We start from the raw sequence: 233,064 nt of genomic DNA, 5'->3' as shown, positions 1-233,064 counted from the left end.
GCAGGAAGCTTGCTTCTCCCTTTCCCAATCCCTCTGCTTGTGTTCCCTCTCTCGCTGTGTCTATTTCTATCAAATAAATAAATAAAATCTTTTAAAAAAAATAAATAAATGAACAGATGAATGGATAAAGAAGATGTGATACACACACACACACACACACACACACACACACACTGGAATACTATGCAGCCATCAGAAAAACCAAACTTGCCATTTGCAATGATGTGGATGGAACTGGAGGGTATTATGCTAAGTGAAATAAGTCAATCAGAAAAAGACAATTATCATATGATCTCACTGATATGAGGAATTTGAGAAACAAGAAGACAGTGTCATAGGGGAAGAGAGGGAAAAATGAAACAAGATGAAACCAGAGAGAGAGAGACAAACCATAAGAGACTTTTAATCTCAGGAACAAACTGAGGGTTGCTGGAGGGGAGGGGGGTGGGAGGGATGGGGTAGCTGGTGATGGACATTGGGGAGGGTATGTGCTATGGTGAGTGCTGTGAATTGTGTAAGACACAATTGTGAATCACAGACCTGCACCCCTGAAACAAATAATACATTGGATGTTAATTTTTTTTAAAGTTCTCTTTGTTCCCAGAATTAGTTTGGGCACTATGGAATCTCCATAATGCTCACATTGTCAAAATTGGGAATCCATTGAGGTTGTGAATTTATCTGCAGCCGTAATTCTGCTGTCTGCAAAATTAAATTTTGAGATTAATTTTAGGGTTATTTCAAACTTGAGGCTATAAGAAATAAGATAATATTTTAGTAAAGTAATACAAAGGCCCTGACTCCCCTTGACAGTGACTTGAGCAAATATTTTAGGACTTTGAGTTTGCCATGTTTTTAAGGTCCGTGTTACATACGGAAGGAACAAACTGACCCGGTAGTCCTCAAACTCATCACATTCTTCTTGCTCTTCAACGTCCATGGCCACTTCCCCACACTTTCAGTGGCAGCTCCTTCCAGCTGACCAGAGATCATTATTTAATTGTTTCACAGCGACCAACACCCCACCCCTTAACACTATTTGGATTTTCACTGCCTTTAGAGCCCTCAGCAGACCACGCTGACTAATCCCTGATTACCATTTCATTGAAGATCTGTGGTCTGCAACCACTCCTGGTAATACTTTCTATTTCAGTGAGGGTTCTTAGTTTCAAAAAAAAAAAAAAAATAGAAATGCACTCCAAATACTTCATGCTAACCATGAATTTATTAATGGATATGAATAGCTCAGAGACTCTAGGAGTTCACGTAAACAGGATTAGAGCCCAAAATGAAACTTCAGACATAATGTAGAGAAAACCTTGTCAGCGCTCCTGGGCACCGCGATACCCATTTGTACTGTTTGAGACTCTACCTGCTGTAGAAATCAAGAATACAGATGGGACACATGAAACTCATCAGAGGTGTTAAGCATAGATAGGTTACTAGCGACCAAGTAGCCTATAGGACACAGGTAAAATTCATAAGCTATGTTAAATTAAAGTGAGTAAGCAGATCGTGTGTGTGTTCAACATAGGATGGAAAGGTTGAGAGGTACGTGATAATCAGATTCACTGCGTATATACAAAGCATACAAAGCCTTCATTGTCCATGCGGTCTTCATTCAGCCACCCATCAGGAACACCAATTTGGACCCACATGTCTTGTGCCCAAAAAACACCATGGCCACTCAGCAGGCTACTTGGCAAGCTACGATTATGGGGAAGGGTACTGTCCCCTGCATCTCTCCAATAGAGTAAGTATATGTCATCCGTCCTCCTGTGTGGGGACCGCTGGCTCAAACCTCAGCTCTGTCCTCAAAATCACACTGGCAGCAGGGAAACCTGACATGGAGAGAAAGAGACACGACCTATGAACATTCTGTACCCTAAGATTCAGCATGATCTCTCTGCTGGCACCCTAAATGTGCTAACTTCATCTCTCCTCTTGCTTCTCACTGTGTGTTTTTGTTTATGTTTTGAGAGAGAGAGAGAGAGAGTGTGTGTGTGTGTGTGTGTGTGCACAAGAGCAAGCAGGGTGGGGGCAGAAGGAGAGAGAATCTTAAGCAGGCTCCATGCTGGTCATGATTCAGGGCTCTGGCTCACGATCCTGAGATCATGACCTGAGCTGAAATCAAGATTCAGACGCTAACCAAATGAGCCACCCAGGCCCACCTCACACCTTGTTTTAAATTATTTGGTAAACCATGTGATTTAAGCATTTCAGTTTGGTCCTTGAGCCTTTGTAGTCTGTGACCTCCAGTATAGCTTGATGCCGCTGGAGGCTGTCATGGCATTAAGGCAATTTCCCACAGACACAGACACCACAGCCCGTAAACTGATGTGGCCGACCCTGGGTGCCAGATGCTAACTCTTGATTGTCTGGCAATAGTGTCCCTGGAAATCCTTGTGTGGCTGCTGCTACCCTCGTTGGAATTCCTGCTCTAGGCACTGCTGGATTGGGATCCAGGTGGGGTTGCATCTGTTTGGTGGAGCCTAGACCTTTGCTACAAGAGCAGAAGGAAAGGTAAGATCTGACTTCTAGAGTAAGAAGCACAGACAGTGATAAGAGGAGCTAGGGTCTCAAAGAGAGACAAATATTCTCTACAGCTGATCTGGTCTGCCATCCTTCTCTCTACATATATGCAGACAGGGAGAAATTATGGGAATCTTCCCACCAGTATTAAACCTAGTTGTTTCTGGAAGGTGAGCTTTTCTTATTTATTTATTTATTTTTGTCTTATTTAGACTTGACTATATTACAGTGGTCATCTCTCATCTGCAGAGGATAGATCCCAAACCCCCAATGGAAGTCTGAACCCACAGACAGTACTGAACCCTATATATACTATGTTTTTTCCTATACATACATACCTGTGATAAAGTTTTGTTTGTAAATCAGGCACAGTAAGAGGTGAACAACAACAACTAATAATAAAATAATACAATTATAACAGTATACCGTAATGAAAGTTGGGTGAATGTGGTCTCGCTCTCAAAATATCTTGTGGTACTGTACTCACCCTTCTTCTGATGATGATGATGTGAGATGACAAAATGCAATGCAGCGAGATGAAGTGAGGCAAATGACATAGGCACTGAGATTTAGCATGAGGCTGCTATTGATCTCGTCCAGACCTTGGGCAATGAAACCATGGAAAGGGAAACCACAGACAAGAGTAGACTACTGTACTAGGGAGGTTTGGTATAAGACCTAAAATTAAGGTCCAGTATTATGTGCTGCCTTGATATCTGGGGGAAACTGCGATGGCCTTGAATGACCTAACCATGGGTTTGCCTCCCCACTCTAAAAGACCTGCTATGCAAAGAACCCTCCTTATCATGGGGAACAGATGCAATCCCTGTTCATTCTTGAGTATCAGGCTTTGGTGCTCTGCCAGCCTGCAGAATGGTGCAAACCAACCAACCACATCTTCCTGTTGAGGGGGTGGGGGACCAGGAGGCATCGCTCTCTCTTGTTACTACAAAGCCTGCCTTCCACAGCTCCTGGCTATTCACTCTGTTCCCAAGGGCAACCCTATGGGGTCCCATGTGGCATGTGGCATCCTTCTCCCCTGAACTATGAATATATGTGGTGAATATATCTGTGGATCTCATCTAGTCTCATCAGTCTGGTGTCTGATGTCATGTGTTCGACTGTTCCCACAACTGTTGGGCAGGAATCTCTCCCTCAGCAGAGAGGTGAAGAAGAGGCCATCAAAGCAGGGGAGAATATAAATCATAAATCTTCTTAAAGCACCATTGGGACAGACTAATTAGCATTTCAAATGTGCTTACCCTTTGACCCAGTTCCAGTGAATTATCCATAGAAATATTTACACATGAACATAAGGGGTGCATTGCAACATGTTTTGTTATAAAGTAACAAGCAGTCTACATGTGCATCAGTAAGGGCTAAAAAAGTAATTCCATATAGTGTAATATGGGGAAGTCATTAAAGTTGAAGTGGTAAAACAATACTGAATGATGCAGAAATAATTTCACCATATATTGTACAGCAGCTACTCAGTGTTATGAATCAATAATGCAGCAACATCCTTATTTTTCTCCCATGGCATTTATCTATTCACAAACTTGTCTTGCACCAACTCTCTGATTATATTCCCTTGAACTATTTCCATAAAAATGTATTTCTTAAGAAATAAAGGGAAGAAAATCAAATTTTGTTAATGCCATGGATGTATTTTTTTCCTTGAAGAGTAGATGGGTTGGCAGGATTTTAAATGTGACAAAATTAAGATTGAGTAAAATTAATCAATCTGACATGAAATCACCAAACACAGAGAAGGTATATCTCAAATATTTGTTGGATGGATGGATGGACAGATGGATGGATGGACAGATGGATGGATGGATAGATGAATGGATGGATGGATGGATGGATGGATGAATAAATGTGAAGACCAAGTTCCTAACCCCCATTTCCATGTGCCTATTACTAAATTTAGCTTATTAATTCAATAAGTATCTTTGGGCCTGAATTCCCAAATGCAATAAGACTATAAAAGTGTATTTCTGAAACTAATTTTAAAAAATAATATGATAGTATATGTAAGGTAACATAAAAGGGCCTGGTTAATAAATATCACTGTAGGAGGGGAGGGAGGTTGGGTGAGACAGGTGGTGGGTATTGCACGTATCGCATGGAGCACTGGATGTGGTGTGTAAACAATGAATTTTGGAACACTGAAAAGTTTTTAATTTAACTTAATTTTAAAAATAAAAATATCACTCTAGTATTTGCCTCAGCTCCATATACCCTAAATGTTTAAATCTTCGTTTTCAATCATGTTTTATAAACCAAGAATTTGCAGTTACTTTGAATTTCTTTTTCCTTAGTTCTCCCAGAAGGTGGCAGTATGGTGTAAAGACTAAGTTCCGCATCTGGGTCCAGATGGGATTTAACCATCATCATCGTCCTTGTTGATAAACTTATATTGCTAAGGGATCTTGTTTGTGCTTTGGCATAATATTATTTTTATATCTTGTTTCAGAACAAAATCAGAAAGAGTTAGGAGGCTTGAATTATTTTTTCTGACTTTATGTTGGTGACAAAACCAAATAAGGGAGTTAGGTCAGGCCCCCTAGGCTTATCACTTACTGGGGACCGCTCTCAGGAGACAAAGAATAAGGAGAGCAAGATAAGGCAGATGAAGGGGTTGAACAAAGATAAGGGTTGCGCTGCAGTCAAATATGAACCTGACCCCACGGAGAGCCCTACAGCAGGAGTGACACCCCACAGATGCTCCTACTTAAAGACAACCCGAGGGATGAGGGTTATAACTTCAGTTAAGCAGCTTCAGTTCAATTAAAGGCAATTTTCTGGAGGAAGGAGCAGATATGAGTGATCACAGCCAACTCAAAAAAGCTAGGGTCTGGGGACATAAAGAAAAATCCATTTGTTCTTTAGAGGAAATAAATACATTCACAGAATTAATAATATTTGTTTAAAAACACACACACACACACACACTTAATGGGTGCCTGGGTGGCTCAGCCTAATGAGTGGCCACCTCTTGCCTTTGGCTCAGATCATGATCTAGGGGTCCTGGGATGGAGCCCCATGTCAGCCTCGAGTCTGCTTATCTCCCTTTCCCTCCCCCACACACACTCACTCGCCCTCTCTCGCTCAAATAAATAAATAAAACTTTTCAATCAATCAATCAATAGCACTTTCATGGAAATGATTTTATGGAAGAGGCCAGGAAACAAGATCTGGGTGAGGCACAAATGGCATCCTCCATAGGGATCTACACCAATGTTTGCATGAATTAAGCCCGATTAACTGTTTGCCATCCTAATCTTTGAGACTTCAGAGAATTAAGAATCAGAAAATTAAGGATAATGTATACACTTGTTCAATCCCTATGTTGTACAGCCCTGAAACTAATGTAACACTGAGTGTGAACTACACTCAAAAGAAAAAAAAACTTTTTAAAGAATAATGTGGAAGCTGCTCACTCCCAGGTTTATCATGCAATGATGCAGTGTGGCGTATGGGAACTCACTGTAATTTTGAGCTCTTTAAAATAAAGAGAAAGTCACATTCATAGTGATGTTTTAGGCAGTAGGTATACATAACCCTGAGAAAGGTAGTAGTGGGCACAGCTGGTGTGGTGCTCTGCCCGGTTCCCATCCATCACACTGCCTGTCAGGCTCTGTCCCCACCCCACCCCAAGGGGCAGCCCACAGCCAGTGATTGACTCGGAGGATTAAAAAGCCTTCTCTGCAGAAAATTGGACAGTTATATGTAGAAGAATGAAACTCAACCATTCTCTTACACCGTACACGAAGATAAACTCAAAATGGATAAAAGACCTCGACATAAGACAGGAATCCATCAGAATCATAGAGGAGAACATAGGCAGTAACAGCCTATGTGGCTATATCAGCCACCGCAACTTCTTTCAAGATGTGTCTCCAAAGGCAAAGGAAGCAAAAGTGAAAATGAATTTTTGGGACTTCATCGAGATCAAAAGCTTCTGCACAGCAAAAGAAACAGTCAACAAAACAAAGACGCAAGCCATGGAATGGGAGAAGATATTTGCAAATGACAGTATAGACAAAAGGCATATCCAGGATCTATAAAGAACTCAAACTCAACACACAAAAAACAGATAATCATGTCAAAAAAATGGGAAGAAGACATGAACAGACACTTCTCCAATGAAGACATACAAATGGCTATCAGACACATGAAAAAATGTTCATCATCACTAGCCATCAGGGACATTCAAATTAAAACCACATCTTACACCAGTTAGAATGGCCAAAATGAACAAGACAGGAAACAACATGTGTTGGAGAGGATGTGGAAAAAGGGGAATCCTCTTACACTGTTGGTGGGAATGCAAGTTGGTGCAATCATTTTGGAGAGCAGTGTGAAGATTCCTTAAGAAATTAAAAATAGAGCTTCCCTATGACCCTGCAATTTCACTACTGGGTATTTACCCCAAAGATACAGATGGAGTGAAAAGAAGGGCCACCTGTAACCCACTGTTCATAGCAGCAATGGCCACGGTCACCAAACTGTGGAAAAAAACAAGATGCCCTTCAATGGACAAATGGATAAGGAAGATGTGGTCAATATACACTATGGAGTATTATGCCTCCATCAGAAAGGATGAATACCCAACTTCTGTATCAACATGGACAGAACTGGAAGAGATTATGCTGAGTGAAATAAGTCAAGCAGAGAGAGCCAATTATCACATGGTTTCACTTATTTGTGGAGCATAAGAAATAACATGGAGGAGATGGGGAGATGGAGAGGAGAAGGGAGTTGGGGAAAATTGGAAGGGGAGATGAACCATGAGAGACTATGGACTCTGAAAAACAATCTGAGCATTTTGAAGGGGCAGGGGGTGGAAAGTTGGGCCAGCCTGGTGGTGGGTATTATGGAGGTCATGTATTGCATGGAGCATTGGGTGTGGTGCATAAACAATGAATTCTAGGACACTTAAAAGTAATTTAAAAAATCAAAAATTTAAAGAAAAAAAATCCTTCCCTGCAGATGGACCAACTCCACGATGCACAGTCCAGAGCTTTCCTAAGGAATTAAGCTGAGATTATACTCTTGCTGAGACCGCCTCTTTATCTAGCTCCTTCCCCTGCCTATCCTGTTTCCTTAGTACCCTTCTTCTGAGAGCATACTCCTCCAAAATCCCATGTGCATCCCAGCCTCTACTTTCCCCCCAACAAATTATGTGCATCCCAGTTCCTACCTCAGGATCTCCTTAAAGGCACCTGGCCTAAGACAGTCACAGTATGAAGAATTTTCTATCAATTAGTATAAGCTAACTTTAGCACGATTGTGAAGGTTTTCTGGGAGGAAATGCTTCTGGGTCTTGAGTAACAGGGAGGGGGACTTGCATTAGAGAAAGAAAGGGAACTCCAGGTAGAGGGAACATTGTGTGCAAAAAAAAAGACTTATGAGAATGGGGATTTTTGTCTGTTTTGCCCCCTGTTTTATCCCTTGTGCCCGGAATAGATCAGTGCTCTCTGGGGTTAGGGTGAAGAGTTACCTTGAGCCTGGATTCTGAGGTATGTAGATGCCTGGAGATTCCCACTGTTGAGAGTCAAGTTGCTGGCCTGCCACCCCCTCTAAAGTGCTAGTTCAGGAGAGTCAGGAACTTGAAGTCACTGAGGGCAGCCAGTCCTGAGAGTGGCTGATAACTCCCCTCCAGCCAGGTCTTTATGTCCACCCATTCATTAAATCAGTATTTATTGAGCATGTACTATGTGCCAGATGCTGTATGAGACACAGGGACTACCACAATGAATAAACCATGCAAAATTCCTTACCCTGTGGAGCAGCCATTCCACCAGGGCAGAGAAACAGCAAACAAAATAAATGAAATAAATAAGCAAATTGTTTTGTATATTAGAAGGTGGTGGGTACAATGAACATAAATAACTAAGCAAAGTGAATGGAAGGTATGAGAGAGAGAGAGAGAGAGATTGAAGGAGGCAGAGAGGACGAGGGAGAGGGAGAGAGGGAAATTTTGGACAGGGAGGTCAGAGGAGACCTCAGCAACAAGGGGACACTTAAGCAATGACTTGGAGTCAGCCAGGGAGCCATGTGGTTACATGCGGGAATCGGGAGGAAAGCATTTAGGGCACAACAAGTACAAAAGCCGAGGCAGGAGTATGTCTGGCTTGCTCGAGGAAAGGCAAAGGATGGGTGTGGCTAAATCAGAGAAAGCAGAGGGCAGGGATGGGGAGACTGGGAGGAGATGAGGGCAAAGAGGTGACCCGGGCAGATCACATAGAGACTTATGGGCTATGGTGAGAACTTTGGCTTTTATTTTAAGTGAAATGGGAGTCAGGATAAATAAATAAATAAATAACAAATGACATGGGAGTTATGAAGGCTTTCAGCAGAGGAGGAACAATCTGACTTCGATTTAACAGGATCACATTTGCGTTGACCTCAGTAAAGCTTTATTAAACCTCACAGCCTGGCTGAGATGTGCCTGGAAGAAGCAGAGAGAGCTACTAAGCACATTTAGCCTGCAAACTATCCATGGGGCTGTGAGGCAAAGATGTGATGGCTTGGATTCACATTTCAGAACGCTCTCCCAGCTTCAGGGTGAAGAATGGGGTAGAAGGACAACCAGTTAGGGGGCTATCAAAGTTATCCCAGATCAGAGATGCCTGAGGGACAGAGAAGTTGAGTGACCTTCCCAAAGTCACACAGTAGTAAGTGGCAGAGCTACATTTGAACCCTGGTGGTCTGGCTCTAGAATCAACACTCTGTAATAGCATAGGTCTGGCCATTAGGTGGCACCACTTGTCTTTCTTGATCAACTCTCACCTCCAACTATCATCACAATCCCAGAGGACCGCTAAGGGGAAAGAACAGGAAGCCCCACCACACAGCTGCTTGGCCATGGGGGACGGTGAGATGTTGAGAGCACAACAAACTTATTAAGCAGGACTTGTGGGCTTTACAACCCCAAAAGCCGGCAAATTCCTCCAAAAGCCCCAACCACCTGGGGAAATCTGGGTGTTTTTTTTTTTTCCTTGCTCATACACTTGCCTCCAAGTGTCTCTGGAGTTGACTCTACTTGCTATCTCCCCTTCTTCACCCCCCGTTCTCCCTCAGTCACCTTCATTCTGAACTGCTTTCATCATCATCTTCTCTACCACCTTGACCACTATTGTCACGGTCATCATCACCTCTACCACCTCATCACTGCCATCACCTCCACCATTTTTACTACCATCATTGCCACCACTACCATCGCCGCCTTCATCATCACCACCAGAGCCACCAGCACAACTATCCCCACCACCACCACCACCATCGCCTGCACCATCACCTCTACCAGCTTCACCGCCAACATCATCACCACCACCACCATCACCATCACCATCTCCACCACTTCCATCATTGTTATCTTTATCATCATCATCACCACCACCATCCAAACCACTGGAACTTCTCTTGATAAGAAGACAACCTCCCTACTACTCTGTCCGATCAATATTTTTCTGTCTTAATTCAGTCTGGTCTCTTTCCTTTCCCTCCATGACACCAGAGTCTGCTCATTTTCCCCCATCTCTCTAGCCACTCTTGGCCTGTTCCCTCTACTTTCTGCTCCTCCATGCCCTGGTTTCTAAATTACTTACCTAGGGCTCTCTTCTCACTCTACAATCTCTCCCTACATGATATCATCTAGTACTATAGCTACAATTACCAACTAGTGACCAGGAGGAAAGCCCTCTCTTTTGTGAACTAGACATATATGTAATGAATGTTGAAATCACAGTACCTCAAAATCAACTTACCCAAAACTTAATGCCATCTCTCCCCCCAAAAACCTGCATTTCCACCAAGTTCCCTTTCTCTGTAGTTCTAGATAGAAAACAGATCCTGTCAATAATATTTGCCTTAATAAATATTTGTTGAAAGAGGGAAGGATTTAGATTTTTCTCCCAAATCCTGCAATTGGTTTGGACTGACCCAAATAACCAAATAATTCATTACCCTCTACTGGGTCTACTTTGAGACTCTAGCCAGATCTGTTGAGGGTCATCTGCTAATGGGGTAAAAATATCAACATTTGTGAAAAATGACTCCTCAGTATCTTTAGATACCAACAGAGATACCCTAAATTTTGACTTACCCAGCTCAAAACCACAGGGTTATTTAAGCTTTATTTTGACCCCAAAGTCATAACCACTCTGCAGACAATGCTCTGTAACTAAAAGGCCTTCCTTTTAGGACTGATTCTGTCACCCCAAAGGCAATCAACAGCAGCCATGAAAACCTACCATCAAGAAAGCATATGAAAACAAGTGCAGAAAGCAGAAAATAAATAAAAAAACAAAAAAGCAGAACCATCAGTCTGATGGTGAAAGACAAGAACAAGTTCCCTTTTCTGATAGAAATGTCCTTAGTCAGCTAACCTATGTGCATCCATTCTCATAAGATTTCCTTGAGATGGAAAAGTGGTGAGTGTAAAGCAGTAAGGAACTTCAAGAGCTGGCCGGCAAGGTTTACCTGTGTGCAAGAATGCGAGGGCCATCACTCCTTCCAGGTATGTGTAACCTTGGGAATGACTGTACCCTAACCTACCTCCTATCAGTAGCTGTTAGTTCAACGATTAGCTGTCTTTTCCTTCTCTTTCTCCTGCCCAGCTTTAAACATTCTCTCTTTCCCCTGGGGCTGAGGTTTCCTTCCTCACCACGCTGTTCAAACGGTGCTGTCAAATATGCCTAAAATTTTCCTGATGGTCCAATCCAAGGAGTTGATCATCTTCATCTTCACAGGTTTTGTTTTCTAAGTAACATCCTTTTCTCCTTGATAATTCTGTGACCTAGCACTAGAACTGCACTTCTTCTCTGCCTCTCTTGCCATTTCTTTTTTCCTCTGTCCTGTACCAAGAATATTAATATCATCCCCATCTTAGGGATGAGAAAACTGGGGCACAGAGAGATTGTAGTGCCTGCTCAAGGGCACACAGCTTGTAAATGGCAGAGTCAGGATACAAACCCAAACCGCCTGGCTCCAGATCTTTGCCATTATGCTCCTCCCACAGGATTCTGCTTAGGTCTCTTTTTCTGCTCCCTCTCCTAGAGAAAACTCTTGATCCTGTGGCTTTAATCACCACCTCTGTGCAGGTGGTTCTCCAACTCTGAAGTCCCGTCCATCCTTCTGGCTCCAGATCAAATAACAATATCAATAACCACAATATCAGCCTTACGTTTATTGAGGACATACTTCAGCCTAAAGTTGTTTTACCTTCATTATTGCACAACAGCTTCACATGAAAGATGCAAAATAGCATCACAGAGAGGTTGTAGGACTTGTTTAAAGTCTCACAGCTGTTAAGTTGCAGAGGCAGGTGATAGATCATAAAATCTATCAATATAATATAAGCTTATTAAAGGCAAATGCCTTGTGCTCTCATCTTTGCAGGCCCTTCCATATCTTATATGTAAGTCTGATATATATATATCTATGGAATCAAATTGAAGTGAGAGAGTGTACAATTTTTTTATATATATCTCAATATACATATCTCAATAAAGCTTAAACAAAAGATTAAAAAAAGAGACACTCAAGCAAGATATCTCCTGCTTTTTTGGCAACTGGAGGTAGAGTCCAGGACACTTCTGGGCTCAATTATTTGTGAATTCAGTTACCTGTGAACTCTCTGCCCACATCACTGGATGCAACAGACAGTGTAACAGAATGAGCATCTGGTCGAGCGTAAGAATAGGATTCTAGTGCAAATAAGATGGTAATGGAGACAGCTAGCATTTATGAATTGATTTCTGCCAGACATTGTGCTTCACGCATGCCCTTGTTTATGTCATCACACCCAACCCCAGGTGGTAGACAATGCTGTCACTATGTTTCATATAAGGAAACAATTTAAACCTTTTGCAAAAATAGCATCCAAGCCACTTGACCTCTACACACCTGTTACCTCATGAACAAAAAGAGTCAGTGTGATTTCTAAAGTTTCTTAGCAGTGTGGGATTCAGGCATGCTCATGACTCTGGGAAAACCCTAATTTAAGATGCATGCACATATTACTGAGCACAGGGTTGCTGGCTAGACTGAAAAGAGACTCTGAAGACTAGCCTTGAGGAAACCTGGTGGTGCCTAGACTACCTGAGCTTTAGGAACTAGGAAACGCTTTTCAACCTATATGTGTTACTAACTGGCTTTGTGAGCTATAGTCATCACTTGGGCAGATGTAGTGTTAGTGCAGCTTCTACAAATTATTTTATTTATTTTATTTTATTTTATTTTATTTTATCTTATCTTATCTTATTTTATTTTCTCAATGTTCCAGGAGTTTTTGTTTATGCACCACACCCACTGCTCCATGCAATACGTGCCTTCCTTAATACCCACCACCAGGCTCACCCAACTCCCCACCTTCCTACCCTCCAAAACCCTCAGTTTGTTTCTCAGTGCCCACAGTCTCTCATGGTTTATCTCCCCCTCAGATTTCCCCCAATTCACTTTTCCTTTCTTTCTCCTAATGTCCTCCGTGTTATTCCTTATGCTCCACAAGTAAGTGAAACCATATGATAATTGACTCTCTCTGCTTGACTTATTTCACTCAGCATAGTCTCCTCCAGTCCCATCCATGTTGATACAAAAGTTGGATATTCATCCTTTCTGATGAGGCATAATATTCCATTGTATATATGGACCATATCTTCTTTATCCATTCAAATTAATAATTATACAAAAGTAGGGAGTAGGGAAATTTAAAATTTATTTATTTATTTATTTATTTATTTATTTGACAGAGAGAGGGATCACAAGTAGGCAGAAGAGCAGGGAGAGAGAGAGAGGGAAGCAGGCTCTCCACTGAGCAGAGAGCCCGATGCGGGACTCAATCCCAGGACCCTAGGATCATGACCTGAGCTGAAGGCAGAGGTTTAACCCATGGAGCCACCGAGGTGCCCCTGGAGTAGGGAAATTTAAATTCATTCGAAAATATGCCAGAGCCCTGCCACTAAGCAGTTCACAGCTCAGCTGAAAATATACTCATTGGGCAAAAAAAATATTCAAAATGCTTCATGAACACCATTACATAAGTAACTGATCAGAACTGGCACCTTCTTTGATGAAGGACGGAAGCACGGAAGGATGAGTAACAGCCGCCCAGACACGTCAACATCTTCATCCCCTGGAACCCGGGAATGTGTTGCCATAAATGCACAGGGGAGGGCGAATTTCCCCACTGCCCTCTTGGGGTCTCTGGCTGAAAGTCAGAATTAAGCTGACATAAGACAAATTATACGAGCTTTACTGAATTGAAACATGTACACGAAAGCCTTCCCAAGAGAATGAAGACCCAGGGAAATGACCAGAGCACAGAGTTTCTGTGCCTTTTTGACCAAGATATGAATTTGTGAAACGACAAGACAAAGGGGTCAGGCATAGTGAATTGTGAGAAAGTGACTAGGAGTTCTGTCAGAGGGAAAACTGGAGGAAGACAAGGGCTGTTTCTTTTTTTTTTTAAATTATTATTATTTTTTTATTTGACAGACGGAGATCACAAGCAGACAGAGAGGCAGGCAGAGAGAGAGGGAAGCAGGCTCCCGGCTGAGCAGAGAGCCTGATGTGGGGCTCGATCCCAGGATCCTGGGATCATGACCTGAGCCGGAGGCAGAGGCTTTAATGCACTGAGCCACCCAGGTGCCCCGACAAGGGCTGTTTCAATGAGTGTGTTTGTACACATCCATTTCTGTGTTCATTCCCGGTCTCTGGTGATAAGGACATTCTTTTCTTCCAGGCACAGGGAGGGCAGCCTTGTCAGGGGAGATTTTATGGCCTGATTTCAAGTAGGAAAAATGAGGTCAGAAAGCCCTTCCTCCATGTGCTGTTTCTCAGGTGGCTTCCACTCCAAATAACCAAGATGCCAAAGCGGCATATTTGGGGGTGGCATGTCCTGAGAACTTCACATGGTCAAAGGGACTTTAGAGATATGGATTAAGCTAATAATCTTGAGCTGGGGAGATTATCCTGGATTATACAGGCAGGCCCATTATAATCATGAGGGTCCTGATAAGAGGGAAGCGGGACTCGAGAAAGGAAGGTGCTGTGCTGCTGGCTCTGAGGATGGGAGAGGAAACCGTGAGCACGGAATGTGGGTCACCTCTGACAGCTGGCCGTGGAAGGAAATGGATTCTCCCCTAGAGCTTCCAAAAGGAGGCAATCCAGCTGACAGCTTAATGTCAGCCCAGTGAGACTAACTTGGGATGTCTGGCTTACAGAACTACATGGAAATACATTTCTGTTGTTTTTAAGCCACAAAATTCGGGGTGATTTGTCAGCAATCAGAAACTCTTACAGGGAACCAAAAAAAAGTTAGTACTTCCCTCCCTCCCACACTTAAGGGTCACTGCTAAGCCCATAGGGCTTTGTCTTCCAAATCTGGCCATTGGTCTGGATGGCCCCCAAATAACCAAGTAACCTATCACACCTCCTACTGGGCTATAACATCTAGGGAACTACATATACTGGAAGAAAAGGCACCCTTGCCCTAAATCACTGCCCTGGAAACATGCCAATCTCAACACCAGCCCTTGGGCATGCAGCTTGTACGGAATTTCTACAAGAGAGGTCGTGGGGTGTGGTAGGTTATCAGTAGGGATCCACACCTGAGTTTAATCTCAGCTCTGCCACTAACTAGCTCTGGGAAATGGAACAAACACCTTAGCCCTTCTGTGCCTCTGTTTCCTAATGTTCACAACCAGGATCATGCTAATAGCACTCACCTCCTAAAGTCGTTGCAAAGCTGAATTAAATTCTTGTGCCTGGTGCTTAGAATAATGCCTGGCATGTAGTAAGGGTTCTTTTCCCTTTAGATGTTGTTGAGGCTGGCCTTCGTATTTTGCTCAACCCCCCACCAAGGAAATCCTCTCTCCAAGACATAGAATCTCTCTCCAAGGAAGGTTTCATTGGTGTGTTTGTAGGCAGGGTGGAGGGGTGGTTGCATCGTAGGGCATGCTGCATTTTACTCCAAAAATTCCCATCTCCTCCAAGTCTTGCTTCAGAGACACCAGCTGCCACATCTCCTGAGCTTCCCCAGGGAAGACACACATGCCCCATCTTTTCCAGACTCTCAGCCTCCAGACTGTTCTCAATCACCTGATTCCAATCCTTCATGCACAGGAATTGAAATGACCCCAGTCCCACCTACCTAGTCCACCCTGACCTACACCTATCACCCCACTTGATAAACAGAGACCCTTCTATTACCAGGAAACACTTTTCTTTTTTTTAATTTTAGCCTTATTGAGGTATAATCAAGACATTTAAAAATTGCACATATTTAATGTATACATCTTATGAGTTTATATGTATGCATACACCATACACCCATAATACCATCATCACCACAATGAAGTCATCAAACATATCCATCACCTCCAAAAATTTCCCTCTGTGTGTGTGTGTTTAGTGAGAACACATAACATGAGATCTATTCTTTTAACATATCTTGAAGTGCACAACACAGCATTGTTACTAACTATAGGTACTACGTTTTATGGCAGAATTCTAGAACTTATTCACCTTATGCAACAAAACGTTATACCCTAGCCCCTGTCAACCATCAATCTATTCTCTGCTTCCGTGAGTTTGACTACTTTAGATATTTCATGTAAGTGGAATTGTGCAGTATCTGTCCTTCTGTGTTCGACTTATCTCACTCAGAGTAATGTCTTCTAGTTTCATAGATATTGCCACAAATGACAGGAAATTTCCTTCTCTTTTAAGGCCTGATAATATTCCATCGTGTATATATACACCACATTTTATCCATTTATCTGCACAATCCACTTTCTCAAGGGGTAACCAAAGTTGCAAATAAGGTGACTGATCACCAGAGTAAATGTCAACCAGTATAAACCACTAATTGAGAAGAGCCACTAATTGGTTGTTCATACTGAAATATTCCCACACCATTTGTAAATAATCATTGCCCAGAACTAGCTCCCACCACACTCCTGCCAGCCCAGACCCTGCCCTGAGATTCCACCCACCTCCCCACAATTCAGCAGCTAAAATAATATCTGCTGCAACAGAGAACCATCTCCAGTGTCCTCTGATTGGCCAATTCCTGCACCATACCAGCTGTTAATATTGTCCTTAAAAATGGCAAATAATTCTAGACATTAGTATGTAATAAGGAAATGAAAAGAAGGTGAGGAAAGAACTAGCAATCAGAGTGTTATCGGATTTCTCAGGAAAGGGGAAGAGAAGTTACCCATCCATCCAGTAGCTTCAGGTCTTTGCAGAAACAAGAACATGGCTGCTGACCCCACCAGCAGGTAGGAAGGTTTGGGGAAGAGAAAAGAACACATTATCAACCACGGTAAAGGCAGTCTGAATTTCCCAAGAAGACAAAAAAAAAAAAAAAAAAAAATACTCCCCTTCCAAGAAATGTTTCTAGAATCTCACCAGTCCTCCCTCTAGAAGAGGACCAATCCCCCTCCATTTGAATCTTATAACCAAGAAAATGTGGTGGAAATAGAGTTGCATGACTTCCAGGGCTGGATCTTTTTTTTTTTTTTAAGATTTTATTTATTTATTTGACAGAGAGAGATCACAAGTAGGCAGAGAGGCAGGCAGAGAGAGAAAGGAGGAGGAAGCAGGCTCCCTGCCAAGCAGAGAGCCAGATGCGGGACTCGATCCCAGGACACTGAGATCATGGCCTGAGCTGAAGGCAGAGGCTTAACTCACTGAGCCACCCAGGTGCCCCAGGGCTGGATCTTAATGGGAGATGTAGTCTTGTTGCCTGGGGCACCCCTACTTAGAGCTCTGAATTACCATGGGGTCTGCATGCCTGAGGTCATCATGTTGGGAGGAAAGCCAAAATTCCCCAAGTCTGAGGCTACGTGAAGGGATGGCAGCTCCCATCCAGTTCCCAGCTGCTCCAGCCCCAGACACAGCCCGACTGCGACTGTATAAGAAACCCCTACCAGAATCACCCACCTGAGCTTTTCCCAGATTCCCAAAACACAGAAACCATGAGAGGTAAGAAAATGGTCATCGCTGGCTTTTTTTTTTTTTAAGATTTTATTTATTTATTTGACAGACAGAGATCACAAGCAGACAGAGAGGCAGGCAGAGAGGAGGAAGCAGACTCCCCACTGAACAGACAGCCCGATGTGGGGCTCAATCCCAGGACCCTGGGATCATGACCCCAGCCGAAGGCAGAGGCTTTAACCCACTGAGCCACCCAAGTGCCCCGGTCATTGCTGTTTTAAGCCATTACATTTTGTAAGCCGTTACATTTCAGGTGGGACTAGGGTAAATTCAATTCCTGTGCATGAAGGACTGGGATCAACAGCCATGGATAACTGACACACAGCCCTTGAAGAATGTCCTGGAATCTTTCCTCATTCAGTTCATGTGTCTCCCTTCTGCTTCCCTGTTCCAGGACTCTGTTTTCTGCTGAGTTTATCAGAAGCTATGGCTCAAAAGTCCATAGGTAAGTGCTCAATGCCTGACTTCTCCACAGCCAGAGACCAAGAAATGTGTAGACCAAGGGCACACCTCTAACCACTCATATCCTGCACGGAGCTAGAGCAAAGGGTCTTGTTCTGGCAGTAGAACTCAGGGATGTTTGCTCCTGTCATTCTTTTTAATTCATCATTACATCAAATTTTAATATGTCTTTTTTTTAAGTTTCATTTATTTATCTCTACATCCAACGTGGGGCTCAAACTCACGACCCCAAGATTAAGAATCACATACTCTTCCCACTGTGCCAGCCAGGCGCCCCTTAATATATCTTTTTATTTTACAGTCCTTTGTCTATTCATTTGCTTTCAGTAACCACCATGTGCCCAATGTAGGAATAAAACAGCAGCTGAAACGCACAAAGTCTCACGAAGTGAGCATTCCATTGGCGAGACACACAGCATGATGGTAACCATTCCATTCTGATCATAAGCAAGCCCCCTCTCAAAAAAGATGAACAAGATGACATCAGGCTAACTTTAAACCCTTGGAGATCTCACTAGATTCTAATTCAGCAGGTCTAGCATGGGGCCTGAGATTCTGCCTTTCTAGCCAACCTCCGGGGGATGCCTTCTGAGTAGCCAGACCGTCTGCTGTGGCCCCCATCACGTTCCCTCTCCCCATGAACACTGCACAGTTCTCAGATTTCTCCACTGGACCCAAAGTTCTAGATACTTCCTCAGCTCAGTTCATTCCCAAGAGGTCTCAAATTGAGATCTTTCCTGTCTCCCTGTCCAAATGAAGTTATACATAGGGTTACAAAGATCATGTGTACCCATATCAGGATATACCTCCTGTGGACCCCTACAAATTTAAATCTTTATAATCCTAGCTGATACTTTCTATGTGCCAGGCACTGCCCAACACACTTCATATGTATTAATTCAGTTACTCTTCACAATAACCCAGTTTACAGATGAGGGTATTGAGGCACAGAGGGGTTAAGACATTTGTGCAAAGACACACAGCTGGTAAGTGGCAGAGTCAGAATCGAACCCAGGGCCTTAACCAATTCATTCCCCCTTTTATAAATTCTGCAGTGATCCTGAGAATAGCACAATTTCATCACCTTGAAATTTTTGTGTTAAAATTAATTTAACACCAACCTCTGTCCTTTATCATGCAAAAGAATCTCACTTTTTTCTGTAACTTGGGTTTGGTGTCTCTCATTTTTTAATGTACTGAGATTTCAAGAGAGACAAAGGGTGTAGGCTTCCTTATCCTCATGAGATCCTGGCTGGAGGCCAAGTCAAATGATAACAGGACATCTCTTAACCCCAGCAGATGTTTGACCTGCCCCTCTTTCTCCCTGCAGCTTCTTGTAACTGCCCCCAGCATGCTGACTGTGTCAACAGCACTCATTGTACTTGCAAACATGGATACACCTCTATGCACGGGGAGGAATTCTTCACATTTCCCTTGGCTACATGCAAAGGTAAGGGACAGTTTTCAAACCATCCAGAGGCAGGAGTAGAAGGAAGACAGCATAAGGACCATGGGGAGGCAAATACCAATAATGTGCACTGCTAAAAAAAAACAAAAACTTAACAACTCCACCCTCATCAAGAAAGAAATGTTTTCATGAAATCAGTATTTCTTCTTTATTTTTTTTTTAAGAGAAAGAGCCCAAGTGGGGGGGGGGCAGAGGGATAGGGATAGAGAGAGAATCCCAAGCAGGCTCCATGCCCAGCAGAGCTCAACATGGGGCTCAATCTCATGACCATGAGATCATGACCTGAGCTGAAACCAAGAGTTAGATGCTTAACTAACTGAGCCACCCAAGCACACCATCATTTCCCTTTATTTACTTGGAAGTCCTAATACACTATTCCACCCCATTTATGACTACCGAGTTCTCTTAACTTCATATTCAAACATGTGTTTCTCTACTATTTTTTTTAACTCATCAATTATTTCCCCTTTCAAGGTGCATTGTTTGCCCCATCATTTCAGGAGAAGGGAGTGAGAGTACCCTCCCCATGATGAGTACTGAGTGACATACAGAATTGTTTATCACCATATTGCCCACCTAGAACTAAAATAACACTGTATTTTAATTATACTGGCACTTTTTTAAAAAGATCCTTCATTTCACCCTCACTTCCGCTCCCCCAGTGAAGAGATAAGATCTTTAAAATACCGTAATTTCAACCCCTCCCTATCTCCCCTGCCACACTCCCCCCACCCCCACTCCTTAACTTTATCTCCAGGTTCACTGCTCACCCCTGCTTCCTCTTCCCTTCATTTCCCCCTACATTGAGGTTTCTGTACTTCCTTGTTTCACACTTGTTAATCTGTTGGTTTTTTTGGAGAACTTTCTCATGTGCTTTCTTCAAACTGGCCCACATAGCTAATGTCTCTCTCCACGAATGCACCATCTTGTATTTCTTTGGCTCTAACAAGTAGGTTCTATCCTGCCTCGGAGGGAGCTTTTTCATTCCATCCTCTTAACCAAGTGATTCACCAGTGAATACCCCAGTGATCACAGAAGTAACTGTCTTCAAGCATACAGGGCCGTAAACAAAAATCCCAAAGCCAATCAGTCTCATCCCTTTGCAGTGACTTCTGTCTCAGACTTAGGTTTCTTGCAGATGCCCCAGAAAGAACATCCCTACTCTTCATTGGCTGGGGGTGAGACATGAAAGCTGGAAGGGAGGCTGGAGAGAGAGTGCCTGGGTGATGGGAACAAGACAGCCTGAAAATTCCCAGCTCCATGTTTGCCATACCAGTTTGGGAAATCACACATCTTTGCTACCCACCTGACATTTACAAAGGGGCTACTCTGACCCTTAGGACTGGGGACACATTGACTTAATCAAGACATTCTAACTCAATTAGTTAATCTAGCAAATGTATTACTCTTGGGCTGCTATGACAAAACACAGACCGGGTGGCTTAAACAACAGGAATTTATTTTCTCACAGTTCTGGATGCTGGGAAGCCCATGATCAAGGTTCTGGCAGTTCCACTTTCTCAGGAGGCCTCTCTTCCTGGCTTGAAGATGCCTGTCTTCTTACTCCATCTTTACATGGTCTTTCCTCACTCTGTGCACATAGTGGTCAGGCAGATGGAAAAGTTCTCTTGTCTCTTCTTCTACAGACATTAATCCTAACAGATCAAGACCCCATTCTTACAACCTCATTTAACCTCAGTTACATCCTTAGAGGCCCCATTTCCAAATACAGCCACACGAGAAGTTAGGGTTTCAACATGTTGAAATGAAGAGATATACATATGGTTCATAACAACAGACATAGTCAATTTCCCACTTATTTGTTGTCAGCACTTGCCATTCCTTTGCACACCAAATCTAAGGCTCTCTCTGTCTACTGGAGACTACTCAGCTCATGCTCAAAACAGTTGGAAGTACCGGAGAGTTAATTATCCCTGCAAGCACTTCTCTGTCAATAAATAAGATTTGGCAGATAAAAACATTGCTAACAAAAGCCAAATTATGGAAAGACCCCAATGTCCATCAACCGTGAATGGATAAAGAAGAAGATGTGGTGTGTGGGTGTGTAGGTGTGTATGCATGCGATGGAATATTACTCAACCATGAAAAAGAATGAAATCTTGCCATTTGCAATGACATGGATGGAGCTAAAGTGTATTATGCTAAGCAAAATAAGCCAGTCAGGAAAAGACAAATACCATATGATTTCACTCATCTGTGGAATTTAAGAAACAAAACAGAGGAGCGCAGAGGAAACTGGGAAAACAGAAAGAGGGAACCATAAGAGACTCTTAACTACAGAGAACAAGCTGAAGGTTGCTGGAGGGGAGGTGGGTGGGGGATGGGCTAGATGGGTGATGGGGATTAAGGAGGACATTTCTTGTAATGAGCCCTGGGTGTGTAACTGGTGAATCACTAACTACTACTCCCAAAACCAATATTACACTATGTGTTAACCAATTATGACTTAAATAAGAACTTAAGAGAAAAAAAAAAAGATTTGGCAGATAAATACCCCAGCCCCCTCACTCCTTGGGAAGTCACTCTGCAGCGTGTGCTCTACACTGCCTCCCAGAGGGTCCCAGGGATATCGAGTCCCAGTTGTCCACAGCAGAAACTTCCCTGTTTACTTTCTGCCTGGCTTTCCCTGTCTTATTTCACCACTTCCCTTCCAGGGTTTTCTGGGATCACCTCCCACATAAAGTACTTGAACATGAATTCTTGTCTCAGTGTCTACTTCTCAGAGAATCCAACCGAAGTCAAAGAGGAAAGGGAAGAACAAAGACAACCCACTAACTTAAATGAGTTGTCCTGGAAAACCAGGACAGATTGGATGGAAAGGGTATGGCCTCTGGCACATATTAGATGTTCTATAAATCTTTGTCAAATTAATGGCCAAATTCCTCTTTTGTGTTCCAGATACTGATGAATGTAAACCACCCATCAGTATATATTGTGGAGAAAATGCTGCATGTCAGAATACTGATGGAGGTTTCTACTGTCACTGTAATCCTGGATACAAACTTCTCTCTGGGGCTCCACAATTCCAGAATCCCAATGAAAACACTTGTCAAAGTAAGGAAATTCTTGTCTTCTTGTCTATATATTTTTCATTGAGTCTAATGCCAGATAAGTGTCTGTGTGTGTGTTTGTGTATGTGTGTGGGTGTGTTGTGTATAGAGAGGTTAGTACATGTTTCCATTTTCTGGATGATGGAAAGAGGATACAAAAAGAAAGAAGGAAATTTAGAGAAATAATGGGGGCTAATAAGACAAGTGGACTTTGGAAATAGAGGTAACAAGGTGCTAACTGAGACAGGATTCTTTGAGTTGCAAAAAAGAGCTCACTCAAGCTAACTTAAACAGAAAAGGTGAGTTTATGATAAGGATGCATGGGTGTGTCTTGCAACTCAAGAACAAGAACAAAGCAGGGCTTCTAGAATAAACTGAAATAGAGACTCTTATCAAGACACTTCAGGCTCTGACATTCTTTGGGTCTGCTCCTTTCTTCTTGTTCATTGAAAACTGGGATTTTCTGCCTTTTTAGTCCACAGAACAGGAAATACACCCACTGAGAAGTCCAAATTTTACATTGTTAATGATCAAACCACCCAAAGAGAGATCAACGGACTCTCTTTTGGACTTAATTGTAAGTTCTTTGGAAATGTACCAATTAGTTCAGTTTGAGTTATATGCCCACCCTTAGATCTGTGTTGAGGGGGAAGCACCATATTGTATAAGCATGAGCACTCTCATGGAAACCACATAGACAGGGAAATCTATGCACAAGAAATGTGGGAGATGTAACTGGGAAACACAAGGGAAAGATGGTGGGGTAGGAACATCCTGAGCTCACCTCTTTCCATGAACACACCAAGGATACAACTACATAGAGAGCAGCTCGCTCTCTCTCTCTCTTTCTCTCTCTTTCTCTCTCTCTCTCTCTTTCCAAGAGTGACATGAAGACTAGCAGAGCAGCTCTCCCACAGCTAAAGAAAGAGATAAAGCCATATCAAGAAAGGTAGGAGGAGCAAAGACATGGTCAGGTCAGGAACCAAAACCCCCAGTGGGACAACCACAAGCTGGAGGAATGTTACAAGTGCAAAAGTTCTCCCTGAGCCACAAAGAGTTCAAGCTCACACCCTGGGGACCTGCACCAGAAAGGCAAGCTCCCATAATGTCTGGTTTTGAAAATCAATAGGGCATATTGATCAATAATTACTTTAAATGTAAATGCTCTAATCAAAAGACTTAAGGTGGCTAAATTTATTTTTAAAAATCCATCTATATGCTGCCTGCAAGAGACTCACTTCAAACCTGAAGACATATATAGATCAAAAGTGAAGGGATGGACAAAGGTATTCAACCAAATGTAAACAAGCAAACAACAAAAAGCTGGGGTAGTGATACTTACAAAGATTGTCCTTACGTAATGATAAAGGAATCACTCGAACAAGAGGATACAACAATTGCAAATATCTATGCACCCACCATTGGCACATCTAAATATATAAAGCAAATATTAACAGACATAAGGGATTGCTTCTACTTCCTTGGTGTTCATTGTGATCTCTCCCTTTTCATTCATAATTTTATGTATTTGAGCTTTCTCTCTTTTCTTTTGGATTAGTGTCACCAATGGTTTATCAATCTTATTGATTCTTTCAAAAAACCAGCTTCTAGTTTCATTGATATGTTCTACTGTATCTCTGGTTTCTACCTCATTGATCTCAGCTCTAATCTTGATTATTTCCCTTCTTATGTGTGGAGTTGGTTTAATTTGTTGTTGATTCTCCAGTTCTTTAAGGTGTAGAGGAAGCTGCTGTGTTCTGGATTTTTCAATTTTTTTGAGGGAGACTTGGATGGCTATGTATTTCCCCCTTAGGACCGCCTTTGCTGTATCCCATAGGTTTTGGATGGAAGTGTCTTCATTGTCATTGGTTTCCATGAATTGTTTCAGTTCTTCCTTGATCTCCTGGTTGATCCAAGCATTCTTAAGCAAGGTGGTCTTTAGCTTCCAGATGTTTGATTTCCTTCGGAACTTTTCCTTGTGATTGAGCTCCAGTTTCAAAGCATTGTGATCTGAGAATGTGCAGTGAATAATCTCAGTCTTTTGGTATCAGTTGAGTCCTGATTTCTGACCCAGTATGTGGTCTATTCTGGAGAAGGTTCCATGTGCACTGGAGAAGAATGAGTATTCTGTTGTTTTAGGGTGGAATGTTCTGTATATATCTATGAGGTCCATCTGGTCCAATGTGTCATTCATGCTCTTGTCTCTTTATTGGTTTTCTGCTTCGATGATCTATTTCTGAGAGAGGCGTGTTAAGATCTCCAATGATTAGTGTATTCATATCAATATGACTCTTTATCTTGATTAACAGTTTTCTTATGTAATTGGCTGCTCCCATATTGGGGGCATAGATATTTACAATTGTTAGATCATCTTGGTGGATAGTCCCTTTAAGAATGATGTAGAGTCCTTCTGTATCCTTGACTACAGTCTTTAGTTTAAAATCTAATTTGTCTGATATGAGAATTGCTACGCCAGCCTTTTTTTGAGGCCCATTGGCATGAAAGATGCTTCTCCATCCCTTCACTTTCAGTCTGGGTGTATCTTTAGGTTCAAAATGGGTCTCTTGTAGACAACATATGGATGGGTCATCCGAAGTTATTATCAACAGTTATATGCCAATAAGCTAAGCAACCTAGATGAAATGGATGCATTCCTGGAAAACTATAAACTCCCAAAATTGAATCAGGAAGAAATTGACAACCTGAATAGACCAATATCTAGTAACAAGATTGAAGCAGTGATCAAAAACCTCCCAAAAAACAAGAGCCCAGGACCTGATGGATTCCCTGGGGAATTCTACCAAACTTTCAAAGAAGAAATAACACCTATTCTCCTGAAGCTTTTTCAAAAAATTGAAGCAGAAGGAAAACTTCCAGACTCTTTCTATGAAGCCAGCATTACCCTGATCCCCAAACCAGGCAAAGACCCTACGAAAAAGGAGAATTTCAGACCAATATCACTGATGAATATGGATGCTAAGATTCTCAACAAGATCCTAGCAAACAGGATCCAACAGCACATTAAAAAGATAATCACCCATGACCAGGAGGGATTCATCCTTGGGCTACAAGGATGGTTCAACATTTGCAAATCAATCAATGTGATAGAACAAATTAATAAGAGAAGAGAGAAGAACCACATGGTCCTCTCAATTGATGCAGAAAAAGCATTTGACAAAATCCAGCATCCGTTCCTGATTAAAACGCTTCAAAGTATAGGGATAGAGGGAACATTCCTGAACTTCATCAAATCTATCTATGAAAGACCCACAGCAAATATCATCCTCAATGGGAAAAAGTTTGCATCCTTCCCGTTGAGATCAGGAACACGACAAGGATGCTCACTCTCACCACTCTTGTTCAACATAGTATTAGAAGTCCTAGCAACAGCAATCAGACAACAAAGAGAAATAAAAGGTATTCAAATTGGCAATGAAGAAGTCAAACTCTCTCTCTTCACAGATGACATGATTCTTTATATGGAAAACCCAAAAGACTCCACCCTCAAACTACTAGAACTCATACAACAATTCAGCAACATGGCAGGATACAAATTCAATATACAGAAATCAGTGGCTTTCTTATACACTAATAATGAAAATACAGAAAGGGAAATTAGAGAATCAATTCCATTTACTATTGCACCAAGAAACATAAGATACCTGGGAATAAACCTAACCAAAGAGGTAAAGGATCTGTATTCGAGGAACTACAGAACACTCATGAAAGAAATTGAAGACACAAATAGATGGAAGACCATTCCATGCTCTTGGATTGGAAGAATAAACATTGTTAAAATGTCTATACTGCCTAGAGCAATCTATTCTTTTAATGCTATTCCGATCAAAATTCCACCGGTATTCTTCAAAGAGCTGGAGCAAATGATCCTAAAATTTGTATGGAATCAGAAGAGACCCCAAATCGCTAAGGAAATGTTGAAAAACAAAAACAAAACTGGGGGCATCACGTTACCTGATTTCAAGCTTTACTACAAAGCTGTAATCACCAAGACAGCATGGTACTGACATAAAAACAGACACATGGACCAGTGGAACAGAGTAGAGAGCCCAGATATGGACCCTCAACTCTATGGTCAATTAATCTTCGACAAAACAGGAAAAAATATACAGTGGAAAAAAAACAGTCTCTTCAATAAACGGTGCTGGGAAAACTGGACAGCTATATGTAGAAGAATGAAACTCGACCATTCTCTTACACTGTACACAAAGATAAACTCAAAATGGATAAAAGACCTCAATGTGAGACAGGAATCCATCAGAATCCTAGAGGAGAACATAGGCAGTAATCTCTTTGATATCAGCCACAGCAACTTCTTTCAAGATATGTCTCCAAAGGCAAAGGAAGCAAAAGCGAAGATGAACTTTTGGGACTTCATCAAAATCAAAAGCTTCTGCACAGCAAAGGAAACAGTCAAAAAAAAAAAAAAAAAAGAGGCAACCCACGGAATGGGAGAAGATATTTGCAAATGACAGTACAGACAAAAGGCTGATATCCAGGATCTATAATGAACTCCTCAAACTCAACACACACAAAACAGACAATCATATCCAAAAATGGGCAGAAGATATGGACAGACACTTCTCCAATAAAGACATACAAATGGCTATCAGACACATGAAAAAATGTTCATCACTAGCTGTCAGATTCAAATTAAAACGACCTTGAGATATCACCTTACACCAGTTAGAATGGCCAAAATTAGCAAGACAGGAAACAACATGTGTTGGAGAAAATGTGGAGAAAGGGGAACCCTCATACACTGTTGGTGGGAATGCAAGTTGGTGCAGCCTCTTTGGAGAACAGTGTGGAGATTCCTCAAGAAATTAAAAATAGAACTTCCCTATGACCCTGCCATTGCACTCCTGGGTATTCACCCCAAAGATACAGATGGAGTGAAAAGAAGGGCCATCTGTACCCCAATGTTTATAGCAGCAATGGCCACGGTCGCCAAACTGTGCAAAGAACCAAGATGCCCTTCAACGGACGAATGGATAAGGAAGATGTGGTCCATATGCACTATGGAGTATTATGCCTCCATCAGAAAGGATGAATACCCAACTTTTGTAGCAACATGATCTTATGCTGAGTGAGATAAATCAAGCAGAGAGAGTCAATTATCATATGGTTTTACTTATTTGTGGAGCATAACAAATAGCATGGAGGACATGGGGAGTTAGAGAGGAGAAGGGAGTTGGGGGAAATTGGAAGGGGAGGTGAACCATGAGAGACTATGGACTCTGAAAAACAATCTGAGGGTTTTAAAGGGGCAGGGGGTGAGAGGTCGGGGTACCAGGTGGTGGGTATTATAGAGGGCACGGATTGCATGGAGCACTGGGTGTGGTGCAAAAATAATGAATACTGTTATGCTGAAAATAAAAAATAAATTTAAAAAAACAGACATAAAGGGAGAAATTGACAGTAATTCAATAATAGTTGGGTACTTTAACACTCCACTTACATAAATGGAAAGATCAGACCGAAAATCAGTAAGGAAATAGTGGCTTTAAGTAATCTCTGCACCCAGCATGGGGCTTGAACCCATTACCCCAAGATCAAGACTAAGGCTCCAGCCAGGAGCCTCAGACCTAAAATCTTCAGAAACAGTAAAAGCAGTTCTAAGAAGGAAGTTTATAATAATACAGGCCTACTTCAAGAGACAAGAAAAATCTCAAACAATAAAACCTTAGACCTAAAGGAATAGGAAAAAAAAAAAAAAGAACAAAGCCCAAAGCTAGTAGAAGGAAGGAAATAATAAAGATCAGAAGAGAAATAAACTAAACAGAGACCAAAAAAAGCAATAGAAAAAAGTCAATGAAACTAAGAGTGGGTTCTTTGAAAAAATAAACAAGAAATAAACCCATAGTCAGGCTCATCAAGAAAAAAAGAAATTAATTCATTAAATGAGCATATAGACCAGGTTATATACCTCACAGAGCTGTTGCAAAGATAATTGAGGCTTAAATGAAACACTACAAACAGGGCACTTAAGACAGTGCCCACAAATGTTTGCTAATATAGTTCGTATTTCATCTGATTCTTCAAAGTGTGTAAGTAAGTGTGTGTGTATATATATATATATATATATATATATATATATCCTTGCTCCTTGGTCAGAAGACAAGAAATTAAAAATAGTCTTCTTCTCCAAAGAAGACTTACAATGGTCAACAGACACATGAAAAAATGCTCAACATCATTCAACATCAGGGACGTACAAATCAAAACCACAATGAGGGACCCCTGGGTGGCTCAGTCAGTTAGTTGAGCGTCTGCCTTTGGCTCAGGTCATGATCCCAGGGTCTTGGGATCAAGTCCCACATCGGGCTCCTTGCTCAGCAGGGAGCCTGCTTCTGCCTTTGCCTGCTGTTCTCCTGCTTGTGCTCCCTCTCTTGTTCTCTCTCTCTCTGAAAAATAAATAAATAAAATCTTTAAAAAAAAGAATAAAAAGAAAAAAAATCCATAATGAGATACCACCGCACACTAGTCAGAATGACCAGAATGACTACAATGAACAAGTTAGGAAACAATAGACGTTGGCAAGGATACAGAGAAAGGGCCACCCACTCACACTGTTGGTGGGAACGCAAAATGGCACAGCCACTCTGGAAAACAGTATGGTGGTTCCTCAGAAAGTTGAAAATAGAGCTACCCTACAACCCAGCAATTGTACTACTAGGTATCTACCCTGAAGATACCAATGTAGTGATCTGAAAGGGCACATGCACCCCAACATTTATAGCAGAAATGTCTCCCATAGCCAAGATAAGGAAAGAGCCCAGGTGTCCACTGATAGATGAATGGATAAAGAAGATGTGGTATGTACGTGTGTGTGTATATATATGTGTGTGTGTGTGTGTGTGTGTGTGTATAAAATGGAATATCAGCCATCAGAAAAATGAAATATTACCATTTGCAATGACATGGATGGAGCTAGATGGCATTATGCTAAGCAAAATAAGTCAATAAGAGAAAGACAATTATGTGATTTCACCCACATGTGAAATTTAAGAAACAAAACAGAGGAGCATAGACAAAGGGAGGGAAAAATAAAACAAGATGGAATCAGAGAGGGAGACAAACCAGAAGAGACTATAGGAAACAAACTGAGGGTTGCTGGAAGGGAGTGGGGTGAGGGGATAGGGTAACTGGATGATAGGTATTAAGAAAGGCACAGGAAGTAATAAGCATTGGATGTTATATAAGACTGATGAATCACTGAACTCTACCTCTGAAATTAATAATACACTATATATTAATTAACTGAATTTTTAAATAAAATAAAACCTCCCTGCTCCTACTAAAAAGGCCATAGGGAAGTTCAGGCAACTGTTTAGTATCAAGATTATAATTCCCACCAATAGGTAGTGCTCCTGCAAGATTTAAGCCCAGGTTCCCATATTTCCCCAAGTCCAAGCTGGAGCCCATAGCAGGGTCCTGGAGGTGCATAAGCTCCAAAAGTGAGCTGGAGTCAATATGGGGAAGGTGAGAGACAAGAGCACAAGCTGGTGGGTAGGGATTGCTGGGCCATAAGCCCACCACTAACCCAATCAATAAATAGTTGAGCATAACAAATAGCATGGAGGACATGGGGAGATAGAGAGGAGAAGGGGGTTGGGCGAAATTGGAAGGGGAGGTGAACCATGAGAGACTATGGACTCTGAAAAACAATCTGAGGGTTTTGAAGAGGTAGGGAGTGGGAGGTTGGGATACCAGGTGGTGGGTATTATAGAGGGCACAGATTGCATGGAGCACTGGGTGTGGTGCAAAAATAATGAATACTGTTATGCTGAAAATAAATTTTAAAAAATAGGCAAAAAAAAAATAGTTGTTGAGTGAATTAACATGATTGAACCCAAAGTGAATGAGCCTTTTACTTGGCAACAGGCACCTCTACTGACAATGTACAAATTGGAATTCTTCCTGGGTCCTGGTGTTGATCTGTTAAATGCACTCTCTTGTACAAGGAAAAGAAATGCTCTTGGTTATTTTCCCGATTTTAAGGGACAGTCCTTTTCCTCCAGACTATCACTTGGCAGTGCCATCTTCACCCTAATTACTCCTTTTAAAATCGAACATGTTTTCCTCTATTCACTAGGTGTTATTTCAAGAGATATGGCAAAATAAGAGAGTTAAAGTAGGAAAATGAAAAGTGCATTTCATGGATCTTTAACAATCAAACAATCAGCATGGCAATATACACATCAGATCACATAGGCCTTGATTTGATCATTATTATAACTGGTACTATTGAAAATTATCCCTAAAGGACAAAGCTCCAATATATTGACTGCAGGATAACAAACATGATTAACACTACGTCTATATTGTATATTGGCACAGAGATCATACACAATAAATCTCTACTGCACAACCATAGGTATGAGTGTGTCAATATCTATTTTTTTTTCATCTTGTGTTGTGCTCTACTTTGAAGAAAATATTTAAGTGTTTCATGTGAACTACAAATACTCTCACATAGATTGAGTCCATCTGGAGTTAGTTGTCACCAGGGTTGGAGGTCCAAGAAAGCCCCCATAAAAAAGTATGCAGCTTTCAACCAAAAGTACTGTTTTTGACAACAAATGTGGTTTGTAATAACAAATGTATTCTAGACTCAGAGTTGTAAGTCAAAATTCCTGAACTCAAGACAAAACTTTTGCTATTACAAGAAAGCTCTTCATCCTTGTCTAGCCAATATACAAGGCTGAAAACCAGGATATAGAAGAAATATAGACATAACCTCAGACTGATGGTAACTGGATGTCAGTGTTGACTGGCTTTTCCTCATCTTTCTAAAACAGAGATGGTGGTCCTCACAAAGCGCAAGAAACACACAAAGGTCTCACTAAGGGCTGATGACCAAAAACTGACACTCTTATTTCAACTGTAATTCCCTGCCAGGCTGAATTTTAAAATCTGAAGTATCTAGTTTTCTGATCCATCAGCCATCTCAGTTGTAATGTCCAGCCAAGACCAAATTAAAGAATTCGAAGTTTACACTTTCCCGCGTCCTCTATGCCAGGATATCTCTATCACAACAATATTGATATTTGGGGTCTAATAATTCCTTGTGGTCAGGAACCATCCTGTGCATTGCAAGATATTAAGCAGCACCCCAAGCCCAAACCTCCATCCACTAGATGCCAGTAACATTCCCCACCCCAGGTTGTGACCACCAAAAATGTCTCCAGCCATTGCCAATGTCCCCTGCAGGCAAAATGACGTCCTGTCGAAAAACACTGCTGTACACCATGCTAAGGAAGTCTACTCTGATCCCTCAAAGAGCACTACCTTGCCAGTGAATAAAAGTATGAGTTCACTTTATCACGTGATACCTCTTTAAAAATGAATAATGGTTTTTAATCCTCAAAAAAAAAAAAAGTATGAGTTCAAAAGAAAAAAAGGAACAAAAACCAGACTCTTAGCTACAGAGAACAAACCAATGGTTGCCCGAGGGGAGGCGGGTGGAGAGATGGGTGGGACAGGTGATGTTGATGAACACCGAGGAATGTACAGAACTGTTGCATCACTATACTGGATACCTAAAACTAATATAATGCTGTGTGTTAATGATTCTGGAATTTTTTAAATTAATAAATTAAAATTTTGTTAATTAAAAAATGGTTTCACTTACTTGTGGAACATAAGAAATAACACAGAGGACATTAGGAGAAGGAAAGGAAAAGTAAATTAGGGGAAACCAGAGGGGGAGATGAAGCATGAGAGACTGTGGACTCTGAGAAACAACCCTCTGAGGGTTTTGGAGGGCTGGGGGGTGAGGGGATGGGTGAGCCTGGTGGTGGGTATTAAGGAGGGCATGTATTGCATGGAGCCCTGGGTGTGGTGCATAAACAATGAAACTTGGAACACTGAAAAATTAAAATTAAATTAGAAAAAATAAAATAGAGTATGAGATCAGCCCTTCTATTAAGCTTTCTGTCCACCTCTCCACCCTTTTACTCTCGGTTCCAACAGTAACTTCCCTTGATGTTTTTTTTTTACAGAAGCCATTTCCTCAGCGACAACCAAAGCCATGGATGTGAGCACAAGCCCAGCCCTTGAGCCCAACCAGGTAACAATGTTTACAAAGCCCAAAATTAGCAAGTGGATGTGGATACTATATATTATATGTCTACTATATATTGTATATCATCTGTGTACCATAAGTCTGTGATATGTCATATATATTATGCATTCTATGTTATGGTATGTAACATAGTCTAATATAATAGTTTTTAATTATAATATAATAGAAATTAATTATAACACAATAATACTCTGCAACATATAATTTATATTATGTATAACTGTGAAATATACAAATGTATCTCACCTTATTTATCACTATATGTATATTGCTATATATCTCATAGTAGCGATAGAGTGTGTATGTACATACAAATGTGTGTGTGTGCACATGTACACACATGTGTGTATACTGCCCCCTAAAGATAGGACTGATCCCAGATCAAGAAAGACAGTCTAAGTGAAATTATATTAGGGTATGCTGATCTACAGCAAAGAGACCCAAATATCCAATAACTTTAAAAAGATGGATCTTTATTACTTTCTGAGTTAACAGTCCATGCTGGTGAAAGGACTCTGCTCCATGAGGCCATTAAGAGTACCCACATTCTTTGCAAACTTCTGCTCCACCATCTCCTGGCATCTTGTCCTCAATGACATGACCAAAACTGGGCTGCTGCAATGTGGCATTTGTACCAGTGGGTAGAGGAGAGATGAGTCCAGGGCAATCTGTCTACAGCACAAAGTGAAGAGGGGGAGTGGAGAAAAAGGGATACATCTACTCACTCGATTACATGCTAATGAAGTTGTAATAATTTCCTTGGAGATATGTCTTAAAGCAACAACCCAGAAGTTGCAGGTATCACAGCCAAAACTGAATGCAAGGGAAGATGGGACAGTGTGGTCTGTATGTGGGGAACGTGGTCCGGATAAAATCTAAGGAATTCATTCAATTAGTAAAAGGAGGGGGAAGGGGAATGGATATGACAGGCAGTTTAAAAAGACAGACCAAGAAAGTTCCTTTTAGGGGCGCCTGGGTAGCTCAGTGGGTTAAAGCCTCTGCCTTCGGCTCAGGTCATGATCCCAGTGTCCTGGCATCAAGCCCCGCATCAAGCTTTCTGCTCAGTGGGGAGCCTGCTTCCTCCTCTCTCTCTGCCTGCTTCTCTGCCTACTTGTGATCTTTGTCTGTCAAATAAATAAATAAAATCTTTTAAAAAAGAAAGTGCCTTTTTAAAACAGAGGAGCGTAGAAGAAGGGAGGGGAGAAAGAGGACAAAATCAGAAAGGAAGGCAAACCATAAGAGACTCTTAGCCACAGGAAACAAACCAACGTTTGCTGGACAGGAGGGGAATGAGGGATGGGGTAACTGGGTGATAGGCATTAAGGACAGCACATGATGTAATGAGCACTGGGTGTTGTATGCAACTGATGAATCACTAAATTCCACCTCTGAAACTAATAATACACTATATGCTAATTAATTGAATTTAAACAAAATTGAATTAAATGAAAAAAGAAGTGCCTGTTAGGTAGTAATCACTTAGTGTCTGTAAACTGACTCTGAATGTTAACAGAGAGAATGACCAGTGTCTCTGAGAACCTAGAGTCTAGCAGAATGGGCTCATCCTTTCCTCTCCCTATTCCCCACCCCACCCTGCTCTACTCCAGAGGGACCATTCATATCTTGCCCTCCAAGCTCCAGGCCTCCAAGTACATACTGTTCTCTCTGCCTGCAACTCTGTTCCCAGTTCCTCAGCTGGCTGGCTTTCTTCTACCTTTCTCTGCTCAAGACTCAATCCAGGTTTCACATCCCACCGGACGGTCTCCCTAAACCCTTCCATATGAGTTTATATCCATTTCCCCATGTTCTTCTGTGGAGGTCAGAAGAGGTTCAAATCACAGCATCACAGTGACAAGTAACATGGGCAAAATGGCACAACCCTCTGTATTAGGGTTCTCCAGAGAAAGAACCAACAAGAGACATAGATAAAAGAGATTTGTTATAAGGAATTCACTTATGCAGTCATGGAGGCTGACATGTCCCAAGATCTGCAGTGAACAAGCTAGAGATCGAGGAGAACCAATAGGGTCATTCCAAGTTCAAACTCAGAGATCTGAGACCACGGAGAGCGGATGTTTCAGGCAAGCCTGAACAACACCACCAAAACAAACAAACAAACAAAAAAACATGAAACAGTGTCTTAGCTCAAAGCAATCAACCAGTCAGGCACTCAGGAGGGAGATAATTCCCTCTTACTCAGACATCGTGTTTTGTTCAGTCCTTGGACCGACTGGATAAGGCCCACTCAAATTGGAAAGGCCAATCTGGTTTACTCCATCTACCCATTCAAATGTTCATTTCATCCTGAAACACTCTCATAGACACACCCAGAATCATGTTTGACCAAATATATCTGGGTACCCTCTGGCCCACCCAAGTCGACACAAAATTCACCATCACACTCTGCAAGATTAATTTACTCATCTGTAAGGTGGGGGGTCTTCATGGCACCTTCCTCCTTGGAAGGAAGGTTAGATGAAATACTATACGTAGAGTACTTAACACAGTGGCCTGGCCCAGGGTACACCCTCCATCCAGGTTATTCATTGTTACCTCTGGCAGACTCACAACATTTCCATGACGTGTTGTCGCCACTTAGACAGTGAACTTCCTGAGGGCAGGAATCAGCCCAAGCCCACAAAGGGAGTTCAACAAGTGTTCATGGAAGTAGTGAACAATCATGTAATTAACAGGAACATTTCATTATGAAGTTTCATTGCCCATTTCCTCCAAAAGTTAAACATATGCTGGGTCCCGTATGACACAGCAATTCCACTCCCAGGAATACACCCTAGAGAAGTGAAAGCAGAGACTCAAAACATATCATTGCAAGCCTGTGTTCATAGCGGCATTATTCATGGTATCCAAAAGAAAGAAACAGCCCAAATGTCCATCAGTAAATGAATGGATTTTTTTTAAGTGGTATATCCACACGGTGGAATATTATTCAGTCATAAAAAGGAATAAAGTTCTAATTCATGTTACTACATAGATAAACCTTGAAGCCATCATGTTGGGTGCCAAAAGCCAGACATAAAGGTCATACAATATAGGATTCCATTTCTATGTGACCTGTCCGGAACAGGCAAATCCATAGACACAGAAAGCAGATTAGTGGTTTCCAGAACCCAGGGGAAGGAAAAATGGGAAGTGATTGCTTAATGGGTTTTATCTCAGGATGATGGAAATGTTCTAGAACTACATGGAGGTTGTGGCTGCACAACACTGTGCATATACTAAACGGTCATTGCATTGTATACTTTAAAGGGGGGCATTTCATGTTGTGTGACATTCACCTCAATTAACAAATGCATTACCAGGAAAAGGTACAAAGCCTTCATGCTGGATCAGACACTTCAATAGCAATTCTGAAGTGTAAATACTTTGGTGCCTACTATGTACGAATCAATTTAAATCAAGATGATTTCTGCTGTCATATTGGGCAGGAATGGAGGTTGCTTGTAAACTAGCAAACTCAGCTCAGAATTTTCATAAAGACTCAGAGCCAAAGAGCAAAACCTTGAAAAGATTTATTTGAACCCTGGTTCTGAATGTTCCCCCATCCCTTTTGATAGATCGCTCTGCTTATAACGCTTTTATGTGATAGCCTTTTTTTTTTCCCAAGAGCATTCATGCAACCTATGAACTCTTACTGAGCACCTACATTTACCAACGACTGTTCTAGGTGCCATTTTGTGAGTGAGACAAAGTCCCCATCCTGTCTAGTACTTTAACATACAGGCATACCTCACATCATTGTGGTTCATTTTCTTGTACTTGCATTGCGATTTTTACAAATTGAAGGTTTGGGGAACCCCGTATGGAATAACTCTATTGGTGCCACTTTTCCAACAGTGTTGACTCGCTTCATGTCATGTCTCTGTGGCACATTGTCATAATCCTCACAGTATTTCAAGCTTTTTCATTATTATCAAATTGGTTGTGGTGATCTGTGATCAGTGATTATGACTCGCTGAAAGCTCAGGTGATGATTAGCATTTTTTAGTAATAAGGTATTTTTGAAGTTAAGGTTTGCACATTATTTAATTTGATCGGCTTTTTTTTAAGTTTTTATTTTAACTCCAGTTAGTTAACATACGGTGTTATATGAGTTTAAGGTGTCCAATATAGTGACTCAACACTCCCACACATCACCCAGGGCTCATGGGTGAAATAGGTGATGGGGATTAAGGAGTGCACTTGCTGTGATGAGCGCCGGGTGATGTGAGGTTTGCACGTTTTTTGGACAAAATGCTGTTACACACTTACTTTTATATGTCCTGGGAAACCAAAAACTTTATTTGAGTAATTTTACCGCAATACTCACCTTATTGTCAGAGTCTGGAACCAAACTTGCAATATCTCCGGGGTGTGTCTGTGCAACAAATCCCCTGGGGAGCTTGTTGAAGTACAGATTTGGACACAGGACCCCAAGAGACTGCATTCCAAACGGACTGCCAGGTGATGCTGATGCTGCCAGTCCAAGGACCACACTTTAAGTACAAGGATGTGGGGATTTGCATAAAAATCATCTTTCAAGTCACCTATATTACAATTATATTACACAGATGTTTATAAAACTTCACCTTGGCTCTTCATTTTTCTCCCCTCTGGCTTGTCTCTTTGTTTTACTTCATAGATAAATTTTTTGACTTAAAAAGGCCAGTTAGAATGTCTTTTGAGCTATAACTCTACTTCACATTTTCTCAGCTTTGGCACCATTGACACCTGAGTTTGGGGCACTTTCCAGAGGGGGCGGGGAAGTGCTGTCCTGTGTGTTACAGGGCATTGAGCGGCATCCCTGGCCCCCACCCATGAGATATCAGTAGCATCCCTCAGTGATGACAATCCAAATGTCTCCAGACATTACCAAATGTCCCTGTGGGGTCAAAATCACCCTAAAGGAGAACCACTGGTCTATTTCTGGCAACCTTACCACTTCCCCTGTCAGTAAAAGATGTTCATAATAATGAACCTTCATCTGGTGTGTAGCAGCCAAAGAGACTGTTCAAAAAAGGTAACATCTCTTAATTCATTTAATATTCCCCAAAATTCTATGGGGTCCTTTTACTGTGCCCATCCTAATTTGGGTAAACTGAGGCACAGAGCAATTGGGTGATTTTTCCAAGTTCGCACAGCTGGTCAATGGTGAATTGAAACCAGGTCCTCTGGCTCCAGAAGCTGCCTTCTCATGCTTTCTACATTCCCTCCGGGTGTGAGATCTATCAGATTGGATTTGTTTTCTTATTTTTTGTATCTTCAAAGCTGCAACGTGTTGTTGAGACATTTGAGTCACTTCTTGCTAATAAAACTCTGCTGGGAACAGGAGAGAAGGAAAAAGTCGCATCTTGGGCCACAGGTGTTCTCCAGACTTTGGAAACAGATGCTCTAGACACTGCCTTGAAATCCCCAGAGCAAAAAATCCAGAAAATCCACAACAGTACTGTGGGTAAGAAGAGGATGTGGCCTGATACACACAGGGGCTAATTATAAGCTGGAGTCTGAGTTACACAATTAGAAAAATAAATAAATACCCTGCTTGAGTACATTTGTATAGACTTCTAGAAAATGCAAGCTAATCTATAGTGATGGGGGGAGGAAGGGGAAAATTTGAGGAGACTGTTGGGGATGAGAGACATGTTCAGTATCTTGATTATGGCATTGGTTTCATAGGAATATAGTATATTCACAGGTATATATACTCAATAAAACTCATCAAATTGTATACTGTATTATGTACAATTTCTTTCACATTAATCAGCTCCATAGACCTGTTTAAAAAAAAAAAAAAGAAGGAAGGAAAGGTGGTGCCTGGGTGGCTTGGTTGGTTAAGCTGCTGCCTTCTGCTCAGGTCATGATCTTGGGGTCCTGGGATCAAATCTTGTGTCAGGCTCCCACTTAGTGGGGAGTCTGCTTTCCCTTCTGTGCGTCCCCTGCTCGTTCTCTCTCTGCTCTCTCACTTGCTCTCTCTCAAATAAATAAATAAACAAAATCTTTAAAAACAAAAAGAAAGAAAGAAAAGACTGCTGTTTCCAATCCTGAATCTGGGATTTGGGCTTAAAAGTAATTTTTTTGGTTTGTTTTTTTTTTTTTTAATCCAACGCCTAATACCTACTGGCCCATATCATAGTTCCATCCCAGAAGGAACATCTTACTGCATATTTTTGAAATAAAAATACTTTTATCATACTTGTCATACATATTCATACATATTCATAATGTAACCACGTGACAGGACATGTTAAACAGCTTGATCTTAGTAATCATTTCACTCTTTTAAAAAATAAAAATAGGGGCGCCTGGGTGGCTCAGTGGGTTAAAGCCTCTGTCTTGAGATCAGGTCATGATCCCAGGGTCCTGGGATGGAGCTCTGCATCAGGCTCTCTGCTCAGCGGGGAGCCTGCTTCCCCACCCCGCTGCCTGCCTCTCTACCTACCTGTGATCTCTGTCAAATAAATAAATAAAATATTTTTAAAAAATAAAAAATAAAAACAAATAAAATATCATAGCAAAGCCAAGTGTTAAATTTTAAAAAATAGGAAAAAAACACATAAACAAAACTAAATTTAGACCAGCCAAATCTGCCCACAGCCCAGTCTTCCTATCCTGTAACCACACAGATGTATGTCTGATACAGATGCATATTTGCTGTGTTTGTGACATTGGACATACAGTTTTTACTTATTACATCACCAACATCTCTCTGTGTAAATTATATACATCATCATTCCTTACGTTATTGTTTTCAATGGTTTATCAAATTGCATTGTATATAATTTACTTATATTGTGTGTTTATTTATACTGTAGTTCCCTATTTGGGGGAATGTGGGTGGTTGCCAAGTAACCCTATGAAAAATACCATTGAAAATTTAACTGTGTTCTTTTTTTTGTATTTTCTTAGAATAGATTCATAGAGGAAGAATCATTAGATCAAGGAGAAAAGAAACGTTTTATAGACTTTGATACATCTCACCAAATTGGTCTCCAGAAACACTGCTGTGTTTCTATTCAACCCAAGGATATCTAAGGATCAATGTATGCCTATCTAATCATTTTGCTTTACCAATTTGTATGCTAAGATAGTTTATGCTCTATAAAAATAATAAATTTTTTAAAGATTTTATTTATTTGACAGAGAGAGAGAGATCACAAGTAGGCAGAGAGGCAGGCAGAGAGAGAGGGTGAAGCAGGCTCCCCACTGAGCAGAGAGCTCAATGCGGGACTCAATCCCAGGACCTGAGATCATAACCTGAGCCGAAGGTAGAAGCTTAACCCACTGAGTCACCAAGGTGCCCCTATAAATTTTTAAATATAAAATAAAATCCCATGCCTAACCTTTTTGGAAAACTAGAGTCAGGACACATTCATTAACTAGAATCAGGACTCATTCATTCATTTTACTCAAAATTAAACCATTTTCCATATTACAATAAGCTCTCATCTTTCCTGACCTGGCCAGGCCCTAACTGATGGGACAGACCACTGCCCTCACCTCACTGGGTTTCATTCCCCTCATCAGGGAATAGACAGACACAGGAGGAATGTACCCATCACCCAGTTTCAACAATTTCAAACCCACAGCCAGCCTCCAGCCATCTGCTAATATTTAAGTTAAATATTTTCATGATCTTATTTCTTGATGGCAATTCTCCTGTGACTTTATTTTCATCGGAAGCATGGTTCCCTGTTATAGAGATAAGCCATCAATTACTAAATCAATCTTCCTTGTTGAACATTTAGATCATTTCCTATTTTTCACACTATCATCTCAGCTGCTGTGAACTTTCTTGTAGCTAAATCTACCCTCCCATTTATTCTGAGAATAAATTCCTAGAAACAGAACTGTTGTTTCAAAGATGATTGTTAGAGGGGGCCCCTTGATGGCTCAGTCAGTTGAGCCTACCACGCTTGATTTCAGCTCAAGTGATGCTCTCACATTAGTGAGATCGAGCCCCACAGCAGGGTTCATGCCTAGGACAGGGCCTGCTCAAGATTCTCTCCCCACTGCCCCTCCCCCTGCTCATTCTCTCTCTCTCTCTCTCTCTCTCTCTCTCTCAATAGGTAAATAAATTTAAAATTTTTTAAGAAGATGATTGCTAGAGAATGGTAGTTGAGAACTTGTATTTCAAGAGTTACAGTCTTACTTAACTTTTGAACTTCAGTTTCCTCATTAGAATAAGGGTCCCTCACAGGTTATTTGACAAGTACAGTGCCTGGCATGTCCTAGACATTCAGTAATTGTCACCTGTCCATATTGCTTTGCATGTTTAAAGCCTATAATAATGGCAAGCTTGCATATTGCTTTTCTCACCAGCTATTGAAACTCGAGTTGTTACAGACAATTGCTCTGAAGAAGAACAGATCTTCAGCTTAAACACCCACATGAACTCAGTGGACATCCATTGCAATGACGTCGTGCAGGGAAACATACAAGGTACGCTTGGTTGCTGTATTCAGAACGTCTGAGACACACAGATCACTATCGCTGTATGAGTAATGAGGAGAGGCACCAAAAGGCTCCTTCCAAATGGGTTTGTTACCCTAAGACTGTGTCATTTGAGTCTTTTCCTTAAAAAAAAAAAAATCTTCCCAAAGTGGAGGCTTTCTATTCTCCAGCATGGAAGACCCTTCTTTGCAATTTGAGGGCTGCTCTGTCCTGGTCTCAGTGGGGTTCACCCAAATGCAGTCCCTGAGAGAATTGTAAGGAGTTTATTTGGGGGTTATTCCAGAAAGCATCAGTAGGTGTATTAGTCAGGGTTCTCCAGACAAACAGAATCAATATGGGGGTGGGGGGCAGGGGAATGGAGAGAGAAACAGGGACAGAGATTTTAAGAAATTAGCTCCTGTGATTGTGGAAGGTAACAAGTCTAAAATCTAGCCAGCAAGCTGGAGACCCAGGCAAGAGTTGATGTTGTAGCTGCAGACAAAGACAGGCTACAGGCAGAATTCCTTCTTATTTGGGAGAAGGCGGTCTTTTTCTTAAGGCCTTCAACTGATTGGAGGAGACCCACCCACATGGTGGACGGTACTCTGCTTTACTCAAAGTCTATTGATTTAAATGTTACTCTCGTCTTGAAAAATACCTTTACAGTAACACCTAGACTTACGTTTGACCCAATATCTGGGTAGCATGACCTAGCCACATTGACACATAAAATTAACCATCCCAGTAGGGGAGAAAAGAAATGAGACAAGGAAGAGGAGACAGCCAATACAGGCATTAATTATTATGGTAGTGAGTAAGTCACTGCTGGTGGTAACCATGACTCATCTCATTGAGCTCTCCCATCCAAGGAGAGGGCACCGCTCTGACCCATCAGTGGTTGAGAGCCCTGCCATTCTGCCCAGTGTACCAATCCAACACATTCACTGCAGGCAGTTCTCCTAGGCAGAGAGTTGCCATTTCTTGCAGGAGAATCCATCAACATATAAGGAACCCCAGAGTGCCAAGCGAATAAAGTTAGGATGTCTATAGCATCTGCTACAGCTTGTGTATGACAGAATGGATTGTTACCATTAAATGTCCCAGTGCTGCCAGACTTTCTATTTTTTTCAAAAGAAGCCAAATATTGGGTGGGTTGCATGAATACCTTCAATTTTTAAATTTGGTCTTACAATAGCTGCCCTATCGTTATCACTGCTATAGCATGACAATTGGGGTCTTAAAATCCAATCCTGTAAACGTGGGGTACAGCTGGTCTGTACTAACAGAGAAAGGCCCCAAGTAAAAGCATCAAAATGTGGAAAACCAATCACATGCTGAACAGAGAAAGTGTCATGAGACAATCAGTTCCTATCACTTCCTCTCCTCCCCCAAAGAAGATAAGAACTCAAATCCCCCATGTTTGAGAATGGGTCAGGCAGAGGATGGAAGCCGACCTCCAACCACACAAGTTCACGCTTGCCTTGTCACCAGGAGTTTCTTCTGAATTTCGCAATTTGTAGAAAGTGTGCAAAACTCCACAGTGCAAGCCATACAAAGCACACCTACAGCTCCACATGCTCTCTGATCACTTTCTGAGGTACTGGATTAGGATTTCATGTGAATTCAGTGACAGCACAGCTCAGCCCACGAGAACAGCCTACACTGAATTGTTTAAGGGAGTTACAGATCTCATAATGTGATTTCATGTGCCCAAAGGGGCACCTGGCATAGAAGTACCCCGTGGAGGACTATTTACCCTCCCTCAATGGGCCCTATAGTCTCACCTCCGAGCATTTGCATTGGCTGTTCCTCTGCCAGGAATGCCACCCCCAGGCCACTGTTTCGCTTCAACATGGTTCAAATTTCACCTCCTCTGTGAAGCCTCCCAAGACTGCCCACTTCCACCACAGCACCAAAGTCAAACCCTCCCTCCTCTGCACTACCCCCGTCTCTTGAACCTGCCTTATCCTGGTATCTAACATGTTGTGTTGTGTCTTGACGGTCATGTCCTTGTCTCCCCCACCAGGCTGGATCCCCATACAGATGGCAATCATGAATTATTTTTCTCTAGAGTCACCAGTATGGGCTTGTTATGTAGAGAGCAGTGATGAATGTTCGCTGAATTAAATCCATGTTTAGGTGAAGGGCTCAATGTTCCTAATGAGAGAAAACAACCCATTGAACGATATGTGACAAGCTCCCAGAGGGTCATTTCTCTGTCCATGTCCTGTCTAGTACAGGATCCTTCTTTGTCATGGGGGCCACCCTGTGCCCCATAGGCTTTTTAGCAGCACCCCAGACTTTATTCAGTAGACACCAGAAGCAAACACCCAGTGTGGCAACCAAAAATGCATCTAGACATTGCCCAATGTTCCCAACGGGGGCAGAATCGCCCCCCAACCCCATGAGAACTGCTTGTGGAGAGTTACCTTATAACTGACCTTCAAACAGTACAACGTTAAGACTGAAAGGAGGTGCTATCGAACTACACCAGACACCCCCCAGAGGTGGATCCGGACAGTCCTTGGTAACCCGAAACATACAATCCCATGACATCCTCTCCCTGTAAAACATCCCAGAGCACAAAACCCAGGCCCCTGGAAGCGGACTGTGGACATCTACAGCTACCCTCCTCTTTTCTGCTTGTAATTTTGCTCTTAACCAGAATCCTTCAGCCCAAAAATAAGTTATTTCTATGCACGAGAACAGGTGGACATATCACCTGCCCGTCTTTTCCAACCACCCACCACTGTTTCATTCTGACAAATGGAAACTGTCATTAACTCGGAGAAACAGAAATGAATTGCTTCTGACTCCTCAGGCAGGACCAGAGAAACCTGACTAGAGAAACCTACCAAGGAATTTATTCCGATAGGATGAGCTGCGTAGGTAATAAGGGGCAAGGCTCGGATATTAATCCAGAAACCAATTAACCTATTTCCTGTCCCTATAATCCTAACTGCAGTGTGGGCTTCTTGGGAGCTACAAAGAATAAAGAAAATTTAGTCATAACATTTTATAATCCCATAATCCATACTGTAGCCCGATAACCCACTATATTCAAACTAACTACAAATATAAATATGTTAATTTATATGTTTATATATATGTAGTTATTAACTTATTATTACATATAAACAAGGGAAATCTATTTTCTTTTTTTTAAGATTTTTTATTTACCTTTTAGACAGAGAGAGACACAGCGAGAAAGGGAACACAAGCAGCGGGAGTAGGAGAGGGAGAACCAGGCTTCCTGCCGAGCAGGTGTCCCGATGCAGGGCTCGATCCCAGGACCCTAGGATCATTACCTGAACCAAAGGCAGACACTTAATGACTGAGCCACCAGGCACCCCAAGAAACTTATTTTCTTACAGTTCTGGAAGCTAGAAATCTGAGATCAAGACATTGTCAGGGTTGGTTTCTTCCGAGGCCTCTCTCCCCGGCAGAGAGCCAACTTTTCCGTGTCTTCACATGGTCTTCTTTCTGAGTGCATATCCCTGGTATCTCTTTGTGTGTCCATATCTCTTCTTCTTTACTCATAGATGCAGGTTAGCTTTCATCTCCTCCACGAGGCTTCCCAGGATTGCCCGTTTCATCGCAGAACCCAAATCAGGCCCTCTCTCCTCTAGCCCTATCTTTATAAAGGCCCTGTCTTCAAACACAGTCACATTCTCAAGTACTGTGGGTTTGGATTTCAACTTGATTTTGGCGGGGGGGGACACAATTTAGCCCATAACACTATCCTATTGATATATGTCATGTGCATGTCCTTCTAATATATAATAAAATTATAAATATGTGATATAAATATAGTCTGGACACATCTGTATTTTAAGTTTATTAAAGTATGTTAAATTTGGGTTCCTGGGGGGTTCAGCCAGTTGAGCCTCACCCTTGATTCCAGCTCAGGTCAGGATCTCAGGGTTGTGAAGTAGAGACCAGTGTCTGGCTCTGAGCTGGTCATGGACCTGCTCAAGATTCTCTCACTCCCTTCCCTCTTCCCAAACCCCCAAAACAGGGGGGAAAAAAGTAAAAATTTAAAAATTAAATATGTTAAATTATGGCACTCCTTTGCTTAACATCCTTCAGTGGCTTTCCTCTGGTTTAAAATAAAAGCAAAAGTCCTCCTCAAGGCCCATAAGCCCCGCGCGATCTGCCCCCATCACTTCCCTGCCTTCACTCCCTCCCACTCGCACACACACCCCCCCTCTTCAACCACACTGACCTCCTCCCCTTCCCTCCTCCCTGAACCATCTGGGCACATTCAAGTCTCTGGGACTTTGTCCCTGTTCTTTCAGACCTACCTAGAGCGCGCTTCTGTAGGATACCCACTGGCCCGCCCTCCCTTCACTCTGCTGTCTGAAATCTGTCTTAAGTAACCTCCCCTTACCTCACTTAATCTTATCCCTAAGACTGATCGTTCTCTGACATATACTTTTACTGATTTGTTTATATTTGTTTGTCTCTCTCCTGCACCAGAAAGTAAGCTCTGTAAGAGCAGAAATGGTTCCTTTTCCCCCCACTGTGTCCCCAAAATAGTGTCTGGACCTGAGTAGGTATTCCACCTGGGTGGCTCAGTGGGTTAAAGACTATGCCTTTGGCTCAGTTCATGATCCCAGGGTCCTGGGATCAAGCCCCGCATTGGGCTCTCTGCTCAGTGGGGAGCCTGTTTCCCTTCCTCTCTCTCTGCCTGCCTCTCTGCCAACTTGTGATCTCTGTCTGTCAAATAAATAAATAAAATCTTAATAAAAAAAGTTGATGGAAAGATATGTAGATAGATAGATAGATGACAGATAGAGGTAGTGGCATAGATTTCTATATACATTATTTCCAGATCTGGTTTACATATATAATATATAGGAGGGGCTGATTCCATTCATACATGCATATGAATAGATAGACATCCATGTAACCCAACCGTCTAGTCTCAACATTATGCTCCATCCAAAAGGAATGCAAAAACAATTCAAAAACAATGCAAAAACAAAGTCTTGAAAAAATATATCAGCCTTCCTGGAAGTCTCTTCAGGAGGCAGCGGAGGAATGGAATGACATCACAGAAGACTTACCTAACCCCCTAATCTTCCTCTTCACGATTGACCCACCTGGGGTGCCCCTCCTCCTCCCTCAAAATTCCATCTGCCTCTTATTTGCCCTCCTCCCATCTTATTTTCTCCTAAAGCTATAGCCACGTCGGTTCTGACGCAAATCAGCTTAACCTCTCCTGGTTTGTCCAATTCTTCTCTTCCCCCAAGTTTTACCCCATTCAATACAAAAAAGGATTCAAGGCCATAAGCACAGTATCTGTCTCTGAGGTGAGAAAGGGAGAAACAGTGAGAATTTCTATTTCATTTGACCTTCATGTAGGTGACTACACGTGCATATGTATACCTGTGTGTATATCATGTGTGCGAGCATGGAGGGTGTGGGCAGGAATGGTGGCCCTTTTGAAGACCCCCATTTTTCTGTTTTCTCAGGTCCCACGGCAATTGCCCTTATTTCCTATTCTTCCCTTGGAAGCATCATAAACGCAACATTTTTTGAAGAGTCAAATGAGAAAGACCGAGTTTACCTGAACTCTGAGGTAGTGAGTGCCGCTATTGGACCCCAAAGGAACAAATCTCTCTCCAAGTCTGTGATTTTGAGTTTTCAGCACGTGAAGGTGAGTCAGAGCTGCAATTTGAACTTGCTTAGGTGTCTTGGAGGTAGAGCAAACAATGTGCATACCCTCCCCAGCCAGTGTCTCTGGGCTGTCCTGTCCAATACATTGGCTAGGAGCCTCACGTAACAATCAAACATTTGAAACATGCATCTGGATTGAGATTTTGAAGACTTAGTATTTCCGGATTTAGACTTGGTAGTTCCAGATTTTGAGGACTTCATAAGAAAAAAAGCATGCAAAATATCTGTATCTCATTAATAATTTTTTAACATCTTAATTTTTTTTTCAGTGTTCCAAGATTCATTGTTTATGCACCACACCCAGTGCTCCATGCAATACATGCCCCCCTTTATACCCATCACCTGGTTCACCCATCCCCCACCTCCCTCCCCTCCAAAACCCTCAGTTTGTTTCTCAGAGTCCACAGTCTCTCACGCATTAATAACTTTCAAGGGGTGCCTCACTGGCTCAATCAGGCGAGTATGTGTCTTTTGATCTCATGGTCATGGGTTCGAGCCCCATATTGGGTGTAGAGGTTACTTAAATAAAATAAAATCTTTTGGGGCACCTGGGTGGCTCAGTTAGTTAAGTGCCTGCTTTCAGCTCAGGTCATGATCTCAGGATACTGGGATCAAGCCCCATATCAGATTCCCTGCCCAGCAGGGAGTCAGTCTGCTTTTCCCTCAGCCTCTGTCCCCTCCCCCCTGCTCACTAATGCGCTCGCTCTCTCTCTCTCTCTCTCTCTCATTGTCTCTCAATTAAATAAATAAAATCTTTGAAAAAATAAAATCTTTTTTAAAAAATAATTTTATAATGATTGCTTATATTGATTTATATTGACAAACTAAAAGATAGCGTGTTTTCCTTAAAGATTTTTATTTTTTTTTATTTGAGAGACAGATCAAAGTAGGCAGAAAGGCAAGCAGAGAGAGAGGAAGGGAATCGGGCTCTCTGCCAAGCAGAGAGCTTGACGCAGGGCTTGATCCCAGGACCCTGGGATCATGAACTGAGCCGAAAGCATAGGATTTAACCCACTGAGCCACCCAGGCACCCCAAAGATAGTGTGTTGAATATAGTGGGTTAAGTAAAATATATTGTTAAAATTAATTTGAAATGTTTCTTTAGTTTTTTTCTTAATGTGGCTAGCAGAAAACTTCAGATTACACAAGTAGCTCACATGGAATTTCTCCTGAGCAGCATAATTCTAGTGCATGCGATTATTTTAGTTGGAGGTACTTCCAATTTTATGTCCATGAAATTTGAACTGAGACATGGTGTTCATTCCCACACAAAGGCCTGGCATTAATTATTAAGACTACATAACTTGATCAGAAAAAAAATTTTATTGAATTCCTTCCTTTTCCCCTTCTCGGCCCAAACTCTTCAAGGCAGGAAGGTGTAGCCAGACCCAGATGTAATAAAATTCATCTGTTCCCTTGCCTTTCGGCTTTGTTGTAAAAGTAAGAGTTGGAAGCAATCCTGCCATTTGCAATATAACATGGACGAATCTTGAGGGTATTATGCTAAGTGAAATAAATCAGGCAGAGAATGGCAGCTACTATATATGCTTATTTATGTGTAGAATTTCAAAAGGCCAAACTCACAGACAGAACATATTTTTGGTTCCCAGGGGTGGGGGACGGGAGGAAGAAAGTACAGAAAGTCAAAGGTTTCTGCACAGTCAAAACTTCCAGTTACAAGTAGAATAAGTTCTGGGTATGTAACGCACAGCATGATGGTTCCAGTTAACAATACTATATTGCATACTTGAAAGTTGCTAAGAGAGTAGATTTTTAAGTTCTCGCCACAAAATAAAAATTGTAACTACATAAGGTGATGGACATTAACTAACTTCATGTTGCAATATACGCATATAACAAAAACTCAGGTTATATACCTTAGACTTACATAATTTATGTCAGTTATATCTGGAAAAAATAAAATTACTTCTTAATTTTAAAAAAATATAAGAATGAGGGAGTGGGAAAGGTAGGTTTTTCTCTTTCATATGCAACCTAAGTATGGAATTTTTCATATATGGCACGGGGCAGTGGGAGTGGAGCAAGAAATCTGGAGGTGGTCTAGTGGATTATCAAAGGAGATACGGCCCCCCCCAACAGGAGAGTGTTTGACTCATCTCGTTGGCCCCATGAAGTGAAGCTCTGGAAACCCTTGGGACAAAAAGAACAGGTTAAAGGCTAATTCTATTCTCTCTCTTCTTTTCTTTCCTAAACTTCCCCTCTCGTTGCGTGAGCAATCTTTGTGTTGTAAGGGATCAGGGACAGAACTGGTGGAGGGAAATCTGTCCTAGAGAATGTTTAGGAGAAAACTCTGTATGAGGCACAGACTTTTTTATTTATTTACTTTGTTGTTTATATCTGACTTCCATGGTAGGGGGTAAAGTCCTGAAACCAATGACATCCTGTAAAATTCTGGCTCCCAGAGAGACTTGATCTTGTTTTATGGTATGTGGAACCCCAAGAGAGCTGGGACTATGGGGAGCAGGTGTTCTGGCAGCCATCTTCTTCACTCAAAATAGAAATCACCTGAGTCACTTCTAAGCCATGTATCTCCTCGCTTACCCCCCGCCCCATGTAGATCCACATTCTTGAGGGTTGTCCCTCCCAAGGAAGAACATGATGGGCCTCTTTTACTTTCAGATGAAGCCCAATAAAGGAAAGGTCTTCTGCGTGTACTGGAAAAGCACAGGGGACCACGGCCAGTGGTCCAGGGACGGCTGTTTCCTGATACAAGAGAACGAAACTCACACCGTATGCAACTCCACCCACTTGTCCAGTTTCGCTGTCCTCATGGCCTTAACCAGCCAGGTACAATGTATACATTTAATTGTTCCAGCTAATCCTATGTGAGCTCCTACTGGATAAGTACTCTTTTAAAAGAAAAAGGGGAAAAAACACCAGGGACTTGAGTGAATGATTGAAGAATGCATGCTGGTTTACATAGAAAGGTCAGGGTGACATCTATAAGAATTAAACATTTGAGCTGCAGTCTGAATATTGAGTCAGGAGGGTTATAACACAGGTGAGCCTCGAAAACATCGTACCCAATGAAAGAAGTCAGACACAAAGGGCTACCTATTATTCCACTTATATGAAATATCCAGAACAAGCAAACCTAGAGAGTCAGAAATTTACTTACTGGTTGCCAGGGGCTGGGGAGAGAGAGAAATGGGGGCAAGTGCTTAATGCGCATGGGATTGTATTTTGGGGTGATGAAGATATTTTGGTACTAGACATTGGTGGTGGTTGTACAGCATTGTGAATGTATCAAATGCCACTGAATTGCATACTTTAAAATGGTTAATTTCATATTGTTTGGATTTTACCTCAATGGGAAAGAAAAAAAAAAAAAACAGCCAGGAGAAGTCCTTAGAGAAAAGCATCCCAAGAAGAGCTGTGTAGGTAGATAAAGGTCCTGAAACAAACTTAGCGTGTTCCAGAAAAAAGTGTGGCGGGAGCAAAGTGAATGATGGGCAAGTGGAAGGAGACGCAGTTAAAGCGACGGGAGCAAGAATGTGTCAGACCCCCAGCGCTATTGTTGGGAATGTAGGTTTCATTCGAATGCAGTGGGATGGCAATGGAGGGTCTGCATCCCAGATGCTGCATATTTTTGTCACTAGAACATTCCTCTGGAACATTCCTCGGGCTCCCAGATTGACCGTATATCGTGACACAGCAGGAGCGGACTCGTAGAAAGATGATGGCGACCAGTATTTGGGTGGCAGGAGTAGAGGTGGTGGAAGACTGGACACATATCCTCAAGGCGGGGTCAGAGGAGTCACTAATAACATAGGCTGAGTGACAGGACACAGGAAGTCCTGAATCCCAACCCTCTTCACAGAGATGGAGGTAGTACCCCCAGAATGACATCTGGGGGAAATCTCTGACCTCTCATATCACAGAGGGCAGCAGGCAAGCTAAAACGGGTTTGAAAACATAAACATACCTTTCCTTCATCATTACATCTGTGAGCTGTGTATGGCTTTGGTTCATTTCTTTTCATTGCCATATGATATTCCTTTGCATGGATATGCTACAACTTATTTATCCATTCTACAGTTAACGTGCATCTAGGTTGTTTCCCATTGAGGGCTATTAGAAACAATGCTACATTTCGGTGGGGATGAGCTAGATGGGTGATGGGTATTAAGGAGGACACTTGCTATAATGAGCACAAAGTGTTGTATGTAAGTGATGAATCACTGAATTCTACTTCTAAAGCCAAGATTGCACTGTATATCAACTAGCTAGAATTTAAGTAAAAATCTGAAAAGGAAAAGCAATGTTACTTTTCTGGGATGAGACATAGAAAATCCCTTGTGGGATCCCCCAGGGTAACAAGGAAGCAACATTCTCCAGATGGTGAAGCCTCTGCTATCGTGGGTTTCTTAGTGACTGTGTGGAGTAGAGTGTATGTCCATCTGTACAAAGTTTAAAAACAGACAAGACTAAGCCATATTCCCAGGGGGTGCATATTTTGGTAGTAAGACTATAGACATAGACAGGAACTGCTTATCATAAAAGGATCATGGTTACCTCTGGGGGAGAAGGTGATTTGCAATTGGAAAGAGCTTCTGGGATAATGTCTATGGACTAATGATCTTACCAATCATTTAATAACTTTCAATCATGTGATACACTTATGTGTACTTATGCTCTTTTCTGTATGTGTATTATATTTCACAATTTTTTAAGGTTCAAAAAGCAAAGGATTAAAAAGTTCTATAAAGTGACATTGAAACAACTGAAAATCCCTTTATCATTATAAGGGATGGCAACTATCATGTCCTACCTGTAAGTCTTAACTAAGTTTGCGTGGCTTGGCAGATTCCTGGCTCCTGTCCTTAAGGAAATGAGTCACCAAGAGCTGAATTATATAGATGTCTTGGTTTGGGATCTCCTAAAGGCAGATCCTGAGACAAAAATTTGAGGGCAAGTAGTTTCTTTGGGAGGTGACCCTAAGTCACATCAGTAGGACAATAGAGAAGTAAGACAGAGAAGAGAAGGCAGCCAATAAAGGATGTCTTAAAGAGAAAGTTACTCCCTCAGACACTGGGACTCAATCCTTGTGGCTACTTCTGGGAGATATCACAGAACATGCATCTCAGAGTCTTCCCACATAAAGGTGAGGGAGCTGGGGTGTTTATCCGCCAATGCCATAATTGTTATTGCTTGAGGGAAGCTTTCAAGGGGCATTCACATCATGGTACTTGTGACTCCTTCTGGCATGTCCAAGCATGTTCATATGGCAAGAGAAATATTCTCAGTCAGGGTCACTGGATTTCACAGAAAGCAGCTAAAGGGCAGGTACCACTGGGTGTGAAGAAGCTAACAGCCTCTGCTACACAGGGTTTCCTACATCTCTTGGGTGCAAGACTTAGCCTAGCATATTCATTCATTTCAATGTGAGTCTGCTGTTCAGTGCAGAGCTTCTAGTAAATACAGAGTTGTGCACCTAAAAACTTATTAAGAGAATAGATCTTACGTTGTTTCTTATCACAGAAAGAAAAAAAATCAAAGCAACACAGATCTTGGAAGTGATGGATATGTTTATTACCTTGATTCTGGTGATGGCATCATAGACATGTGCCTATGTCCAAATTCATCAAAATGTGTGCATTCAATAAGTGTAGTATTTTCTATATTAGGTATCCCTCAATAAAGCTGGGGGGGGGGGACTTAATCTGAAAGACACGTCTTACACTCTATCATCGTGAATCATGCCTATGCTTGGGATGCCCCTTTCCATGAGGGAGGGGGATTAATCCTGGAGACTGACTATGATGTCCTCTTTGCTGGGTTCCAGGAGAAGGATCCCGGGCTGACGGTGATCACCTATGTGGGGCTGGGTATTTCTCTGCTGTGCCTCCTCCTGGCAGCCCTCACCTTCCTGCTGTGCAAAACCATCCAGAACACCAGCACCTCCATCCACCTGCAGCTCTCAATCTGCCTCTTCCTGGCCCACCTGCTCTTCCTCACGGCCATCGACCAGACTGAGATCAAGGTAATGACACTGTCACAGAGGAGCCCCTACTCTGCCCCAGGAGTGCTCAGTTCATAGAGCCATGCTGCAATGATACCTTAGTAAAATGGTCTTGGTTCCCAGGAAGGTTAGAGGCGTAAGGAGCCTATTTCACATTGACTAAAGAGCTAAAGGACAAACCCTCTCCTGACAACTCGACCATATCCTGAGAGTTTTTCCAATGGCAAGGTATGGGACAGGTCTTAGGGCCACTCTCCTCCCTGACAATCCTTCCTGGTGACACCATTCTCCTCCCCAGGTGTTGTGCGCCATCATCGCGGGTGCCCTACACTATCTCTACCTGGCCTCCTTCACCTGGATGCTGCTGGAGGGTCTGAATCTCTTCCTCACTGCTCGCAACCTGACGGTGGTCAACTACTCCAGCGTGAGCAAGATCATGAAGAAGCTCATGTTCCCCGTGGGCTATGGAGTCCCGGCTGTAATTGTGGCCATTTCTGCTGTAATCAAGTCTGACCTTTATGGAACACCTGATCGGTGAGCTCAACTCTCACCCTGTGCTGTGGACGGTTTTAAGGGCAGTGTTAACAATGATTGGGATATCCACGTTGAACCCATTCGCCTTTCCTCTCAGCTGTAATAGCTCTAACTTCTTTCCCGGAGAGGCAGAGAAAGATGGCAGTAAGGGTGTGGAAGGTTTAGGGTGCCTGGGTGGCTCAGACTGTTAAGTGACTGCCTTCAGCTCAGGTCATGACCTCAGCGTCCTGGGATCAAGTCCTGTGTCCCGCTGCCTGCTCAGTGGGGAACCTGCTTCTCTCTCTCCCTCTGCCCCTACCCCTGCTCATGTTCTGTCTCTCGCTCTCAAATAAATAAATACAATCTTTAGAAAAAAAAAGAGTGTGGAAGGTTCTGGAAAGAAGACATTTTGTGGTTAACCCCGAGCTCCATCCTTCCCATAACTTGGGACCTTGAGTCCTCAAATCTCAGTGTCCCTGTTAGCAAAATGGGGGTAACAGTTGTCCCCACGGTCCCACGCTCACAATGCTGGTCTAAAAACCTCAGCAGGACTATGCTCGTAAAATGTTTAGTGTAGCTTTAACACATGGTAATGAACAAGCAAAACCTTCATTGTAATCCACGGACATTATCAGGAGATGCTGGATAAGCATTAGGAAAAGGTGTTCATTTCATGCACTTTCTCTGATCTTTCTTTGTGCCCCTTTTCCCATTGTTCCCAGCTGCTGGCTCAATCTGGACCAGGGATTCATCTGGAGTTTCCTTGGCCCTGTCTGCGCCATTATCTGTGTGAGTGAGTGTGTTGTTCCCAACTGAAGAAGAAACACCAGGCATGCTGGGTGCCCCTTATTCTTAAGGGGCATGCATTTTCTCAGTTGTATGAGTTGATTTTCCACCTGCTACAAATTCAATCCCCCATGCAGGGAGGTGGGAATTGTGTGCAGTTTACAGCAGACATGGTGCATTATTTTAACTTGTGTTCTGCATGAGCTGTGTTATTCCTGCAGGTGAATTTAGTTATTTTTCTCCTGATCCTTTGGATTTTAAAAAGGAAACTTTCCTCACTCAACAATGAAGTGTCAACCATCCAGAATATAAGGTAAGGTGGGGTAAATGGTATTTTCTGATCCCCTCTTTTCTCTACTTACACCCCACTGGTCCTTTCTACATATCCACACACACACACCCACAACTAAATTTCAGGAACTAGCAAAGCCACTACCATCTCCCAGGGTCATGGTTAATGAGAAGCTGTATTAGCTGTAGTACAGGCTAAGCTTTGGTGACAAAAAAGACCCTTAAAAAAGAGTGAAATAGAAGTTTATTTCATTTGCATGTCACAGTTCGGACTTGAGCAGTCCAGGGCTAGCGGGGAAGCTTGACTCCACAAAGTAATCCAGAGACCTGAGTCCTTTCCGTTTTGTTGCTCCACATTCCCCAGGAGGTTTCTTGCCAGTATCCCATCCATGGAAAGAAGGGGCATGTTCCACATCTGCCCGTATCTCAAGGGCCAGACCTGGACCACACAGTGACACCTACCTTCAAGGCAGGCCAGAAAATGTAGTCTCTAACCAGGTAGCCATGTGTCCTCGGTACAACTCAAAAAAAGGAAGCATCCAGCTCTAAAACAAAGAAGAGGAGAACGGGGGAAAAACAGCAATTTCTGTCAAATAACACAAGATGCAATAGGTTTGGGAAGGATTTTGATTAAAATATATTTTGTATAACTAGCATGGAGGACAAGGGGAGATGGAGAGGACAAGGGAGTTGAGGGAAATTGGAAGGGGAGGTGAACCATGAGAGACTATGGACTCTGAAAAACAATCTGAGGGTTTTGAAGGGGCGGGGGGTGGGAGGTTGGGGGAACCAGGTGGTGGGTATTAGAGAGGGCACGGATTGCATGGAGCACTGGGTGTGGTGCAAAAACAATGAATACTGTTATGCTGAAAAGAAATAAAAAATTTTTAAAAAGAAATAAAAATTTTAAAAATAAATAAATTATATATATATATATATTGCATGATATTATTTCACGATATTTTGAATGATGAGGACTTTTCATTTTGCAGCATTCATTTTATGTGAACATGTAATTTGTTGTTGATTTCATCGTAATCACAAAAATAGTGCATTTGTTAAACCTTTTTTAAAGGTTTTTAAAATGTATTAAGTAAAATCTGAAAGTGGTTAACTCCCTCTTTTCTTTGCTACTTCCACTTCTCAGGGAAGCCAGAGGTAACAAACTGTATGATATGTATAATATTTTCCCCAGACCTTATTCTGGGCTATGAATTTTCGGTAGAACAGACGGGCATGCACCCAATAGCGTCACACTATGCGAATTGCTCTCCAACTAGCTTTTCTCACTTATGTATTACTATATATTCTAATTAGGGATATATAGAGACATAAGTAAGATGACCTTATATCTGAGTCTGCCTGGGACAGTCGGGCCTGTTGACCCATTGTAATTGTTAATTAGCACCACCTCTGCCTCAAAAGCCTCCCTGTCTATTCACCTATAAATGATATGACGAGAGGGATGACGAGCATCCAGTTTTAGAATGCTTTATATATGTACTAATTTTGTTCTGCATACTTTCCTAAATGCTTTTCATATGTCAAAATCCCACTTAATCTTGGCAGCAACCCTGTGAAATAAGGTTATAAAGATGTTATAAAGATGAGGGAACTGAGTTACAGAAAGCTCAACTAACTTGCCCAAGTTCACAAGCCTGTTAGTTCTGCCTTGGATTTAAACCCAGCCAGTCCTGCTCCAGAATCCTCACCATTGGCGACTACATGATAGGGTATCCGTGGCCATTATTAGCTTTTTCACATCGTTGTGTATGACTCTGCTCAGGATGCTGACGCTGAAAGCGACAGCTCAGCTCTTCATCCTGGGCTGCACCTGGTTCCTGGGCATCCTGCAGGTGGGTCCAGCTGCCCACGTCATGGCTTACCTCTTCACCATCATCAACAGCCTGCAGGGTGTCTTCATCTTCCTGGTCTACTGCCTCCTCAGCCAGCAGGTAAACAATGACCCCTTTTGTTATTGTCATAAAGTTAAGAACTATTTGGAGGTATGTGCTTTAAGGAACATTTAAATCTATGTTCTCTAAATTTTCATAGGAGCTCTGAGCCATGTGTAAACACTCTCCAATCTTCTCTACTCTAAGCTGTTCTTGATTGTAAGATACATCAATTGACTGACCAGTTTTCAGAAAGTAAATAATTGCTACATCAAGGAAATATGTCTTTCTTCAGCTTTCCCACTTGTAATAGTCACCTATTGCTGGGTAACAAACGACCTCAAAAAATCTCCGGAGCCAAAACACAGATATTTACTTTTCTCATACTCAAGTCTGAAGGTTGATTGAGGTTCAGCTGATCTTGTCTGGGTTCAGCTTGGCTTGGCCCTAGAACACAGATCATGTTCAGATCTGCTCCTTGTGACTCATCCTGAGGCTTGGCAGAAAGGGAGCAGCAACCTAGGAAATGTTCTTCTCATGACAATAGCTGAATCACAAGAAAACAAGCCCTACAAGGCAAGGCCATTTCAAGCCTTGTGGTCCTTCTTGCATCACTTCCTGATACTCATCAGGAAAGTCATATGTTTAAACCCAAAGTCAAGGGCAAAGAAACTTCCACCCACCCTGAGGGTGTAATACTATGACAGAGGAGTGAGTAATTGAGATCCATAATGAAATGAAATCCATAATCTGCCACACCACTTAAATACATGAATTTAAACACATTTCCATGTGACAGTTTTTTCTCCATACTAATATGTTTTAATAGCTCTATGATGGCATTACATAATAAGTTAACTTTTCCAACATGTTATTATGCACATTTTTAAGCACCCAAAAAGTTAAAAGAATTATGCAGTGAACACATATATCCCAATCACTTTGATTACCTTTGTGCTATATTTGTTATCGCATTGTCCATCCATATATCCATTCTTCTATCCACTCTCCACTGCTAAGTCCCTGATAAACACTATTCTATTTTCTGACTCAACTAATTTAACTATTATAGGATCTCGTATATGTAGAATCAGACAGGGTTTGTCCTTTTGTGCCTGGCTTCTTTCACTCAGCATCATGTCTTCAAGGTTCATCTATGTTGTAGACCGTGTCAGAATTTCCTTCCTTTCTAAGGCTCCATAAATAATATTCCTTTTTACATATATACCCCATGTTGTAGGGAAAGGTTTTTTTTAATAATGTCTTTATTCTCTTCCTGATTCACTGGTTTTTCTCTTCACTGATGTTAACAAAAATGATTCCAGTATTTTCTTTGATGTTCCAGGTCCGAAAGTGGTTTGGAGAGATCACGAAATCTAAATCTGAGTCTGAGGCTTATACACTTTCCACCAAGTTTGGCGCTGACTCAAAACCCATTGAAGTAAGAGGGCTTGTGACTTACTCTAATGCTTCTCCCCCCAACACCCCAAATCCCCTCTCCCTGTCTTAGTATGAGCTCCCTTACCTAGAGGGAATGGAAAAGAGCTCTTCCTGATTATCTGACTTGCATTCCCCATTCTCACTGTATAGTTCCTCAGTGACTCTTCCCTGATCACTGATAGTGTTTAAGCTAGCTTATGTATATATTTTTGTCATACAAAGGAACAGGGGAAGACCTATCACCAGCCACTACCATCTAAAGTAGAATCTTCTGTGGGGGAGACGTACAATCTCTGACATAGCACAGGGGACATCATCCTCTGAAATCCTGCTATCCCGTAGAGAGGTGAATATAAGCCCAGTGGGATTGGTAGGTACCATAGAAAAGAGAGGGACCCCACCCCAGCTGTTTACATAATTATAAGGAATAATGGAATCACCTTCCTGGGAAAGGATATGGTCCTGTTAGAAAGAAGACCTCTGTGGAACTCAATGGCTGGTATCCATCCATTCTTCCATTGATATAACTTGAGCTCAATGCACTACCTTGTACCTCTCTACAGTGGTCCTTTATTTATCTTTTTGAAAAAATGAGAAAATATCCTTCTTTAAGAAGGCATGCCCCTAGATGAGTAAGTTGGGATCCAAAACTCATAATCCATAAAAATTTTCCCAGTCTCATTTGTATACTCCCATGTGTACACCCACTACATCTGCAAGCCAAGGAGTTTTAGAATGTGTTGTTTTTAAAATGAACAAAATTGAGAAATTTCCAAAATATTGTCTTCTACTTTCCTTGAGCTAGTGTGTGATATTCTCAGCATTGGAAATACTGAGTCACTAAAAACTTATCTATCACTATTTGGAGGACAGAAAGGAAAATTCATTCTAAATCTTTGAAAAAGGACCAAAAGGAAAACATGACCAGGAAAAAAAGACTTAGGGCATGTCAAGCAATCAGAAAAAAATTTTATAAATATAAAGTTTAATCATTCCCAATAAGAGTAAAATTGTAAAAGGTGCTGGCTGTTGACTGTGACCTTTGAAAGACATCTCAGATAATCCAAAATAATTCCCAAAGCTTCCAGCACTCCAGTAACTGGAGATTTTTTATTATCATTACTTAACATTGTGGAAGTTGAATAAGATGCTTGTATCTTTGAAAGGGGAATATATATTAATTAACTGTAAGAAATACATTCACTTTAATTTTTTATATTTGTATCTGAATTTTTTATTATGTTCAGTTAGCCACTGTGTAGTACATCATTAGTTTTTGATGCAGTTCAATGATTGATTAGTTTGATATAACACTCACTTTAATTAAAAGAACTTCTTAAGCTTTTATTTTTCTAGGCACAGGATATGATTAAAAAGCTTAAAAAAAAAAATCCTTTCACTCTCTATGGACAAATTTGCCCTTGGTATAAATTTCGAGCTCTGTTCCCTAGAAACTTACTAACCTTGAAAGGCCAGTTGTGTAACCAGGCAATATTGTTTGTGGACAAGGTCATGTTTGACTGGGCAGGGAGTTCTGTGAATGAACCATAAATAGTAGGAGGGGAATGATAGCTTTGGACTGTCCGCATACAATGACTCATTCCTCAACCAGGCCAAGAACCTCTATCTTCATGAGTTGCTGTAGGAGGTACTGATTTTCTTGTGGGACTTGGGGATTTTAAACCAAGCTGTAACATGTGGGTGGTTAAAAACTATATTTGTTGAGTTCTACAATGCATCAAGACACTGTAGTAGGCAACGGACCTACAAAAGGAACAAGACCAACACAGTCTCTGCCTTCATGGGACTTTCTTCATAGACAAAAACCAACTTAAATTCTGGAGCAGGATACGGTGCCTGAAATTTTATAAAAAGAATTCTTCATCTGGGATTTTTGAGAAGTCCTCCCATATAAGCTGCAAAAGTCCACACCTGACCTAGGATTCCAAAATGCTAGATCGTGTCATCCTTGAATGCTGGATGGAGCTCTTGTCACTAGGGACTTACAAACTCTGAACAAGCCATAATAACCCAGTTTTTGATCAGTCTGATCCAGTTCAGATGCCATGTTAACCCTCCAAATGACCCCAAGATCATTACCATCTAATTGTAAAAACAAAAAACACACCCACCAGCAACAGGACAGACCCCACTGTGCTCATTTAAGAAAACAGAGGTGGCACTCTGATTCCTAGAAACCTCTTCCCCCTCCCTTAAAGCTCCCCACCCCAAATCAGCTTGCTTACCAGTCCCTTAATTACCCAAACCCTATAAAACCCTAACAATGACCTAATTGGGGAAAAGGTGCCTTCAGAACATAAGCTCTCCCCCTGCTGCTCTCTGGCCATTGAATATATCACCTGCGTGCCATCAAATACTGTTTTTGTTGTTTGTCTATTTGGTGAATGGTATTGAGTCAGCAAAGAACCTACCCCTTCGGTAACATTCTTCCAGTTCTGCTCTTTCTCTCTCTTTTGTTGGTGGTGGTGGTTTGTTTTGTTTCATCCTTACATCTACGTTTAATCTAAACACCTTCTGTGGGCGGATGTTTTTCCAGAGCAAGTGAAGAGAAAATATTCAGACTAGAACATTCAACTCCACGTGGAAAGTCACACCCCAGGATCTGATTGGCATGGTGAGGAATAAAGCTGAAGAAGACAAGGGAAATTATTATGGAAGTCATCCTTGGAAGGGAAAGATTTAGCCTTTACTTCCTGAAATGTTGTGCTCTCAATAAATGTGTATTTCATTGGATTTCTCTTCACTGTCATGTGTTCAGCCAGTTCTTGTCCCTGGATGCCCAAATAATGGGCAAATACTCCCTTGATGTTTTGTACACAAGGAGGCCCCTTCCAAAGCCTTTCCTCACATTCTTACACTCACTCATCCTGACCTTGCTCTTTAAACTCATCCAATCCTTCAGACCATCAGTTTCACCCAAACCATCAGATTTATCTCCTTTCTTATACAGGCTAAATCTCATGATCAACCATGTCAAATGATTTTCTTCCATACTTTCAACACCTTGATCCCTCATTCTGATTCCATAACTACCTGGAAACACCTCAATCCAGAAACAATCCAACAATGGCAGGACTGCAGATTATCTGCCCAGCGGTCTCCACCAAACATATGCTCCTTATTAACAGAACCATCGTTGTTTGCAGACTTGGGACAGCAATATGCTTGGACACGGGGACCAGATGAGATTGGTTTAAGCCCAATTAGTCTCAGCTAGAAGTGATCCCCCCAGTAGGGACATCTGACAATGTCTGGAGACATTTTTTGTTGACATGACTAAATAAAGGTGGGGAAGACTACTGGCATCTAAAGGCCAGGGATGATGCTAAACCTCCTACAAGGCACAAGACAGCCCCTACATACACACAACAAAGGATTATCAATCCCTAAACATCAGTAGTGCTGAGGCCAAGAAACCCTAGCCCAAACTAACCACAGAGACTATATTCCTATTTCCTAGAAATTGTTGTAGGATGGGTGCATTTGGACCAATTCTAGATAATGAGATATAAGAAATACCTACTGGAAAATACTTTTTCTCCTTGATAAAAACAAAGACAAATCAAGAAAAGCCTGCTCATGTCTTCCTGTTTGGGGCTGTTACACAATAATATGCTTGGAGAGAAGGTACCATGTAAATACTGAGGATGGAAGAGTGAAAAGATGAAAATAATCTGGGCTTTCATGACATTGTTGAGCAGCTCAATCAAACCTTGGACTTCCTCCTCCTATCTCTCCTATCAAGCCCTTATTTTTAAGCCACTTTGGGTCAGGTAATGGCACTTGCAGTCCAAAGCATCCTTCTTTATGAACAAACCACATCTCTTAAGCACTTCTCCATCAGGGCAGTGAGATCCCAGACTCACTCATCTTGGAGTTATTATAAATATGTGCTTTCTGATCTAAACAAGACTTTCCGTGCTACCTGGAACTTGCTCTTCTTATCCTTAGTCAACTTCCCCTCATGGAAGGTTACAGTTTTTCACTTCCTCCCTCAATCCTCATCACCTTTCTCTTTATGTGAGGCAGAAGACCTTGTCTCCTACTTCACAGAGATAATAAACACCAGCTGATGGACACTACCTCAGCTTCCTAATATTCTTTACAAATATCCACATCCATACCCACCCTTGCTTCCTTTCCTCAAGTCAATGCCCATAGTCCTCTCTTCCATTCTTCTACAACAGCAAAGGACTCTCTCCTCTTGTTTAAGGTTAATCCTTCCATCTATACTTTGCTCATCCCCTCCTGCCTGTTTGGGGACCTTTCTCCACTGGTACCTCCTCGCTCTGTCTTGAGTCTTTCCCTTCTCTGACGTCCTCTCTCCTGGTTCTCCCAGTGGTATTTAAATATGCTAAAAAGAGGTCAGGGAACTTTTTCTGCAAAAGGCCAAATAACAGATATCTTTGACTTTTCAAGGTATATATGTGTGTGAGTTCCCCTTAAAAATGTAACAACCATTTCTAGCTCACTGGCCATACAAAAACAGGCTGCACTCAGGATTTGACGCACCCCCCCCCACAACCAAGCTATAGTTTGTTGGCTCCTGTGCTAAAGAAAGAGAAACAATAGATGTTTCTCAAATGGCCACTTGTACATTTCTCAATTCCTCTCTATACCCTACACTAACATATCTTTGAAGCAGAAGTCTTCTGGGACCAATGACAGCTGGGTAAGAATGAGGGTCATATCTCTGGGGGATCCCCAAAGGAAAATCTGGGGTTGAAATGTCTCCACTGTGCACCAGGTGGAGAGTCCCAAGATAAGCTGAAGAGTTCTCTAGACTGAAGACTAGACACCAATCATTCCAGGAAGAGTCTGGCACACAGGGGTCCATGGACCTCCTGGGATAGGCCAGCAGCAATCCCGTGTGTGTGTGTGTGTGTGTGTGTGTCTCCCCATGTGTGTGTGTGATCCCTCTTGTCTCCAAGAGAAGCTTGAGAAGCTGCCCCTGCTTAAGAGTTCTCAACCCCCAGGTTTGAGCCCCAAAAAGAAATGACAACATTGAGGGGTCTTAGCAAGTGGAAAAAGGATGGACCAGTATAACTGACACCTATCAAACAGAGCTGCGGGAGTAGGTAGACAACTTAAAACAAGGTAATTCCAATAAGAATTGAACTCATTAAGATAAGAACATAAGGAGATTTGAGTACAGCACCAAAACGCTTTATGGAACTAAACAAAAATGGAATAATTAAAAAGGGAAATTTTTCTGGTTGAATTAAAGAAGAGTGTGGTCACTGTCAGGAGCCTCATTAGAAGACGACCACGTGGAAGAAATCTCTCGAAGCAAATAGCAAAATGCCAAAAGACGAAAATTAGGAAGGAAAAAAAACTTCGTCTGAGAGTCCCAGGAGATCTGACATGAGAATAATACGGGGTTGGGAGGAGTAGGAGGCAGGCATTCTAGTTCCTTCTACCCAAAAAATCCTCCCTGCTGCAATTACCTCTCTTTCTCCCTTTCTCTCTCTCTCCCCCTCTGCCTCTCTCTTCACAGTCAAAATTCTAGAAAAGTTGTTTATGCTCTGCTGTCCCCACTTCCTCCCACCCCCTCACTGCTCAGCTACTATGGTCTCATTTCTGCCTCCAACACACCCAGGAATGGCTCACCTTCCCAAATGCGTCCTCAGTGTTAAGGGTGGAGGTTTCTCATTCTCTTCTAACTTGACATTTGGGTCACAGTTGACTCCACTTGTCCTCTTTATTTTATAATCAAGAATTTTTTCCAGGTTTTCCAGATTTATTTTTATTTTTTCCAGGGTTTTTTTTTTTCCAGATTCATTGGCACCTCCTTGCTTCCCAATCTCCTCACTCCCCATTTTAATTAACAGATAAAAGTTGTACAATATTATGATTTGATCTGCATATGCATGATCCCCTTTTCTTCTGGAAGCTTTCTCTTCTCTTGGTTTTCCTGGGATTGCGTTATCCTGTAAGGGCGGTCAACTCATCCCAGTCTGCCCAGCACTTGCCATCTTTAACAATGAGAGTCCCATGTCCCAGGAACCCCTCCATCCCAGGCAAACCAAAACCACAACACAAGCCCGTCTTCTCCTGTTCCAGAGTGTCTCAATTTGGGTTCCCCCAAAAGCAAACACTGAGACAAGGATTCAAGTGTAAGTAGTTTATTTTGGAGATAACCCCAGGAAACACCAGCAGGAGGGTGAAGAAGTGAGTCAGGGAAAGAAAGGCAGCCAGTACAAGATGTGTTCAAAGATTTGTTATTGAGCAGGCTACCACAGTAGGCAATGAAAGTTCAATCCCGGGGTTGGGGTGGGGGAGGCTCTGGGTAAGCACAGGGGATACACCTCAAACTCATCTCACCTCAGGGGTGAGGGAGCTGGGGGATGTGTACACAGAGTCCAGGCTGTGGTTGAGAGCTCTTCCAGAAAGCATTTCTCTGCTGGCACTTCTCACTTGCCATGTGCCAGAACAGGAGGACTCTGGTGGCAAATGCTGGCCATTAGAAGGAGCTGAAAATGTGAGGATCAAGGACCTAAGTATGCCATGACCACCACATCTGCTGTACACAAGATTCCATTCTTGAACTTCAGCAAGAGTTCATGAACCACCTAAATCTAAATGCCTTCAGGGGCACCCAGCTGGCTTAGTTGGCAGAGCATGTGACTCTTGATCCCAGAGCTGTGGCTTCGAGCCCCACACTGGGTGTAGAGATTACTTAAAAATAAAAAAAATTGGGGCAACTGGGTAGCTCAGTGGGTTAAAGCCTCTGCCTTCGGCTCAGGTCATGATCCTGGGATCAAGCCCCCGCATCAGGCTCTCTGCTCAGCGGGGAGCTTGCTTCTCCCTCTCTCTCTCTGCCTGCCCCTCTGTCTACTTGTGATCTCTCTCTCTCTGTCAAATAAATAAAAATAAAATCTTTTAAAAAATTAAAAATTTAAAAACTTTATAAATAAATGTATGGGGGCACCTGGATGACTCAGTAGGTTAAGTATCTGAACCTTCATTTCAGCTCAGGTCAGGAACCCAAGGTCCTGGGATTGAGCCCTGTGTTGGGCTCCAAGTTCAACAGGGAGTCAGCTTGAGGTCTCTCTCTCTCCCTCCGCCCCTCCCCCCTGCTTGCTTGTATACTTTCTGTCTCTCTAAATAAATAAATCCCTTTTTTAAAAAATTTAAATAAGCGGGGACGCCTGAGTGGTTCAGTCGTTAAGCATCTGCCTTTGGCTCAGATCATGATCGCAGGGTTCTGGGATTGAGTCCGGAAGCAGGCTCCTTGCTCAGAGGGAAGCCTGCTTCTGTCTCTGCCTGCTCTTCTCCCTGCTTGTGTTCACTCTCTTGTTCTCTCTCTCTTTGACATATAAATAAATAAATACTTTTTTAAATTACTAAATAAATATATGTGTTCATAAGCATTTTTTTCTTCTTCAGTTCCAGATAATAATAACTCCATCTTTCCTGTTGATTAAGTTGAAAACTTTGGGGTAATTCTCGTTTTTTTTTTTAAGATTTTTATTTATTTATTTGACAGACAGAGATCACAGGTAGGCAGAGAGAGAGGAAGGGAAGCAGACTCCCTGCTGAGCAGAGAGCCTGATGCAGGGCTCCATCCCAGGACCCTGGGATCATGACCTGAGCTGAAAGGCAGAGGCTTTAACCCACTGAGCCACCCAGGTGCCCCTGGGGTAATTCTTTACTCCTCTCTTTCACACCCCATTATCTGATCCATCCACAAACCCCATTAGCTTTATCTTCAAATGGATTAAATTTCTTCCTAGCTGGTCCCTTTCCTCTCTCACCCGCATTATCATAATAGTCCCAGGAGAGCCACACAGATTATTATCAGTAGACCCAGAACTCCATTCCTAGTCTCCTACCTCAGCCCAGGATGTCTGTTCCACCACACCACCACACTTGTCCCTTCCCATAAGTGCCAGCCAAGATAGGCGCCTGGGTGGCTCAGTGGATTAAGCCGCTGCCTTCGGCTCAGGTCATGATCTCAGGGTCCTGGGATCGAGTCCCGCATCGGGCTCTCTACTCAGCGGGGAGCCTGCTTCCTTCTCTCTCTCTCTGCCTGCCTCTCAGTGTACTTGTGATTTCTCTCTGTCAAATAAATAAATAAAATCTTTAAAAAAAAAAAAAAGTGCCAGCCAAGATAAGAGCGACAAGACTGGAGTCTCAGGAATAATTCAGGTTTACAGACAGTCCCTTGAAAGGCGGCATATGGTGCAGAAAGATATCAAGTACTGTAGGCACAGACTGAGTCCATATAACAGCTCTGCAACATATTCACTAAATGGTGTGGTGAAAAAATAATGAATACTGTTTTTCTGAAAATAAATAAATTGAAAAAATTAAAAAAATATATTCATGGGTTGTTTTAGCCCAGGTAAAACCCACAAAAAAAAAAAATGACAATGGGCAAGCCTCAGTTTCCCCAGCTATAAAATGGGGTTGGTAATTGTTCCAACCTCACAGAGTCATTGTGAAGATTCAGTGGGAGCTGTTGTGTCTATCTAGCACACCATACATGCTTGATAAACTGTGGTTTTTGTTATTTTTATCTACCAAGAATGCCCAACCTTTGCTCTCCTGGACCCAAAGTGGTAAAGGAACCTCCTTCACATGTATCTCTCTACCCAAAATTAGACAATCATGAGAGATGTGGAAGGGAGATAGGTTTGAACCAGCTCCACTGTGGAACGCCCACAGCATGACTCAAAGATGTGACCACAACCCCATTTCCCCATTTCTCAACACACTGGGGGAAGATGAAGTTTCCTCTTCTGAGACATAGAAACTTCCCCTGACCCAGATAAACAGTCACTTGGACCAATGGCCCCCTTGGGTAGACGGTTTAGAACAGGATGCCCACCCACTCTGCAGTCTGTAGTCTACTTGGGGGGCTAGTTTCAGTACTGGTGAGTTGGGGCATTGGAGGTGGGAGGAGACAAGGAAATGAGGTGAATGCTAACCTCCCCCCACCACCCCTCTGCTCAGAACCTCCTTGCCATGATCCCCGGCTCTCAGTCAATGCAAGAATTCTTCTAGTCATCAAGGATAGTTGTTGATCAATAAATTGATCAGTTTGGAGAATGTCAATCTACCTTTGGATACAATTCTGGGATTGTCCAAAGGGGATTTCCATGTCGACTTCTGTTCAGCGGCAGGATAGTACCAGCCCCCTAGGGGGTGCTTCTCATTATCATAATCGCTGGAGGAGCACCAGTCAACTAGTGGGTATTAGAGGCTGAACTGCATCTCCCCCAAAATTCATGTGTTGAAGTCCTAACCCCAGTATGTCAAGAATATGACTGTATTTTGAGGTAGGGTCTTTGAAGAGGTAATTAATGAAAATGAAGTCATTACAATGGGCCCTAATCTGATATGACCTTCCATAAAAGGAAGACATTAGGACACAGATAGAGACAAGGGGAAGTCCGTGTGAAGACATGGGAGAGGAGGGTCATGTAGAAGTCAAGGAGAGACGCCTCACCAGAAACCAAGCTCTTCAACACCTTGATCTCAGACATCAGCCTCCAGAACAGTGAGACAATAAATTCCTCTCATTTAAGCCAGTCTGTGGTGCTTTATTATGAAAGTCCCAGAAAACCAACACAGTGGCCAAGGACCACACTGTGAGCTGACATTTTGAGTTCTAACATTGCAAGAGCTGATAGCCCAGCAAGGTCTGCTCAGAAGCCAAGTGAATTACTTCCTCAAAGATCTTTACAAATGACAAACAGTCTAAAGGTACAGGCGGGTAGATAGCTCTGCTCAGTCCTGGGAATCTGACCACACACTGGGCGCAGTCCTGCCTTTCAGCTGGTCTGCCTTTCTAGAAGTTTCATAGGACACATCTTGGCAGAGGCCTGATTCTGCCACATAGGTTGGGCAAACCGCACCTGAGACCTTGAGAAAGTTGCCTGTCAAGAATAATTTTTCCCCATCTGCTTCCCAGAAGCTGCTCCACATCAGACAGGCTCTCCTACTGGGAGCCCTGTCCAGGCACACCACGGTCCAGAGGAGTCAGGGAGTTTTCAGCTCCAACTCAGTCATTGTCAGACCCAGAGCCCCCAGGCCAGCACTGCTTCCTAAGAGCCATGATCAGGGACTTGGTGAGTTTCCTCAGGCCCCAGAACTTGGGAGACAATTTCTAAGACCTCGTCCCTCTCCAGTAAAGTACCTGCTACAGACTGCATTATGGGTCCTCACCCAATTCATTTGTCAAATCTGAACCCACAGTGTGATGGGCCTTTGGGAGGTGATTAGGGCATGGGGGTAGAATTCTTGTGCCCTTATAACAGGGACCCTAGAGAGCTCTCACCTCTTCCAGCATGAGAGAACATGGCAAGAGGGTGGCCATCTATGAGTCAGAAAATGGACCCTCGTTACACACTATACCTTGATCTTGGACGTCCCAGCTTCCAGAATTTCAATAAATAAATCTCTGTTGTTTATAAGCCACCCAGTTTAGTTTTTTGGTGCAGCAATCTGACAAACTAAGACACCATCCTATTGAAGAAGCCCATGGGCATCAGGGTGGTTCAGTCAAGTGTCTGCCTTCAGTTCAAGTCATGATCCCAGGGTCCTAGGATCAAGCCCAGTGTGGGGCTCCCTGCTCAGCAGGGGAGTCTATTTCTCCCTCTGCCTCTGCTGCTGCTTGTGTGCACTCTCTCTTGCTCACTGCCTCTCCCAAATAAATAAATAAAATATTAGAAACAAAAAATAACAAGCCCTCAAATCCTCACCATAGAAATGCTCTCACTTGCACCCAAGGGGCCTTGCAATATCCAAGCTCCTGGTTCCATCTTAGCTATATCCATGTCGGCTCATGGAAAGGTGGTCCTCCGTGGAAGGGCAGAAGGTTCTCACCCCTAAGAGCCAAGGAGCACTGGATAAAGAGTCACACCCACCCTCAGCGGTGAGGTTCAACAGGAACATTTCCGCTCACAGATCCAGTATGTAGTCTTGTCACAAGAGAGGTCATTCCAGGTGCCACCTTTGTTCATGCTGGCACAGTCCTCATCAAAGAGGTTGTTGGGTTCCTCTGGGTCCCAAAAGCTGGAGGAAGGAAAAGTGGGCATGGGGAGGGATGAATAGGTGGAGCTCAGGGGGGTTTTCAGAGCATGATATGTGATACTGTGACAGTGGATACATGATGTCACACATTTGTCAAAACCAGTAGAATGAAGGGAAAAAAAAAAAAAAACAGTAAAATGCACTGCACTTAGAGTAAACCCTAATGTAAACGATGGATTTTAGTTCATAATAATGTATCCATATTGGTTCATCACTTGTAACAAATGTGCCACACAAAATGCAAGGGGTTAATAATAGAGGAGACTGTGTGCAGGAGAGAAGGAACATAGGAAACATTTCTCTGTACCTTCTGCTCAAATCTTCTGTAAAAAACAAAGTCTATTAATAAAAGAAAGAATATGGTGGGGGCGGGGGAGAGGAGGAAAGGCCTTCACGGTTCACGTCTCTTCCATCCTAATAATCTCTTCAGCTTTTCAGAATTACCTGAAGCTACCACATGATCCCCTTCACCCCAGCTTGTCCGCCTTAACCCAGCCCCACCTCCCGCGCTCGCAGGGGTTAATCTCCTGCTCCTGAATCCCTTTCCCACATCTGGTCAGTTTCTGCCTCTTACAAAGAATCCTTCCTTCGCCCCTGCAATCCTCCCAACCTTCCAGGTATTGTAGTGTCTTAGATCACATTCCCTTAAAGCAGAGCCTGATTTGGTGATTTAGGTGCATGGGATTTATTAAGGGATGTTCTCAGGAGAGGACTGGGAGAAGCAGGATGAGGCAGGAGGGGGCGTGGAGCTGGGATGTGGGTTCAGTCTGATCTAGCCCCAGCCTGATTCAACAGAGAGCTCGGGAATAGGAATAGCACCACGAGTTATCTCAGTGTGTGACAAGGGATCCAGGCTTCTCTCATTGGCTATGGGCTGACCCCACTGGGAGTGGAGTGACCTTCTAGCTAAGCAGGCCCCCCATTCCCTTTGGACAACTCTCTAGAGAGCATAACCCTGAGCCTTTAGCAGTCAGTGCCCCCTGCTGGGGGAGGGCTGCACCAGCCCATACGAGTCGTCTGAGCTGAGCACCCACAGCATCACACTTTGCCTTCTCTATTCACAGAGCGGTGCCTTACTCCAGGAAGTTTGTTTGTTTGTTTGTTTGTTTGTTTGTTTGAAGATTTATTTATTTATTTCAGAAGGAGACAGAGAGAGCATGAGCAGGAGAGGCAGAGGAAGAGGGAGAGACAATCTCAAGCAGATTTCAAACTGAGTGTAGAATCAAACAGGGTGTTTAGTCTCACAACCCTGAGATCATGACCTGAGCTGAAACCAAGAGTCACATGTTTAACCAATTGTGCCACCTAGGTGCCCCATTCTTCCAGGAATCTTTAATAAAAAATGAGATCCCCATCAGGACACTAATATCTCTAATATATAAAGAGTCCTTAGAAATCAATAAGGAAAAAAATCCCAGTATAGGGAAGCCTGGGTGACTCAGTCAGTTAAACGTCTGCCTTTGGCTCCAGTCATGATCCCCGAGTCCTGGGACTGAGTCCTGTGTCGGGCTCCCTGCTCAGTGGGGAGCCCACTTCTCCCTCTGCCTGCCGCTCCCCTTGCTTGTGTGCAGTCTCTCTCTCTCTCTGACAAATAAATAAAATCTTTTTTTAATTCCCAATATAAAAATATGCCAATGATATGAATAAACATGTCACAGAAAAGTTAATACCTGTGGCTATTAAACATATGAGAAGATACCCCCTCTCAGGCATTATAAGAGAAATGCAAATTAATACTATATTGTGATTCCATTTTCACCTATAATTAAGCTATCAAAAATTACAAAAGCTTGATGAGCTCTTGGAGAAGAAAAGCGTAGTGAAGCCAGTGAAAGAATAAATTTGTATAACCACTATGAGGGGCAGCTTGTTAACATTTACTTAAAATACAAATACATACACTCCTTGAAAAAGTAAAGTATAATGGCTAAGAGTATAGACTTTAAAGATACGTTGGTTGGCAGTGCCACCTGCTAGCTCTCTGACCCGAGGTAGGTTGGTTAACCTCTCTGTGCCTCAGTCTCCTCATCCTGAAAATAGATAATGATAAGAAAATGGAAAATGACAAGAAATAAGATAAAAATAAAATGGAGTTGATAACAGTACTTTCCTTACAGGATTATTAAAAAGATTAAACAAATGGGTTAATGTATGTAAAGTCCAGAGAGTCAGAGACAGACACAGAAATCCTGTTCATCCTCTTGGCATATCAAAAACTTCCTCTTCCTCCTGCCCTGTCACCACCCTTCCTTTGTTTTTTTCCCCCTTACCCGCTGGCCTGGGGACCTGATGTATGTGAGCAGTTGTGCCAAAAGGAGATGTTGCAATGGAGGAAAATTTAAAAGGTACCGGGACCAGAAGCCCTATCCGCAAAAAAGCACCCTTAGGCTTCCTCTATCCGCCCTCGCCTAGGATTCTAGAGAATCTTCTGGCTCTAACTGCACAAAGACCTACAGGGAGCAGAGACCCCAAGAGCCCTCAATACTTGCCTCAGAGTGACAGGTGACCCATCCAGCCATTTCCAGTCCCCTTCACGGTCCCTGTCATTCAGCCCCAGCCAGTATACCCGTGGAGAGCCATGAGCCTTAGCCACAAAGTTCTGCAAGTACAAACTCCATTCAGCCATCAGTTTAATGACATCAAATATAAGTAGTCTAAAAACACCAACGAAGAGCTAGAAATTGTCAGATTGAATTTAAAAAACAAGATCCAACTATATTCTGTCTACAAGAAATCCACTTGAAAATGATGACACACATAAAATAAAATGATGGGGAAAGATAAACCATGCAAACATCTGGGCTCTGATGCAATCCCAGCTCTGACACTCACTAGTTGTAAATGACCACAGGCAAGTTTCTTAAATGTACTGTGCCTCAGTTGCCTCATCTGTAAAGTACAAATAATATGTACTATGTACAAAGCATTTTGCTATCTAACCATGGTAGCCTCAAATCATTGCAACTGCTTACAAAATGCCAATTCTCCTCCACGGGTGGAACTATTTTCCTACCACCTAAAAGCATAGGAGGACCCATGTGACTTGCTTTCTGAGTACAAGTAAGTGGAAGCGTTCAGAGTTGCCTCTTCCATTTTCATCATTGAGCTACGGGGACTGTGTTACTTTAGCACAACATAACCTCTCCTGACTCACACCCTAACCTACAGGGTTGTAGCTATGTTAATGTAAGATGTAAGATGTTTGGAATAGAGCATGGAGAATAGAAAGTGCTAAGAGATAGCCATTATTTTATCTCCAGGTTAGAGGAAAAAACTGAGACTTAGCATAAGAAACACAAACAGGATTTAAACTCAAGTAGGGCGTGTCCTCACAACCTTGTTATTAAAAAAAGTCTCAGTGGCTCAAAAGCAATTCCAATTTCTCTCCATCCAGACCAGGGAAGGATATGTGAATCCCAATGATTCTCAAGGGCTTGGAATGGATAGATCACCTGTTCAGCAAAGCTACTGATGATGACCAAGTGAGAATAATTCTCCTGGCAGAACTTCCGGGCTTCATCCCATGACTTGGTGGTTGGGGAGAAGTAGTAACACTTTCCCTCAAAAGGGACCCAACCCTCCGGGCAGGTGACCCTGGTACAATCTGGAGACAGAACAGAATGCTGTCAGAATGGCCCCAGAGCCAGGGTCATGTACATGGTGTGCCATATAAAGTTGTGCAGGCTGTGTACTGCTCAACTCCAGGTAGCACCATTCAGATAGACGGCAGTGTGAGTCACCCCATGGATTTGTGCAATGTGCCAGCTCTGTCATGCCCCCCATCTCAGGGCAGTTCCCCAAGTCCCACTCACCTAATAACCCCCGTAGTTCTCGGAGGGACTGGTTGGTGTTAGTTCTTATGTGGTCAATGTCTTTCTTCAGGCCAGCTATCCCTGCCATGCCAGTCACTGTTAGCAGAGATAGGCTGGAAGGTTAGAAACCCAAATCCCCATCTACCCACCCACCCACCAATGACTGCAAACACACAAGACACAAGCAAGATCAGTGCTCCCCACTGCACCCTCTTTCTAGTAAGTGGTGCTAGAACTCAAAATGACATGTGCAGTGCCTAGAGAGGGTCCTAGAGTGGTCCTCGATCAATGCCTAGGAGGCATTGATCTCTGGGAGTTGGGGAAGAGTGGAGATGGTGGACTTCCTGGAGGAGTTGGGTTTTGGAGGGAGATGGTGACTCAGTATCTGTGAACAGAAGAGGGAGGCTCCACAGGCAGGCACCACCTTGGAAGCCAAGGTACAGAGGCAAGTGTTTTGGGGAAGGCTGCTGTGGTAGACATCAAGGTGAACCTCATGGAGCTAAAGCTTAAAATAGGGTGAGGTCCGATATCCAGGTCCTTGAATGCTAAGCCAAGAGTTTCGTGTTGGACTCTGGGCAGTGAGAAGCCATCACTAGGTTTTGAGCAAACAGTGGCTTGATCTGAGATGTTCAGAGAAGGCATGCACATAGAATGGAACAATTTTCAGACTTCAACAAACATGGTGAAGGCCATGTCAACCCAGAAGACTTTGCTACAACTAATGTGTGTATTCTCCCCACTCCCACACAAACATGCCCTCTTCCAGCTTGACACCCTTCCCTCTTACTCACTGCCATTCCTGTCCATCTCCAGGTCTAGTCACTTTTACCTCCTAAAAACTTCCTGCTCCACCCACTTCTCTTCATCCTCATAGCCACAACTCTCATTCAAGCCACCATCCTCCTCCCTTGTACTTATGATGTTGCCTCCTACCACTGGGCCTTTGCATATACCTGAAGCCCTCAACATCTCACTTGATCAATTTTTTCTCTTCTCTCACTCAACTATAGCACTCTTTCCCTAGGGAAGCCCTTATTGAACCTGCCAAAGATAATGTCAAGATCCCTAATTAGACTTTTTTTAATAGAATGATTTTCCTTTGGCCAATTCATTGAGATTTGAAATTTTATACTCATTTTTTTAAAGATTTTATTTATTAATCTGACAGAGAGAAATCACAAGTAGACGTAGAGGCAGCCAGAGAGAGAGAGAGATAGGGAAGCAGGCTCCCTGCTGAGCAGAGAGCCTGATGTGGGACTCGATCCCAGGACCCTGAGATCATGACCTGAGCCAAAGGCAGCGGCTTAACCCACTGAGCCACCTAGGCACCTTTTTTTTTTAAAAAGATTGAAATTTTATACTCATTTGAGTGATAATTTGGTAAATGGTTTTCAATACCTGACTGTGCTGTCCAACAGAAATAAAATATAAACCACATACATAACTTTAAATGTTCTAATGGCCATGTTTTTAAAGAGTCAAAAGAATCAGGCAAAATTAATTTCAATGTTATTTCTTTACTTATCCCAATATATCCAAAGTATAATTTCAATGAGTTATCAATATTAAAGATTCTTGTTATTAATATTGTTAAGATATCTTACATTCTTTTTTGTAGCAAGTCTTTGACATTGGTGTGTATTTCACAATTACAGCACATCTCAGTTCAGAATGACTGCACTGCAAGAGCTCAATAGCCAGTGACTCAAGACTAATGGCCACCATATTGGATGGTAGAGGTCCAGACTCACATGCACAAACACACACCACACACTCCACAAGAACAGGATCTGGGCCTGAGGTGCTCACTACCCTACCTATGCCCCAAAACCTAACACATGCCTTGGCAAAGATGGGACTGGAAGTGGTCTTGGAGTTGGGTTTGAGGACTCACATTGAGTGTTCAATATGCGTGGGATGAAGGGACAATTGGAACCACTTACCATTTGCTTGCCATGTCATCTGCTGAAAGGTTAATATCTTCAGCTCTTCTACCATCTCCTGGTCTACGAGGAAGAATCCATCTTGGGCTTAAGTCCTCCCATGATCAATGCTCAGTTTCTCCCCATGCCCCATCCTCTTCCTACTCACACTTAATCAGGGTCACAGCCAGACCAGTGCAGCCCAGGACCAGGGACACCACCACCAGCAGGCACAGGTACACCACCAGTCTCTCCTCCTGACAGCATCCAGAACACCTGGACTTCTGACTGAGCTGGGACACTGGAGTTACTGGGGGATGAGGATGGAGACAGAGACCAGTATTAGTGCTTCAGAGAGTGAGGAAGAGACACTTGATCCTCTCTCCAAAAGCAGACAGACAGAGATCCATGGTCATGACTGTATCATCAGATGCGGTCAGCAAGAGAGGATCAGGGGAAAAGAACTGTGAAGAAGCCCAGAAGAGCACTTACTGTGCTCTGGGGCCACCCCTTCTCCAAATTATAGCCCCTCTCCATCTCCAAATGAAGCCACATCTCCATTCCTATCTCCATTTCCAAATCCAGCACCATCACCATAACCTAACACAACTACAACCTAACCTAGAACACTCAAGAGAACTTACTGTATGCCAAGAAACCTGTCACATCCTTGTTATCTTATTGGATCCTTATGACACAGATGTAATTATTATTCCCAGTTTGCAAATAAGTAACCTGAGGGCTTGGAGAGGTCATGTATTACTTGGACCCACTGCTTCAAACATTTATGATGCTTTTCTTATACTCTTCAGCAGCCCCTGTCCAAGCTGCTCCCCATTCTAGGACCTTTGCTTCAGAGGCAGAGACTGTTTCCCATACCTTATGCAAGTAGGAGGTGGAACCTAAAAATTATCAGTCAGGCACCCTGCATCCCTCGGGGTCTGGTCTAGACTCAGAGGGGAGGAGCTTCTGAAAGGACACATTTCTCTGCCCCCAGGGTCTCCCTCTGTGGCTAGAGGTCTGACTCAAGCATACATGCGACCATGAGAGGGAAGATAGGGATCCACAGGGAGGACATGAGGACTTACTAGCTAGGGATGGCTGGAACGGAGGATGCTCCAGACTGACACCTGGGAGAAAGGGGGGAAAAGGTTGATTCAAAGTTGCTGGGGAAAAAAGCTGTTGAAAGACTCTGTCTTCCAAGATCAACACCTCCCTCATCCCATCTGATTTGTTCTCTAATCAGAATTGGAGAACTGAAGGGAAGACTTCCAGGTGTCTCCTCTCAGGCTTCTTAAAAGGTCTTCCCACTGCTCACCCAGTTGAGGAGATGTTCGGGGGACAGGGGTGAGGTCCAGGCCTAGAAGAGGTCAGAAAGACAATGGTTATGCAGACCAGGGCTTCATCCAGGTAAGCCAAAAGACCCCAGCCCTAGATTCTCACCTTTGATCTTTGGGGACTTGCAGGGAGGTGGGGGGTTCTCCGTTTTATTTCCTGGGGGGGAGGGGGAAGAATGGTTGCTCAGGCCCAGAGCAGGACAAAGCCAGCACTGGTCTCCTGTACCCCCAGCCCCAGCTCACCTGCCCTCGGAGGCCTGGGTGGAGCCATTGAATCTGCAGAAGAGAAGTTCAGGATTAGAGCTGGCATGAGGGTCGGAAACGTATCAGAGGCAGGGATGGAACCAGGACTGGGATGAAATGGAAAGCTAGGGATAGGGTTGAGCATAAGAATGGAATTGAGGGTAGGGATGGGGACAGGATTAAGACAGAGTGACCAACCATCCTGGATCATCCAGGACTTGCCCAGTTTTAAAACTGAAGTCCCACATCCCAGGAAATCACTCATTCCTGGGCAAACTGGGACAACTGTTTACCTTAAGTTAAAGACAGGTGAGTTTGGGCTAGTGTTGGAGTCAAGGCTATGGTTGGGATAAGAATGGGGTTGAAGATGGGCTGGGGACAGTGATGGACATGGCAGTAGGGTTGTGAGTCAGGATGTGATGGAAATAAAGATTGGGACTGGAGTTGCACTGAGTTAGGGGGAAGAAGTTACAGTTAGGTTTTAGTTCTGCTGGAGTAGGGTGATGACTTTGGATTTGGAAATAAAGATGGGGTAGAGATAGGGCTGCAATTAGAGATGGGGAGGAGGCTAACTTTGGGGAAGGAGTACTACTGACGGTCAGATGGTGAAGTCATCTTGGTGGTGGGTTTGAGAACTGTATTGGTACCAAGTGGGACCCGGGAGACAGATAAACAGCCAGGCGAGTTCACCTCCTCCCTCTGTCTGAGCCCCATGGTGCCTAGGGACCTCCCAGGTTGGTCTGATTCTGGATTAAGAAGTGGAGGATGCAGCACCCCACCCCACATAGAATGGCCCCTCTTCAAGGACACCAGCACAGCACAGTCAACCCTCAGAGGCCCTAGTGGGATTTGGCTCGAGGAAACCACAAAGCCTTCACTTTTATACCCACTTAATCAGATTCTTGTTGAGTCCCGGTCCAGGCACGAAGCACCCAAGTCTAAGATCTAGGTCAATCTGGGCCCAGAATGTGAATGCAAGGATGCTGGGGAGCCACTGGCCCACTCACAGTTTTATGAAACACTAGGTTTCATGTCTCAGGACCTTTACAACCCACCAGCTCTCTACTGGACATCTCTTCCTAACAAACTCCAACTCATACCTCAAGTCCCACTCTAATAGCCCCTCCTCTGTGGCCAATCCTCCCAACACTCAATTCCCCCTGGAGATTTCCCCATTCTCTTTGTCCCTCCCTTCTCAGACCTGCTCCCCTGAGGCTGTGCCCAGAACTGTCTCTCCCCTCAAACAGAGAGATCCTCAAGGGCAGCCAGAGACACAGATACTCCCACCAACATAGTGCCTGGCATGAGCTGCGTACACAGGAGGCTCACTGTGTGTCCATAATGTCCAGCTAACATCCTCTGGGGACCCTGATTTCCCCAGGCTATGAAACACACATTCCTTCACCCTGGCCTCAGAGAAGTCATCTTACCTGGCTTGGGAGGAAGGTCTTTGTAGGGTGGCGCCATATTCTCATAGTCATCACCGTCATCCTCCTCCTCCTCTCTGGTCCCTTCCAGAGGAAAAGCAGGTGAGAGTCCAGCCCATTCCCTCTTCTGCCCCTCAGGCCCCCATTTCCAGCCACAGGGTGGGGAATACTATAATCTGGGTCCCAACCATCCCTGACCCCCAGGTCAAACCTGGCCAGGGCCATACCTGGCAGGTACTGGCCCCCAGAGTTGGTATACATGTACATGGCTGCAGCTAACACAGGATCCTAAGAGGCAGAGCCAGGGATGGACAGCTTCTGCCTCCTATGCCTCCTGCTCAGGTGCCTGTGGCTTCTCTCAGTTCCCTTTTTCATCAAAAGTCAAGTACATGCAAATCCACCTTAAGGGGAACCACCCAAACCACACACACACACACACACACACACACACACACACACACACACATTCATACACCTTTTTCCCAGTTTGGATTCATGCACAAATGTGACAATGACAGCAACCCCTGCATTCAAGCACCAGGCCCTGGGTGGAAAAGATGGATAAGCTCCTTCCTTCATAGAACTTTCCATCAAGACAAGACAGACAGACACTGAACTAGCCTAAACATAGAAATAAACAAATACGGTTTGGTTTTTTATTTTATTTCCAGCAGTCACTTAAGCACTGTTTAAAAATAAAATGGAGTAATGCGATAAGATAGGGGCCAATGTAGAGATATCAAGAAGATACAGAGAGGTCTCCTGGAAGTGACATTTGCAACAAAATGTGGACGTGATAGGTGCTAAGTACTCCCGCATTCCACAGTGAGCTCAAAGGACACTGGCTCGTTTCTCTCTGACTGCGTAAGGACAGCAAGCACGTATTATTTCACCGTAAGGACAGCAAGCACGTATTATTTCACAGTTTCTGTGGCTTGGAGTTCAAGAGTAGCTTGTCTGCGTGGTTCTGCCTCGGGACCTCTCATATGCAGTCAAGAGGCTCCCTGGGGCTGGGTCTCTGACGGCTGGGCTCCGGCTGAAGGATCTGCTTCCAAGATGAAGTGCTCTCCAGAGGGCTGGTTGAGCATCCCCCACAGTGTGGCAGAGGCCAAGATGGACGCCATTGAGCCCTTTCATGATTTAGCCACCCAAGTCACAAACTATATCCTCTACTATTCTTTTCACACGGACCAGCTCAGAGTCATGGCGGGAGACAGCACGAGGGTGTTCACAACAGGATGTAAGGATCAGTGGGGGCCAGTCACCACTGTCATATACACAGAACTTGCAAAAGCAAGTTTTTCACCCTGAGCTTGACATTGACTGGAAGTTATTTAAAAAGTGAAAATTAAAGACAAAAGTCTGTTCACCCCATGGGTAATGCAAGGGATGAGGTTTTGATTCATATCTAAAACAGCAAGAAGCAAAAGCATGGACTTGGGGGGAAGGTCTACAAGAAGAGTGGCTGCTTCTTTGGGTTCAGCACGGATGTGGGAGTTTCCTGTGAGCCAAGTGAAGGCGGTAGAATAACCAGGCTGGAGCCATTTGGAGAACTATTCCCAAGAGGGTAGCCTGCCTGTGCTTCTCCAGAGGACCGCCATCAGCCTTTGGGGCCAGCGGCCTCAGGCTCATGCATCAGTCCTCTCTTCTCTCATTCCATGACTCTGGCAAATTGAATTTTTAGAAGATGGCAGCAGAGGCACCTGGATGGCCCTGTCATTAAGCGTCTGCCTTTGGCTCAGGTCATGATCTCAGGGTCCTGAGATCAAGCCCTGCATCAGGCTCCTTGCTCAGGGGGATGCCTGCTTCTCCCTCTCCTACTCCACCTGCTTGTGTTCCCTCTCTCGCTGTGTCCTCTCTCAAATAAAACAATAAAATCTTTTTAAAAGAAAGAAGAAGAAGGCTACAACAGTATCTCTTTGTGTTACATGTTGTTATGCAAAGTGGCCTTGCCACTCCGTCAAGAGGTAGAGTCCAGGGACTACTGTCACTTGGGCACCCAACTCTTGATCTCAGCTCAGGTCTATGATCTCACAGTTATGAGTTCAGGTCCCACATTGGGCTCCATGTTGGGTGTACAACCTACTTTTTTAAAAAATGTTTTTAATTAAAAGAAGTAAAGTCCTGTTCTCCCCACCCCCACCCCTTGAATCTGGGATGATGTTAGTGATTCTCTTATAACCGACAGAATGTAGTGGAAGTGATAGCTGGTATGCAGCCTCCACCTAGCTGTCAGAACGCACACTCCTTGCCACCATGTTGTGAGGAAGCCCAAGCCACATCAAGGCAACCCACTCAATAGTCCAAGCTGAGGCCAGACTTCAAGTCATCCCAGCCTAGGTGTCAGGCATATAGTGAAGGCACCTCCTGATGTTTTAGACTTCAGGACAGTAGAGTCACCCCCAGCCCACTGATTCTTCCCATCTGAGGACCCAGGACATTGTGGAGCAGAAACCAGCTCTCCTACAGAAACTGTGAGCATACTGAATGTAAGGACCTAGTTAGCCAGAGTGACTCCATCTTGGTTAAAAGCCATTTTGTTGTTTGTGCAGTAAAACTTAAACTGACCCTGCCCCCCTTCCCCCAGAGAAACTTACGTTCCCCCCAGGGAAACCAGTAAAATATGGTCAACTAGTTGCTAATAACAGAGCCCAGAATACAAGGCCAGATCGGCCAGTTCTTGATAACAGAGCCCAGAATACAAGGACGAGTCAGGCCAGGTGGAGACATCCAATCAGTAAGAAACACACATACTTTTTCCCTAACCACCAAAGAATGTAAACCCCGCCATTTGGGCGCCAATCTTGAGCACCAATTCTGACCAGAGTAATAGGTTAGGTCGAACAGCTACTATAGGGTAAATTGTAATTCAATTGGCCACCTGTGTGTGACCTAACGTAACTACAATCTCATTGGCCACCTATCTGTGGCCAGACTTTTGCTCTATAAAAGATAGTCTGTAAGATGGGGAGGGGTCGCCCTCTTCAGAGGTGGCCCTGACCGGTCAGTCAGTCAATTCTTGAGTCTGTAAGCTGGGGGTGATCGCTCTCTTCAGAGATGGCCCTGACCGGTCAGTCTGACTTCTAATGCTTAGCATAAAATAGAGCTTTGCATAACTTTCACCTTATTTCAGTCTTGTTCCCCTGATCAATCAGTCTGACTTCTAATACTTATCATAAAATAAAGCTTTAAATAACTTTCACTTTGTCTCAGTCTCGTTTCGTTTAATAACAGACCTAACACTGAAGTGATTTTTTTTTTTTGCCACTAAGTTTGGGGAGATTTGTTTGATAGCCTAGATATTGGAAATCTGGCAAATCTGTTAGAAATTCTGGTTAGCTCTATCTTCATGATATACCCAACATCTGAGCCAGGCTCACCTCCCAGTCTGACCTTCAGCAGCTTTCACTGGGATTACAATAATAGCCTCCACCTGGTCTGCCTGCTTCTGCCTTCTTCCACATAGCAGGACCCATAGAAGCAGACAGGTGGTCTCCAGAAGCTGAGGAAGAGAAAATTGGGTCGATGTTGGTTAAGGGGCATAAAGTTTCAGTTCTGTAAGATGAATAAATTCTGGAGGATTGGTGTACAAGAATGTGTACTGTGTACTCGAAATTCACTGTAAGGGTAGATCTTGAATCTTCTATGAAAGAAAGAAAAAAAGAAAGAAAGAAGAAAGAAGGAAAGAAAAAAAGGAAGGAAATAGAAAGAACGAATGAACTATCAGGCAGTGGGTATGTTGATAGCCCCATTGTGGGGAATATTTCACAATATACATGTATATCAGATCATCAGTTTGTACATTGTGAAATATTCCCCACACAAATTTCCTGGCCCCCAGCCAGAAAACACCAGAAGCCCTGGAAGCAGCCATGTCCTTTCAGTGTCTGCCTCTGTGGTCACCCTGCTTCTCCCTGTGTGTGCCTGTGTCTCAAGCCTCTCTCTCCTTTCTCTGAAGTTTTATACCACCTGGTGGCTTTGGAGATGGAGGAAGGGGCCACAAGCCAAGGGATGCATCTCTAGAAGCTTGAAAAGGCAAGAAAACGGGTTCTCCCACTAGATCCTCTGAGGGAATTGTGGCCTTTCTGATGCCTGGTTTCAGCCCCATCAAACAATTTGAACTTCTGACCTCAAGAACTATCAAAGAGTCCATTACTGTTGTATAGCCACTAAATTTATGGCGATTTGTGATGGTAACCACAGGAAACTATTCCATACTGCAAGGGGCAAGACCCCAATTCCCCCTCCGAGGGGCTTTCCACTAAAAGTAAATCATAATCACAATTCATAATGGGCTGAGCAACATGGAAATACCATCAAGACCGTATACACATTAGAATATTAGGCTGAGCTAATATTCTGTTCTGTTGTTCTGTTGTTCAGAACAAGAGCAACTTAAAATAGAATTTCTTGCCTCACAGATCAATATAAGCAACCCACAGTCTCCACAAGCAGAAAGTCTTCACCAGCACATGAGGAAGGAAAGTGACATAGCCCTTGTTGAGGTTGGTGGGTGGTGGGTGGCGGGTGGCAACAGACCAGCCTCCCTCTGCAGAGAAAGCTCACCCCAGGGGCTGGGCTTTCCCCTGTTAACCCTGCATGATGTCACGTGCAGATCCTCCCCAGCCTGCCTGAGGCGTAGATGCAGCCGTTCCCATTCTACAGACGGGGAAATGAAGACATCTGAGAAAGAAGGAGCCTGTCTGCTGAACACACATAGGACCATCAGGCTCCAGATGAATGGGGGGGGGGGGTGTCAGAGTGGAGGGAGCGGAGGAGGTGGGGTTATACCAGCCAAGTAGACTAATAGCATCTCTGTCCATCAAGGGCGCCCCTTGAGGTGAGTGGGCCCAGGGCAAGGAAGTGCAGTGATGGCTGGATGGTCTCATTGTGAAGGGGTAATGACCACAGCCAAGGCCATCCTTCAGGACCTGCCACACAGTAGGTACTCCGGAACTAGCAGAGCAATCCAGTCCCATCAACTAGATATAACATAAGGCTGACCCCAGCTCTGCCCCATTCTTGCTGTGTGACCTCAGGGGAGTAGAACAACATCTCTGAGCAAAGGTTGTCTGATATGTCCATGGGGAGTGTCGCGGGCAGCGCGACAAATCGACCAGGAATGTGAGGGTAAGAGGATGGTTAAGAGACAAAGAGATGGGGGCAGGAGGAGCACTGAGGATGATGTCCAGGAGTACTGATTTTATTCCACATCTTATAATCATTTATAAGGCAGACCACAATAGGAAGAGTAATACATCAGTATCTAGTCAGATGACCGCAGGTTTCTATAACAAGTTTACATTAACTATAAGCAAACCTTGTGATGTCAGGTAGTCTCGCCTAATGCCATTAGCAAGACAATCAACCAGGGAGTGGGTTATGGGAGGTACAGGAACAACAAGGACCAACTAAGAATTCGTGACCCTGACCACATTGTTCCCTTCTGTAGGGAGAGAGTGTGGGAAGTCACGTAGGTGAGCCCACGACACGTAGCACAGACCCTTCCTCGGTGTTACTCAACTTTCCTGTCCTTAACCCCTTAGGGACTTTAAAGGAGACACACGTGAGGTCCTGGTTTGATCCACTACTCCAACCATGCCATAGCCTCCAACAGGGGAGTGGGGATTCAGTTGTGCATTCATCCATTCTACAGATTGTATTGACAACCTACTATGTGTTAGGCTCTGTTCTAGGTAGCAGGGATACAGTGCTTAACAAAAAAAAAAAGGAAAAAAAATCCCTTGCAATAAAAAGGAAAATCGCAGAATGGAAATCTTACTAGGCATGTTCTCAGACTAGAACCAAATTAAATTAGAAATCACAGAATGACATCTGGAAAATCCACAGGTATTTGGAAATTAAATAACACCCACAGATCAAAGAGGAAGTCAAAAATTAATTGGGGGCTCCTGGCTGGCTCAATCAGTCAAGCCTCTGACTCTTGATTTCAGTAAGGTCATGATCTCAAGGTCGTGAGATACAGCCTCGTGTCAGGTTTCGTAGTGGGCAATGGAGCCTGCTTAAGATTGTCTCTCTCCTTCACCCTCTGCCTCTTCCCTCCACTCATGTGCTCAATCTCTCTCCCTCTTTCTCTCTTTCTCTAAAACACATATGTTTTTAATTGAATGAAAGTGAAGGTGTACCATATCAAAATATGTGGGTGCAGCAAAAGTCATGTTAATGAGGAAATATAGGACACTAAGTCCTTATGTTTAAGCAGGTGATCGAGTATATTTGAAAACTGCTAAGAGTTCTTTTGTTGTTGTTTTCAGGTAACACTCTTAGAAACATCTGTTTTCACATGTGTCTTTAGACAGTTCTCTACATTCATTACAGAATTGCCTATACAGCCATTCACTAACACAGTTCACAACTGACCAAATAGGGAACACTCATAAAAACACATCTTTTCCAAAAACAAACAAACAAACAAAAAACCAACACAAAAAAAATGAATTAAATGGCCCAGTGGATACTGTGGTGAAAACACACACACACACACACACACAAAACATATCTTTTCCCATGTGTCCTTAAATACATCTCTCCATGAATTACAAAATGGTCAGTACATGCATTGGCCGATGTGATGCTCCTTCTGTTCTCCCTGAACCGTTAACACTTCCAGAACCATCTTTTTCGCATGTGTCTATAAACATTTCCTGACATGCATTACAGGATGTATGCCCAACTCATGCTCTGAAATAAGTCTGTGTTCAGAGAGTAGATCTTAAAAATTCTCATCCCAAGGGGAAAAAAAAAAAAAACATTGTAACTCTGTGTGGATGTTAACAACACTTACTGTTAATTGCATATTTGCAATATAGACATGTGTGGAATCATTACATTGTGCACCTGAAACTAATATAATGTCATATGTCATTTACAACTCAGTTTTTTAAAAAAGAAGGAAAAGGTGATCTAGAGAAGCCTGACAATTGAAATAGACAGGGGGTTCCTGGGTGGCTCAGTTGGTCAAGCATCTGTCTTCCGCTCAGGTAATGATCCCAGGGTCCTGGGATTGAGCTGTGTGTCTGGCTCATAGTGGGGAGCCTGCTTCTCTTTCTGCCCCTCCCCCTGCTCATGAACTCACTCTCTCTCTCTCTTTCATGCTCTCTTTCTCTCTCAAATAAATAAATAAAATCTAAAAAATAAATAAAGGAAAGAAGGAAGGAAGGAAAGAAATAGACTGAAGAGGTTGAGGAAGGCCATGGATAATATGTGGATATCTGGAGGAAGGGCATTCCAGGCTGTGCAAAGGCCCTGAGGACAGCAAATTCCTGGTGTGAAAAACGGGAAATGTCTCCTTCTCCATGAGACTTTCTAAAACAACCAGCCCATAAACTCCATTCATTATAATTCTCCTTAATAGTTATTACCATCTGCCATTGCATATATCTCATTTCTTTATCTTGTCTATTGCCTGTCTTCCCCCCCATTAGCAGCTCAGCTCCACTCCCTGGCACACAGTAGGTGTCAAATGGGTGTTTGTGGAATGAATGAGTAACTGTCCAGCCTGCCAAGCTCTAACTAAGGCCACCCACAAGGCGAAGCCCCGCAGGCTCCCTCATCCCTCCAACACCAACCAGCCAACCTCAATACAGGCAGCTGCCATCCCAAGACAGTGCCCAGGCTAGATTAGATGCACTGTCCTGTCTGCCCTATAGGCAGATTAAGGCCTTCCCCAGGGGCTTTCTAGGTCTTCCTGATCTTGTTTTTTTCCTCCTCCCCCCTGAACTGAATTACCCAGAGCTTCCGATCTCCCATCCAGCAGACCGTGGTAAAGCGCAGATGCCACTCAGAATTTCCTTCTCCGCCCCCGGTCCCACTTGGGCCGAGGGTGTTCTGCTCACAAAATGTTAACACGGCACCTGCCTGGGGGCAGGCCAGATGGGGCCAGAGCGGAGGGCGAGGGAAGGAGGAAGGACAGGTGGGGAAGTTGTGAGCAGCGAAGCAGGGTACGCAGGGGGTGTGGGCAGGGGACACCGGAAAGTCTCCTTGTCAAATGATTGGTAGAGGAAAAAAAAGGAAGGGTGAGTGGCACAGGTGACCAAGGCCCAGCCCCTTCCTCCACCCGGGCACAAACTGCCTGAAACCACCCTCACCCTCTTAGTTAGAGCTTGGCAGGCTGGACAGTTACTCATTCATTCCACAATGTCATCTCCTCCAGGTCCCAACTCTGAGTATGGACAGGACAGACTGAGGCAATGGAAGGAGTCCAGGGACCTCAGGACAAAATGGGCCACATCCTGCCACCCACCCAGAATCATCTGTGGCTTGGACCCCTTCAGCTTCTACCAAAATGACTGGTCCCAGGAGTATCTTGCTGTCTTGGTTGCCTTCAGGTTAACCTGAAAAAAAAAAAAAAAAAAAAAAACAGCCCATTATTTCGCAAGCAACGTGAGTGTGTTTGGGAATAGCAGAGAATTGCAACCTAAGATGAGCAAGCTGCGGTCAAACCATAGGCAAGTCCAGAGAACCAAGTTGAAAACCACCCCTTTATAAAGGAAAGAGGGAGTTGGGAGGGGCTGTTATGAACAAAACTCCACTGGAGGGGCACGTGCACCCCAGTGTTTATAGCAGCAATGTCCACAATAGCCAAGCTATGGAAAGAGCCCAGATGTCCATTGTCAGACAAATGGATAAAGATGTGTTATAGCTATACAATGAAATATTATGTAGCCATCGAAAAATTGAAATCTTGTCATTTGCAACGACGTGGATAGAACTAGAGGGTATTATAAGTCAATCGGAGAAAGACAATTATCATACGATCTCACTGATATGCAGAATTTAAGAAACAAAACAGAAGATCATAGGGGAAGGGAGGGAAAAATGAAACAAGACAAAGCCAGAGAGGGAGACAAACCATAAGAGACTCTTAATCTCATGAAACAAACTATAGGTTGCTAGAGGGGAGGGGAGGGGGGATGGAGTAGCTGGGTGATGGACACTGGGGAGGGTAGGTGTTGTGGTGAGTGCTGTGTGTTGTGTAAGACTGATGAATCACAGACCTGTACCCCTGAAACAAATAATACATTATATGTCAATTTTTTTTAAAGTCCACTGGAATGAAATGGGAGTTCCAAGTAGTAGTGGCTTCTGAGGGGCTGCGTTGTGACTGTGCTTCACTGTCTGGGCTGTGGCCTCCACCCAGATGGGGTGGTAAATGCAAGATACCTCTTTTCCAGTATGGTCTGCAATTGACCAAGGATGGTAGGACATGAGAGCTCCCCCTGCTGGCCTCACCACTTCATTTTATTCAGCCTCATACCTTTTAGTTAGAATGCAACCTGGACAAGAGAAAGAACAGCAAGCATGTGTTGGGCGCCTACTATATGCCAGGCAATGAGCGCTTTTCATACAACCACCTAACTGACTCCCCCAAACCACTTCATTTATTCTTTTGTTGACTTGATAAGTGCTTACAGAGCACTCACTTCGAGCCAGCTCCCTTCTAGGTGCAGGAATACGACACTGAAGAAGACAAAATTCCCTGCTCCATGGAGTTGACATTCAAGAGGAGAGACCGACAGTAAACAATATAATTCAAAGGGATCTCAGGTTAGGTGGGGCTAGTATTATTGATCCCATTTTACAGATGAGTAAACTGAGTTTCCCAAGGTCATGCAAAGAAAGCAAACTGGGATCATAATTTGCCCTCCTGGATCTCCTCCCAGCTCTGACCTCTGGGTAAGGAGCTGAAGCACAGAGAAAGGCGTGGGGTGGGGGGGGGGGGAGGAGAGACATCCAGAACAAGGCAGGGCTGCCTGGTACAGCTGTGCAGATTGTGCACTGCACAATTCCAGGAGTGTCATTCAGAAAGACTACAATGTGAATGCTGCCCCCTGGAGTCAGAAAGAGCACAAGAATCACAAATCTATGTCATGGTCTGGGGTCAGGTTCCAAGTAAAACCTGGAAAGAAAGTTTCATTCACCATTGGTCCATTCTCCATAGGACGTTTTTTCCACTTAATATTTTGTGGCCACTTCTCCGTGTCAGCACATGAAAATCTAACTCAGCAATTCTCCGAAGGGTGAACCCCAGATCAGCAACATGACCACAACCTGGAACTTGTTAGAAATGCAGATTCTGGGGCACCTGGGTGGCTCAGTCTGTTGAGCATCTGCCTTCAGTGGAGGTCATGATCGCAGAGTCCTGGGATTGAGCCCCACTTCGGGCTTCCTGCTTAGCAGGGCTTCTGCTTCTCCCTCTCCCTCTGCCTATTGCTCCCCCTACCTCTGCTCTCTCGCTCTCTCTCTCTCCCTCTGTCAAATTAATAAATAAATAAAATCTTTTTTAAAAAAAGAAATGCAGGGGCGCCTGGGTGGCTCAGTGGGTTAAAGCCTCTGCCTTCAGCTCAGGTCAGGGTCCCGGGGTCCTGGGATCAAGCCCCACATCAGGCTGTCTGCTCCGCAGGGAGCCTGCTTCCTCTTCTCTCTCTCTCTCTCTCTCTCTCTCTCTCTCTCTCTTTGCCTGCTTCTCTGCCTACTTGGGATCTCTGTCTGTCAAATAAATAAATAAAATCTTTAAAAAAAAAAAGAAATGCAGATTCTGGGGCCCTACCCCATACCTCCTGAGTCAGACACTTTCAGGCTGGGTCCAGTTTTTATTCCATATGAAATGGGGACCCAAGGGAGGGTTTTAGCCAAGGAATGACATGATCTAATTTCCTTTCTGAAAGGTGCACCCAGCCCCGCCAAGCACCCATTGAATGGTTTCTCTTTGTGTCCCCAGGCAGGTTTCCGAAGAGTAATAAATTAACACACCATTTGTTACAGTTGAATACGGAGGCTAAGTCCTATCTGGTAGTACTAAACAACGTGCTATACTCTAAAATTTGCATATATGTAAGTCCTAATGTAACAAGTGTGAAATGTAATACCAATTCTTTACAGTGGCAATTAGAGGGATAGTAGAATTGAGTCTTATTTTTACAAAAGTACCCAAAAGGACTTAAAATTTCAGCTTGTTAGAAGTCTACCTTTCAGCTTTAGGGGCCCAGGGGGAGGGGCCTCGGTCATCTGAGCGTCTGACTCCGGCTCAGGTCTTGATCCAGCGCTCCTAGGATCAAACCCCACATAGGAGAAGTCGGCTTCTCCCTCTCTCTTTGCCCCTCCCCATGCTTGTGCTCTCTTTTTCTCTCTCTCAGAGATAAATAAATAATAATAAATAATAAATAATTATTATATAATATTATATATACATTATATATAATATATAATATAATAATATTATTATATATTAATATATTATTGTATATTATATAATAAGTATTATAATTATATTATTATATTATAATAATTATAATATATTATAAGTATTGTTGTATATTAATTAATTATTAATTATGATCATTATCATAATTATATTATTATAATGATCGTTATTATAATATATAATAATATATTAATATATAATATTATTATATTATATATAATATAATAATATATAAAATTATATAATTATTATATAATAATATTAATAATAAATAATATTATATAATATATAATAATAAATAATTATAAGTAAATAATAATAATAATAAAATCTTTAAAAATAAAATAAGGGACAGCTGGGTAGCTCAGTCAGTTAAGCGTCTGCCTTCAGCTCAGGTCATGATCCCAGGGTTTGGGATGGAGACTGAATCAGGCTCCTTGCTCAGTGGGGAGGCTGCTTTTCCCTCTGCCTGTTGCTCCCCCTGCTTGTGCTCTCTTTCCCTAACAAATAAATAAGTAAAATTGTTTAAAAGTAAATAAATAATAAAAATAAAATTAAAATTCAGCTTTAAATAGTTTTATTTATAACTTTGAGTATTTAATCAATTAAAACATTTATTTTGAATAATTGCATTTAAACTTTTGATGTTTGCTAATTATATCATCAGTACTGCGCAGGAGTTTTTTTTAAGACAAATTCGAGGGGCGCCTGGGTGGCTCAGTGGGTTAAGCCGCTGCCTTCGGCTCGGGTCATGATCACAGGGTCCTGGGATCGAGCCCTGCGTCGGGCTCTCTGCTCAGCAGGAAGCCTGCTTCCTTCTCTCTCTCTCTGCCTGTCTCTCTGCCTGCTTGTGATCTCTCTCTGTCAAATAAATAAATAAACATCTTTAAAAAAAAAAAAAAAACGACAAATTCGAATGGGTTTTTTTTTTGGTTATTATGTTAAGTTAGCCAACATATAGTACATCATTAATTTTTTTTTAAAGATTTTATTTATTTATTTGACAGAGAGAGAGATCATAAGTAGGCAGTAGGCAGAGAGGCAGGCAGAGAGAGAGAGGAGGAAGCAGGCTTCCCGCTGAGCGGAGAGCCCGATGTGGGGCTCGATCCCAGGACCCCGGGATCATGACCTGAGCCGAAGGCAGAGGCTTAACCCACTGAGCCACCCAGGCGCCCCTACATCATTAATTTTTGATGTAGTGTTCAAATCTGCTTCTCCCTCTCCCACTCCCCAGGCTTGTGTTTTCTCTCGCTGTCTCTCAGTCAAATAAATAAATAAAATCTTTCAAATAATAATAATAAAATAATAATTATTATTATTATTATTATTATTTTCGTTTGTGCCTAGGGAGGGTGGGAAAACGCCCCTGGTCGACCCCTTCCTCATCGCCCGCCCAGATTGTCTCCAGAAGCCGGAAGACCCTTTCTGGAGTCCACCTGATCTCTCGAGGGCACTGCTGCGCCTGTGCGGTCTCCGCCTGACCGCCAGGTGGCGCTCGAGAGAACGGAAGTCCTCCTGAGCCGTTCGTCTCCCTGATCCCGGCAGCAGCCTGTGCGACCCGGAAGCTGTGGCTTGCAAGGAGTAGTGCTTCCGGGTAGGAGCGAGGTGACCCCCGGTTGCTGCGGGAATCTGCGGCGACTGCAGCCATGGGGGCGCATCTGGTCCGGCGTTATGTGGCCGATCCATCGGGGGAGCCCGACCCCCAACGGATGCCCACCTTCCCCCCCGACTACGGCTTCCCGGGGCGCAAGGAGCGCGGTGAGGCCCAGTGCGCAGGCGCGGCCCGCGGGAGTGGGACGCGGACGCCCCGAACTCCGGAATCGCGGGGTACCCAGGGTTGGGCTCGGGTTCCCGGCCCTGTGTCTGGGCTCAGCCCCGGCAGCGTGGCCCGGAACAGTGTAGAGGACTCCCGTGAGCCTGGCTGAGTATGGAGGCATCCCAAACAGAAGTCACAGTTGAAGCAAAAACCCCGGGGGCGAGAGTGGCAGTCTGGGGCCGAGAGGCGGTCGGAGCCGGGCTTGGTCCTGGAGGCAGTGGGGAGGCAGGGCAGGGTGTATCACGGAAGGGACGTGTCCGCTGTATCTCTGTCCGGATGGTACTCTTGTTCGGGTCATACACAAAACACAGGAGGGGCCCCCTCACGCCGCACATGTCCTGCTCGTTGCTCTTTTTATGTAGCATTTTCACAAGCACATCGAGAGCCAGCCTGGCCAAGTCTCAAGTTGGGCGCCGTCCATACAGCAGACACTGACTAGAGGGAACTCCAGCCCTGTGGGAAAGATAGCGGAACTGGGCATATCTCGAGGGGGCGGCACCTGGGGTATCAAGGCAGGCTTCCAGGAGGCGGTGGCTGGAAGCGACATCTGAGAGGGATACGTAGGAGTTGGCCAGATAAAATACAAGGAGAGGGGAGAGTCCGTGCTTCTAAGCAGAGGGACATGACCAGACTTGCTTAGTCAAAAGATGCTGGCTGCTGCGTGGGGAGCGACAGGGAGACCTCTAAGCCAGTGGTGTGCAGAGAGAACGTTAGGAGGTGGTGGACTCCTCCAGTGTCCCAAATCCTAATGGTCCGTCAGTCCCACGTGAACCTGCATCCGGTGAGCCCCCCACCTCCTTATCATGTGAATCCTTTGCCCATAATGGCACAGGCCCCTGCTCCTCTTTCTTGCTTGGCTAAACCAAAACTGGGGTCAGACTGGGCTTTCCTTGGCATCTATCCCTGTGCAGCCGAACATTACAGGAGAAAAACACGCAACCTGGCTGACTGCTGTCCACATGCCTCCCCTTGCTGACCCTCACGCTACTGTTTTTCCTGCTACCTTCTGTGGCACTTGGCTTGTTCTCGTGCCTTTCTAAACCCCATACCTTCTCTCTCAGAATTCAAGTACCTCCCTCCAGCTAGTCACTTATATCTCTTATTAAGAAAATACAAGCAACCAAAAGAGCTCAGCTTCCCTGCATCTCTGTGATGGCCTTCTCTCTTGTTCCACCAGATGATCTGCTCATGCACTAGCCAGGCGTGCGCCCCCGCACTCCAGACGGACCCTTTGTGCCACCTGTCACATCCCCTTGCCTGTTGTCTGACCCAACCCTTCTCCTTGGGTAACACTGGTTTTCTCATCATCATGCAAACACACTTATTTCCACCGTTTCAAAATCCCTCCAGCTGAATCCCCACCACTTCACAGAAGGGGCTCCTGTCCAGCTTCCCACCCAGCCCCCACTCTGTCTGTATCCCTGAACCGGTTGTCAGTTCTCTGTTCTAACCCACTGCAACTGGCATCGAAGTTGATCGCTACCACTTCCTGGAAACCCCTCTTCACCTGGTGCCCAGGCGCCCGCATGCCCACACACCTCACTGATGGGCCCTCAGGATTCCTCCCCATGTCCCTGCCTTATAAATGGTGAGGTACCTTGCTGCTTTGGCCTTCCATCTCCACCCACTCCCACCCAGCCCTGGGGGTCTCTGCCAGTCCCCTGGTTTTGGGTGCCTTGTGATGCTCCCAGTTTTTTTATCTCCAGCTGGGCCTAGACCCTTAACTCCAGATTCGTGGGCATCTCCCACTCAGCAGGTCCAGAACAGAATTCCTGACTTCCCCACCAAGCTTGCCCCTGGCTCTAGCTCCAGCCACATGCTTGTGTGGGGGGCCTAGATCCCTGGTGCATCCTGAACCTTTTCTCACCTCAGGGCCTTTCAACCTGCTGTCCCACCACTGGGAATGCTCTTCCCCCAGGTATGACTCACTTCCTCACCTTCAGATGCCTTTCTAAGGGACGCCTGCATCTAAGGGGTACCCCAACACTGCCCCCTCTCTCCCTTGCTTTACTTTTCTAATACTGAGCATTGCCAGACATTCTGTGATAAGCTGGTTCCACCTGATTGTTGTGTCTGCCTCCGAGGGCAGGCACCCTTGTCTAGCATGTTCCCTGCTGTATCTCCAACACCTAGCACACAGTAGGTGCTGTGTGACTCCTGCCTGACACCAGAGACCCCACTGCTGCTGGTGCCACACTGCTGTGCAAGCCAGCAGGGGGCTGCAGGTGGATACCCAGGCCTGGGGCTCAGATGAGGTTGGCGGGACCAAGTTGGGGCCCATCCACCTGTGAAGTGGGATCGAGCCACGGATGAGAATGAGCAGAGAGCTCCTAGCAAGAACCACTGGAAGCCACCATTTAATGTTTGGGCAGCCAGAGAGTGGTCCCAGGGAGCAGTGGGGAAAAGAGCATTCGAGAAAGAAGCAGGCAGGAAGTTGAGGAAGCATGGAGTCCTGGCATCTCTGGAGGCCCTGGTGAAACCATGTGTGGGCAGCGTGAGGGCTGGAAGAGCATGGGTGCAGGGGCAGGAGATGAGGTCCGGCTGGGAGACAGAAAAATGGGACTGGAAAGCAGAGGGGAAGGAAGCCCGCCAGGGGAAGGTGCAAGATCGCCGTGGACACCTTTTGGGGCTGATGGGGAGGCCCCTGGACCAAGAAGATGTTGAGGGGAGTGGGGCTGGTCCTGAGGATGCAGGACGCCTGGGTCCAGGGCCTATGTTGGGCTGAGGAGAGTGGCTGGTCATAGGCTGGGGTAGGTGTCCAGTCCTACCAGCCCCAGTCAGCCTCGTAAGGGTGATTTCACCCCATCGGATGTGCCCAGTGGCCACGACACCAGGACCAGGAGCCAGTTCAGTTCCTCTGAGGCATGGGCCCAAGTGCTTCACATGTATTCGCACACTGTTGACTCTGGAGCTGGGAACATGACTCCACTTCTTAGCAGAGGAGGTGGAGGCTGCCGGCAGGGCGGGGCCAGGATGCAGGTGCCCCAGCAGCGCTGGGGAGTGGCCCTCCGCGGGACTACACAGTGAGAGAAGGTAGAAGGTAGTTTCCGAGCATGGGCTCTGCAGGGTGGAGCTGTCTGGAGAGTGAGCCTGGGGGAGGGAGCCCCAGGGAAGGGGACGCAAGGATCCAGTACAGATGCGGAGGCATCCTGGGGTGATGGGGAGAGGGACCCTTTCCGTGTCTGGGCCTCAGCGTCCTTGTGGTCTTTGCGCATATTAGAAAGGACACTGACGGAGGGTGGCCGTACTGCAGGTGCCACATGCCAGTGGGGGCTCCCGGGAGTCTGGTGTGAGGGTGGGGGACGGGTCTCGGGCAGTTCGAGCCCAGCAAGCCTGCCCTCCTTGCAGAGATGGTGGCCACCCAGCAGCAGATGAACGACGCACAGCTGGTGCTGCAGCAGCGGGACTACTGCGCCCACTACCTCATCCGGCTGCTCAAGTGCAAGCGCGACAGCTTCCCCAACTTCCTGGCCTGCAAGCACGAGCAGCACGACTGGGAATACTGCGAGCACCTCGAGTGAGCCCCAGACCCGCCCCCAGCAGGACACTGCCCCACAGACGAGACAGCCAGCCAGCTCTGAGGTTCTGGCCAGGCCCCAACTTGGTTCGGAGGAATCCCAAGGGGCCTGCAGGAGGGCTGGATGGCTCTGAGGCCCCTGGAGGAATGGCCAGGCCGGGTTCCAGGTTGGAGGCCCAGCTTCAGCCCTGGGCTCACTGGTGTCAGCCAGGCAGCTCTGGCCCAGGCACACCCCACGCTTAAGCCAGGCACACAGGTCTTTCCCACTCAGAGGCTTCCCAGAAAGCTGTGGGGCACCTACTCCTGTCCCTTCGGCCCGGGGCGTGGGAGGGCCTGGCTGGGGAGCCTGACCGCTGTTCACGTGCTCTGTTTGCAGCTACGTGATGCGCATGAAGGAGTATGAGCGGGAACGTAGGCTGCTCCAGCGGAAGAAGCGGCGAGAGCAGAGGGAGGCAGATGTGGCCCGAGGCCAGGGGTCCGGTGAGGTGGCCCCTGAGGTCGCCCTGTAGTGGGTCCGCCCCCACCCTGTGGACAAGTTGATAAATAAAAGCCTCCAGGCCCCTCAGCTGGATCCGGGCCTCTTTCTGTGGTGTGGTCCCAAAACCACCACCACCCCACCCCACCCGACCGCCACCGCCGCCCCAAAGAAAGCCTGAGTCCAAGTTTGTCAGGGAGAGGCAGGTTTTATTCCAAGTGCTGGAGAGCAGAGTCCCCCACTCCTCCCCCAGAATGACCTCAGAGCAGGAAGGGGATGATGGGCATGCGCAGGGGCGGGTAGTCTCGGAACTCCTTCAGGTAGCTGCGGTGCTTGCCCTTGGCCCAGATGGTCATCTGAGTGAAGCCCACCAGGGAGAAGAGCGCCACTGTGGGGCAGAGCAGGGGCATCAGGGAGGGGCTGCACAGCCCTAGTGGGCTGGGCCCCAAGGAGCAAGGGACAGTGGGCTCACCTGGGAGACACTGTGTCATGATGGCAAAGCCAATCCAGGACCCCACCTGTGGGGAGAGCGGTCAGGGGTGAGGGTGGTTAATGCCTGCTGTTCTGCAGACGCCTCGCCACCCCCCGGGGCCAACTCTTTCCCCCCAACCCTTTCAGAGTGAGGAGGTGGAGACCAAACTCCAGTGCCAGAGAGGCCTTGAGTAAACAGGAACCTTATGAAGCCGGCCCCAGCCCCCTAGAGCTGCCTTAACCACGCCCCAACACCCAGAAAGGCCAGCTTTTCCATCTCCATATGCTCCAAATGGCTAAAGCAGTTACGGAGCCAGGCACCTCTATTAGGGGCTGGCCCCTCCATGTGGGTGGGACCCCAGCCCCTGGAGGGAGAGGAGAGGAGAGCAGGGCAGACCCTCACCTCGTAGGTATAGTTGGGACAGGACACCAGCAGGAAGAGCCAGGTGAAGGGGTTCTTGGTAGGGTAAGGGATCTTCCTGGTTTTGGACCCTGGCAGGCAGGACAGGAGGGGCAAGTGAGACCCTCTGGAGCAGCCCGCTCACCACCACCCTTTGTCTGGGACAGGCCACTCACCAGCCGGCCGCAGGTCCCGCAGAGCCATGTGGATGGAGAAGTTGCCAAGCTGGCAGATCTGTTGGAGCGGCAGGGTCAGCCCAGAGCCCCCCAGACTCCCCGCCCCATTCCCCTCCTCTGGGCCTGCTTACCACGAAGATGGCGAGCGCCAGTTTCACCTGCTGAGCTCCGTAGGCTGAAGGGGAAGCAGAGAAGGGAGGCCTATGAGGGGAGAGCCCGGTGGGGTGGGAGGCTCCAGGGTGGGGCAGGGCAGCTCCAAGGCCACTTACTGGGGGGTGTGTAGAGAGGGTGGTTGATGTAATAGGCCATCCAGGCAGCGAAGCCCCAGTAGTAGGTGCAGTTCTGAAAGCAAGCAGGGCTGGGATGAGGCCTGGCCCAGCAGAGGGAAGGACGGGACATGTCCCACAGCAGGGAGCGGGGGTGGGGGGTACCCCAGGGCGCTCACCTTGAAGATGTTGCGCAAGGGCATGGTGCCGTGGGAGAAGCGGTGCACAAAGAGCGTCTCCAGCAGACGCTTGACGTAGTGGAATGAGTGGCAGATGCAGGCGAGGCTAGGGTGGCGGGGGAGCTGGCTCAGCTGGGCAGGTCCAGCAGGCCTCTCCCCCCTCCCCCACTGCCCCCTTCCACCTGGCCCCACTCACTGCACCACTGTGTGCCGGCTGGACGTGAAGTCGTATTTGTGGCCATAGATGAAGGGCACCCGGAAGTAGAAGAGCAGGTAGATGAAGAGGGGCCCTGCGTACTCGGTCAGGAAGACCTGAGGGTATGGGGAGCAGGTGAGTCACCCCAACGTGGCTGACGGGAGAGGAGGCCACAAATAGGTCTGAGACTCACCGTCACCCAGCTGATCTGGGCCCCTAGGTCCCGGAAGTAGAGTGTGGCCGTGGTGCCCACGGGCAGCTTTTGTAGAACATCCTCATCCTTCAGGGACTTGCCCTCTGCAGAGACAGGCCAGGGCTCAGGGCTGCCCAGACCTTTGCCCACCGCCACCCGGGAGCCTAGGGGCAGCCGAGCAGACAGCTGTACTCACTGGGGTCCAAGCGGAGGGACTGTCGGGCAGGGTACCACTGTGGATCTGTGGGGAGAGCAGGGAATCACAGCACACAGCATAGCAGAGCCCAGGGACCCCATGTCTCCAGTCCTGGGACAAGGGCTCTGAGGCCTGTGCCTCCGGGACACAGCTGGAAACAGCCCAGGCAGAGGCAGGATGTTGTCCTTCCGAAAGCCAGCAAGGGCGTTCCTGCCAATGGCCACGCAGGGACACCTGCCCAGGCAAGCCAAGGAAACCTGGGCCACACTGGGGGCATCTCTGCAGAACCCTGGGGGAGAGGAGTGCAGAATCGGGTCCCACCAAGAGGCGCCTGCCCAGAGGGGTCATGGAGGGCAGCGCAAATGGGCCCTGGACTTACGGGTCTTGGTGAAAAGGTTCTTGATCTCAGCAATGGTGGCATGGGGTTCCACCTGGGGGAAGCACAGGCCGCAAAGAAGATGGGGCAGGGTGGGGTATGATCAAGGACCCTTCCTGATAAGGGGGTTGGACCGGGGGCCTAGGAAGCTGCTATGGGAGGGGGACGGGTGGAGTCCAAGCCCCCCACCCCCACCCCATGGCCGAAAGGAGCAGCAAGGGCCCTACCAGAGCGGGGTAGCTGTAGGCCTGAGGCTTGGTTTTACCAAAGGCGGCCAGGATACCCCTGCTTCACCGGGCCTGCTTCTCTGCCTCTCCTCCTCACCCCACCCACGGCTCCCCTCAGAAAGAAGGCCTCTAAGGACCAGAACTCCCTGCAGCAGGTCCCAGAACGCCCACCTTCTTCCCAGGCCCCAAAGCCCTACAGGGTCCACCAAGGCTGCTTCATCTCCTCCCACCAGGAGCCAGCTCCTGGCCACACCCAAGGGCTATCGCTGCCCACTCCACCCCAAGCTGGCAGCGACAGGCCTGGGGACAGTGTCCCTTGTATGCCTGAGGAGCAGGTAGGGAGTCAAAACACACATTGGAGGGGCACAAAGGGTCCAGCTGGACAGCTCCCATCTCCTCAGAACCAGAAGCCCCAGGAAGGAATAGGGACCCGGGCCCAGTGCCCTTGGCCCAGTACAGCTGGCACCAGGGTCCTACCTTGTCCAGGAAGCAAAGCTTCTCCCGCGTCTTTGCGTCCAAAATCTCCACCTCGAAGAAGAGAACGGCCTTTTTAGGTTTTTTGGTCACTTTGGTGGGTGTGATCCGGGGGAGGCCGTTGAGGCCGAGGCTGGGGCCCGGGCTGAGGCCCTGGCTGGCCTCCCGGGCCACCATGCTCATGTTCAGGTCCATGCTGCCCTGTTCTGCCCACCGCAGCCAGCGGCCCCAGCTGCCGGTCGTCAGCCCCCACCGCGGACCTCCCCACGCCAAGCGCTCTGGGCCGGGCCGGCGTGATCAAATTCTGCCGCGGTGCTGGAAGGGAGCCCGCGCCTGCCCTGGCACCGCTGCCTTCTGTGCCGCTGTAACCCGAGTGCCCCGCAGCCATGGCCCAGCTAAATATAAAACTGCCCCAGACTCAGCCCCCCAGGAGCCGGGCCACATACCTCCTGGGGGCAACCCCCGGGGGCTGGGACCCCTGAAAGTGAGGCTCTCCAGTGGACACAGCCCCCAGGGGGCAGGGAGACCCCGAGGCAGGCACAGAGGCGCCTCCCGCCTGGGCCCAATACAGGGTGGATTCAGGTATGGGAGGAGGGTGAACGGCCCGCAGGCAGCCCGAGCCCCGGCGCCCAGCTCCGGCCCACAGACTTCACTTGGCTTGGAGAAATCCCAGCTATTTTGAGAATCCGAGAGATAGATCATCCATTTCCCCTTCTGAGCTGTAAGAGACGCTGCGGATTATTTTCCTTGTGCATTTATGTTCCCAGGGAGGTGACAGATTCCGGAATTATTGGTGCAGAGAGCCTCTCCCTAAGTATGGAAAGGGTCAGGAAACCAGGAAGTTTCCAGCTAGCATCCCGAGCCTGGACTGATGAGCCCTCGGCCCCTGCCTCCCTGACCTCCCTCCTCTCCACTCATTTCTCACTAGGTTCACCCAGGCCTTGTTCAAGGCCACCTTTGGGGCAGTCTTCCCACTGCATCAACCCAACACAGCACCCCTACCTAGGCCCCAAACCCCACAAAGCCCAGAGCACAGAGCCTGGCCACCCCACCCCACACCCCCCACTGCTCTGCTCTGAGCCTCCAGAGAGTGACTAGTCTATAGCAGAGCAATGGAGCAGAGCTGGCAGGGAGAGAGCCCTCAGGGGAATCTGACCACCCGTCCCTAGCAGGTCAGAGAAGGCACCAGAAGGACCAAGACGAGCAGTGAACACATGAACTGCTGGAGCTGGGGGGAGGCCCAGCAATGGCCAGCTGATCCCAAAAGGCCCAAGTGCTCCCGTGGAGGGCTTGGCACAGATGCTATTAGACATGGGGCCATGGCTGACAGGGCTGGGTCTGACCTCAAGTCAGCCACTGGCCAGCAGGTGCTGGTAGAGCCCCTGTAGCCTCACCCCTGGTAGAGCCTCAGTCAAAGGCAGCATGGGAAAAGGAGCAGGACCAGAAACCCGGGGCAGGGCCCCAGCCAGGGCTCTCTGAGGGCACAGCCCCCATCCACAGCCCAGGGAGAGGGGCCCACCGCAGCCAGCACCCCCAGAAGGAAAGGGCTCCCCTTATCCATCCCCCAATGACAGGAGGTGTGGTGGGCAGCAGACAGGACTGAGTCTGGCCCTGCTGTGCAGTCCCTGGGTGACTAGACCCTCCCTTCTCGCTGAGCCTCAGCAGGGGGCAGGTAGGAAGGCATGTACCTCCAGGAGCTGTAAGTCTCATGAGACAATTCGAGTGAAGCACCAGCATGGTGCCTTAACAGGGCCCCAAAACGTGGGGCCATAAGACTGGGCATGAGGAGACCCGGTAGGAAGGGCACAGGCCTGGGTGCAGATCCCAGCCCCCCCAGTGGCTGGCAGCGTGTGGGCCAATAGGCCCACATACACTATGCCTGCCCCACACCATGGACAGGAGAGGGCCCAACACCCATTCCTGGCCTATGCCGCCTACTGATGCTGCACCAGATGGAGGGTGCCTGCTGCCAACTGCAGGCTCGGCCCGGCTGTGTGGACTTGGGGGGCATGTTACTGAGCCCCTCTGAGCCACACAGATAAGAAAACCAAACAGAAGGGCCAGAAAAAGAAAATCGGTCCTACCGCCCAGAGTGCCAGGCCCCACCGAGGGGACTTATGGGAAAGGGAAGGGGCACATGCAGAATGTGCCAGAAAGGGCTAGAATAGCAGGGCCTTGGGCAGGCATAGGGCCTGCCCCGTGGCTGCAAGTATATTAATAGTTCCTGGGTCCCAGGGGGGCAGTGCCCACATGCCTTTGGAGCCCGTGTGGGGCGGGAAGGCAGCACTGCGCCTCCTGGGAGAGGAGGCCTCCGAGTTCCTGCTGAACCACTCAATAGCTTAAAATACAACCAGCCCCTCTCCCTGCTGGCCAGCTGCTGGGGGAGGGCTGAAATCCTACTCTCTCCCCCAACCTGGGCACCAGACCAGGGTCCCAGGGAGAGTCGGGGGCCCCCGACTGGCTGCCGGGAGAGGAAGCTGGGTGGCGGGAGGGGTGGCCGGGAAAGGGGCACACGCCCAGCCGCCACAGCCACAGACGCGCCCAGGCCAGTCCCAGGCTGGAGGAGAGGAGACTGCGCCCTCCCAGAGGTAAGTCTGGCCCCTGGGGCGGCACCCAGGGGCCCAACCCACCAGGGTGAGGGCTGCCTCTGCTCAGGGCCACTTTCTTGCCCCCAAATCCCAGGATCCAGCAGCCTTCACCCTGGAGGAGGTCTGAAAGGCCCTGAGGGGTGAGGGGAAGTGCGACACAGGACCTCGTTGTACAATTTCTGCAATTCCCCATATGTCTATAATTATTCCAAAATAAAAAGTGAAATTTAAGTTATGCTAGATGGCAAAAAAAAGAAAAGAAAGAAAGTTATGCTAAGTAAAAGAAGGCAGACACAGAGTCACATATTTATGTCAAGTGTCCAGAATCGGCAGACACAAGGAGACAGAAAGACTGCATTGCCAGGGGCTAGGAAGAGGGCAGTGAGGAATATTGCCTAATGAGAACCTGGTATCTTTTAGGGATGACAGAAATATTCTGCAACTAAATCGAGATGGTGGCTGCAGCGGGGCAACCGACAGTGTGAATATACTCGATGCTGCTGAACTATTTTCACTTTTAAATGGTTAATTTTATGTGAATTTCACCTCAATCATTTTTAAGAGGAGGGCTAACAAACAGGCCCCAATTACCCATCTAAAAACAGGTCCCAGGGCAGGGAGCAGCAAGGGTTCCTCACCCACATCCACCCACCCCTACACCAAGGGCCGAAACATAGAGGACCTGGTCCTGTGCTTCCCAGGCTCTGGTCCCAGAGCTTACCCGCGCACTGCACCCCTCTCCACCCCACTGCGAACCCACCCCCTGCCCCGTGCTGAGCATGCCTCCCATGTCCTATGCTTCTCTCTCCCTCCCCCGGCTCCCTCACTCTCTCTCACACACACACACACTCGCCTGCCAGGCCTGACGCCAGCCCGGGATGGGAACCCAGGGTAGGCCTAGCCCAGGTCAGAGTGTACAGGCAGCTGCCGAGCACAGCCGCTAGGCAGAGTTCCTGAGCAGAAAAGGGAAGGTAGCAGGCCCAGACCTCATCCCTGGGGAGAAGATAGGCCAGGGGAAAGGAGAAGGAGAGATCTGCCCTCCTAAGAGAGCTAGAGGCAGGGTAAGGGCTAGGTAGAAGGGGTGTTACATTGGATAGATGGGTGAGGAGGGTCACTGGCCCAAGGTCCCAGCACTGACCACAAGCAAGGGGTGTGGCACCAAAGCCTCAGGCACAATGGACACAGAGGACAAGGATAGGGCAAACGTGCTGGCCTGAGACACGGGAGCGTGGCTCTGCGATGACAGTTCCACTAGCCTGGGAGGAATTCTCACCCAGGCGCCTGAGATTCCAGGGTCCAGCCAAGAGCAACTCGTGGCATGCCATAAGGTCAGGGCATAGGGGGTGGGGAGAAGGAGCAGGGCAAAGGGTGGGGACACAGCCCACCCTGAAAGAGCCGTGGGGACCAGGCTGCAACGTTCCCCAGCCTGGAGAGGAGCACTCAGAGCCACTGCTGAGCAGCAGGGCCCATGGCCTTCACTGTCTTCATGGAAATAAAAGATGTTGCAGATCAGCACAGCACTAGCAGAAATGAGGGTGACATTTTCTGAGCCCTGTTCTGAGCCAGTACTGATGCCCACGGCAAGACTCAGGGATGAACCCCATCTAACAGATGAGAAACCCAGAGCAGTGGGAAAGCAGAGCAGTTATGCAACTACAGGAGAGGCTCAGGGCCTTTGCACATGCCGTTCCCACTACCTGGACTCCTTGCCCCCCAGACCCTACAGGCCTTCTTCCTTTACATCCTCGGGCCTTCAGACAAATTCCCAAGTGAGGTCCTTCCTCAGAATAGCAACTCCCACATACCAGCTCCCGAGAGCAAGGACTCTTCTCCATCATTTCCCAGCAACCAGAACAGCCCAGCAAGGAGCTAGGCTCAGTAAACAGCTGCATGAGGCAACTGGGCTTGCCCAAGGTCACACACACCAGGACCTAAAGCTCCCTCCCCACTACCCTCTGAGCCAAGGCCCTTCCCTGCTCTGCCTTTACCACAAGCCAAGGAGCCACGCCCACCTTGCCAAACCCCAGAGCGGAAGGGTAGAAGCTACTGCCTGGAGCTCTCCCTATCCTAGGACAGGACCTAGCTCCAGAGAAGCCTCTGTGAGGCCCACAGACATGCCCCTCCAACTCCAGTGACCCTGGGGAGCCCCACATTCTGACAGCTGGACCACCCCCCCTCCAGGCTCTGGGGCACTGCTCACCAAGGGAAAAGGTCAGTGACCAAGCCAGCTCCAGCTCCTGGGGAACCCTGCTGTCTTTCTTCACCAGCAACCCCAACACAGAAGGGGATCCATGCTGACAGGCTCTACATGGCCTAGGCCCTTAGAGGCACTACCACAGGCCCAATGGCCCCCTCACAAGGAAGGCTCAAGGGCCTTCTTGGCCATTAGCACATTCCCCAGGATCTGAGGTCCAAAAGACACACCTATTTCCTGGCTGTGTGGCCTTGGACAAGTTATTCAACCTCTCTGAGCCTCCATTTTCTCATGTATAAAGTGGGCTGCCCTCACCTGCCATCTCACAGGATTACTATAAGATTTACAAAGCTAATAACCACAAAAAGTACATAAACTTGCCCAGCCTGAAAGTCATCCTGTGAAGAATAAATACTACTAGACCAATACTGGCAAACAGTACAGGCAAATAATCCTGACCAGGCCATGAAGGGGCCCAACCACAGGACTCCAAGGTCAGAGAGGTGGTGTGATAACGCTCCACCCAGCTGGTGACAGTATCTAACAACAGCAAGACCCTAACAACAGCAAGAACCCTAACAAGAGCAAGACCCCAGGGCGGGAGAGGGGCTGCAGTGCTGTCCCTACAGTGGTTCCCAAACTGCGCTGTGGAGGCGGCCCTGCTCTCCACTGCCCCCTTGTGGCCGTAGACTCCACTCCCACCTGCTGGAAGACAGCCCCGCCAAGCAGGCAACTCCAGGGCAGGATGGGGGCAGGATGGGACCAGGACGGGACCAAGAGAGGGAGCACTTGTTAGGGCTCTGCTACCTACTAGCTAAGAGGGTCTTGGCAGCCACTGTCCCACATCCATTCATTCCTTCCTTCATCCATTCCTGCCTCCCTTCCTCCCGCATCTCAGGCACTGCAGTGAACAAAACCAAGCCCATGCCTTCACAGGACGGCCCCCCAGACTGTGCATGCTGTGAGGGAGGGGGGACAGACAACAGTGACATGTTCTGTCACCAACAGTTGTGGAGAAAAGCAGAATGGAGCAGGGGATCCAGGGTGGGGGGAGGAAGACCATTTTCCACAGTGGGCAGGGAAAGCTTCCCTGAGGAAAGGGCATCTGAGCAAAGGCCAGTGGATGTGAGAGAAGAAACTGTGCACACGAGGCAGAGGGAACACCAAGTACAAAGGCCCTGTGGCTGGGCCGGGCTTAGCACGTCTAGGAGCAGGAAGGCCCAGGTGGCCAGAACTGAGTGAGCAAGCAAGAGTAGAATATGAAGCCACAGAAGGGATGGGGCAGGTCACAAAGGGCCTTGTGGGCCACAGGGAGGGCTCTGGCTTTTACCCAGAGTGAGGTGGGTACCAGGGAGGGTTTGTGAAGAGAGGGAGGTGGGGATCGGGTGCTCGCACGCATCCCTGGGAACTGGCAATAATGTGGACGGGAGCAGGGAAGTGGCCATGGAGGAGTGAAAAGTGCTGGAGTCTGGACAGACTGTAAAGGCAGAAGCACAGGGTCTGCTGATGATCTGAAGGGGGACGGCGTGGGGGGAGGCTGAAGTTTCTGTCCTGAGCCCCAGAAGGAGGGGCGGCAGGAGGAGTAGGCACCACCCCAGCCCAAGTGTGAAGAGCCAAGTTTTGCAAATCCTGCTCCTGCAGGAGCTGGGGAGCCCAGGCACCACTGTCCACAGGGCCTGCAGCCCAGGAGGAGATCAGTGTCCCTCAGTCAAGCCTCAGTGTCCCCGTCCCTACCAACACAGCCAGGCCCACTGCTCCCCAGTCCTCTCCCATCTGCGAACAGGACTCAGCAGCCTCAGGGCAGAGTCCACATCCCAGAACCCCTTGGAACAAGGGGCAGGCACAGGCCTGAGGGTCGCCTTGGCTTCCAGATCGCCCTCATCCACTCCCACTTACACACCTGGAGCTTCTGTGCCTCCTAAGATGGGACTTGCCCGACAGGTCTGTGTCAAGAACAGCAGGTCTGGAGCTGCAGCAGCATCGCAGGCCCCTCCCCTCATCCTCCCCTCATCCTCCCCTTCCAACCGCCCAGCAGCCGAGGGAGCAGGGGCTGTGAGCTCCACTTCTTAGATGAGGAAGCTGAGTTCCAAAGGGTGAGGGGCACACCCACCTCAGCCCAGATGCACACTCCTGTGTATTCAAGGATGGCCAGCGCCTGCCACAAACAGGCCTCTGGGGCCACACCCCCACCCAGCACACACTCTGCAGGGGCCCCGCGGAGAGATGGCACGAGACAGCACACCCTGCCTCCAGCAGGCTCTCTGGGACCCCACAGGGGTCTGCCTGCCAGGAAGGGGCCATGCATCTTGGCCATCTTGTGCGGGGCAGCCAGGGCTGTGAGGGAGTGTGTGCCCTGGTGGATGACATCTCCTGGGCCCAGGGCACAAGAGGGCTGCTGTGGGTGCAGGCCCTGCTCAGTACAACTTAGGACTCCGGGCAAAGATGCAAAGGTCCTGACAGGTCCTTCAGCTGACTGGCCCAGGCACTGGTGGCCCCCACAGACCCCCAGTCAGGGTCCAAGGGGTGCTGCACCCAGAGGACGGAGGTCTGGCCTCAAGCGGCAGGGCACCCAGCCCGCCCACCCATTTCACAGATGCAGAGGCTTGGACACATTTGCCTGGACTCAGTGACTCGAGACTTGCAGCTCATTTTCCCTTCCACTTTCCAGAAATATCGAAGTCACACTGCTCATGCCAGGGTAGCTGAGAAGACCCTGGGCTCAGCTGCCAAGAAGCCAGCACAGGCCGCACCTGCTCCGCCAGAAATACCTCCTTCCCCAGTGGCCTCAGCTCATGACCCCATTTCTGAGGTGCACAGGGCAGCTGCACCAGCCTCCCCAATGTGCCCCAGTAGGAACAGAGCATCACCAAGGCTGGGAAAGGCTGGGAGACCCTGACCCACTCCCAGGCCCTCAACCAGCCAGTTTCCATCTCCCACCCTCACTGGCCAGACAAGAGGAGTCAGTGTGTGACTGCCAACATCCCTAGGTTCTGGGATGGGGGCCAAGAGACGCTGGCAGAGCCCCATGCAGCCCAGCAGCATCCTGGAGAGCATTCTCTGGGTGCTCGTGTGACCCCAGGTTGGTCGCTGCAACCACACAAAGCCCCACCTGAAGGGGACACTGAACCAACATGGCAGGGACTCGATCTCAGGCCTGTTGACCAGATGCTCACTGGCACCCACAGCACACGCAGCTCCCTGAGCCGGCACAGGCCGCATCTCTCCAGCCTCCAGGGAGTGCTGGCCCACCCAGAGCAGAGCTGCTAGGGCCTGTGCCATCTGGAAGTGCCTCTGGAGTAATGTCTATCAGATGCCTACTTGTGCCAAGGACTACGCAAAGACCTTCCCGTGCATAGCACACCCAGCCTCACACGGTCTGAAAGCTAAGGACTGTGACCCCCGTTAGGCAGCTCAGAAACAAGTGGGCCCTCCCCCAAGGCACACAGCCAGGAAGTGCCAGAGCCAGTGCCAAACCGCCGGCTTGGGCCCAGAGCCCCCACTCACCACCACGATGTAATACCACGGCCACGCTGAAGAGCAGGGTTAACTGCTAACAGGGGAAAGGGATAGAGGGGCCCCTGGATCCAATGATCTGAAAGGCACCTCCCTCCCTGCTGATGCTCTAACGCCAGCACACTAGTCTTGGAAGGTCCAGACCCTACAGAACGTGCCACCTCCACCAGGAGTGTCCCCCCAGGGATCCCAAGGGCTGAGACTGCTCCTCCCCAGGCCTCAGCCTCCCGTGGCCCCAGCACACTCAGGGTGCCAAGGCAAAAGGCCTGTCGCCTTCTGACATCACAGGGAAGGGCTCAGGCAGGCTCGGCAGCTGTCTTAATGCTTCCCGCACCGTTTCCTGAAGTGGGCAGAGGCCGTCAGGGGTGGAAAAGCAGGGCCTAGGAGGGAGCAGTTCCCAACACTGAGCAAGACAGTTCTGCAGAGGCCTGGGGCAGCCCAGTCTTCCCTGCCTGAGCCTTGGCTTCTCCATCTGGTCAATGGGAATGTGAGAAAGAGGACCTCACACAGATGAGTCTCATGGCACATGTGGCAGAAGTTCTGCTCCGTGGTCCAGAACCCTGCCCGCGCATGTGACTCGGCTGAGAAGCCCTGGCCGGGGCAACCTAGGCGCAGCACAGGGTCTCCGACAGGGGAGCCGGCACCCAGAGCTTCAAAAGCTCCCAGGTGACTGATGGGAACAGCCACCTCAAGCAGGCCTGCCTTCCTCAAATACGCCCTGCCCCCTGGAAGAAGCCCAACATCAATCCCTTGAGGGACTCAGCAGGCCCAGCCCCTCCCAGTAGGGCCCCAGCCTTTTCCCATAGTGGCTCCCCAACCCCTCCTTGCCCTGCCCCCTGGGGCTGTTAACACCAAGCCCCCAGCCATCACCAGCTCACACTGACTCTGTCAGACTGCCATTGTTACTCCATTTCATACACAGGGAGGATGAGGCTCAGCAGCACAAGTCCAGCCCAGTGAGCCCTGGCTACAAGCTCCAGCGGCAGGACCCCATCTTTTTGCGCCCTACAACTGAACATTCTTCCTCCAGGGCTGTCCCTGGCCCCAGACCCTCGGGGAATGGCCCAGGTCTGCACCCCTGCACCACCTGGCCAGTTGAGGTTGGTGACCATGTCTGGTCTCTGCATCTCTTGAGCAAGAAGGTGCCATCAGGCCAAGAGGCCGGACGTGGCAGGAGACACAGCCCTGCAGACACAAGCCGATGGGAGCAGCAGGAGGAGTTCATCCAGGCCGACCCCCGACCTGCGTCCAGCACTTCTGGCCCAGTGGGGCAGGCAGGTTAGTCCACCCCGGAAGCTCTTCTGGAAGAGCCCACTCTAGGATCCCCAGGGCCAGCCTTACAAACACAGCCAACAGCTAATGCCTCCTGCGGGGAGGAGACATATTCTCAACACAAATTATCTCTTTTACTACTAATCTTTTGGGGAAACTGAGCCTCATTCATTCAGTGCATAAATATTGGCTGAACAGTGGCTACATGTCAGGCACTGTTAAAGGTTCTGGGGATTCAGCTATGGAAAGAGATCTAAATCCTTGCCCATGTGCAAAGGACATTTTTTGGGGGGGACAAAGATAAATAAAGTTACACGTAATATTAGAAGATGCCCTTGCCCCAGGGAAAGCAGCACAGGAAAAGGGGACAGGCAGTGAGAGGGGAAGGGGGAGTGTGCAGTTTTATATCAAGTGATCATGAAAGGCCTACAGAGGAGACGTTGAGACAATTCCTGAACGCACTGGGGAAAGAGCTCCTGAGAAATCTGAGGACAGCATCAGGCAGAGAAAGCACCTGTGCCAAGGCCCTGAGGTACAGCATTCTTGGTGTGTTCAAGCAACAGTGCAGAGGCCTGTGTGGCTGGAGGGAGTGAGCAAGAAGGGGAATGGGGCAAGGTGACAGGTTGTGCAGGGCCTCAGAGGCCACATTAAGACTTTGGCTTCTATTTCAAGTGAGATGGGAACCCTGGAGGGCTCTGGGCAGAGCAGGGATATGACCTGACTTAAAGAATCCTTCTGGACTATAGGGGAATAGGGTGGAAGCAGGGAGCCCAATAATATCAAATTAAAATAAAAGATGGCTTATACCAAGGGGTCGGCAAACTATGGCCCACTGGCCAATTCTGGCCCACCGCCTGTTTTTGTACAAGCTAAGGGATCTTGACATGTGGAAATTACATGAAATTCAAACTCCAGTATCCACAAAGTTGTATCAAACACGGCCACATTCATTGTTTAATGTATCATCTAGAGCTGCTTTTCTCAAAATGATTGAGTTGAGAAGATGTCACAGGAGTTGAATGGCCCACAAAGGCCAAAAAAAAAAAATTTACCATCTGGCCCTTCATGGATAACGTTTGCCGACTCCAGACGTGGGGCGGGGGGGGGGGGGGGGGGGGGCTGCATTCCAGAAGTACTCTGAAGGCTGAGCTACAGATTTGCTGACTTCAGGACGCCAGGCATGAGAGAACAAGCAGAGTCAAACAGCCTAGGAGTAGGGTGATTAGAAGGCTGGAAGTGCCATTAACAGGAATGGGGAAAAGCAGGTTTGAGGGGGAATCTGGAGCTCAGGTTTGGATATTTAGTCTGAAACACCCATTAACAACCCCCACCGAGCACTCCAGCTCACTGAGAAAGCACATAAGGCAGAGGTTGGGGGTCCTCTGGAATTTCTACAAGGCTTTTCTGTTGACTGAGAAGTTCCCATTCACGCTCTCAGGAAATGCTTACTGAGCCCCTCAATGTGCTGGACCGGTGCTAGGTGCTGAGCTTGATGAATGGGAAGACCTATGTGTGATTCCAGGGTGCTGGGATAGAATGGTGGGCACAGCTAAATGGCCATGCTCCCCACCAGACCTGCTCATGCTCAGGGGAACAGGGACAAATCATCTATCACCTAACTCAAGGTCAGCATACACCAGGTGCTGTGAAGAAAAGTAAGCAGGGCAGTGGGCCCAGAGCACCGCAGGAGGTGGTCACGGAAAGCCTCTCTAAGGAAGTGGTATTTGAGCCACACCTAGAATGAAGCCAAAGGAAGGACCAACAAGAGGCTCCCTGTGGGAAGAGCAAAGGCCCTGAGGCAGCACAGTTTGGGAGGACTGTGGACCATGAAAGGGCTGCTGCAGAATGGACTTGGGGGTGAGCAACTGAGGAGAAGGCTGGAGTGAGGGAGGCCCAGACAAGCACTCGGGGAAGTTGCTGGAGTGCCACAACCTGCTTTGGTTTTGAGAAAGATCCCTCTTGCTGCCAGGGGCAAGTGTGGAAGCAGACACAGCTGTGAGTCTCAGAAACAACCCAGACCAGAGACCTCAGTGGAGCCTGGACTAGGGCACAGAAACACCAAGTGGGGAAAAAGACACTCTGATTCCTGGATCCTGAGACACCACTGACTCAAACCAAGTCACCAGTTGGGGGTGGGGGCGCGAGGGAGGACTACACAGGTAAATACGAGATGTATACATACACCTCAATCACAAGATGCAGCCCAACTTAAGGAACAGGAGAACACCAGGAGGGGAAGTGTGCACATGGGATGCATGGTGGAGGGAGGAGCGCAGTGACAAGAGGGTGTCAGCAGAGAAGTACAGGGTTTCTGGAATGTTTAACAGGCCTCCCTGCATCTTTAAAGGGAATGGTGAATTAAGAGGAAAAGCTTGGCTCTGGCAGTTGACAGAGGGGTGTGGGACGATCCCCCGGCTGTCTTCCCACCTGCAGCATTACCTGTGAGCACCACCTTGAGCCCTACAGGCCTCTGCTGGCTCCACTCACCCCTCGGGCCAGCAGTAAAATGAAGCAAAGGACAACGAACCCAGGAGTTCTGTATGCACGTCCTTCCGGGCGCCTTCTCTCTCCAGGGTGCATGTTCCCAGGCCGAGTCAGGGAGACTGGCAATGACTGCACTCCTGTGTGCCATCCACAGACACCCCAGGTGAGCCAGAATGTGGCACACAGTACGGTCCCTACGCCCACTCCTCAGACTGTGCCCGGGTCTGTTGGTCTGTGGCTTAGCACTATCCATGGGATCCCCACCTTATCCTTACATGAAAACTCAGAATTCAGGTAACTCTGGGCCAAAAGGGGATGGGGGGGGGGAAGGGTCAAACTCCAGAGCGCCAAAAGATAAGCAATGACCAGCTTCATGACCCCAGGCCAGGAGCCCACTGGAACTGCCAGCCCCGAGGAGCAGCCGCACACCCGAGCGTGCAAGGGTGTTTGCTCATCATCGGACTGCGGTGCTGGGGGGGGTGGGGGGGGGTGCGGTGCATCGGGGATGTGGCAAACTGCTTGAGCCTGCCCTGTGCCTTGCTCTGTAGGCCAGGGTCTCTAACAGACATGCACATCATCACTCGTTCCAAGGTATGTGCTGAAGTCCCCACCAGGGGCCCAGGCTTACAGAGATCGAGGGGCTCCCACACACAAACCCTCAGTAGGTGTTAAGTTTTACGTGCAGAGAACTGAAACAGGAGAGGCCCCAGGGTGGTGAGCGTGGCCTGGGTGGGTCAAGGGGAACCTCTTAGAGGTGACATTCAAGCTCAGCCCTGAATGACGGGATTCCCAGATGGGAAGGGCAAAGCCACCTCTCCTGAAACACTGATATTCAGGACAGGGGTTGCACAGCTCAACCCAGCCCTGCCCTGCGGTAGATGGAGGGCGGATCCCCATCCCCAGCCAGGAGATTAGTTAGACTTCAGTCTCTGCAGTAAACAGTATTCAATAACATACTGTTTCAGATGATACGCCCCCACTCCCCACCAAGAGATATGTTTCCCCAATCCCACCTTCCCCCAACGGGGAGTCAGACTCCTGAGGGGTCCTGGGAAACAACTGCTCCCCACAAGAAGAGTGGAGGCTCCAGCTCTGTGAGTCCCTCAAGCTCCGACCTGCTTCCTGATGCTGACACTCCGGTGCCAGTGCTCAACCGCCCTCCCCCAAACTCGGCCGACCCGCCCCCACCCCGAGGAAAGGCACCATTCCCATGGGCCCCGTCACAAACTGGCATGGCCCCAGCCAGTTTTCCCTGGTCCCTTTAAGAAGGAAAAACAGAGTTCAGAAGGACCCAGACAATGACACAAGCCCTGTAGTCTACAGGGCCCACTGAATGGCCTAGGGACACTGCTTACATAAGAGCCTGGTTCGAGCAGGGACAGGGACAGGGCTGTGCCAGCATGCCAGTCACTGTGACCTACTGAGAGGCCCTTTATCCCTCAGAGGGCTGGGAAAGGCTCGTGGCCCATCTCTAACGAACCACGGGACTAGAGGAGGCGGGGTGGGGGAGCCTCAAACACCATCCACCACCCTTTAGTCAGTAATAAGGAAAAACTACTCTGTGCATTTATGTAACAAAAACCTAACACAAGGGCCCCTCAATGACTTAAAAATAAACCACCCTCTGAAAATTTTAAATCTTAGGCAAAATCAACAGAAAAGGGACTTCATCACTCTCAGGATAAAGTCCACAGGTCTCTGCCCTGTTGACCTCACCTCTTAACATGGGACACCCACAAAGTCTGGCCTCCAGGCCTCGGCACCTGCTGCCCCTCATCCCTTCCCTAAAAACCTTCTCCTTCGGGCCTCAGCTTAGATGGAAAGACCTTGAGGGCAGAGGCTGTGGCTACTTCAGCCCAGTATTCCTGGTACAGTAAAGGTAGAGAGAAATACCCCGGAACAAATGAATGAGTAAATGACAGATGGAAGCAGACAAGTGGAACCCCTCAACACGAGAACGCTCGGACCAGGACAACCCACCAGCACCCTGTGCGGCCAGGGGCAGGCCGCCGGCAGATGCAGTGCCAGCAGCTCACGGGGAGAGCGAGTGCGAGGAGGAGCAGGATGACGTGGCTGGGCTGGACCTGTGGCTCGAGGCCAACGGGCCATAAGAAGCCAGCTTCCCCCGATCAGGACCACCAAGGACTGGCTCAGCCCAACCCATGAGACAGAGTCCTCAGCCAGGTCCCAGCAGCAGCCCCACACTCACCCTCTGGCCCTCCAGGATCCTGACCACAAGGAGAAGATGCGTTCATTCATCCAATCATTCATTCAACAACGACGCACTGGCCAGATGCTGGGGAAGCTGCAGGAATGAGACACAAGGAGTCCCTGCCCTCACGGAGCTCACAGTCTGACCGTGAAGTACCCAGATGAAAATGCAACCACGGCCAGAAGGAGAGTAACGGGGTGCTAGGGGAGGGGGCGGAGGTCATACCCCAGGGAGGATGGTCCAGGAAGGCTCTCTGCATGACTCTGAAGTTGAGCTCTCAACAGTAAAGAGTGACCAGGGAAAAACAGAGGAAGAGCATTTCTGGCTGAGGAACAGGCATGTGCTCAGGGCAGGAATGTGGCTGCGGGTGTTTGAGGAGATGAAAAACAGAGGTGTAGTGATGAATGAGGACAGCAGGGGACAGAAGACGCCAAGAAGTCTCTGAGGGATGTTTTTGAGCCACAAGTGCTAAGATCCTCCTACTTACATGAGGGAAGCCCCTGCGGCTCTGCAGTGGGGGGGGGAGGGGGGGGCCATGGCCAGGCAGGGCCAGAACAAAAGCTGCCTGCTTCTGAGTGAGGAGGCTATGACTGACATCAGACGACCAGGCCCACCTGAAACACCCACTTCTTGGGATGGTTCTTGGTCACAGTAAGGCAAAAAGTGGGTTCTGACTGTGATTCCATTCAGCCAGGGATCTTCCCATAGAGAAAGAATAGATCGTCCCAAAATGGGACTTCCAGCGTGTGTGACAGCGTATCAAGACTGATCACTGATCACGGGCTTCTTCCTCCACCTTCTAGGCGTATTATTTAGCATGAACCCATCTCCAGCAGCACGTTCAATGAACCAAGCCTCATGGCCTGTTCACAGGCAAGTTTGAAGTCATTCAAAAGAGGTCACATGCAGAAAGCATTTCAGATAATTTGACTGACCATCTGTCCGATGATTTGTCCTTAACCACCTAATGCTCTGTATCTTGACTGCGGGCCACAAAGTGTGCTGGGCACTTTACACCCCTCAGGTAGCCCTCCGAGATAGGGGTCTTTATTCTGCCTTTTCGGGTGAGAACACTGAAGCTCAAGGAGGTAAAGTGTCTGTCCCAAGGGCAGACGTGGTGGCCACCGAAGACCACCATGTCCTTCCCAACCACATACTTCATTCTTCCTCAGTGCACAGGCACCGGGGCCCACCCACAGAGAAGCCCACTTTGGACCAACAGAACCCTGGCTCTGCCACTCACTGCGGGACCAAGGGCGCTTCGCTTCACTTTTTTTTTTTTTTTAAAGATTTTATTTATTTATTTGACAGAGAGAGATCACAAGTAGACAGAGAGGCAGGAAGAGAGAGAGAGAGGGAAGCAGGCTGCCTGCCGAGCAGAGAGCCTGATGCGGGACTCGATCCCAGGACCCTGAGATTATGACCTGAGCCGAAGGCAGCGGCTTAACCCACTGAGCCACCCAGGCGCCCTTCGCTTCACTTTTTTGTCATAGTTTCCCCATCTGTCAAACAAGTTGAGTCCCTATCTCATAGATTCACTATGAGGATTAAGTGAGTTAACAAAGAAAAAGCACTAAGAGTATTACATTAGTAGTGGCTTGACAACAATGATGATGCTCTGGCTGTCCCTGGGTATTAAAACCTCCTCAGCTGTCACTGGCAACATCAGCTAGAAGGTGTTAAGACAGAGGCTGAACTCAACCAACCAGCCCCAGGTCTCTGGCCAAACCTGTCAGTGAAAGCACAGGGATTCCCAACCAAACTCAACCGTGCTATTGAGTCACCTTCTAGCATAGTCCCCACTCAGGGCTGTCAACTCTCCACTTAAACTCTCCTCAGGAACCTGCTATTCAAGGGGTTCAAGGGAGTCCCACCACCGGCTCACACCCACACCCACACCCACCACTCCCACCACTCAGATCTTCCCACTCACCTCCCCACGTCAGCCCCGCCTCCACCCCACCTCCTCTGCCTAGGCTCCGCCCCACCCCCCACCCCCGCTGCCCCCACACCCCCTCACACCCCCCTCTCCCCACCCCTCCCAGCCCCAGGCTCTTGGCCTGAAGCACACCGACACAAGGAAAGTCTTTAAACTTCTCCGTGGTTTTCAGGGCTTGACAGTACCGATGGAACCCTCACCTCTAGAATTCCGAGGGTCAAGTCCATCCAATTTTAAGGCCGAGGCAGACCCGCTGTCAGCAGCCCACTGTGTCCCCTCCCATTCTCCCTCCAGGGATGTTCTGTTCTTAGAACAATGGAAGAGCCCAGCCCCACCCTGCCACCAGCAGCCTCTGGAAGCATCAGCAGGGCCAGAAACAAAACAGCCAAACTCAGGGCTAAAGCCCAGCTACACTGCAACTTAATTTGTTTCTCTTATGTGTAAAGTAGAAGTAATACTCGTGCCCACCTGATTCCTCTTCTGTGGATGAGGACTCAGACAGACTTGGGTCCGGATCCCGTCTCTACCACAACAAGATCTTGGGGCAAGTTCCCTCACCCTTCTGGGCCTCAGGTCCTTTATCCACAAATGAGGGGACAAAGAGGACCCAACCTCTTAGGTTTCTGGATGGGACACAATAAATGTGACCTGTCCCTGCTATTAATCCAGCAGGATTATCCAGCCCAAGAAGAGGGGATCACAACCAGCATCCCAGCCTATCTGCAAATGCAAAATCAATCCAAAGGCATTTTTGGAAGGCCTGTTCTTTCTCTGCAGCAGGCAGAAAGGTGTTGAGAGTGAAGTGGCCAAACAGTTCCTGTGTCAGAATACAACACCTTTCTGCAGACAGGCACCAAATTGAAAGTACAAAAGTCAAAGAGACACACACATTAAATTGGGTTCAATAGCCAGAAAAACCCTAATTACCCCTCACCTATTCCAAAAGTACACAAGAATTCACAAGAAAAAAAGTACAGAAAATAGCAGACACCCAAGATCCCATCTCCCAGATTTAACAGATATTTACATTAGCTTCCTTTTTTTTCCCCAATAAAACAGACATAGCTGAAGCCTTCCCCAACCTCTCTCTCCCCAATCCCTCCTTCCCCAAGCAATGGTTCCTCTGTGTAATTCCCACATATTTCTGACCTCTAACTGCAATTTATCCTTTTATTATGTACATATTCATGAACATTACATATAAAGCTCATATGGTACTTTTTTAAACGTATAGAATCTTTTGCAACTTGCTTTTTTCCACTCAACAGGATGTCTGGAGATCTATTAAAGGACTGGGTAATCAAACAAGATTTTCTTTCATATAATGGAATTGTGCATTTTACGCATACCCTTTCATGATAGATTCCCTGCAATTTCGTAATGTTCTTTAATACTGGACTTTGCTTTCCCAAATACGTAGGTTTCACTTGCCCTCAAGGAACAGTCACAGAGAGGCTCAAAGAGGATAATCAAGCTGTCCTGGTCACATAATCATTTGCTAAGTGGCAGAGCCAGGATTCCACCCCAGGCCTGTCCAGAGGCCACACACCTATGACATGAAAGGCCACACACCTATGACCTATGACATAATGACAGGTCAGTCTACTTTCTCCTTAATTTTTCCTTTCCTGCCCAGTTTTCTGACTCTAAATAGAGTTCGGGACCAGAACTCTACCTTCAGAACTTTCACATACTTATTCCTGCAGAGAAAGCTGAAACAAAACTTGCCTCAGGCAGGGTACCATGTTGGTGTGGAATTATTTGCAAAATAAGCACCAACAGGAGTACCCTTTTTGTGGGGTGGAAGATCCTAAATGGGGGCAGTAGGGACCCCAAGGGGATGAGGCTTCATCTCCATGTACCCAGCTAAAGGGAATGGGCAGTGATCTAGGCTCAAGGAGACTGTGAGGCACTGATCCTCCCAGGAATTTACAAGATGCAGCAGCTGTTTCTCCAGTTACTACTGGGATCATTACTTTGACCTCCCATCTGCAATGACAAAAACAGCAATAAAAAAAATATATCCTGTAGCCTGGGATAAGCGGGATAAGCAGTTCTCCTATCAACCCTGCTCTGAACCCAAGACAATCCCAAGGCCTGCTCTGGCCTTCCAAGGAAACAACTTCAGCCAGGTCCCAAGGGTGACCTGTTCTATCTGCTTCATCTCAGTTAGGCTGAAGGGATACTTTTTCCTCCCGGATCACAGAGGGGAGACTGGCAATGATGCTAAACTGTAAATGAAACAGCAACAAATCTGCCCTCCAGCTGGAACCCTACCTGCCATAACATCAGACACGAGCCCTCGTGAATTCACTGTGTGACACGTGTCACACCTCATACGGTTCAAGCATCACTTCTATCCTTTGTAAACTGCGCTTCATAATCTCGAGGTCTCTCTCAGAGCCACAAAGGTCTTTTGAGGGAGGCTATGCCCTCAGTAGACAGGGGGGTCACTTGGGGTGGATGGGGTGGAAGGATGCATAAGATCCAGAACAGAAATATACTCTTTGATGTAGATCACTGAAACTTTTACTCAAACTGTTAAATGTTAGTGAAAGCACCCCTGCTATTTTTATTGATCTGCAACAAACACCTGGAGTAACACTAATCTGCTTGCTGTGAAACTGGGCCAGGACACAAGGGCTCCTCCCACACAGAAACTGTAGCTATCACCTCAGACACTACTTGGCAAATGTTAGCAAAGAATAATTGAGAACACAGCTAAATACCTAACTTTTTTTTTTCCTCCAAGGTCACTTTGGGGATTTTGTTTGTCTGCTTGTTTAATGTTGTTTTTAAATATTTTATTTATTTATTTGACAGACAGAGATCACTAGTAGGCAGAGAGGCAGGCAGAGAGAAAGGGGGGAAGCAGGCTCCCCGCTGAGCAGAGAGCCTGATGGGGGACTCGATCCCAGGACCCCGAGATCACGACCCGAGCAGAAGGAAGAGGCTTAACTCACTGAGCTACCCAGGTGCCCTGTTTAATATTTTTTTTTAAGATTTTATCCATTTGTGGGGCGCCTGGGTGGCTCAGTGGGTTAAAGCCTCTGCCTTCGGCTCGGGTCATGATCCCAGGGTCCTGGGATCGAGCCCTGCATCGGGCTCTCTGCTCAGCGGGGAGCCTGCTTCCTCCTCTCTGTCTACTTGTGATCTCTGTCTGTCAAATAAATAAATAAAATATTAAAAAAAAAAATTAAAAAAAAAAAAAAAAGATTTTATCCATTTGTTTATTTATGAGAGAGAGAGTGAGCACATGCAGGAAGGGGGTGCAGAGCAGAGGGAGAAGGACAAGCAGACTCTAGGCTGCGCATGAATCCAGATGCAGGCAGCCTATCCCACAACCCCGAGATCATAATCTGAGCCAAAACTAAGAATCAGACACCCAGTCGAATGAATCACCCAGGTACCCCTCCAAGGTCACTCTGAACAGTGGGTTTGAAGCTCCACCTTCCTTCTGGGAGGGAAAAGATTTCAGTAAAGTAAAACATGTTCTCCAGTCCAAACCATGGGCCCTCAAGCTGTTCTCAGCTTCTAGAACAAAAGTGATGATGTCAAGGGTCCTCAGAGGCTTAGTTTATCTGAGGCTTACTTGATCTGACTGCAAAGTAAGAAAGCTAAAACTACATTTTGCAAACTGTCACATGGATGTTCCATCCTGCATCTTTTGAACTGTGGCTTTTTCTCTAGGATTATAAGAGGGTTTGAGAGCAAAAACTAGATTACAACTTTATTCTATAATCAGAGTTGAATGGGGTATCAGAGACTATTGAATTCTACCTCCTCATTCTTGGTATTATGTCAAAAATGAGTGAGAACTTCTGGGATAAATGTTTCAAAGATTCTGGGTAAATTACCAAAAATAATAATTATAAAAGGGACAAACGAGGTAGTGGTATTCAACTTGTAAATAAAAACAGGGAATCTCTTTCACTTATATGTGAGACTATTAATGTGGTCAACTTCACAGAGACAGAAAGCAATATGGTGTGGGTGCCTGAATGGCTCAGTCGGTTAAGTGTCCAACTCCTGATCTCAGCTCGGGTATTGATCTCAGGGTCACGAGTTCAAGCCCAGTACTGGGCTCCATGCTGGGTGTGGAACCTACCAAAAAAAAAAAAGGAGGGAAGGGAAAAAAAAGAGAAAAAGAAAGCAGTATGGTGGTCGCAGAGGTTGTGCAGAATGGGGAATAAGGAATTACTGTGTAAACGGGACAAAGTTTCAGTTTTGCAAAATCAAAAGGAAAGAATTCTGGAACTGTATAGTGGTGAGGGTTGCACAACAATGTGAAGGTACTTAATGCCACTGAACAGGACACTTACAATGAATGATTAGATGGTAAATTTGATATTATGTGTATTTTGCCACAGTTTTTTAAATTGAGGAGAGGAAAAAGTTATCTCTACCTGCTAACTTTCATTTGAGAACCAGCATGGCCTAGGAGCTGGCAACTAAGACTCTGGAGTCCTGAATTCATCTCTCTGTTCTGCATTTACCATCTGGGAGACTTTGGGCAAGTCGTTCGACATCTCTGAGACTATTTCTTCACCTATACAAATGGGAATAGTAACAGCCTCCAATTTCAGAGGCCTATGAGAATAACAAAATCAAGTAACAGAATCTCGTAGCACAAGAATAATCCCAAACTGAATTATTATTATGCGTATAAATAACAGTTTATTACTTAATGTTACTTAAAAGTCAGTAATGATCAAATAATTAAGTTATTAATATTATATTATCAGCTAGGTCGCTAGGCGCATTACAAGACTTCGTTTTAAGGGGAAAAGAAGCCCAAGTTAGGAGTCAGAAGACCTGGGCTTCCAGGATGGCTGTGGCCGTGAGATTTCTCCCGGGTGCAGGGGTTGACTAAGATGATCTCTTAGATTACCAAAGAGCAAGATCAGCTTTGCTGCTCGGCGGGGGCCAGCCCTGGAACTGCACCTCCCTCACCGCCTAAGCTTCTCGGGGACGTCCAGGTCGAGGGAAGGGGTCCAAAGTTCGTGCGGGAGAAGGCTGACTGCAAAGCCCCTTCCTAACTAAACCTGAGGAGGTGGCATGGTACAAGCTTGTACAACACACCCACGAATCGGGAGCAAGCGTCCCGTACTTTGTTCCTCCCCTGCCAAGTCTGTCCCACCCCGCTGGGGGAGCTACAAGGAAGCTGCCAGCCTCCCGGATCCTGCAGAGACCCCAAGAAAAAGAAACCCTAAAAGAGCCTGGGTTGCAGAATTATAAATACCCTTTTGCACATGCGCACTGCAATTTACGAGTGGCCCGGGGCACAACGCGCGCCCATTGCGCCTGCGCCGTCCCGGTCGCCCTTAGGGGCACAGGAGCAGAAAAGGGGTCCCGTGGTCCCGCGAAGAAGAAAAATGAATTAATCTGCGGCGGCCGCTCAGTGCGGGTTTCCTCGTTCCTTACCTCATAGTGCTTCATGGTTCCCTCACACGGCCCCTACTGCGCCTGCAGCCGCTGCTGACTACCTGCGCGCAACAAGGAACAGACTCCCTCACGCGCTCGCGACAGCCGCGCGACACTAACCTCGGTTCTGCGTCGGCCCCGCCCCTCCCTGCCGCGCGCGCCCCTACAGCCAATCAGCGCGCGGGGAGCTCACCTTCGACCCCGCCCCGTGAGGCTGGTCTTGAGCAAGACCTAGCCGCTCTCGCCATAAGGCTGGCCAATCAGCTTGCGGGACACACCGAGGGGGAGGAGCGCAGGCCCGACAGGGACGAGCAGAAAGGTGCTTGGCCACCCACCAATCAAAGTGGGACCCCGGAGCCGCGCGCCCCTTCCCCGCCCCTTGGTGGCGTCGCTGTGGAAACCAAGGGAAGCGACGGTTACCTTACAGCTGGGGGCGGGAGCAAAAAGTTGAGTGACAGGGAAGACAGCATCCGCATGGCGGGGGGCGCGACTGTGTGAATTCCCAGGTGGGCAGCCCCCTAGGTTATGGGGAGCAACCTGAAAGGGCTAGGTGCTGGGGGCGTGTGCTGGGGCGCCTGGACGGAGAGTCCTCTCCGGCGAGGGGACCCCCATCTGTCATGAATGGAAGGGAAAGAAAGGGGACATGTATGACGAAAAGCCCCCGGGGATCCCCCAACTTACAAACTGAGTCCTCGCCCCATTCTGGGGGGTGCAAGCCCAGCCCCGTAGGCCAGGGGCCCACACCTGTCTATCTGTGCTATCCAGTATGGTCACCACTGGCCATGGGTCTAGTGAGCCCTAGAAACGTGGCTGGTACAAATCAAGATGTGCTGTAAAGGTAAAACACGCACCGATTTCAAAGACTTAGTATAAAAAGGAGAATGTAAAAAAAAAAAAAACCCTCATTAATAACCTTTTATGTTAATTAAAAGTTGAAATGATATTTTAGATATATTGGATTAACGTAGATTATTACAATTAAGTTCCTTTTTTAAAATGCCTATTAGAACATTTAAAATCAGGATGTCTGGGTGGCTCAGTCAGTTAAACATCTTCCTTAGACTCATGTCACAATCTCAGGGTCCTAGGATTGAGCCCCATCCATTTCTTCCTCTCCCTCTGTGCTCTCTCCCTCTGTCTCTCAAATGAATAAATAAAATCTGAAATTAATTAATTAATTAATTTAAAATCGCAGACCTGGTTTGCATTTGTGGTTGTCTGTATTGCGTCGCACTGGCTCTACTGGGCAGTGCTGGTCTGGGGTCATGCCATGCTTTTGCTCCTTTGATTATTTGTCGTGAGCAGGCTGGAGAAGTTGGATGCCACCACACACACACACACACACACACACACAGCCTCCTGCACACACTCAAGATTTCAGGACAGAGTTAGGAGCACCTGGCACACTCCCTCACCTTCTCTACTTTCTCCTCATTACAGACCCCGCCCCTGAGCCTTCATCAACTGTGGAACCCTCTGGAGCTTAGAGGCCTGACATCAGAAATGTGGTGAGAAGTCATCAAAGGTAAATCACTGATTCACAGGGGAGCAGGGTGGGGCAAGGTGAGTCAATGCTTAACACTTAGTCATCCAGGTTCAGTTCTGGAAACTTCTAAAGCTACAGCTTTGGGGGACCTGTGACTTCCAGTAAAGGAATCCAAGGCTGTGGTCTTGAGAAACTCACTGTCTTTTGCCAGGCCTATCTGGGCAAAAGAGATGAAACCATAAAAGCTTTTTTTTTTTTTTTTTTAAGATTTTTATTTATTTATTTGACAGAGAGAGATCACAAGTAGGCAGAGAGAGAGGAAGGGAAGCAGGCTCCCTGCTGAGCAGAGAGCCTGATGTGGAACTTGATCCCAGGACCCTGAGATCATGACCTGAGCCAAAGGCAGCGGCTTAACCCACTGAGCCACCCAGGCGCCCCATAAAAGTGTTTTATAATTGTGCTTTCAAAAACACAGATCTTTTCTCTGTTGGCAGTTAGTGTTCACAGTATCTTGAGATCCTTTGTGTCCTGACAGGCTTCACTCTCCCTGCCTTCATTGAGGGGGACAGGAGGAACAATCACTTAGAAACAAAAAGTTAAAATCTTACCAAGTTGACTTACTTGAGACATCTAATTGTGAAGTACTGAGAGGCACAGTGGAACCCCTAAAATCCACCCAAGTTTTGCTACTTTGCCCTGTCAATTTCCAGCTTCTGTAATGTGGGCTGGGTCGGTCAGTGTGTCTTCTCTGTTGCTGTATTCCAGCTAGTTCAGGTGTGGGATCCAAACTGATGTCATTCTAGACAGAGGCCATGTACATCCCTACAGACTCAGAACATTCTGGAATTTACCCTTCAATACTGTTTTCCTGAGCCCCACACTCACTCAATAGGCACAAAATCATTCTGTGAACCTACTCTGCTGTGTGCCAACAAGGGCATACCAATAATTTCCACCCTCTCCTCACCCACAGGAAGCTCATAGAAGGGCAGGACGGAGCTCAGAAAGGACAATACCCCCTTGTTTTAGATGGATATTGCAGGTGCAAGCACTCCTTGTTGGTCTCATCTGGCTTCCAGTAACCAGGTTGTCAGCAGAAATAATATCCACCTTCAGAATGAAGACTGGCCACTTTGTTCAAACCATTCATGAGTCTGGCTTCTTTCACTAACAGAACCCACTATGCCTGTCCGTTAGGGACAGCTAGACCCTGCTGCTGTCCTCATCACCCCCAATACAGTGGCTAATTCATAACAGTCACAGCTAGTTTGCTGAGCCAACTGCCAAAAGCCCTTTATGGCAATTTCCAAGGGGGAAATTCCAGAAAGGTCTGGTGCTATGGCAGTACTGAAGGATGAGTGGGGGGGCTCCTTTTATCTCAGATTTGGGGGAACACATGATCATTTGAATGTTGAAGTTCTGGTGTGTCTATCTGTCTCACAAGCTCCTTTTGTAGTTCCCATGTGCAGGTAAGGTAGGATCTTGATTTCTCTGGGAACCTGGCTTGGCTTGTTTTGGGGTATGTGATGGAGCTGGTTCGAGCTGTGTGAGAGAAGGTAAAGCCTAGACCAGACAAGCCAGGGCTGATTAGCAACTTTCCACTGTGTCAGGAACCCCAGAGAGAGGCTTCCCAAGTTTTACCCAGTCTTGCCTTTTTTTGTTTTTAGGTCCATAGAATTTTTTTTTATTGAGCTGTAATTTACATACAGTGAAATTTACCTTTTTTAGTGTACAGCTCTGAATATATACAGTTGTGTAACTAACATAACAGTCCAGATACAGAACATTTCCATCATCACCCCCCAAATTCCCCTGTCTCCCTTTGTAGCACATCCCAGCCCCCTACAACCAGTGATCTGCTTTCTGCCCTAACACTTTTACCTTTTCCAAAATGCCTTATAAAATGGAATCACGGGCGCCTGGGTGGCTCAGTGGGTTAAGCCGCTGCCTTCGGCTCAGGTCATGATCTCAGGGTCCTGGGATCGAGTCCCGCATCGGGCTCTCTGCTCAGCAGGGAGCCTGCTTCCTCCTCTCTCTCTCTCTGCCTGCCTCTCTGCCTACTTGTGATCTCTCTCTGTCAAATAAATAAATAAATAATCTTTAAAAAAAAAAAATAGAATCACAACAGTACAACTCAGACAGCCTTTTGAGTCTGGCTCCTTTCACTAACATAATGCATTTGAGGTTCGTCTGCATTGTTTTCTGTACCAGTAACTCAGTCCTTTCTTATGGCTGAATACTATTCCATCATGTGGCTAGGTCACAGTTTGATTATCCCCCACTGAAGCACATTTAGGTTTTAATGGCTGTTGATAATTACAAATCAAGCTTTGATAAACATCTGCTCATGGGCTTTTATGTAAACACAGGTTTTTATTTCACGTGGGTATTCCAGCCAGGGGAGGAATTGTTGGTTTATATGGTTGTAGTGCTTTTGAAGGTCTTTTTGATGAAAAGAAGCAGAGTTGAAAACAGTAGTGATCATTTATTTAAAATGAAGGCTTTATCATCATCTGAATCACATTGTACACAAGCTGAGTGCTTACCATAAATACTGAGTGTGCTAAACACTTTACATTTCAGCATTTTGCTCACTGGGTGACCTCATGCAGCAAGTCACATGACCTCTCAGAGCCTCAGTTTTCCCACCTGCAAAATGCAAGTAACATTAGGCCAACCCCACAGGATTATTGCAAGGAGTGAATGAATTAATACATATGGAACACTTAGAGTCAGACTGGCACATAGTGGGGTCGTGTCAGTGTCAGCTGTCATTATAATGTTCATTTCCTGGCCCCTCTTAATTTCATCCTCATAGCAACCCTGGGAGTTAAGATCTATTCTTATCTCCATTTTATAGAGGACACACCTAATGTTCCAAGAGATCAAGCACATTACACAAGATCACACAGGCTGTAAATAAGTAAATAGTGGGTCCCAGATTTCAGCTGAGGCTGACTGACTCCAGACTCAGTTGTTTTGTTCCTACATCAGTCAGGGTTCTCCCAAAGAAACAGAACCAGGATATACGTGTTTGTGAGTATGTGTGTGTGTGTGTGAATAAAAGGTGTATTTCAAGGCATTGGCTTACATGATTAGGGGTGCTAGCTAGGCAAGTCTGAAATCTGTAGGGCAAAACAGCAGGCTAGAAACTCCTGGCCAGGAACTGACACTTCTTCCTCAGAGAAATCTCGGTATTATTTGCTTTTAAAACATTTCCACTGATTGGACAAGACCCATCCCCATTATCCAAGATCATCTACTGTACTTAAGTCAACTGATTATAGACATTAACTTAACCACATCTACAAAATACTTTCACAACAACACTTAGATTTGTGTTTACTTGAACATCTGGGTACCAAAGCCCAGCCAAACCGATACATAAAATTAAACCATCCCATCTTCTCTGAGTTGAGAGCTCAGGATCTGCTGAGGTTTCTGTGGAGGCCACTTTTCCAGTAATGTTTTGAAGTGTCCAGTGAATGTCCAAGACAAAAAAATCCTAAGGAGAGGTCTTGGGGTTATACTGTGTAGTTTGGGTGGGCAGACAAAAATTCTCAAACATGACCCTGGCTTACCTAGGAAGGGGGAGTTCCCAACCCTAAGTTTGCCTCCAAATACAAAGATGCCCAACACCTTTGGAGGTCTTCACATCTGTAACTCTAGATTAAATTTATACCATAAAATACTAGCATGTAACCATGAGGAAGTTCACAAGTGCTGGGTTTTCCTTCGTAATAAGAACTCTTCTGCTATTTATTTATGTAACTTATTTTTTATTTATGAAACTTTTTAAAAATTGAATTATTTTCCCTTTCTGATGGTTCAGGGCCCCTGCTGTACTATAGTTATGGATGCCCAGGCCAGACCCATCATCCTCCCAGGTTGGCCAGTGTGTGTACTAACCCAGTCCTTACTGACATGGTTACCGTTGGTGAGGTCAGTGAGTGGCCAAGGATCGCCAGCACCCCCCAACTGGAAAGCGGGGGGAAATCCATGGTCTTGTTTCTCAGAAGTCTCAGCTTACACCAAGGCAGCAGTCACCAGAAGCATTTTGCTGTGGTGCTGCCAGGAAGGGGGTGGCTCAGTAGCCCATCATTCACCGAGATGGTTAGTCACCCCTTCGATAATACTTCCTCTGTGCCAGGTCTGTCTTGCACACTTTACAAATGTCGACTTCATGAGGCAAGTACAACTGCTATCCTTATTGTACAGATGAGGGAACTGAGGCCCCAGATGGTTCAGTAACCAGCCCAAGGTCATGCAGCCAGAAGTGCTGAAACTGGGAATGAAATCTACTGTCTGGCTCCAGAGCCAGCATCACACCACCCTCACCTCCCAGGCAGCTCTTCCAGGAACCTCCCACCCCAACCACCACCACTGCCTACCCCTTCTTCCCTATGGCTTCCTCAGTTGGTACCCCTTTCTGAGCCTCTTGTCCCCATCAGTCCTGCCTTTGACCACAGGCACCCGAGACTCTCAGAGCCAAAGGGGAATCATAGACCCTGAGAGGTGTATGACACAGCCATGCCGGCCCCCAAATCATAAATGTAGTGGGGAGAAAAATGAAGCAGGTGCATTAAAAACAGGCAGGAATATTTATGAAGTGTCCACTGCGACTGGATGCCAGATACTGTTCCAGTATCTGGGTTCTGGCAACTGCAGGCTGGGAGGGAGATGGATTTAGCATGAAAACCAAAGAACAGGATAATTTCAGATTTCACTGACAGGTGTTCTTGAGAAAAAGGTAAAGTGAAAGGCATAAGGAGCCTTTTCCCCGGAGAGAAGATCACTCCGGGGAGGTGAACTTTTGTCCCGGGGCCTCACCTTGCGTTATAGGAACCTGTATGGTGAGGACAGGGACGGTTCTGGGATCCATTGCATTCTCCCCACAGCCAAGAGAAGAGGGCGGGCGGGTATTTTTCTTCCCTTGTTAAAGAAGTCGGGGTAGAGGGGAACCTAGGGCAAGGCAAGGTTAGCCAGCTTTCTCAGAATCACCCGGAGAGAGAACCCCCATTCTCAGAGCCCGATGAGAAGCCGGAGAGCAGTTCTACTGTCACCGGGGGAAGAGCGGGGCAGCCCTAAGGGGAGGGGCCACATCCGGCCCGCCCCTTCCCGAGAGATGTGCCGTAACCTATTGACCCAGGCTGGGTACAACACACGCGGCCGACCGGGGTCCGCGAAGGCAGTGAAAAAAGGTCGCGATTGGCTCCCCGTCAAGTGGGCGGGGCCCTCGTCGCTCGGTGCGCGCGCCGCGGGGAGGCGTTGCCGGGGGCGGAGAGGAAAGGGGCGTGGCCGCGCGCGGGCAGCCGTTGGCGGCTAAGCCCCGCCCCGGACGTCGCGCGTCGCCGACCGGGAGGCGGCGATTGGTCGGAGCGGTGCGGGGGGCGGGGCAGAAGGTTCTGGAGGGGGCTGGCGGGCTCTGGAAGCTTCCGCCGGACGGGTATATAGAGTCCGGGACGGGGCGGCGGCGAAGCGGGGGTACGGCGACAGCTGGGCGGCGGGCCGCAGGCGGGGACTATGGGCAAGGACTATTACCAGACGCTGGGCCTGGCCCGTGGCGCGTCGGACGAGGAAATCAAGCGGGCTTACCGCCGCCAGGCGCTACGCTACCACCCGGACAAAAACAAGGAGCCCGGCGCCGAGGAGAAGTTCAAGGAGATCGCCGAGGCCTACGACGTGCTCAGCGACCCGCGCAAGCGTGAGATCTTTGACCGCTACGGGGAAGAAGGTGCGTGCGCGCGCGGCTAGGGGCGCGCCCCCGCCGTTTGACAGGAGGGAGAACCGAGGCCCGGCGGCCGGGCTGTAGCGTCCCCAGGGGACGCCCCGGGCCCGGTGGGCGAGAGGCCCCCGCCCTCCGGCCACGCGGGCCTCCGCCCTCGGATTGGCGGCCGCCGGATGGGAGGAGGAGTCCTGGCAGCGCAGCTCGCCCAGAAGCTTCTAGCATGTCTGCGGTTGCCCCTCCCTAGGCGCCTCCACCCACGTCCCCAAGCGGTCCCGGGGTGCGGATGCGACGCAGTGGGGACCGAGGCCGAGCCGGGCCGGTGTCATCGCGGCCCCGGCAGTCTGGAGCTCACCTGGGCCGAGGTGGCAGGCCTAGCGACCAGGGTCGCAGGGTGGGGCTTGTGGCTGCGCGTAGGGCTTGACCTGCGATCGGCGAGCCTGCGGATGAGCGCACCGATTAGCGCCGACCTCACTCCGGGGCCCCTGTGAGGGCGGAGTGAGATAATTCCTGTAAAGTGCTTATCTAACCTGGTGCCAGGCACGTAGATGGCAGCCAGCGCCCGAACGCAGTCCAGGTGTAGAGGAACCCGCCTCGGCCCGGCCGCAGCGGCGCAGGCCTCTGAGGCCCAGAGAAGGAAGCTGTCTTGTTGTCCAGTTGCCCGTGGATGACTCAGACTGGTTTCTGGGCTGAGTCTTAAGAAATGAAGTGGGTTTTTACGTAAGGATGGTGGCAATTATTGCCAGGGTGTGAGAATTTGAAAAGCTGCGTCTATGGTTTTGCTTTCATTTCTGCTCCTCACACATTCCTAGCTCTTGAGTATTTCTGAGAGTAAACACTTACCGAGCACTGATCGTGGAGCGTGCCTTTTTCAGCTGATCTCTTAATGAATTTTTTGTAAATCTTAATGTATTTGTAGGGAGAATAGGTTAGTCAAGAAGTGCTGGGAATTCCGTGTCCTCTAGAGAGGGCGCTTGAGTCCTTTACCCCTGTTCTGGCACGCTGAAGCACCTGGAGGGGGGAGTCTAACTCTGACTTAGGGTTCTTTACTCTTCCTGACAGGCTAAAAAAAAAAAAAAATTCCTCCCACCCCCCCCCCACCCTTAATGGTTCTCAAGTTTTTTCCTTAGTGAAAGCACCTAGAGAGAAAGGGTGGGGGAGGCAGGGGGAGAGAAGCTCACCACCATCTCATTTCTTCTGATTTTGCCTTTCAGGTCTAAAGGGTGGTGGCCCCAGTGTTGGGAGCAGTGGTGGTGCTAATGGTACCTCTTTCAGCTACACATTCCATGGAGATCCTCATGCCATGTTTGCGGAGTTCTTCGGTGGCCGAAATCCCTTTGACACCTTTTTTGGGCAGCGGAACGGGGAGGAAGGCATGGACATTGATGACCCGTTCTCTGGCTTCCCCATGGGCATGGGTGGTTTCACCAACATGAACTTTGGCCGTTCCCGTCCTGCCCAAGAGCCCACCCGAAAGAAGCAAGATCCCCCCGTCACCCACGACCTTAGGGTCTCGCTTGAAGAGATCTATAGCGGCTGTACCAAGAAGATGAAAATCTCCCATAAGCGGCTGAACCCCGATGGAAAGAGCATTCGCAACGAAGACAAGATCTTGACCATTGAAGTGAAGCGGGGGTGGAAAGAAGGGACCAAAATCACCTTCCCCAAGGAAGGCGACCAGACCTCCAACAACATTCCAGCTGACATTGTCTTTGTTTTAAAGGACAAGCCACACAATATCTTTAAGAGAGATGGCTCTGATGTCATTTACCCAGCCAAGATCAGCCTTCGGGAGGTAGGATACTAATAAGTATGGTAGTATGTATGGAGGGAGATTGTTGGATTTTGAAGTCGTTGGATGTTTGCTTGACAGATATGTCTAAGCACTTTGGAGCCAGGCTTGGGGGTTACAGCAAAAATGAGACTGACCAGGGCTCTGTTTTTCCAGAGTTTTCCATATCTGGGGGCAAGGTCTTAGCTACAGGGGCCTGGTGGTGCTTCCCCCTACATTAAACAGCTTCTGGACGGGAGTTGAGCATCCTAAATACCTTCCATCTAACGTTCTGTCTTTGCTCTCTAAGGCTCTGTGTGGCTGCACAGTGAACGTACCCACTCTGGACGGCAGGACCATACCCGTTGTGTTCAAAGATGTCATCAGGCCTGGCATGCGGCGAAAAGTTCCTGGAGAAGGCCTACCCCTCCCCAAAACGCCCGAGAAACGCGGGGACCTCATTATTGAGTTTGAAGTAATCTTCCCTGAAAGGATTCCCCAGACGTCAAGAACCGTACTTGAGCAGATTCTTCCAATATAGTCTCCTGTGTTTCCCAAGGACTGACCAGGGACCTTTCCAGAGCTCAAGGATTTCCGGACCGTTCCACCAGTTGTGGACCCGTGAGAGGGCGGGAGGGCCCAGGGAGGGCTTTCGTACTGCTGAATGTTTTCCAGAGAATATATTACAATCTTTCAAAGTCGTGCACTAGACTTAAGTGGTTTTTCGAGCGATAGGGCAGCTGGTGGTGGGGACAGCAGGAAAAGGCATTCCAGTCTGTCCCACTGGTTCCGGCAGCCCTCCCGGGATGGGCCCGTACCCTCCTCCAGGCCCCGCCCACGGTCAAGAGGCAGACCCACAGCTGGACTTGATGTGTCTGTAGTCCCTTGACTTGTGGCCATTAGGTGGTGCCAACCTGCCATCTTGGTTACCAGACCCTGTACACTCCTCAGTTTCTGTTGTGTGATCAGTTAGTGTTTTATTCTGTATTTGTCTCCCCTGTCTTGCTCTTCCCCTGAAGAATCCTGTTTTCTCTTTTGTCATCTCAAATTGAGAACCAACTTCGATTATTTTTGCAAAACTGCCTGGCTGGCACCCACAAGCAATACCTCTTGTTCCAGCAGGACCAAGGGAGCCAGCCTCATGTGAATGAGTTGCACAGATGCATCTGCCTAGAGGGTCAGGGACCCTGGACAGAGTAGGGGACCTTCTCGACCCCTGACTCTGAAGCCACGTGCACTCACTTATGGGTCACACTCTTTTTTTTTTTTTTTTTCTTTTATCTATAAGGCAATCTTTTGGCACACCTGGGGTTTACAAGTGCCCAGGTAGTTTTTCATTTAATGGACTCTGGACTCTTTCAAAAGGATCTGATCCTTTTGAATTTTGCACAGCTCTAGATATAATCCCTTTTGATAAAAGGGTCTTTGCTTCTGATTACAGGAGCACTGTGGAACGTCTGTAAATATGTTTTTATAATTCTGTGTAATGTTGGTGGGCCCTCAAAGGAAACCAGTCCACGGCAGCTGCTGCTCTCTGTACAGGGCCACGATGGAATTCAAAAGGAACCTTGGGAGTTGGGGAGGGGGGCCGGGTTGGAACAAGTGTCTGTTCCTTGCAGGCCAGTCTGGTGCTCAGACCTTTAGACTCATTGTAAGTTGACACTGCCAACATGAGACCAAAGCGTGTGACTTGTCAATGTGCAGCACGACAGCATTAAAGACTGATGCTAAACCTCAGGGGAGCAGTCCTGCGACTCTGTTTGAGGGTTTTGCTGATGGGTTGGGGCGGCGGCTGGGTGTCCCTCCAGATGCAGTCAGGGTGGAAGGGAAGGGCCAGGGAAGGCTGGGGGTGGGCACAGGCAAGAGAACTCTGCAAGGGAGAGATAAGTCTCCCTTTCTGGGCTGCATTGCAGAGCAGAGAACGTCAGCCCACCTGGACCTGACCCAGGCACCCCAAGAGCCCTGTGGATTTCAGAGCTGGTTTTAGGAAGGGTGGGCTCGAGTTAAGGAATTCCCTTTCCCGTCCTGCAGGGCCCAGTTTCTGGAGCCCAAGGGAGGTGCATGGTCTGCCCTTATGATCCCCCCTCTACTCCTTTCTTGCTAGAACAGGCTGGGTGTCAGGCAGGCTCTGGCCAAACCAGACTGGAATTCCAGCCCAGGGCTGACCCCACCCTGGAGAAGACCCATTTCCTGCCCTGGCTCCACGGGCAGGCCACTGAGGCTGCCTTTCCTTTGTTACTGTTTTTAAGGAACTGGTTTTATTACAAGGTAAGTAATTACATAGGCTTAAAACAACGTATTGCTACTTTGCTACAAAATGTCTTGAAGTAAAAACTTAAATGCCAGTGTGTTTAAAATCAACCTAGGGGTGGCTTTCCCTTCCCACTGAAACAGTTTAGCCACTGAAAATGGTGTAGGAGCTGTGTTGTCAAAGAGAAGTTTCTGTAAGTGATTAGAATGTTTTCTGTCATCTTTAAATGGAAGTGCTTTAAGATTCAGTAAATTAAATTCAGTTTCTCAGTTGTTCAGTCACATTCCAAGTGCTCAACAGCAGTCACACACAGCTAGTAGCAGCTGTTGGATAGCACAAATCCAGAGGGCTTTTCCCCAGATGTAGGATGTAGGTTTCTCCCTAGACAAGCATATGCAGTGAGCCCAGAGGATGCCATCCTAGTTGGGAGGTGACCCCACATATCAGAGCCAAAAGAGGTATGCTGACCTGCACCAAGATGACATTTACTACAGAACTGGCCCTGGGCTCCATTGGGGTCAATTGGTCAGTGCCACCCCTGTGCCCCAGTCTTATGTAGCAGGTCCCTGTGACCTTCGTATCAAAGTCACCAACTCAGAAGTGGACAAAGTCTGTAAGCACACAGTTCTGGGAACTAGAAATTACCTACCTAGAGGTGTGTATAGGGCAGTGGGTTTCTTTAGGCAAATGTTCATAGTGGAAAGGACAAAGAGGACTTGGGTGGGCAGAAAGCCAGCCCCTCAGACACGTGTTTGCCATACTGAACCGAGTGTGTGTCCAGTGGTGTTTGGGGTACGTGCTGGCAGACTGCTTTGCGTCCTTGGCTTCAATTTAATGGATTTGCTTTACCTTACCGTGTGGACTCTCAGCACATTTCAGAGCCCCTCCTGTGTTGGTAAGTATGGAGCTGCCTCTCTAACCCACCTCACCTGAATCCACCACACGAGCAGGAGACACATTGTAACATGATTTAAACAGTACAAAACTCAAAATATACATTTAGCCTGTGAAAAGCAGTTGAGTCCCCTCCCTCCTCTGGGCCTGCAGTTCCCTTGTCTGCCATAGCACTATGGAAAAGGCATGGCATCAGATTTTTTTCCTTTAGAAAAAGAAGAAAACAGACTTTGGTGCAGGAGTCTGTATATATATACGTATAAGCATAATTTCTAAATTTCTAGGGTTTAGGGCTGTGTAATCACAGTACTAAACTCTGGAGGGGACAGAATGAAAATCCTCTCCCCCACCCTGCAATTCAAGTCTGCCCCCAACAAATGTCCCATCTCTCAGGTACCTTTCCTGAGATGCACATATTAGCTTTTCTATTTTTACACAAATGGGATGAACTGTACGCTGCAATTTCCCCCCTCACATACAGGGGAAATAAAGAGCTTCCTCATTCCTGTTATTGTTCATCTTATTCTGCCAGGACTACTTACCTGGGAGTGAAGATCCAGATCAGTGTTTGGTGGCCCCTACCCCTCCCTTAGTCATTGTTCTTGCTTCCAGATTTGAATCCCACGGCAATCGCTTTCTAGCTGTGTGACCTTGGGCAAGTGACTTAGCCTCTCTGTGCCTCAGACTCTTTGGCTATAAAACAGGTATAATAACAGAACCTCTTCTAGAGTTGTAAGGTTTCCAGAGATGGAAATACACAAACACACACCAGGGCCCAGCACAGAATAAGCGCTGTGTGCCAGTCACCGTATGAAGACTTCTTTGTCCATAGCTGGCAGCCCTAAAGGCTGAGGCGAGTCCAAGGCCTTTGGGGGTGCTCTCAGCTGAGCTCCAGGAACCCAACTGCCAGATGATCTCCTGAGACACTCCAATCCTGGCCCCGACCCAGCCTGAGGAAGCTTTACCTGAAGCGGGCTCACTTCCATGCTGCTGTGACCACCAGCTGACTGGAAAGACAAAGCAGAGCACCGGGCTCCAGACCTGCAGCTCCCAGTTTGAATCCCGACTCTGTCACGTTGCTGACATGTGTCCTTGGGCGGGTGACTTCACCACTCTGGGTCTCAGTAGCATCCTTTAAAAAAACGAGACAAATGAGGTGCAGATTTCACGGTGGTCTAAGTGAAGAGTGGGCAAGGTAACACATCCAGGAAGCAAGGAACAAGACGTCATGATCTTGGCTTCTGTGCACCCTCAGGGGGTGCTGAGTTCAAATTCGCTCACTGCATTCCCCCAAGCAAATGACAAAACATCTCAGGGCCTCAGGTCCCTCCCGTGTAAGACAGGACAATCACCACAATTTAGCCTTCTCACTGCCCCCAAGTTAGAGCTAACCCCTGAGAAGGCCTCTGTGCTACAGGCCTGACCCAGAACAAGTGTACAATCAACATGAGCAAATATTCCTATTTCTAAAGCACTTAGCAGAAATCCTGTCTCAAGTCATCTTTTAAATTTTTTTTAAAAGATTTTATTTACTTGGGGCACCTGGAGTGGCTCAGGATATGATCCCAGGGTCCTAGAGTTGAGCCTCCCATCAGGCTTCCTGCTAAGTGGGAAGCCTGCTTCTCCCTCTCCCACTACCCCTGCTTGTGTTCCCTCTCTCGCTGTCTCTCTCTTTCAAATAAATAAAAATCTTTTTATTTTATTTTATTTATTTGAGAGAGAGAGAGCATAAGCAGGGGTTAGTGGCAGGCAGAGGGACAGGGAGAAGCAGACTCTGCGCTGAGCAGGGAACCCAATATGGGGCTCAATCCCAAGACCCAGGATCATGACCTGAGCGGAAGGCAGACACTTAACCAACTGAGCCACCCAGGCACCCTCAATTTTTTTTTAACTAAGCTCTATGCCCAACATGGGGCTTGAACTCCCAATCCAGACATCGAGGGTCACACTGACTAAACCAGTCAGGCACCCCATGTCCCAGGTCTTCTTTAATATTATTCTTAGTAATTAATTATTGAAGTACACAACATAGCACCTGACACATAGTAAGTATTTTTCCACTGAGTCAACATTGATTAACTCCCTACTATGCGCCCTGCCCTGTGCTTGATCCTGGGGACACAGTGAACAAAAGTGGCAAAAATTCTGCTCTTCTAGAGCTAAGGATTGACTCGGGGGAGAAAGAAAATAAAGATAAATAAATAAAGCATCTAATGTACTAGAGAGTGGAGAGAGTGATGCAGAAATATAAAAAATTGGGGGGTAGAGAGTTTGGGGTACTTTTTAAATAGCATGGTCGGGTAAAGCCTCCCCAAGAAGATGACATATGAGTGAAGATTTGAAAGAGGTAACTTCTTCAGGTGGATACTGAGGGAAGGGAGTTCCAGGCAGAGGGAGCAGCCTGTGCAAAGGCCCTGAGGTAAGAGTGTGCCTGAGTTGTTTGAGGACCAGCCAGCAGCCAGGGAGGCTGGAGCAGAGTGAGCAAGGTGTGAGTGGGAGGAAGTGAGGGCAGCGGGAAACAAAGCAGACGGTGCAGGATTTAGTGGACCCCTGGGAGAACTTCAGGTTTTCCTCGGAGTGAGGCAGGAGCTTGCAAGCACTCGGGGGTTGGTTTTTTCTTCATTTTCCTTTGCTGGGATGGGAGGTGAGGAGCGTCATTTGATTGTATAACTTGAAGTCCCTGATATATGTTATCAGTCTCTTGAAATTTCAATGCACCAAACTTTCATATGAAAACAGCACAACACACACAAGTGTCTATATTTTCTATTAAAATCTAGTCCCTGGGACGCCTGGGTGGCTCAGTTGGTTAAGCAGCTGCCTTCGGCTCGGGTCGTGATCCCAGCGTCCTGGGATCGAGTCCCACATCGGGCTCCTTGCTCTGCAGGGAGCCTGCTTCTCACTCTGACTCTGCCTGCCTCTCTCTGTCTGCTTGTGCTCGCGCTCGCTCTACCTCTCTCTCTGACAAATAAATAAATAAAAATAAAATCTTTAAAAAAAATAATAAAAATAAATAAAATAAAATCTAGTCCCTAGGGTTGCCTGAGTGTCTCAGTTGATTGGGCATCTGCCTTCGGCTCAGGTCATAATCCCAGGCCGCTGGGATCAAGCCCCACATCAGGCTCCGTTCAGCAGGGAGACTGCTTCTCCCTCTGCTGCTGCTCCTGCTTGTGCTCTCGCTCTGTGTGTCAAATAAATAAATAAAATCTTTAAAAATAAATAAATAAATAAAATCTAGTCCTTAAAGTACATGTATTCATGTTCCCTCCCACACACCTGAGAATGCTTTCCTGGTCTGCTGATTCCAGGGGTATCTGAATTCTGAGTTCTCAAAATGTGATGATTCAGCCAGACATCTCCCCTCTTCGTCACGAAGGGAGGAGACAAACCTCGGGAATGATCCACAAGGTCTCCCTCCAGAACAACCCTAGCTTCCTCAAGGTCACCAACCATGCCCTAATAATCTTTCATCACCAGCGCTGAGAGCAGTGCTTGGTCCAGCACTGCGCTCTGAGTGTTTGGTGAATAAGTAATCGAGTAACCAACTGATTAGGACAAGAGGACCTGCAACATCTATCCTATGACCACTCATGTTAGAGCATGTGCAGAGGAAGGACAACCCAGCCCCAGGGGGCTGCTGGTGGATTCCCCTGGGAAGGATCCCCTGTGGCCCACTTCTTCCAGTTCCCACCTGGTAGAAGTGGAAGTTCTCTGGCTCCAAGAAGCCCCTCTTTTCTGGGGACCTGTCCTACTTCATGATTAATGGGTTAGTCATTTAGCACAGTTCCTGAGTGTCAGGTCAATGCTAGGTCCTGGGAGAACCTGGGACAAGGCGATGTGGGCAATCCTCCAGAAGCTCATCGTCTTCTCCGAAACACAGATCTAACTAAAACAGAGATTTTAGGTTCTCGTGGCTTCCATAACAGGGTGCCACAAACAATGTGGCTTGGAGCAACAGGAAGTCACCCTTTCACACGTCGAAAGGCCAAGAGTCTGGAACCAAAGTGTGAGCAGGGTTGGTTCCATCTGGAGGCTCCGAGAAAGGATCTGTCCCATGCATCTCTGCTGGATCCTGGGTGTTCCATGCTCCCCACCCACCCCCCCAACCTCACACGGCCCTCCCCCTGCACCCCTCTGTGTCTTCTCTTCTGTCTCTTCTAAGGACACTTGTTGGATTCAGGGCCCACCCTGATCCAGGCTGATCTCAAAATCCTTAACTTAATGACCTCTGCAAAGACCCTTACTCCAAATTAGGTCAAATTGACAGCATCAGGGACACAGACATATCTTTGTTGGGGGGGCCACCATTCAGCCCATTACACTGGGCAAGGCACTTCCCATGACCAGAGGGCTTGGAAGGAAGAGGTCTGGCGCGCCCTGAGGAAACAGGCCAGGGGACCGGCATATGTTAGGATGGGCCATGGGAGCCGAAGCCCCACGGATGAGGCTGTTAGGCACCTGATGGGTGCAGACTGACAAAGGCTGGGCTGAGGGGCCTGAGACCCTGTAGCCTGGGGTGGCTGGAACAGATAGTAGGAGAAAGTTAGGTGGGGCCTGGCTGGGGTGAGGCAGGCCAGCTGCCAGGGCCTTGCGGAGGCAGGCCTACATGCCTGAGGCAGAAGGAAAGCCTGTTGGAAGAGTTTGAGTCAGGAAAGACATGGCCTGATTTGCCTTTTCGGGAAGTTGGAGCTGAGGCCTGGGTGGTTTGTCTCAGTGGGGGGGGCACCTTTCTTTGGAAGGTATTGGTGGACAGCAACATAGCTTAAGCCCATCTCCAGATGGAATACTACAGCAAAGGGTGTTTTGAGGGCAGATGGCCTCCTGTCCGGGAGAGGCAGGCCTACGGGGTCTTCAGCAACGGAGGGACAGGACCTGACTCGGCTGCTCAGAGGCGCCCTCTGGCCGCTGTTAGGGTTGCAGACCTGGGAGTGGAAAGCAGACAGAGCTAGGAGCTGTGCTGGAAGTCAACTGCTGGGGATGATGGGGCTGGACCCGAGTGGGGGCCAAGGCGGTGGTGGGAAATTACCAGTGGTGCATTTTAAAAAGAGGTCTTCCCATCGGCCCTCCAGAAGACAGCACTGCTTCTGGGTTCTTATCATGACTTTCTGAAATCCAGCAGCAAAAGGCAGGTGCCTGTCCTGGGTCTGAGGGACCTGGGGTCAAAGGACCCAGCCCGGTAAGGGCCACCTCCTTTGCTTCCCCTCCAGGTCTGTCCCACTAAGATCACTCCTACCAGGCTGACAGGGCAAGCCCAAACACAGGCCACAAACTCCGAGATCACTCTGCCAGGGTATTGTCCCTCTGCAATCTTCCTCCTTGGTCCTCTCTGTCCCCCAAGTCTCATCATCAGGCCCCACACTGAGGCAAGTTTGACCCACCCACCCAGAGGGATGTCATGTGTCTTGGGGTTGAAGCTAAAGCACCATACCGATGAGTCACTGTTCAACTTTGAGTCAGTAGTTCCCCCACTCTGAGTCTCAGTCTCCCCCTTTATAGAATGGGGGTGATATCCAGTGTGATTATTCACAAAAAGCAGGCAGCACAGGCCATGGCACAATAGTAAAAGCTTAATAAAGGCGTCTGTTTCCAGGGGCACGTGGGTGGCTCAGTCGTTAAGCGTCTGCCTTTGGATCAGGTCATGATCCCAGCAGGATCCTGGGATTGAGCCCTGCATTGGGCTTTCCTGTTCTGCGGGAAGCCTGTTTCTCCCTCTCCCACTCCCCCTGCTTGTGTTCCCTCTCTCGCAAATAAATAAATAAAATCTTTTTTTTTAAAAAGGCGTCTGTTTCTGTCCATTTCTATTATGATATAGTGTGTTTATTCATCTGTCTGACCTCAACACTGTTCATTAACAACAGCTGGTGTTCCCTGAGCATTTACAATCTATCCAGCACCACTGCAGGCATCTGACACAGAATAGCTCATTTCATTCTGCATAATCATAATAACTTTAGGAGGTGTGTTCTATTATTATTCCCATTTCACAGAGGAGGAGACTAAGGCACACAGGGCAAAGCCCAGGGTCACGCAGAGCTGCACAGATGATGGAGAAAAAGCAGACTGTATCCTATCCCAGAACCTGAGGTGGCCTAGAGATGGAATAAGAGACCCAGGGAAACTAAAACTGTAGAACAAATAGAAGAAAATATAGAAGAATAACTTTGTGTTTTAAGGGAAGAACCTCTTTAATGAAATTTCATGGGTGTGAACCACAAGCAGATAAGTCCTGTTATACCAACCACAGTTAGGAATTTTCACCCAACGAAGGATATAATGGATGAAGCAAATCATCACGTGTGAATATGTTTGTGATGCCTAATACTTTGCCTTACCTCCCAGGGTCGCTAGGAGAGTTAAATGGCTTAATAAGTGTAAAGTTCTTAGAACAGTGTCTGGATGTGGGAATCTCTGTCTAAACAGTATTTACCATTACTGAAGCTGCCAAGTGCTCAATATCACTGCACTACCTAGTAGAACTATGCAAACGCACGTGTAATTTTAAATCGTCTAGCAGCCACATTAAAATAATAAAAGAAATAAGTGAAAGGAATTTGAGTAACACATTTTATGTAGCTCAATATATCCACATTATTATTATTATAACATGTTATCAGCATAAAAATGAATTAATGAGATATGATATTTTACAACTGCTCTTCTTTGTACTGTGTCTTAGAAACCTGGTGTGTATTTTCCACTGCCAGCATATCTCAATTTGTTGAGTTTTTTTTCCTTAAGGTTTTATTTATTTATTAGCTAGAAAGAGAGAGAGAGCACAAGCAGGGAGGATGGCAGGCAGAGGGAGAAGTAGGCTCCCCACTGAGCAAGTAGCCCCATGTGGGACTTGACCCCAGGACCCTGGTATCATGACCTGAGCTGAAGGCAAATACTTAACCCACTGAACCACCTAGGCGTCCCTGGCACATCTCAGTCTGTATTAGACATATTTCAAATGCTCATAACCACATGTGGAGATTTCACAGAGACGGAACAGACTGGACAGTGCAGATCTTGCCTCCATGAGGAGCACATGCAAATCAACAAGTAAAAGATAGCAAGCCAAGTGGAAATAGGGCCAAGAGTATGAACAGGCAATTTACAAAAGAGGACAAACTGAAGGCCACTGAGTGAATAAGGAGAGGCTCAAAGTGACCAGAAATCAGAAAAATGGGAAAGATAGCAATGCTGTTGGCACTTGACAGTGAGTCCAAGTGGCAAAAATTAGAAGATGGAAAAAGCTAGGCCCTTCTGCACTGACAGAAGATGTGACTGGGGACAGCAAGTCCAAGAGGCCACATAGCAATTGATGTGCCCTGTAACCCAGCACCTCTGCATCCAGGTCTCTCTCCTAGGGGGATTCCCACCAGGTCAGTAAGGGGACATGTCCAAGGCAGCAGTGTGGGGAGCTGGAGGCTGTCTGGTGTCCATCCCCAGGGGACACAGTAGTGAGATGTGAGGGATATATCCATGGAGGACCAAGTAGAAATTAGAAGAAAACAGATTTAAGAGATTGGCAACATGGATGGATCTTTAAGGCCTACAGCAAAACAGGCAAACAAGCAAGCAAGCGATACAGTGCTAACTGGAAAACAAAAGTAGAAAACACCCACATCAAACAATGCACATTTTCAGGGGCACCTGGGTGGCTCAGTCAGTTAAGCATCTGCCTTCAGCTAGTGTCATGATCCCAGGGTTCTGGGATGGAGCTCCCTGTTGTCAGGTTTCTTGCTCAGCAGGGAGCCTGCTTCTCCCTCTCCCTCTGACTGCTGCTCTCTCTGCTTGTCTGTGCGTGCTCGCTCTCTCTCTCTCTGTCAAATAAATACATAAAATCTTTGAAAAATTGAATATTTTTAAGAAAATACTCAAAAAGGGGCATGTTGGGGCACCTGGGTGTCTCAGTGGGTTAAGCCTCTGCCTTCGGCTCAGGTCATGATCCCAGGGTCCTGGGATCGAGCCCCACATCGGGCTCTCTGCTCAGCAGAGAGCCTGCTTTCCCCTCCCACTCTGCCTGCTTCTCTGCCTACTTGTGATCTCTCTCTGTCAAATAAATAAATAAAATCTTAAAAAAAGGGGGGGCATGTTGAGCCTCCTGCCGTGCTGTACTAGAGATGGGAGGAAATTGGGGGTATTTTCCCCTAATGTTTATTTTGAAATTTTCAAAGATATAGAAAATGCACAAAAATGGTAAAATGAAAACCCATATGCTACTCTCCTGGATTCGGTGGTAATTGTTATTACCTTGCCACAATTGTGCTCACCTGTATGCACTCTCTCTCCCCACTCCCTCCTCTATATTAATATTAATGTATACCATATTATGATATTGTATATAGAATATATACATATATATTTTTGTAAGCCATTTGGCAGTTGCCGTTATCACAAATTTACCACTAAATAATTCAGTGTGTTTCTCCCCAAAATAAGAACATTCTCTTATCTAACCATAGAGCAATGCTTACATTCAGGAAATTTAATATGGTTGTATTATCTAATATCCACTCCACATTCAAATATCCTCGAGTAGCCCAAGAATATCTTTCATAGCTGTTTTATTTTATTTTTTTTATCAAGGATCCAATCAAGGATCATACACTGATTTTGGTTGTCACCTCTATCTCCTTCAAACTGTTCCCCAGCGTTCCATTCATTCATTCAATTAATGGATTGATTTTTCCTTTCCTGATATACATCTGTTTGAACACTCCAGGCGTTTTTGGGTTTTGTTTTTTGGTTTGGGGTTATTTGTTTATTTGTTGGCAGAAACTCCCTTAATCGGGAAGTATGTGGTTGTGTCCTCATGAGTAGATCCGGGTTAAACACTTTGAGCAGGACCAGGTACTTTGTAGGTGATGTCACAGAAAGGGGCATGTGAGGTTGGCCTGTCCCATCACTGGAGATAATAATTTTGATCACTTGGTGAAAGTGGTGAATGCCAGGTTTCTCCCTGGTGCTTTTTCCAAAGTATCCTTCCCCCACTGTAATTAATGAGCAATTTGGAGCCTGGTCCTTTGAGACTGTGTGAATATCTACTTCCTCCGCTGAGGAGCCTCGCCTGAATTAATTATTTCTCTCCTGACTGCAAAATGGGGATTTTCTAACTCAATCTTTCCTTCTGTATGTATTTCTTTAAAAAAAGATTTTATTTATTTACTTGACAGATCACAAGCAGGCAGAGAGGGGGGTGGGAAGCAGGCTTCCCGCTTAGTGGAGAGTCCGATGTGGGACTTGATCCCAGGACCCTGAGATCATGACCTGAGCCGAAGGCAGAGGCTTAACCCACTGAGCCACCCAGGCACCCCTCCTTCTGTGTGTATTAGCTGGCATTCCAGATTATTTTTTCCAAAGGGAGCAGAGACAGCCCTGGAGTCTGAACTCCTCAGCAGCTGGGCCTCCCAGCCTCTTGAGCTACAAAACTGGATAAAGAGGTGGCCTGCTCTGTGCCCTTGGACAATCCCCTCACCCCTCCCTGGGGGACCTTCTCATCAGCCAAAAGGGGGGTTCAAGTGAACTCTGCTCAGGACTCTACTGTCCCCATGGCCCCAAATACTATCCTCTTCAGATGTACAGAGGGCAGCTCAGATGCCAGGCGCAAACAGGGCAGTGGGTACAGTCCCACAGAGGGCACTGGCCCGGCCATAGCAACTGATCACCCAGTGGGGATGGCAGAGGTCAGCAGAACAGGAAGAGAAGGACAATAGCTGTGGCTGTTGCCACGGCAGTGGCAGTGTTTGCCAGCTGGGTGGGGCCAGATTCGCAGCCCTCAGTGGCTAAGCCCAGGCCTCATGCTCCTCTTTCACTCCGCCAGTCTGTAGGACTTGAGGGGCTGGGATACACAACAGCTCACCCTGGGGACTTCAGAGACCCAGTCATTCAATGAACATTGAGCAGAGTCTCAGCCATTAGAGGACTCCAAGTACTAAAATTCCCAGAACAAGCTCCTGGTCCAATGCCAACTGCGCCAGAGGTCGGTTTGGAGGTAGAACAAGGAAATCTCACCTGTCCTGGGAACTGAGTCCTGGTCTGTATGAGGTGCGTTTGTGCCTTTGTTTCTTGGATCTACTCCTGCCTGAGAAATCCCAGTTAGGAGGCAGACCTGATGATGGTGAGATCACCTGTCCTCTCATTCACACATGTGCTGAGATGCTCCTCTCCTCGCTGTCTGTCTCCGGACCCAGGCAGGGTGAGGGGGGCCCGGAGGCAGTTAGATGGAGGGGACAGCCTCATGAGAGGGCAGAGGCTTGGATTGGCTGGATACCCTTTGAAACCTAGACATATTATGTGCTCAGTAAATATTCGCTGGTCTAACCAACAGCCAAGCATTCCATCTCGCCTTTGTCTTCCCTACCATGCACCGTTTCATACAGTTTTGCTAGCTCCTAGGATATTGCACTCTCCCAAAATGTGCAGTATCTCGCTGTTCAGCCTCCGGACCTTTTGCACGCGCTGTTACCTCTACCAGAAGCACATTCAGTTTACTCGTTGAAATATCTGCAGAGATAGGACAGAGCCTGGCACGGAGCAGGGGCACATGAAATATTTGACAAGTGAATGAATGAATGAATGAATGTCCTTGTCCATTGTACACCCCAGGAAGCAGGGACACTCGGGACCCTCCCTATTCATCTCGATCCTCCGCCCGCTCGCCCGCCTGCCTAGAATGAATGCATCCTTTTTATCCGCTCCGAGGATGGCCGGGCTGGGGCAGGGGCAGACCGGGAGGAGCACTGGATTGGGGGCTGCCCTCGGCCCCCTCCCAGGTCTTCTAAAGGGTCAGCTTTTCCGGACGTGGGGAGTTTCCTTCTGCCCGAAACTTAGCCCCGGTCACCTGACTCCCACAACCAGCCCTCCCGCCCCTTACCACCCCGGACACCCTAGACCGACACTCAGCCAACAGCACGTGGTCCAGGGGGCCCAGCTTCCCATTGGTTGCCGGTCTTCCTTCCTCGCGATTGGCAGGGGCCCAGCCCCAGGTCCCCCCTCCGCGCCCTGTGGTGGTACAGCCTGTCGCGGCTTTAGGCGGGGTGGGAAGGTCCACTGCGCCGCGGCGCCGGGGGGGGCGGGAAGAGCCGGGCGAGGCGGAGGGATCCCTCTGGAATGTTTCCGTCGGGCCCACCCGGGGCAGGGCGGCGCGGCGAGGATTGGCCACGAGCGTCGGACGGCGGCTCCTGATTGGCTGGGCTCGGGCGCGGACCCCGCCCCCCTGGCCGCGGCTGAGGGAGAGGCCCGGGCCGGAGTTTGCGGAGGGCCGAGCCGGGCGCGCGCAGGGTGGCGGTGGCGGCGCAGGTGAGTGCCCCCGCGGGCGGGGCGCGGCACAGCGGCTCCGGGGACCCCAGCGCGGACCTGCGGGGTAGCAGACCCGCGGGGATTCGGCGGATCGAGCGGGGTGGGGTCAGCCCCATGGACAGGGCTGGAGGTCTAGGTTGGGCTCCAGGATGCTCGAGGCCCCTTCCCAGAGGGACGCCTGTCTCCCCGACGGGTTAGGGTCAAACGCCTGCCGCCACTGGGTTGGAGTCGACAGCCCACCCTGCTCCCTGCGGTCCTCTGGACAGTCCCGGTCCCCAAGGGGACGGGCGCGGGGTCGGTATTTCGTGAGCCCTGCCTGGGCACCTCCCTGGAGGTGCCTCGTCCCAATCCTCCAGGGGCCTAGTGGGACCTGGAGAGGACCGAGGTCCCGATAATAATAATGAAAACATCACCCTGGCTAGCATTTACTGAACGCTTCCGTATCAGGTATTTACCATGCATATCATTGAGTCTAAACACCTTATGGAAGGTGCTGTTACTTCTTTTAGAGGTGAAGCAACGAACCCAGAGAGGTGGAGTGACTTGCCCAAGGTGGCACAGCTAGTGAGTGACAGATCTGGAACTCAGACCTGTGCTTCAGAGTCCAGAACTGCAGTCTCAACCCCTAGACTAGATGACTTGGTGGCCCAGTGGCTCCATGGTTCAGGTGTTCCTGACCAGCTCCTTTGCCAGCTGCTGTTCCCACCCCGCACCCATGCACACATCTGAGCCACACCTCCTGGTCTTTGCTTTCCCCCTTAAGAGGTCACCAGACACCAGTCCTACCTTGTCTCCCCTGTGCTAGAAAGACAAGACATGAACACTTAGGTCCTCAGAAGAGAGTGACACCTGCAGGGGAGACAGGGGGCCTGGGGTTGCTTTGCACGCTGGGCCCCTCTGGGAAGCTTGGGCTGAGGCCTGGGCAGTAGGCGTTCTCCCCGGAAACGAAACGCCCAGGAGCCGGTTTTTCAAGACTGAATCAGAGGCCTCCCGCCCTCCTCTCCAAAGCAATATCCTATTAGAAAGGGGAGGCTAGGTGTTGGTGGCCCCCTGCCCCCAGCTTATGTCAGCTCCCAGGAACCCCCTTCCCCACTTCCTGCTGCCTCCACCATGATTCTCCATGGTTGTGGAGTTGCTAAGTTTCAGGCCCTTCCCAGGGAAGAGACAGTGGGATGCTGGGATTCAAGCCAATGTGCTTGGTGCTCAGGCTGGCACTCTTTTTCTCTATCCCTATGTTCAGGTTTGAGGGGACACTGGGAACGTGGGGAGGGGGTGGCAGTTAGCAACTCCATGGCATGTTCTGAGGATAGGAGGGCTCAGAGAGTAGTCAGAATGAGGACATCAGGTACATCCGTCCATTCTACAAACATTTATTGAGCACCTGCTATGTGCCAGGCATGGTTCTTGGCACAGAGGATGCAATAGCGAACAAGACAAAAATCCCTCCTCTGTAGGAGCTGCCATTCTAGTTGTGGGGGGAGAGGGACAGGCAACAAGCAAGTTAACAAGTAAATAAAGAAGGTACCTGCAGATGGTAGAAGTGCTAGGTGCTATGAATAAAATATGAGGGGGTGGCATGGTAGAATCTGGAGGGGGAGCTCTTGGAGGAGGTGACTTTGGAGACAGGATCTAAGGACAAAAAGAAGGTAGCCTCGTGAAGATCAGGCAAGGGGCTCAGCCCCATTAAGGACTCTGACACTAGATGGAGCTTGGAATAGTGTGGCTGGGCCACCAGCTGCAGCTAAAGTGTCGATTCTGCAGGGGTCTGTGGCTCATATTAAGGAGTTTGGAGCTTTTCCTCTGTAAGGTGGGAAACTGTTGTAAGTTTTGAAGCTGGGGAGTGACACGATCTGGTTTACGTTTTAAAATAGAGACACGAAGTGAAATAGCAGCCTAAGACTGAAAGACAAGAGTTCTGCCAGGGCAACATGTAATTAAGTGCATGGGCCTGAGCCGTCTGGACCACAGGGGCGGTTCCAGCAGGCTGAGGCAAGCCAGGGAGGCTGCCTGGAGGAGGTGGCCTAGCCTAGACCTCCGCAGGCCGACTGGAGTGGACTGGGAGGTTTCTGGGCCGGGCCAGGCAGGGGAGGAGGCCATAATAATAATGACAATAATAGTAACAGTTTCCTTAAATCAAATGTCAGGTAAAATGCTAATCAGGTTGTTTGCATAATCTCTTTGGATTCCTGTACAGGAATTCTGCTGTTTTTTGTTGTTTTTTTTTTTGAATGAGAAAACTGAGGCCCCATCACATGAAGTGACTTGCCCACGGCTACACAGCTGGTAAGTGGCGAGGGTGGGATTTGAACCCAGGCTGCCCTGCCTCTTCTAGCCTGGAAGGGAAATTCATTAATCACTTACTTTCCTCACTGCCATTATTCCCTCCTCGCAGGTGAGGATATGGAACCTCACCTGAACCAGGGCAGCAAGCCTAGGCAGAGTAATGAGATTGGGAATTGGTGATCAGGATGCGGGGGCCCTGGGTCAAGGAGGAAGTTTGAATCTTGTCAACTGACTGAAAGGTGGTACAGATGGAAATAGTAGTTAAAAAAAAGATCACCATTTATGGAACCCTTCTCATGTGCCAGGAACATGTTCCAGGCACATGTATGATTTCCCTGGAGCTCAGAGAAGATAAGACACTTGCCCAAGGTCACACCGCTAGTAAGTGGAGAGGTCGGGTTCCAGACTCATGTTCACAGCATCCTGCTGAGATGTGTGAGGGGCAGCAGGAAGAGAACCAGAGGAGGTGATGATAAGGGGTTTGGGATCTTTTTGTTTTAATCTTTTTTTTTTAAGATTTTATTTATTTGATAGAAGATACAGCGAGAGAGGGAACACAAGCAAGGGGAGTGGGAAAGGGAGAAGCAGGCTTCCCGCTGAGCAGGGAGCCAGATGTGGGGCTCAGTCCCAGGACCCTGAGATCATGATCTGAGCTGAATGAAGGAAGATGCTTAACAACTGAGCCACCCAGACACCCTTCATTTTAATCTTTTTAAGCATCACTGAGTGCGATGAAATAATCTGAGGGGACAGCATTGGGTTTATTCATTCAGAATTTGCTTTTTGTCAAATATTCAGCAAATTCCTACTGTTATGGGTGCTGTGGATAGACAGATGAAGTAACCAATAAAATACTAGTATCCCAAATATATAAAGAATCTCCACAAATCAATAAGAAAGACAGGCATTACAATAAAAAACAAACAAACTGCAATTTTTAAAAATGGGCAAAGACTTAAATAGGCAGTTCATAAAAGGACACATCCAAGTAGTTAATAAATGTCTTAAAAGTTGTTAAATGTGGGGACGCCTGGGTGGCTCAGTTGGTTAAGCAGCTGCCTTCGGCTCAGGTCATGATCCCAGCATCCTGGGATCGAGTCCCACATCGGGCTCCTTGCTCCGCAGGGAGCCTGCTTCTCCCTCTGACTCTGCCTTCCACTCTGTCTGCTTGTGCTCCCTCTCACTCTCTCTTTGACAAATAAATAAATAAAATCTTTAAAAAAAAAAAAAGTTGTTAAATGTGGAGCCTGGGTAGCTCAGTCGGTTAAGCATCCAACTCTTGATGTTGGCTCAGGTCATGATCTCTGTTGCGAGATCAAGCCCCTCAGTGGGCTCTGTAGTGGTGCCACAGAGAGCCTCAGTGGGCTCTCTGCTATGCATCCTTGATTATGAAGGGAGTGAAAACAAAACCACAGTGAAAAGTGAGGGAGATAGTCTGTGTCTGTGTGGCTGGATGGAGCACCTGCCCTGTCCCTAGCACTGTGCTGGGAGGCAAAGAATGAGAACCACAGAGGTGGGGCTTGCGCTTTTGCGGGCAAGACAAGACTCCTTCGGGGCAGGGCCTCCAGCCTGTGCTCCTCTGCCTCCCCAGAGCCAGGCACAGGGACTGGTGGGCTAAGGAATATGAGGATCACTCATCCATCCATTCATTCAGCAAATATTTATTTAGCACCTGCTACATACCGGGCACTGTTCTCTGCACTAAGAGTATAGGAATGAAAAAGGCAGACAAAATTCCTTGCCCTTTGAGAAAACAGTGAACAAGAACAGTGGATGAAATGAGTTGTGGGAGAAGCAGAGGGCAGAGTCAGGTGCAGAAGCCCTGAGTCTGGGCTGCACCACGGATGCCCAAGGAACAGGGGAAAGGCCTGTGTGCCTGGGAGGAGAGGAGGGGAGGGCAGTGATGGAGGGAAGATTTGGGGAGGTCTGTGGGTCAAGGGAAGGATGTTGGCTTTTACTTTGAAGGAAGTGGGAGCCCTGGGTTGGGGGTGTTGGTCAGAGCAGAGGACAGGTGTGATGTGACATGTGTTTTACAGGATCATTCTGGCTGCTGTGTTGACACAGACCGTGGAGAGTGAGGGCAGAAGCCGGCAGACTTGGAGGAGGCGACTGCACTAGTGTAGGTGAGAGATGCTGGGGCTGGAGCAGGGGTGACTGGAGGAGGTGTTGGAGAACAGATGAACGAATGCAGGTGCAAACAAATAGAGGCATGAGAGTGGGTGCAGCCAACTGGGCTTGGCTGAATCCAGGATGGCCCCCTGGAGGAAGAAGTTTTAAGGGAGGGAGCCAGAAGTCCTCTTTACACAGAAGAATGTGGCATAAGGAGATCCTTACCACAGCCTGGCCAGGTGGGTGGAAGTCCCCCCTTGCAGAGCAGACATCCCAAGTCCAGGGTAGATGGAGTTGCTTAGGGAGCCATGCTGTGTGGGCGTCAGACAGACCAGAGAGTGCAGCCGGCTTCCGTGACTTTGGACGTGTGACTCAAAAATGAAATCTGAGCTCTTTCCCAGTCTAGAAGGCCTGCAGAGTCTACCCCTCCCACCCCCTGTTGCCTCCTGTAGAACCCCTCTTCTGTCTCCCATTGCTTGCTGCACTCTGGTTACACTGGGCTCCTGCTGTTCTGTGAGCCTGAGAGTCTGCTCAGAACCCTCCCGTGGCCACCACCTCACTCAGAGCAAAGGCCTAAGTCCTCCCTGGGCGCAGGAGGCCCTGCTAGCACTCTGTTCCAGCCACATAGGCCTCCTAGCTGTTCTTCAAACACACCAAGCATGTCCCCACTTCAGGGCCTTTGTACTGGCTGTTCCCTCTGCCTGGAGCCGACCTGCTCACATCCTCATGTGGATACTGCTTCCTGTCACTCAGGTCTCAGGTTCAGTTTCACCTGCTCAGAGAGGCCCTCCTTGAACCTGGGTGTAGAAGAACTTGCCTTGTTTTATTGTCTTCATAGCACAATTAGGAATTATATTAGACTTTCACACATGTGCTTGCTCTCTGTGTGTCTTCTCTGGACTATATGTTCTGGACAGCTGGACAGAGCTCCAGCTAGCATACATGGCATCTAGAGGGGAATTGGAAGGAGGCAGCCCTTCCCCCCAGCAAACACATCAGCTTGACAAGCAGAGCACAGGCTGAATGAATTTCAGTCCCACTTGCAACCCTGGTCTGGTGCTTTTGCACAGTGAACAACCTGTGTAACTGCACATAGTGGCCCTGGTCAGGAAACTTGGTTATCTTACTGAAGGCAAGATCTGCAGTGCTGCATGGAGTATAGTAAGTATGCAAAAAATATTTGTTTGAAAGGAGGGAGAAAGAAATAAGGGAGAGTGGAGGTAAAGGAAAGAAAAAGACTGTATCAGTCAGGACAAGTTTTGCAACAGTAACAAAGAACCCCCCAAATCTTAGTGGCTGAACTCCACAAAGGTTTATTTTTTTTGTTCCTGCTACATCATTGTAGCTCAGCAGGAGGTTCCATTCATTATAGTCAGTCAGGGCCTGGCCGATGGAGTCACTACCACATCAAACACACCCTGTCCAGGAAATAGAGAACCCCGGCATCTCTCACTCCAGTGAGCAAATGCTTCAGCCCAGAAATGTCATGGGTCACTTCCTCTCACAACTCATTGGGCAGAACTATAGTCATATGCCCGCCCAGTCACACAGAGGTCAGCAAGTGTCACCTGCCTGTGTGCTTTGAAGGGAGAGTCAGTTTTTTTGTGCACAGCACTAGTGACCATCGGTGCCAATAGAAAAATAAAGGGGAACGTAACCACTCCGAGCCTCCATTTTCTCATCTGCTAAATGGGCATCCTCGTAACATAATATCCAGTGTGGCCACCAGCCGATGGATGGTGGACGTGTGAGGATGAAGGAAGGTCACAGCATAGTTTGCTTGGGGTCTTAGCAGGTATTAGCTGCTCATATTACTTCTCTACAAGGTTTGTAAGTGCTGGGCCCTGGATTTGAACCAAGGCCAGTCTATTCTCTAAATATTTCCTAAGCCCAGTAGGGGGCTAACAGTGTGGGAGAGGCAACCTGAGGCCACCGCCCAGGCCCTGAGTGCATTTTCCTGCCCTGCAGATCTCCTGAGGGAGCTCACGCTTCTCGCTGCTCATGCCGCTGGGACTGGGGCGGCGGAAAAAGGCGCCGCCTCTGGTGGAAAATGAGGAGGCTGAGCCAGGCCGTGGGGGGCTGGGCGTGGGGGAGCCGGGGCCCCTGGGTGGGGGTGGGGCAGGGGGGCCCCAAATGGGCCTGCCCCCCCCTCCCCCAGCCCTGCGGCCCCGCCTCGTGTTCCACACCCAGCTGGCCCACGGCAGTCCCACGGGCCGCATTGAGGGCTTCACCAACGTCAAGGAGCTGTATGGAAAGATCGCCGAGGCCTTCCGGCTGCCAGCTGCCGAGGTACCCACTGGGGAGCTGGGCACCAGGGTCCCTGATGGTGGGCTGAGGCCTGGGCATGCCTCCTCCTCGTGAGCTGTGGCTCAGATGCTGAAGTTCCATACACCGAGGCCTGCTTCCTAGTGGATCGTGAGAGCTGGTGGCCACACTGGATGCCAAGTTCCCATCAGTCATTAGGATGCCTGCACTCCAGTGAACTATGGAGAGCTGGAGATTAGGGCTGAGTGTTGAGTTCCCATTAGGCACTGGAGGCCTATGCCCCGTGGACAGCAGAAATGGGTGACCAGGGCTGGATGCGACATTCCTATCATGCATTAGAAGGCTTGCGCCCCAGTTGATTATGGGATCTGAAGGTCAGATGCAAGGTTGATTTCTCTGTGATGCATTCGGAGGCCTTACCCCAAGGACTTGGGAGCTGAAGGAAGAGAGGCAAGAAGAGCAACAGTAGGACTGAGCAGGAAGTAGATGCAGGGGTCCCAGTAGGTGCGGTGGGTATTCTCTGCCCCTTTATTTGTTCCACAAGCCCTTACTGAGCATCCACTGTGTGCCAGGCTCTGTGCCCTGGGAGCTGCAGGGAGTTTTTGCTAGAACAGAAATCCCAGCCCTAGCAGAGCTGCCTCCTGGAGGGGGGCACTCTGGGACGGTCAGGCACTGGGGTGGGGACCCACAGCCCTTTCCCAGCTCCCTCCTTGCCCCTCAGGTGGTAGTTAGCAAAGGGTGAGGGAGGGAGGTAAGGGTTGAGTGTCTCCCGCCCATGCAGGTGATGTTCTGTACCCTCAACACCCACAAAGTGGACATGGACAAGCTCTTGGGGGGCCAGATCGGGCTGGAGGACTTCATCTTTGCCCACGTCAAGGGGCAGCGCAAGGAGGTAGAGGTGTTCAAGTCAGAGGAGGCGCTGGGGCTCACCATCACTGACAACGGGGCCGGCTATGCCTTCATCAAGGTGCTTGTGGGGATGGGGCCCCCGGAGTCCTGAGGGTGAGGATGGGCCGCGGGAGCGAAGGCCAGAGCCCTGGGGGCTGACAGCTGCTCTCCCCGCAGCGCATTAAGGAGGGAAGCGTGATCGACCATATCCAGCTCATCAGTGTGGGTGACATGATTGAGGCCATCAACGGACAGAGTCTGCTGGGCTGCCGGCACTATGAGGTGGCCCGTCTGCTCAAGGAGCTGCCCCGAGGCCGCACCTTCACACTGAAGCTCACAGAGCCCCGCAAGGCCTTTGGTGAGGGAGCTTCCACCTCGACCTCCGTGGAGGCCCTAGCTGCTTGGGTTCAGGCCACAGTGGCAGGGAGGCACCAGCAGGTGGCGCCCAAGGCCAGCCAGCTGCAGTGGAGTAGGGGGATAGCTCCGCCTTGCCCTGGGGAGGGGGTGCTGGCTCTACGCCCAGCCTGGGAGGAGGGTGAGAACAAGGAGGAAGTTGCCCCCACACCGAGCTTCCCCGAACCATTAGCCCAGCCAAGCGCCCCCAGCCCTGGCAAGCTACCCCCCCAGCCCTGAAAAGCCAGGGTTGGCTGCCCTGTTTCCGCACCCCCACTTTTCTGTCTGACTTCACTAACTCTCTGGAATGGGCCTAAGGCCCCTGAGGTGGGGGTGGGGGACTCTCAAACACTTCCCCAGGCAGATAGGGCTGGTCTTTGACCCAGCAGCTGTATCCCCTTGGCCTTGGGGAAAACAGCTCAAGACCCAGACCCCACCCCCTTCCTGTCCCTCAGGCCCTGGGAACAGGGCCCCCTTCTGTCTCCCCTCCAGCCTTTTCCATTCTCAGCCCCTGCCTGTCCTTACCCCCTCTCCCCCGCTCCCCGCTCCATGCCAAGCCTGGGTCAGGAGTCCTGCCCTCCTGGGGTCACCTCAGACCCCAAATCCCCAGAGCCTGCAGAAGCTTGGAGAAGGTAGAAGGGGGTATCAGAGGCCAGGCTGCTGGGGTTCCTGCCCAAGGTATGCTGGAATTGGGCTTCCCAGACCCTTACCCCTTCCCTGCCTCCCACAGACATGATTGGTGTACGCTCAGGGGGTGGCCGCCCAGGCTCTGGCCCCCAGCTGGGCACTGGCCGAGGGACCCTCCGGCTCAGATCCCGTGGCCCTGCCACAGTAGAAGATGTGGTGAGTATTCTAGCCAGGGCCCAGCCCTCCTTCCCGGGGCATCCAATAGATTCAAATCCACCTCTGCCACACACCAGCTCTGGGACATTTGTTGGGCAGGTGGGCCTCAGTTTCCTTGTTTGTAAAGTAGGGCGGATAGTAATACCGTCACAGGTTGTGGTGAGGATGAGCTGTGGGTCCGTATGTGTAAAGTGGTGAAAAGAACATCCCGCACTTAATAGGTACAATTATAAACACATTCACATTATTGTGATGTCACTGTCCCTCCCCCCGCCAGCCCTCAGCCTTTGAGGAGAAGGCGATTGAGAAGGTAGATGACCTGCTGGAGAGCTACATGGGCATCAGGGACACGGAGTTGGGTGAGTGGGGATGTCTGGATCTGGGTATGGGTGTGAGCCTGGGGAAGGGGGCTTCTAGGTCATGTGGGGCTGGGTCTAACCTGAGGACCTCGGTCATCTGTGCTTCCATTCTGCCCCCCCCAACCCTTGTCCAGCGGCCACCATGGTGGAGCTTGGAAAGGACAAAAGGAACCCAGATGAGCTAGCCGAGGCTCTGGACGAACGGCTCGGTGACTTTGCCTTCCCTGATGAGTTCGTATTTGACGTCTGGGGTGCCATTGGGGATGCCAAGGTCGGCCGCTTCTAGGCCCCCTTCCAGACCTCTCAGTGACCTGGCTCCGCTTGGTGGGAGCCCCCCGTGGGAGGGCCACCATGGCCTGGACCCCAGCATCTGGCTTGGACCTTTGCTCCGCACCCCAAGGATGACACAGAGAGTGGAGGTGGGCCCGGGCCTCTGCCCCACTCCAATCGGTACCACCCCTCCCCAGTTCCCACCCTGGCGGTGCCCGGTCCCCCCTTGCCATGTTCCCCACCTACCTCAGCTGGGTCAGGCACAGGGGGTGGGGGGAGGGACCAGCCAGATTGGGCGGCCACCCCCGCCCCCAACACTTTCCGCATCAGCTGCCAAACTGGTCTCTCATCTCCCTGGGGCTTGTTTGGGGGTCGTGACCTCCCTCGTTTCCTGCTGCAGGGAATGCAGAAGGGGGGCATCCCCCCCTCAGCAAATGCAATAATGCCCTCCCCCGACCCCGTGCCCCACCCAGAGAGGAGCCCCCTCACCGTGGAGTCTGTTACCTCCGTATTGGAAACACTAGTCTGCTGTGAACCCCGAACCTCCCTCCCTCCCCTGCCCTCTGTGTCTCCCTCAGCCCAGCCCCAGACAGAAGGGGCAGGAGAGAGGATGGCAGTGGGCTTTTGTATCTGAATTTGCTGTCTTGAACATAAAGAATCTATCTGCTGTTGGACCTGTGTGGCGGCTTCAGCTTTGGCTTCGTGGTGGGAGAAGGGGGTGAGCCAAGGCTGGGAAAGAATGTAGCAGCTGAAATCCATCCTCCTTGGGCTCCAAATTGAATTAGGAGCCTGCATGGGCCACCCCCCCCCAACCCGTTCCGCCTGATGAGGTTTCTGGCTGCGGGCCACCAGGCTTCCAGTCAAAGGCCGGAGCTTCCTGGCCTACTGAGGTTCAAATCTTGCTCCCTCTCGAACAAAGCCTCCCGCCACCTCAGGCCTGATGTGAACAGTGGGTGCAAGGCTGTTATCGCCCAGGGCCACGGGGAACACCTGGGCCAGGCTGGGGGGCGGTGCAGAAGCTTGGCTTGGGAAAAGAAAGATGGGGGCCTGGGATGGAGGCCTGCTAAGGCAAATGCTGTGGGGAGGAGCCCCGCACCCAAGACCGAGGGGAGCAGTCATGATGTGGCCCCCGTTCCTGCTGACCCTGGATGTGTGGGGTCCGCTGGCGTCCATGGTCTGCACTGGACATAAACCCAGCGTGCTTGTTTTGACAACCGACTTCATCCTTGAGGATTGAGTGGGGATCAGGGAAGGGGGGTGGGCCCCTGGCCAGACCTGGAGGGAAGGGCAGGAATTGAAGCAAGGGGAGCCAGGCCAGAGGTCCTTGCAGGAATGTCTGAGGTCAGCCCGCTCCCCTTTTTCATGCCTCCTTTCAGCAGGAGGGCCTGCCCGGGAAAGGAGCTGGGAGGGATGGCTCGGCTTGGGGTGTGTGTGCAGCCTTCTTGGGGTGGGATGGAGACCGCTGTTGGTAGGATCCCTCTCAGTGTCTCTGTGCTGGTAAACAGCTCAGGTCGTGAAAGGATGTAGCTGTGTTTCTCAGCGTTTAGGCAGTAAGACTGTGTCTGACAGAGTTTTGGTGGTTTTTGACTCTGTCGAGGGAACAGGATGTAATGACTGTCTTCATGTTCCAAGGTGTTTGTGGGTGTAACCTGCAGCAATCTGTGTGGAGTGTGGCCCTGTAAGGGCAGCTCGCGGTGAGGGTGGGGGGGGGGGTCCCAGGCTGTTGAGGGTGTGAGTCTCTGGGTATTAGGAAACACCTAACACCTGCGTGGGGTAGGTGTGTTGACCAGCTAGATCTCCAGATGTCCAGGAGGTGGCACTCCTGTATGTGTATGGTGTATGGAGTGTATTCATGGTGCTGGTCTTGGACTTTTGGGGTATCTGTGGGTGATATGGAGTGTGGCTAGTGGGCTTTCTCAGAGTAGGGATTGTGTGGGTCTCCGTGCTGAGACTGGATCTCCCAGCACTTTCTCACGGGAATGCATTTCAGCGTTGTTGAGAGCAATTAAAGCAAGTAACAATGGGGGCACCTCTGGGGGTCATGGAGGTGACACAGTCACAGTGCATTCAGGTGTATGACAATGGCCTACCCCAAAGCTCTGAGGAACATGGCTACTGCTGAGCTGGAGACAGGCTGACGGTATCTGGTCTTAGGGTGTTAAGAGATATGATGGTGTGTAAGTGTAAGATGTGTGTGTATGTGTGCCCTTCCTTCTCAGGGCAGGATGTGAGGCTGCAGTTGTGTGTCTCAGGAGAGAGTCCCTGATCACCTGACCTCTTGGTTCCCCTGCCCCTCTTCAGCCTCCTCCCCTGCCCCCCTCCCCCAGGGTATGACTTGCTGCTGGCCCTGGCTGGAGCTCTAAGCCCCTGTGTAAATAGTGGGCGAGTCTCCTGGCCAGGCTGGGCCTGACCCAAGTTGGTCCACATGAGGCACTGCCCACCACCACCGACCCAGCATCCACGAAGGCTTTGGCAGGGCAAGAGGGTGTTGTGGACCCCAAACAGGGTTAGCCCCCGACCTCACAGTTCCTGTGGGGGCAGAGGCACCCCCTGCAGCCGCCCCAGTGCACCGCCCTGGGCGATGCTCACATTTTCCAGTGTTTAGATTTTATCCGCTTTATTAATGAGGCAGGCGAAAGGCCCGCGCCTGGGGGGAGGGGAGGAAGAGGGCTACTCCCGCCCTGCCAGGGGGAGGGGGTCATGGGGAACCAGGCCAACTCCCCAGGAGCCCCCTTCCTGATGGGGCAGCTGGGGTCCAGAGTGGCCCCTGCCCACTGCCAGGAGCACAGAGGGGTCTCTGTCACTTGGGGGGGGGGGCTGTGGGCGCAAGATGGCTGGAGCGGCCCCTGGAGGCCAGAGCGGGCAGCGGGAGGAGGCAGGGATCCGAGGAGCCGCCCCAGGAGGGAGGGAAAGGGAGCGGCCAGGCCTGCCAGAGAGCTCTAGTGCAGCGGGCGTGGGTGCAGCAGGCAGCAGGCGATGGGGACCTGGAGTCCCAAGCTGTGTGGGTAAGAAGCCTGGGGCATGGGGATGTCTGGTGGGGGAGGAGGGTTTGGAAGATGGGACCATGGCTACTTCAGTCACTCTGTCCTGTGTTCTTGACTCCCAGCCCCATCTGTCTGTCCCTGTCAGTCTTACTGTCTGTCTAACTGCCTTTCCCATGTGGCCAGCAGGCAGTTCTGCCCTTTTAGTCCTCACCTCCAGGTTATCAGGGATAGGTGGTGCTGGGTCCGCCTTGAGGTCTTTGCGGCAGAGACCTGGAGCTGGTGGGAATGGGAACCAGAGGGCATCCATGGTGAGGCAGCTGTGATCAGGGGCAGAGCCAGGGTGAGACAGTAACAGAACCCTCGTGAGTGTAGGGACAGGGATGGTGGGGACAGAGATGTGGCTGTGGGGAACAGGGCAATGAGGTGGGGAGAGATGTGCCCATGGTGGCAGAGGGGGTGCTGTGAACATCAAACATGGGACTGGAGAAGAGGTGACGTGATGGTCGGGGATGGGGCAGCGAGGTCAAGTGGGGCCCTGCGATCAGAAATGGGTCGGCAGGTGTCAGATAGAGCCAGGGGCAAGGACTTCGCTGTGGTGCAAAAATGAGGTGGTTGTCAGAGCTAGATCTGTGACGCCCAGCGGTGGGGACAGACTCGAAGGCCAGAGACCCAGAAACCAAGGTGGACGGAAAAGGTGGTGAAGGCAAGAATGAGGCCGCAAGCAAGAGATGGGCTGATGAGGCAGAGATCAACGGGGTGGGGAATAGGGCAGCCAGGGTCATCTGCAGTGGCGTTGGCAGAGTCGACAGAAGAATGCCGTGGCATCAAATGGGTCCGGTTGATCCGAGGTGGGACTGCCTGCCGGTCCCATTCGGATGGTGGGCAGTGTGCTCCTAGCTGGCCTCACCATGCCCTCTTCTCCTCTCCCCTGCCTCCACCCCAGCATCTGACATGAGTCTCTGCGGGCCCCTCAACCTGAGCCTGGCTGGCGAGGCGACCACATGTGCGGAGCCCGGGGCTCTCAACGCGTCGGCTGGGCCTCCCTCCGGCCGGGCAGGCACGTCGCCAGCGCTGCCCATCTTCTCCATGACCCTGGGCGCCGTGTCCAACGTGCTGGCGCTGGCGCTGCTGGCGCAGGCCACGGGCCGCCTGCGGCGCCGCCGATCGGCCGCCACCTTCCTGCTGTTTGTCGCCAGCCTTCTGGCCACTGACCTGGCAGGCCACGTCATCCCCGGGGCGCTGGTGCTGCGCCTGTACGCGGCGGGCCGCTCGCCGGCGGGTGGCGCCTGCCACTTCCTGGGAGGCTGCATGGTCTTCTTCGGCCTGTGCCCGCTGCTACTGGGCTGCGGCATGGCCGTGGAGCGCTGCGTGGGCGTCACGCGGCCGCTGCTGCACGCGGCGCGCGTCTCCACCGCCCGCGCGCGCCTGGCGCTGGCCGCGCTGGCCGCCGTGGCTTTGGCGGTGGCGCTGCTGCCCCTGGTGCGCGTGGGCCGCTACGAGCTGCAGTACCCCGGCACGTGGTGCTTCATCGGCCTGCGCCCGGCGGGCGGGTGGCGCCAGGCGCTGCTCGCCAGCCTATTCGCCGGCCTCGGCCTGGCGGCGCTGCTCGCCGCGCTCGTGTGCAACACGCTCAGCGGCCTGGCCTTGATGCGCGCCCGCTGGCGCCGCCGCTCTCGACGCCGTCCTCCTGCATGTGGCCCCGATGGCCGCCGTCTCCGGGGGGCGCGCGCGCCCCGCTCAGCCTCAGCTTCGTCCTCCTCGTCCGTCGCTTCGGTCCCCGGCGGCTCCCCGGGCCGTGGCTCAGCGCGCCGAGCCCGCGCTCACGATGTGGAGATGGTGGGCCAGCTCGTGGGCATCATGGTGGTGTCGTGCATCTGCTGGAGCCCGCTGCTGGTGAGGGGCGCACACGCCCCTCCGGCCAGGCTCCTCCCTGCCCCCTCCCTGGCCCCTCCCACCCCTTTCCCTCCTAGGATACCTGGGTTCTCCCTTTGCAGCCGGGGCCCCACCCCCTCGAGGCCCCAACTGTCAGGAAAGACCGCCTTTTGGCCTCTCCGTCTGACATCCCACCCCCTCCACCCAGTCCCCTTTTCTTACTCCCTCCCTGGGTCTTTGTAGTTCACCCCAGCCAGGCAAGCTTCCTCCCAGCCCCACCCCTCAGACCCGGACGCTTCATTCCCTAGCACCTTCCACCACCACCCCATCCCGTCTCTCTTCTCCCCTCGGTCCCCAGCCCTTCGGGATCCCTGGGACGTCTCTCCTTTTCTCGAGCCCCCACTCACTGAAGGCCAATGCTTCTGCCACGCTTTCTTCGCCCCTCTTTCCATAGTTCCTTCTTATGAAAACTTCCATTTCCCCTTCCTGTAAGCCCCTGCCCCCCCTCACAGCTCCCTTACCTTCCGGCCACGCTCCCATCCATCCCAGCCCCACCCTCGGCCAGCCCCCTTCTCTTCCACCTGCCCCAAAGGCTCACACCGGCTTCTCCCGCAGGTGTTAGTGGTGATGGCCGTCGGGGGCTGGGGCTCCAGCTCCCTGCAGCGGCCGCTGTTTTTGGCCGTGCGCCTCGCTTCATGGAACCAGATCCTGGACCCCTGGGTGTACATCCTGCTGCGCCAGGCGGTGCTGCGCCAACTGCTTCGCCTCCTGCCCCCGAGGGCCGGCACCAAGGGCAGCCCTGCGGATCTGGGCCTAAACAGGAGCGCCTGGGAGGCCAGCTCGCTGCGCAGCTCCAGGCACAGTAGCCTCAGCCACCTGTAGGCGAGCCAGGAGTCCCAGCGGCTAAGTCAGACTACCCCGGGCCGGGCCCAGGACCGCAGCGCGGAGCCTTCGGGGGAATAAAGTCCTTTTGAGGACCTGCGCGCGGGGCATGTGTCGGGTCGGGGCTGCGGCAACCCTGTGACCAGGCGGGGGCGATAGAGGCGCCGCCTGAGCCTCCGGGGTGTGCAGTTCCGGGACTCTCCATGCAGAGGCGCAGAGACGCCACACGAGGAGCTGGAGCCGCTGGAGCCGCTGGAGCATGCGCAGAATTTGCCACGGCTCCAGCCCCAGAGCCCTGGTTGTCTCCAGGAGCAGCTGAGTCGGAACCCTCGGCGCTTTGCGCTCCTGCCGCCGACAGGGCTGACCCCAGCAACAGTTCTCTCATTGTGGCCCTGCTCCTCTAACACATCCCCAAGGCCACCAAACCACACCCATTAAGGGCCTCAAACTCCAGTGCCCATAAACACAGCTCCCAACCCTTTCCCATCTCGCCTGCCCATGCCCAGAGTGCCCACCTCCCCCTAACCCTCATCAAGTGACCCCCCGCCCCGTACCATAACCCAGGGCATCTCCCCGTCACTCCTTATGCCCCTGGCCACCCACCGGATCTGCACCCACCAACTCTCCCCATTTCCAAGTACACGAGCTCCTGCCCCGCCCCCCATGCCACCACTAGGTGGCATGCACACAACGAGGAGTCAAAAGATGCATGGATGGGGCAAACCCCAAAGGCCTTTTTAAAAACTACTGAGAGCTTGGTCGGGGCAGGGGCAGGGGCAGGGGCAGGGGAGAGGGCTAGCAGCCCCCGGCCACGAAGTCGAAGTCCTGGAAGGCTGCCTGCTCTGTGGCCGTGAGGGGCCGCGCGTCGCGGGGCGGGCTCAGTGTGGGGGCCTCCCCCGTGAACTCCTCATCGAAGTTGCTGACATCAGTGCGGCCTGACAGCTTGGGCACGAAGGGAGGTGGCAAGCGCCGGGCCAGCAGAGTGTCCCAGCCCAGTGTCTAAGTGGGGGAGAAGGGGGAGAGAAAGGAAGAGGTCAGCCAGGGGTGGGGGGAGGGCAGGAGGGGGGTGCTGCAGACTGCAGGAGGGGCCAGCTCTTTGTGCCCCATCCAGCCCTGCATCTGTGGGGATAAGCATAAGGAGTCACAAAAGAGAAGCGTCAGGCGGGGCCTGTGGGCCCAGTAAGGATCACAGTGTGAGCTTGGGGAGCCCTGGGGTGGGAGAGAGGGGTTCATACACAGGGCAGTGGCCCCACCAGCCAGCCGGGAGTAGATGTGGGTGTAGGAGGGTCAGTGGGTGTGAAGGAGGGTGTAGGAAATGGAGAGGACAATGTTGGAGGGGAAGTGTCTAGATCTGGGTAGGGGAGAAATGAACAGGCCCTGAGGGACTGGGGTGGGGGGAATGACCAGGTCTCTGGTGGGCAGTTGGCCAGGCACTTGGGGTGACCTCACCCTGTAGAAGGGCTGCTTTTTCACATCCTCTGCATCCCTCTCACTGGATCCCAACCTCCGCTCTGGGTTCCTCCTCAGCAGCTGGTGGGGAGGGGAGGCATCAGTTTTCCCCTTCCTGGCTCCCGACCCCCTCCCCAGGCCCAAGTTGGGGGACTCCTCACCCTGCGCATGATGCCAATGGCCTCAGCTGACAGGAAGCGTGGGTAGCGAACCTCATCATTGACTATGCTGTCAAAGACCTCCTCTTCATCGTCCCCTGGGAATGGGGACTGGGGACAGGGAAGCCAGAATGAATTAGACCCCGCCTCTGACCACTCCCCTCCCAACCCCCTCTGAGCCCTCTGCTTCTCGCACCACTCCACCTGGGCGCTGGCTGACGTGGGAAGGGAAGCACCCCATTTTACAGACTCGAAAACTGAGGCTAGGGAGGCAAAGCCAGCTGTCCCTATCACACAGCACATGGAGGCACTTTTTGATCCCACCCCTAGGTACAAGCAGTTTCCAGCGGGATCCCAGGGTCAGGCAGGGCGGGGCAGACTGGGGCCTCACCTCACCAACCAGCATCTCATAGAGCAGCACGCCCAGCCCCCACCAGTCCACTGCCCTCGTGTAAGATGTGTCTGTCAGCACCTCGGGGGCCAGGAACTCCGGGGTCCCACAGAATGTGCTGGTCCGGTCCCCATAGCCCATCCCTGGGGACAGTAGGGCCATGTGAGGTTATGGGGAGAAGGGGGCTCCTGGTGGTAGCCCAGCCCAGCATGGGGTGGCCCAGACAGCCACCCCATCCCAGGGTCAGGGTAGGGGGTAACCCAGGTAGGGCTTGGGACTCCATTCCCTCCCCCACTCTGTCTAATCCCCAGAGGCCAGCCCTTCAAATCCCAGCCCCGCCCCTCACCCTCCTTGCAGAGGCCAAAGTCTGCGATCTTGACATAGCCCTCGGTGTCCAGGAGCAAATTGTCCAACTTCAGGTCCCTGTGATGGGTTGGGGGGATGTAAAGAGGGATGAGGCGGGGGAGTCTGGGCCCTGCCTGAAGCCTGAGGGCCCCTAGTGGGCAGCATGTGCATACGGGAGCACGGACACGCAAGGGCACACACCTGTAGACGATCTTGTGTTCGTGGAGAAACTGCAACCCCAGCACGACACAGGCTGAATAAAAGCTGCAGAGAGAAGCTAGTGTGATGGAGCCAGGCCTCCCAGCAAGGCAGGCTGGCCACAGAAGCCAGGCTCCCACATCCTCGACAGCTCCCCGGTCCCCCGAAAACTCCAGGAGGCTGGGGGGGAAGCTGGGGCCAAAAGGTGGAGTGGTAGGAAGGGGGCTGCCGCGGCCTGTTGGGTGCTGAGGCACGGGGGTAGGGGGGGTAGCTCACACAGCACGAGGCTCTGAGAACACGTCACTGTGGATGTGCAGCATGAGGTCCCCACCGGCCGAGTACTCCATCACGAAGCACACATGCTCGGGCGTCTGGAAACAGCCGAACAGGTTCACCAGGAAGGGGTGTCCTGCTCTGGTCACTGCTGCCAAGATCCGCTTCTCACACATCAGGCTGGGCGGGGTAGGGGGGTGGGGCTCAGAGACCACAGCAGCCCCCTCCACCCCCAACTCCCATACTCACAAGAAGTCCCTGATTGTCAGCTGTTTGCTGAGGACCTTGCATGACTGTGCAACCTTCGGCAAGTTGCCTAAGATTTCTGAACCTCAGCAGCTTTGTCTGCTAAACAGGTACCCAGAAGCTACCTGTCATCCCAGTAATAGTCCCCCAGTATCCCTTTGGGTAACACAGCCAGGGAGGGCTAACTGGAGCACCCACCTTCCTGGCCAGAAATTGGTTTGGGAATGGGCAAGCCAAGGGAGTGGGGCTCAATCTCAGGATTTCTGCAGTTATTATTAAGGACGAAGGGCTAAAACTAGTGGATGAGCCTTACTCTGCTGGGGTAGGGGGCTATTTCTGCCCCCTGGAGAGGACTGCAAGCAAAGCCCACAAAAAGGAAAGCTGACAGAGATGTCATCTGAGCACCTGGATATAGCCGTGCCTGAAGTACTCCACACCTGGATTTTTCTGACCCAGACCAATAAACTCTTTTGCTTAAGCCTATCTGAGTTGGGTTTCTGATTAACAAAAGGATGTAAGAAGATTAGGGACAACCTTGATGCCTCTACTGGGCCTTTTTACAGGGGGCCAGGTACTGTAGTATGCTCTAGATGTATCCTCTTACTTAATCTGCCTGAAAACCCTACAAGAAAAGCATTATTATGCCCCTTTTATAGATGGGGAGGCCATCAGAAGGGCAAAGTGACTTCCCCAGGGTTTCTAAACACACGTGTGGCAGGGTGGGATTTGAACCCAGGGCTTTGATCCAAAGCAGAGCCTGGGCAATGGTGCCATTAAGGGTACAGACTTCAGGGCCTGAGTCCCTAGGTTTGAATGTCCGACCTGCTGCTCACTGGCTTTGTGATTTGGGGCAACTTGCTCAACCTTTCTGTGTCATCAGCAGAATGGGAACAGTAACAATATTTACCTCATAGGGCTGTCATGGAGAGCAAGTGAGTTACTGAACAAAAGGCGCACAGTGGGTGCCTTCCAAGAGTTACTATCTTAGTAAGTGCCAGTGACTGGCATGAATCACTGCCCAGCAGCTCCAGAGAGGGGACTGCTCTGTCTCCCATCTCCCAGAAGAAAAGACTGAGGTTCTCAGAGGGCTTGGGCCAGGTCCCCACCTTTCAACCTCATCTCGGGCCACAATGTCGCCTTTCTTCAAAGCCTTGATGGCGAACAGCTCCCCGCTGGGCCGAAATTCAGAGAGCAGCACCTGGAACCACAGTGGGGAGCAATGGCCTTCGTGGCCAGCCCGGGGACTCCCCATTCCCCCAACTCCTTGGCCCCCGCCTCACCTTCCCAAAGTGACCCCGGCCCAGCACTGCCAGGAATTTGAAATCCTCGAGGGTCAGGGGTGACTTCTTCAGAGGGCTGTGGAGAGAGGACACTGGTGGGGACAAGGACAGCAGGCGGGGGGGAGGGGGATGGTGAGTAGGGGAGAGGTGTCACCTGCACAGGGCAGAGCCTGGAGTCTCCTGAGTCTCTGAAGGCAACTCGGGGGTGGTGGCAGTTTCCAGAATCGGGGAACTCTGCAGCAGAGAGAGGGAAGTCAGAGGCACCCCATAACCACAAGAGCTGCCAAGGCTCCCATCACCTCTGACCTCGCTTTTCCTCCCACTCACCCTCTCGCTCACTGCCCTCCAGCCACACTGTCCCTCCCACTGTTCCCTGAACACACCAGGCATGTTTCCAATCCAGGACCTCTGCACAGGCTATTCCCTCTACTTGGAATTCTCTTCTCCCCCCACATCAGCACAGCTGCTCCCTTACCTCCTTCGGGCATTCATTCAGATGTCACCTTCACGGGTGGTCAGCCAACCATCACAGCAAATAACCAGCAGAACCCCCCACACCACACACACACATATACCCTGACCCCTTTCACTTTTCTTTCATGCTGTAAATATTTTTTACTGTTTGCCTACATTTTTCCTTTACAGTTACTTGCCCTAAGAACTACTTAATTCTTTTTTTGTTTGTTTTTAAAAGATTTTATTTATTTATTTGACAGACAGAGATCACAAGTAGTCAGAGAAGCAGGCAGAGAGAGAAGAGGAAACAGGCTCCCAGTGAAGCTGAGAGCCCAATGCGGGGCTCGATCCCAGGACCCTGGGATAACGACCTGAGCCGAAGGCAGAGGCTTGAACCCACTGAGCCACCCAGGCGCCCCTGAACTACTTAATTCTTCATGGCACATGTGTGCTTATAACTTTGAAAAGACTCAAAATTACTATTGCAAATGGGAACATATGACAACCGGTTCATCCTCCTCCTCTACAGACACAGCTCTAAAAGGCCGTCAGTCCAAATAGGCATCTGGTGGGACACACGGGCCTCTCGGGCCCCCGCCACCATCCCTAGAATCAGCTACTGTTCATGATTTCCTGAGTACCTTTCTAGATACCGTCTATACCCACATAAGCGAAAGTGCCGGTAGAGGCTTCATTTTCCTGGCACCTTCATCCTGCCTCTGCTGCTGGACAATCTGTCTGGGAAATCACCCCAGGACGTGTCACACACACGTCCTACTCCACTTTGCGGTTTACTTAGTGCTGGCTCTCCTATGGATGGACTCTGACATGCCCACTTTGGCCTACACTAGGCCACTGCAGCCAACTTCCTGGGGGTGCACTTGTGTGAGTGTCCAGACTGGGAACTCCTGGGTCAGGACGATGTCCTGATTTCAGCCCAGCGAGCTATGCCCTCCCGAGGAGATGCAGCAACTGCTCCCCTTCCACCGACTGTGTTTCCCCGAGTCCTGCCCAGCATTTGGCAGTGTTAAACTTTGGGATTTTGTTTTGCCAAACTCATCTGAGGATGTATCTCCTTACGTTATTATTATAAATATAATACAGAAGCATATGCTGTCATCTTCAGTTCTTTTTAACGAGGTATGAAATGCACCCAGTGAGCTGGGCTGAGGGGCATGCCCCTGCAGACGTGTCCACCTAGGTATGCGTCGCACGGAGCGGGGGTGGGTAAACCGGGTTTTGTACAGTCTGTGAGCTGAGACTAGCTTTTACATTTTTACATTTTTAAAGGGTTGGGGGAACATCAAAAGGAGAGTGATATTTTGGGATCTGTGAAAGTGACATGACATTCCAAACATCGGTGGCCATCAAGAAAGCTTTAGTGGAATACAGCCACGCCCACTGGCATACATGTGTATCATCTAGGGCTGCTTTCTACAAGGCCACGTTGAGTCGTTGTGACTGAGACTCTCTGGCCCACAAAGCCGAAGATACTGACTCCATGCCCCTTTACAAAGAAGGCACACGTGCTGATCTCTGACCCAGAGAAGACGCACAACGTCGCCACGACCCCCACAGGCTGCCTTGGATCTCCCTCCTACCACAGCCAGAGAAAACCACCCTCATGATTTCTAGCCTCGAAGTGAGTTTTAAACATACCCGTTCTATGGGCCGGTGCACTGAGCACAACAAGGTGAAGCAGCTTGCCGTGGGTCACACAGCTAAGAACTGGCAGAGGAGGGACATGGACCCAGGTGGCCTGGCTCCTGAGCTTATGTTTTGATTCAGGATAGAAAGTGGGACCCTGCTTCTAGCAGAGATGCGTGACCCGGGAAAGTTCCTGGTGGTCTCTGGGCTCTGAGCTGGGAGAGAGGCCTGGAGGAGGAAGCTTTGATGCTGCCCAAGCCAGGCTTAGGGGGACAGGAGTGGGACACTCACCACACTCGATGGGCTGGAAGGTGGACCCAGAGGACTCTTCTGGGACAAGCTATCCAAGTCAGCCCCGAGGTTCAGCTTCTCCACAGATATGTCACTGCAGAACAAGGAAGGAAGGGGTGTGTGAGACCCAGCACCTTGGCAAGCAAGCAGGGACAGCCTAGACCTCAGGGACCTCCCTCCTTACCCTGTGCACCGGGCCTCAGTTCCCGGAGAAGCCCCAGGGCTGAAGGTGCCTGTGCCCGTGGCATTGGGGATGAGTCTTCGAAGCAGCCGCACCCAGGTGGCAACGTCAATGTTCATCTGCCGAGCACGCTGAAATGCTTTCCCTGGGGCAACAAGGATGGGTTCACCCTTCACGGTAACTGTGGGACTCCTGGCCTCTTCTCCATTTTGCCCACCCCCTCACCTTGTTGCTTGGAGAAAATTTTCTTCTGCCTTCGGAGCCGGGGTATCCTCTCAATGACAGGGTTGCGGAAGGTAACCTGGGAAGAGGGGCCAATGGGTGGGAACCCACCCCCACCTCTAGGTGGTGGGGAAGCCCTTAGGAGTACAGGTATGCACACCCTTATGTTTTGGGGGTTCCAATCACTATGGCACCACATCCAAAACAGCATATTAAGAGAATGTAACCTATTTGGGGTTACATAATCTAGGGTCTTGATTTCCCCGAGTGTGGTCCCACACCAGCAGCATCACCTGGGGACTTGCCAGAAATGCAGATTCCTGGGCCCCCGCCTGGACCCACTGAATCAGAAACGCAAGGGTGGGGCCCCACAGTCTGTGTTTCAACAAGCCCTCCAGCGGATGTGGGGAAGCCCCCAATCTAGCTGAATTCTCCCAACTCCGAAGCATCTTCTGGAAGGTGCTAAAGTCACAGAACTGTGTGACTTAAGTGTGTGTGATATCGTTGCCACTAGTCATGCAAGGCTATTTAAATTCAGTAAAATTTAAGTAACATTAAAACTTTAGTTCCCAGGTCCCCCTAGGCACACGTCAAGTGGTTGGCAGCTAATATGCTAGATGGTCCACGTATAGAACATTTCCACCTACAACAGAATGCAACTATTGTAGGCTCATCCACAAGAGAATTCTAGAAAGTTCTATTGGCTGGCACTTTAGGGGAGGCAGAAAAACCAAAAAGAATGCTCTAAGTGAACCTTGAGGGTGAGCAGGACTGCCTCAGAACTCACCCCCACTCCCACCCCCACCTTTCCCACTTGGTTTTGGCCGGTGTTCCTAACGGAAAACTGTTTCACTGCCCTGCCCCTGCCCCTGAAGTCAGCCCTTCTCCTGCTCTTTTCCTTCAAGCACAAGCATATGTTAGGGGCACATTTAAAGAATTATTGAGGAAAATTTTGGCTGACTTTCCTACTCTGCCTGTTTCCTCCTCTGTCAGATGTGACTAAGGATGATTCCTCCTGAACTGGGCTGAAGTGGGTCGTTGTGAGGATTTACAAATTAATGCTGGCAAAGCATGTAGGGCAGGGCTTGGCTCACACCACAAGGGGTCAGCTAGGAATGTTATTTAGATCGTGGGCTCTCAACCAGGGGAGACAGTGGCAATGTCTGGAGACATTTTTGACTGTCGCAACTTGCAGGGAGGGTAGTGCTGGCTTCCTGTGCGGGCAAACCAGGGACGCTTCTCGAAATCCCACAGGGCAACTAAGAGTGATATGGACTGTTAGGGTACACCTGTCCATAGTGCCAAGGGTTGGGTACCCCAATTTAGACCTTAACCCTGACATCACTGCAGAAGGAATTTCTCTCTATTGGACTGTAGCTTTGGTCACAATCACCCTGACATGTCACCAGGCTTTTCTTTTCTTTTTTGGCTTGGTAAAATTTTGTAATTTCTTTTTTCTTTCTTTCTTTCTATTTTTTTTTTTTTAATTTCTTCCCTTGGAACAAAACCAATCCCAGCTTAAGTGGTGTCACTGACATAGTGATACAACTAATACCAATTACTAACTAATTACATGTATTTTTTAATCAAGGTTCCGAGACCAATCCAGAACAGATCTCCCCTTCCAGCAAACTGGGAGCAGGAGATGCAACAAGTGTCTTTGCAAGGTCAGGGGTCAGGGATGTACCTCAGCCACCAGGCAGCCCTGGGGTTCCATGTCCAGCTGCACTTCGTGCCTCTCATTATCCAAGAAATCCTCCAACTTCAGGAATTTGAGGGCACACAGACCCCGCTGGTCCCGCCAGAACACGGCCAACTCCAGTTCCCGAGCCTCGAGGGAGAGGAAGTGGGCCATCATTGGGGGTGCCCAAGGTCCGGAACCCCTCCTCCTCCTCCAGGCCCTGCCATCCCCCACCTAGCTCACCCTTTCCAGCTCCAGAGTAAAGCTCTGGTCCCAGGCATTGGGGCCACACGGCTTCCATGATGTCTGCCCCACCACGGTGTTATCCAGCTTGAGCACAGTGCTAACCTCGCCTGGAATGAGAGGAGGGGAAGAAATCAGAAATGTTTGGAGTTGGGGGGAGCACAGCTCATATCTTAGTAAAGAAATCCCCCCCCCACATTACACTCTGCCATGTGACCCTGATCAAGCGTTATGGTTCTGCCTTTCACCTCAGGTGCTTAACCAACTTCCAGGGGATTTCTGCATATGGTGTGAGGTAGAGATCCAAATTCACTTTTACTTCATATGCAACTTCCAGCAATATACTCCTAAGAATTTACCCTGGAAAAATGCATGCAGGTATACACTGGGACGCAAAATGCTGCCACATTTTGGCCATTGTGAATAATGCTGCTAAAGACCTGAATGTCCAGATATCAACTTGAGTCCCTGCTTTCAAGTTTTTTGGGTATACACTCAGAAGTGGGATCGCTGATCGTAGGGTAATTCCATGTTTAAGTTTTTGAGGACCGCCATAACATTTTTCACAGTGGCTGAACCACTTTACCTTCCCAACAGCACTGCAGAGGGGTCTAATTTCTCCACAGCCTCCCTAACACTTGTATTTTTTTTTTCTTTTAAAACAATCCATCCTACGGACTGGAATATAACAGTTTTTTTAAAGCGTTAGGAGTGTGTGACATCCCAGGATCCCCACGGCATCTCATCCCTCCAGGGCTTAACGCCCACTCACTGGTGTTCTCAGCTTCCACTTTGAGGCTGCTCCGGCCACTGAGGCTTCCACTTCGGCTGTAAAGGCCGCGGGCTGGGCGGCTCAGGAAGGTGGTGCGGCTGTCAGGGGTCCCGGGCCCCCCGACTGGGGGGGAGGGGTTCCAGGGGATAGTCTCTGGAAGGTCCTTGCAGCCTACCACACGTACCTCCAGGGTTCCTGAGGGAGGGGCAGGCTCAGGGAGGCCCAAAGGAGGCCAAGCCAAGGGGAGGGGACTGCAGGGGAAGTGGGCATGTCCAGAAGTGGCCAGCATATAGGTGGGAGTTGGTGAGGGACAATCAGAGTGGAGCAGTGGGGTCTGATCCTGGGATGACTGTGCCCAGAAGTGAAAATATGGGGCAAGAGGGAGGGGGCGAGGCTGGGGTTGGGCCAGGCTGGGGAGGCGCTCTGAATGCTTGGGATTTAGTGACAGAAGATAGGTTTAAGGCATAGGTCAATGACGGAGGCAGTGGGGAGCCAGGTTGGACTGGGAGGTTCAGGGTAGGACTCAGGGAGCTGACCTGAGGTCCGAGATGGGGGCAGGGGCCTTGGGTAAGGCTGGTCTAAGGCAGTAGTAGTGGCTGAGGGGTCTAAGGAAGGAGGAGCTGGCTGGCTTTTGGGGCAAGGGGCAGACAGTGGTTCAAGGCTCAGGGTTCTGAGAGTGAGGGGTTGTGGGACTGGGCTGGAGGACTATGGCTGAAGGAAAAATGGCCAGGTATGAAGGGGTAGTGATGGGGACATGGTGAGCATAGGGACAAGAGTTCAGAATCAGAGGGCAAGCTGGGGCCAAAAGTCCAGAGTGCATGGGGCCCAGGGCTACAGGGTTGGGATGAATAGAGAACAAAGGAATAGTAGGATGGAAGTCCAGGGGTAGGGAGAGCAGAGATCTAGGTTAGGGGGCCTCAGGACTTGGAGGAGAGGTCGAGAGTACAGAACTGCGAACGTGGGGTATGGGTGGGGTAGGCAGGGACCCACCTGTGAGTGGCGCGGGCTTGCACAGGGTGCTATACTGCGTGGGGGGGAAGGGCTCAGTCAGGCGAGCACTAAAGGCTGCGGACGAGGCCGCAAGAAGCTCCTCACGCAGCAGCCGCCCCTTCGGATGGTCTGCAGGCAACTCCCCGAGCCGCCGCTCCAGCGCCTCCCGCAGCAGCCCCAGCTTCTGGTTGGACTCCATTAGCTTCTCCTGGGCCTGTAATAGGAGGGGCAGAGTGGGGCTGGGGTGGGGCCTGGCTAAGTCTCACCCGGCCCAAGCTCTCAAATCTTCTGGGTCCTATTCCTGGGCTCCCCATAAAGCTAGGCCCCACCCCCTGGCTGATGCCCCACCCCTGGCCGAGGTCCCGCCCTGCCGAGGCACCGCCCCTTGCTGAAGCCTCACCCTTAATAAGGGCCCTTGCTGCCGGTTCCCGCCCCTTTGCTGGGGTCCAGCCCCTCACCGAAGCCCCACCCCTCACTGCGCTGAAACCCCACCCCTCACCTCGCTGACCGCCTTGCGGTCTGGGGTCTTGGCTGCACTGAGCAGGCGAAGCACATTCTTGGCCCCCTCGGCCACAGCGTGCTCCACTCGGAAGTGATGCCTCAGTTCCTCAATGCGCAACTCCACAGCCCCCAGGTCTGGACTCCCTGTGGGCGTTGAGCGCGAGGTGGTGAGGCCAGCCTAGAACCCAGGTCCAACCACCCCAGCCCCAGACATGCACTCATGCGCAGGGACGGGCACTGGGGATAGATACACCACCACCAGAATGCATCACGTTTTTTCCCAAGCGAGGGGTCACGGTCAGTCAGGCACATTCCCACAGAGATGCAATCGCTCTTTTTCCAAACACCCACAGGGGCCATCCCAGGGACGGAGCTGGGCTGTCATACAGGGACAGTCATATACACAGGTACACTATCAACACAGGCTTAAAGGACAGACGTGTTGGCAGGGTCCCATTTCATCGCCAGGGACTGTCACAGGGACACTGTGGGCATTTGGACAGCCAGAAGGAGATAATCACACAGGCACAGGGACACATGGAGGCAGAATGGCCAGATCTATCAAAATCACAAATGAAATTGCCCTTCGATTCAGCAATCCCAGTTCAGGAACTTTATCCCACAGAAACACCTCTGCACTTGACACGTGAACATGGTATTCACTGCAGCTTCTTTCTAGGAACAAAAGATTGGCAATAACCCTGTTTCTTGCAGGAGGAGTCCGGGTAAATGAATGTGTTTGTCCACAAGGTGAAATACAAAGCAGTTGGGAGCACAAGGGCACTGTCACACAGAGACCATCACACTGTCACTCACAGGGTAACAGTGGCATTATCCCTTTGTCACCAGTGTAGGCACGCTGTCACCCACAGGTGGAGGAACACACACTCACAAAGATACAGTCCCACCGCCACACAGGGACATTGTCACATGGCAGAGAGACATGATCGCAAGACACAAACATCCTCATGGGAAACATTTACACCGTGGCAAAGTTCCTGGGGCTCTAACTCCGGCTCCGGGATAATCATAATCACACTGGCACGTGGATAAGGCACAGGGACAGGTGAAGAAATGCCATCACACTGTCACACATGTGGAGAGGCACCCACAGGCACAGAGACCCAATGTTGCAGGGAAACAGACTGGCTATGTCCCAGTACGAAGTCCCAGGGATACAGCCATGGCCCAATATAGGATGGCCACAGTCACCCGATGGCACAGGGATAGCCATAAGAACACAAGAGGCACAAGGCTGTGGCCACAGTATCCATGGCTGTAGGTTCCAAGGACAGTCCCCCTGTCCTATATATTGACCCCAACTCCGACTGTGGCACTCAGTCAGAGAGAGTCACAGTATCACTCATAGATGTGTGACACTCACCTAGGCACCAACAACACACAGTGTTACAGCAAACCTCATGTCCGTACGCATGTCGTCTTACAAACACAGTCACACTCTTGCCCCTTGGCCTGCTGTCACATGTGCCCAGATAGTCACCAAGACTCTTACACTTAAAGGGGCAAAACTGCACCAGTAATCAAGGTTTCAATGTCACCCAGAGGCACAGGGACATGATCACACCATCATATACAGTCACTGAAAAGCCCATGTCAGTATTCCCAGCACAGGTGAGCAATCACACGGAGGCCTCCCCTACCCCAAAGACACACACATTGTCACAGAGTTACAGACCCCACTGCTATGGGCTGAATGTTTTTCTTTCCCCCAAATCCACATATTGAAACTCAACCCCTAATGTGATGGTATTAGGGGTTAGGAGGTGGGGTCTTTGGGAAGTGAGGATGGAGCCCTCATAAGGGAGGCGCTCGGAGAGCTCCTCTACCCCATCCACCATGGGAGGACACACAAAGCAAGAAGGCAGCTGTCTGTGAACCCAGGAAAGGGCTCTGGCCAGACACGGGAGTGGCACCTTGATCCTGGCCTGCCCGCCTCCAGAACTGTAAGCAAGACATTTCTGTTGTATAGAACTGTTGTTACGGCAGTCCGAATGCACTAATACCCAGTACAATTCATAACGTTCTCTCTGTTGTGGTGACACACAGACTGCCGTAGTTCCTGGGCCACACACACAGCCCCTGGTCCCCATGGTCAGTGTCCCCCCAGCAATGGCACATATGAATAGCACGGCCTCTGTAGCCCTTGCATAAGTCACGATCCTGTCACAAATTCAGGTGAACAATTAGCTTAAGGCACCCCTGGGCATTCACATAGACACACACATGGAAACAGACACGCCCCGTGGACGCCCACAGTTCTACACAACTGAGGCCATGTGACAAGGCAGCCACCTAGTCCAGGGGCCCGCAATTTCTTCTCATGAGGAGCCGGGGGTAGGGATTTTCAACTCTGTGGAATATGTGGGCTCCATGACCCCCGCCTGGCCCTGCCGCCGCCGTGCAACAGTGGCCTTCAGAAATAGTAAATGAATGGACATGGCTGTACGTCAGAAAAACTTTATTCACACCAGTAAAAAGGCAGGGGCGGACTGGGTCCCCGGGGTGTGGTCAGCCAGTAGACCACCTAGTGCAAAGCTTCTATGGGACAAAACAGGAAACAGGCCCAGGGACAGTCAGGAATGGGTTTGGGTCATCCTGTGAGTCACAACAGCAACCTCCCTGCCTCAAGCAGCATCCCCCTATGGGGCCAGGAGCTGAGTCCTGCACAGCAGTATGCAGGCTAGACTATGTTGGGGCAAGGGGCTCACCTTGGGCCTCATCCGGGACTGCCTGGTTCTCCAGCTGGCCTGCCTGCAGGGCGCGGTGAAGCTGCATTCGGATGATGTCTATCTTGGTCTTACTGTCCTGCAGCATCTGCTGGGCTGTCAGCAGCAGTTTCCGGTCCTGCGGGTGGGGAAGGGCAGTGAGGGGCAGGCTGGGGAATGGGGTCTGACTGCTGGCCTTCTATCCACACTGCGCAGGCTCTGGTGACTGTGTCACGGGAGGATGTGTGGGTGTGATAGCAGGGATATCCGTGCATTCCCAGGTGCAGAGGCGAGAGGTAGCCCCCAGCACTGGAATCCCTGCCACCTAACAGCTGGATAACTCCAGGCGAGCCGGTCCTCCTCTCTGGGCCTGTCCCCTCATCCGCAGCGAGGGGAGAACCAACAGTACTGTCTGCCACTGGGCTGAGGGTTAAAGGAGCTAATCCGCAGGCAGGGCTCCAACCCATGCCTGGCATCGGGAGGCACTGTATCTGTCAGCTGTCAGAATGGCACATATGTGGGTGAGGGTCCCCAGGGGAGGGTGGGGCCCTGACTACAGCCACATTGGGGAGTCCAGCGGGGACAGGGTAGGTGTGGGAGACACCAGAACTGGGCTGTGGGGGTGTCTGTGTGACAGCTCCAGACTCTGGGTGTGAATGTCATGGTCTGTGTGTCTGTGTGTCCAGGTGTGCTGTGGGCCTGTGCCATGTGTCCTGGGTGTTATATGACAGGCTGTGTCTCTGCGTCTAGAGGAGGCCGGGGTGGCTATCCTCCACGTGTCCCCCAGTGCTGTTACTGCCGTCTCTCTGGATGTCAGGATAGGGCACACGTGTGCCTAAGTGTTGATACGACCCTGTGTGTCTCTGGATGTTGCTCTGACCAGGGGGGTGTCTCTGGATGTTAGGAACATAGCATATGTACATTCAAGCGTTGACCGGACCATGTGTCTATGTGTCAAAGAGCGGCCACCAGCAGAAGGTGAAAGTCGCCCTGACTGTGGACATCTCTCGAGTCTCTGGGGTAACTGGGTATTGGAGGGACAGCCTCTGCCTTGCGTCTACCACCACACACAGCCATCCTGTTTCTCATATGCCCCCACAAGCTGCCCACATCCTGGGCCTGCCTCCAAGTCACCTGTCAGTCCCTCCATCCCCAACCCCAAGGGTCTCAGTTTCCCAAGGGGCAGACGGATACAGGTGGCTCGCCGGTTCCCACCCCGCAGCCCGTCCTCTGCTTCCCAGTGAGCAAGCCGCTCTTACCTTGGTGCTGCCGTTGCTGTATGTCTGGATCATGTTTTCTGCTCCCTGCTTCACCTTCAGCTCGATGGCCAGCTGCTTCTCCAGGCCGGCCACACGGCTCAGGTTGGTGGCCGAGCAGGCCTGGGTACCTGCACCGGGGGACTGGGGGGCATCTAAAGGCGGGGGTGGGGGGGCAGGTGGGACAGAGTCACAACAGGCCTCACGTCCATCTCCCTAAGAGGCTTTGCCCAACTGAGAGGATCCACCCTTTGCCCAGCCTGGGTTCTGCCCCCAAAGCCAGGGAGAGGAGGAAATGAGGGCCAGGGCTCAGAAGATCCCCCCCGCCCGCCCTCCCAGGGAAATGTCCTCAGCTCCAGCGCAGGACCAGCATGAATGAGTGTGGACAAGCATCCAGGTGTACATGAGTCCTTGGTGTTAGTGTGACTGTGTATAGGAGCCCCCAACTACTTCCCTGACTGTGCGGGAGTCTGTGGGTTTGGGCATGGTCACGTCTATGCCCAGAGGGAGCTGGCGTGGCTGAGTACGTGTCTCCCCAGGTGCTCATGTAACTCCATGAAACGGCAGGTGTTACTCAGCATGACTATGTGAGGTCTGGGTGCTGGGGTGACCCTGAGCACATTTCCAGCTGTTGGCAAACGGTCCATTCAGGTCTCCAGGTGCTGGTACGACTGTGTCTGTACCGGGTCTGTCTGGGTGTTGGTACAGGCTGACCCGTACGTCCCTGGATGCTGGCATGGCTGTGTGTGTGCTGGGGAGTGGTGTGACTGGGGGAAGGGCGGACCCTATGTGCGCAGCTCATTGCACCAGATGGTCTCTGAGCACGGATATGACAGTGTCGCTCTCCAGCTGCTGACCTGCCATGGTGCTGTATGGGTGTCAACGGTCTGCAGGTCTTGTCTGACTGTACACGGGAGCATCCAGCTGCAGCTGGGACCATGTGCGTCTGTAAGGGTTGGACAGCTGTGTGCATGTGAATCCTGGGGTTGGTGTAACCATGTGTAAGCGGCTCTAGACACTGTGTGTCGCTGTGACTGTGTGTGCGTCTCTCTGGGTGCTGGGTGGCAGCGTGGAGGTCTCTGGGTATTCCCACAACAGCGTCTAGGTGTTGTCTGGGTGCTGGTGTGACAGCGCAGACCTTGCTCTGGCTGTTGGGTTTGGTGTTCCATCGGATCGCGTGTCGAGGTTGGTGGCAGTCATGACCTGGCATGTCTCCCTGGGGATCCGCAGGCACAGGGCTAGCCTTGCTCCCAGAGACCACAGCGGAACCCCCAAGCCCCTCTCACCTCGGGCAGCGGCTGCAGGGTCGGGCAGCACCACGTGGGCATGCAGCTCCTGCAGCTGCTGGTGCAGCAGGTCAAGGCGGCGGGAGGAGCCGCGCAGCACCAGCTCCACAGGGCCGAGGCTGCGGCCCAGGTCTGTGGTGGCCCGCCGCAGGTTCTCGGCACCCTCCTTCAGCTTCAGCTCCTTGCGGATCTCGCGCCGCAGCCGCTCCCGCTCTAGCTCCAACTGCTGCTGCACCCCAGGAGCCGCCAGGTCAGCACCTGCCAGGCCCAGCTGCTCCAGCAGGGACCAGCTGCGCGGCTCGCTCTGCAGGAGATGGAGCACAGTCAGTGGGGCTGGGAGTCCGGGGCAGGGCATGGACCACCACACTCAGCCAGCTTGGCCTGGCCTCTTCCTGGCCTGGGTGCTTCCAAGATATAAAACCCCCAAAACTGAGAGGTGAGACAAGGTCCTGACCCTGCTTCCTGAGTACCCCAAACAGTGAGGTCCCTACTATAGGGCCCTCTTCCTTCCATGTCCCCTCAGCCTAGGGGACCCCATAAATACAGTCTTGTCTCCCTTCATCTATTCCTTACACAGTAGAATTCTGGAGGACAGGCCCCATTATGTCACCAGTGTGCCCCCAAACTAGGAGGTCTCCAACTTCAGGCCCTATTTCCCATTGCCCCCCCAAAAAAGGTCCTGAGGGCAGACCCCCTCCCTTCTGTTGTCCCCCTAAATTAGGCAGTCCTGAGCATGGGCCCCAACTCCCCTCTACTGTCCCTAAAACCAGGTCCCAAGGGCAGGCTCCATTTTCCCTCTGCTGCTCCTCAAACAAGGAAGTATCAGGGTAGGTCTCTGCTGCCTACCCCCCACCAAAAGAAAAAAATGGGCTTGAGATCCAGAAAGCAGGCCCTTTTCCTCTCTGCTATGTCCTCAAACTGGGAGGTGCCAAGGGCAGGCTTCTCTTCTTCCACTATAACCCTAAACTACGTCCTAAGGATAGGCCCCCTCTCTCTCCTGCTGCACCCTCAAAGTAGGAGGTCCTGGGACAAGCTCTGTCTCCCCTCCTCTCATTGTCTACAACTAGACCCTAAAAAGCAGAGCCCTGTCTGCTTCCTTCTCTATTTCCCCGACCTGGGCGCGTCAAAACACCCCACATAATTTCATCTTCAAAACAGAAAACTCCAAACCCATCTCCTCCCCTTGGTCCAAAATCAAGAGAGGGCGGGGCCTCCGGCCTGTGTCACTGGGGTACTCTTTGTCCCCCAACCCCGACCCCAGCCCCCACCTCCAGCTCCTGGTCCAAAGGGGGATTGGCCTCCGCCATCCTGGGTCCCGGCTGAGGGCCCCGCCCTCTTCCTGAACCTCAGCCCTGCCAGGGCCTCTTGACCGCCACTTCCTCTTTCCTGCTAGCTCCCAGCAGCCCCTGCGTGGGGCCAGCTCTGGGGCTCTGGGGCATCTAGGGGACCTTTTCCCTCAGTGCCCTCTTCAGTGTCTGCTTCTCAGGAGGCAACCAGGATAGCCCACGCTCTACGTCCTAGGAGGTTGCTAAGGTGCACACACACCTCGCACGCTTACTGGTGTAGACAAGGAGACCGGCTCCCTTGAGTGTATACAGGCTCCAGGGACTGACCAGGCACGTGCACAAAACACAGGCAGGCAGATGCGTGCACACCCCTGTGCCCACCCCATGTACGCTGATATGCACATGCCGGCCAAGGAGTGCTCCTATGGGCCGACCCCTTCCTTGCAGACGCAGGCCGTCCCAACTTCCGGCTTCCTCTCAGTCTGGTCACTCACCGCTGTGACCACAGCTGGGGCCCACCCAGGCCAGGGGCACCTCCCTGAGGCCTACATCATGAGGAGACAGTGCTGGAGGGCTGGGGTGAGGGTACCCACAAACCAGTAGCCCAATAAAGGCCAAGTACGACTATTAATAATAAGACCAATTATTGTGAGCTCCACCTAAGTCACCTAAAGCAGGTCCACAAGGTGGGTGCTGTTATCACCCCATTTTCAAGACAAGGAAACTGAGGCCTGGAGTGGTGACATAACTTGCCCTGAGGCCCCACAGCCAGCAGGAGGAATGGCTGGGATTTAAAAGGGGAGTGCCCACAATCTGATCACCAGCTAAGCATCAGGCCTGGCACTAAGTGAGAATCCCCACTGGGTGAACCCATTTCACAGATGAGAAAAGTCTTTGTTGGCTCCCAGCCAACCCGGAGGGCAGCTTCCCCCAGCGAGGTTTAGCGCAGGTCACCATCCTACCAACCCATCACACGAATCCCAAGTGGCTGCCACAATTCTCCCCCACTTTCCAGGCAAGGAAACGGGCTGAGAGAGGAGACAGCTGCAGATTGGGGTGCGGGGTGGGGGGGGGCAAGTGGAGTGGGAGTGGTGATCACCACACACACCTCCAGAGGCACTGGGCAACAACCAGAAACATTTTTGGTTGTCTCAGCTGGCGGTGGGGAGGGAGTGCTCCTGGCGTCTGTTGGGCCGAGACCGGAGAGCCTACTCCACATCCTGTCGTACACAGGACAGCCCCCCACCTCAAACAATGATTCAGCCCCAAATGTCAACAGTGCTGAGACTGAGAAACCATGCATTAAAGGACAGAGACTCACACCCAGGGCTGCTGACCATGACCACCGTAAGGACTGCCTAGCAGCCCCCCCTGCAGAACACAGGCCCATCTACACCTCTTCCCTTTGGACAATGAACACCCTCATTGATGGACACGCCGGTTTTTCTGGCGGCAGAACCGTGGCTCAGAGAGGCAAAGGCACTGGTCCAGGACACACAGTGAGAAAGTGAGAGAGCTGGAATTTAAACCCATGTTCACGTAATACTACTAGCTGGTGACCAGACCTCACCCACCACCCAGCCCCATTCCATCCCTAGCGGGCAGAGCAGGGGACAGCCACGATCAAACCAGCTCAAATAAGGCAAGTCCAGGCAGAGAGGAATAGAAGCTGAGGCCTGAGAATACCCAGAGCTGGGGGGGAAGAAGGGAGTCCCAGCCTCTTGGGTTCTCTTCCCTTGGGTGACTCACTCCTACCAAGAGGGCAGGGGTCACCCAAAGGCCAGCAAGGCAAACACATGATCAGGAGCCTGGCCCAGCCTTGGAGAATCCCTGCTCCCCACCCCTCCCACCATGGCACACGGGACCCAGGTCCAGAGGGTCCATCTCGCAGAATCCCCCCCTTCCCAGGACAGCCAGAGATCTAGACCCTCATGTCCGGAAATTTCAATGCTTTGGGCGTTTCCGGAATCTGGACAGGACATCCGTTTGCCGGACACAGAACAGACAGGCAAACGTCGGGACAGACAGAGGTAAGGGGTGGCAGGCCCAAGCAGGCACAAGAAAGGGATGACCAGGAGGGGAAAAGAGTGGGGAAGAGATGGGAGGGGGGACCACAGCACAGGTCCAGCCTCATTCCAGGAATCACAGCCTCCACCCAGGTCATGTTTCGCACATGCTAAGTGCATGCATGAGCCAGAGGAATCCTCTAGAGCCCTCCCAGGGCTGAGGGTAGAGGCAGAAACCCCGGCCCACCCAGCCCCAAGGTCTGACCTTATGTGATCGGCAACACCAGATACGCCCAGCTCCACGGCAAGGCTGACAGGCCATCAGCAGGACTGGGGTGGGGGACAGGGGAGCATGGGGGGAGACACAGAGGGGTTGGGGGCAGGTGCAGAAGGAGACGAAAACCCAGTTACACAGCAACCACAGGACAACAAAGGGATTTTGAGGCACTGAGGGCACCAGAGCCACACAATGTGCCTCAGATTCTGAACCAAAGCTCAGGAGTCACTGAGGCCTTGCTTGTCACAGATGTGGAAGGTGAGTCCAAGGCTGTGATGTTCACAAGGTGGTACCTGGAGAACCTGGCTGGTGGCAGGTTGGTGCCAGGCTGTGTGTGTTTATGTGTGTGGGAGGGGTGACCCAGCCCTGCCACACGTACCCAGGTAGAGTTCCAGGTACAAGAGAATCCCCCTCTGGGATAAGGCTCCACCTGGCAGCCCTGAGCGTAGCCATGTGGGTCCCCCATTCTTCAACCTAATGAGGTGACTCTAGCACTTCCTCCAACAGGTGCCAATCTGGGTGGCGTGGGGACATCATAAAGCTCAGTCTGGAGGCGGGGGTGGGGGGCGCCAGAGCTTTGTTGTGAGGGGGAGGAGCACGGACTGAGCGGCCTCCTCCCCTCCGGGCCACTGCGCCAGGCACCTGTCCCAGGTGGAGTGGCACCTGCCAGGAACCGAACGCGGGGGGGCGGGGTGGCGGTGGAGGAAGGAGTGCCGCGTTGAGAGGCGGGTGCGACAGGCACCGGGACGCACAGCCAGCCACAGACATTCGAGTAGCGCTTCCGCCGCTCCCCCTCTAATTTTCGGTGAGGGGCGGAGCGTGGGGGTGCGGCGGGGGCCTTCGGAACCTCCCCGCTCCCCCTCGGTGCGTACCTTCACCTGCCGAAAAGTGGACAGTGCTGGCTCCACGGTGTCGGCCCAGGGAGGGGGCACGGGGCGCTCGGGAGACCCCCACCTTGACCGCCCGGGCCCCGGGGGCCCCGGCAACGCGCGGGCGGGGTTCCCCGGCCGCCGGACGGCTGCGGACACAGGTGCGCCTACCTGCACGGCGTCGCTGGCCATGTCCTCGCGCCGCCCGCCAGGGGTCCCCGCGCGGAGGGAGGGGCGGCAAGAGGAGCGCGCGTGCGCCCCGCGCGGGGCGGGGAAGGGGCGGGCGCCGCGCAAGCCCCCGCCAGCGCGCGGCCCGCTCCGGCCTGCTCCGCTCGGGCCCCGCCTGGCCAGGCCGCCGCGTCCGCGCGCCGCGCCCTCCGGCCCCAGCGGCCGCCGGGCCCGGTCACGTGACCACCGAGGTCTGCGCCCGGGGAGGGGGCGGGGCCGAGGGGGCGCGGCTCCCGGCGGCCCCCGGGGCTGCGGGGTCTTGCCTACAGGCTTCTCGCAGTCGGCAGCTGAAATCACCTCGTCTGCTCCCCACCGCTTGCCTGGTTCTGCATCCTCACTCTGCCCAGGGGTCCCCTATCTGAGCGCGCGGGAACCCGAAGAAAAGACTGAACCGCGTTAAAGCGGGGAGTGGCAGAGGCCTTTGGGCCTTTTGGAGCCCCTCTAAAAACAAGAACAATATGTATGTCTCCGCCCCTCCTTTGCAAGCTCGGGTCTTCTGGGAAGGATTCCCCTATTACCTGGAGACACGCTCTGGGCAGATCTGGGTTCAAATTACAGCATCCCATGCTTGGGGGAGCTCCAAAGTCCTAAGAGCGCCTCATCTGTGAAACGGGTTTTATCTACCCACCGCTCGTGCATGCCAAGTGTTGAAAACACAGTAAGCGCTCAATAAATGATAGCTGTTGTCATTTTTAATGTTATTGTCGTTGTTAGGAAAATGGCTTGAATCCCGACTCCTTCACTGACTCGCCGTAAGATCCTGTGGCTGCTGAGCCTCAATTTTCTCCGTTGTACAATGCAGACCTTGTCTGTAGAGCTGTTGCATGCAGGTGGAGTTCCATAGATGCAGACTTGTGCCCAAGCGGAAGAAAATGGAGGCCTCTACGGAGCTTCTTCGGGGTCTCTAGAACGTGCAGCTTGGCTCTTGGCCAACCCGCACTCCCTTGGAAACCCGGTGAGTGAGCCAAACCTTGGTCCTTGGTCCCCGGGGCTCGGGGCGGGGAGCGCTCCCTGGCGACTGAGCCTAAACACGGGCGCCCTGCAGGGACGGGCCAAAACACAGAGGGCTGCGGGAACCTTGGTTACCTAGAGACCAGGGCGCGATGTTTTCTCCCCACCCCCTCCCCCCTTTTTTCTTTTAAATTTGGAGAGTTTTAAACAGAGAAAGAAAAAGGAGAAGGAGGAGGAGGAGAATGACACCCATCCAGAATCTGCCCACTTCTCACCCCTTCCACAGACCCCACCTGGTCTGGTTTCATCCCTCACCTGGACCAGCACGGGAGCTTCTTCCCCAGGACTCCCAGCTCCGCCCTGGGAGTAGAAAGTACTTTCTACTTTATTTTCCTCACAACAGCCTAAGGATGTCTGTGAACCCCTGAGTCAGGTCACATCTGTCCTCTGCCTAGATCCCTCCATGGCTTCCACTTTCTTTAGAGTAAAAGCCAAAGTCCTACCTGAAGACCACAGGCCCTGCACAATGTACCTCCTTGACCTTGCCTTTCCCCTCTTCCCCTTGCTCACTCCATTCCGCTACACCAGCCTCCTGGCTGCCCCTCAATTATTTATCAATTGAATTAAAGAACCCTTTGAGCTATTTCTTTTGCTCCCAATTTACAGATGAGGAAACTGAGGCATACATCTCCCCAAGACTTTGACAATTTAGGTCTCCATTTAAATGTCGCCGTCTCTGAGAGACCGTTCTATACAGCCATAGTTATTTAAAATATGGCCTTGTTTTATTAATTTAAACCGTCACTCCTCTGAAATTCCCCAGCATTTGGCTTATGCTCGCTCAGTTTTTGTGAGATGAGTGAGCAGACACGGGGGTGAGGTGTCAGGAGAATCCCCAGTTATGGAGCTGGGGTGTTTACAGCCCTTGTCCTGTCTTCTTCTAATTCTTCTGCCCATCTGTTTTACAGGTGGAGAGAATGTGGCAAATCTAGGCTCCAAGCTGGCCCAGGGATTAGGCCACTGTGTTTGGGGATGGGCTTTCTGCTGCCTGCCAGGTCCCAGGCTCCCTCTTCCCTGGATGGAGCTGGGGAACCCTGCCAAGTTCCCGCTCCAACCTTCCAACATTCGTTTATTCAGTGAATATTTATCGATGCCCGCTGGGGACTTTGGTGGCACTGGAAACAGAGTCGCACTTAGGCTTGCAACAGGGAGACCAAGGACTTTTTGTGCAATCTCAACCGAATATGATAACTGCGCTGGCGCCTCCCTGCAGCTGCTCTGGCCCCTCTCCAGGCTGCTCTGGGGCCTCGGAAACCCTGACCTGTTCCTGGTTCTCTAGAGGTCGTAGGAAAAACACCCACCCCTCACCCTGGTCTACAGGGTATTCTTTTGTTGTTGTTGTTTTTAAGATTTTATTTATTTATTTGAGAGAGAGAGAGAGAGAGAACATGAGAGGGGAGAGGTCAGAGGGAAAAGAAGACTCCCCACCAAGCAGAGAGCCCAATGTGAGACTTGATCCCAGGACTCCAGGATCATGACCTAAGCAGAAGGCAGTTGCTTAACCAACTGTGCCACCCAGGCGCCCTGTCTACAGGGTAGTCTTATCAGGCCTGTGCCAACCTGTCCAGCCACATCCCCCTGCACTCCCCTTATCCCCATCCAGCAACACTGGTCTTCCTTCTGCTCCTCAAATATTCTCACTTTACTTCCAACCACAGGGCCTTTACACTGGCTGTTTTCTGGTCTGGAACGTCCTTCCATCACATCTCCCAAGACTAGCCTTTTCTGATCATTTAGGTCTCTGTTTAAATGCCACCTCCTCCAAGAGACCTTTCAGTACCCTGTCCTATTTATTATAAATATGGCCCTGTTGTCTTTCTTTTAACTGTCACTCCTCTCTGAAATTGCTCAACATTTGGCCTATGCTCACTCAGTCTTTGCAGAATGTGTGAGCGGACACAGTGTGAGGTGTCAGAAGAACGGTATCCCAAGACAGCCCATGCCTTAAGGAGGCAACTGCCCCACTGTGGGAGAGGCAGAAGGGCTGGCACTAAGGACAAACTGGGAAACTACAAGGGCGGTAAAGATGAATAGGGTGTCTCACTGAAGGAAAAGCAGGGCAATGTCCTAGAAGTAGGTGAGGGAGAACCTGGGATGTCCTGATTCTTCGCCTCATCTCCATTCCGCGGCCCTCATTCATACCACTCTGGTCGGATGGTCACCGCCCCTCAAAAACGCTTATTCCTATTATTCCTCATCCCTTATTCCAGGGCCTCTGCCTGCCGTGTTTTCCTTCTCCTCTTGGCATTCTTTCTTCTTCACTTCATTTCCATCTTGGCTCAAATGCCTCCTTAGAGAAGTACTCCCGGACTGCGTCTCCACCTAAAGCAGGCCCCCCCCATCTCTACTAAACTCTACCCCTCACACTGCTCCCTTTTTTTCTTCCTTGCAAATTTTAATAGACTTTATTTTCTTTCTTGTCTGTCTCAATCAGGATGTCAGCTCTCCAAGAACAGGGATCATTGTCTGTCTTTTCACTGCTGAGTCCCCAGCTTCTAGAACAGTGTCTAGCACACGGAAAGTGCTGGAATAAATAGCTGTGGGATGTACAGGTGGTTGAACAAGCAGAGCATCATGGGGTATGGCTGCAGGGTTTAGTGCTGATGAACCTGGAGCAGGGACAGTCTCCAGATACCACAGATGATGGGGATGGAGGGCCTCCAGCACCTCCCTGAAGTTCGAACTTGACCCTGAGGATTGTTGGTGCTGCTGACGGATTCTTAGCAGAGGAGGAAATGAATGAGGATTCTTTCTCAAAAGGCTCTTTGCAAACCAAGTCTCCCACCAGCCAACTGGGGGTCAGAAAAAGAAATGGGAGTAGATTCATCTGATACCAGAAAGGCTAAATGTATCAACAAAGCTAAACTCAAAAACTTTGGGTTGAGGGGGACAAAAAAAAAAATAAGTAGAAAAAAATGATACAGGGGCTCCTGGGTGGCTCAGTGAGTTAAAGCCTCTGCCTTTGGGCTCAGGTCATGATCCCAGTGTCCTAGGATCATGGCCAGGATAGTACTGCATTGTGCCCCCCAATAGGCTCTCTGCTCAGCGGGGAGCCTGCTTCCCTTCCTCTCTCAGCCTGCCTCTAGGCTGACTTGTGATCTCTGTCTGTCAAATAAATAAATAAAATCTTTTTTAAAAGAAAGAAAGAAAGAAATGATACAATTTGACACTGCTTATATCAATTACTGAAAAACAGAAAGTGAAACTATGTATCAAGTTTATTTTTAAAAAGGGGGGGCAGGGAGAAACATGTTCCTGGTGTGCCTGGCACCCACGATGAGGTGAGTGAGGTCATCTTCTTTCAAATCCTGGCCCCACTACACACACTAACAGTACGATTCTGCGATTCTGGGCAAGTTATTTCTCTGCTCTGTGCTTCAGTTTCTTCATCTGTGAGACGGGCTGATAGAGGGGCACCTGCCCTCATAGGGCTGTTGGGAAGCTTAAATGAATTAATTCTTGTAAAGCACAGAACAAAGGGTCAGTTCAGAGTCATCTTTTTTTTCTCCCCCAGTGTCATTCTTTTTATTTAGGTGGCTGTTTCTGCAGTGGGGCAGTCAAGGGGAAGTGGGAAAGTGAACATAGGTGACTTTTATTTTAACTATAAGGTGTGTCTTTTAATTTTAATCTTTGATTGTTAATTATTTTGATTGAGGCACAACTTATATCTGGTGAAGTGCACAGATCCTTTGGTGTGAAGCTCTGTGATTTAAAAAATATATATATTTTATTTATTTATTTAAGAAAGTCAGAAAGAGAGAGAGAGAGCAGGGGAAGGAGTAGAGGGAGAGGGCAAGTGGACTTTGCACTGAGAGACCCAGGGTTCCATCCCACGACCCTTAGATCATGACCTGAGCTGCAATCAGTAGTCAGAAGCTTAACCAACTGAGCCACCCAGGTCCCCCACTCTGTGAATTTTTATATATGTCTGCACATACATATATGTGGCCTATGGCCACCGTCTAGTCTTCTCCCTGTTGTATACATTTAACTTGTGTCTTTTGCCAAGCAACCTTAGGGAAATTCTATCATCATAGATTAATTTTGCCTGTACTTGAATTTCATACCACATGGGATTGTTTTATAATTTTTAATTTATTTTTTCGACAGAGAGAGATCACAAGTAGGCAGAGAGGCAGGCAGAGAGAGAGAGGAGGAAGCAGGCTCCCCGCCAAGGAGAGAGCCTGATGTGGGGCTCGATCCCAGGACCCTGGGATCATGACCTGAGCCGAAGGCAGAGGCTTTAACCCTCTGAGCCACCCAGGGGCCTCTGTTTTATGATTTTTAAAAAATATCTGTGTTTTTTATGCCTGGATTCTTTCACTCAACATGTTTTGTTTTTTCTATTGAAATTAAATTCATGTACCATAAAATTTACCTTTCTTAAGTGTACGATCTATCTGATTTTTCAATATATTCACAAAAACATGATTTTTATTAATTTTATTTATTTATTTATTTTTCGTAATCTTTACACCCAACTTGGGGCTCGAACTCATGACCCCAATCAAGAGTCATGCTTTTCAGGGCGCCTGGGTGGCTCAGTGGGTTGGCCTGCTGCCTTCGGCTCGGGTCATGATCTCGGGGTCCTGGGATTGAGAGTCCTGCATCAGGCTCTCTGCTCAGCGGGGAGCCTGCTTCCCTCTCTCTCTGCCTGCCTCTCTGTCTACTGTGATCTCTCTCTGTCAAATAAATAAATAAAATATTTAAAAAATAATAATAAATTAAAAAAAAAGAGTCATGCTTTTTAGACTGAGCCAGCCAGGTGCCCCAAGAACATGATGTGTTTTTGAGATTCATCCATGATATTGTATATATCAATAATTTATTCCTTTTTACATGCCAGGATATGGATGGACCACAGTTTCTTCTTTTATTAATAGTTGATTATGTATGTATGTATGAATGTATGAGTGTGTGTATGTATTTAATTGAATATAGTTGACATAAATATTATGTTGTATGTAATATTAATTTCAGATGTACAATATAGTGACTTGACAATTATATACATTATGAAATTCTCCCCACTGATGAATAGTTACCATCTGTTCCCATACAAATTATTGTCTATATTCCATATTCTGTACTTTTCGTCCTGTGACTTATTTATTTTAAAACTGGAAGTTTGGGGGCACCTGGGTGGCTCAGTGGGTTGAGCCACTGCCTTCGGCTCAGGTCATGATCTCGGGGTCCTGGGATCGAGTCCCGCATCGGGCTTTCTGCTCAGCAGGGAGCCTGCTTCCCTCTCTCTCTCTGCCTGCCTCTCTGTCTACTGTGATCTCTATCAAATAAACAAATAAAATCTTAAAAAAAAAAAAAAAAACCTCGAAGTTTGTGTTTCTTGATCTCCTCCCTTATCTCGCCCATCCTTCCAGCCCCTGCCCCTCTGGCAATCACCAGGCTGTTCTCTGTATTACTGTGTCTGTTTCTGATTTTGTTTGATTGACTCTTTTTTTAGACTCCACCTATAAGTGAAATCATATGGTATTTGTCTTTGTCTGACTTATTTCATTTAGAATAATATCCTCTAGGACCATCCATGTTGTTCCAAATGTCACTTTTCTTTTTCTTAATAGATGAGTAATATGCCATTGTATATGTATATCACATCTTCTTTATACATTCATCTATTGATAGACATTTAGGTTGCTTACATAGCCTGGCTATTATTATAAATAATACTGCAGGAGACTTAGGGATGAATATATCTTTTTAAGTTAGTTTCCATTTTCTCTGGGTAAATACCCAGAAGAGGAATCACTGGGTCAGACCACAGTTTCTTTATCCATTCACTATTGTTTGGGGTTTTTAGATTTTTTTTTTAATTTAATAGAGAGAGAGATCACAAGTAGGCAGAGAGAGAGGCAGAGAGAGAGGGGGAAGCAGGCTCCCCGCTGAGCAGAAAGCCTGATGCGGGGCTCCATCCCAGGACCCTGAGATCATGACCTGAGCCGAAGGCAGAGGCTTAACCCACTGAGCCACCCAGGTGCCCCTGTTTGGGGTTTTAAAAAAGATTTTATTTATTTATTTAAAAGAGAGACAGCAGGAGGGAGAAAGAGCATGAGCCAGGGGGGAGGGGCCAAGGAAGAGGAAGAAGCAGACTCCCCACTGAGCAGGAAGCCCAATGTGGAGCTCCATCCAGGACCTTTGGATCATGACTTGAGCAGATGCTTAACCGACTGAGCCACCCAGGTGCCCCTATCCATTCCCTTGACAACGGACATTTAGGTTATTTCGTTTAGGGTTATTATGGAAAGAACTTTCCTTGTTCGTATCTTTCGGGGGGCAGTAAGTGTTTCATTAACTGTTAGATCCATACCTAGGAGGATTGCTTAGTCATGACATCATCATATTTAACCCATCTCATCTGGAGTGATTTTGCCCCCACCACCTGGTGAACATTAGCAATATCTGGAGACATTTTTAGTTGTCACCACTACTGGCATTTACTGGCTGGAGACCAGGGATGATGTTCCACATCCTACAATGCACAGAATGGTCCCACTGGGAAGAATGTTCCAGGCCAAGTGCCAGTAGTGCCAAGATTGAGAAACCCTGGTTATGACAAACTGCCAAATCATTTTCCAAAGTAATTTTTCCCGTTGCACATGCCTGCTAGCAAGTGGATGAGAATTCTTGGTGACGCCAGAGCTTCTTTAGCCCTTGGTTGTGTCTGTCTGGTTTTTTTTTTTTCTTTTTAGCCATTTGAGTGCTTTTTCTTTTTTCTTTCTTTCTTTTGAGTGGGTGTGCTTTAAAATACTTTATATCTTAAAATAATTCTGAAGTGAATCAAGCCAATATGACAAAGGTTAACATTTGTTTATCTTGAATAGTGGATGTACTTTAGGAGGATTTGACCCTCTCTGGCCTTAAAATTGGTGTTTTGTTTCTGAATAGTAGAAGCTCCCCCTCGCTGCATGGGTGGAGGTGTGCTGGGGTATTTTCCTGTTTCCCCAGAATTTTGTTAACCTTAAAAATAAAACCATTATAGGCGCCTGGGTGGCGAGTCATTAAGCATCTGCCTTTGGCTCAGGTCATGATCCCAGGGTCCTGGGATCCAGCCCTGCATCGGGTTCCCTGCTCAGCAGGAAGCCTGCTTCTCCCTCTCTTACTCCCCCAGCTTGTATTCTCTCTCTCTCTCTCTTTCTGTCAAATAAATAACTAAAATCTTAAAAAATAAATAAGTAGAACCATCAGTTATTTTACCAGCAAAATCAGTTTATTTGGCAATAGCAGAGAATTGTAATGTGCAACAAGCAAGCTATGGCAAACCCATAGGCAAGTCCAGAGAACAAGGTGGACGAATGCACTTTCATTGTGGAAAGAGAGAGTTGGGAGGAGCTATTATAGACAAAATTCCATCGGAATAAATTGGGAGTTCGAAGTGTAGAGGGTTTTTTTGTTTGTTGGTTTTACAGGAGAGAGGCAGAGGGGGGTAGAGAATCTTAAGCAGGCTTCAAGCCCAGTGCATAGCCTGAGACCCTGAGATAATGTCCAAAAATCAAGAATTGGAGGCTTAACCAACTGAACAACGCAGGCACCTCTTTCTTTTCTTTACCTTCCCCCCTTCCTTCCTTCCTCCCTTCCTTCCCTCCCTTTTTCTTTCCTTCCTCCTATCTATCTATCTATCTATCTATCTATCTCTATGCCCAGTGTGGGCCTCAAATTCACACTTCCTGAGATGGTTTCCATGCTCCACCCACTAAGTCAGCCATGTGCTCCTCAAAGTGTAATGGCTTTTCATTGGCTGAGTTGTGACTGTCTCTCACTGGCTGGGCTGTTGCTTGCTCAGAAGAAAATCTTCCTAGGGCTAGAGCAGTAAAAGTACAGGCTTTTCCAGGTGAGACTGTAAAGGGCTCACAGGGAATGGTATTGTGTGAGAGCGCCCCCTTCTGGCCTCCCAACTCTATTTTAGTGAGATTTCCCTTTATTAATTTCACACCTGTCAACAGGATTTAACTGGCTTTGTCTCCTCTGTAACTCACTTTAGATTATTTAATTATCCAAGCTTGCCTCTTCTCTGCTTTCGTGGGGCACCTCTTCTCTCCCCAGGGACAGGTTTTCTCTGGGCTTCCAAGTTACCTGCCTTTGACTTCTAGCTCCACCTTTGTAGGATGTGACCAAGTCTAATGGAGGGAGGTGGCTTGGGTTTGGATCTCTGCCAGCTGTGTGACCTTCAGGCTGGGCTAACCCTCTCTGGACCTCAGGTCACCCGCTTGACAATGGATATGCTAGTATGTGCACTAATCGGCTCCAGGTGGGGGATTTAGTCAGTTGATTTGCTTAGATTTCTCAGACTGAGCACACCAGTGTGGGAATTAGGGTTGAGAGTGAGGCATTTGCTTCAGGTACAACATTTAAGGGAGTCCCAAAACTCAAGACACAGAATGCATTAGTGCAATAATTTTTGAAATCAAAATCAATGCAAAAGTCCAGGTAAAGACACGATCAGTAAACCTGATCTTTCCCTTTTGCCTCAGGCACTGATACGGCTTTGCTCCATGCAGCACTGTTACTGATCCTGTTTTTACTTAACATTTTGGTGTTTTGTTTATCACAGATTTTATTATTTATTATTATTTTTTAAAGATTTTATTTATTTATTTGACAGACAGAGTTCACAAGTAGGCAGAGAAGCAGGCAGAGAGAGAGGAGGAAGCAGGCTCCCTGCTGAGCAGACAGCCTGATGTGGGGCTCGATCCCAGGACCCCAGGATCATGACCTGAGCCGAAGGCAGAGGCTTTAACCCACTGAGCCACCCAGGCACCCCATCACAGATTTTAAAAGTTAATTTTTATTTTATCTTATTTTAAAGATTTTATTTATTTGACAGAGATCACAAGTAGGCAGAGAGGCAGGCAGAGAGAGAGAGAGAGAGAGGAAGGGAAGAAGGCTCTCCGCTGAGCAGAGAGCCCGCAGGGCTCAATCCCAGGACCCTGAGATCATGACCTGAGCCGAAGGCAGAAGCTTTAACTCACTGAGCCACCCAGGCGTCCCTAATTTTGATTTTAAAATAGTGCATTAAAATTATTTATTTAGATGACAGCTTTCGGTGCTCCTTAAATTTTGCATGCCTCACCCTCAAGCTGGGTACACAGGAGGTGCTCAGTAAGTGTTATGGTACCTACAATATCTACCCTTATTATGTAAAGCCTCCCTCTCAATTGACTGGTTTCTCTTTATTTTATTGGGCTTTTTGACTGAAGTTGTACCTCTGGCGGTTTTCAGCTCTGAATCTGTTGTCTAGAACATCGACCCCAAAATAGCCTACACTAAATGAAAGAGAAAGGCTAGAATGTCCCTGGAGAACTGTGGAGCAAGGTTTAACCGTGTCGGGGGCTTGGGGAGATTGGATTGCTGGGGCAGGATTATTATGTTTGACCAGCTTATCTCCCTCCCCTCCATTTCCCCCCACCATCCCAAATCCCCAAATCAAAACACAGCTGAGAAAGACTGATGATACCAGGTAAGTGGAACTTTCACAGGGTGCCCAGTGGGAGTGTAAAGAAGAACAACTTAGGAAAACTGTCACGATCCACTAAAATTGAACATATACATGACCTACAGCCTACCTTTCCATTCCTTGGCATTTGCCCTAGAGAAGTGAACTTACGTTCATGAAAATACTTCTACAAGCTTCATTAATAACGGCCAAACACTAGGAACAACCAAATGTCTGTTAGTGGGTGAATGGAGAAATTATATTGGCTATATTGTGGTATAGCCACTCCGTGGACTACTACTCAGCAAGGAATAATAACTACTGATACAGGCAGCACATGGACAAATCTAAAAAACAACGAGTTTTTTGAGCAAAAGAAGCCAGATAAAAAAGAAAAACTATTGCATGCTTCTGTTTTTATGAAATTCAATAGCACAACTAATCCATCATTATAGAAATACAAATAGTGTTTTTGCCTGGTTAGGGGTCAGGGAGAAGAGGGCGGTTCACCTGAGAGGGGCACAACAGAACTTTCTGGGATGTTGGAAATGTTCTGTATCTTCATTGGGCAATCGTCACTGGCTGTCAATCTTCAAAACTCAGTGGACCTTTTCTTTTTACTATAAACTTTTACCTCAGTAAAGTACCGGAAGTGGGGGTGGTGGTGGGTAAAGTGGAGAAAATATAATACAAGGAAAAAGTAAAAATAATAATAATAATAATAATGCGAAGAAAAAGAAAAAGTTTTATGACTAAAACATCTTGGTTTGGGTTTTGTGGCCTGAACCTGCACGGCCACCAGCACAGTCTGACCCAGGACAAGACTCTCAGCAAAAGGGAACTGTCACAGTGGGTGCAAACTGTCTTCACCCTGCAGTCATTCCGACCTCCCAATCCTTTTCAGGACTCTTTCAGAGCCTCCACCCTGGACTACCAAGTGGCCGCGGGCACACGCCCACTTCAAGAGTCCTGAATTCCATGCCAGGCGTAGAAGCCATGTAACAGAAAGGCGAGACACTTGCCAAAAGCAAACCATCTCCGACTTCAGCTGCCAGTACTAAATATGGAGACGCCCGCCGAAGGCAAACCGCCGGTCACGTGACAGCGCACGGCCTCACGTCGGCCTCAGCCCAGGGCGCCTACTTTCAGATTGACCAATGAACCCGAGGCAAAAGGCACGCCCTGTTTCCTCTCTTCACCAATAGCCTCCAGACGCCTCCTGCAGGACCCAATCATCGCTTCCGCCTCTCTTGAATGAAAAGGCAGCAGTCCACTAAGCAGAGCCGCAGTCGGACGTAGGAGGCAGGAAGCCCTACAGCTCGTGCTGGGGCGCGAGACGGGTAACCGGAGTCGGACGGCACTTCTCGCAGCACGCGGAGGCGAACGGGGTGCCAGGTGAGCGATGGGCCCGGGGCGCGGGGCCGCGGTGCAGAGACTTCGGACTTGCGGGCGAGCTGGCGATGGGAGACGCCGGGGACTAAGGGGAAGAGGAAGAGGAGCGGGCGCGAGACAAGGCGGGGCGGGGCGGTTGGGGCACCCGCCGCGCGGGCTCGGCCGTTGAATGCCACAGCGCATGCGCAAAGGGGGACCGTGGCTGTTGGCGGGCGAGGACCATGCCCGCTTCCGGGAGTAGGCTGTCATGGCGGCCCACGGGTCGAACCCGATTTGGAGAGAAAGCCTTTCTGTCCGAGAAGACCGCCTAGGCTGTTTGGGGAGGGATTGGGGAGGGATTGGGGAGGGGGCGACGCCAGGGTCTGGGGTTGCGGTGGCGGAAACCCGAACTTGTAGACGGGACAGGCTTCCCCAAGTGCGAGGGACTTGCCTACCCCCACATTGCTGTGTTTTTGCTCTGTGTTTGGGGGATTCGGGGTTCCAGAGATTTAGATCAAAAAAGATGTCTCAGACGCAAACTGAGGTGGAAGTCTTCCCTGGGGGCACTTTGACAGTGAATGGGTACCCGTGGGTGTGTCTAAATTGTCACTTTTCCGGCGTCAGCTTTCAAGTTCATCTGCTCCTGGGGCCTCAGCATTCGCAGCTATCCCCGCTGGGTGGGACAAACCCCAACAGCCCTCGTCCTCTCTAATTTGTTTTGAGCAGTACATGTTGTCTCACCACTTTCTAGAAAAATTTGTGCCTCAAACTCAGGCTGCCCTGAATCTCTCTCCCTAAGAACAAAACGATTTATTTTGATCTGTATCTTTTAAATGCACCATCTCATCTTGGTCACCAGGTTTGACGGTCAGAGTAGGTGACTCTAATTCTCTGCCCAGGGAGTACCCTGCCCTGCTGAATGTTCCACCTTCTTCCCTCATAACACCCCCACGCTGGTTAATCCTCTTTTGGTGACTGGTTTTCCCTGTTTCTGGTCTCATTCCCCACTCATCTACTCTGGAATAAATTGCTCTGGGACAACTGAGTCACTTAAGAATTTAATCAGCGATTCCCTATAGGTTAGCAAATAAAGTATGAAAGCCCTCAACTTGAACAGCTTTCCCAGCTTTGTCCTTTGCCTCTACTTCTACCAGCCAGTCTTGCTCTCCATTCCTCACAAGGGCCTGGTGTTTTGGGACTGACCTTTCCTAGCTCCTGTTCTTTTCTCTGCTGCCTGGGAACTAACCCCTTCCTATTCAGATTACTTTTTTTTTTTTTTTTCAAGAATTAGTAAGGGTATATGCATACTTTAGTGCTTAAACTCTGTCTTGAGGCCTCAATTCTAATTCTGTTCATTCAGCCCTTGTTGTTAAGTGCTTATCTGTTTTAGGCTCTGGGCAAAAGGGCTATCAGGCATGACCTTAAAAAGGGTGCTTTTTTAGGTGTGGCCTGCAAGAAGTACCCTTCTGGAGCAAGAGGTCTGAGGGAAGTAGGGGGATTGATGTCCATTGTGGGCAGCAAGAACAGCAAGTGCAAAAGTGCAGAGGCGGGTCTGAGGCACAGCAGCAAGGCCAGTGAGTAAGAGTGATGGAGGAGACGAGGTCTGAGCATGGAGGGGGTCGGTTCGTGTAGGGTCTGGTAGGTCATGGTGAGGACTTGAGTTTTCGTCTGAGCACAGTGGGAGCCTGTGGAGAGTTTTGAGCAGAGGAGTGACATTCTCTGACATCACTTTAATAGGCTTCCTCTGGCTGTTGCGGGAAGAGAAGGTGGAGGGGGATGGAAAACAGGGAGACCAGTGAGGAGACTATTAGCATAAATCCAGGCAAGAGACGATGGTGCCCAAATACCCATCAGCTGACAATGGGTGAACTGGTAGCCCTATGGGGGACGTTCAGCCATGACAAGGAGCAAGGTACTGATGCATACCACAAAGCGGATCAATGTCAAAACATGCAGAATGAAGAAGCTGGATGAATGGTGACATATTGTGATTCCATTTATGGGATGTCTGAAACAACAAATTCATAGAAAAAAAAAGTAGGTGAGCAGTGGCCAAAGGGGTTGGAGGGGGAGGCTGATAGGTAATGTGTTTGGTCTTTTTGAAGACCAACTGAAATATGTAATGCATTCTGGCTGTGGTGATCGTGGCACATATTTCTGGTAGAGCATGTGAATATATCAGTAAAGGTGTTCTAATTGTATTTTTAAAATTTGTTTATTTTTAAAAAGATTTTATTTATTTGACAGAGAGAGATCACAAGTAGGCAGGGAGGCAGGCAGAGAGAGAGAGGAGGAAACAGGCTCCCTGCCAAGCAAAGAGCCGAACTCAGAACTTGATCCCAGGACCCTGAGATTATGACCTGAGCCAAAGGCAGATGCTCAACCCACTGAGCCACCCAGGCTCCCAAAGCTGTTCTAATTTTAAAAAAGAAAGGTGAGGGGGCATCTGGCTGTCTCAGTCAGAAGAGCATGTGACTCTTGATCTTGGGGTCCTGAGTTTGAGCCCCACGTTGGTGTAGAAGTAATTTAAATAAATATATAAAAAGAAAGAAAAGCGAAGGGAACTTGGGACCAGTGAGGTAGCAGCGGTAAGAAGTGGCCTAATTGCCCTATTGGGACCTGTTGGCTGACTGGACAGGGGGACAGAAAGAGCCAGTGAGAGAATGGAATTGCTTTTTTGAGAAGCAGGTCTGCAGGAAGAGACAGTGGGTTTTGGTCTGGGTATTCTGAGTTCAGGTTCCGAGGGGAGATGTAGGCAAGGCAGCTGGGTAACAGAGGCTGTTGAAGGGAGCTGGCAGTGGATGGAGACATAAGTTTGGGAGGTCTCCCTCACAGAGGTGGTTAAAACCCTGGGGCTGGATGAAGTCATGGAGAGAATGAGACAGGGAGGGCCGGAAAGTGGGCCCAGGACCCTCCATATCCAGCTTAGAAAGAAGAGTGACTGGCTGCTTCAGCGCTTCCTCCCTCTAGACTTGGAGGCTAGGGTGGGATTGGGAGTACAAAAGATCATATTCTCACTCCCGGGTCCCTTGTAGCTTACACCCAGTAGGTGCTGGGCATGTATTGGATAAAATAAAGCCAGGAGGTAAGCAACCTTTGTATTAATTCTATTTACCATCTCAGCTCTCTTTTTATTGGCCTGGGCCCAATGGGAGGCCTGTTCATGAGAGTACTTAATTATTCCCCTGTGCAGACCACAAATAGCGGGCGGAGCTGGGGCAGGGCAGACTCTGCTCTCTCCAGCATCTTGGCAGCCACCTCTCCTGGTCTCAGGGGGCCTACCCTGTGCAGGCCCGGTGGACTTCTTGGGCGATGGTGGGGAGGGAGCTCCTTTAGGTTAGGTGGGCTGAGGTGGGTCATTAAGAGTTTTCCTGGTGAGGGCAAGGTGCCGCAGAAGCTTGGGGTAGGGGCTTGGTGAGTCTGAGCAGCCAGGCAAGGCTGGGGGTGGTTCAAAAGGGATACTGTGGAACGAGTTGTGCAAGGGCCAACAAGGAGGGATGTAAGAACCATAGAGAAGTGTGGGGATTTCACTCTGAGAGCAGAGGGAGGCCCTGGGAGGCGGAGGGGTGTGTGCATGTGTGGGTGTGGGGAACAGGGGCCCTGGCCAAGATCAGGTGGCTTACAGGAGGGCAGGGTGTGACCACGACAGGCTGAGGCTGGGGGTGCTGCCCAAGTGGAGATGGTGGGACTTTCTGCAGGAGTCGGGGGCCTGGGGGAGGCCATGACGGAAAGGGGTCAGAGAGTGATGGCCGTCAGCTTCATCTTCTGGGTCCTTTCTGTGCCAGCTTGGAAGACGGCTCCAGTGCCTTGCCCTTCTTGGGCCTGTGTCAACAGACTGCAGCTGCTCGGCGGCCTCCCTCAGTGAGCCTCAGTGGGTGGGTTTTTTCATCCTCCTTCAGCTCTTCTTCCTCTTCTTTTCTCAGCAGCATGGCGGAACAGGATGTGGAAAATGAGCTTCTGGATTATGAGGAAGATGAAGAGCCCCAGGCTCCTCCGGAGAGCACTCCTGCTCCCCCCAAGAAAGACGTCAAGGGTTCCTATGTTTCCATCCACAGCTCTGGCTTCCGGGACTTTCTGCTGAAGCCAGAGCTCCTGAGGGCCATAGTGGACTGTGGCTTCGAGCATCCATCCGAGGGTATGCCTCCCTGGTTCTCCCTGCCAGGATCCTCCTCTGAGCACTCGCACTTTGGCCTCCTCAGCCACCTGGCGAGGAGCCTGCACACAGGGAGCATCCAGTTTCTGGTCGCTCACACGTGCTCTCTCCCTCAGTCCAGCACGAGTGTATTCCGCAAGCCATCCTGGGCATGGACGTCCTGTGCCAGGCCAAGTCTGGGATGGGCAAGACGGCGGTCTTCGTGTTGGCCACCCTGCAGCAGATTGAGCCAGTCAGCGGACAGGTGGGTGGGGGCCCTCCCTGTGGGGCCCAGTGCCCAAGGCATCAGGAGCTACAGCTCCCTTGTTTGGCCTTTTTGATCCTTTGTGCTTTTTGTGGGCTTTTAAGATTGTGACCGAATCACCCCCCCCCCCCCCCCCGCAATGGAAGCTGAGGGGGAAAACTGAAAAGTGCCCAGGGTTTTACTTGCCAGAGATACAGGTGTTAATTTGTCATGTGTATTTCTAGATTGTGCAGGTTTATTCAGGTGAGATTGTATTGAATAAGGATTTGTTACAACGGTTGCTGCTGACAGTTAATTCCTCACACAGGAATTTTGCTAGAGGAGAATTGAGGTGCATTCCTGTGCTGTGCTTTTGTCACACTGGGGCACGCATCTTTGGGCTGTGTCATTGCACGATCCCTTGTTTCCTTACAGTAACTGAAGGAAAGGGAGATTCAGTGGGAGGTTGTGGTGTTGTCGTAGCACTTGGCATCATGGGCATAAAGGCAGGAGCAGCGTCCTTCGTCGGTGGTCATGGGACAGCCAGAGAGCAGACTCTCAGGAAACCATTAACATGGGCTACCTCACCAGCTAGGTCTCACTGTGGATCCTGGCAGTGGGAGACAGACCCCGTTAGCTGAAGGGATATAGGGAGTGAAGGGTGGGGCAAAGATAGAACATCAGACTGGCCCTTTCGGCGGCTGGAGGTGTGGGGTGAGTCTGGCAGGCACCCTGGAGGGATAGGGGCCTGGTGGGCCTGGGCCCCCATGAGAGAACACAGGCTTGGGCTCTGGCTGGGACAGGACTTGGGACCCTGCCTTGAGTGTCTCTCTTCTACCTGCCCTGCAGGTTTCAGTCCTGGTCATGTGCCACACGCGGGAGCTCGCCTTCCAGATCAGCAAAGAGTATGAACGCTTCTCCAAGTACATGCCCAGTGTCAAGGTGAGCCTCCTCAGCCTGGGCTGGGTGTGCTGCATGGTCCTCTGCAGACTTGCTCTCCCGGCTCTGGCCCAGCCAGTGTTTACCATTTACCAAGCTTGGCTGCAGAGGCTGCCTTTGAGGTTTGCGGTGGTTTATGCTCCTTAAGAGCCTGCTGAATTATGCATGGCCCCCAGAGGCCTGTGCTGGTCCCAGCCGTGAGGCTGCTTTCCACCAGAGTCAAGGGCCAGGCTCTCAGGCCTTTCTGGTCCTCAGGTTCTAGGCCCAGGGGACGAGGGGGCTGCTGGAACAGAAGCTGGCAGGGCTACAGGCTGGGTGGCTATCAGCCTGGAGTGCTTAGACAGGCAAAAGCACCTTTCTCTCCACCCACATAGGTGTCTGTGTTCTTCGGGGGCCTTTCCATCAAGAAGGATGAAGAAATATTGAAGAAGAACTGTCCCCATGTCGTAGTGGGGACACCAGGCCGAATCCTGGCACTAGTGCGGAACAGGAGCCTGAACCTGAAGAACGTGAAACACTTCGTGCTGGACGAGTGTGACAAGATGCTGGAGCAACTGGGTGAGTGTCCTGCTTGGGTCTGGGAGCTGCCAGAGGCCCACCCAGCCACACCCTCTCTGCCCTCACAGTCCCACTAACCCCCAGACTTCAGAGCCAGGTGGGCCCTGACAGGATAGGTCAAAGGTTGCTCCAGAGACGGGGTCAGGTGGGTAGCTGGCGCCCAGGTCTTCTATAAACGATTTTAGGATAAGTTCTAGCATGGGCAGAGTGCCCTGCTGCTTCTGAGCAAGATGAGTGGGGCCACAGGGCCCAAATGAGCCGTGTCCGGGCCCGTGTACACATCAGCCCTTGCGCCTGCTGAGTTAGTTCTCGCCCCCGCCTGCCCTGTGAGCCCCGCCAGGGCCAGTGGGAGATGGGGCTTGTGTCCCGGGAGGCGGCTGCAGTTCTCACCCCAGCGGCTGTCTCTGCCTCAGGCTCCCCTCCCTGAAGCGTGGCTCGAGGCGCGCTGGCACGGCTGCTCCGCTCTGGCAGCGTGTAAGTGGATGGCAGCTCCTCCCGCGCCTGTGCTCACCCCGAGTCCAGCCCCTCAGGCACCTGGGACTCACCCCTCCCTCCACTCCTCGGCTCACACCGCCCTCGTCATGGCGCTAACGGCTCCCTGGCACAGGTTGGGAGGAGCTGGGGCTGGTCTCGGGTGGGGGTCCTGGTCTGCCAGGCACTCAGCCCCACCTGCTTGTCGCCCTCCCCATGCAGACATGCGGCGGGACGTGCAGGAGATCTTCCGGCTGACGCCTCACGAGAAGCAGTGCATGATGTTCAGCGCCACCCTGAGCAAGGAGATCAGGCCTGTCTGCAGGAAGTTCATGCAAGACGTGAGTGGGGCGGGACAGCGGCCGCGGCCTCCGTGTGCCGGCTCTGGCCCTGCTGGCTTCTGGTTCTGAGCTGTTGCTGCTCCAGGACACCCACGCTTCCCTCACTGCGTGAGAATGCTGGGGGGCCCAGGGGCCTGCCTTCCCTCCTGTGTCTTTGTCAGACTGGGAGCCGAGTCAGACCAGAGCTTAGGTCAGCTGTTGGGAGAAAGGCGTTTACCGGGGGACAGCAGGCCCTCCGGGAAGCCTCACGGCATGGAGTCCTTCGCTAGAAGATTCTGGCCAGGCCAGAAGCCCAGAAGTAAACCCCGCCTGCCCCTTCCTGCACAGCCCATGGAGGTGTTTGTGGATGATGAGACCAAGCTCACGCTACACGGACTGCAGCAGTACTATGTCAAGCTCAAGGACAGTGAGAAGAACCGCAAGCTCTTTGATCTCTTGGATGTGTTGGAGTTTAACCAGGTGACACGGTTTGGGCCTTCCTGGGGTCTGGGCCTGTGTGAGGCTGATGCAGGGGCCTCTGACCCTGACCGCCTTTCCTGCCTCCCTCCCTTGCAGGTGGTGATCTTCGTGAAGTCAGTGCAGCGCTGCATGGCCCTGGCCCAGCTCCTTGTGGAACAGAACTTCCCGGCCATCGCTATCCACAGGGGCATGGCCCAGGAGGAGCGGTGAGTGCGTGCCGTCCTCAGAGGCTCCTAGGCAGGCGCCTCATGGGGAGTGTCACGCAGGAACCCCATGTCTGATGGCCACCTCTTGTTCCTCCTGCACCCAGTCTGTCGCGCTATCAGCAGTTCAAAGACTTCCAGCGGCGGATCCTGGTGGCCACCAATCTGTTTGGCCGAGGGATGGACATTGAGCGAGTCAACATCGTCTTCAACTACGACATGCCCGAGGACTCAGACACCTACCTCCACCGAGTGAGTGTTTCCACAGAGGTGTCCCTTCCTTGAGGCCCCCCTCCCAGGGTGGGGGCGCATGGGGACGTGGCCCTGCTTGTCCTCAGACTCCCAGGTTAGGCTGTGTCTCTGGCCTGACGCCCCACTTTTCTCACCCTGCAGGTGGCCCGTGCAGGTCGCTTTGGGACCAAAGGTCTGGCTATCACTTTTGTATCTGATGAGAATGATGCCAAAATCCTCAATGACGTTCAGGACAGGTTTGAGGTGAACGTGGCCGAACTTCCTGAAGAAATCGACATTTCCACATATAGTAAGTGTGGGGCTAGGCCAAGGGGCTGGGCCCAGACAGGAACCCGGGTTCCTCATCTCACTGGCCTCCCCTCTGTGTCTTACAGTTGAGCAGAGCCGGTAACCACGCGCTGATGGCCAGAGCTGCCCTGTTTCCCGAGTGCTGCTGCCAGGCTTCTTTCTAGGTGCCAGTGGGCCTGCCTTTTTACTGTTTAAAAGCTGTAGATTTGTGTAAGAGTAAAGTTTTATTATGGAATCCTGGCTCCCACCCTGTCTGTCAGTTCTCAGCATTTCACGGATGTAGTAGGCCTGGCCAGTGAGCTCCAGCCTCCCCTGCAGCCAGCTTCGGTATCAGTGTGATCTTTAATTTTTAAGCGTCAACATTGAAAGGTTTATACAGATTAAAAAAACAAAAAAACATACAATATCCACAACCTTCACAACAATGAGAGCCTTCTGCCTCCAGGGGCAGATGGGCCTCTGTACCGTGAGCGTCAGGCACTGGGGCTAGGAGGGGCCCTGCCCTTCTCCTACCCCTGGCCTCAGTCTTAGCTTAAGGGGCAGCATGAGCCCCAGCACCTTGGCCTTTTGCTCTGTGGCAAGGACAGATGAGGGGAAAGGCCAGGCCCGGCACAGGAGTCCTGTATGTCCGGGCCTTGTGTGGCGGGGAAGGTGCCTGCAGCCCTCGGCCAGCTTCTGTCCTCACGTTGGGTCCTGGCTGAGCTGGAGCAGAGAGGCAGCCAGAAGCAGGCCTTGCAGGTCCTTTCTCACCTGGCTGGGTGTCCTGGGGTCAGTGCCAGATTATAGCTGCTGCCCCCCTGCTTTCTAGAATGCACGTGGCAGCCAAGGCAGGAGGGCAGAGGGAGCAGAGTGGTGAGGGAGGAGGGGACAGTCTTTGGCACGTGCAAAAGCTGCTGAGGCCACAGGAGCCACTGGCCTGGCCAGACCTGCGCTGTCACATACCGGACTCAGAGGGCTTGTGGGCCTGGTGAGAAAGGGGCACCATGAGAAGGGAGCCTGGTTTGGGGGCGCTCTAGCCCAGCACCCCGACCCCGGGCTCAGCCCTTACCTGGGTCTGATTGTGGCTGGTGCCAGTCGTGGATGTGGTGAACTCCGAGTACTTGTTCCCTGTGACCCTGCCGGCCCACCTTCTATACTCCTCCCTTACCTGTGGGGCCCAGAGTACCAGGTTAGGGAAGGGGCAGGCCCCAGGACTGGGGGTCCCACGCACCCCACCCATAGCGGCTGCAGCCCACCTTCTTGTTGAGCAGGCAGTGGAGCACAAAGAGGAAGAGGCCTTGCAGGCAGTTGAGGATGGTGAAGGTGTAGCTCAATGGCCAGCTCTGCGGGTTGAAGAGGAATAAGCCAAAGACCCAGGTGCAGCCCAGCACAAAGAGCTGAGCCATAGCCGTGATGGTCAGCACCCTGCAGGGGGAACAGGCTGTCAGTGGGGAAGGCCCCCCCCCCACACCCTCCTCTCCCTGCCAGCCCCCTCCTGGCCCCAGCTCTCACCGGGCCTTTTTTAGTTTCTTCAGGTCTGGGTTGATCTCAGAAAACTTCTGTGTGAGCTTCCAGATAGTAGTCACGAAGATCACAGCATTGCACTGGGTGGGCAGCACAGAATTTACATTAGGGGGAGTCCTTGGAACTGCAGGGAGAGAACAGGTCTCCTACGGCTCCTTGTGGGGCCACGTGCCTCAGGCTGTGGAGGTGGGGGCACTTACCAGAACGATGAGGGTCACGGGTCCCACGAAACTCCAGAGGAAGCCACCTTCAGGGTTCAACCAGCAACTGGGTGAGAGGGGAGGGTGCTGTCAGAGCCACGGAGCGGGCAGGGCACTGTGGCCCAGACTGTGCCCTCCCTCCCAACCACTGGCCTGCACTCACTAGTCGTTGCGGCCATAGCCGTCACTTTTGACGGCCGCGGAGACACCCACGATGAGCAGGGGCACCCCGTAGCCGATCAGGCAGAGCTGCCACTTGCTCAGTCCCTGGCCCTGGAACACCCGCACCACCAGGAAGTAGAGCTCTACTCCCTCGAGGCTCATCCAGCAGAAAGCGGCCAGGAAGAAGTAATGCAGCAGTCCCGCCACCAGGCGGCAGCGCAGCCCCACCTGCGGGGCGGAGGCGGGGCGACGTCAGTGCGGACGGGGTCGGCTGGGTCCGCCCTCGAAGAGCCCTCCCTCAGGTGGGCGGTGCCGCGGGGTGAGGGGCTCGGCGACGAGTGGGAGGCGGGCGCAGACCGCGCGCTACGGCCAAGGCGCGTGCCTCCCGGGCTTGTGATCCTCACCAAGCCCCGGGAGTGGGCGGAGCTCTCCCTGTACCGGGCCTCGCCGACCCAGCGGTCTGGTGAGGGGGCGACCCTCCACCGCGCCGGACCTTACCTTTTGGATGCTTCCTTCCTGGTTCTCGATGCCCGCCAGGAAGATGGCGGAGCCCACAAAGAGGCAGATGCAGAGGTGCAGGTGCACTGTGGTGCGCGAGCCCTGGATGGGCCGCACCAGCAGGAAGGTGAGAATGCACAACAGCAGGCAGACTAGTGACACCGCCAGCCCCACCTTGGTGATCAAGGCCAACTTCGGGTCCTAGATGCAGGGTGGGGTGCGCGGGGCTCAGCGTCCTGAGGACTTCCTGTCCTCATGGGCCCCACCACCGAGACCCATCTGGGGTCTGCCTTGCAGGTCTCTGATCAAGCTGCTCACCTAACCCCCGCATCCTCTGCCCTCAACACCTGAGCAAGCTTGCTCTGTGTCTCTCATCCTAAATATCACATCCCCTCCCCCCAACAACCATGGAGGAAGCAGGGGTCCCCGGTTCCTGGTGGGTCTCCCCACTAAACACCCAGACTTCTGAGAAGGTCCCCAGGGAAGCTTCAAGGCCACATCCTCCTTTTCTTTTTTTCTTTTTTTTTTTTTTTCACATCCTTCTTTTCTAATACTGATTGTCCCATCTTTCTGAACTTCCTCTCCCTCATCTCAAATTTTACTCCTTCCCCACCTGCCATATTGTTAACTCACTGAAACCCACCTTTTTGTCCTTCCTGGACCTTTGGCTTCAACCACAGCCTCCCCTACTCTGCCTGGCCCATTCCAATTAAACGTGTGGACCAGTTTGCCTGTGGATCTCTGAGGCCACAAACAGAAAGTTGTGCTCGCTTAGGAGCGTTTAGTAATATTTGACAACTGAAAACAATTTACAATGGACAGTCAGAAGGGGTACCAGCCAGAGCAGGGTCTGCAGTGCCAGGCTACACCGTTTAGTTGCTGAACCATGGGGAGGTCTGCGGGGGTGGGGTGGTGCAGGGAAGGGGCTGGGGGCCATGAGGTGGGGCTCCCAGCCTGTGTGACCATATAGGGCCAGTTGGGCTGTATCATCAAGAACCAGCTGCCTTCACGTCATGATCCCAGGTTGTGGGATGGAACCCGGCATCTGGTTCCCTACTCAGCCGGAGGCCTGCTTCTCCCTCTCCCACTCCCCCTGCTTGTGTTCCTTCCCTCGCTGCCTTTTTCTCCGTCAAATAAATAAGATCTTAAAAAAAAAAAAAAGAACCAGCTGCCTATATTAACCTAGGCCAGCCTGGCCAGCTGTGGGCTGTTGAGGGTGGCCCCTGGCTGCTCACCTCTATGTCATAGTGGGCCATGAGGATGGCAAAGCTGCTCAGGTGGTTGCACTGGCAGGTGGTGCTGCCATTCCTGGTGCCCAGAGTTCGGCAGCCTGTGGTGGCCCAGTGCCCGCTCCTGTTGTCACTCTTCCAGAATGCACAGATCAGCTCCTGCCGTGGCCTAGGTGTCTCCTCCTGCTGTGGGCAGGTGGGAACGATTGGAAAGGTTAGCCTGGAGCCCATTCTTGGGTCCTGGGCTTGGCTTGAGCCCAAGGAGGGCTACTTTTCCTTTGATAAGTATTTACTGAGCAGCTACTTTGCTGTGTCCCCCGGCATGGCACACAATGAACGGGAAAGACACAAATCCCCGCCCTTTTGGGGTTGGCATGCTAGTGGGGGAGACAGATATAAATAATAAATCTAACAAGTCAACTAGATAGCATGTTAGAAGGGATGAGGTGCAATGGAAATAAGAAGGAAACAGCACGGGGGAGGCGGGGCATAACTACTAATTGTAATTTTAAATAAGGAGATCAGGGAAGGCCTAAAAGAGGAGTTCCAAAGACTGGAACGAGGTAAAGGACTGAGCCAGGTGGGAGAAAACTGTGTCCCAGACAGGGTACAGCAAGGCGGCCAAAGCCCTGAGGTCTGTGTGAGGAAGGAGCAGAGTGGGGGAATGAAGGCTGCACAGGAACTGCTGGGACCTTGGTTAAGGGGTGAGCAGTAGGGCTGATTCCTCCCCACCTGAGGACTCACTGTGTGGGAGAAGGCAAAGGTGACAGGGGAGTCAAGTTTCTCTGTGTGTGTGTTGCTCAGAAAGACCAAGTTGACTGCGGACACGATCTCAGCCTGGGCGCCGTGGACTGTACTTTGGTGGATCTTGCTCAGCTCAGCTTTCTTCTCAGTCTCCAGCTTCAGGGAGGCGTTGGCCAGCAAGTTCCGCATGTTCCAGCTGGAGAGGATGCCCATCACGGTGGGGCCTGGGGGGTACACAGGCTGGCTACCTTCTCCTGCCTTCCCTCCTCTCATTCCCGATCCTGTCTCTTAAGACCTCTGATTCAGGCTCTCCAACCCACCATGATGCCCCCGGGGGCCCTAGCAATAACTCCATTTCCAGTTGTTGATATTCAGAACCTCCCCTCCAGCCACATCCCTGCTGTCCCAGCCCCCTCCTGCGGGCATCCCCTCGGATTCCCCGCCGGTACCCGAATCCCTGGCTTCAGCCGCCACATCCCAGTTCAGCAGCATCCGTGCATGGCTCTGACCGATGGTGATGTTTCCATCCCGATCCCCGTGCTCCTGGATCATCAGGGATAGCTCTGAGGAGAGAGGGGTAGTGACTGGGGGCTCTGGGTGTGGGATGGGGTCCCCGGCTAGGGCGGGGCAGGGCGAAATCTCACCTGTGTCTGAAGGGGAAGCATAGGTGAAGGAAGCTCCCGGCATGGCCTTGGCCAGCATTCTCAGGACTGTTTCGAGGCCCAAGAGGTAGTTGGTGGCCATGGAGTGCCTCTCAGTCAGGGACAGGGTCTCCAGATCTCTGGGAGTCTCCAGCATCGTATCCACTAACTGGATGAGATCCTGGGAATGATGGGTGACAGCTGGTGGGTTACTGTCCCGCAGGGGCTGCCAAAGGGCCCTGACCTCACCAGCCCCCTCCACCAAGGGGTATACTGCAGAACCAGCTGGGGTGGCCTGGGGAACAGTGGGGTGACAGCGGAATCACTGAGATGGTGCAGTGGTCAGAAGACAAGGGAGGTGGTTGACTAGAGGCTTGTATGCATGGACGGGAACAGTGGTGCCTGACTTGTCCCAGGCGCGGGCTTCCTGCCAGGCTCTGATCTAGGTCTGCACTGCCCAGAAGAGTTGCCCACGAGCCACAGGTGCTCTCGAGCACCCCGGAATACGGTTCCACGTTGCAGTGGTCATATTTTGAATCCACTGGATCAAATGCGGTCTTCATGCTAATTTCACTCGTGTATTTTTGCTTGTTTATTTTAAAGTAGCTACTGGAAAATTTAAAAGGACACAGGGCCTCACCTGTTTCCACCGGGCTTAGCACAGAAGCGAAAGCTTTCACAGAATTCTCAGCGCGTGCCAGGCCCTGCCCTTTCTTTGAACTTCACTTCTATTAGTTCCCATGAAACCTTCAAACTGACTCTATAGAGTAGGCCCAGAGAGGGGGAGTCACTTGCCTCAGGTCACATAGCAGAAGGTGGCAATGAGGGGGGTAGGGTGAGAGGGATGGTGAGGATTTGAACCTTTGTGGTCTAACCTTAGAGGTGAAATTCCTAACTGCTCCATTTTTGGGCATCATGTTCCTTCTGTGTGTGTGTGTGTGTGTGTGTACACGTTTTGGGGTGTGTATATGTGTCTGTATCTGTGTAACCCCTGCTTGGGCTGTCTCCACCCCCATGGAAAAATCCCTCAGCCACCCCCCATGCTGTCCAGAGGTCCCCCTGAGCTCGTGCTCTTACCTTCATGGTGTCCGGAGCCAAGTCTGGCTTGAAGGTTTTGCGCAGATGTTGGACTTTTACAAAGAAGTGGGACATGCTCTGTGGGGAGGGGACATGGAGAGGGGGGTCAGAGAGCCTCATTTGTGGGTGGGGGAGCTTGGGGAAAGAGGGTGGATCGGGCTGACTTTGAGGAGGGATTTCCGCCTGCCGGTCTCTGCTGGGGCCACTCACCTGGGTCTTTTTTCCAGGGGGTGGGGTCCAGATGGGGAAGGACATCTCTGCAGGGGATAGAGCAGCAGTTCATTAGGCATGAGAGTGTCTGTGTGGGGGGGCCGGGGTCTGGGGTCAGGTCAGACCAGATACCTTCACAGGTGGTGTTGGGCTGCTTATTCTGGAATCCGGGTTTGAGCTCCCAGCCCCGGCGGCAGCGGCACTTGTACGAGCCCACGGTGTTGATGCAGATGGTGGACTCATGGCACATAGGTTTCTCGGAGCTGCACTCGTCCACATCTGGGGACACAAAGTTCAGAGTCAGGGCACCTTTCCCCTCTGTGTCCTGCCCCCTCTTCCCTGTGTTAGTATCCACCTCCCCCCCCTTGGCTGGAGGTGATATCACCTGCTGACCCCACATCCTAGTGATGCAGGGATCATGGGGAGTGTGAGGAGCCTGACATGGGAGCCCACCAGGGAGGGTCGGGACAGAGCCCTGTGCAGGGAAACAGAGGCAGGCCAGATGGCTGAGAAGCCATGTACAGATGTGCAGGTTGTGAATATAGAAATACCTTTGTCCCAGGTGGTAATTAGCTGCTGCCTGGGGTCTACAAGGAGCCTGCTCCTGGGCACCCCAGCTCCTTCCCCAGAACTGCCCCTCCCCGCCACTCCCCCCCCCCACCCCGCAGAATCAATGCCTGGCACAGCAGAGCACCCAGGGTTCCTTCAGGTGCCTCTGAATATGGGATCAGATGTTCTGAGTGTGGGTCTCCAGGAAGTGGCATCTGAGCTCTGTACCTTCACAGACGGTGTTTTTTGGGCCATTGGGGGACCCAGGAATGGGCTTCCAGCCAGGGCGGCAGCGGCACTTGTAGCTCCCAATGTTGTTGAGGCAGTGGGTGGAGTTGTGGCATGGGTTCTGCCCCGACTTGCATTCATTCACATCTGAGGACAAAGCCAGAGGGCCAGTGTCCCCTCCACTCACTGCACCTGTTCTCACTGCCTGGCACCAAGGACCCCACCATTATTGCACTTGCTACCACCTGGTGACCTTCAACTTCAATGGACCTTACAATGGCTTCCCTGCAAGACAGGCATGGCAGGGACCCTGGTCCTCGGTTTATAGACTGAAACCAGAAGGGAGACTGCCTCATGGGGCCTGAACTTTCCAAGTTCTCTTGCCTGCTCCCTCCCCAGCTCTGGCTCAGGTTCCCTTTCTGGAAACTGGAGGTGATAACTCCCTCTGCTCTCATGTGACAGAGGACGAGGGATGAGGCCGGGAAGTGTACACAGAGGCCGGGGGCTCCACAAGGGAACCCCAGGCCCAGAAGGCCCTGCGGCCTTCCTGCTCTGTGGTGGGAACTTCCTGGGAGGTGACTCCTTGGGCAGAGCAAACCCGTGGTGTTTCGGGAACCTGAGAGCCTTCTCCCTCCTCCTGGGGCTGTGGGATCCACCTTGGCCCCTCCCCAGCTCCAGCGCAGCCTCACAGTGTCTGCCAGGGCCTCTACCTGTGCACAGATTTGGGTCGCCCGGTTTGAGCTGCAAGCCGGGCGGGCATTCGCAGGTGTAGCTGCCCTGGGTGTTGGTGCAGATGCGCGGGCTTTTACAGATTCGGGGTTTCTGCTGACATTCGTCCACATCTGCAGGGGGAAGGAGAGGGTGATGGGTGCCTGCAGCTGTTTCCTTGGATAGAAGCATCTGGAAGCCTCTGCTGTCTCCTCCTCAGTGAGTGGATGCCTTTTCTAATTCACATGGAGGCATGCTATGGGCGAGCATGGTGCCCAGATGTTTTGTTTCCAGATGTAGCCAGAAGTGGTCCAAGTCCGCCCCGTCTGCCAGCTCTGGCTCCCTCCTCTCTGGGCAGCTCCTAGCTGGGGCAGGGTCCTGTAACCACCTGTGTCCCAGCCTGAGGACTTGGATAAGTCCAGGGTGGTCCTTCCTAGGAACCGTGTACAGAGGAAATGCTGCAATCCCGACTGGGACCTGTCATGGCTCCCAGCGATGGCCTTTGTCCTAACTCCCCCAGGATGGCCACTCACTGGCTGAGTTCTCGCTTGGAGTCCTGGTGACCCTCAGAGGGTGCTCCCATCCACGCTCACTCTGAGATTCCAGCTCCACGGAGATGGACAAGACCCACCCCAGAGCCAGGCCCTCCAAGGACGAGGCTTTTGGGCAAGGCAGGGAAAGTAAGGATGGTGCCAGACAGGCCAGAGCCTGCCGGGACAGGGGGCGCCAGGCTGGGGTGGACTGTGTCACTGATGTCCAGTCAGGCAGCCTTGGGCCAGTGAAGATGCGTTTCTCTGATTCCTGGGAAGGCATCCCCTGGACTGGCAGGAAGTGATGAGAACCCGCACCTGAGCAAGGCCAGCAGTAGGTGAGGGTGGTGGCCAGAGAGGGAGCAGGTGCTGGGGGTGAGAGGTGGCAAATGTTCCTGTCTTCTTGGCCCTTGGCCTCCCACCAGGATGCAGGGATGCCGACACTGGACTCCAATGACTAGGCTCCGTCTTCTGTCCCTGAGGGATCCGGTGCTCCTGGGGGACCTGGGTTGACCTCCTCAGGAGAGGGTCACACCTGGGGCAGTGGTCCTGGATGATGGCCGCTCTGGTCACCTGGTCCACACAGGAGCTTCTTGGTTCACCTGACTGTCTGAGTGTGTGTGCATGTGTGTATGTGGGGCGGGGGGGCGGGGGTGGGTGTCACCTGGTCCACCCCAGGCACAACATCCTCCGGGTCCTGGTCATCCAGACTGAACCAAAGCTCCTGAGAAGGATCAGGACAGAGCCCGGCGCAGGGAAAAAGAGGCAGGCCGGGTGGCTGAGAAGCCAGGGGCCGGGCATCAGGAGGAGCCTTCTCCAGGTGGGATACTGGCCTGCTGTGCAGGTGGGCGAGAGGCTGCGTGCCTCCTGGCAAATCTCCATCCTCCCGCCTTTCCTGATGAGGTACCTGAGTCCATGGTGGCCAAGGGTCTGAGGGGGCTCCTGGTCTGGGTAGGTCCATGTGGGCTCCAGTGGGGGCAGGTCTCACCCAGGCAGTTACTGATGGTGGCGAAGAGGACGGATACTACGCCTGAGCCCACCTCCTGCAAAGTGTCTTGAATGCCACTCGCCTCTCGTTTCATGCAAATAAGATGCCCAGGATGTAGGGGGACAGTCTAGACATCCTAAAGTGACCCTCTGGGGAGAGTTCTGAGCCTTGGGACTCAGAGAGGTTCGGCACACCAGGCGGGTACCCAGGACATCCTCTGATGCCTGGGGAAAGTGGAGCAAGGGGCCCACAGAGGGGCCTGGATCTCCTGCCAGCAGCAGATCTGATGGCCACGACACGGCTACATGTGTCCTCAGCTGCGGCAAAGTCTGAGTCCGTGGCAGAGCTCCGTCTTCAGGCAGCAGGCCCTGGGCCAAGCCAGCAGACTGTTCTCTCACTGTCGCCCAGCTTGAGGTCCACAGTGGTCCCTCTCCCGTCTCTTGTTCGTCCGTGTCCCTGCCTACCCACCTGACAGAATCCCCTTCTCTCAGCCCTGGTCTGTTCTAATACAGCAATGCAGCCTCTCAGTAACCACAGCCCCCATTTGTGCTGGGGGCTCACAACAGTTGGTGGGCGGCATCCCCATCCAGGCACACTGAGTGCGATCTGAGATCGCCATGTACAGTTGTGCAGGTTGTTCAGTGCACAAAAGTGTCAGGCCCAGGAGGCCTGTGGGAGTTGAAACCCAGTCCACTCTCCATTCCCCAAACATGCTGTGTTCACCTGGAGATGATGGACCTTTTCCCATTTCATGTAAAGGCTCTGTCCTCTGGCCAGGCCACATGTCTGGGGCACAACGTTCACCCAGAGGCCCCTAGGGACCAGCAGTGCCGTGGACAGAGGCTTCCCCCTGGGCTCCACAAAAGTGCGGGTCCTCCCTTCACCCCCACCAGTGAGGCTCTGCAGCCTTCCGTCTGCATGCAGGTCTGGATGGGGCTAGGGAACAGGCTGTGGGCTCTTTTCTCCACAGCAGGGTAGGCCTATGGACCCACACCAGAGTCCTTTGGACCCTCAGGTGCACCTCATTCTCACCTCTCACTCCTGCTCGCCTCCTCTGCTCTCTCTCTCTCTCTATTCTGCACTAACCCCCTCTCTCTGGGCGAGTGGCTGCCCCCACCCACCCACTGCTGGCCCTCTCTGCCCCCTGCGGATACCCAAAGCCCCTTCCCCCGCCTGCTCTTCTCCCTGGAAGGGGGACAAAGCCTGGTGATGCGTGGAGGCCGGGCTTCTCCTGGGCCCGAACCATGGCATCACTGGACAAGACAACGGCAAGAGATGTGACTATGGTGTGGGGTAAATAGGAGCAGCTGCTCTCCGTGCCCACCCTGGGGTGGACCTCAGGGGTGCCCATCCTGGAGGGGGTACATTAGATCATACTGAGGGTCATTCAAAATCAGACAGCCACGATTCTGTGCTTTGCTGCCTCTATCTTCCCAGCAATTCTGTGAGGTAAGCACCATCGTCAGATGGGTAAACCGAGGCACAGAGAAGCAAAAGAACTTGTCCAAAGTCACACAGTTAACAAAAGGCAAAGCTACTTTTCTATCTGTAAAAAATAGGGACTCTTTAAAAAAAAAAAAAACCAAACACAAAATCTCAATAATATTATCACATCTTGTACATTAACAGTGACTTCTGAGTAAGTGTCCTGGCCAGTGTCTCAGATGCACTGCTATCAAGTAGAAAAGCAGGGATTTGGGCCCTTGGCCTTCACACTGCCCTGCCTCTCTGTGCTGGCGGCTCAGGCACAGGCATGCAGACATGGGTGCTGTACCCTCTCGCCTGGGCCCTGCCCCTGGGGATGATTCAGGAATGGCTCTGGTGAACTCCAACCTCATGGACAGGGTGATGGAAGATGTGGGGCAGTTCTTACCTTGACATGTGTTCTCACTCTCATTTTTGAACATTCTTGCCCCAGAAGCAAGCTCATATCCTGGAATGCATGTGCAGTAGTAGCTCCCCTCTGTGTTCTGGCAGTCTGCAAATTTTCCACAGGACACTGCCGAGAGTGGTCCACACTCATTAATGTCTGGAACACAATGGGGCAAAGGGTCACCTCCCAAAGACATGAGTTCCTTCAGGAAGAGATCCCTATCCATCACCTGACTCCCCAGCATGGGGGCTGATACTTAATCAGTGTCTTTTGGGAAAAGATTAGATGCTTAAGCTATGCTGCAGAGGCTGGGCTGCAGCTGGAGCAAGACATTCCTGAAGCCCACTCAGCTCTCTTCTCTGTCCTCTGGCTGGCATCCTGGATTTGAGTTTGTTCAGTAGGGAGTGCAGAGATGGGGGTGGGGTGTGGGTGGCAGCTCTGCATCTTCCTCCCCCATCCTGGAAGGGCTAAGTGAAACCAGACTCCACACCTCCACACTCTCCAAGAAGCCATGTTTACTTATTTTCCACCTTTCTATCTTGTCCTTTCTATTTCTCTGCCCTTGAGGACAATCCCAAGACCAAAGGCTGAGAACCCAGCCACCACTGACATCCCTCACAGGCACTGGGCTATGCCCCACCGTCTCCGTGCCCCTCCACCACCCCAAGCCCCTGTACCATCACAGCTCTCCAAGAGGCTGGTGAAGATCACCCCGGAAGAAGAACTGAATCCCGGGGAACAACGACAGGCGGTGGCATTGACACACGTGGAATTCACAGGGCACCAGCGAGCACAGTCTGTGGGGAAGATTACCAGTGTCAGAAGGTGAGGTCTGAGCCAGGTGCTCCGGAGGCGGGCAGGGCCATCTCCAAAGGAGGGGTTGCTGGGAGGGGCAGTCCTGGCCTCCCCCTGTAGCAGGTGTCTCTCCTGCCTTGGCTGTGGGGGTGCAGGGACCCTCCCCCAGGCTCTGGCTGTGGACTACTTTGCTCCCAGCAGACTCACCACTGGTTTTCTGGGACCCAGCTTCCAACAGAATCAGGAAGATACCCAGCACTGGAAGAGAGAGAGAGGGTGTGTGTTGGGGGGTGCCCAGAGCAGGGAAGGACTGATGGAGAACTGAGGTGGACACATCTGAGGGAAGAGGGTTGCCGAGCCCTCCCAGACTGGGGCTCTGTCCGTCACTAATGAGAGGGCGAGCAGCCCTCCCTCGACACCAGCGCTTACAGCCACCTGTCTGCCACCATCGCCTGGGGATGGGTTTCAGACGGAGGGTGAGGAAGGGGCCCAAGCCCGATGGGGGTCTTGGCTCCTGCTGACCTGTGACAACAGTTGAGTAAACAGATGGGAGATGGGTGGCCCTGGTTCAAATCCCAGACCTTAGCCAGGTGATCTCACGTCCCAGCACCTCAGTTTTCCCATCCGTTGAATGGGAATGATGACGGACCACCCTTCCTCGCGGTGTGTGAGATCTAAGCACGTGAATGCTGCCTGGTATGTCCAAGTGTTTATATCATCGTTGCTTTACATGAAGGTGAAGGGGTTGGAGCAAGTGCTCTCTCGGATGCCCCAGAATCTAAGGTGCTCTGGCCCCCTGGATCCTGGCTCGGGGACACAGGTGCACACGTACCACACCCACGACATCTGTCATCCCAACAACTGGCTTGAGATGCAGTGGTGACAGTTCGCCCCCGGCTCCCCGCACACAGGAAGACACTGTGGGCTCACACCGGGGTGGGGGTGCTCTTCTCCTGCCGTCCTTGCTGCTCAGGGGCACCCTGCACCCCAGGCATGTGTTTGGGGGTCCTCCTCAAGTCAGCAGGGGCTCTAGGGACAGAAAGCTCCTTGTTCACCAGTGAAAGAGGCTCGGAGATAGTGATGGAGAGAAAATAAGGAGAGGGAAAGAGAGGAACAGAGAGAGAGAAAAGGAGCCAGGGACACAGAGAGAGGAGAAAGCGGAGGGAGGGAGCAGAGAGGTGTGAGGGAGAGAAACAGACAGACGTTAAGGCCGTGCTAGACATGGACGGAGCAGCAGGACACTCATGGAAAGACCGAGAGCAAGATGGCGGAGACTGGACAAAGAGATTTAGAGATAGATCGAGAGCAAGATCGGGAAACAGAGACACAATTAGAAGGAGGGGGGTGAATGGGAAGAGGGAGCTGGCGGGGGAGGAGAGTGCCTAAGCAGCAGGTGGGGGCGTGGGAAGGGCTCAGGGATGTGTCCAGTCTCGGCCAATCTGGGAAGGCTGGCGAAGCTATGGACACCCCTCTTACCCGGGGAGACCCAAAGCAGGGGGGTGGGTGGAAGGTTGGGGGCCGGGAGGGAGGGCAGGAGGGCATGAGTCACTTCCTGGGCCAAGGGGAAGGGATGACTCACACTCTATTGCCCCTGGATGGGGCTCCCAGGGGAATTCTGGGCTTGGCTATTGGGAGCACAGCTTGAGGGCCTATGGGGGATACAGACTTGAGGGTACCCCAAACATTTAGTTCCTGTGGCTAAATCGGATACCACTCAGCCCAGTGGGGGTCCAGAGATTCCTCCTCCCACAGGTCATCCCAGTCAAGGTAAACTGAGGTTGGAATGCCCTTCCCTTCCCTTGAATGAGGATCCCTTTCTTCCTCCTCTCTGGCCACAGGGCTTGACTCGTCCCTTAGCCGAGATCCACTTCCTCTTTGTGGGACAGACCACAAAAGGACCTTCTCTGGCAGGGTGGGAACCGGACTGATGTGTCCCCAGCTCCCAAAACCCCAAATAGCAACCGTCATGCTCAGACCTGCCCTAGGAGGCAGGGGCTCTGGTCATGTCCACTCTACGGATGGACAAACTGAGGCTTGGAGCCCAGAAGAGCCTGGTGAGAAAAGGGGCACTGAGGAAAGCAGAATGGAGTTCAAGTTCCCCAGACCCTGGTGTTTGGGGGGATTCTTTTGTGCCCTGTCCTCTCCACTGGGGCCGGGCTGGGATCTCCTCCCCACCACCCCCCCTCCAACCAAGGCTGCTGGGCCAGGCCTTCTCCATCTGGGGCCCTGGAAGTCACCCAAACAGGAGCTGGGAGAGGAGCTGCTGGTCATCCTCTCCGAGTCACATCTGGTTTGCATTGCCTGTGGAGCCCTGAGCCATCGATTCTGGCTTAGGGACCCTGGCGGTGGGGGGGGGGGGGCGTCACCCTCCTCTTGCTCCTCCTGCTAAGGGTCCCCTAGCCCAGACCCCAGACCCACCAGTGTCCAGCCCAGAAGGCAATAAGACAAATTAAGATAAAAAATAAAATACTGTTTCCTCAATTCTTACTGTGAACCAGGAATAGTTTGTGTCCAACTCACTCAACACTTAACCCTATAAAGTGAAGACCAGGTTCCCCCCCACCATTTTACTGATTTCAGGGGCTCCATGACTTGGCTCCAGAGACACACGGCCCTCCATGAGTTGTGTCCCACTTCGACTCCTGCCCTTGCTCCCGAGGAAAGCCAGGGTGGAGCTTGCGGGTGGGGCTCTGCTCACGCTTGGCACCCTGGGCCACCACAGGGAACCCCCGTCCCTGTGGCCCAGGGAAGCTCTGGTTGTGGCACCCCAAATGTCATTTCTCCACTCTCTTTGTTGCCTGGTTGCTCAGGCAACAAGCTGTCCTGATAACCATAACCGTTAGAGACACCCTGGGTGGGGCGCGTAGGGAGGAGGGGTGGGGTGGGGGGAAGTCGCGGTAAAAAATCAAGTTCAAACCCACAGCAGGCAAAATTCTTTCAACCCACAGTGGAGTCCTGGCTGGGTCTGGGGGAGGAAGTGTGGGGTTCTCTGCGGCTGCCCCTGTCACTGAGACAATGGGGGACATGTTGGGAGTACCCCCCCCTCCCCCCCGTGAAGCGGTCCTGTCTCCTAGCTCCTCAGCATCCCCCATGCCCTATGTTAAAAGCGGTTCCCTACAGGGTCCCAGCCTCCTCACCTTCCCCCATGCCACAGTTTGCCTTCTTAGGGGGGCAGCCCTCAAAGTGTGTCTGGGCAGAGCCCAGAGATATGAGTGGGCATGGGGGCTCCTAGAGCACATTGGGGGTTTTTGCCCAGGCTGGGGGTGCCCCCGCTCTGCCAGCCCTTCTCTCCATGTGCCCGCCTGACCATGTGGCTTCCTCCCCTGCGGGGGCCCCAGAGCCGCCAGCCACACCTTCCATTTCTCCGCAGGGCAGGGAGTGCCAGAGCACCCAGGGGTGCTTTCATAGCCCCCTTGTCCCTCCCAGCAGGGTCCCCAAATCCTCACCTTGAAGGGGGAGAAGGAAGCTGCAGCGGCGGGGGCCTCCCATGGTCTGAACTGCCAGCTGGGGAGGCAGAGGATGGGCAGGGCTGTCCAGTCTCCCCAGGCTGGGCAGCTGCGCGGTGTCCCGAGGCTGGCTGGCTGGGACTTTATGAAGGGGGGGCGGGGGGACAGAGGCTGGCCCAGGGCCCTCCCCGGAACTGGCGGGGCAGCTGGAAGCCAACAGGAAAAGTGCAGTAAACACAGACCCAGAGGCGTTGCACGGGCTCACACGCACACACACACACACACACACACACACACACACTCTCACGTGGGAACAACCTGCTCTGCTCGCAAATCCTCTGCCTCCCATTCCACCATGTGAGCGACTGACAAACTCTGGCCCCCGTGAGCCTGGGCTGGCGAGAGCCCAGCGGAAAGTGGGGCTGTGCAGGCAGGGGCGGGGTGGGAGTCGTGCCCGCGGCGCCGCCCGGCTCTTCTTGCAGGGTGTCCAGGTTGGGGAGGCTATGTCGGAAACGGCTTGGGGCTCACGTGTTGGGGGCAACCTGTGGCCCCTGCCTTGGCATGCCTGCCTGAGTCTCCAGGGCCGGCCTCTGAGCCAACAGCAACCCCCATCCCTGCTTTCCAGGTGAGGAAACTGAGGTCCAGAGACAGAGTCCAAATGGGAGTGAGGGGAGTAGCTTGAAGGGGCCCCTCACGGGGGCCAGGCGGGCACCAAGAGGACAAACTGGGGGGCCATGGGCCACCATGCTTCTGGCGCTGGCCTTTCTGGGCCAACCTGCCCCGGTGTGGGAAACTTAACATCGAAGGGGCTCCTGGGCAGCAACAGAGAATCACGTGACGATGATGAAGTTCTAGAACCTAGGTGAGGTTCGGTGGGCTGAGGTCCAGAGCCGATGACCAGGAAAGAATTCTTGAGACATCTTTGGTGCAAAATGGTGGTTTATTAAAGTATGGGGACAGGACCCGTGGGCAGGAAGAGCTGCTGCCCTGGGTTGTGAGGGATGGCGGGTTCTGTACCCTGAGGTTGGGGGAAGGTGAGGGAAAGGGAGGTTTCAACGGAGTTTTCATATGCTAAAGAGGGCCTACAAGGTGCCGGGCGCGGGAGGTCTCACGGCTTGATCAATGTTGTCTTTTGGCAAGCGGTTAACTTCAAGATAGTTGGGAGACTCCTGTCTTGCAGGATTGTGATCTCTGCAAGTTAACTATTTGTTTCTCATTTATGGCGGTCAGGGGAGCCTGAGGAATGTCACACATATTACCGAGGGGAGCGGGTGGAGAGGGGGTGCAAGGTGCCAGCTTTTGCTCCGTCCTCAGGCAGCTTCCTGCTCCCTCATCAATGAGAGAGTTGTTTCCTTTTCTAATAGATCACATGACTGGCTTGTCTCCTGAGCCATCAAATAATTTTTTAAAAAGACACTATTATTTATACAACACTTAATTGGAGCCAGGCGTGATTCTCCTAGAATTATCTATGCATCTATCTTAACCCATTGATTCTGCCGCTCGAGGCAGGTGGGGCTATGATTTTACAGAGCGGGAGGTCAAGGCGCTGATAACAAGTAGCTGAGTGGGGACCCAGCCCTCCAGTTCCTGCCCACAGCTCAAGGTCCAGAAGAAAGTCTCTACGAGGAGGTGCTAATGTGTCTTTTAACACCTTTGGGGCCCTGGGGCTGAGCTGTGGTGGTATCCAGCCTGGACCCAAGTATCATTTGTTTTTCCATTTACCAACTCTTGGGGCAAAGAGAGGGTTTTACAACTAGGATGTCAATATAGTTTCCTTTTTTTTTTTTTTTTAAATTTTTTAATTTTTTAAAAAGATTTTACTTATTTATTTGACAGACAGAGATTACAAGTCGGCAGAGAGAGACTGAGGGCGCCCCTAATGTTTCCTTTAAATGAACGGCTTCAGGGCCGCAGAGTGTAGAAAATTAAAGAAAATATGAAATACATGATAGGTCGAAGGGGAAAGATTGCTGGTCATGGAAAAAAAGGGTCATGAGTGGAGGGAGCCCGGCCACTGCCAGAATTAACCCCTTCCTGCCTTTCCCTCCCACCCCCATCCCTTTGTTCTGGGTGGCGCATGGCAAGGGTTTTGCTGGCGACTCAAGGGGTTCGGGCAGGGGGGCAGGAGGACCCAGGAGGAGGCTGGGAGGTGGGGTGGCCAGATCAGGTCTGGAGTGGATTTTTGAATTTTTTTTTTTTTTCCAGAATCTGGAAACCTCAGGGCTAGACATCCCCTTTCCTCAGGACTGCAGGTCAGACAGTGGGTAGCTGGAGAAGCTGGGGCTTGGGGGGTCCAGCTTGGGGGAAGTAGGAGGAGCCGTCCTAGGTATTGTCCCCACACCTATCCTCACCCTTGGTGACCAACTATTCTTTGGCTTTTTCTTCCCTGGTGTGTATCTTGGGTCCTTGGAGCAGGTCTGAATTCCCTAGGACTGTTTTCCTGTCTGGTGAATGGGATTAAAATGCCTGCCCACTGGCCTCACAAGCCAGGGTGAGGAAGGAACAGGGTAACAGGAGGAAAGGCTCCAAGATGTTGGGTCCAGGATGGGGAGAGGCACAAAGAAAGATAACCTTAGCATCACCACCACAATCTGGCCTGTCAGCAAGTCCTGGGGCCCTGCCCTCAGATAACCCAGAATCTCCCCATCTCTCCTTCTCATTGGCCCCCCACACTGGTCTAGGGCTGTCATCTCCAGCCTTGGTGTTCTGGCTCCTGCCCCCACACTCTGTGCCTCTCACAGTGACCCTGAGGACACCTGTGAACACCTGAGTCAGGTCACACCCCTCCTCAGCTCAAGAGCCCTCCAGGGCTCCCAGCTCACGGGGAAAACCCCCAGTCCTCCCACAGCCCATAAGACCCTGTGTGTTCTGCCCTGTCACCTCTGTGCCCTCACCTCCTCCTGCTCTTTCCGTGCTTACTTGGCTGCCGCTTTCCTTGTGGAAAACACCAGGCACAATCTGACCTCAGGGCTTTTGCACAAGCTGTTGCCTCTGCCTGGAACATTCTTACCTCCGATAACCATCTGGTTCCCTCAGTCCTCCCCTTCGTGTTTTGGTTCAGTTTCCTGACCCACCCCTCGAGTCCACATACAATCCCCCCCCACCCTCAGCACCCCAGCTCCTCCCAATGTTCTCGATTCTCTGTATTCTCGCCGCCTCCCATCACGGACTCTACCCACTTACCTCGCTTACTGTTGGCCCACAGCCCCTCCACTCCGGTCCATTCGCGTCTCTGCAGTCTGTGGCACAGAGCCTGCACCCAGTAAGTCTCCATACTTCGTACCCACCCCCTCAACACACCCCTGTCGCTGCCCCCCTGCTGAAGGAAACCCCCTTCAGGCTTCCTGATCTGGCCCTTGCTGGGGTGGCACACTGTTCCTTCTCCTTCCCTCTGTCCTTAAGTTCCAGCCCCGCCGACCTATTTGGCAACGCCACCCCCACCTCCCCAGACAATCTTGTGACCTCTGTGCCACAGCAGGGAGGCAGGGACATGATGGGTCCCTATGTGTCCGAGGGGAAACTGGCACATGGAGTGCTGCGCCACTGGCAGGAGGCTCCTCACCTAAGAAGTGGCTGAGCCAGGATTATTCAATCACTACTATTACTACTGCTACTACTACTAATACTATTTATACTGTATTCTATTCTATGTTTTGATGATTGTAGCTACAGCAGTAACAAATCATCCTGGTGGAAGGCAGTGGCTCATCCAGCACCTACTGCTCACCAGGCCCCCTTCTAAGCACACTACAGGGATTGAGCTCCCTGATCTTACTCACAGCCCTAGAAGGCAGGTGCTGCGATTTCCGTTCGTGGGGCGGGCTAACGGAGGCACAGCACCATGATGGGACTTGGAGTCAAAGGGCATGCCCATCTCAGATCAGAGGACCTCAGCAAGCCCCATCTCTTCCCCTCTGGGACCATAGGGTCTTGGGCAGGTGATGTCCCTGGGCCTCAGTTTCCTCAGCTGTGAAATGGCTGGCACCTTGCCAAGCACAGGCGAGGGTCATAAAAGAGAGCACAGATTGCAAGGGTGTAGCTAGGAGGGGACGCTCAGTGAACAGCAGCTGTAGCTCTTAGGGTACGCCCCTTCTCTTTGCTGCGGTGGGGAGGGAGACAAGGAGACCTCAGGGTCCTGCCTCCCAGCCTCTTGTGCTGCCTACCTATGCCCAGCACCCACGCTAGCCCTTGCTGAAGTGGGGGGTCAGATGGGGTCTCTGGCTGGAGGGGGACTAACAGGAAGCCCCCTGCCTGGGAGACAATGGCAGAGGAAGGGGCCGGGCCAGCCCCCACACGGATGAGCCCAGCTGCGGCTCCAGGAGGGCGGCACAGCTATTGTGAGTCCAGACAGCTGTCCCTGAGCCAGGAAGCCCCAGGAAGCCAGGGAAGAAAGTGGGAGGTCGCTGGCCGACCCTGACCCCCAACCCAGGCCAGGCCTGACAATGGACCCTTTGTCTCCTCCTGCAGGCTGGACACCTGGATTCCACCCCACCCCCCCAGGCTGGGCCCCCAGGGTCCCCCTCAGGAGATGCCTAGCCCCAGCTGGCACCCTCCTAACCCCCCGCCACCCACACTGCCCAGCCCAGCCTGGGGAGTTAGCAGGCAGTGCCGAGCTGCCGTATTTATAGTTCCCTGGCACTGCTGAGCAAACTTCTAAATATAGTTGCCGAGCTATTTGGGGCCTCGGCCCCGGGGTGCAGTGGGAGTGGAGGGCACCGCACGTGTGCCTCCCTGGCCTGGGCCCTCGAGAGGGCTTGGGCCTGTCTCCCGGGGCTGAGGCTGTGGAGGGGGGGTCCTGGGGGTGCAGTTTGTCTGTCTGAAGGGGGGTACAAAGAGAGAGGCACAGTGGAGTTGCTCAGAGCCACAGCACAGGGAAACCGCCCGAAAGAGGTGCAGGCGCGTTCCAGGCCCAGGAGGAGGACACACATTTGTGCCTGGTGCCCCCAATGTCCCATTCCTCCACTTCTTTCACGCCAAGAGCTACTGGGGTAGGGAAAGTGGACCGAGGTGTCACCACAATGTTCTCAGCTTCTAGGAAATAAAGGCCCCCAGGAAGTTGCAGGGACAGCCCTGAACCCCAAACAAACCCCAGCTCCTAGCAACCCACTTCCCCTTCCCCATCAGGGCTGACCTCACTGGTGGCCCGTGTGGGGGGTGGTGACAAGGCTGGGGGTTGGGGTGGGGCTATAAATAGCCAGTTTATAAGCAGCTGCTGAGCCAGCTGGGGCAGAGGGTGGCTCTGGAGCCCAGAGGGCTTCTCACGGACAGCGGGACCCCAAAGTGTCACCCCCTCCCAGCAGTGGCCAAGATTTAGGGAAGTAAGGGGGACGCGAGGGACAAGTTGCTTAAAACCAGCAAAGTCAACGATTCCTTAAAGTAGTGCCCTAAAAAATAAAAATAAAAAAATAAAGCACCACTTTAACTCGATGGCCACTGAGACTTGAAGGAAAGCTTAGCGCTTCCTCAGCTATGGGCTCACGGGATTGGAATATCATACAGTCAGAGAAAAAGAATGCCAGGGGTGTGCCCCCAGCTGGGCTGACTCTTGGCAACATGCTCCCTTCTTAATTTAAAAAACAGAGGGGCGCCTGGCTGACTCAGTTGATGGAGCATACAAGTCTTGATCTTGGGGTTGTGGGTTTGAGCCCCACATTAGGTGTAGAGATTGCTTAAAAAATAAAATCTTTTTTTTTTTCTTTTAAAGTAGGCTTCACACCCAGCGTGGAGCCCAACACAGGGCTTGATCTCATGACCCTGGGATCAAGCCCAGAGCTGAGATCAAGAGTCCGACACTTAACTGACTGAGCCACCAAGGTGCCCCTAAAAATAAAATCTTTAAAAGAAAGAATGAAGTGCAAAAATCTTCATTTATTTGACGGGGGGGGGGGGGGGGTCACGGTAGAAATTTTTTTTTTTTTTTTTTTGCTCTCCTGAGGCGTAATTGACAAAATAGTGATAGGTTTAAAGCATATGACACGATGATTTGATTGTAGTAGAATCCTGAGGAAAAAAGAAGTGCCAAAAGCCCCACACAAAAGCCACCCTCCTTCTAAAGCTCACACACAGAGAAAATGAAACAAGTTAGGATTTCAGAATACAAACATATGTAAACATACTTTCAGAAAGCCCGTGGGGAAGGGAATAAGAAAGAGAACCCTGGGTGTTGGAAGGAGGAAGCAGGGTCCTGTCCTGGTTCACGGTGGGCAGAGGGCATCATGGGTGTGCCTTAGGGAATTAAAAAAAAGTTAATGAACAAAGTAAGTTAAAGCAGGTCATGGGTAGACGGATGGTCCTTGATTCTGGGAACCGGAGGCCTTGTAAATGTCTTTTGGAAATTTTCAAATGTTTGAAGGCTTTAATGAGAATCACTTAGAGGAAGGGAAGAGAAATGGAAAGCAGTGTAGGGAGAGGCCCAGCTGGGGACTCGAGCAGGGGGTGTGCAGGTTGCAGTGGGTGGTGTGGGCGGGACTCCGACCAACAGGAAGCCCTGCAGCCCTGAGCTGGAAGCGCTGGGCAACACTCAGGGGCCTTTCTGCCTCTTCCTCACAGAGCTCTCAGTCTCTTCCCCACTCTGCAAGGGTTTTTGGGAGTGGATGGCTATGGGCAGACAATGCCCAGTGAGGGCAGTCTCTGTCTCCAGGGACCCTGCGATGGGGTCCCAGGATGTGGGGCAGGGCGAGGAAGGAAGAGAATCCAGGCTGACTGTCCGCATCAGCGTCACACTATGCCTCAGTGTCCCCATCGGTGCGCCCTACGCCACTGGTCTCTGGGGTCCCGGGCCATGGTGCTGGTGCTGATGGTCATGACCAGTCCCAGAAAGAAGTGATGTATTTTGGGAGCCAGGGGCTTCAGAAAGAATAACCCCCCACCCCCAACTCTCAGATAGATGCCCCAAAGAGCTGAAGGCAGGGACTCCAACAAACTAGGGGAAACAACCCAAGTGTCCATCAGTGGGTGAATGAATCAACAATATGGGCCACATCCATGCAATGGAATATTAGCCACAGAACAGGAAGGAAGTTCTGGAACACACCACGACATGGACGGAGGGAGGGGTTGCACAACTTTGCAAATATGTCAAATGCCACTGGATTGTTCGCTCTTGGATGGTTAGTTTTATGGATGTGAGTTTCACCTAAATGTAAAAAAAATAATAACCCTAAGCAGGTCATGGCAGTGTCCCCCACCAGTACCCTGGGCATCTCTCCTGTCACAGTCTCTCCTCTGTGCCTTCGAGACCATACCTAGTTCATCTTGCTCCTGCCCTGAGAGGAACCAGACACTACTCTCCTCCTTTTACAGATCTGACAGTCACGCATTCACTCAACAAACACGGTGTGACAGGCACTGGGGGTGTAGGTGTGAAGAAGCCTGGCCTAAACCTCTGCCCTGTGAGGCTGACATCCCAGCCCCAGAGAAACCCATGAATGTGATAGCTGAGCATGCCGTGAAAGACATTAGGAAAAGAAGAGCAGGCAGGCAAAAGAAGGAGGGGGTGCTGGGGGTTGCCACACGAAAAAGGTCAGTTGGGAAAGGCCTCACCAAGAAGGTGACATTTGAGGAGAGACTGAAGGAGATGAGGAAGGAGAAGCCACAAAGCCATCTGGGGAAGAGCGTTCCCAGCAGAAGGAACAGTCTGTGCAAAGTCCCTGAGGCAGGAGCATGCCTGTTGTGGAACAGCAAGGAGACCTGTGTGGCTGAAGACAGCGAGTGAGGGGGAGACAATGGGGTGATTTTGTGCGCAGCAAGCGATGACGTCAGAAGTGATATTCAAAATACTTAATTCCCAGCATGGCGTGACAAGCCAGTACAGTACCACCAACTCCACGGGGCTTCTCTCCTGTGCCCTCATGTCTGGGGAGGCTGAGGACCTGGGGGACATGGACCTTCCCCTTGTTGTTTCTGTTGTTCAGTCGCTGCTGACATGGCTGTGTCCCTGTACCTTCAACAGCACCTGCTCAGTAATGGTTGCACAGATAGATGTCAACATCTGTGTTTATCGCAGCTGTATCTTTGACACCTTTAAACATCGCGGTAACCTCTTTCCATTTTTGTTTATTTTCCTTTTTGTCTTTTTCTTTCTTTCTTTCTTTCTTTCTTTTTTCTTTTTTTTTAGAGCGAGAAGGAGAAAGAGAGAGAGAGAGGGCAGAGGCAGAGGGAGAGGGAAAATCTTAAGCAGACTCCATGCCCAGTGCAGAACTGACTGGGGGCTTGATGGTAGGACCCTGAGATCATGACCTGAGCTGAAATCAAAAGTCTGAGGCTTGAAATCAAAAGTCTGAGGCTTAACTGACTGAGTGACCCATGTGTCCCATCTTCTTGTCATTTTCTTCCCTTGTCCCTCCCACCGTCCCCGGCCCCCTCTCTTTCTCTCTTTCACAAAAAGAGCAGTCTTTTTGCTCCACAGCGGAACTAGAGGGTGAGGCCACAGCTCTCGGTTTCCTGGGAGTGCAGGCACAGCCCCGAGAGCGAGTGACTGCCTAAATTTTGCCCGTGGGTGCCTCCCTGTCCCCATCCTAGTCCTAGCCCCGAACCTTCCACAGGCAGCCGCGTTAATCAGATTTAATATCCCCCACCTCCGCCCCTACCAATGCAAGGCTTTTTTTTTTTCTGCTGTTTTTCACTTCTGACAATGGCTCAGGTCTCCTTCAATAGCCCTGGCCAAAAAGTTTCTTTCAAAATAAATTCATTTAAGAATGAAAAGAAAAAAAAGCAAGGTGGTTGAAGAAACAGTCTGCAGCCCATGGAGAGAGGAATGGATGGAAGACGGTTGTGAGCCAAAACCAGTGCCCCGGTGCAGGAGGTCAGGATGGGGGGGCTCACCTGGGTTCTGTGAGTGGGTGGGAAGCCACCTGGACCAAAAGGGTCCTCTTTGGTGCTACGGGGAGCCAGGAAGAGAGGGCCCCTCTGGACAAAGAGCATCATTTTCTTTCTTTCTTTCTTTCTTTCTTTCTTTCTTTTTTTTTTTTTTAAATATTATTTATTTATTTATTTGGCAGACAGAGATCACAAGTAGGCAGAGAGGCAGGCAGAGAGAGAGAGAGGAGGAAGCAGGCTCCCTGCTGAGCACAGAGCCCGATGCGGGACTCGATCCCGGGACCCCCAGATCATGACCCGAGCCGAAGGCAGCGGCCCAACCCACTGAGCCACCCAGGCGCCCCAGAGAGCATCATTTTCTTCTGAGTGGTCTGAGGAGGGGCTTTTCTGAGAACATTTCACATCAGCCACCCCCATATCTGGGGGTAAGGGTGTCACTGGGGTTTTCGTGGCCCCTGGTGTGGGTCTTGGTGCCTGCTGAGTGAGGAGTTCAGCAGCACCTGCCTCTCACATCCCAGTTTCTGCTCAGCTCAAGGAGTCAGCCCTGGGGACTCTCCCTGTACGCTGCTCGGATGCCTACGAGGCCAGCCGGCCCTGACATTGGCAAGGAGACTGCCTCCCACAACCCGAGGTTTCTGTGAAACAGAGTCTTTAAAATCCCCAGACAAATGGCCAACAGGCACAGAAAAAGATGGTCAACATCACTAATCAACAGGGAAATGCAAATCAAATCAAATCAAAATCACAGCAAGATACTAGCTGTAGTATCTCAAATGGCTATTGTTAAAAAAAAAAAAAAAAGTGTTGGCCAGGATGTGGAGAAATTGGAGCCCTTGCGCACTGTTACTGGGCATGTAAAACGGTGCAGCTGCTGTGGAAAACAGTCTGGTTAAAAAGTTAAACAGATTTTCAGCCCATGATCCAGCAATTCCTTTTCTGGGTATATACACCCAAAAGACTTGAAAGGAAGGTCTTAGAAAGGTATTTGTACACCCAAGTTCATAGAAGCTATTATTACTCACAATAGCCAAAAAGTGGAAGCAACTCAAGTTCCTATCAATGGACAAAGGAATAAACCGAATGTGGTAGATTCATGCAATGGAATATTATTCAGTCTTAAAAAGGAAGGAAACTCTGACACAAGCTGTAATGTAGACGAACCTTGAGGACATTACACTGAATGCAAAAAGCCGGTCACAGAAAGACAAGCACTGTCTGATCTCATGTACATGAGGTAATGGAATTAGTCACATTCACAGAAACAGAAAGTAGAAGGCTGCCAGGGGCCCAGGGAGAGGGGCGAACGGGCCCTTGTTGTTTAGTGGGTAGCGAGTTTCAGTTATGCAAGATGAAAAAGTTATGGAACTTGGTTTCACAACAACGTGAATAGGCTTAATGCTGCTGAACAGTACAGGTAAAAATAGGTATGATGATTAGTTTTAGGCTATATGTTTTCCACCACTTAAAATTTTGGGGGGGGGGAGGAAATTCTGGCCCAGGCTCCAACTTGGAGCCAGTCAGAGGATTCTGTTTCTATGAGGTCTCTAGAGTGGTCAAACCCACAGAGACGGAAGGTAGAATGGTGGGGAGTCCCTGTTTCATGGGGACAGTGGTTCAGATTGGGAAGATGAACCAGTCCTGGAGGTTGGGGGATGGGGGATGGCTACATGACAGCTAGGGAACTGACATCCCTGAGGATAAACCTCCATCACTTTTGGTGAGTCAGGACCCGGGCTCCCTTGCCCCTCCTGTGGGATAATGGAGGTGTATGTTCTTCACCTGGCTCAGAGGTCCCAGGTGCCTGCAGTAGCGATGCATTCATTCAAATTCTGTATTTGTTGCCTGCCCTTCCCTATCTTGCTTCCCAGCTCCCCCACTCATGCTTTCTAGGATCCGCTTCTCATAAAGTACCTGCACTCAAATCCTTGTCTCAGGCTCTGCAACTGAGGGAAGTCAACTCAAGACAAATGCCCACTATAATTTTTTTCCACATGGCAAACACTGTAGCACCTGAGTCTCCTCCTGGCCTCTGGCCAAACCTGGTGTGTTAGTGATCTGTTGCTGTGTAACAGATTAGTCCAAATGTAGGGGTTTAAAATAACAGGAAACTGTTTCTGTGGATCAGGAATTGGGTCTTGCTTCTCTAAGTCCTCTGCTTTAGGGTCCCTCTTAGGGTGCCATCCAAGTGTTAGCTGTGTGCAGCGTCATCTAAAGGCTTGGTGAGGGGAAGAGCCACTCCCAAGCTCACTCATAGGTTATTGGCAGGGTTTAGTTCCTCACTGGCTGTTGAGGAGGTGGCTCTAAACTCACCACGTAGAGGGGCACGTGGGTGGCTCAGGCAGGCTCAGGTCTTGATCCTGGAGTTCCAGGATCTTAATAGAATAAGACACGTTCACTACATGGCCCTCTCCATAGGGCAGCGTACAACATGACAGCTGCCTTCATTGGGACAAGCAAGAGAGAGAGAGGCACGTGGACAGGCAGACAGTGGGAGCAATGGGGAAGTCTCAGTCTTTAGTAACCTAATCTTGGAAGTGACATCTTATCACCTTTGTGTCATTCTGTTGCGAGAAGTGAGTCACAAGGTCCTGCTCACACTCAGGGGGAGGGGATTCTATAGGGTGCATCTACCAGGAGGCATGGGGGTCATCTTGGAGGCTGTCCCTTCTTAGTGTATGGCTCAACCACCAACTGAGTTGTTCAGGCCCCAAATGGGGGTGCCCTCCTCAGCTCCTCTCTTTCCATCATCCGTAAGGCCCTCTACCCTGGCCCCAGATGGTCCCTCTGGTCCTACCTCTTTCCCTCATCCTGGGCTGGGTTGGTCTTCCTCTTCCTCTTGAAAGCTCAGTCCCCTCATGGGATCTTTGCACCTTTTGTTCCCTCTGCCTTGAATTCTCTGCTTTCAGACATCGGCATGCCTTCTCCTTCAGGTTCTCTCACCAGGTGTCAGCTAGGGCTGCGGTCTCATCTGAAGGCTTAATCAGGTAGGGACCCACTTCCTTCTGCTTGAGTTTCAACATGAAATCCTTAAAGATGCATTCCTGGTCCACCAAAGCATTTAGCCCTGCTCAGTACAGAGTTAACTGTGCAGGTTTGGAGTTTTCAAATCCTGCACATTCTGTCTGCAGGACCGGCCCTCACCCTGCTTCTGGAAGGTCATCTTTAAACTCCTGGAATGTCCTGCCTGTTAGGAGTGTCTGTGTACCTATGACCTTAGCCATGTCAGATAGTCTGTGTTCACAATATGATTTATGGTGAGGGCCTTGGGTCACCATGCAGTACCGGCTTGACCTCTAGAGGGACAGAGCCCGAGGTCAGCCACAGGAGTAGTCAGCCTGCCTGTGTGGCCAATTCCCAGAAAATCCCTGGTCACCAAGGTGAGTTTCCCTGGTTGGCAATAATGCTCTGTGTCACACACTGCTGCTGGGAGAATTGGAGGCTGTCTGCATGGCTCCATGGGGAGGGGACACCTGGAAGCTTGTGCCTGGTCTCTCCTTGATCCTGCCCCATGCACCTTGGTCATTTGCTGTTTGATTTGATTTCACTTGATCTGATCTGATTTGATTTGATTTTTTAAAAGATTTTCTTTATTTATTTGACAGAGAGCACAAGCAGGTGGAGCAGCAGAGAGAGAGGTAGAAGTAGGCTCTCCATTGAACAGGGTGTCTGATGTGGGGCTCGATCCCAGGACTCTGGGATCATCATCTGAGTTGAAGGCAGATGCTTAACTAACTGGACCACCCAGGTGCCCCTATTTTATTTTATTTTTAAAAATATTTTATTTATTTATTTAGAATGGGGGAAGGGCAGAGAGAGAGAGAAAATCTTTTTTTTTTTTTTTTTAAAGATTTTATTTATTTATTTGACAGACAGAGATCACAGGCAGGCAGAGAGAGGAAGGGAAGCAGGCTCCCTGCTGAGCAGAGAGCCCCATCCCAGGACCCTGGGATCATGACCTGAGCCGAAGGTAGAGGCTTTAACCCACTGAGCCACCCAGGCCCCCGGGGAGAGAGAAAATCTTAACTAGACTCCATACCCAGCATGGAACGTGACATGGGGCTCGATCTTATGACCCTGAGATTATGACCTGAGCTGAAATCAAGAGTCAGGTGCTGGGGTACCTGGGTGGCTCAGATGTGTAAGCATCTGCCTTTGGCTCAGGTCATGATCCCAGGGTCCTGGGATTGAGTCCCACATCGGGCTCCCTGCTTGGTAGGGAGCCTGTTTCTCCCTCTGCCTCTCTCTTTCTCTGTCTCTCATGAATAAATAAATGAAATCTTTAAAATTAAAAAAAAAAAAAAAGAGTCAGATGCTGGGGCGCCTGGGAGGCTGCCTTTGGTTCAGGTCATGATCCCAGAGCCCTGGGCTCAAGCCCGGCAGCAGGAAGCCTGCTTGTCCTTCCCCCACTCCCCCTGCTTCTTTCTCTCACTATCTCTCCGTCGAATGAATAAATTTAAAAAAAATCTTAAAAAAAAGAAGTCAGATGATTAACCCACCAAGCCACCCAGGCGCCCCCGCCCCCCGTTTGCTGATTTTAACTGTATTCTTTCCGTGTAATAAATTATGACCATAAGTATCACAGCTTTTCTGATTTCTGTGAATCTTAGGGAATCATTCACCCCAACGGTGGTCTTGACGACCCCAGGCTCAAGTCCCCCAACCGCCAGCCATCCTCTTTGAATCTACATCGCCCTTGTCACTGGGTGGTGTGTTCTAGCTCAGTTACTATTTCCTGTCTCTCTTCTCTGGATGGAGGGCTCCAGAAGGCCAGGACCGTGTCTGGCACTCTCATGAGAGGCGGAAGAAAAGGGTGGTCAGGGGTCCGGTCCTGGCTCTGCCACTTTCTGGCAGTGTGGTCCTGTGTGGTCCTGAGGAACCAGCACCCCCTCTCTGTGCTCCAGTCTTCCTGCCTGTAAAATGGGAACAGAAGCACTCACTCCTCCTTGGGAGGTGAGTGGGCAGGACTACCAAGGCCTACCAAGGTCTTGATAAGTTTTAGCTTCTAAGCATAGGGAGACCCTTCTGACTCCTTTGACATAGAGAGGCAGGAGGGGACCAGAAACAGTCCAGATGCTGGGGAGGAGGAGGAGGAGCACAGAAGCCCCAGAATGGGAGAGGTGCTGGGGCGGGGGTCGGGGGCAGTCAGAAGCCTACCCTATGGCTCTCTGGCCACACACAGGCCCTGCCAGGGGAGCTGCCTGGGGAGCAGGGCCTGCTGTGGCCACCAGGGAGGAGGCCCATGGGAGAGGCAGGCTGGGTATAGAGGGAAAGGGTGGGAAAAACTGAATCCCACGGTCATGGCTCCTAGGAGGAAATGTGTGGGAGGTCTGGGGGGGTCAAGGCAGCTGGAGCCGGGGTTGTGGGCGGGTGCCGGCCAGGCCCCAAAGAAAGTCTGTGCTGGGCGGCTGCCGGTCTGGCTTGGCCTGGGAGGAGGCATCTTTGGTGCCGGACACCCTGGAGACGCTGCCAGATGCAGCCTTGGCCCCCCAGGAGGAATGTGCCGCACCCCTCCCCGTCCTCCCCCCACAGCCCCTGCCTCTAGACTCTTCCACATAAGGCTTTCGGGGGTGCTCATGCCATATGAGTTCAGGACAAAGGAATCAGAAGCACATGCACTGGATTCCCCAGGGAGGAGAAGTTCTGGAAACCAAGACTAAAAGGAAGAGAACAGCCAGAGGGGTACTGGAATCAGACTTGGGAGGCAGCAGGAGGAGGTGCCTGGCTTGGAGCAGCCTCGGCCCCATGCGGTACCCGCACGCCCTGAACTCTCAAATTAGGGCCATGCCTCAGGTGCCATGAGGGGCTCACGAGTGGCCGGGGCACCTCCCTCTACCTTTCGGAGCCTCTGTTTCTTTCCTCAGGGGCCCAGACACTCTGCACAATATACTTGGAATAGTCCACGTCTCTTTCCATCTCTGTCTCTGTCTCTCTCTGTCTCCTTCACCAGCAAACCCTGAGGCTCTACTTTCAGAATCCAGCCAGAATCCACCAGCTTTTCCCTGCCTCGAGAGCCCCACTGTATCCCACTTGGATCAATACAGTCTTGGATCACTTCTGTCCTGGTCTTCCAGCTCCCACACTCCCCCCTCCCCCGGCTGTTCCTCTAACAGTGACCAGAGGGCGCCCTTGAACACCTGAGTCAGATCCATCCCTTCTCAACTCAGGAACCCTCCATGGCTCCCACTTCACTTAGAGCAAAAGCCAAAGCCCTCCCTGTGACCCACAAGGTTCTGCGCGCTCTGCCCCGTCCCCTCCGTGTCCTCCCTCTCCCGCTGGCTCTCCTCCTCACTATTCCCTCCAGGCCACGGGCTTCCTCATTGTTCCTGGCAAGCTCCCCCCCCCCGCAGGGGAGCACTCACAGTTGTCCCTGCTTGCTGCCCTCCTCCCCTAGACCGCCACATGGTTCTCCCCTCACTTCCTTCAGGTCTTTATTCAGACATCACTTCCCTGAAAGCCATCCCTGATCCCCAACTTTAAACTGTACTCTCTCCATGCCTCCTTTATTTTTCACACCACACCACCCTCCGAGGGCTTATTGTCTGGTCTGTTCCCTACCCGCGTCCCCAGTGTGCAGAGTAGGGCCTAGAACCCAAGGCACCTGTGGGTTTAATCAACTGAACGGTGACAATCCCATCTGCAGATGTTTGGAGCAACTTTTTTCTTTTTTTAAGATTTATGTATTTATTTATTTGACAGATCACAAGTAAGCAGAGAGGCAGGCAGAGAGAGAGAGAAGAGGAAGCAGGCTCCCCGCTGAGCAGAGAGCCCGACGTGGGGCTTGATCCCAGGACCCTGGGATCATGACCTGAGCTGAAGGCAGGGGCTTTAACCCACTGAGCCACCCAGGCGACCTTGAGGCAACTTTTTAATCGCTTTATCAAGGTTTAATTTACTTAGCATATAATTTGCCCACTGTATGCATACAGTTAAATGATTTCTAGTAAATTTGCTGCGTTGTGCAGCCATGACCAAAATCCAGCAACTGAGACACTTCCATAACCCCAAAGTTCCCTGTCCCATTGTAGTCCCTCTCCCCTCTCCTCCCCGCCCCAGGCAACCACTGATCTGCTTTGTCTCCCTATAGCTTTGCCTCTTCTAGAAATTTCACATTAATGGAATCATACAATTTGTAGTATTTCGTGTCTGACCTTTTTTAAAGCCGTATGTTTTTTTTTATTATTATTTTTTAAAAAAAAGATTTTATTGATTTGAGAGACAGAGACCACGAGCTGGTCAGAGGGAGGGACAGAGAGAGAGGGAGAAGCAGACTCCTCGCTGAGCAGGGAGCCTGACTCTATGGCAGGACCCTATTTTGCTTATCCATTCATCTGTTAATCGACATTTGAGTTGTCATCACCTTTTAGCCACCGTGAATAATTCAGCTGGGAATGCTTGGGTACACATACACTTTCATTTCTCGATTATATGGTCAGTGTCTTTTTAACTTTTTAGGAAACTGTCAGATTGTTTCCTAAAGCTGTCCCCACCGGGAGTGGCTGTTTGTTTCATCTTCCATATCCTCCCCAACACCAGGTATCATCAGCCTCTCTTATTTTAGCTGCTCCAAAAGATGTGTGCGGTGCATCTCCTTGTGGTTTTACTCCACATTTCTTTCCCGGTGGGTGACCAGGACCTTTGTCTATCCTTATGTGCCAGCCGGAGATCCTCTTTGCTGAAGGAACTGTTCAAATCCTTTGCCCGTTTTCAAATTGGGCCTCTGGTTTTTCTTGTTGGGTTTTCAGAAACTTATTTTTCAACTGCTTGTTGCTGGTACAGAGAAATAGAATTCCTTTTTTGTATATTGACCTTGTATCCAGGATCTTGCTAAATTCACTTAATCCCATTCGGTCATCGGTCATCTGCCAATTACCTTATTTCTTCACTCACAAAGGGTGAAGGTTTTATTTATTACGTTTTGATCCTTACATGTTCTCTTGTCTTGTCTTTTTTTGTTGCCCTGGCTGGAAGCCTCTAGTGCAATGTTGAGAAGAAGCAGTGACAACAGCTATCTTTTTCTTTTCTTGATCTCTGGGGGAGATGTACTGTTTCACAACTGCATTTCACATTTGCTGTGGGTCTTTCTTTTCTTTCCTTTTTCTTTTCCTTATTTTTCTTTTCTCTTCTTCCTTTCTTCCTCTTTTCTTTTTTTGTAAAAAGAAAAGAGTATAGTTCTCTTCTAGTTCTACTTGATTAGTTTTGAACAGGAACGAATGCTGAATCTTCGTACTGGGTGCAAGATCTCTTTATATACTCCAGACACAAGCCCCTCATCATATGTACAGTCTGCACAGATGTCCCCCCTTAGGCTGTGGCTTGTCTTTTCATTCCCCGTATATCTTCTGGAGGGCACACATTTTCACTTTGATGAAGTCCAGTTCACCAACGTTCTGTTGCACGGACCATGCTTTTGGTGACACGCCTGAGGAATCTTTGCCTGAGCCACAGTCCCCAAGATTTCTCCCCCCATTTTATCGTTTTCGGTTTTACGTTTAGTTGCCAGAGTTGCAACTAGAGGTTTACATTTAGTTGTCAGAGTTGCTTTTGTGTAAGACATGAAGCAGGGCCCAGGTTGTTGGACTTGTTCTTTTTGCAAGTGTCTCGAAGCCCTGTGATTTCTGTTTCTCACAGAGTTAACAGTTGGCTCCTGCTCCCCTGCCTGGACCTCTCCCACCAGGCCGGGCGCGGGTTACAAGAGAGAAACCTATAGGAGCCTGCCCAAGCAGGATGTTGCCCAACCCTCTCAGGGCGGAAATCCAACCTCTGGGGCCCTTATCGGCACTTCCATCGGCAGTTCTGGGCAGTCCTGACAAAGCCCGACCATAGGGCCTGCCACTCCACCCTGGCCCCGTCCAGTGGCTTGGGGCTTACACAGGAGCGTTGATGCCCAAACAGAGCAAGGTATCCGCGGGGCCAACAGACCCCTGGGCCTTTTTGGAGGGGGCAGTTCCTGTCTCCTAGGCCTTCCCCTCCTAGAGTCAAACTCTCCATGACCCAGCTTCCCGCCTCTCTAAAATCTCAGGCTACGTTGTGCCTTCCTGTGACCCCAGCCACACCTGTTCCCACCAGCTTGCAGAGGGCAGAAAGCAAACATTCCTAGTGGCCCTGCCCAAGCATGTCCTGGATTGGGGTGGGCCTGGGGGCTCCCTGGCTCCGGGGGAGAGAAGCCCAGGAGTGGTCTGTCTTCCCAGCCCCTTGTCTCCCAACGGGTGGTCCTGGTTCCCTCAGCCTGGAATACCCTTTCCCAGATATTTTCACTCCTTCTGTCTCAAGTCTTTGCTAAGATAACACCTGCTATTTAAAGTCTCAGCTCCCTTCCTCCCTTTTTTCTGCTTGAACTTTCTTCATAGCACACATCGCCTTCCGATATCACTGCCATTCACGTATTTGCCTGGGCTGTGAACCCCATGAGGGCAGGGGTTCTTCTGCCTTGTTCACTGCTGTATTCCCAGCACCAGGCCAATGCCAGGAACACAGTAGGGCATCAGTAAACTTGTGTGGAATGAGTCGTCTCCTTCTCTTCCACCTTTGCCCACTTAAGGCTAATTGGGGCTGCACCCACCCCAGCACCAAGAGCGATCACATGACCCAGGCCTGGCCAATGAGCACCTTCCATCCTTTCTGGCCACAGTGATTGGTTTCTGAATGACATGCGACCCCAGTCTGTCCAGTGAGAGGCTGCCATCGGATTTTTGCAAGCGCTTTTGGAAAAGTGTCTTTCTCATTTTTTTTTTTTTAAATTTTTTGGCTGCCAAAAGATAAACCAGAGGTTGCTGAGGCCATTTTAATCCCACTAGAAGTCACTGCATGAGCGTAAAGCTCTCCAGGGGCAAGCTTAGTTAAGAGGGGGAGATTACTTTGTCTGAGAGCCTGGATTCAGCTATTCCTGCAGCCAACATTCCTTAGATATTTCTTAAGCTAGTTTGGGTTTGGGTTTTCACTGGCGACTGAAATCGTCCTGAGCAATCAATGCATCCTTCCTTCCTTTTCTCTTTTTCCACCCCTTTCCCTTCCTCTCCCTCCCAATCTCTCTCCTATTCCTCCCT

The 233,064-nt window shown here is 49.8% G+C and overlaps 10 protein-coding genes, 1 long non-coding RNA gene and 1 pseudogene across 25 annotated transcripts; 8 read left to right on the top strand and 4 right to left on the bottom strand.

The window, feature by feature from the left end:
* The first annotated feature begins 10,922 nt into the window (after positions 1–10,922).
* ADGRE3 (adhesion G protein-coupled receptor E3) lies at positions 10,923–60,427 on the top strand. Of its 3 annotated transcripts, XM_032313561.1 has the most exons (16): positions 10,924–11,062; positions 17,942–17,992; positions 19,340–19,459; positions 22,397–22,552; positions 32,574–32,641; positions 37,922–38,105; positions 40,973–41,092; positions 46,561–46,745; positions 49,406–49,573; positions 52,572–52,769; positions 53,047–53,282; positions 53,984–54,050; positions 54,269–54,360; positions 56,125–56,293; positions 57,579–57,674; positions 60,231–60,427. In XM_032313561.1, exons 1-16 carry the CDS (start codon positions 11,038–11,040, stop codon positions 60,237–60,239), a joined length of 1,944 nt encoding a protein of 647 aa, XP_032169452.1. In that variant the 5' UTR covers positions 10,924–11,037; the 3' UTR covers positions 60,240–60,427. The 3 variants fall into 3 exon arrangements, with proteins under 3 accessions (XP_032169462.1, XP_032169452.1, XP_032169469.1); XM_032313571.1 differs by lacking the exons at positions 17,942–17,992; positions 19,340–19,459 and having other exon boundaries at positions 10,923–11,062; XM_032313578.1 differs by lacking the exons at positions 10,924–11,062; positions 17,942–17,992; positions 19,340–19,459; positions 22,397–22,552; positions 37,922–38,105.
* A 7,899-nt stretch (positions 60,428–68,326) lies between these two features.
* CLEC17A (C-type lectin domain containing 17A) lies at positions 68,327–77,742 on the bottom strand. Its single transcript, XM_032303428.1, has 12 exons — positions 77,703–77,742; positions 77,479–77,559; positions 76,049–76,081; positions 75,912–75,962; positions 75,787–75,828; positions 75,557–75,598; positions 74,638–74,778; positions 74,490–74,552; positions 72,547–72,642; positions 72,187–72,338; positions 71,224–71,333; positions 68,327–68,716 (listed from the first exon to the last, which is right to left on the bottom strand). The coding sequence occupies exons 1-12, from the start codon at positions 77,740–77,742 to the stop codon at positions 68,584–68,586; spliced, it is 984 nt and encodes a 327-aa protein (XP_032159319.1). The 3' UTR covers positions 68,327–68,583.
* A 12,523-nt stretch (positions 77,743–90,265) lies between these two features.
* Positions 90,266–94,603, top strand: NDUFB7 (NADH:ubiquinone oxidoreductase subunit B7). The gene is made up of 3 exons (XM_032313697.1): positions 90,266–90,457; positions 93,864–94,032; positions 94,409–94,603. The coding sequence occupies exons 1-3, from the start codon at positions 90,346–90,348 to the stop codon at positions 94,539–94,541; spliced, it is 414 nt and encodes a 137-aa protein (XP_032169588.1). The 5' UTR covers positions 90,266–90,345; the 3' UTR covers positions 94,542–94,603.
* A 92-nt stretch (positions 94,604–94,695) lies between these two features.
* Positions 94,696–119,439, bottom strand: TECR (trans-2,3-enoyl-CoA reductase). Its single transcript, XM_032313687.1, has 13 exons — positions 119,288–119,439; positions 97,665–97,715; positions 96,964–97,015; positions 96,585–96,629; positions 96,389–96,492; positions 96,196–96,311; positions 96,000–96,105; positions 95,824–95,896; positions 95,686–95,729; positions 95,555–95,612; positions 95,382–95,470; positions 94,980–95,025; positions 94,696–94,895 (listed from the first exon to the last, which is right to left on the bottom strand). Exons 1-13 carry the CDS (start codon positions 119,300–119,302, stop codon positions 94,768–94,770), a joined length of 927 nt encoding a protein of 308 aa, XP_032169578.1. The 5' UTR covers positions 119,303–119,439; the 3' UTR covers positions 94,696–94,767.
* Positions 96,492–99,449, top strand: LOC116573518 (annotated as a pseudogene).
* Positions 119,440–119,678: 239 nt separating the features above from the next.
* On the top strand, positions 119,679–130,006 carry DNAJB1 (DnaJ heat shock protein family (Hsp40) member B1). 3 transcript variants are annotated; one of them, XM_032313648.1, is made up of 4 exons: positions 119,679–119,793; positions 120,728–120,812; positions 127,713–128,293; positions 128,580–130,006. In XM_032313648.1, exons 3-4 carry the CDS (start codon positions 127,802–127,804, stop codon positions 128,808–128,810), a joined length of 723 nt encoding a protein of 240 aa, XP_032169539.1. In that variant the 5' UTR covers positions 119,679–119,793; positions 120,728–120,812; positions 127,713–127,801; the 3' UTR covers positions 128,811–130,006. The 3 variants fall into 3 exon arrangements, with proteins under 3 accessions (XP_032169539.1, XP_032169533.1, XP_032169534.1); XM_032313642.1 differs by lacking the exons at positions 119,679–119,793; positions 120,728–120,812 and adding an exon at positions 126,152–126,507; XM_032313643.1 differs by lacking the exons at positions 119,679–119,793; positions 120,728–120,812 and adding an exon at positions 126,545–126,863.
* A 14,909-nt stretch (positions 130,007–144,915) lies between these two features.
* GIPC1 (GIPC PDZ domain containing family member 1) lies at positions 144,916–152,781 on the top strand. Its single transcript, XM_032313665.1, has 8 exons — positions 144,916–144,983; positions 147,020–147,106; positions 149,061–149,381; positions 150,139–150,324; positions 150,423–150,603; positions 151,369–151,481; positions 151,759–151,840; positions 151,975–152,781. The coding sequence occupies exons 3-8, from the start codon at positions 149,094–149,096 to the stop codon at positions 152,124–152,126; spliced, it is 1,002 nt and encodes a 333-aa protein (XP_032169556.1). The 5' UTR covers positions 144,916–144,983; positions 147,020–147,106; positions 149,061–149,093; the 3' UTR covers positions 152,127–152,781.
* Positions 152,782–152,885: 104 nt separating this feature from the next.
* On the top strand, positions 152,886–158,523 carry PTGER1 (prostaglandin E receptor 1). The gene is made up of 3 exons (XM_032313637.1): positions 152,886–155,115; positions 156,038–156,987; positions 157,582–158,523. The coding sequence occupies exons 1-3, from the start codon at positions 154,941–154,943 to the stop codon at positions 157,846–157,848; spliced, it is 1,392 nt and encodes a 463-aa protein (XP_032169528.1). The 5' UTR covers positions 152,886–154,940; the 3' UTR covers positions 157,849–158,523.
* Positions 158,524–158,554: 31 nt separating this feature from the next.
* Positions 158,555–179,155, bottom strand: PKN1 (protein kinase N1). 3 transcript variants are annotated; one of them, XM_032313507.1, is made up of 22 exons: positions 179,050–179,155; positions 174,441–174,744; positions 173,158–173,309; positions 171,902–172,037; positions 169,171–169,316; positions 168,672–168,885; positions 167,682–167,876; positions 166,910–167,019; positions 166,673–166,816; positions 164,989–165,064; positions 164,767–164,908; positions 164,583–164,676; positions 162,343–162,422; positions 162,189–162,264; positions 162,015–162,106; positions 160,666–160,842; positions 160,393–160,455; positions 160,193–160,269; positions 159,847–159,989; positions 159,459–159,566; positions 159,298–159,378; positions 158,555–158,847 (listed from the first exon to the last, which is right to left on the bottom strand). In XM_032313507.1, exons 1-22 carry the CDS (start codon positions 179,068–179,070, stop codon positions 158,644–158,646), a joined length of 2,835 nt encoding a protein of 944 aa, XP_032169398.1. In that variant the 5' UTR covers positions 179,071–179,155; the 3' UTR covers positions 158,555–158,643. The 3 variants fall into 3 exon arrangements, with proteins under 3 accessions (XP_032169398.1, XP_032169404.1, XP_032169388.1); XM_032313513.1 differs by lacking the exon at positions 179,050–179,155 and adding an exon at positions 178,882–178,968; XM_032313497.1 differs by lacking the exon at positions 179,050–179,155 and adding an exon at positions 175,709–175,804.
* On the top strand, positions 177,539–183,019 carry LOC116573549. 6 transcript variants are annotated; one of them, XR_004278877.1, is made up of 3 exons: positions 177,539–177,756; positions 179,821–180,061; positions 181,026–183,019. It is a non-coding gene; the product is annotated as an uncharacterized LOC116573549 (long non-coding RNA). The 6 variants fall into 6 exon arrangements; XR_004278875.1 differs by having other exon boundaries at positions 177,539–178,267; XR_004278876.1 differs by having other exon boundaries at positions 177,539–178,873.
* A 7,816-nt stretch (positions 183,020–190,835) lies between these two features.
* Positions 190,836–199,060, top strand: DDX39A (DExD-box helicase 39A). Of its 4 annotated transcripts, none has more exons than XM_032313605.1 (12): positions 191,062–191,246; positions 192,376–192,507; positions 194,857–195,068; positions 195,203–195,330; positions 196,159–196,251; positions 196,623–196,806; positions 197,500–197,618; positions 197,946–198,077; positions 198,174–198,283; positions 198,388–198,532; positions 198,674–198,821; positions 198,907–199,060. In XM_032313605.1, the coding sequence occupies exons 1-12, from the start codon at positions 191,176–191,178 to the stop codon at positions 198,921–198,923; spliced, it is 1,491 nt and encodes a 496-aa protein (XP_032169496.1). In that variant the 5' UTR covers positions 191,062–191,175; the 3' UTR covers positions 198,924–199,060. The 4 variants fall into 4 exon arrangements, with proteins under 4 accessions (XP_032169523.1, XP_032169514.1, XP_032169496.1 ...); XM_032313614.1 differs by having other exon boundaries at positions 191,063–191,246; positions 194,860–195,068; XM_032313632.1 differs by lacking the exons at positions 191,062–191,246; positions 192,376–192,507 and adding an exon at positions 190,836–190,957 and having other exon boundaries at positions 194,860–195,068.
* Positions 199,061–199,143: 83 nt separating this feature from the next.
* Positions 199,144–214,573, bottom strand: ADGRE5 (adhesion G protein-coupled receptor E5). The gene is given in 22 exon segments (XM_032313516.1): positions 199,144–199,784; positions 199,869–199,967; positions 200,056–200,224; positions 200,312–200,403; positions 200,524–200,590; positions 200,687–200,913; positions 201,184–201,384; positions 202,419–202,598; positions 203,157–203,380; positions 203,606–203,719; positions 203,801–203,978; positions 204,875–204,952; positions 205,085–205,131; positions 205,217–205,363; positions 205,862–206,008; positions 206,572–206,703; positions 209,961–210,116; positions 210,638–210,757; positions 210,963–211,013; positions 214,202–214,364; positions 214,366–214,407; positions 214,520–214,573. Coding segments are annotated over 22 exon segments (2,703 nt in total). The 5' UTR covers positions 214,559–214,573; the 3' UTR covers positions 199,144–199,754.
* Positions 214,574–233,064: the final 18,491 nt, after the last annotated feature.

Source organism: Mustela erminea, chromosome 1, assembly GCF_009829155.1.
Source record: "Mustela erminea isolate mMusErm1 chromosome 1, mMusErm1.Pri, whole genome shotgun sequence".
Classification (NCBI taxonomy): Eukaryota; Metazoa; Chordata; class Mammalia; order Carnivora; family Mustelidae; genus Mustela; species Mustela erminea.
This window is presented reverse-complemented; position numbering and strand designations above follow the sequence as displayed.

Coding starts and splice junctions, on each gene's coding strand:
- ADGRE3 (XM_032313561.1), top strand. CDS start 11,038: ATGCGAGGGCCATCACTCCTTCCAG. Junction 17,993..19,339: donor TATGGCTCAAAAGTCCATAG/GTAAGTGCTCAA, acceptor TTCTCCCTGCAG/CTTCTTGTAACTGCCCCCAG. Junction 19,460..22,396: donor TCCCTTGGCTACATGCAAAG/GTAAGGGACAGT, acceptor TTTGTGTTCCAG/ATACTGATGAATGTAAACCA.
- CLEC17A (XM_032303428.1), bottom strand. CDS start 77,742: ATGTACATGTATACCAACTCTGGGGGCCAGTACCTGCCAG. Junction 76,082..77,478: donor AGACCTTCCTCCCAAGCCAG/GTAAGATGACTT, acceptor TCTCTTCTGCAG/ATTCAATGGCTCCACCCAGG. Junction 71,334..72,186: donor TCAGTAGCTTTGCTGAACAG/GTGATCTATCCA, acceptor TTGTACTTGCAG/AACTTTGTGGCTAAGGCTCA.
- NDUFB7 (XM_032313697.1), top strand. CDS start 90,346: ATGGGGGCGCATCTGGTCCGGCGTTATGTGGCCGATCCATCGGGGGAG. Junction 90,458..93,863: donor CCCGGGGCGCAAGGAGCGCG/GTGAGGCCCAGT, acceptor CCCTCCTTGCAG/AGATGGTGGCCACCCAGCAG. Junction 94,033..94,408: donor GAATACTGCGAGCACCTCGA/GTGAGCCCCAGA, acceptor CTCTGTTTGCAG/CTACGTGATGCGCATGAAGG.
- TECR (XM_032313687.1), bottom strand. Junction 95,613..95,685: donor TGGCGCTCGCCATCTTCGTG/GTAAGCAGGCCC, acceptor CCGCTCCAACAG/ATCTGCCAGCTTGGCAACTT. Junction 95,026..95,381: donor GTCCCAACTATACCTACGAG/GTGAGGGTCTGC, acceptor CTCTCCCCACAG/GTGGGGTCCTGGATTGGCTT.
- DNAJB1 (XM_032313642.1), top strand. CDS start 126,297: ATGGGCAAGGACTATTACCAGACGCTGGGCCTGGCCCGTGGCGCGTCG. Junction 126,508..127,712: donor TGACCGCTACGGGGAAGAAG/GTGCGTGCGCGC, acceptor TTTGCCTTTCAG/GTCTAAAGGGTGGTGGCCCC. Junction 128,294..128,579: donor CCAAGATCAGCCTTCGGGAG/GTAGGATACTAA, acceptor TTGCTCTCTAAG/GCTCTGTGTGGCTGCACAGT.
- GIPC1 (XM_032313665.1), top strand. CDS start 149,094: ATGCCGCTGGGACTGGGGCGGCGGAAAAAGGCGCCGCCTCTGGTGGAA. Junction 149,382..150,138: donor TCCGGCTGCCAGCTGCCGAG/GTACCCACTGGG, acceptor CCGCCCATGCAG/GTGATGTTCTGTACCCTCAA. Junction 150,325..150,422: donor CCGGCTATGCCTTCATCAAG/GTGCTTGTGGGG, acceptor CTCTCCCCGCAG/CGCATTAAGGAGGGAAGCGT.
- PTGER1 (XM_032313637.1), top strand. CDS start 154,941: ATGGCTGGAGCGGCCCCTGGAGGCCAGAGCGGGCAGCGGGAGGAGGCA. Junction 155,116..156,037: donor TGGAGTCCCAAGCTGTGTGG/GTAAGAAGCCTG, acceptor CCTCCACCCCAG/CATCTGACATGAGTCTCTGC. Junction 156,988..157,581: donor TCTGCTGGAGCCCGCTGCTG/GTGAGGGGCGCA, acceptor CTTCTCCCGCAG/GTGTTAGTGGTGATGGCCGT.
- PKN1 (XM_032313497.1), bottom strand. CDS start 175,747: ATGGCGGAGGCCAATCCCCCTTTGGACCAGGAGCTGGAG. Junction 162,423..164,582: donor CTTCCAGCCCATCGAGTGTG/GTGAGTGTCCCA, acceptor TCTCTGCTGCAG/AGTTCCCCGATTCTGGAAAC. Junction 160,843..162,014: donor GCCCGAGATGAGGTTGAAAG/GTGGGGACCTGG, acceptor TACCCCGCCCAG/CCTGATGTGTGAGAAGCGGA.
- DDX39A (XM_032313605.1), top strand. CDS start 191,176: ATGCCCGCTTCCGGGAGTAGGCTGTCATGGCGGCCCACGGGTCGAACC. Junction 191,247..192,375: donor TTTGGAGAGAAAGCCTTTCT/GTCCGAGAAGAC, acceptor GTGCTTTTTTAG/GTGTGGCCTGCAAGAAGTAC. Junction 198,284..198,387: donor GGCATGGCCCAGGAGGAGCG/GTGAGTGCGTGC, acceptor TCCTGCACCCAG/TCTGTCGCGCTATCAGCAGT.